General features: G+C 39.1%; 1 protein-coding gene and 2 pseudogenes across 1 annotated transcript; all 3 read left to right on the forward strand.

The window, feature by feature from the left end:
* Positions 1–2199: 2199 nt before the first annotated feature.
* On the forward strand, positions 2200–60683 carry LOC149151409 (putative pre-mRNA-splicing factor ATP-dependent RNA helicase DEAH5 pseudogene; annotated as a pseudogene).
* LOC149151410 (coniferin beta-glucosidase-like) lies at positions 36409–37311 on the forward strand. Its single transcript, XM_089439217.1, has 4 exons — positions 36409–36569; positions 36670–36772; positions 36872–36980; positions 37080–37311. The coding sequence occupies exons 2-4, from the start codon at positions 36706–36708 to the stop codon at positions 37309–37311; spliced, it is 408 nt and encodes a 135-aa protein (XP_089295343.1). The 5' UTR covers positions 36409–36569; positions 36670–36705.
* A 3631-nt stretch (positions 60684–64314) lies between the features above and the next one.
* LOC149151411 (pre-mRNA-processing-splicing factor 8A-like) lies at positions 64315–233141 on the forward strand (annotated as a pseudogene).
* The last annotated feature ends 17505 nt before the right edge of the window (positions 233142–250646 follow it).

A 250646-nucleotide genomic window follows, 5' to 3' on the forward strand; every position in this document is an offset into this window, starting at 1 on the left:
TGCCTTACAAATATTGTTCTCGGCCAAATAGTGATAGGCCATGTCCCTTAACATTTTCTTCTCCTTATTAGCCTTGTCAAGAAGCTTCTCAAGGTGGACATTCACTTTTTCCAACCATGATTCTCAGTTAGCCTCTATTTCTTGCTCCAGTGAAGTCAGCTTGACTTTCCTCCTTTTTGCTATTTGTCGATTTTCCCTGATAGTTTGCAGCTCCATGATCATCTGTTTATCCTCCAATTGTTTGTTTTTTTGCTCAAGGTATTTAATAATCCACTTAGCACTCTCAAGGTTGATGGATAATGCATTGATATCAACTTCTTATTCTCTAATGACCTCCTTGAGCCTTGAGTTTTGGGAGATCAAATCAGTATCCTCCTCCTGAATCAAAATGAAGTCTCTCTCTTGAACTTCAGAAGGCCCTTCATCATGCAATGGTTTCTTTCCTCTATCTTGTACCTGCTCTGCTGAAGAAGAAGGCAAAGCCCCTTTCACCCCGGGTGAAGATAAAATTTGCCTATTTTCTGGTGAAGAGAACGAGACCCCTTCCACCCTTGGTGGAGATAATACTCGTTTAAAGTCTTCTCATCCCCTTTTCATAAGTGATAAAAATAGGAATGTGAGCCTCTTCAGTTTTTCTTTCATGTTCTCTTTGTTGCCCAGAGGGTCCAACTTCCTCTTGAGGTTCTACAAATATTTGAGGTCCCTTGAAAATCTCATGGGCAATGAAGGTTTCCCATGGCACTCCCAACTGAGTCAACTGGTGCAAAACAAAAATTTTGATGACAGCAAAGTGATATATGCTATTGAGCTACTGTGGGTAGGGTTTCCTCTTTGCAATTACAGTCATCCTCTTTATGTTTTTGCAAATGAAGTATGGTATGCTCATCATTCTAACCCTAGTAAAATGCATAAGCAACCTGATATGATAAGTATAGAGCCGGGAGAACCTTCCCTCACATGTGAAGTATTTAATGATGATTTTCATTAATGGCACATACCGGTCCTCCAAAAACTTGAAAGGAAACACCCTGCCTAATTGGCTATGATATCTAGCTTTAATGTAGGATTCATAGTTCTATTTGCTGATATTTTGTCTCTTATTCCATCTTTCCCCCACATATGGCATCATAGTTCCTTCTGCAATAATGGATGGTGAAAGGGTGAAGTTGATGCCAGCAAGTTATACCATATTGTTCTCCACGTTGATGACAAATTGCCTAGCCAATTCATGATGATACCTGACCCTCTCTACCATCTCATAAAACTCAAAGTAGGATTGGTATTTGAAACAAGTGGTGGCAAGAGGACAAGCAAGAATTTTAGCAATAATAATAGGCTCCTCTCTGATGATCTTCCCACCCTTGTGAGGTCTCCTAGGTTGCAAATTTCTGTCTCCTAAACTGTCACTTTGTGTTTCTTGCTCATAGCTTGAGTCACTATTTCTTGCCATTGTGCTTGTTTTTGGGAAAATGATGAAATGAAGGTATGGTGAAAAATGGTGATGAAAGAGGACAATAGTGATGAGTATGAAGATATTTTACTCTTGGGAGATGAAATTGGGGAGTGAAAGAAATGATTTTGGGAGATTAGGGTTTAGTGAAGGATTTAGGCTTTGGTGAGGGAAATTTTTGCTTTAGGGGAGTGGGATATGAGAAAATGTGATGAGTGAAGTGTATTAGGGCAGATAAAGAGTGAAAATGGGTTTGATGAAGTTTTTATGAAGGTGGGATGAAAATTGCACAATTGGATGGCAAACAATGAAGAGAAACTAGGGTCTCATTCTTCACATGCAAGATCTTTGAGAAACACCAAAGTGACTTCAATTTAAACCTTAGGAAGATGAATATTTACTTGTAGAGGGGGGCAGCACTACCACGCAGGTTGGCTAGAAAGTGACCATTGAAGTCACTATTCCTGGTGGGATGCTCAACTTGAGGCCAAATGGAGTGGGCAATAGGCATTTAAGACGTGACTTATGGGCAAGATTTGGGAAAATATACCACCAAGGGAGCATTAATGAACCAGCTTTGGGGAACGGTCAAATTCAAATTCAAAAAGTGCTATAAAATAGAAAGGGCTGCCCAACAAAAAACACTTGGTCATTTTCAAATTGAGCTATTGAGCAGAGCCCTGATTGTTGTGTGTTGAGCATTGATTGAGCCCCTGAGTTCGCGAGTGTGAGATTTCTAGACATATACAATGGCATTAGCTAAGGATATTATGGAGATAACCCAAATGACCATCGAGGAGGCTGTGCAGCCCCTGACTATGGGGGATGCTCCAGAAGGTGTCGGGATTGTGACAAAAATCTCGAAGTCACCGGCACGCCAAGACCCAAGAAGGAACTGGTGGTGCGCGTGGCTGAATTTTTGTCATCGCGGGGCACCTGTACAAAATGGGTAATGATGAGATACTACAAAGGTACGTACCTGAGTTTGAATGAAATCAGATCCTCATGAAAGCACATGGGGGTGTTGCAGGAGGACACTATGCAGGATGAGCGACTGCACAAAAGATTCTCTGTGCAAGGTTGTGGTGGCCAACCCTTCACCCGGATTCGAAAGCACATTGTAAGGCCTATGATATATTTTAGAGGATAGGTAAACCATCGCATAGGGATGATATGCCTTTCAATCCACAAATGACGCTGCAACCCTTCGAAAAATGGGCAATCAACTTTGTAGAACCTATCAAACCTCAGGGAAAAATGACCGCGCGATACATTATGACCGTGACAGAGTACTTGGCTTGTTGGGAAAAAGCACAGCCAGTCAAAGACTGCACCGCTGCCATGACTATGAAGTTTTTGTTTGAACACATGTTGAATTGATTTGGCCGTTTGAAAATCTTAATGAGTGATTGTGGTACACATTTCTTGAATGAAACCATCAACACGCTAACAAAGGAGTTCCAGGTGTATCATCAAAAAAGCACACCATATTACCCCACAAGCCAATGGACAGTAGAAGCATTCAACAAAATACTGGAGACTACGCTAACCCAAAGTATGCAACGCACAACGGAGTGATTGACACCTGCATGTACCTGTAGTATTATGGGCTTATAGGACAACATGCAAGAAACTGACGAGACATACACCTTCCCAGCTAGTTTATGCCATGGAAGTTGTCATGCCAATGGAGTATATTGTCCCTAGTCTGCACATAGTAGCGGTCACAAGTATGATGGACCGTGAAGCCCTAGAAGAAAGACTTGCACAGTTGGAGGAGCTTGAGGAGGAACGGTTTCTGGCTGGCTTTCATCAACAGGTGCAAAAGTAGCGTGAGACGGCCTGGAACGATTGCCATATTAAGTTGTGAACCTTCAAAGTAAATGATTTAGTGCTATTTTATGACAATAAGTTTGAAAAATTTCTAGTAAAGTTCAGAATGCATTGGTTGGGAAATGTTGTTAAGGAGGTCACAGATGGAGGCACGGTATAGCTAGTCAAGCTAAATGGAGAGCCTTTCCCAGGCAAAGTGAATGGCAGCCGCTTAAAGCCCTACACACGTGGCCTAGCTATCTGACTAACCGACAGAAGCATAGTCTTCGCACTCCAAGGATCCAGACAAAGGCACAGGACTTTAAACAAAGTTAGGGGATACCAGCACAGATGCAAAGAAGTAGTTCTGACACAGAGGTTTTGGAACAACATATGCAGCAAATCGAGCAAGCAGCAACTCAGTTTGCTGCTGACCTTGCCATAGTTTGAGAATAGTTGGAGGGACTCCATACAAAGATCTCTGCACCAACAGAGTGACTTGAGAGTGAGTCACGATGTTTGTGTTGGGGGCCTGTTGGGCATGGAATCCCCCCAAAGGCATGTGTTGGGGCTTAAAGCCCAAGTTTTTACCAAATCTTGTTGTAAAAGCTACACGAATAGCAGGTGCAGGGCACGAAAGTATGATAGAGTCATAGGGTTGTCTACCCTAGTTTTGTAATGCAAGGTCGGCTGGATAGACCTATCCATGGTTCGCGGAGAGAGAGGTTATAAGTGTAAAAGAGAACTAAGGAATAAGGAAGTCTAAGTGATTGAGTCGAAGTGTAAAGTGTGTCTATGGGTCGTAGAGTAGGAGAAGGCTCTGTAGTTGAGTGCACAAATGCCTAGTAGTCTGCAGCTGAGTGTGTGGACCCCTGTAGCTGAGTGCGCAGGGAAGGTCGAGTCTGTAACCATTGGATGAATCAATAAAGAGAAGTTTTGCTATAATTATGTCTATCTTTTCCTGGTTTAATGCGTGATTGATATAGTTTACAAATATACTATTTATTTACTACACGAACCTATATGAATGTTTTGTATTGTTAAGTATAACTTAAGAAACTTAAGTAGGCGAAGGTGCTTAAACAATACTGGAAGATAAATAAGATCTCGGGTAATAGAACAAATCATAGCACAACCCCAGGTTTCGGCTGTGTGAAGCCAGTGTACCAGGCCACAAGGAAAGTGAAAGTGCATGAAGCCACCTGCGCGTAGAGACAAACAAAGGACCAGTCAAACATCTCCAGGGTGCAGAAACCTGGTTTTAGCACCCTCCCATACTACTTCAGGTGAGACCTCATTCCGCGCTCTGTGGACTGTTGCCGAAAGGGTCAATAGTATAGGGATTTGTTTGGCTAATTAACTCTAAACCTAGGTCAGGCCCCAACAAGCCAAAAATAGTTATGTATTTCTTATGTATATTCATGTTTACATGTGGTCAAGTGTACCGTGATGTAGTGGATGTTGTTATGCATGAGGTTGTAGTGTGCATTGTTTCTAAGGTCGTGCATTAAAGACTAGACCCTAACTAGAATGATGATGCATGGTTATATGCTTATGTACTACATTCATATATTGATCTGATTATGTTGTGCATGTATCATGCCAAGTTTTTGATCTTGCAGACAAGGTACCCTCCCTGAGCTATATTAAGGTATGTTGGTTTATTGTGATTTGGTTTAGCTGACATGATATACCTTGTAGGAAGAAACATCAAATGTATAGCAAGATGGTTGACTAAAAGGACTCTCCCTATGAATTCGAAGAGAAGTATGGTGTTGTGAACTCTTCTGACTTGGAAATGACACTAAGAAGATTAAAGGAAGATATAAGGAGTTGTAAGGTAGATAATGACATAATCATACAGTCATAGGAAAATTTAGCAGAGGTAAATGTAGTCATACTTCAGATCTTGTCATACTTGCAACGACAGGGTTCGCTTCAGATCAATCATGAGCAGGAGGACAAAAATAATGGGGCATATGGCAGTAGATGGCATGGTAGTCACCAATCAGATTGAGATGACACAATCTGAGATGGAAGATTGTTGGACACCCTGGAGAGGAGAAGGGATAGACACATGTATGATTCTAGTTCTAATTCAAATAGGAAATTTGATCATCACCAATATCATCCTTACAAGAGAAGTGATAGGGGATACTTTCTAGATGAGATTAAGAAAGCAAAGCCACCTACATTTGATGGAGAGGTAAAGAGATCACATGATGCAGAGGCTTGGTTACTCGGTATGAACAAGTTTTTTAAGTTTCAAGATTATTCAAAGAACATGAAAGCTAAAGTAGCTACCTTCAGTCTCAAAGGTAAAGTGGACATTTGGTGGAAATATGTGAAGAATGTTAGGTGTATTCATGAGGAAGATTTGTCTTGGAGTGATTTTGAGCAGTTATTTAAGAAGCAGTACTTGTCAGAAAGGTACTTTGATGACATGGAAAAATATTTTTATGAACTAAAGATGGGTTCCATGACAGATGATGAGTACACTAGTAAGTTTTTGGAGTTACTGAGATATGTGCCTTACCTCACAGAGGAGAATGCCAAGATTCAGAGGTTCATTTGTGGGTTACCGGTTGCATTTAAATACATGATTGAGTTCGATGAGCCTAGATGATTGGAGGAGGTCGTTTGAAAGCTAAAGAATTGCTATGAATAACTAAGAGCAGAACTGAAACTGAGACAGATTGGAGAGGTAATGCAAAGAACAAAGGAAATGGGACAAGAAGCAAGCAAGACCACATGACATAGGTAACAAGGAGAATGTTGCACCACCTAAGTGGTTCAATGCATCAGAGAAAGGGCAGGGACATTGGCTTGAGGAGAAGAGTAAGGAACATGTTCGATGCTGGACTTGTGGAAGGGATCATTGTAGGAGAGATTTCCCACAATATCAGAGTGGTAGACCTAAGATATATAGTGTGTAGGAGGCACAAACTGTTGGGGATTTCAATTAGAGTATTTCACGTATCTATGCAGCAGTGGAAAACTAAGAGTATTTCGCGTATCTATGCAGCAGTGGAAAACTAACATGTAGAACATTAGGCATCTATCATCGAGATGGACGGTAAGCTTTGTTATCAAATTATTTCTATTTTGATTGACCTTGGATATAATTATAGCTATGTTAGTCCTGACTTGGCGGATAAGTGTGGTTTTGGTAAGGAATTACATGTAGAGTCTTGGTTAGTGTAGTTGGGTATAGGTACAAAGAAGCGAGTTCATCATTGGGTAATAGATTGTGTATTTGATTTGAATGGTATGCCTACATCAGCACATTTAAATGTATTACCATTGGGATCATACAGTATGTTGTTGGGCATGAATTGGTTCTATCTTCATAGAACCAAGGTAGACTGCTATGAAAAATCTATTGAGTGTGTTTATGAAAATGGAGAACCAATAGTATTACAAGGTAATAAGAAAGCCACATAAGTTAGGATGGTGACAACTATGCAAGCAAAGCGTAGCCACAGGAAGTGGTGCAAGCTATTTGTAGTACACATTTCTAGTCATAAGGGTAAGGACGATGAGGATGTAGATGTGTTGAACAAGTATCTAGTTTTGTAGAAGTTTCAAGATGTATTTCCTAAGGACATTACAAAGTTTCCACCTCATAGGGAAGTAGACTTTTCTATTGAGTTGGTGCAAGGGGTAGCTCTAGCATTGAAATCACCTTACAGGATGAGCACACTTGAGTTGGTTGAGTTAAAATTTCATTTGAAGGAAATGTTGGACAAGGGATAAATTAGGCCAAGTGTATCACCATGGGGCGCACTGGTCTTGTTTGTAAGGAAGAAAGATGGTACTCTCAGATTATGCATTGACTACAGAAAGTTGAACAAGGTGACCATCAAGAATAGGTATCCATTGCTAAGGATTGATGACTTGTTCGATCATTTGAAGGGAGAAACAGTGTTCTCAAACATTGACTTGAGACCCAGATATCATCGGGTATGCGTCAAGGAAGAAGACATTTACAAGACTACGTTCATGACCAGGTATGGGCATTATGAGTTTGTTGTAATTCCATTTGGCTTAATTAATTCTCCAACTACATTCATGTGCTTGATGAATAATGTATTGCATCCATATTTGGATAAGTTTGTTATTGTGTTCATTGATGATATATTGGTATATTCTAAAAATGAAAAGGAGCGTGCCAAGCATTTAGCAGCAGTGTTGAAATTGTTGAGAGAGAATTAGTTGTATATTAAGCTCAACAAGTGTAGTTTCTTTCAAATTGAGGTACACTACTTGGTGCATGTTGTCTCCAAGGAGGGCATTGCAGTAGATCCAAAAAAGATAAGAGCCATCATGGAGTGGGTAGCTCCTAAGAATGTGGATGAGGTAATATCCTTCATGGGTTTGGTAGGCTACTACAATAGGTTCATTAAGCAATTCTCATAGATTTCTTATCCTATCACATATTTGCAAAGAAAAGGTTAGAAGTTTGAATGGACAGAGCAGTGTGAGGCTAGTTTTGAGCAACTCAAGCAATTTTTGACAAATGCACCAGTATTAAAGATTGCAAATCTGGATAGAGAGTTTGTTGTGTGCACAAATGTGTGCAAGAGAGGACTTGGTGGAGTCCTTATGTAGGATGGACATGTAGAATGCAATGAGTCATGAAAACTAAATGAGCACGAGGAGAACTATTTGACACATGATCTTGAGTTGGCATTAATTATGCATGCATTGAAGATGTAGAGACACTATCTTCTAGGTAGAAGGTTCACATTGATGAGTGATTACAGTGGTTTGCGGTATTTATTTGACCATTGAATCTGAATGGTAGGCAGGATCAGTGGTTGGCCACAATAAATGAGTTTGACTTTGAAATCATATACATCAAAGTTAAAGAGAACAAAGTGGTATATGGTCTTAGTAGGTGGGTGTAGGTAAATCACTTAGCAACTATGAGATCTTATGGGACATATTTATAGGACATGATCTTATGGGCAGGATAGAAGGATGTTAGATATATGGAGATTGTGCACAGGTTACAGCAAAGTACATGTACAGGCACATGTATAGGTATAAGTGGTAGTACAGGTTTAGGTGCAGGTACAACTACATGTAGTGGTACAGGTACAAGTGCAGGTACATGTATAGGTGCAGGTGCACAGGATTTCAACTATTGTCTTACAACAAATGAATTGGTCAGGTTTTGAGACAGGATATATATTTCGAATTACAATGATCTCAAGAAGATGATCTTGAGGGAGTTTCATGAAAAACCATATCAGGTCACCCGGGTTACTAAAAGACACTGACAACAGTGAAGATATCTTACTATTGTCCGAACTTGATGAGGGATGTAGCAGAGTTTTTGGCTAGATGTTTCGTCTGTCAGTGAGTGAGAGAAGAATATAAACATCCAGGTGGACTGCTACAACCGATCGCGATTCCAGAATGGAAATGAGAGGTAATTTCCTTGGAATTCATCATAGGGTTGCCAAAGGTAGTGAAGCAACATGGTTCCATAATGGTCATTGTGGACAGGTTAAAAAAGGTTGCACACTTCATTCCATTGAAGTATACATTCTCAACTAGTGATGTGGCACAGGTATTCACTAGAGATGTGGTTAGGCTACATGGTGTTCCAAAGAGGATTGTGTCAGAAAGGGATGCAAAGCTCACTTCCAAGTTCTGGAAGGCGTTATTTTTAGATTTGGGCATGGGGTTTGCCTTTAGCACAACTTATCATCCATAGACAGATTGAAAGACAAATAGGTTCAACAAGATATTAGAGGACATGTTGAGGATGTATGTGATGCATTAGTAGCGGAAGTGGGAAGATTATCTCCCCTTGGTAAAGTTCGCATACAACAATGGTTATCAGGAATAATTGAGGATGAGTCATTTTGAGGCACTATATGGGTAGATTTGTAACACTCCTATTAGCTGGTGTGATCCGGTTAGCAGAGTATTGATTGGACCAGATATGTTGGTAGACATGAAACAAGAAATCCAGGTAATCAAGAAGAATATAAAGGAAGCATAGGATAGGCAGAAGATTTATGAAAATAGAAACATGTTGTTCAAGGAGTTCCAGGTTGGGGAACTGGTTTACATGTGTATCAAACTAAAGAAGAGCTCCTTGTGGATTGGATCATGTGCTAAGTTGGCACCATGGTTTTGTGGACCCTTCAACATTATTGAGAGGATTGGGCCAGTAGCCTATCGAATTACATTGCCTCCAATAGTGAAATTCCATGATGTTTTACATGTCTCATTTCTTAAGAAGTATATTAAAGATGTTGATCATGTAATTGATTGGTCTGTATTGTAGGTGGAACTAGATGGAGAACTTCAGCCGAAGCCTCAGTGTATATTGTTCATGCTTCAGAACCATCTAATAGAGCAAGTTAAAGTGCAGTGGAAGCACTTTGGGCCTGATGAAGCTGCATGGGAGATGTTGGGTCATATGCGAGCTATGTATCCTTCCTTGTTTGCTGGTTGAGGCAAAGAAGATTGATATGGTGGTGTGGTATATGCCTTATGGTGGTTTAGTATTTGCTTATGTTGGTTTAGTATTTTCTCATGATGGTTCGGTATTTTCTTTATGGTGGTTTGATATATGATTTATGGTGGTTGGTATATGCTTTATGATGGTTTAGTATATGCTATATGATGTTTAGATATATGCTTAGACATGGTTTTTAATGTATGCTTTAATATATGTTTTGATATATGATTTGGCACATGTTCTCGTAAACATATAATTTTTATGATGTTACTATATGTACATGTGTGACTAGATGTAAACATCGTAACGAGTTGTGTTATAAAGCTTCACTGTGTAGTATGGATGTCACGTTATTATGATTATGCTACCATGTTTCTATGCTATCATTTGGTTATGTTATCATGATGTTATGATGTCATCTGGATTGGCACTAAGTAGTATGATCATTGTAGATACCGTAATGAGTTGTGCTATAAAGATCCACTATGCGGTATGTTGTCTCATGATGTTTTATCTTGAGCAAGTATTTCATTATAAATACTACATCGAGCTATATTATAAATCTCTAGGAGAAGTATGTCTTCTTTGAGCGGGTTGTTGAGGTATATGTGTGATTGAACACTGAGGACAGTGTCCCCCAAGGGGGAGGGTTCTGTAATAGCCTTGGTGAAAATTCCATGTAATAAAAGTTAAAAACAATAAGCATGGATGAATGGGACACTTATTCCAAGTTGAATTTTGGGCAAGACATCCTAGGGGGCATCCATTTGATTTCTTATGGCTAAGGAAATTGGCAAAGGTAATGGATAAGGCTTTGGAAAGGAATGGAATTTTTCGCATATTTATTTATGAAAATAATGGAAATTATGAGAAAAAGGAGGTGAAAGGTCATAGGTTTCATGTGAGGAGGAAAATGAAGGAAAATAATGGAAAATAAAGAAAATAGAGGCCTCATTCATAAAAAGGTTTATGAGGATCAGTTGATAACCTTTTGTCGGTTCAGTGTTGGAACTCTCTGTCATTATTCTCTCTCTCTCTCCCATACTCTTGGATACTTAGAGTTTTCTTGGAGCACTCTTAGAGGGTGTGGCATACTTGGATTATTGGAGAAGGAAGGAAAAGGAAAAGTAGGAAAGTGCAAGAAGGCATCAACATCAACAACTACATCATATTTTCTTGCAGGTACCCGAGTTGCATGTTGATTTCATCACTAGTTTTGGCATGCATGACATATGCATTACCTTTTTTGTTGTGATCTGTCACTAACATGGAGGATTGCTTGGATCGGCAACGTATTGCATAGGCTTGCCATTTCCTGGATAGCCATGGTGATAGTGGGTTACTTTCATTGTTTTTGTTTGGTTTTTCCTCATGTTCCTTACCTTGGGTTGAGCTACTAGTCCTGGAGCCTTGGTTGGACAAATGCTTTGGAGCCCTATATTAGCTTGGGTTGAGTTACTAGTCCTAGAGCCTTGGTTGGAAAAATGCTCTAGGGTTGTTGGTGGGTTGATTTACTAGTCCTAGAGTCTTGCTGGGAGAAATTATTTGGAGCCTAGTAAAAGCCGTGGGTTGAGTTACTAGTCTAGAGCCTTGGATTGTTGGGATAGAGATTGATCTGATGATGGTTTTGTGGAATCACTGTTCGATGGGTTGAGCTGGATGGCCTCTGGAAGCCCTGGATGAGTTTTTATTGTTGTGTTTTATGAGATCCCACATTCATGCTTGGAATATGGCATGGGGGTGAATGGTTGAAGAGAGATTTGGCTCAACCATTCTACGGTCAAGTGGAGTGTGGAAGTCCCATCCCAGGTTTGGATTTTTCATAATTAATGAAAGGTTATTTGTCCTTGTTTTTATATGAGTATTTTGATGAATTATATGTGGTCCATATGGTTGTACCTTCATGGGTATTTTTTGGTTCTATTATGCTGGTTGTATATGTGTTTTATGACAGCAAGAATGTGTGGCTCTCATCATGTTTTTACTTATAATTGAATGGTCAATGTATCTATGACCTAATGGATGGAATGGTAATTGATGTGTTGAGGCATCAATGGTTCTTAGAAATTCTGAACTAAGTATGAGAACCCTATGCTAAAAATTGTGAATTACACGTGTAGATTACACATTTGCAATATGTTTGACGAAATGCCTGTCATGGCTAATAGGATTCCAGTCAAGGTCTTGAACAAGAATTTTCTTTAGTACTATCATTTCCATGTTATCTTACTGATTTGAAGAGATGAATCGGGCAGTGGCCTAGGATATGAGCTTGAAAAGGGGCTTAAAACCCGGGGTTGCTGGCATAACACTAGCAATTTTGGTCCACATTCATTGGTAGATAGGCCCGTGAGAGTGAATTTAGGTTGTTAGTCACTCCCTTGCCCATAGCATGAGAGAGACTATGGCCTAAGAGACCTAAAACAATAGTGGGACCCAGGGACAAGCTGTCTGAGTGGTTGAATTGTCTTCTTAGGGTTCTTTTTATGATGTTGGATGTCTATATGGTGTGTTTCCATCAGTTCCACTTCCTTAATGTGAATTAGGTGGTTGAATCATATCATAGTGGCCTCTCATCACATGTTTACCCCGACTGGCTAGTTCCTTGGGTAGATGTGGCAGGAGGGTGTTACACAACCTTTGCTTCATTGTAATGATAGATATTGAGGTTGTCCATAGAGAATGATACTGGTATTAAATTTCCAAATATACTCAAAGGTGGCAATGAGAAGCTTTAATCTCCGGATTATGCACATTCATTAATATCAATTGAAAGCATTTTTTCCATTTTGAAGAAAACCATTTGCATTTTTGTGTTCAATGAGTGTCTACAATACCTAATTATGATATTTGATTAAGTCACTGACAACATATCCATAAATCCTTGGTTAGTTTGGAATATAACGCAACAAAATACCATGTTGAGATTGCAACAAGATGATGGAGCTTAGTGGAAAGGAGTCGCCTTCACTAAGTGGGCCCGCAGGCAAATTATGGTGCAAAGTCTATTTTTAGACATATGGATCATGTCTATGAGCTGCAGAATGTTGTTTATGGATGATTTGTCATGTTGGGAAAAAATAGATGGACTTCTATATTTTATCACAGCAGGAGTGATCAGAGTCTATTTTTAGACTGCTAGTAAAAAATAGAAAAGTCAAATATTATTGTCTCATAATAATATTTAGACTATAAACTTTATCTTATTCTCTTGGAGCACTTAATTTTGAGCTACAGATGTGGCACATGCAGCCGTCAAAAGGAAATATTCTTTCTTTGTGGGTCAGTTGAGTTGTTGCATGCAAGACTTCAGTTAGAACTCAAGCAGTTGAGTTTGGTGGAGTTGATTGTGGAGTTGATGGAGTTGTGTTCAGTTTGACTTGGTTAAACTAGTTGTAATTAGTCTAACTATAAATAGACTAATGATGAGTTGTTAAAATAATTATTAACTCATAAAGAAACTAAAGAATACATCAGTTAACTCAGTTGCATGTCAGTGCATGTACAGTTCAACAGGGACAGGTGTTATAGGATGAGATTGCTATCAGTTGTGACTATAGTTGTGCATGAGGATTTGCACAAGCAATGTATTGAGTATGCCAATGAGTATTGCATTGATTTTCCCAGTAGAATATCCTGTGCTCACATGATTTCCAATGTGAGTGATTCTCAGCAGGTTTATGCAATAGAGGTAGGCAAAGCAGTGGAGAAGATTTGAACTTGTGACTTGTTTGAGTCTGAGCTGGTTTGTGTGTAACAGGTGGAGATAGTGCTGGATACTTGTGATGAGTATTGACTATGTAATGTTACATGTTCTAAATCATTAATATATATATAGTGTGGGGTTTTCAGCTGTAAGCTTTCCCCGGGATACATACTGTGTTAATGTGTGCATGCTATTAATGTTTTATTGTTATTAATTCTGCTAAATTGATGATCAATGTAGAGGAGCTTATGTATTTCACAATATTACATGATCAGGATAATCTCCATTGAATATGTGTTTATTATTCAAAATTTCTACATGGTATCAGAGCTGTTGATCATCAGATCTACTATTCAGGAAGTGTTTACATCTTATTTCTTCAGGCATAGTCTGTAATCGGGCCAGGTAGCCTCTGGATTCATCCTTCCTTGGGAAGGAGAGATACCCGGTAAAAGCCCATACATTCAATCTCTGTACAAGAAATATTTTGTTCTCACAAATCTTAGATCTGAGGCGGTTGAGTTTGGAGCTGGTGGAATTCTAATTTGCAGCAGTGTTTTCTTGGTGTCAACAAGGCAATGTCTTTCAATGGATTGCGATTAGAGTATGCTCTTGAGGGCAGCTCAAACTATATTGCATGGAAGGACAGGATGGAGGCAGTATTGGATGATAACGGGCTGAAGGAGTTCATAGAGACGGATGTCCAAAAGCCTACTGATGCTACTCAAGCTGATGCTTGGCAAAAGAAGACCGAAAAATGTCGAAGGATTCTATTGGAGGGCGTGAAGGATCACATTGTGTCCGGCCTGCATGGAAAGACTTCTCCATACTTGATGTGGAAGGTTTTAATAGATCTATTCCAAAGCAAGAGCGATCAGAGGAAGCTGGCGCTCAAAGATAAACTTAGAAACATCAAATGCGAGAAGGGTGATAGTATGCCCAAGTATCTCACGAAGTTCACTCAGTGTTGAGATGAGCTGGGAAGTGTGGGGGTTACTGTCGATGATGAGGACTTTGTGAGCTTGGATCTCCTTGGTCTTTTTAAGAGTTGGCATTCCTATCAGGACTCTATCAATGGTAGGGAGAAATTGCCAGGATGGGAAAGACTATGGTCAGACCTTGTGCAGGAGGAGATCAGGCGGAGTACCAGGGACAGATCTTCATCAAAGGGAGCTGATGAAGAAAATTGCGCTTTGGCTGCCAAAGCAAAGAAGGGGAAGAGAAAGAAAGCTTCTCATTCTGGTGCGAAAGGCAAGAAGCAGTACATGTCCAAGGTGAAGTGTTTTCACTGTTACCAGCACGGACACTATGCCACTAATTGTCCGCAGAAGAAGAAGAACAAGCAAGCTGCTGGACCTGCAGCAGGAGAGGCTCTAGCCTCATAGTTTGAGCTTGATTTTTCATTGATCACATGCTTGGTTTCAAGTCTTATGGGATCGGTGTGGTTCTTAGATAGTGGTGCATCTTTTCACATGACGGGAGATCGAGATTTGTTTTCTAATCTGGAGGACAAAGATCTTGGAGTGCACATCGAGATGGGCGATGATGGTAGATACAGTGTGACCGGTATCGGTACCATTTCCTTTGAGAGGGAGTCTGGTAAACCCTTGGTATTGAAGGAAGTCATGCATGTTCCAGGATTGAAGAAGAATCTTATCTCTGTGGCAATGTTAGAAGAAAATGGATATGATGTTGTTTTCAGTGAGGGAAAGGCTTTCCTGCGCAGCAAGACAACTAGAGAAACCCGGAAGATAGGGGTTCAAGTGAGGAACCTTTATCAGTTGCATGTAGATGGATGTGCAGCAATGGCATGCAAGGCAGAAGGATTGGTGAGCCGGGATGATGGCGAGTTGTGGCGCAGGAGATTAGGTCACCTTCACCATGGAGCCTTGAAGATACTGCAGCAGATCACTACAGGGCTTCCTAAAGGCACTCTTGCGCAGTCATATTAGTGCAAGGGGTGTACTTTGGGAAAGTTTGTGAAAGCCACCTTTCACGAGAAGGATATTCGCACCATGACGATCCTTGAGAGAATTCACACAGATGTGTGTGGAACTTTCTCAGTTGCTTCGATAGCAAAACACAGGTATTATGTGATTTTTGTTGATGATTTCTCTCATAAGTGCTGGATCTTCTTCATGCAGAAGAAGAGCGAGACATATTCAAAGTTCTGTGAATTCAAAGCACTGGTCGAGAAGGAGTCAGGGAAGAAGGTGAAGGCTCTTAGGAGCGATAATGGTGGTGAATACATCTCTAACGAGTTCAAGGATTTCTGCAACGCAGAAGGGATTCGAAGAGAGCTCATAGCTCCCCATAACCCAAAGCAGAACGTCGTTGCTGAGCAGAAGAATAGAACAATCATGGGTGTTGCACAGGCGATGTTGCATGATCAAGGCCTACCCCTTCACTTGTGGTCGGAAACATGCAATACAATAGTTTATGTGCAGAACTGTTGTCCTCACAGGATACTTGGCATGAGTACACCCCAGGAGGCTTATTCTGGTAAGAAGCCTGATCTTTCTCATTTGAGGATTTTTGATGCTAACATTTACATGCATGTGATGAAGGATGCCAGGAAGAAGTTGAAGTCGACCGCAGAGGTTGGGATATTTGTGGGGTACACTGATACGCCCCACAACTATCGTGTGTATTTTCCAGACAGTGGTAAAACTGTTGTGCGACGGGATATAAAATTTCAGGAGGAGAAAGCCATGAAGTGTTCACTTGAGAGGGAGATATAGTTGCATGCAGACGAGGAGCTATTAGTTCCTAAAGGTGAGCTTCAGGACATGGATCAACCACAGGACAAGGTTCATGGAGTGGAAGAGACCACTCATGCAGTGCCAACCATTAGAGGTTGAAAGCACTTGACAGAAGCTGAGTGACTGGCTCAAGATGTAGAGAAAGTTGTAGGACCACCTACAACCCAACACAGGCAGAGACAGTCACCTGATTGGTACACTGGATACATGGCTCTTATGAGCAAGTGTGTTGTGACTGAGCCATCCTTTTTCGAGGAAGCTGTGGAGGATCGCGCATGGGTAGGCGCCATGGTGGAAGAGTATGATTCTATTGTCAGAAACAATGCATGGGAGATTGTTCCTAGACCGGAAGGGAAATCAGTGGTGGGTTCGAGATGGATCTACAAAGTGAAGCAGGAAGCTGACGGGAGTGTGGAGAAGTACAAGGTAAGATTTGTTTCCCGAGGCTTTTCATAGATAGAGGGGATTGATTATGAGGAGACCTTTGCACCTGTCGCAAGGTATTCTTCCATACGGACGATTCTTGCTCTCTCAGTGCAGATGGGATGGCACATTCATCAGATGGATGTGAAGACTGCGTTCCTCTATAGAGTCATTGAGGAAGAGGTGTACATTGAGCAGCCCGAAGGTTTTGAGATCTTCAGCAGCGAGTCGCATGTGTGTAGGCTCAAGAGAGCGTTGTATGGGTTGAAACAAGCATCACGTGCTTGGTACACACTGATAGAGCTATTTCATCGGACTTGGATTCTCTAAGAGCGAGGCAGATCCTAACCTATACCGGATTGTGGTGGAGGGTAAGTTGCTTATCATTGTACTGTATGTAGATGATTTTATTCTAACGGGTGATGAGTTGTTGATACTTTCATGCAAGGATGATCTTGATAAGGAGTTTGAGATGAAGTACTTGGGCCTCCTTCATTATTTCCTAGGATTGGAAATTTGGCAGCGCAGTGGTGGACTGTTTTTTTCTAAGGGTAAGTATGCTTGGGAGATACTGGAGAAGTTCAACATGCATGGCTGCAAGCCTGTTGATACTCCTCTTCCTGGAGGTTGGAGGAAGGAGGATGCCACTTCGGCAGAAGAAATGGATGCCACTGTTTATCGACAGTTGGTGGGGTTGCTTATGTATCTGGTCAATACACGACCTGATATATGCTATGCAGTTAACCAACTTTCACAAGCTATGGTTAAGCCTACCAAGCTCTTCTGGAAGGTGGGCAAGCATGTATTGCGTTATTTGAGAGGCACATCGGGATATGGATTGTGGTATAGACAGGAGGATGAGGTGAAGCTATGTGGCTTCACGGATGCAGATTGGGTAGGGAGCCCAACGGAAAGAAAGAGCACATCAGGAGGGGTCTTCAGTATCGGGTCGACAATAGTTTCTTGGTACAGCAGGAAGCAGAGATCCATGGCACTCAGTTCAGCAGAGGTCGAGTATATGGCAACAAGTTTGGCTGCATGCGGGGCTATATGGATGAGGAAGATCCTCGTCGGTTTGTTCGGTTCTCATTTGGATCCTACTGTGATAATCAGAGTTGCATTAAACTCTTGGCTAATCCTGTATTTCATGATAGATCTAAGCATATTGACATCAGGTACCATCATATCAGAGATTGTGTGCAGCGGAGAATAATGTTACTTTCATACATTCGTATGGAGGATCAGGATGTTGATATCTTGACGAAGGCACTCACCAGGAGAAAATTCGAATACCACCAAGGCAGGATAGGGGTTGCTGATAATCCATATCTTGTCGAGAGGGAGTGTTGAGATTGCAACAAGATGTTGGAGCTTAGTGGAAAGGAGTCACCTTCACTAAGTGGGCCCGCAGGAAAATTATGGCGCAAAGTCTATTTTTAGACTATTTCTATTTTTAGACATATGGATCATGTCTATGAGCTGCAGAATGTTGTTTATGGATGATTGGTCATATTGGGAAAAAATAGATGGACTTCTATTTTTGATCACAGCAGGAGTGATCAGAGTCAATTTTTAGACTGATAGTCAAAAATAGAAAAGTCATGTATTATTGTCTCATAATAATATTTAGACTATAAACTTTATCTTATTCTCTTGGAGCACTTCAGTTTGAGCTACAGATATTGAACATGCAGCTGTTAGAAGGAAATACGCTTTCTTTGTGGGTCAGTTGAGTTGTTGCATGCAGGACTTCAGTTAGAACTCAAGCAGTTGAGTTTGGTGGAGTTGATTGTGGAGTTGATGGAGTTGTGTTCAGTTTGACTTGGTTAAACTAGTTGTAACTAGTCTAACTGTAAATAGACTAATGATGAGTTGTTAAACTAATTATTAACTCATAAAGCAACTAAAGAATACATTAGTTAACTCAATTGCATGTCAGTGCTTGTACAGTTCAGCAGGGACAGGTGTTAGAGGATGAGATTGCTATCAGTTGTGACTATAGTTGTGCATGAGGATTTGCACAAGCAATGTATTGACTATGCCAATGAGTATTGCATTGATTTGCCTAGTAGAATAGCCTGTGCTCACACGATTTCCAATGTGAGTGATTCTCAGTAGGTTTATGCAATAGAGGCAGGCAAAGCAGTGGAGAATATTTGAACTTGTGACTTGTTTGAGTCTGAGCTGGTTTGTGTGTAACAAGTGGAGATAGTGCTGGATACTTGTGATGAGTATTGACTATGTAATGTTACATGTTCTCAATCATTAATATACAGATAGTGTGGGGTTTTCAGCTGTAAGCTTTCCCAGGGATACATACTGTGTTAATGTGTGCATGCTATTGATGTTTTATTGTTATTGATGTTGTTAAATTGATGATCAACATAGAGGAGCTTATGCATTGTGTATGTATTCCACAATAGTACATGATCAGGATAATCTCCATTGAATATGTGTTTATTATTCAAAATTTCTACATACCATTTGTAGCTACCATTGCATTGAGCCATCTGCAATCATTCCATGATAAGATGCCATAAACCTAAAGTATTAGAATACAAAATTATTATAAAATAAGGTTGGATAATGGTTATTACATTATTTTTTTTTTACGTTCAAGGTTTAGGCATTAAACTTATTTGGAGTGATGTGTAATGGTTCCAGGTGTGGAGTAATAATTATTTTCAAGCAATATTGTTTCCAAGTTATTAAAGGATAATTTTTTTATGGGATATTATTATGTGATATTTGGAGTGATTTGTAACAATTTCGAGTGTGGAGTAACAATTAATTTGGAGCAATATTACTATGAAGTAAATTATTGCATGCACTTATAAAGTAATTCTTAGTGTGGAGTAATTATTATTAACGATAAAATTGTTTACAATAAATTATTATGTGATTGGCCCAAACATTACAATAGCAACAAAAAAGATACAACCCCTCTAAAAATCTACGCAAACGACAAATACCCATCACTATTGCAATAGATTCATGTTGTTAAAAAATAATTAATGCAGCAATGAAATACACAAAATATTGTGGAAACACAAATACACAAACACATAAAACAAGAGAGACACAAATATATGTGGTTCACCCAATTTTGACTACGTCCATAGAGAAACAACCAACACTTCCTTTTATATTATCCAACAAAATGAAGAGATACAACCTAAAAAAATCTACTGTAATTTCCTCTTTTCTCTCACACAACCTCTTCCCTCTCTCGCTCAGAATAACCGTACACAACTACAATACAATTCCCTCACATAAACCAAGGGTTGCCTTTTAGGGAAAAAAAAACCCTAAATTAACATAACTTCTACCGTCATATCATATGCATAATGAACGACCCAGATTGAATATGAAATTAAAATATTTTACAACGTAAATTGTCATCTATTTTTTAGCTTTGGGGGCATTGTCCCCAAACCCCTACCAGGGGGGGAGAGGGCGAGGGGCTCTTAAAATTCATCGTCGACACCCCCCTCCCCCCCACCCCCCAAGACCCCCCTGATGGAAATTAAATGGTCAGATTTTCCACCTCACTATGAATAAGGATCCAACACAACTAAAACAAAAACCTCCGAACAATCAAGAAGATAATCAGGCTCCATACCCAACAATCTCCCACTTGGAGACTAATTATAGCAACTCCACGGTTGCTTCACTTGTTGGATAATGCTTCCACTTTGGATCTATATTTTTCTCATCTTCATCATCATAATTTAAGACTAATTGAAACTGAGAGAGATCTCAGTTTCTCCCTGGTTACAACTTTTGTTAACATATTTGCAGGATTCTGGCTAGTGTGTATCTTTTCCAGCTTCAACTGTCCATCTTCCAACGCTGAACGTATGAAATGTTACTTGAGATGTATATGTTTAGTATTGGAATGAAATGTTTATTTCTTTGCAAGATGAATGGAACTCTGGATGTCACAGTATAACCTACCCATATCCTACTTCTTGTCTAAATCATTCATAAACCTTTGTAACCAAATCGTTTCTTTACTAGCCTCTATAGCAGCAACATACTCTTCTTTCATTATTGAAATTACAACAATGTTTTGGAACTTTGAAACCCAATTGATAGTTGTTCCTCCTACAATAAACACATAACTCATGGTGCTCATTTTGTTATGTCTATCACTTGCCATATCTGCATCAACATATCCCTGTATAGAAATGTTTGAACCACCAAAGCATAATTCTTGATTTGTAGTACCTCTCAAATACCTGAGAATCCACTTCATTTCCATCCAATACTATTTTCTTGGATTGTTCATATACCTGATTATAACTCCCACAACACGTGCAATATCAGGCCTTGTACATACCACTGCATACATTACTCTTCCAACTGTTTATGCATATGGAACTTTACACATATAATCCATCTCTTCTTGGGTCTTAGGACACATCTCCTTACTTAGTTTGAAATGGTTAACCAAAGGTGTACTAACTAGTTTTTCATTATGCATATTAATTCTTTCCATCACCTTTTCTATGTACTCACTCTAAGACAATGTTAATTTGTGAATTTCCCTATCTTTAATTATTCTCGTACCAAGGATTTGTTTTGTAGCACCCAAATCCTTCATTACAAATGAATTTTTTCGATTTTATTTTGAGCACATTTATTTCCTGCATGTTATACCTTGCAACAAGCATTTCATCTACATACAATAACAATATAATATAGATGCCATGATTTTTTTATAAGATAAATACAATGGTCATAGTGACATCTATTATAACCTTGTCTAGACATAAACCTGTCTAATTTTGGATACCACTTCCTTGGAGCCTATTTTAAGCCATACAAGCTCTTCTTCAATTGGCACACTAATTTCTCCTTTCCTTTGACCTTATATCCTTGTGGTTGATGCATATATATTTCTTGCTCCAAATCCCCATGGAGAAAGTTTGTCTTTACATATAATTTCTCAAGATGCCAATCTTTTGCTATCACTAGACTTAAAATAGTTCTAATTAAAGTCATTTTAACAACAGGAGATTTTTTTTTATCAAAGTATATACCTTTCTTTTGTGCAAACCCTTTCACCACAAGTCTAGCCTTATACCTATGTTTTCTTCCATCTTCTTCCTTCAACCTGTAAACCCATTTATTTTATAATGTTGTTTTACTTGCGGGCAACTTGACTAAGTCCGATGTCTAATTATGCATCAAGGATTCCATCTCTTCTTCCATGGCTTATTCCCACTTCTTCCTGGTTTATATCTGCATTTCTTCTTCATATCTTTTCAGTTCACCAGAATCAATCAAAAATACATAATATAATGAAGGAGAGTATCATTTAGGGGTTCTACTTATCTTGGTAGATCTTATAACACCACTTTCAGGTGTTTGAGGTGTATGTTGTTGTTGTTGTGGCTGCTAATCATTATAATTTTTAGGCACTTTTACTTTTTTTGTGATCTCATCAAGCACTCCATATCCTCTGTTTTCCTTTTCCTACCTCTGATCCTTATACAAGACCTTTTCATTGAATATGACATCTGTGCTCCTAATGATTTTGTGATTTTCATAATCATATAAGTGATAACTGAAATCATTAGCACCATATCCAAGAAGGTTACATTTCTTTGATTTTTCCTCAAGCTTTGTTCTATTTTCTTTATTAATGTGGACAAAGGCTTCACAACCGAAAGTCTTTAAAAATGAGTAGTTTACCTTTTTACCAATCCATGCATCCTCTAGAATACCACCATCCAAGGAACTTGAAGGCCCTCTATTTATTAGATAAACATCAATATCTACAACATTTTCCCAAAATCGTAAGGGAAATCTTGTATGCAATCTCATGCACCTTCCATTCTCTATGATTGTCTTGTTCATCCTTTCTGACAGACCATTTTCTCGTGGTGTTCTTGGAACTGTCTTCTCTCTATGAATTCCATGTTCTAAAAAAAAGTTATAAAACTCTTTTTTGTAGTATTCACCTCCATTTTCATATCTAAGACACTTCAACTTCTTTCCTGTCTCATTCTCAACCATAGCTTTCCATTTCTTGAAATTATCAAATACATCATATTTATTCTGAATATAATAAATCCAAGTTTTTCTAATTGCATCATTAATAAGAGTATCATAATAGCGAGAGCCACCAAGAGATGATACCTGAGTTGGTCCCCATACATTTGTATGCACAAGTTCTAATTTTTCTCTCTTCTTTTCTTTCCCAACTCTAATAAACATAACTCTCTTCTATTTTCCGTAAACACAATCCCACAAAAATCCAAATCAACATGCTTCAAACCTGGAAAAAATATCTTGAGTGAGTAATCTAGATCCCTTTCTCACTCATGTGCCGGAGCCTATGATGCCACAATGTTGTATTTTATACTTTGGAGGTTAAAGCATTAACAAAATTAGAAATACCATTGCATAAATACAATGTACCAACATTTTCTCCTTTTTCTATTACTAGGGATCCTTGAGTGACCTTCTAGGTTTTGTCTGTGAATGTAGTTACACCCAATTACCCTATTGAAATTATATTTTTCTTCGGATCTGGAACATGGCTTACCTCCTTCAATAGTCATTGGTTTCCATTATGTTTGTTTATAAAAACCTTACCAATTTCAAAAAATTTATAGTGTTTATCATCACCCAAATGAACATGTCCAAAATCTCCTTGAACATATGCATGAAAATGTTTCATATCACATGTGCCATTGAATGAGACCCCTGAATCTAACACACATGCATAAATAATATTACCTAATGAAAGAATCAAAGCATCTTGCAACACATCACCTGTCACATTTGCTTCATGATCGTTCTCTTGTTGTCCATCTCCTTCTTTTCCTTTCTAAGATTTGGAGTCTTTCTTCAAGTGTCCTTTCTTCCCGTATTTCCATCACACTATCCCTGATATGGATTTGGATATGTCTGTTCTTGACTTACTGCGATTTCCTGGGCTCCTTCCTCTTTCCATTTTTCTTCCCCTAGTCTTTGCAGTCAAAGCATTACCTGATGTCTCACTTGAGCTTTTCCGTTGTATTTCCTCACTAAGGATGTCACCAGAAACATCATCAAAATTTAAAGTACTAGACCTAGAGATAGAGTTACTGATAGCCATAACTAAACCATTTCAACTTTCTAGCAATGAGCTCAAAAAAACAAAGCCCTAACTTCATCATCAAAATTTACCCCTACAGAACTTAACTAACTGGTAACTGTGTTAAATTCATTTAAATGATTAGCAACAGATCCACCTTTTGACATCTTCATATTAAATAGATGATTCATATGAAATACCTTATTTGAGGGAGGGTTTTTCATGTAGTTTTGACAATGTTTTCATTAAATCTTCTGTTATCGTTTCCTTTGAAATTTTTAATGCCACCAATGTTGCTAGACATAACCATATTGTTCCTAGTACCTTTCTATCGAGAATCTCCCGTTCTATGTCTGTCATACTCTTTGGCTTCTTTGATTTTCCGCTCAATGGTAGGTACATATATTTTTGATATAGATAATATTCCATCTGCATCTTCTACAACTGGTATTTTTTGGTCATTAAATTTATTGACCCTAATCCTACCATCTTCAACCATTGCTCCCACTCAAACTAGGAACCCTTATCTCTTGCAATTTTATTAACCAAATAGACATTAAGCTCTAATACTAGTTGTTAGAAATTAACTAATAGATAAATTAAATACACAAAGTATTACAGAAACATAAATAGAGAAATACATAAAACAAGAGACACAAATATACACAGTTCACCCTATTTGGGTTGCATCCATGGAGAAACATCCAATCCTTCCTTTTATATTATTTAGCTAAATGTAGAGATACAACCTACAACAAATCCATTGTAATTTCCTCTTTTCTCTCACACATCCTTCTCTCTCCCTCTCACTTAGAATATTCATACACAACCATAATACAATTCCCTCATATAAACCAAGGGTTGCCTTCTAGAGGAAAAACCCTAAATTAACATAAATTTTACTATCATATCATTTGCCTAATTAACGACTTGGATTTACTATGAAATTACAATATTTTACAAGGCAAATTTTCATCTATTTTTATCTTCAAGGGAGTTTCCCTCAAACCCCCACTAGGGGGGCTCATAAAGGTCATCGACGCCCACCTAGGACCCCCGTACGGTGATTAAACTGGCAACATTGCCACCCCATTAGGAACGAGGATCCAACACGACTGAAACAAAAACCTTTGAACAAGCAGGAAAATAATCAGGCTCCACACCTAACACATGTTAAACATATTCAAAAGACAACAAGAGAGATTTGTACCAGTTATTCATATATGATATTAAACCCTAAACATTAAGATTTCAAGAGAATTAAGTGTGCTATTATGAAAATGTTATGGTGAAAGTGTAAAATTATAAAGGGCTTAGAGATTTATTTCACCTTATTAGGACTTATGGCCCCCCCCCGCCACCACCCCCTCCCCTAAAAGAAAATAAAATAAAATCCTCAATATTGGTCTATACCCTCTGCGTATTAAAATATTTCATAGAAGATTTAGAGCTCGATATATGTGGCCAATAATTTACTTAAAAATACCTTTAAATGAGAAAATCAATATGATACCATGATTCTTTTTATTTTAGGGTTACCTCATATATATTACCTAAATGACATTATCTAGGAATTTTAGTTAATAATACTAAAGTATGATCTCACCCGTGTTAATTAGGTAATTGTATAATTTGAATTATTATTAGAAATACATTGTTAAACATTATTAGTCTAGATATTTTTAGAAATATCCCTACTATAGATGTTATAATACAAGTGCCCTCAGACATACAAATTTTATTAATCAAAGGAAATGAAAATTACATAATAGATGCAAGAGGTTACAATAATCTCTCAACACTCTTGCATGAAGAAAGCATATTTAAATAAGCCTAAGTCCTAAACTAAATTTTTTATGGACAATATATCACAAATTACAAGTGTCCACTTATATTAAGTGCAATACTAACAATTTTCCTAATTTCAATACTGAGTAACAAATGGTTTTCTAGATCTACTAATAACATAGAATATATAATAATAAAGAAAATCCCAACTATATGAAAATATAATTCTAAACCAAAGTATTTTTGGATCATAATATCTAACATTCCCCCCTTTTATTTAAAAGTACATTAGAAAAAATGGCAAGTTCTTCTATACAATTAGTGAATTTTATCTTAACAAGTGGTTTTGTGAATATGCCTGTGATCTAGTCTTCTAAAGGACAATCTTTTGGTTTGATGACACCCTTTGCAATGAGAGTCCTAATGTAATGATTTTTGGTGTTAACATGCATCATTCTGGAATGGAAACTATAATTTTGGAAATCTTAATGGCTGTTTGATTATCAACCAACAACGAATTGGATTCTCATTGATGAATTCCAAATCCTATAAAACTTTGTAACCAAACAATCTCACAAGCTTCTTCCCATGCTGAAATATATTCTACCTAAGCTGAAGAATTTGTCACTATAGTATGCTTCTTACAACTCCAAAAAATCATTATTAATCCCATATTCATCAAATATCCTGATGATTATGCCCTATCATCAACATTCATGAAAAATCTACATTTGAATATCCAAAAAGTACAAAAAATTTGTTATTTTTGTATTGCACGCCATAATATTTAATACCTTGGATATACCTAAGAACCCATTTTGATGCATTCTAATGGCTCTCCCTTGGTTTTTTCATAAATATTGAGAGAATACTAACTGGATATGATAAATTTAGATGAGTGGTTCTCAAATAAATCAAGTTTCCAATCAACTACTTGTAACAAGTGTTTTTTACCAATTCCCCCCTTCAAATTTTGAAAATTTGAAAATTTTCTTCATTGGGGTGAGAATAGACTTGCAATCTATCATGCCAAATCTTTTCAATAGTTCATATGCATATTTTCATTGACTAATGAAAACTCTATTTCAATGTTGGAATCAACTCCAATATAGTAGTGAAATAACTTGTAACAACACTTGGTTGGTTTTCCATGTAAAAAAATATAAGACAAGGTCATCAGACACATTCCAAGATGAATTTTGGCCAAAGCATAGTTATGGGTATCACTTATGATTAATTTATGTCTATGGAATTGGCAAAGGAAAATTGGTAATAATTGGCATTTTCTTTATGAAATAAAGGAAAATAGGAGAAAAAGAAGGTGAAGAGACACAAATTTACATGCTAAGGAAATTAGAACAAAAATGAAGGAAAATGAAGAAAATAGAGGCGTCAATGATAAAAAGGTTTCAAAGAATCAAATTATAGCCTCATTTTTATTAGTTTAGTTTTGAAGTTCTCCTTTCATTCTCTCATACTCTTTCACACTTGAGTATTCTTGGAGCACTTTGGCATACATTTGATTTGGAGAAAGAATGAAAATAAAAGCAGGAAAGTGCAAGGGAACAGTTCGATCAACCACTATAGATAGATTGTTTTGCATGTAATATGTTGCATGTGTGATTTCCTTGCTAATTTTTGGATGCATGGTATATGCATGTGATTTTCTAGTTGTGTTTTCATTGGCATGGAGAGTTTCCTGGAGTGACAATGGTTTTAACCTTGCCTTTCCATTTCCAATATAGGCATGGTGTTGTGGGGTTTTCCACTTGATTATTCATCTGATTGGTGCTCATGTTTCTGTATGGCTGTGGGTTGGAATAAATGCTCTGGAAGCCTTAGAAGAGGTTGGGTTGAGTTACTAGTCTTGGAGCCTAGGTTGGGACAAATGTTATGGAGCCCTTGGTGGGTTGAGTTACTAGTCCCTGGAGCCAAGTTGAAGAAATGCTCTAGAGCCTTGAAAATTTGTGGGTTAAGTTACTAGTTCCTAGAGCCCTAGACAACTTGGGTAGAGATTGATTTGGATGGTGTTAGTGATGTCTGACCGTAGAGGTGGAATCACTGTGATTGAGGGTTGAGGTGGTTTAGCCTCTAGAATCCTTGATTTTGTTTAGTATTGGTTTATTCCATGAGATCCCACATTCATGCTTGGAATATGGCATGGGGATGATGGGCTAAAAGAGAGATTTCATTCATCCCAATATATGGTCAGGTGGTATGTGGAAGTGTGACACAGGCAAGCTCCCTCTATGGACAATGGCAACCCCTCTAGCCCTAGAGTGGGTCTAGTCACCGCAAAGACAATACGAAAGCAAATTTCCTTAGAAAGTTGGTGTTATGAAGACCTACCTTCAGTTCGTCGTTCAATGAAGTCCTCGTCATGTTGCTCCAGCTCTTGTTCTTCTAGTCACTTATACCTGAAAACAACATGTAGAGAAAAACAACAAACATAATAGAAAATGACCAAACAATCTACTTGAAGAGTCAAGGAACCTCAAGCTATCGATATACAATTCAACATACGATATAGGAAACAAGCTATTGATTTGTATTAATATAAATCAAAGTAAAACTTACAAACAAGCCTTGATGTCATAAGTCTCCTCAAAGGTCCCATCGGCATGTCTCCATAAGCATTCACTTGTGAATCGTCTCCCAAGGGAACAAATAACTCTCTATTTAGTTCAAAATATTGATGCTAGAAAGTTCTCAAACTAACTATACTCAAACATATCTCAAGCCAAAATACATGTGAGGCTACTTCCACACTCCAATAACACTCTCTACCTCTACTCCTCTCTTAGAAACCTGAAGCTACCAAATTACATCTAGCTGTCATCAAGTTACGTCCAAGCTAACTGATCTCATTCATGGAGGAGACGTTTATAGGAGGGAGAGGTTCCATAAGAGATGGAAGGAAGAGCTTATCTCTTAGGGAGGTTACATAAAAGGTGGAATAACTATCCCAAAGAAGAGAGGCAAGCTCATTTGACCCAACAACCAACCCTAGGACCACCCATGAAGTAGTTTCATCTCGAATATTCATCGAGTTGTTGAAAAACTTTCCAAAAGTAGATCTTCATAGGTGAAACACAGGGACATGGCAACGACTTCTCTAGGGCTAGTGCAAACTTGACCATCTTCACGAGTAGGAAAACTTCTGAACCGTGATGACCCAGAAACTTAGGTAAAAAGGGGTCTGCTTCAGGGACAATGAACTGAGACATTCTTCCTGAGATCACAAGGAAGTTATTGACACATAATTGGAAACAAGACACATAATAGATGTCAGTAATATGGACTGGTAGTATTCGGGATCAGCGAATGCAGAGTCGGTGACAAATTACTATGTAATAGATACCCCATAAAGCATGAAGGTCGAGAGAATGGGAGGGGTGAAATTCTTTATGAATCCATAACCAAAACAGAACATCCTCATAGAGAACTTGAAAATGCAGATACAACTAATATATCTGATACATGAGTACATAGTGAAAGGAAGTACATGTTTATAAGGCATGGGTGCAGCCATCCAGAAGATAAACATAAGTGGTCTGTGGTATGGACACAACCACCCAATCAGAAAGACCACAAAAAAGACTCAGGTATGGTCACAACCATCCAATCGAAAGAGTCATGTATGATTCAATCCACACAACCTGGACTTATGTAATCTAAGCCCAGGGTCTTGAATCCCAACCTAACCATCGTACAATTTCTAATATACGAATAGATGTGCTGAAGTTTAGCATACTAGAAAATCACTTGATTGCCGACCAATGATGTAAACCATTAACAAGTGTGAGAGAGACCACCAGTAATGTCAATGGTTCTCAAGGTACTGCTAGTACAATCCACAAAGTGCGAAGAATGATCTCAATTCGAACACTTGTGAAACAACTCGATCGAAGACCAATGATGCAAGACTGCCGTTGAATGCAAAGAACTTGCCATTGAGGCATGCAAGATCCAAGGTACCAGAAAAGAGTCTCTAGATCAACTTCCCGGATAATGAGCTGAATTTGACAGGAAGCGATCGATCGAAGGAGGGCCATAATGTTTCCCACATCATCGACGCGAGACAAAGGAAAAAGATGAATGTGAATGAGATAGAGAACCTAAGGAAGACATGTAAGGCTATAGACTACAGAAGGATTAAGCTCTTGAACATATTGGTGACACGACTCTGGAGTTTGGTAGCATTTTGGTACCAAGGGATAAAAGGTCATGATGATGGAGTGAGGATCAGATGGAATGAGGCAAAATGAATAACCCAAAACCCAAAAGGCCAACGATAGAATGAGGATATCCCAACCCAACGTGAAGTAGAAAGAGTGTTGATGTTCAAGAGCGATAAGCTGTCGTAATCACTAACACAACCAACAGAATGTTTCCCAATTTTCCCCCACCATTTCTAGTGAGTACCCCAATTATTTTTGAAACACAATCTTGAAGGGGATAGCATATGCTTGTAACGTAAGTTCATCCTTTAGATGAATCCAACCTAGTGATTTTTAACGAGCCCTAGGAAGGAGAAGCTCGGCCTCGTCATGGTGACAAGTCCATTGTCGTCACGGTTTAACAAGTCTGACATAGGTAAAACTCAGAGTCTTTTTCATGTTTAGAGAGTTTGAAAAAGACAGGAAAAAGAAAACTCCAAAGGTCCCTTTTCGTAAATTTGTCCCTCAATTTAATCTAAAAAGGTAGAAAACAATATCCAAGGGAACCTATTGACCATGATAGATCAACGTATACCTTCTTCATAAGTAATCTATCCTAGCCCGTAAAAGAGGTAAACTTATACTAGGTAGATGACGGTTCGCAACCTTTAACGAGTTCAAAGTGACAAAAGATTGGCAATCTTTTCATTTCTTAAAGGCTCAGAAAAGAGCTGAAAGCAGACCTCCCATTTTTATTTTCTTTAATGAGTCAAAAAGGGAAAAATACCAAGAAAGCTTTTCATTTTTTATGAGTCAGAAAAAATCTTAAAGGTGACTCGCCTTGGAGGAATGAGTGGTATAAAGGGTAGCAATGGGTTCCAACAATGAAGGAACTACTCAAAACACATAATGGTCAAGAGGATGGCTAATAAAACCACTCATTGTTGCTGTCCCTCAAGAAAGGGAAAACAACCAAGTGAAAGCACATGATCAGCCAAAGAGATCGTGGCATGAACTATCATAATATTCAGTAGTCATGCTTGATGAGGCCGACGAGAGGACAATTCACACAGATGTGTTGTTTGGGTTTCTAAAGCAGTTGGCTAGATGCAGGCCTGATCTTCGGTTAATTGTCACCTCTGCCACTCTAGATGCTGAGAAATTCTCAGGATATTTCTTCAACTACAATATATTCACTATCCCAGGGAGGACTTATCCCATAGAGATATTGTATACCAAGTAGCTAGAGAGTGACTATTTGGATGTTGCATTGATCATGGTCATGAAGATTCACTTGACAGAACCAGAAGGTGATATTCTTCTTTTCTTAACGAGACATGAGGAAATTGATACTGCATGTCAGATTCTCTATGAGAAAATGAAAGGACTTGGAAAGAATGTTCCTAAACTCATCATATTTCCAATATACAGTGCTCTTCCCAATGAGATGTTGTCAAGAATTTTTGAGCCTGCTCCTCCAAGTAAAATAAAGGTGGTTGTGGCCACTAATATTGTAGAAGCTTATTTGACCATTGATGGAATCTACTATGTTGCTAATCTTGGATTTGCTAAGAAGAATGCATACAATCCAAAACTTGGTCTAGATTCACTAGTCATTACACCAATTTCTCAAGAATTAGCTAAGAAACGTGCTAAACATGTTGGTCATATAGCTTCTGGTAAGTGTGATCGTCTATACATAGAAAGTGCATATCGCAATGAGATGCTTCCCACCACTGTGCCAAAAATACAGAGGATTAATCTTAGACTCACGACACTCACCATGAAAGCCATGGGACTTAATGATGTTCTCTCCTATGATTTTATGGGTCCCCCTCATCCTCAAGCACTCATATATGCAATGGAACAATTGTACAGTTTAGGAGCTTTCGATGATCAGGATTTTCTAACCAAATTGGGGAGGAAAATGGTTGAATTTCCATTGGAACCTCTTTTGTCAAAGATGCTCCTTACCAGTGTTGATCTTGGCTTTAGAGATGATATCTTGACCATAATAGTCATGCTTCAGTGTTGGGCATGAAATCTCCCCAAGGGATGTTTTGGGGCTCAAAGCCCAAGTTTTGACCGAATCTTGCTATAAAGCTCCACGAATTACAGGCGCAGGGCGCGAAAGTATGTAAAGTCACCGGGTTGTCCACCCTAGTTTTGTAATGTAATGTTGGTTGGATATACCTACCCATGGTCTGCGGACCACAAGGTTTTATAAATAGAGCGAGGCTCCAAGTGTAAAATAAAAGGAGGAGGAAAAAGAGTCTAAGTGATTAAGGCGAAGTGTGTCTTTGGTTCGTAGAGTAGGAGAAGGCTCTGCAGCTAAGTGCATAGAGGCCTAGTAGTCTGCAGCTAAGTGCGTGGACCCCTACAGTTGAGTGCACAGGGCGAAGTCAAGTCTATAACCGAGGAAGGAATTAAGAAAGAAAAGTTTTTTAATAATTCTGTGTATCTGTTCTTGGGTTAATGCATGTTTGATATAATTTGCAAATATATTGTTTATTTACTATGCACACCTGTATGAATGGTTTATGTTGTTAAGTATAAATTAAAGCACGCAAGTAGTCTAAGATAATCAACTAACATTGGAATAAACAATGTAAACTTTGAAACGAGAACTATAAACTCAAAACGGGAACTCTGGCCCAAAAACCTCAAAAAAACCACAAAAACAGTGCTCAAAACGAAAAGTGTGTATACTGGAACGATGTTTTTTTTTTTTAGGTGTCAATTTTGCGGCTGTTTTAAAAATGGCAGTGACTACGAAATTTTCTACGAAATTTTCCTGCAAAATATAGCTTCAGAACGAAAGTGTTGATACTGGAATAATGATTTTTTTTTTAGGGTCAATTTTCATACTTTTTAAAAAATGCTAATAAAACCAATTTTTTATGTCTCAAACAAAGTTAAATTTTAAGGAAAAAACACATTAATGTTTCTGGTAGAATATCATTTTTCTTTCCTAAGTATAAATTTAACATGTTTTCAACCACAACATGCTAGATACAAAAGAAATTGAAATTTTTTCAACTATAAAACTAAAAAAACATGACATTATGAACAAATTATATCACTGAATGAATTCAAGTCTTTATTTGTATACTGAATAAAACAAACATTATATCTCTAATTTGATATTGCATTGTAGATATTTAAACAATAAAATTTATCATACTTAAGACATAATCCAACAACATAAAAATGCTTCATAACTTCTCATTTAACAAAATATGGAAAACATTAATTTTATTTGAAGATACGATGCATACATCAGTTATATAAACTATCTTAAACAATTATTCAAAATCACTCATATTTTCTTGCACACCATCAGAATTCACATCTTCAAATGAGTGACTGGATGTTGACGAAGATGTTCCATATTCTTCTCTTTCATCAACTAGTGCCCCATCTGAGTTCACATGCATGCCCAACATTCCAGGTTTCAAAAGTCTTCTAAATCTACGACTGGTTTCAGCAGACTCCCATGTCAACACTGTTCCTTCTGGTAACAACGTTTTTAGAATCTCTGTCGTCTTGAAGCGAAGAGTTCCTCTCTACTTCCATGGTGGATTTTTGCAAACAATACTGATTTTTTTATATTTTTTTTCTTTACACACTAACCATAACATAACCATACTTATTTGAATGAAAAAGGGACCAAGTAAATTGATTGTTATCCCCCACTCTATGTATTTAGTGGTTTAAAATTTAAAATTGTTCTTTAACTTGTTTGTCTTTTCATTATTTTCAAAAAAAATTCCACGTGGTGCATCAACTCGCAGTGATCATTGATGCTTTTACGAGCCACACTATGTACAATGGGTTAATATATAGAGCATATTGTTGGTTTATTATGCTTGTTAGTATACTTAGAAAGAAAGGACATACCATTTATGGTGATTTGGTACATCTTAACTCGTTATTGAGTTAAAATTTCCTGCAATTGTCGGTCAATTATTATTATTAAATGTAGTAATGCACCTTTAACAATGCTCCAATAGATCTTAAGTACATTAATAAACAAATTTCATGGCCGTATTGATGTGCCCTTAATTTCTATGATGCACTACTGGTGGTGCTCCAGGACATAAAAAAAACACCATGAGATAATATTTTAAAAAATTATTGTGCCAATGAATGCATGATACTTGAGAACACCAATGTTCTAAAAATTATTACAACGCACAATTGATGATGCATTATAATAAATTGGGAATCAATGACTTTTACTCATTATTTTGGCAGAAAACTTTAAGTTTAATATTCAATGAATATAACAAAGGGTAATTTAGACTAGATTTTTTTTATTTTCCACCCGCCCCCCCCCTGCCTAAGTTTAATATTCAATGAATATAACAAAGGGTAATTTAGACTAGATTTTTTTATTTTCCACCCGCCCCCCACGCCCAGAAAGATCTAATAAGCACCTTCAAATTACCGAGCTTGATATTGCATACTCTAATCATAATATTTGACTACCTACACCATATCTATGTGTGAAAGCTCTGAAATGTTCATCCATCCGGAAACCTGCCAAGAAGTAGTGGAAGATATGGCGGATATATATATATATATATATATATATATATATATATATATATATATATATATATATATATATATATATATATATATACCATGGATTTGGCACCCTAGATCACTCTTTCTACAATATAATAGCATAGAATGGATATATGAATACTTTCATATGAAACGTGATAAGAGTTCATTAATAATACCCTGCACTGAATAGATGAACCTTTTAATACATCTCTTAAACGAAAGGAACGCTGTGAACGAGTCTTTTACGACGTTTCAGGGAGGAACGCTGTGAATATCTAGGAGGAAAGTTGTCAGTGAATCTTTTAATATTTAGGAATGCTGTGAAAGAATCTTTTAATGCATCCTTAACCAGACTGTATGTTCGGGTCATCCGAGAACAAACTGCAAGGTCAACCGTTGAATTTCTTGCTGGGAAGTTCCGATAACCAAAGTTACAATCGGGTCTAGGTCTTCTGTAAAATACTATTGGATATATATTCCTGGAAGACCTGCTCAGAGTTAATGGATGATATGACCGTCACCTATAAAAATTAAATAACCCATAAACATAGGGATTCACAGCCTTTCTCCAACGAATGTGTTACAAAGGTTCATTTATTAGGTCCCAATCTTATGGCACTAAAATTTATGTTGGTGTGAGAAGACTGACACCTAATAATAAATGGACTTTTTTAATACTTTCTTTTGGAGGAAGGCTCTAGGTCTAATTAGAAGCAAAGGGCATCTGCATTAGAATACTATAGACATGGATGGAAAAATATTATCATATAGTTTGTGAAGCCATATTATGTCTACTTGTACTTTTGTTTAAATTATTGTTGTGAAGCCATATTGTGTCTACTTTTACTTTTGTTTAAATTATTGTTTGGTACAATCAAATGAAGATATTGAATATATCGATGAAATCATGGACAAAATGTCAATATTTGGGAGTTTGGTTTGTGACATACGATAGAACCCTAGAAATAGATTTATCAATGTAGGTGAATTTTGCCGCTATATCAATTGGATTTGGATAGTCACTCAATTGGATGGACGCCTAATAAATGAATTTTTTTAGTAAATATTTTTGGAGGGTTGTAGGTCTAATTAGAATCAATACTCTTCTGCATTAAAATACTATAGAGCTGGATGGAAAAATATTTGCATATAGTTTGGGACGTCATATATGGCCCGATACAGGTGGAAGTACTTTTGTTTAGATTATTGTTCTTGTAGAATTGCATAATGATATTGAATTTATATATAAAATCATCGACACAACGTTAAATTCGAAGCTCATGAAATAAAATCATATAATATGTCATCGACTGTCGTATAATCCAATTCGATTTACGGACACTAAAACTATATTCCAAAACTTGTTTTCGACTTTAGCAATATTTTCATTTAGATAAAATTATAAAATCATATAATGTCATGGAGAACGTCAGATAATCTCATTCCTTCATTTACAAAAGCTAAAATTATATTAAAGCTTTTTCTAATATTTAATATTTGTTTTTCACATTACAAGAATCACGGATGTTAAAAAAAACAATTGATTTAAAGGTTTTTGGATAATATTTCTAATTACAAAAGTCAAAATTATATTCAAAGCTTTAAAATTAGTTTTACGCATTGTAGGAATCATGGATGAAAAACAAAAAGCCGTTGATGATATTTTGTATGTTTTGTATATCGCGAATAAAAGTGATTTAATAAATGTTTTGTATACTTTGATATATGCTATGAATTTTTATGAAAAATGTTTTGTATACTTTGATATATGTTATGAATTTTTATGAACGAGATCTGAATTATTATTATTTTTATGAGCGTCGATTCCCGGAATCGACGCTCCGCCCCTCGGGCGGGGCGGGGCGGTCTGGGGGTGGCGCTGCGCGGGTGCTGCCTGCGCAGCGCCACCCCGGGCCGCCCCGCCCCGCTCTAGGGGTAGAGCGTCGATTCCCGGAATCGACGCTCCGCCTGCCGTATAATCCAATTCGATTTAAAATGAGAGATTTGGTTTCAACCTGCTCGTTGGTGGATTGCTTACTTCGAAACGCTGGGAAAAGGCAGTTCCACTTGATGCTTGGGTGGCTGGAGACGATGTTGTTCCAGTATGCAGAGCCATTTTGGAGGCCTTTAGAGATCTAGGCAACCGGGGAAATCGCCACAATTTATCTTTCACTAGTATTAGAATTTCAAAGGAAAAGTATACAACTTATACAGACAGTTTCCTTTAGCCTTTATTGTATATATATTATAGCAGGATTTGGATTCTGACGCATCTAGATATGCATAAATGCAGTGTATAGGAACGGCGTCCCTATCGGTGAGGTAGGCATCTGTGTATTTTGTAAGTTATATAAATGCAATTCTATCTATTAAGGTTACACTAATGCGGCTTTGTTTTGTCGTGTTAAAACACTAATTAAAGTTGTCAGCTGGTGGGCTTCCCGTTGTTCCCTGGGGGATGCAACGATTATTGGAATACTTCAAGCAACACTATGATAACCCCCCCATAATAATCTACGAAAATGGTACTTTCTGTGCTTATATTTACTTTCATGTCAGCTTTGACGAATGTTGAACTGCAAATTTTATCACTTCTTTTAAATTGTGTTGTGATCTGTGAGTAGGATACGCCATGCCCAACATGGAATCTCTTGCACTTTCGGATGCATTAAATGATAAGCCCAGGATAGCCTTTCTCCATGACTATCTCGAAAGCTTGCTCGCGGGCATCAGGTATGTTAACTGTCACGAGGCAAACTCAGTCGTTCTTGATAGATTTGTCATTTTATCAATCCATTGGAAAACTTAGTAAGTTGGGGTGTGAGTGTGTAGGAATGGATCAAACGCTCGTGGGTACTTTGTATGGACTTTGTTGGATTTCCTCGGTTATTATTTTTATGAGCGTCGATTCCCGGAATCGACGCTCCGCCCCTCGGACGGGGAGGGGCGGCCCGGGGGTGGCGCTGCATGGGCGCCGCCTGCGCAGCGCCACCCCCGAGCCACCCCGCCTCGCCCGAGGGGCGGAGCGTCGATTCCCGGAATCGACGCTCCGCCTGTCGTATAATCCAATTCAATTTAAAATGAGAGATTTGGTTTCAACCTGCTCGTTGGTGGATTGCTTACTTCGAAACGCTGGGAAAAGGCAGTTCCACTTGATGCTTGGGTGGCCAGAGACGATGTTGTTCCAGTATGCAGAGCCATTTTGGAGGCCTTTAGAGATCTGGGCAACCGGGGAAATCGCCACAATTTATCTTTCACTAGTATTAGAATTTCAAAGGAAAAGTATACAACTTATATAGACAGTTTCCTTTAGCCTTTATTGTATATATATTATAGCAGGATTTGGATTTTGACGCATCTAGATATGCATAAATGCAGTGTATAGGAACGGCGTCCCTATCGGTGAGGTAGGCATCTGTGTATTTTGTAAGTTATATAAATGCAATTCTATCTATTAAGGTTACACTAATGCGGCTTCGTTTTGTCGTGTTAAAAACTAATTAAAGTTGTCAGCTGGTGGGCTTCCCGTTGTTCCCTGGGGGATGCAACGATTATTGGAATACTTCAAGCAACACTATGATAACCCCCCCATAATAATATACGAAAATGGTACTTTCTGTGCTTATATTTACTTTCATGTCGGCTTTGACGAATGTTGAACTGCAAATTTTATCACTTCTTTTAAATTGTGTTGTGATCTGTGAGTAGGATACGCCATGCCCAACATGGAATCTCTTGCACTTTTGGATGCATTAAATGATAAGCCCAGGATAGCCTTTCTCCATGACTATCTCGAAAGCTTGCTCGCGGGCATCAGGTACGTTAACTGTCACGAGGCAAACTCAGTCGTTCTTGATAGATTTTTCATTTTATCAATCCATTGGAAAACTTAGTAAGTTTGGGTGTGAGTGTGTAGGAATGGATCAAACGCTCGTGGGTACTTTGTATGGACTTTGTTGGATTTCCCCGGTTGCCCAGATCTCTAAAGGCCTCCAAAATGGCTCTGCATACTGGAACAACATCGTCTCCGGCCACCCAAGCATAAAGTGGAATTGCCTTTTCCCAGCGTTTCGAAGTAAGCAATCCACCAACGAGCAGGTTGAAACCAAATCTCTCATTTTAAATCGAATTGGATTATACGACAGGCGGAGCGTCGATTCCAGGAATCGACGCTTCGTCCCTCGGGCGGGGCGGGGCGGCCCAGGGGTGGCGCTGCACAGGCGGCGCCCGCGCAGCGCCACCCCCGGGCCGCCCCGCCCCGCCCGAGGGGCGGAGCGTCGATTCCGGGAATCGACGCTCATAAAAATAATAACCGGGGAAATCCAACAAAGTCCATACAAAGTACCCACGAGCGTTTGATCCATTCCTACACACTCACACCCCAACTTACTAAGTTTTCCAATGGATTGATAAAATGACAAATCTATCAAGAACGACTGAGTTTGCCTCGTGACAGTTAACGTACCTGATGCCCGCGAGCAAGCTTTCGAGATAGTCATGGAGAAAGGCTATCCTGGGCTTATCATTTAATGCATCCGAAAGTGCAAGAGATTCCATGTTTGTTGTTGGGAAAAGTATCCAATACGGAATGACCCTATCCCACTCTAAGGGTGATAGAACCTCAGCAACAATCAAAGCAAAGCTATTCAAGATTACTTCTTTATGAGATGTAAGAGAGAGGAGGAAGAGATCCACTAACCGATGTCTTCCGCTAGTGCTTGATCCAATCTTCTCTCTTTGCTGCTTGCTCCCAGCTCCTTGCTCTTTCACTGGCCCAGCTACACCAAGATCCTGCAAAATCACAAGAGAGGGAAACTACAAGAAGCATACATTCATAATTGATTCAAGGATTAGAATAAATCAAATATACAAGCATAACAATACACCATTGAGACACATGCATATAGAAGAACCTCAAATGCTTTATTAATGGAAGAAGTAAAGTTCAGGAAGTGATACAACCATAAAAGGCCCAATCCAGCATCACCTCCCAGCAGAAAGAAATCTCCTCTTCACCTCCTTCAAGCAAATCACCCAATAGTTCTATACTCAAACCAACAACACTTCCTTACATTCACCAGATTCCAGCCTCCTTAGACCTCATGAGAGAGCTCTATATATAGGAGTTTTGGAGAAAGGATGAGTCAGCTTGAGGCTGGCATGAAGCTGACTAGTGTCCTCTCCCACTTCAGTTATTCTTCAGTTCTTGAGTCCACTTGGAGGTTCTTGCTTCCACTTGGAGATCTAGACCCTCTTACTCATCACTAGGCGAATTCCCTGATCCAAGTGTCATTTTGGAAGCTTCCTAGGCATTGACACCTTGAGGAATGACTGTGCCACTTGGCCAAACTCGCCCAGTGCAGGTAGCCTTCTTTACAGTTGACATTCAGCGCAGGTACATAGTGGAGCAGTTGACATTCAACGCAGATGCTCAGTGGAGCAGTTGACATGATCCAGAATTAGCTTGTTTTTGAGTGTTTTCAGGTGGAGAACTGATATTCAGTGCTGTGGTTTGCTGACCTTGTTCCTCTAGGGGTAGGAACAACATGTTTAGGGACTTTGGATCCCTTAGATTATTGACATTTCATGCTTCATGCTGTAAGGCACAAAAATGTCTATAACAGTTGCTCCCTAAAGTATGAGGTCGTTTATCGGGTGAAATGCTTTATTAGGAGGATCCGAAGTTCATTCAATCGCTGAGAGGTGACCTGTAATAAAATACAATACAATACATTATTTTTCATTCTGCTTTCATGATCTAGCTGAGGCGGGCATTCCCATGCTCAGCTTTATAAATTCATTTTAGTACATAGAACAGACGACCGTCTGATGGTAGACTGATAATTCTCTGCTGAAATTATCATCCTTTGAGTAGGATGATCATCTGCTGCAATGATGTACATGTCAAATGTTTTTATATCCTGAATATATATCGCAGCCCGGATGGATGAAACTAGATCCGGGGTCTTCAAACTCGTTCGATCTTCACTCTAAGTACAAGTCGATGCATGTGAGAATTGCGCTGAAGTCGAACATGGAAAGACATCGCTTGATTACCGGTCAATAATGTAAACCGTTAACAAGCGCGAGAGGAATCACCGATAATGATAATGACCCTCAAGGTACTGCAGTACAATTCACGTGGTGTGAATAAAGGACTTGGTGTCGAACACCACGCAAAATCTTCTGGTCGAAGGTCATTGATGTATACCTGTCGCCGGAAGTGAGAAACTTGCCATTGAGGCATGCAAGCTTCAAAGTACTGAGGGGGTTGTTCCTAGATCAACTTCTTGGATAATGAGCTGAAGTCGACAAGAAGTGATCCGTCAAAGGAGGGCCTTAATGAATCCCACATTAGTGACATAGAACGGAGCTAATGATTTTAGTGGAGGTGAAAACAATCTGTGAAATATGATTCAGGGTGGCGATCATGGGTGGATGAAGGATAATGTATGGCAGTGGATGGGACACGGTTGACTCTTTCTGAACAACATCTCTTGAACATATAACGACACTGATGCGATGGATCGGTAGCATTACCCCAAATGTGGATGGTTTGGCGAAGACCATGGTGATGAGACCGGTGAATGAAACAACCCAACCCGATCTGATACGGAGGAAAAGTGTCATGTTCAAGAGCGACTTGCTACCATTAAAGCTTTGAGGTTCTCCCAATTTTTCCCCAGTCATTTCTGACCAGTACCTCTTTATTTTTGTCAAGCTTGAGGAGGATAACATATGCTTGTTCTATAACCTGCCCTTCGGGCAAGCCCATCGCTATGTTTTAACGAGCCTAACGATAGGGAAACTCGTTCTCGTCTAAAGACAAGTTTGTTGCTATTTAATCATTTTAACGAGTCTAACGACAAGGAAAACTCGGTCCTTTTCATTTTTAGAGAGTCTGAAAAGGTACAAAAAGTTAACTCCAAAATTCCTTTTTCGTCATCTAATCCCTTAAGTCCAAAAAAGTATAAAACAATACAGAAGGGATGAGTTTTCGATAACTTTAACGAGCCGAATAAAACAAGTGCTCGACCTTTTTGTGTAATAATCCCTCAGGTCCAAAAAGATTAAAATCTAGAGGAGGGATAGCTCTTCCGGTCCTTTTAACGAGCTGGAAGGCCAAAGCTCGGCAAACTTTTCATATTTTACGAGTCAGATGAAAAGAGCTCAAAGAAGACTCGTCTTTTGAGGAACGAGTGATAAACAGGGATAGCAGCAGATTCCAGGTACAGGTTGGAATTTTCCAATCACGGCAGTGTCACAAGGATGGCTAGGTGAAATCACTCTTCGCAGCTGTTCCTCAAAATAGGTAAACAATCATATGGAGGTGAACGATCGGCCAAATGGAATGGAGGTGGCAGGTGCAAACACGACCAAGGCTTTTTATGGCTAATAAATTTACGATCACAATGGTTATTTACCGGGGTATGTTCATTTTTTAATGAGCTTGAATGCTCAACCTTATGTTTATTTTTTTTAACGATCATGAACTATGTATTAAAACTGCTCGGAGATAAGTTTGCATGCCCCCAGCATAATAATGCAAATCGAGGTGCACGCCCCCCAAGCTTCATTGCATTCAACTCGGTGGTTGGAATGAAGGTTTTCCTCGGGGATTTGTTTCATTTTTTAATGAGGTTGACACAAGATTAGAACTGTCCTCGGCTCTTTATTTCATTTTTTAATGAGGTTGACATGAGATAGGAACTATCCTCGAAGTCCAAATCCATCAGACATAGAAGGTTTCATATTCCACTGTGGCCACTTCTGCCAGATTACTTGGGGGCGGTAGGGCAAAAGTACCCATTAAGGCAGGGTCTTTTAGGAGACCTACTCCGATATTTTGGAGCGAATGATTCCTTCCATGGATCATTGGAATGCTTCCCGTAACTTGTGAACTGTTGTGGAGAAAAGTTTGTTGGTCGACGATTGTAATTCCTCCTTGGAAGGGAAATGCAATCTTCCTGAAGTAGGTCGACACAACTGCGGCCATGGCATAGATCCATGGTCTTCCGAGTAGGATGTTGTAATCGAGGTTTCCATCAATTACTTCAACATCAATTCCTACTGTTTTGCCCCCCAGTTCAACTTGCAAGTTACTTAAAATCTCGTATGGAGTGTATGTTCGTCCATCAAATGCTTTTAACGGTGACGATTTCGATAGGGGTGGTGAGCCTAAATCTTTCCAGCAACTCATCGACATAAGACATGTAGATGCCCCCTCATCAATAATTGTTCGATGAACAGTTTTGTTGAGGGCTTTCACTTGAATAAGGAAAGCTAGTTGAGCTGGTAACTGAGGGTCATATCCTTTATGATCAAAGGCGACAAGATTGGAATCCATTGGGTCAATTCCACCTATTGCTGATAATAAAGCTTGTTCTTGGGAGAAGCAATTTTGCGGTACCTCAAGTGTCGACATAACAGACGGCGATTGGGCTAGGTCCTCTATCTGTGCTATTTTCGCACAAGGATTAAATGTCGATTTGTGTACTGCTCCCTTTTGCGACTTTATTATTGGCTCAGGGACGATGGGTGGCACAACTTCGGTCAAAGTTGTTGTTGAACTACTAGGTTGTTCATTAGCCTTGTTGTTCGACAGCTTTGGATTCCTGTAATCCTTATTCCTCGTCAAAGCATTAGTTTGCTGTTTTGAGGTAGACAACATAAGCACTTGGGATCAGGAAGCATTTTGATTAGCAACCAGATTTTGACCTGGATTAGGAAACGGATCAGTCAATACTGCTGGGGTTTTTGAACTCTTAAAGAGTTTTTTAACTTTAGCTATATGTGGACAATCTTTCGTCCAATGATCCTCATCGCATATATGACACCCTGCTGGGGGTTTCCTTTTTCTCCCTTTCTTTTTCTTCTTGCCTCCTGGTTGCTTCAGTTGTTTGCCCTTGTCGGTCGACATGGCATTTACTTTTGAGGCAAGAAGTTCTTCATTTGCATTTTGACTATAAATTTTGTGCTTTCCAATCACGCCATCGCCGGCGTGAGAGTCATTGTTTGATTTAGGAGGAGGAGGAATTGAAAATTCCGGTCTAGGAGCGTCGGGTATTTTGTCATAGAGCGTGCCGGACTGAGTATAAACTAAGTCCAAATACTGTGCACGAGCGATAACTTGCTCCTCTGTTACGACTCCCCCCTTGGCCACATCTTCCGTTATAGCAGGAAGTAACGACTTTATAAACCATTCAGCTAACAGCTGATCGGGAACATATGTTTTCACCATCCTACGACGACGACGCCACTCATGTATATGATCAGATATGTGGGTGGCAGTCGTCTGTTTGAAGTTGGTAAGGAGTTCTGTTCCCGTTTCATACCTTATCGGTAATTGAAAATGGGTTAAAAAGGTTGTGGCTAAGGTACTGAAGTTGTCGAACGAAGCTCTAGGCAATTCAATGTACCATTTTGCCGCTGGACCCGTTAACGTCCTCTGAAAGAGGCGAAGTCTTATCGAATCATCATTCAGGGTGTTCGATGAACACCATAGATGGAATGTCATCACATGATTCGACGGATCTTCACCCAGATTTCCATTAAATTTAGGAATATCTGACGGAAGTTTATGCGGAATCGCTGGCCACCAAGGAGCATAAGAAATTGGATCATTCGTCAGCCGGTTTAGATCTGGTAATTCTAGAGTTGCTACAAAGGGCAACTGTTGGTTCAGGTTAGGTGAAGCATATCCAGGATAAGATGGTATCGCCTGAGCAATGGGTCTTTGCAGACCAGCGTAATGCTGGCAACTTTGACAAGGTTGATGGGCATAACCATTATAGCATGGTTGCCCATTACTTACAAAGACTTGTTGCTTAGGTCCTTGATATGATTGTTGGAATGGCGGTTGTTGAGATTGAACCAGCTCTGGTTGTTGGACCATTTGTTGTTGACCAATACTGGATGATTGACCAAGATGAGGAGTCACAGTACTTGTTTGAGCCTGAGTCGCTCCAGATAAGGAGGCACTACCCTAAGATTGTGATTGAGTCGTTGAGACAAGAGGCTTTTGTATTGCAACCTGAGAAATTTGGGGTTGACATACAACAGGTAGCGCTTGTACTAGCGACGCATTCACCATAGCAGGTGTGGTGGGAATATCCGAAACAGGGTGTACTGGTTGCATTGAATATACAACCCCTGGTTGTCGAGGCAGTATTGGTACCCAACCGCTGGATGTAATTCCAGTTTGACCTGAACTTTGTTGTAAACTCCCATATGGTTGTTCTCTAGGAGGGAACAATGAAAGAGCATACTGCCCTCCATACGGTGGAAACCCAGTACTTAAAGGGTAAATTGGCCTTCGAAGACACATTGGATCAATTTGTTGAGTTTCAACATAAGAAATACCAGATGATAATCCGGACTAAGAAATAGGAACTAACCATGTCGTCGTCCCTGATGGGACTCTGGCTTGTTGTTGAGGACAATTTGCTGGGACAGATGGTATACCAGCGAACATCGTTGGAGTAGCAGCAGGAGGTTCTGCTGCCGCTGTGTCGGACGACACAGTCCTAGATGTCGACGGTTGCTCAGACATATCTAGTCTATCCAAAAGATTTCTTAGCGATTCTACAAGAACTTACGATGCCAAAAGACTAACTTCAAAGATCAATAAGGGAATGGTGATGATTATCCCGTTTAAAATAAATTTTAACGATGCTTAGACACAACTTGCTTTTTCACTTTTAAAGAGTCGAGAAAAAGCTAAAGATGACTCTAGTCTCCTTCGATGTTTTAACGAGCCCGAAGTGACAAATGCTCGGATGGACTTTTTCAGTTATAGAGTTTGAAAAAGGCCAAAAGAAACTACTCTGGAGATCTAGGCAGAGGGTGTGCCAAACTTTTCGCAAAACCACAGAATACGTTTTACGGTACGGGTGGTCGATCTTCGTGAATGCTGTGTTCACTGCATTGCGATCAGTAGGGCGGCCGACACGGCTTCCTATGGATAAAGGCTTTGTTCCTATAGGGGTCTCCCAATATATACGCGACGGTACGTGGGAGCACAAGTCCGTATTGATACTTATCGCTTCACCGTGGAGGAATCACCCAACCACTCAACGCTAAGATATCACGTTTAACGACGCCGGAACACGTCTCTAGCTTAGACCTCTATGTGTTTGCGTTATGTTTCAATGCGTTGTTATGTAAATTCAATTTATTTTAAGGTTGATCTTGTTTAGCAGTTTGCCTTTATGGATCACCACGAGATGTATAGTAACACTCCTAAATGCAGTCTAAGATGATAAGCAAGCTTTTCAATCTTTCAACTTTGAAAATCTTAACTACTGAGGGAAAAGAAAGACAAAATCTTTTCACACAGATCAAAGAGCATACACTAATGCACTTTTTCCCTAAATCAACATGCAAACTTATCAAATGCAAAATGCAAAATGCAGGTATTTCTTTTCTCTTTCTTAATGTTGATGTAATACAAAAAGAAAGTTGTTGTATAATTTTGAATTCAATTTCAAGCGAAAGCAAACAAGCTTGTCCAAAATCAAAAGACACCTTAAGATTTACTTGTTTCGACACTAGAAATATACGAATTCAAACCATATGATGAAAGCAAAAGCTCAATCAGCTATGAACAGCAAACAAACTAACTCTTAAGATCAAAACGACACTTATCACAGGTCTAGATCTAAGAGGCCACAGCAAGACTAGTTCACTTTCGTTATGGGAAACTGTAAATGATATAAGAAATACACAAAGAAAAACACAGTTTCTTTATACAACCGAGGCGGAATAGTGGCAAGGAAAGTTGGTTTCAGATAGGTACATTGACAGACAACAGGCTGCAAAAACAAGGGTGAAAACAGGGCAATAAACAGCAGGGAACCCCAGTAGCACTAGGCAAAACTGGTTCAGCGCAGGTGGTACACTGTCAGTTTGACCTTCAGCGCAGGTAGCCCCTTCGGGATCTGCGCTGAAATGCAGACTGCCTTCACAGTGCCTGCACTGAAGAGATAAACTTTCGTTTTTCTCAGTTTCCGGGTCACAGATTGCTCAAAAATTCACAGTTTTTGGCCAAATCAGAAGCTATCTATCAAGTACACACTAAGGGATGAAAAGGAGGATGAAAAGCTATCACTAAGAGCTATTTAGAGTCCTTGTGGATCAGCTCTTCAAATCATAAACATGCCCAGAAACTGAGCCAGAGTAGCTGCCCTCTACTTTGCATTTGAAAGATTCAAATGCAGTTCGATTCGGTACTCCCTGTGTTTATGAAATGAATAGCAAAAACACAAACAACCAACAAGATACGATCCCCAGCGGAGTCGCCAATTTGTTGTTGGGAAAAGTATCCAATACGGAATGACCCTATCCCACTCTAAGGGTGATAGAACCTCAGCAACAATCAAAGCAAAGCTATTCAAGATTACTTCTTTATGAGATGTAAGAGAGAGGAGGAAGAGATCCACTAACCGATGTCTTCCGCTAGTGCTTGATCCAATCTTCTCTCTTTGCTGCTTGCTCCCAGCTCCTTGCTCTTTCACTGGCCCAGCTACACCAAGATCCTGCAAAATCACAAGAGAGGGAAACTACAAGAAGCATACATTCATAATTGATTCAAGGATTAGAATAAATCAAATATACAAGCATAACAATACACCATTGAGACACATGCATATAGAAGAACCTCAAATGCTTTATTAATGGAAGAAGTAAAGTTCAAGAAGTGATACAACCATAAAAGGCCCAATCCAGCATCACCTCCCAGCAGAAAGAAATCTCCTCTTCACCTCCTTCAAGCAAATCACCCAATAGTTCTATACTCAAACCAACAACACTTCCTTACATTCACCAGATTCCAGCCTCCTTAGACCTCATGAGAGAGCTCTATATATAGGAGTTTTGGAGAAAGGATGAGTCAGCTTGAGGCTGGCATGAAGCTGACTAGTGTCCTCTCCCACTTCAGTTATTCTTCAGTTCTTGAGTCCACTTGGAGGTTCTTGCTTCCACTTGGAGATCTAGACCCTCTTACTCATCACTAGGCGAATTCCCTGATCCAAGTGTCATTTTGGAAGCTTCCTGGGCATTGACACCTTGAGGAATGACTGTGCCACTTGGCCAAACTCGCCCAGCGCAGGTAGCCTTCTTTACAGTTGACATTCAGCGCAGGTACATAGTGGAGCAGTTGACATTCAGCGCAGATGCTCAGTGGAGCAGTTGACATGATCCAGAATTAGCTTGTTTTTGAGTGTTTTCAGGTGGAGAACTGATATTCAGTGCTGTGGTTTGCTGACCTTGTTCCTCTAGGGGTAGGAACAACATGTTTAGGGACTTTGGATCCCTTAGATTATTGACATTTCATGCTTCATGCTGTAAGGCACAAAAATGTCTATAACAATGTTGGGCATGGCGTATCCTACTCACAGATCACAACACAATTTAAAAGAAGTGATAAAATTTGCAGTTCAAAATTCGTCAAAGCCGACATGAAAGTAAATGTAAGCACAGAAAGTACCATTTTCGTAGATTATTATGGGGGGGTTATCATAGTGTTGCTTTAAGTATTCCAATAATCGTTGCATCCCCCAGGGAACAACGGGAAGCCCACCAGCTGACAACTTTAATTAGTGTTTTAACACGACAAAACGAAGCTGCATTAGTGTAACCTTAATAGATAGAATTGCATTTATTTAACTTACAAAATACACAGATGCCTACCTCACCGATAGGGACGCCGTTCCTATACACTGCATTTATGCATATCTAGATGCGTCAGAATCCAAATCCTGCTATAATATATATACAATAAAGGCTAAAGGAAAATGTATGTATAAGTTGTATACTTTTCCTTTGAAATTCTAATACTAGTGAAAGATAAATTGTGGCGATTTCCCCGATTGCCCAGATCTCTAAAGGCCTCCAAAATGGCTCTGCATACTGGAACAACATCGTCTCCGGCCACCCAAGCATCAAGTGGAACTGCCTTTTCCCAGCGTTTCGAAGTAAGCAATCCACCAACGAGGAGGTTGAAACCAAATCTCTCATTTTAAATCGAATTGGATTATACGACAGGCGGAGCGTCGATTCCGGGAATCGACGCTCATAAAAATAATAATAATTCAGATCTCGTTCATAAAAATTCATAACATATATCAAAGTATACAAAACATTTAATTATTTATTAAATCACTTTTATTCGCATAACATCATATGATATACAAAACATACAAAATATCATCAACGGCTTTTTGTTTTTCATCCATGATTCCTACAATGCGTAAAACTAATTTTAAAGCTTTGAATATAATTTTGACTTTTGTAATTAGAAATATTATCCAAAAACCTTTAAATCAATTGTTTTTTTTAACATCCGTGATTCTTGTAATGTGAAAAACAAATATTAAATATTAGAAAAAGCTTTAATATAATTTTAGCTTTTGTAAATGAAGGAATGAGATTATCTGACGTTCTCCATGACATATTATATGATTTTATAATTTTATCTAAATGAAAATATTGCTAAAGTCGAAAACAAGTTTTGGAATATAGTTTTAGTGTCCGTAAATCGAATTGGATTATACGACAGTCGATGACATATTATATGATTTTATTTCATGAGCTTCGAATTTAACGTTGTGTCGATGATTTCATATATAAATTCAATATCATTATACAATTGTACAAGAACAATAATCTAAACAAAAGTACTTCCACCTGTATCGGGCCATATATGACGTCCCAAACTATATGCAAATATTTTTCCATCCAGCTCTATAGTATTTTAATGCAGAAGAGTATTGATTCTAATTAGACCTACAACCCTCCAAAAATATTTACTAAAAAAATTCATTTATTAGGCGTCCATCCAATTGAGTGACTATCCAAATCCAATTGATATAGCGGCAAAATTCACCTACATTGATAAATCTATTTCTAGGGTTCTATCGTATGTCACAAACCAAACTCCCAAATATTGACATTTTGTCCATGATTTCATCGATATATTCAATATCTTCATTTGATTGTACCAAACAATAATTTAAACAAAAGTAAAAGTAGACACAATATGGCTTCACAACAATAATTTAAACAAAAGTACAAGTAGACATAATATGGCTTCACAAACTATATGATAATATTTTTCCATCCATGTCTATAGTATTCTAATGCAGATGCCCTTATTCTATATTGGTGAGCTTATTCTATATTATATCCATGGTACAGGTATTCGTGCAAGTTATAAACAAATATTTCATGAAATCATTAAAATGAAGCCTCAAACTTCCACCGAGCATTTGTCTAATTATGGCAAGGTGTGTACTCATGGTTTTGTATTATAAATGTAATTTATTTTTTTTACGGTTTTAATTAGGATATTAATAAAGTATAATAAAAATAAGTGATGATAGATGCTATATTTTAATTGAGTGGATTATTTTTAATTGGTTATATTTCTCTTTAATTTTCATAACTTAATGTTTTGACCAAGAACCCTTTTTGGCGTGAAAAGCTTACGAGTTGGGGTTTATAACTCTCACCAAATACATTTTAGAAATGTTTGTCTTTCTTCTTAATGAGTCTTTGACTGCTCACACTTACATTACTAGAACATGTTCTTTTGAGGTTACCTGTGGAGATTTAATTATGTAGTATATTCCTTTTATGGTTTTCTATACAAATTGTCGATTGTACAAGTGCTTTATAAATCATATCTGGGTACATTGTGTGGAGAACTATGGTATCCCCAGGCAACTAGATGCAAAAAAAATTAATTATGTTTTGCTAGGGATAGTAAAAGGTTACCTATTATGTTATGCATGTTGCTTGTACATCTTCTTTGGTGGTTGTTCATTTTTCATTAGAAAAATAAAGAAAAACCCTTATGTTCTCACATCTAAATTTTGTTTCACCATTTTAAGTATTAAACACCTTGGAAGGAAACACATGTGAATGATAAATCCTATAATAGTATGCTTGACATATATTACTAATATTACTAATTTTAAATTAGTTTTTCTTTCAATTTTTCTTAGCTCTCATGTATTACTTTCTTCGACTCTGATATTTTTCTCATTACATTATATTAGTTACAGTTGATACTTTTCAAAAATAGCTTGAAAGCCTTCATTCAACATATTATGTTTATGTGTGTTAGATAGAAATATCTAGAACAATAAATTCACTTAGTATTAAAAACAATCTACACATTCATTTACACATTTTTTTATGTTTTCAAGAGTACTTATATGTGTGTGTGTGTGTATGTGTGTTTAGTCTGTGGATAATGCAGGCTTAACCTAGGGCTTGCAGCAATCTTCAAGCCTATTAATTAGCGTTTATGATTGTTCCCCTTTGGTTCAATGACTTAAAGTTTGTTTATTAACCTCGATAACTAACCTAACCCAAAGAAATATTACATTCCTCTTTTGATTTCATAATATTCAAATTACAAAACATTAATACATTGGAATAACCACAAGCATAAAAAATAAAGACAAAAATCAAAAAACAAAAATACATGTTTAACATTCATTCGCTTATATGAATAAATGACTTGGCCTACCGCAAAACCACAGTGAATAGAAAGATGCTCTACCCAACCAATGGGAACTGGTATCTGTACTGGAACTCCCCCTGAGCAAATTTTCTTTTTGTTTTGCTAAACTAAGAGTTGTAACTTCTATTTCATTAAATCGGAAAGAAAAATACATAAAATACAACAGTCCCCAAGGAACTTTGGGCTAAAGAAATATCAAACTGCTTAAAGCCATAGACCCACAAATAGGACAACAAAACCCTCGAAAAACAAACATAATTCAACACCGTTCGATCACCCCTCAAAGATCTGACGGATGAGGCTCATATCGGGGCGAGAACCTGCAACCAAGTTAAAATTAGAATCGAACCCAATGAGGAAATACGGACCATTCTAAAAGGATTTTGGGTCTGAACGGGGGGATAACCCTCGAGCATGTAGTCCACCCGAAATCCACCGATTCCCACCATGAAGCACAAAAAACTCAAAGGATAACACTCACCTTGACCTACATACATATCCTTAATCATCGAATCTCCTCGCTAGATCTAACGGCGGAGGAAGACATCGCTTGACCTACATACATATCATTAATCGTCAAATCTCCTCGCTAGATCTAATGGTAATTGAGAAAGATCCATTACAATGCAATTTCATTCAGCAAAGAATTAATGCTCTTCAATTTCTTCGAGATGCAATGCAAGAAATTGGGTTGAAGAAAGGGGACTTTAGTGAATCACGTGTGGCAAAAAAGGTAAAGGAACCCCAACCACCATTACATGGAATGTTTGGAAAGACATATATTGGGAGATTTGCAGACATCAAAGACCCATTAGAAGAGGAAAATGAGCAAAATGAAACAGAAAATATTGTGGAAGAGGACAATGATGAAACTCTAGAGGACGAAGAATTTGGATTACGTGACATTGTTGATTAAATTTAAGTTATGCTTGTAAATCAAGCTTTGCAATGTTTTGACTTTGACATTTTATGAGAATAATAAACACTCAATTGGGGTTGTTATATGTTCAATATTGGTAATATGTGATTTCTGCATTGATTTTTAAGTTAATCATTATTTTTTGAAAAAAAAAAGTAGTTATTATTATCTTTTTGACATGTAATTCATAAAAAAAACTATTATCTGACCATTTTTAGTTAATATTTTTGTATAAAAATTGTGATTTTGACATGTTAATTCTAGCAAAAAATTATCAAAACGTTTAGTTTTTTTGTTATATTTATGTTAAAAATGGTTATTTTTTATGTCCATTGTTAAAAAATGTTGTTTTTAGAAACAATTATTTCATGTGGATTGAAAAATTAATTAAGGATGTCTAAACATGTAGATTATCTAAAATTCAAACTATTGACTTTCTAATTTAAAAACGCAAAACAATAAAAACCCCACTAAAAAAAAAAATTAAGATAGAGAACAAGAAAATATGAATACAATGACAACTTCAAAAACTATCAAATTTAGAAAATAATCTTTTACATTTCACACACTAGAAAATTTAAAGTCAAAAAATAGGTCTTTTAAAAAAAGGGTGTGATGCAGAATACTCACTTTTAAAAATCAAGATGAAAATCACTACCATTCACTACCATTCTAAAACTTAATGCACATGAAAAAAATTAAAGTTCCAAAAACCATGTTCTAAAAAAAACATGTGTATTCTGCATCACCACTTTTGAAAATCGGGTCATTTTTTTGCCACCTCTACAAAACGGGTAACAGTATCAGTTCCCGTTTCAAAGTTTACATTGTTAATACCAGTAAGGTCTTGGGTAATAGCATATGTTGCGACGTTCAACCCCTGGGTAGGACTGCACGAAGACAGTATATCAAGCTGCAAGGTATGGGAATGTGCGTGAAGAAACCTGCACGTAGGGTCAAACCGCAGACCACTTGAACTCATCAAACATCTCCAGGGTGTGGAAACCTGGTTCTAACACCCTCCCATACTACTTTGGGTGAGACCTCAGTTCGCTCTCCGTGGACTGTTGCCAAAAGGGCCAGTAGTACTGGGATTTGTTTGGCTAACTTAACTGTGAACCTAGGTCAGACACTAATAAGCCAACAAATGGTTCCGTTGTTGGGACTGGGATCTGCATAGAGATGTCTAATGTCGTATCACTATAATTTGATAAAGAAAGGAATTGAAGAGTGGTTGGACAGAAATATTCACGAGTTCGCAGTGCAGGAAAACAAGAATCCTCGATTATCAAAGGAAGAGTGGTTATATTGCTACTTATATACAAAGATACACGAAATTTTTTTTGCATCCTTCCCCTCTGAGTTGTACGAGTGGATCAAAAAGCTAGCAGATAATCAAGGAAGGTGTAGGATCGACAAACCTATTGTGTAGACTCGAGAGTTGATGTGCAGACTGGAAGCATCAGAAAATAAGATCACGCACGCTATGGATCATTGGCTCGATCAAATTATAGGATGATTTATCACTGAGTTTGAGGTAGATACTTTAGTCATCTATTGTGAGGCGGAAAGATGCTTCCTCAAAGGACCACAAGGTAAGTACATTAAATCTTTGAACACTTGGATTAAAATGTTACTGTGTTAAAAGCGGGTTATGTGAATAAATTCATGTTTGGGGCTATGCAAAGTGGGAGGATCTATAGAAACAAAGGTAGTGTAGAACTAGAAACTAGCACCTTGATTTCACCTCTGCGAGAAAGCAAGGAAGAGGCCGTGAAGGTGTCACTAAGAAGTGTGATCAGTTTGATAAAGCAATGAATTCCCTGCATACCACTCCCACCTACACCACCACCAGTTTCACCATATTCACCCCCATCTTCACCCACACCACCTTCTCCACCACCACAGTTTGATATGGCAAGCGCGATAAAGTTGTCGGTGTTCAAAGGAGTAGGGAATGAAGATCTAGCCCAGTTATGGTACATGGTAAGGGCTGTATGGGAAGCCCAGGGAGTCATGGATGACAATATAAAGAAAGCAATGTTGGTCAGTGCTCTGTAGGATCGCACACTGACTTGGTACATTAAGCATTCCAATGACAATCTGAACACAGGGATCATGGATATCCAAGCTATGCTAAACAAGGAATTTAGCAGGCCAAAATCAGAGACACAGTTGATCATTGGATTTAAGGAAATCACGATGCTTCAAAGCAAGACCCCCTGGGAGCTGGATCAGAGACTGAATTGTACAATTTGTGAAGCCAATATGACCTTGATGGATGGGCAACACTGCATGGCTTTTAGCATTGCTAACACTGCATCTAAGGAACGCGTTGTCACAATAGAAGCTAACCACTCAGGCTGAGGCCTTGGAGATTGCGATGAGACTGCATGAAACTCTGATACAAGATCCTAACCTGGGATTTCAATAGATCCATGCACAGTTGAAAAACTTGTCCCTTGAGATGCAGAGTTTGAAACAAGACATGACAACTCTCCTAGAAGCACGCGAGGAGGTATGGTGCATAAAGTGCAAAGGCCAAGGACATGACAAGGACCATTGTCCAGTCTTCACAAACTACCTGGTGGGAGGAGGACCAATGCCATTGAGACCAGAGGTAGAAGTAGGACCAAGCATGGTGCCTACATTATGGTGCATTATTTTTCAGATAGGAGGCAAGCATGCTATAGATAACTGCCATCTATTACAGAAGTATATGCAAAATTACCAGCAGTTGTTATGTAATTTATGTAGGTAAGTAGGCCACGATGAGTGCACATGTAGAAGTTATGAACTGATGATGGATCTGACTCCTAGCTATAGAGTTTAGATTGAAACACTGGCCCTCGATCAAAATATAGGGATGGCATGCACTGGATTTCAGAGACGCGGATGAGGTCGAGGTGGAATGGGACCAGGAAGAGGTCGCAGATAGCTGGTATGTTACAATTGCAGAGGGCCAGGGTATTATGCCCGTGATTGTACAAATAAAACGAGGCCATCATGCTTATACTGTACCCAATTTGATCATGAGACGGAGGACTATCCCACATTGATATGAGGTTGCACGATAAAGGATCACTCCAACCTCCCCCAACTCAAAACCTGCAAATGATGAGGTTTAAGCCGTACAAGGAAGACCCGAATGTAAAGATCGTGCTCCGAAGTGGTATCACGATGGGAGATGACAAAGGAAAGCAACCTGAAGAGAGTGCATGGGTTCACAAGACTCCAACAAAGGAACCAGAATTTGATTTAGAGTGCGCTAAGGAGATGTTCATGGAAGCTAAGAAGAGCTTTGCGGATGCCTCCACTTCAGGAAGTAAAGACAAACTGGAACCATAAATGGACCCATCAATGCTCACTACATTTTTGGATACATGCATGAAGCTATTGCATGACAACAAAGCTATGAAGGGACTACAATAACTCATCACTAGATGTGTTGGAACCATGCCATGAGAACCACGCATAGTTCGAAAGCTTGGGAAGCGCACAATGCTAACAGGAAGAGAGATGAGATTGACCACGCAGATCGGGGAATATGAAATGGATCAAGTGATTTTGGATCTAAGATCAGATGCAAACATCTTGCTAAATTAGACCTAGGACCACATGGGTAGGCCTGCGATGTAATGGTCTCCTATTCAATGGAGAATGGAAAACCAGCAAAAGATCCTACCTATGGGAATATTGCAGGGAATAACGGTAGATATTGAAGGTGCAAGCGCGCTTACAAATTTCAAAGTGATAGAGATTGTTGATGACAACAATCCCTATCCCACACTACTGGGAATAGATTGGGCCACTGACATGAATGAAGTGATAAATTTAAAGAAGTGCAAGATGATTTTTGAGAAAAAGTCACTGCGCATAGTGGTGCCTTTAGAGCCTACAAAATGATCGCACTAGACAGAGCTAGTGCGTGAATACGATAGCGATGACAATCTAGACTATATCTACAAGATAACCACATGGGAGTAGGACTAGGTAAATCCAACAACGGATGGTATACTTTCGTGGGAGTGTGAAAGCTCCTGCACCTCAGATTTAGACGAGGAAATAGAACGATGGTAGAACCGGTTACATGAGGTAACCACGCTCAACTGTAACATGATGACAAGGTCACTGCGCTACTTGGAAACATAGGTAAGAGATTTGCCTATGTATAACGGTTTGAGCGAGGTGGATGATTTCTTGAACAAATTTGAAAGAGAAATACTGAAACAGTAGCGTTTCAACGCTCTGAAATGGGTACTGCGTGCTACACTCACAAGATGGTGGGGTACGCATAAAAGAAGTTTTGAGGACTAGCGTGAATGCAGAAGGATGATGCGCATGCAGATTGGGAAGCCTCAGATGTGACTAACAGACAAGTATGATGGACGGGATGATCCACGTGCACACCTTGCGAAATGTACCAAGGTCTATGGGGAACAGCCACAACCTGAGTGGGTGCACTTGTTCTATCATACCCTGGATATCATACCCATGAATTGGTATACTGAGATGGAGCTCTACCATGGCATGAACGAATGGGATATCTTGCATGAAGGATTCCTATTAACCTTCACGTTTTATGATCATTGGTGGGATACTGTTGATGATGCACTACAAGCAGTAAAAGTAGCGATCTTCAGAATACCCTAGGAGCTAATGGAAGTGCTTCAGCCGAAATGGGCGATCCAGTTGAGTTGCGCACTGGAGTGTTACAATGTAAACATTGAGGAGGATGATGAAGATCCACGAAAAATTAACATTCCATAAATTGAAGGCTATCACAAGGTTCAAGGACCATTGATTGAAGATCTTAACATCACCACGCCAGTAAAAATGAAGCAGGTAAACATTGGACGGAGTCCGAACCGAAGTATGCAACACTCGGTGACTATTGGGATGATGCAACGGTGAATACCAAGACTTATTCCCAAACAAGATTACAGACTTAAAGGGGATCGTTGGCGATTTAGGGATGATGAAGATCACCCTAAAACCTGATGTGAAGCCGGTTAAGCAGAGGCCTTACCATTTCAATTCAAATTACAAGGAAAAGGTCTGCGTAGAACTAGACAAAATGCTCGCAATTGGAATTATTGAGCCGATGGAAGAATCTGACTAGGTAAGCCCTAGGGTAGTGCAAGAGAAAAAGTAGAAGGGCGAGATAAGAATATGCGTGGACCTCAGGATGTTGAATGACGCCTATGTACATGACCCATTCCCGACCTCGTTCATAGATGAAGTATTAGAAAATGTCAGCGAACAAGAAGCATATTCTTTCACCGATGGGTTCTCAGGGTACCACCAAATCAAAATCGCGTCGGAAGACAGGAGCAAGACCACCTTCTCCACTGAATGGGTTTTCTTTCAATACACCGTCATGCCATTTGGGTTAAAATATGTGCCAACCATCTTTTCGAACATAGTTGTTGCTGCCTTCAAAGAATATATCCACAAATTCTTGGAGGTCTATCTGGATGATTAGACTACCTTTGGATTGGTTAAGCACCACGTAGCAAGCTTATGCTTGATGTTGGATACTTGCCGATGACACCAGATTGTGTTGAACCTTAAGAAGTGTACATTCCTTGTTCCCTTTGGTAACCCACTGGGACATGTGGTCTACAAACAGGGACTAATGTTAGACCCCGTGAAGATTGCAGTAATTCTAAATTTGGAAGCACCGCGAAGTGTTAAACAGTTGTGCACTACCTTGGGACACACAGGGTACTATAGGAAGTTCATCAAAAGCTATGCCCAGATCACACGTTGATGGAGAAACTACTAAAAAATGATGTCACATTCTGTTGGAATGATGATTTCATGAATAGCCTGGATGTACTAAAGGGGAAATTGGCATCTACTCCAATCCTGGTATTCCCAAAATGGGATGTAGAGTTTCATGTCCATGTTGATGCGTCATGTATAGCATTGGGAGCGGTGCTCACACAATAGGGCAGAGAGGGTTTGGATCACCCTATCATGTTTGCAAGTCGTAGATTGTCCAAAGCCAAAAAGAACTATTCCACAACCGAGTGTGAGGGATTAGCTATGGTGTACGTGCTCCAAAAATACCGGAACTATTTGCTAGGAGGACATTTCAAGATGTATATAGACCATTCTATGATAAAGTACTTGGTCAATAAGCCTGTTTTGGGGGGCCACATATGTAGGTGGCTCTTATTTTTTGAAGAATATGACTTTGAGGTCATAGTGAAACCTAGATGCCTGAACGCAGGACCGGATCACTTGTTGCATATTAAGGCAGGCGAGGAACCTACTAGATTGGAGGAAGGATTACCTAATGCACAGCTCTTTGTTGTGCATGTCATGGACGGAAGCTTCAAAGATATAATCCACTTTCTGACAATGGGGACTATTTCGAAGGAATACTCCATCCAACAGAAGAAGGAATTGGTGGTGTGTACGATGGATTTTTCTGTCATCATGGGGCACGTATACAAAATGGGAAATGATGAGATATTGTGAAGGTACGTACCTAAACTTTAATGAAGTCAGATCCTCTTAGAAGCACATGGGGGCGCTGCAGGAGGACAATATGCAGGACAAGCAACTGCACAAAAGATTCTTCATACAGGGTTGTGGTGTCTAACCCTTCATCGGGATTCAAAAGCACACTGTAAGGCCTATGATATATGTCAAAGGACTAGTAAACCATCATGGAGGGACGAGATGCCATTGAATCTACAAATGAAACTGCAACCCTTCAAAAAGTGGGCAATTGACTTCGTATGACCTATCAAACCTCAGGGAAAAATGGGCGCATGTTACATCATCACCGCAATGGAGTACCTGACTCGTTGGGTGGAAGCAGAGCCAGTCAAACACTACACGGTCACCACGACTGCGAAGTTTTTTTTTGAACACGTGTTGACTCGATTTGGTTGTCTGAAAATCTTAATGAGTGATCACGGTACACATTTCCTGAACGAAACCATCAGTGCATTCACAGAAGAGTTCCAGGTGTATCATCAGAAAGCACACTGTATCACCCACAAGCCAATGGGACAGTAGAAGCATTCAACAAAATACTAGAGACTGCGCTAACCAAAGTTTGCAACACACAGTGAAGCGATTGGGACCTATGCATACCTGTATTACTATGGGCTTATATGATAGAGTGTAAGAAACTGACGGGACAAACATATTTCTGGTTAGTTTATGGCATGGAAACTGTCATGCCAATGGAGAATATTGTACCTAGTCTGCCCATAGCAGCACTCACAGGTATGATGGACTGTGAAGCCCCGGAAGAAAGGCTCGCGTAATTGGAAGAACTTGAGGAGGAATGGTTCTTGGATGGTTTTCATCAGTAAGTAAAAAAGCAGTGTGAAAAGGTCTGGCATGATTGCCATATTAAGTTGTGCACCTTCAAGATAAATACTTAGTGTTGTTGTATGACAGTAAGTTTGAAAAATTCCCGGTAAAGTTTAGAATGCATTGGTTGGGACAATACATGGTTAAGGAGGTCATAGACGGAGGCATAGTATAGCTAGTCAAACTAAATGGAGAGCCTTTCCCAGGTCAAGTGAATGGCAACCACTTGAAGCGTTACATTGGTGGCCTGGCTACTTGACTAACTGGTGGAAGCAAGGTCTTCGCACTCCAAGGATCTAGACAAAGGCATAGGACTATAAACAATTGCAAGGGATGCCGGCACAGATGCAGAGAAGAAGTTTGGACACAGAGGTCTCGGAATAATGAATGCAGTAAATCCAACAAGCAGCAGCATAGTGCGCTACTGACCTCCACGCAGTTCGAGAACAGTTGGAGGGACTCTATGCAAAGATCGTTGCACCAACAGAGTGACTCAAGGGTGAGTCACGATGTTTGTGTTTGGGTCCTACTGGGCATGGAATCCCCCAAGGCATGTTTTGGGGCTCAAAGGCCAAGTTTTGACTGAATCTTGTTGTAAAGCTCCACGAATTGTGGGCGTAAGGTGCGAAAGTATGATAGAGTCATAGGGTTGTCCGCCCTAGTTTTGTAATGTAATGTCGGCTTGATAGACCTAGACATGGTCTGCAGACCATGGGATTGTATAAATAGGGCGAGGCTCTAAGTGTAAAAGAAAAGGAGAAGGAGGAAAAAGAGTCTAAGTGATTAAGTCGAAGTGTGTCTTTGGGTCATATAGTAGGAGAAGGCTCTGCAGCTGAGTGCAGAGAGGCCCAGTAGTCCACAGCTGAGTGTGCAGGCGAAGTCGAGTCTGTAACCAACGAAGGAATTAAATAAAAGTTTTGTTATAATTCTAGGTATATGTTCTTGGGTTAATGCATGTTTGATATAATTTGCAAATATACTATTTATTTACTACGCACAGCTGTATGAATGGTTTATGTTGTTAAGTATAACTTAAAGCACGCAAGTAGGCTAAGATAATCAACTAACATTGGAATACCAGTAAGGTCTTGGGTAATAGCATAGAGCGTGACATTCAGCCCCTGGGTATGGTTGCGCGAAGACAGTATATCAAGCTGTGAGGTATGGGAAAGTGCGCGAAGAAACTTGCGTGCATGGTCAAACCACGGACCACTTGAACTCATTAGACATATCCAGGGTTTGGAAACCTAGTTCTAGCACCCTCCCATACTACTTCGGGTGAGACCTTAGTGCACGCTCCATGGACTGTTGATGAAAGGGCTAGTAGTACTGGGATTTGTTTGGCCAACTTAACTCTGAACCTGGGTCAGGCCCCAATAAGCCAACATTTAGACACAAAACATTTTCTACAGTCCTTGAGAGAAGCAAGCTCAGGTTGACGAAAAAGGGGAAATTTTTTCCAAGCAAAAGGGGACCACTTAACATTATTAGCAATCTATGAGGCCTGGAAGGAAAAAACTTCTTAGGCCCCTAGTGTTTTGAAAATTTTGTGCAATCCCGCTCTTTAAGGAGATCCTAGGATGTGAGAAAGAAATTGCTGACCATTATGGATAGGTGTGTTTACAAGCTTCTTGGTATTCATTTTTATTAATTTCCTGTTGAATTTTTGATACAATCCTTAGGTTTTTTTTCTTTTGAATCTTGAAAAATATCCAAAGCTTTCTTCCCACAGTATGTTGGAAGGGTATCTCCTTGCACACAAATCTCAATCGCTCACTTATGCCAAGCTTTGATTGTGCTTTGAGATATTTCTTTTAGTGACATCTAGGGTATGACTTTCCATGCAAGTTATCACTGGATTTTCCCTGATGTTCACCTCCACATATTCCTTGAAGCTTCTGTTCTTTGTAAACACCTTCAATTTAGCCCTCAAGCAAGATTCCTAGCTGCATGCATGTACCATAACTTTCTGTCTCCAAAGATTTAATCCATGGTGCCATTTTGACAAATATTTACGAGATAATAAAATGAAATAGAAACATCCAATAAATATTCTTTTTTCTGAACCAACCACAAATAAAAAACCAAAAGGTTCCCCCAAACAGGTATACAAATACTTGTTCATCCTTAAAATACACAAATCGTCCCTAGGCTTCAAAGACACAAGTTGTCCTCAAGCTATTGGCATAAAGACCTCATTTACTAGAAACAGCTACTCAAAGTGCTAAAGGGAAAAAAATATGCGTATTCCTTATTGAGAAGAAGTCTAAAAGTTGATCTCATTAACACTCTCAGCCCATCAAGACATGAAAATAGTTACGGAGAAAGTTAGAGCTAACAATGAGAATAACAAACTTATGCCTAGAATGAGAAATTTATTATTTTCATCTGCATGCATTACCTTGATAGTAATGTTCAAAATTCCCTTTCATCGTGCAAATATTTTTTTATTTATTTTTACTTCGTCGCTTACAAAACAGGGGATTTTACCTAATTCTTGCCGAGGAAACCATTTTCTGGGGAAACACTTAAGGTATTGAACCTTGAATCAACCATTTTCCAGGGAAACACTTCAGATAATGTTATTTTTATTGTGAAAATATGTAGGAATTATTAAATGGTAGTTAGTATATGCTTGTTGGAATATAGTTTTTTTTTTGTACTTAATAGTTCCCTCTCCTTGAATTGTTGTTCCCCAATGCAGTTGTAATGATGGATGGATAATCTAGGAAACCAGTTATTTAGATAGGTATGATAATCTGTCCATTTTATTGTTGTGGTAGGACACTAATAAGGTAACATATCCTTATCACTTGGACCAAGAACCACTATGAGTTGATTACTTTCATTGTTTAAAATTTCCACTTTGTTGACAAAGGCTCCAATTAGTGCAAGAGAAACCAATTTGTCTAAATCAATGGCAATGCAGTAGTAATTGGTTGGCCAAGTTTCCAATGCTAGCAAAACTAGAAGAAATTAATTTCTATCACTTGAATTTGCATCTCATCGCTCTTCAACAAAATGTTTTTTATGATATATGTTAGTTAAATTGTATCAACAATTTCTTGGAAAACACCTTCTAGTAATTGGAAAAGGTGTTCCAACACTTGTTCATGGCCTTCACATATGCTGAGAGCATTGCAACCTTCACATTTCAATACAATTTGGCATAATGTAGGAAGCAAGAACTGAAAATAATGCTTTTATTTTCTTCTTTTTCTCTGGTAGCCGAGAGATTATATGGGAGAATATTATTCTATGATTGTTTCCATTACCCATTTTGAACATGGTGCAAAATATGTTGTTGTGGTTGTTGTTGCAACAAGTTCTGTGCTTAACATTGAAGAATATGTTGTGGATTCCCTTAGTGCTGAAAATTTTGACTTCTAATAGTCGTTATAGCACAAATTAAATTTGTTGAAACTAAACAGGTTTTAGTGGTTGAAATTTCAAAGGTTGGTTTGAAGGTTTAACACTCCTATTTATTTAAATTCTGCTTCAACCATTACATTTTACACATCTAGTCTGATTCATGTTACACAAGATTCAAATATTTGTTGCATCTACATCTAAGTATTCATGCCTAGTCTTGAAAGTCTAAACCTTCAAATGCCAACTCCCCATTATCTTCTCCCATCCACCTAGAAGTTGTATTCACATTACCATAATTCATGGGTTCTTAGCTTGGTTGTAGGATATAAACAACCACATAATGGGTAGCACAAATTAATTTTGGTGAAATTAAATAGGTTGTGGTAGTTGAGACTTCCTCTCAGACTTCTCTCTCAACAACCTAAGAAGACATTAAGACTCAATCTCAAAGGAACCTAATCTCCATCAAAGGCATATGAAAGGAATGGTGCTCATGACACTTTGGGGATGCCTCATCAAGGCTCATAATGGTAGAGTAGACAATATTCTACCTCAATGAAAAATTCTGCCTTAGATTCCCCTCACCTAAATGCATTCAAGAGATAATAGAGCTAGACAATGAGGCAATACCTAGTGGAATCATTATCTAAAAGTTTTAGATGCATGTTCAAGATTTATTTGAAAATTAAAATTGTATTCTTTTTCATCTTCAACTCAGATAGCTTACTATTTCTTAATGGTTGTGTACTGCAAGGGAGATTACAGAACATGGAAAATTTTCATTTTCAGAATAAATATTGAATATTTTTATTATTTGTTAACATCTCCCAATAAGGCTCTTTCTTCATGTAATTCAAGAGGCATATTGGAGTTTTCATACCAATCTGTTTTGTGCAGATTCAAGTCATGATAAATTTGATAATCATTTCCTAGGTGCTTAGTGTTATCATTCTTTCTTATCAAAAAAAGCATGCAATGGAAACTCACCATCGCCCACATGCTTCAAGCCATACTTAACTATCTCATTCAAGTATACACATGCTTAACATGTTTATAGTTAGTCTGCATGAGTTCAACCATGAATAGGATTGAATTATTCACTATAAAACATATGTTAGGCCTAGTATTCCCGAGATACATCATGGAACCAATCAACTACATATACAAAAAAAATCTACCAAATGTGAAGCTAAATTAACATAGAAATTTAGATTTGAAACCACACCAGTAGTCAAGGGTTTGCATATAAATCATAAAAGTTATGATCTACAACAGCCTTGGTAAAACCCAAGCTTAGTAAGTACTCATCAACCCATGAGTACTATGCACGTGTTTCTTGATTCAACCCATAAAGGACCCTTTCAACATCTCAATTGATTAAGGTACACTTCATCTTCAATCAGGTCATTCAGAAAAGAAGTCTTTAGAAGGTTCTTGTCTTGTCAAAAAGTGGTTGTGATATGTGATATATAAGAGCAGAGATAACCTATAAAATATATTGTTATGATGTTGGTATGATGTTGTCACAAAGGGTGTTGGGCTTCCAAAGGATAGTTCTTCTATTTCGGATTTTTGTGCATGCTATAGGATGCAAGTGTCATGCTCTAATTTGATCTAGAATCTGCAACACGAGTAATATTACACATGTTCACAGTGCTTTATTTATGGGCTCAATTTCATCAAAACTTGCTGGAAATGAGAATTGGACACTTTTGGGTCTTTTCTCCCAGTTTGAATTGTTTTTGACTAATTATTAAGCTTTCCTTTCTTTCAACTAATCCTTCTTCATTAATAGGTCCAAAACAAACCTTTCTTTTTTCAAAATTTTCATGTATCCTTCTTCAAATCTTACTCACCAATATGTGTAATTACCATGCATGAGAGGCTTATGAGCAGAAATATCATTGTCAATGAGAATAAATGGGCCTCGTTATAGAAGGTGGCACTTATCAATTCCCATCATGGAAGCTTTGCATTCACAAGACAAATACTTTTTGATTTGAGCGATAAAAAATAATTCTATCTGTTTCATATGAAGTTAATTTAGATAGAAAAAGAATTGAACATGTGCATACTAGGTATTATGAAGTCTATGCCTAGAAAATTGTTGTTTCAATATCTGGTCATCTACTTTGTTTTCTCTTGTCATACTTTTAATTTCTACAATCACGTTCATACTTTTACTGACATGTCTATTTTAACAATAGGAGGACCAAAGTTTGAGCCTTTGTACCGAGATATGGAGAAGGATGATGAAGATTGGAATGAATTCAATGATATTAATAAGCTTATTATCCGCTCTCCACTTCGGATAGAGTATATAATTGCATTTCCTCATCTCTGCAACAACATGCCTAGGAAAGTTAAGCTTTGTTTATATCACAGTCTTGTTATAGTGCATCCTTATCGAGAATGTACGAAAAGAGCACACGTTAAGTTGTGGATGATAGAAAACCCTAAAAACATAAATGGATGTAGAACCATTTAGATATGCAATAGATATAATAAATAAAACCTACAAACTTCCAGATATATGTAGCAAAAGCAATTATACAGTATAAAGAAATAAGAAATATAGTGAATAATAACTCCAAAACGACCAATGGACAAGACAAGAATATGAAATTGCAATTTTATTATGTAACATCTAGTGAAAGGAATATGTAAAATGTTACCAATCCCCCTCAAATGGGATGGGTTCTTGACTATACTCAACGCTTCAACTTGGTAGAGTCTCTCCTCTCTACAATGTACAAACCTAGGAAAATGTGTTTGTAGAGCTCAAATGGGAACTCAAGGATAAAAAGAAATGGAAAGTGACAGTGATAATGATCAAAGCTGCAATAGTGAGTGCAACAATGAAAATAATCGAAAGAGAAGAATGAATGTAAAACCCTTCATTTTATAAAAAAATATTAGGTTATTCTCAAATAATGGAAAATAATAAAATATTATTAACCAAATTCTAGACCTAACCACTTGCAATATGTAATTATATTTTGTTGGAGGGAAAAAGTATTTTTGGTCAAATAATTTAATTTAGAAATAATAAATAAAGAAATGATTTATTTATTATTTTGAAAATGTAGTTAAAGAAAAATAAACAAATAATGGTTTTCTTAATTATTCCTGGGTGATTTAGTCAAATTTAACATGGAATAATAACTAAATAATGATTAATTAATTATTCCTAGAGAAAAATAAGATAAATAATTATTTATCTAATTATTTCATGTGATTGGGTCAAATATCACAAGGAATATTAGTTAAACAATGGTTTAATTAATTATTCCTAGAGGTAAATTAAATAAATTATGATTTATTTAATTATTCCTCATGGGTTTAACCAAAAATATCTTAATAGATGTGGTTTATAAAGTAATTTCTTACGGTGAAAACAATTTTACTATAGTAAAATTGGTCTTACATGGTGCATTTCGATCCATCTAGTTAGATATGGTTAGATGACCAATTTTTGGCGATAACACATTTCCCCCCAACATACAAATGCTAGGAGCAAAACGTATGACCGAAGTATATGAACACAATCACCAGACACTGAAGGGGGGTCAAAGAGAGAGAGAGAGACATCAATGGGGTTGAACCAAGAGAGGACAAGAACTAAGGGGGCAAGACAAACTAACTGATGTAAGACTGATTTGATGTTGTGGTACCTAATTTGAGTGAGGTGGCAAAGGCATACCTATACCATCGAGATAACTCAGTACAAAGAATAATGATGCGCCCAGAAAAATAAAACTGAGAAATAGAGTACATGATAAATGGTACATGACATGTTGGCATCAATGGGCCAAAAAATAATATAAGACATCCCATATACATAATGCGCCTGGAAAAAACATGATCCATCATATAATACACTAACATCTAAGTACATAAGACATAATGCCTTGACCCTAAAATGGGTGGGAGGGTGGGTGTAACAAGCAAAGAAGCCCTGATGAATAGGAAAGGGCTCTGCAAAACTAAATGGATCATCTGGAGGAGATATGCAACTATGAGTGTTCCAAGTGTCTAGAACTGAACCCATCAAATTTGCAGAACTGTATCTGAGGTTGTAGGATAATTTGAGGTAATTCGGGCATATGGGGGGCTACCAAAAGGGTTGTCCCCTCATGCAGTATGAAACATCTCTGACACACCTGGGAATCACTGATACAATCTGCTTGATCTGACGCACTGAACAAGAATGGAAGATGGAACCAAGGTACATCTCCATCTAGATCAATCTTCTGGAATGAATGTGTTGATGTTGACATAATATGACCCGCCATAGGTGAGGCAATGAGAATCCTCAACTAAGGCATGAGGGAAAATAGTAATGTGACTGATGGAATGACACCAGGAATGATAAGGGGAATGGGGACTGAGGGACAAATGAATGAGTTCCTTTTTCAGAGCATAAAGTTCATGGTTGACCTAGTAGTGACTGAATTGAGTTTGAAGGGGATGGTGGACAGTATCACTGGAGGCCAAAAATGGACAACACATGATGAATCAGATGTAACGATGGATGAAATACTATATTGGGACATAATGGGACTCAAAAAAGACTCCATGGATACAAGGGTGACTCATCGTGGATGCTATGATCAAGGGTGACTCGATTATTGTTTGCTTAAGGAGGCCTGATCCAGGTTCAGAGTTGTTCACGCCAACCAACAAAACCCTAACTGTTGGCCCTTTCAGCAACAACCTGCATAGCGCAGGTTGCAGTCTCACTCCAAGAAATATTGGGGGATGCTAGAACCAGTTTTCTGCATCTAGAGACCGTGTGATAAGTGATCTTAAGCCCATGTAGCTTAGTTCTACCTTCATGCAGATCTATGTCTTCTTATGGTATGCTACTGGAACTCTAAGAAAACGGCTCCTATAGCTTTGTGAAGGTCTGCGATCAGACTTTATAGACCTAAAAGAAGTAGACTATCCACTTTCACGCACTAAATAGTAACCCTATATTTGCCTTCGCATAGATCTACCCGATTCAACAGAAATCATAACAGATTTAATCATTACCTTCGCAAAAACATATTATTACTTAGTTCATGCATAGATATTAAATATTCAATATATTCACGTCGCAAAAATTATACTTTATTTCACATAAATAGATCAGTAATCCATAATGCCTAACTTGAACAAGATTAAGAATAAAACATAGAGGCTAGATATTTGTTCCAAAATAAGTCTTTATTAGATTCAACATTCAATTTACATACTCTTCCAACTTGCGAACCCAGTTGCAGGGGCCCATGCACTAAGCTATGGACATGCCAAGGTCTCTACGCACACAGCTGCAGGAGCCTTCCCCTTTTGCCTAAGTACAGGAAACAGAACTTTCTTGCCTTAGCGCTTGCCCAAAACAGTAATGTTCTATCTTAGTTATTATCTCTACACTCGATATGACTCGAATATATATAGATTGGCCCACGGCCTATGGGTGAGTCTCAAAACTGAGCTATCACTTACCCATACAAGGGGCTAAAGCCCCTTTGACTCCTACTTATTTTTGCACTCCTTCCACATTTCATGGTGACTTTACATTCTTTACAAAATTCTTCTCAAATTTTGATTAACTAACCCAAAATTGACCCTAAGGACCCTATCCCAACAGGCCCCCAACATAAATATGGTGAATCACCCTTGAGTCGCTCTCTTGGCACCTCAATCTTGTTGTGGAGGTCACTAAACTCGACCTGCAATGTTTCTATGTCAGCAGGACCCTATACTGCAGCCTGCTACACTTCCTCTACCAGCTTTTCTGTTGTCGTGCCTTCTACTGCTAGGCGCATCATTCTCTATGTCTCTTAAAGTGTCTTTAACTTCTCTTGAAGTGACAAAGTAAGCTGACAGGCTTCTTCTATCCATGATGGCTTTGAGAAGGGCCTCTTTCCTCTGTAGCTCTTCGATTTGTGATTGAATTTGTTTGCCTTCCTGTAATCGCACGAGGCATTGGACTAGCACCAAAGTGTGCGCAATTGCCCTGAATTCATCAAACCTTCACTGTGTCTCCTGGATATCTATGTTAAGTTTTTTCAGGTTTAGGTCCTCCTGCAAATTCATTCATAGCTCCATGGCCTGATAAAATACCATTGCACAGTCTGTGACTATTGTATCCATAGTGACCATGCTTTCCCTGATAGCTGGTCCATGTTGCTCCTGAACCTCTGACGGAGTAGTTGGCTATAATTTCAGGTGGAGCTATGTGATTTTCATCTGGAAGTCAAATGTGACTTTTTGTATCTCATCCTTGGATGCGCGGACTGCAACATCCAATTTCCTAAATTTTGTTGTAGTTGTGGCATCCTCCGAAATGTTTAGCTCTGGAGCTGAATGACACGCCTATGTTATCGTTGTTTTGAAGCTATGACTTCGTGCTTGTAGCTCTTCCTTTTCTTTCAGAGCCTGAGACTTCTCTGTAAACATCTACTCATTCTTTATTTTGAATTCACTAATCACCACAAGGGCACACTCCTCTCTAATCCTAATCTCATCCGAGACCCCCTGATGTAGCGCATGGAGAGTCTAAAGCAAAAACATGGCTAAGTTCACCCCAATTTCCTTGACTGTGCTCAACAGATCTTGGTCTTCCTCTTATTCTGCGCGAATTGATCCCTCTGGTAAGGATATGACTTTAAGGTCCAAAGTCTATTCCATCTCCAAAACTTTCTCTCTCCCTTGCGCCAGACTCACTTGCACCCCTCTCAGTTGCCCAACACTCACTTGAATCCTACCAGTCTAGATCTACAACTCACGTATATCTTTCTGTACACTTCCTAGCATCTATATGTACTATTGTTTAAATTTCTACCACAAATATGTCATGGTGTCTCTTACCTTGTCTCCAATCTCATCTAGATCCCCTTCTATGAGGATCATCGGTTCTATGTGCGAATGCTTAGCAAATTTGTGCTTCTTCCTCGGCCTGACAATTATCTCCTTATTGTGCTTCCTCAATGTGAAGGGAGTGCTCTACTCTTTACCTCCATCTCTACCCTATTCCAACAGTTCCTTCTCTTCAGTATGCTGGGAAGCTGATGCTTTAACTTTCTTCGTGTCAATGCGCTCAGCCTCACCACTCGCTTTCGCAACGTGCTCTTTTTTTGCAGCTGCCTTAACAACATCTTCTTTCTTTTTCTTTTCAGCTAATGCTCGCGCTACTTTTTGTGCGACTTATTTTCACTTTTGCACAACTATCATCTATGTAGCAAAGATTCTCCACCCTTACTAGTACTTGCACCAACATACGTGGGTTTGCGCCACTCTACTAGCTAACTTCCCACAATCTCATGCACATCTATCTCTGAGACTAAGTATGGCAACTTGTGCCATATATGTTTAGGGTCCCTCCTCACCCTGATTGATACATTATGGAAATCGACCTTAAAATCCACGAAGACCCTCAACTACTCGAACAAGGTTGGAGACAACCTTAGCCGCTGACTGATTATTGTGTGAAGATCCATTTCTATTAATATCTAGATTTTCTTTGATTCATTGATCCTCTCTGGATCCTTTGTCGACCACAGCGAAGCGAAATTCACTGCCTCTGGTAAATCTTTTGCTTGCAGAGGAAACTAACTATCCTCTAGTAATCACCATGCTACTAAGACAATGAGCAATAGGAGCTAGGCATAAATAAAGGGCTTACTGTCCTCGTGTGCTTCGCGACATTTCATGAGGAACTCCTTACATAAATACTATGCCCAGTTATATTGTACTCCCTTCGCACATTGGGCAGCTAATGACACTACTAGCATCGTCCGCGTGATATTTCCTCATAATCTTTCCTACTAATATTTGGACAAAAAACGACACCGCTTGGTATTGAAAGGAGGGATATAATATCTGCGTGACTTCTTGAAAACAAATTTCAACCTTCATCTTATCTGCTAGCTCCTTTTCTCCACTTTTCCCTCCAAACTCCTTGGTAGGGTCTACTCCTTTATAGGGCATCTTGGTAATCCTATGTATAGTCATATCCGTGATAGGTATGGGTTTTGTAAGCCATAAGCACCCATCATGCCCCAACGCGAGTAGCTAGAGAACACAAGCCATGTTGATAATTGGCCTATGAAAATGTGGTACGCAAAGCATGTGCAACAACCCAACTTGCTCAACACCTTTGACCAATTTCATGGGTTCCAGCTGCATAACCCCAGTTTCCTCTTAATAGATCTTCATTATGTATTTGTGAGTAGCCAAATGAGGGAATATCTCATTTTCCATGAGATCCCAATCCTCCAACTTCAGCACTGGAATGCGTGCTAAGACCGCACCTTCAAATTCGACCTATTTTGGTAACAAGGGCATCGAGACCATAAATTTTCTAGAATCAGGGTCTTTGGTTACTTTTGTCTTCCCTTTCTGTGGAGGGATATACTCTAGGAGCCGTGTGATAGGCTCACCCTCCTTAGCATCTAACTCCTCCACTCCATGGAATTCTTCTTCCTCTAGGTCCACAATTTTCTCCAATTGCTTATCCTTCTTCTCCTTCTGCCAAACCTCTGGGTTCTTCCTCGGTGAATGTCTCACTAGTATAGGTTTCTTCTGCTTCTCTTTTGTAGCTAATTTCTTCAGCCTAGGTGACCTCGGCATCGTAGGCACAAGGGGCACAACTTCCATAGATACAACTTCAGGGCCTTCTGCTTGAGAAATTGCAACTTTAGAACTGGCTGGCGCAGACATTTTTTCAAGGACAATCTTCTGGTTCGACGCAGGTAAGGTTGCAAATATCGGGCTTGAAGATAAATCCTCCTAGAACTATCGACTCATATAGCGGGAACAAGAGGGCTCATACACAACTAGAATGCAAAGTGTTCCTTGGCAGACCAACATGCCCAATTTATAGGAGGTTTTTAATTCAAATCCGACCATTCCCTTGATTTTCTAATCATAAATTCATCTTTGGTGGTAGATATCCAAATATTTTCGCCATAAATGGCACCTACCCGCTCCTCTTAATGGGATTTTTTCCATAAAATCATGAATAGTGACTCCAATGGCTACTTTTGGACCCATTTGCATAGTACCATCCTCCATGGTGTAGCTCATCCAACGCAACTTCACCTGTCACACTCCTTTCTTCCATCATGCAACCTCCCTACTATGTTCTCCTCCTTTTTGAGCAGCGTAGTTTATAGTCCTACAATCCCTTGAAACTGCTTGGATTACTAATATTGTCCTGCTAACATGTAGTCATTGCGTAGAGGTAAGATCCCCTATATACAACTTCAACTTACTCCAATTCACTTTCCCATGGAATGGTTCCCCATTCAGCTTCACAAGCTGAACTGCACCACCATTTGTGATCTCCTTAAAAACATATGGCCCCAACCAGTGCATTTGAAATTTCCCTTGAAATTTTGTGAACTTGTTGTCATATAGCAACACTAAATCATCCAACTTGAAAGTGCACAACTTAATATTCCTATCAGGCCATGCTTTCTCACATTCCCTTTTCACTTGCTTGTGAAATACTGCAAGAAAGTGGTCTTCTTCTAGCTCTATTAGTTGTGCGAGACGTTCCTCCAAGGTCTTGCAATCTACCATCTCTGTCAAAATTACAATATGTAAATTTGGCACAATATACTCCATAGGCATCAATGCTTCGATTCCATAGACCAACCTAAAGAGTGTTTGACCTGTCAACTTTTTACAGGTAATCCTATATGCCCATAGCATTGCTGGGACACACATATCCCAGTCATTCCTTTGTGCATTGGAGACCTTTGTCAACGCATTCTCCAAAAAAAATTTAAATTCTTCCACCATTCCATTCGCATGTGGATGATAGGGTGTGCTCTTTTTTATGATACACTTGGAATTCCTCAAGCATCGCACTAATCATGTCATTCAAAAAATGTGTACCCCTATCACTCATCAATATCTTAGGGCATCCAAATCATGTTAAGACATATTCAAACAAAAAATTTGCAGCGATGGTAGCTATACAATCTTTCACTGGCTATGTTTTCACCCATCTGGTTAAATACTCTATTGCAGTAATGATATACCACGCACTAGTCTTCTTACCTGGTGGGTGTATTGGACCTATGAAATCAATGGACAACTTATCAAATACCTACAACAAAACCCGAGGATTTAAATGCAATTCATCTATTCACGAAGGCTTTCCCATCCTTTGGAAAGCATTGAATGCCTTGCAGTGTGCCTTATAATCCTTATGTGATGTTGGCCACCAAAACCCAGAGCGCAAAATCTTCTGTACGGTTGCTTTTCTAGCATAGCGTCCTCTGGCCACTCCTCCATGTGCTTCAACAAGGATACTAGCACATTCAAACTTAGGAACATACTGACATAGTATTTCATATGTTCCCATCTTATACAAGTGACCCGCAATCACTGAAAAATATGCAGATCAAACCACTAATTCCTTCTTTTGTTGAGTAGAATATCCTTCCGTTGATTTACCTGTGGTTAAAAACTGAATGATCTCAACAAAAAGGTCATCCGCGATGTGCACTGCAAAGAGCTACACATCTGGCAGTCCTTCCTCCAAACTATTTGCTTCTTGGCCAGTTTCAATCCTTGACAGATGGTCTGGTCCTGCATTCAATCTTCCCTACTTCACGATCACTTCAAAGTCATATTCTTAAAACAATAGTAACCATTGGCATATATTCCCCCCCAACACAGGCTTATTGACCAGGCACTTCAACACAGAGTGATATATATACATTTTAAAGTGTCCACCCAACAAATAATGTTGAAAACTTTGTAGTGCATAGACCATATCCAACCCTTCAAGCTTTGTAGTGGAATAATTCTTCTCAGCCTCGTACAACTTTCTTCTCTTGGAGGCTATCTGATGATCAATTTCTCCTTCTCCTACCTATGTTAAAAGCACTCCTAGCGCAATGCAAGAGGCATCTACATGCACATGGAACTTTTTCTTCCAGTCTAGATACACCAAAATAGGCATAGTTACCATCTTTTCCTTCAAGACATCTAGACTACGCTGACAGTCTTCATCCCAGCAAAACATCACATATTTCTTCTATAATTTTTCCATCACCATGGTTATCTGAGCATATGCCTTGATAAACTTTCTATAATATCTAGTGGTCCCCAATGTCATGCACAATTGTTTTACATTCTTAGGAGCTTAAAAATTCAGAATCACAACGATCTTCACAGGGTCCACCATCAATTCTTGCTTACATACAACATGGTCGAGAAAAATTCCAAAGGGCACACAGAATATGCACTTCTTTAAATTTAGCGCAATCTAATACCTTCAACATGTATCCACCATAAGGCACATACTCGCAACATGGAACTTCACCAAACCAAACACAGTCGAATCATCAAAATAAACATCCATAAACTTATGGATACATTCCTTGAATGTCTTGATTACAACTTAGGAGAAAATTGCAGGCGCGTTATTCAATCTAAATGGCATTACTGTATATTGAAAGTAACCCCACTCCGTCGTAAAGGTTTTCTTGCTTTGATCTTTCGGCGCGATATTTATTTGACGATATCCCAAAAATCCATCAGTAAATGAATAAGCTTCCTGTCCACCATCATTCTATAATACTTCATTTGTAAATGGTGTTGGAAATGGATCATACACGTATTAATCATTCAACTTTCTTAGATCTACGCATATTTGGATTTCTCCTTTCTGTTTCTTTTGTTGGACCACCATTGGGCTTACCTAATCAGATTCCTCTACTGGTTCAATAATACCTACATCCAGCATATTATCCATTTCTTGGTGCACCTTTTCTTTATACTTTGGATTTAGCTGATAAGGTCTCTGCTTAAGGGGCTTCATATTCAGTTCAACGTAATCTTCATAACACCTAAATCTCTGACGATCCCCTTCAAATCTGAAAGCTTTGTTGGGAAGAGATCCTGGTATTCACGCAGCAGTTTAGCTACCTTATCAACTGTATCTTTGTCCCAATAGTCTCCTATCTTCGTAAACTTAGGCTCTGCCTCAGATCCAGTGTTCACTTGTCTAGTTTTTAAAGGTTCTAATATATCTAGGTTCATAGCTTCTAGTCCTTCAACTTCGCATTTTCCTTCTATCTCTGGAATGTTAATATTTTTTGGGTCTTCTTATTCCTCTTCAACAGTCACATTGTAACATTCCAGCGCATGGCGCAGCTGTGTACTCCACTTTGGCTAATCCCATTCTACCAATTCCTTAGGTGTTCTAAATATAGCTTCTTTTATCTCTTGGATTGCTTCATAAATTCACTCAAACCCATCCTCAAAGCTAAAATTTAATAATAAAATATCTCTTAAGATGTCCCATTCAGTTGTCCCATGGTGAAGCTCCGTCTCCAAATACCAGTTCATGGTGATTGTATCTAAGGTATGGTAAAAAATGTGCATCCATTCTAGTTGTGGTTTTGTCACCCAGGCCTTAGTCCAACATGTCAAATGATTGAACGGATCATCCTTCCCACTATATTTTTCTGTCATCAGAGTGTTAGCATACTCAAACCTTAATTTCATTATTATTATGTGTTCCTTCCATTGAGTGAAGCTCTACTTGTGCACACCCCACCAACGAGCAAGCGTAGCATGCAATGCCAACTCCAGTGCCTATAAGCGATGTTCTTGCAGTACTTCCCTTTCAAATTCATCTAAAAATATATCCACATCAATCAAACCATCATAATATGGAAGCTTTCTTACCTCAGTCGAGACACACAGCAGTGATTTGGTCATCATATTGCAACGGAGCATCGATACTTCATGCAACCAATTTTTCCAGTGTTCAAGCTCTTCATCTAAATATGAGGTGCAAGAGCTATCCCTATCCCACGCAATTCATCCATCAGCCGTAGGATTGATCCAATCTTCATTTTTCCCTGTGATCTTGTATATATGATCCAGATCATCATCACTTTCCACAAAGTCACGAACATGTTCAGTATAGCATGCTCCTTTGGCAAGGTCTATTGTTACTACAACCCTAAGTGACTTCCTTTCAAACGTCATCTTCTACTTCTTCAAGTAGATTACCGTATCCATATCAAAAATCCCAGTCAATTCCTAGTAGCACAGGCACAGGGTACGGGTTACTATCATCCATTCTTTTAATGACCTCAAAGTTAGTCAGCATGCTTGCGCCCTCAAAATCCACCATTACACCATATAAGTGCCCCATCGGAATAATCTTATATTGATTTTCCATGCGTAGCTGAATAGGAAACCACTACAATGCAGGTTTCCCCATCCTTTCCCATGTCTGCTTAGGCAGGACATTTGCATTAGATCCTAGATCCAATATTATCTGGTCCACTTCATATTTTCTTATTTGTGTAGTCAACCTCATCTCGTGCCCCGTGCGCTTCTTATGCTTACCAATTTTCCTCATGGTGCGATGTTCAGCAGGAGTCTTTTCTTTATTTTCACACTTGTTTATTAACTCTTGAAACCCTTCTACTACTTTCTTATTGTGTAGTAACTTCATACATGTCTTATAAAATTAGCTAGTATTGAAGGATCTACTTCTTGTGTCACACTAGTTTCTGGCATTTTCTCCTCGCTTCTTGACGTGGAGGCCTCAACGAATTTCTTCTTTATTTCCATGAAGGTCTCTTTAGAGAAATTAAGATCAATGTCTATTTCCTTCTCAGTAGTCTTATGCACCCACCCATCATCCTTGAGCTACTTTCCTTTATCTGCACCAGCCACCATACCACTTCTTGTCACTATATTTATGCTTTGATCTTCTTCACAAGGCTCTTCCCTCATCATTTGAATGTTCTCTGTAGGTTGTTGGGGTTGCACCTTCTTTTCTTGAATATTTTCCATGAGTACTAGACATTCTTCTATCACATGGTCAAAATGACAAAAATACTAACATGATGGATGCATGGGGTTTGTACAATCTCGGTCAAAGTGTCGTGCTTCACCACAGTTATAATAAATTGCCTACCCATGCCTTTGGCTAGTTCCACTCCCTCTTCATCTTCCTCAGCATTGGAATCCTCCATGTGGTGCTCCTGTGCCCTGATCCTGAGTCTAGTTCTCTGCCTACATTTGGTAGGTAGGGGTTATATCCATCATTAGCTCATAACTCCTATTGTGGCATTCATCATGTCCCACAAATTTATAGAAATTGCAAACAATTGTTGCGGGGTCTATACAAACTTCTGTAGTAAATGGAAATGATCAGTTGTGTGATATCCTATAACCTGAAAAATAGCGCACCACAACACAACTCCCATGCTCATCCCAGCATTATTCTCTAGTTTCAGGGGAACATGCCCTCCCCCCATAATATAGTTCTTATAAACCGGACAATGGTCCTTATCATGTCCATGACTCTTGCACTTAAAATACCAGACCTCAGAGTGCACCTCCATATGGGCTTCCTTTCCCTTCTTTAGGCTTTGCAACTCCAAGTGTAGGGTTTCTAGCTACAAGTGAATCTATTTCACTCCAACGTTTGTATCTGGTATGGGCGAGGTGTTCAGCCTCATCACAATTTCTAAGACTTCAACTTGTGTTGCTATCTTTTGTTGCAACATAGGGACTCTCAAGGTTGACAAGAGTGACACTATATACTAGTCATGATGCTATGCATCTATAATCACCATATTGGCTTGCCTAATCAGGAATTTCAACCTTTGACCAAAATCCAAAGGTATCTCATCTACCTTCTGTCAAATTTATTTAAACTTAGTCATTGATTGCACCTATGACTTAGACTTTCTAAAATCATTTTTTAAAGCTTGTTGGGTTTTTTCCAACGTCGTGGTGAGGTTATCAGTGCAGTACCTGATGTACCATGTTAATGCTTAATCTTGTGAGGTTGTGACCAACTGTGCTTTCTTGATGATATCATATGTAATATGTTGTGACGTTCATACAGCTCCTGTGACAAACTAGAACTATGCAGGATCTTCACTCCCTACTCCTCTAAATATTGGCATCTTCATTGTGTTCACCATGTTGAATGGTGGAAGTGGAGGTGGAGGAGGTAAAGGTGTAGGTGTATGAGGTGGCAGTGGAGGTGGATGTGGACTGGATGAATAAGGTATCCTTGGGATACCCTGTGTAATTAACTGAACTACACTTCACGGCATAATCAACATCATCCCTTTGGCATCGATTGAAGGGGGTTCAATGAGTGGACTATACTCTGAGCTTGATCCTTCATTTCTTCTAAAGAATCTCCCACTTCATGTAGCCCCAAACATCAATGTAACTACGTAACCCTCTTTTCACATAACAACATTTTAATCCAAGTCTTTAATGATTTCAAATACTTACCCCGCGGTCCCTTAAAGAGCCTTCATTCCACTTCGCTGTAGTTAATATTTCTATCCATCATGGAATAAGTGACAGAAATTCCCAGTGTGTGATCAATCCAATGATCCACGACCCATGTGATATTATTTCCCGATGCCTCAAAACATTGCACCAGTTCAGGAGTCCACACTATAGTGTCGTCAAGCCTCCATGTCCCTTGACTATCGGCCAATTTAGACAACCACTCATATAATTCATCATGGAAGAAAAATAAGAATGTGTCAGTTTCGTCTGTGTATAAATATCTCTACAACCACTGCTCCTTGGATAATATAGGGTTCCTGTTCTCTTTATCTGTGAATGCATGCACGTTTCAATCAATCCACTTTTAAATCTTTTTCTTTGTAGGAAACCATTTATCACACATCTCTTAGATAGATCTCGGTCTCGACAACAAAACCTTTTGTTGGCTTAAGGGGGCCTGACCCAAGTTCAAATTTTTTCACGCCAACCAAAAAAACCCTAACTATTGGTCCTTTCAGAAAAAACCTACATAGTGTAGGTTGCAATCTCACCCAAAGCAGTATTAGGGCATGCTAGAACCAGGTTTCTGCATCCATAGACCGTGTGATAAGTGATCTTAAGCCCTTGTATATCGGCTCTGTCTTCACACAAATATATTTCTTCATATGGTCTTCTACTGCAACTCTAAGAAAACGGTTCCTAGACCTTCACAAAGGTCTCCGATCAGACTTTATATACCTAAAAGAAGCATACTGTCCACTTTTGCGCACTAAATAGTAACCCTAGATCTGCCTTCGAGCAAATCTACCTGATTCACCAGAAATCATAACAAATTTAGCCATTACCTTCGCGAAAATAGATTATTACATAGTTCATGCATAGATATTAAAGATTCAATAGATTCATGCAACAATTATACTTTATTTCACAGAAAATAGATCATTAAGCCATAATGCCTAATTTGAACAGAATTAAGAATAAAAAATAGAGGCTAGATATTTGTTCCAAAATCATTCTTTATTAGATTCAAACTTCAATTTACAGACTCTTCCACCTTGCACACCCAGTTGCAGGGGCCCGCGCACTTAGCTGCGAACTTGCCAAGGTCTATGTGCACATAGCTGCAGGAGCCTTCCCCTTTAACCTAAGTATAGGAAATGGAGCTTTATTGCCTTAGCACTTTCCTAGAATAATAATCTTCTATCTTAGTTACTATCTCTAGACTCGCTATGACTTGAATATATATAGCATTGTTTCTTACAATGCCATGGCCTGCGGCTTATGGGTGTGTCTCAAAACTAACATATCACTTACCCATACAAGGGGCTAAAGCCCCTTTGGCTCTTTCTTAGTAGTGCGCTCTGATTCCACATTTCACAGAGACTTTACATTTTTTACAAAATTCTTCTCAAAATTTCGTTAACTAACCCAAAATTAACCTTGGGGACCCTATCCCAACAATGATGCTACCACACAGAGTAGGCCCAGGGGGACCATGAAAACATGAGTGAACAATGGTTACTCATGATGAAAATTGACACTTGAGACAACAAGTGCCAAGGGAAAGTGGTCCCAAAGTACAAGCGACTCATATGAAGAAATTTGATTTTAAGAGGTGGTAAAGTGACGCTTCATGGAAAAAATGGCTTCCTAATGAAGTGTCAAATTACCAAAAATTGAAAGAAACCCATTAGATTACTCAGTGAGATATTTCCAATGGTTCTGATGATTCGTAAAATGGAGCCACATTCTGGTCGTAATGTGTGACAAAAAAACTCTAGGTTTTCCTAGAAAGGGATTTTTCCCTCCCATTTAATTCATTTGCTAAGTGAGCAATGGTGAATTTGGAGAGGAGGAGAAGGCCCTAAATCTTGTGGATATCATAGTAGACAAACTAACCGATGGAATTGAGATCTATGACTTTTAGGTAGGTGGTCTTACTTGTCTCTTCAATTCTAGTGAATTAAATTTTTAGTTTAGGGCCCCATAGCTAACTGGGAGAGCCCTGCTCATCTTCTCAGTTGGACCACACTTTTTGGGCCCAGAACTATGCTATGGCTCATAGAAAATAGAGGAAAACCTGCAAGCTCATAGGTTCTGGGCAAAAATCTACGATGTGAAGTTGAGAGGGAGAGTGGTCTATTAGATGGGTGAGATGTAAGGGCAAAGTTGAGAAGTGCATTGATTTTGTCTCTAAATTGACAATAATTAATGGTGTATTGAAGATATGGCAAAGATCAAGATCAATTGGAGTGAATGAGATTTGGATGCCCTCCGTTTCGATAACCAAGGGAGTCAGGTAGTGCGAGGGGCATTGGCTCGTTATGGGGTTCTCAAGTTGTTGGAGAACCATTGATGAGGGCAAGTGAGCCCTTGCTGTCGAGGATTGTGAGCTAATGGGATCTAGACTAGGAAGTATTTATAGTGTAGGGATACATGATCAAGACGATATACTAGGAAATATATTTCTTGACCGGACTCCCCCCCTGGGGGTGGTGGTGGATATACTTCTGGTGTTGCCTTGTGGGACGAACATCTCAGAGTTCGTGGATCTCCATTGTCCATGAGGTGTTCATGTTAAGGGCACGACCATCCCAATTAGTGATCTAGAGAGACTAGAGACACGGGTTGTCGATGCAATGGTATTGTGGGTTATGGGTAGCTAGGCATTCCATCACATCACTGGGGGCAGATTATGTTGATAAAAAGTTTGTTGGTGGGGGGGATCTACTATGGGTGGGCCCAGATGATGTTGTTGTAGGTGGAATGTGAACCATGACTATGCATTTGGTATAGTACTATGTGCATTCTTCTTTGAGAAGATCCCTCCTATCTACCCTCATGTACAGATTCATGATGGGGGCCCATAGGAGCCTAGGATGCACCCCTGGGGGAAACTACTGCTTAGAGGAGGAGGAGGGGGGATTGGACAAGTTTTCTGACCCGATTTTTTCACACATTGGGATCAGATGCCACTACAAATAGATGATTTTCCATACAGTGGTATGAACTATCAAGGTTATCCTGACTTACTGCTTCCACCTGGACGAGCATGGTGCCCAAATGGTAAGTTTTAAGTCGCTATATTTTGGTGCATTTCATATTTTTAGAACATGTATATGGTATTGAGTTTAAAATATGTGGTATGAAGATATAGCACCGATGAGACTGGTAGGATATACCAGATGAGCCACAACACCTGGGGTTATAGATCAGAGCACATCATCGTCACACCAGGGTCCTGACTACAAGGCTCTACTTGATGACCTCCATCGTAGATGTGATGTGGTCTTGACAGGAGTTTCTGAGCACATATGGCACAAACTAGAAGATTGGTATATAGATGAGTGTACCAGTCTTCTTGGAGAGTGGCAAGGGCTCATGTGGCACATGGTGATGGCAGGTCAGGCAGTACGGGATCTACGAGTAGGGGGAGCAGAGCCATTGGCTTGGGATCCTCCAAATAGAGATTAGGAATGGGGATGTGTGGATCCCCTTGTTTTTGTTTTGATAACATGTTATGGACATATATGATGTATTTAGAGTAGTGGACTCCAAACAATTGTATTTTTTATATGTCAATACATAATGTGATTATGCATCTTTTATATGATGATTGTGGTTCACCATTTGTTTTGGTTATGGTTGTCTTCTGTGGTATACATGTGATAAATTCCAATCTAGAATATTATTTTCAATGGTATCTACATAACTATTTTGGGCTCTAGGAACATGACTAAATGTAATGGAATGAATTCACGTACCAAAATATTAACCCATAGATATTTTCTAAAAATGACTTGGTTATGCACACGATACATACCATTCAATTGCATGACAAGTAGCAAGGAATATAAACGAACATGAAGTTGAAGGATGCGATCAGCAAGGAATTGACTAACAAACCTATCATTACATCATATTAGGCCTAATTATTGGTGGTAGAACCAATGCACACACCGTTAGAGTGAACTAACATATGCGAGGGGGTAAAAATGGCCCAAGATTTTGAGGCTAGATTCTTGGAGAAGTGACTTTCACCATCGTCATAGTCGATATACATTGTGGATGATGGATCCATCTGAAAGGTGTAAAAGACAACAAATGAGAGAATGAAAGCTACCTAAATGCATGGAAGAAATAAATACATGCAAATTAATGCTATGGGTAAAATTTCTTGAGGTAGTGTGCATTGTGAGGATTAGGAGGAAGTTTGCCTTTGAAATCCTCTAGAATATATGCCCCCTTACCCAAGTCCTTACAAATGATGTAAAGTCCTATCGATAATGATTCAAACTTCCCATGCCCTAGCACATCATGGGCCTGGTCATACACAAGAACAAGATCACCTTTGTCAAATGTACAATGGTTGACTTTTCGGTCATATTGAGCTTTGGTGCACTTCTTAGGCACTTCAATGGTTTGTAGTGCAACGCGACAATCTTCAGAGGCACACTCAAGCATGATAAGTATTTGTTCTAATGGTTGGGTGTTAGGGAGAATTTTTACCGCTAAGTGAAGGGAAGTGATTTCACATTCAATCGGTAGCACTACCTCGCTGCCAAAAACAAGGTGGAAAGGAGTAAACCCTGTTGAGGTTTTAGAGATGGGAAGAGAATAAGGTGCCAGTTGGTTTTGTGCTTGTTCACCATCCATTGAAGCATAGTTTTAAGGATTTTGTTGACTGCTTCAATTTTTCCATTACCCTGCGGGTAGTAAGATGATGAATATTGGTGCTCAAAATGCAACAGAGAGGATAGGTCACACCAAAACTCATCTTCGAAATGATGGCCGTTATCAGAGACCAATTTTTTCAGAACCCTGAATCAAGTGATAACATGGTTGAAGAAAAAGAGGGTCATGGTAGCTACCATATTGTTGAATATAGGCATGGCCTCGACCCATTTGGTAAAATAGTCAGCTACCACAATAATATACTTGTGGTTATTAGTGGATGGCAGTTAGCATTCATAAAATCAATGGCCCATTTGTAGAAAGGATCGGTTGCAATGACAAGATGGAGGAGAGTCAAGGGGGCTCTTGCCTTTGTGGAAAAATGTTGGCAATTGGGATAGTGTTTGACTACCTCAATACAATCACTCAAGAGAGGAGGCCAAAATTAACCAACACACATGATTTTTTGGGCACTGGCCATACCGAAGAGTTGTCCATCACAAGCTATATTGTGACAAGCATTAAGGACTTGATTTGCTTCAGGATGGGTGAGACAATGACGAAGTATACAATCAACACCGTGATGATAAAGGTCATTGTTGATGAGAAGATAACAAGGGGCCTGGTATCAAATATGTCGTCGATCATCACGAGTAAGATGGGGGGGGAAATTCTAGGTTCAAAAATTTGTGAGGATATCCCCATACCAAGGATCATCTAAAGTGACAACGAACAAGTGTTCATTGGGAATATCATCATTAACTGATGGATCTCATGTACCAGTGGAAATTCATAAATGAATTCAGCAAGGGAAAAAAATTTCTTACCCTTTGGTGTGTCAAATTCAAGGTCAAATTCCTGGAGGATAGCAAACCAACGTGCATAATTCCTGTTAATGATTCGTCGACTTAACAAGAAGGTCATGGGGTTGGAATTTGTCATGAACCTAGTGGTACACGTGAAGATGTAATAATGAAGCTTTTGTACCGAGAACACAACGACCAGATCCAACTTCTCTTCATCAAAGTAGTTCACAGGGGGACCTATGAGATTCTTACTAATGTAATAGATAACATATTCAATTTCCATCTGCATCCTCCTGAATGAGGACCCATGCTACCGAATAGGTGGAAGTTGAGATATACAATATTAAGTCCCTTTCAAAGTCAAGTGGACTAATCAAGGGAGCGGAAGTGAGAGCATGTTTTAGGGCATTGAAGGCCTTTTGAGTATAAGCATCCCAAATAAATGGAATGTTAGACTTAAGGAGCATACGAAACTAATGCGCAATGGTGGCATAGTTAGGGATGAAACTACTAAGGAAGTTGACTTTTCCTTGAAGGCTTTGTAACTAGCGCAAGGTACGGGGAGGTGGTGGTTCAATAATGGCTTGAAATTTGAGAGGATTAAGCCTAATACCATCCTTGGACACAATGATGCCCAATAGATGGTCGACGAGAACACAAAAGATGCATTTCAATGGGTTGAGGTGGATATTATACTTGCAACATTGGAGGAAGATGGTACGAAAATTATGAATGTACTACACTTGAAACTAAGAATGAGCAGTGAGATTATCAAGATAAGTAAGGATAATATGAGCCAATTCATGGAAAAAATAAGATATGGCCCACTGAAGAGGCTCCTACGTTCTTTAGGTAAAATGGCATTACCCAATAATAAAAGGTTTCCCACGAATTGATGAACATGGTTTTAAGTTGATCGGCATGTCGAATACTGATCTGATTGTATCCGAAGAATCCATCTATAAAGGCTAGAACCACATGACCCTCACACTCGTCAATGATATGATCAATGAAGGGTGTGTGAAATTTATCTTTGGGACAAGCTTTATTCAGCTCACAAAAGTCCATCTAGACACAGATGGTGCCTTGTTTCTTAAGAATGGGAACTGGGTTAGATACCCATGTGGTATATTCAATGGGATAGATAAAACTAGCCTGCTTGAGCGTATTAATTTCGGCTTTAATGGCCTCATGACGAGAAGGGTGGAGAGGCCTCAACTTTTGATGAACAGGATTACTATCTGTTGGCGTTATGATGCATGTGTTGTACTTGATGGCAACCCACTTGTAGCAGAACAAGTATATGGAAACTAGATGAATCTATAGGATAGGTCAGAGATGACAGAATGATGGAAGAGAATAATGGTCAAAGGTTTGATATAGGGAGATTGTTAGTGTGTGTTGTCCTTGATATTTGATGAATGAACTAATTGATAAAAGTATAAACAAGATGTGAAAAATGTATGGTAGTTGTGTTTACAGATGTGACAAAATGTAGGGAAATTCAGAGAAATCAGTTCAAAAGTGATGTATGATGGAAAATCACATTATAACAGGTCAATTCAGAGGTAATAGGGCAATGATACATAAGAATAGGATGTTGGAAAAAAGGACTACATATCAAAATCAAGAAGTTGAAGAAAAAGGATGTTTTCAAGTATGTTAAGTTGTATACGTAGGTTCACTATACAAAAAGAGTGTATACACGTGGGCTCACTATACAAAAAGAGCATATACATATGCACACACTTTCACAAGAGGAAAAACATGTATGGGATGAAAAATTAAGGAAATTAAGGTGAAAGAATACCAAGGGTCAATACCATGGTATTAGCCCACAATATTGAGCTAAGTAATGGTTATTTGATCCTGTCTAAAAATACCACAAGTTCTAAGTGTTGTTTTGGTACGAGGTAATGACAAAAGGCTAAAAATATATGAGGAGAAGATCAAAGAGCTAAGAGCACAAGTAATGATTGTCTTATGAAGTGTTAGAACAAAATAAATTATGCATGTTATGGGTTTCTGACGCTTTACTTGATCTGGACTAAGTATGCACCTGAGTGTTTGATGATGGATGAGACCTAATGATGGATCAATATCATAATGACTTATCATTATCAGATCTAATAATGGATAGGCTAGACCTGAGTACTAAAAACTATTTTGTGCTTTAAATGCTATGATATGGGTATATTTGAATACCAGAATAGCTGTGAAGTTATAATTATTTATCTGCAGATATGTACGCTGGTTTGCCTTGGTGAAGGTGCGTATACACACTAGTTCGGCACTTCCAAGTAGCATATGGAAAAGAAAATCCTATTTTTCAGAGATGACTGATCTATTTGATCAGTGTTGTTGTTTTATTGTTGTCTCTCAATGAAGTCCTGTTAGATATGAAAGTAGAACTGAATGCATAAGGAGATTGAGTCTGATTAATTGTTTGATTAAGCAAGAAGGGTGATTAAGTGAGAAGGGTGATCTTTGTTGCTGTCTATTTAGATATTTGTAATCTGACAGTGGATCTTCAGATTGTTACTAGTTGGTATAGTTTTGATTCAGAGGTTTTTATGATTCAGTGATTTTGGAGGTATACGTAGGTTTTATTAAAGGAAGTAGTGTATACATGAAGGTTGGCTTCATTGAAGTAGCGTATACATTTTGACACATATTTTTGAGGTTACAGTTGGTTCTAGTTGTTGATGCAGTGTTCTGGGTTCAGATCTGTGTACTAGTTTTAGTGATCTATCTACTCTAGTTAATTGGTTGAATTTTGATTAAGGTTTGAATGAATGTTTGATTCAATGTGTTAGAGGTTTTAGTGATTGATTGATTCAGTTATGGTTGATTCAGAGATTGATGTTTGGGATTAAATTATATCAGAGATTGATGATTGGGTTTCAATGATTGGTTGATGAAGATGTATTTTGTTGGATGTATTACAGTGGTGATTGATGAAACATGGCCTTCATATTGTGTTTTTGTGTACTAGGAGTATCTAGTCTGAAAAATTTATGAAACATGGTCCTTAGAGGATACTGAGGGTTGAAGCCTTCGGTGAGGAAGTCACAAATTCCCACCAGTAGTGGCTGGCAATTAGATCAGGGGGTTAGATCTCCCTTACAGTAGCAGCTGGAAAACGAGTGAAGATGGTAGGTGGGTTCCTACTTACTGGTAAACATATTAGCCAGTACAAGAGCTAGGGGGTTGTAGCTCCCTTCCTGTAGAAGCTGGAGAACAAGAGAAGGTTGTAGCCTTCTGTGGGTGGGTTCCTGTGTACTGGTATGAGTCTGCACCAATACAATATTGTAAACAACTTATTATTTATATTAAAAAGAAGATAGAGACAACAGAAGCAAGTGTTTTTTCTCTTGCATTGGGTTTCCACCTTAAATCTTGGTGTTCATGTGTGTTACTTATGTGTGATGGTTTATTCTGTTATTATTGAACATGGTTACTATTTAATGTTTAATAAAGTACCGATGCACTAATTACAGATCAACATATGATGAATTAACTAAATCACAAGTTCACTAGATATACGTTGGTTGTCTTAAGAATAATTGCGTGCACACGCGAGTTCCGTTCACTGAAGTGGCGTATATAAATTTGATTATGAAATGGAAAAAGTTATTGATTTGTAAACACTGATTCACCCCCCCCCCCTCAGTATTATTCCCAACAATTGGTATCAGAGTGGGTCCTTTGGCAGAAGCTTGATCACTTGAAGGAGATCCATAGAAACAACAAGAATGAAGCTAAAGAAGAAAGTGCCTCAGAAGAAGAAGACACCTCAAAGGAATAGTAACAACAAAAGAGACAATTGGCTATTATGTGGAAGCAACTCTTCAGATTCAAAATCACCTTAGAATGAAGATGAACAAGAAAAATAATTATCAGGTACGAATTTTTTGTCCTCTGGTGAAAGAGAAAGAAATCAAATAGAGGCATAATTTAAAAATCTCATAAACACAATTAGAGATCAAAAAGATCTAATTGATAAAAGGGAATGTTCCTACAAAGAAGAAGTTACCAGGTTAAAAGATCAGTTGGAGGAAGGAAAAAAAATGAAGAAACAATACAAAGAAAAGGAAGATCAAAGTCAAAGGTTGTAGGATGAAGTGACATCATTGAGAAATGAAGTGAATGAAAAGGACACAAAAACCAAGGAACTTATAGAAAGAACCAGTTACTGTGAAGGTCTCCCTAAAAGAAGATCTTAAAAATTCAAATAAGTAGAATGAAGAACAACTTCAAGCATTTGAAGAACAAGAAAATGAATTTCTCAAATTAAGGCAACAAGTGGAAGAAGGAAGAAAAGTTGAAGAAATCATGAAGAAGAAGTATCTTGAAAAGGAAGAGCAATATCAGTTTTAGGTGAATATCCTAAAAGGTAAATTAGAATAAAAGGATAAACTTTTACGATTTCAAGATAGTACTAAGATTTTGGATGATATTATTAGTAGTCAAAGGTCTCCTTCAATCAAATTTGGTCTTTATTTTCATGAAACTGTTAAAGGTGAATCTAGCTGACAAATTGAAGCAAGGAACTCTAGTGAAAAATCTGAAATGCCCAACGAGGAGATAAGAGGTCAACCCCATCAACAACCAAGGAAAGAAAGTATTCAAAGAAAATCATTTACTCCTAACCATGGAAGTGTTAATCGATTATTTCCTCTGATGAATAATATTGAATGTTTTATATGTCATAATTTTGGACATGTTGCAGTAAGATGTAGTAGTAGAATGGTTCAAGATAATAACCGTCACACAGAAAGATCATCAACTTCCAAGTACTTTAAGGGATATTGTTTTTCTTACAATATGTTTGGTCACAAAGCCATTGATTGATTTAGAAGGAATATGAAACATATAAGATGTTATGCTTGTAACAAGTTTGGTCATATAGCAAAAGAATGCAGGAGAAAATTCCGGCCAACATACCAAAAGGGGCAAACATCATCACACTCCAAGGTATGGAAGAAGAAGGAATTACAATCAGAAAAATGTGGCATAACTTAGTATACAAAAAAAACAGACTCAAGAGGAACTAAAATTATGAAATTTCATTTTTCTAATTCTCATACGTAGTTATCATGAATACAAGTCGCGTATATACACAAGTTAGAATATGCACAGTCGCGTGTATGTTGGTTTGATGTAGAAGTAGTAAGAAAGACTCAGGAAAAGGGGTCTGATATGGTTCAGTCAATTATCAATTATCCTTTCTGTTTTGATTGATGATGATTAAAGTCTGTTGATGATATGTAGAAGTGATTTTGACCCTCATAAGTTGTTTATGACTTGATGTATAACTAGTTGATGATGATGGCTTGATGATCCTTACTGATATATGCAATGATCAGATATGACAGTGAACAGTTGGCACAGGTTCATGGGGAGAATATGTTATGTTTCTAATAATGCATTGTTGGAATTATGTTTATAAGTATTTGGTACTTATGTTGATGAAGTGTTTAAATGATACATCATGCTATGCTACATTCATGAGATTCCTATGATGAAATCTCAGATGATACTTATATTACTTGAGCCACATAGTTGTTATTCAGATCAGATTTATGGATGACCCTTTTGATGATGCATACAGTACATATGGTATGTTGCTTACATGGTGATATTCATAAGGACAAGGAGAAGAACAAATCTTGAGTACACGACTTCATTATTTGATAAGTGTTATTTCTTTTATGTTGTTGTCATCATGCCTTCAAAGATGCATAAACTTCATATGGTGCAGTTATGGATGAGGATTCCTATAGTTCTTGGATCTCACATGGTATATTGGTTGAGGATTGTTGCTCTTGATGGTATCAAGAAAGTTTGACAAATAAATGTGAGCTCATGGTTTTTTTTCACATTGATGAGAAGCTAGACACATATTTTTATCTCTATGATGGATACATATTATGCTAGATACATGGATGATTACTTAAAATACACATTGGTAAATAATTTTGGTTGGCCAAGAGGATGGTGTTATTTCCGGTCTCATGAAGACATATATATTCGGAGACATGGCTTACTTAGTCACATAATGATGATGAATTCTTACTTTATGATGATAGGTTTGATACTCACATATGTTGATTATCATGGTTGATGCTTATTAGATGTGGGATGTTCCCTAGTGATGATACATGGTTGATATATTGAGGGTTCTTGTGGAAAGATAATGCAGCTCTTGATGATGATGTTATGACCATAGATGATGACTATGGTGTTTTCACATACATATGATATGATGTGAATGATTTTGTGTTACTGCTTTGAGATATGACATATGCTTAGTTGATTCATGGAAGGTTATGATAAGGCTCTTTCTACTAAGGAAACAAAGCAAGTTGATCTTGATGATATCAAGAGGATGAGTTGATATCTATATGTGGCATACTTTATCACAAGTTGATGATATTTACATTGTCATATCTTGGGAACTGATGATGGACATATACAGGTTGTTGGTCTGGATGCTACTGACAGATTCTTATGGTGTAGATCATATATGGTGTATGATAGTTTTTGATGACTATCATGGTCTTGTTTAGATCTTTCGTCTTTGTTATAAATTTCATGTATATGATTTGATGTAAAGGTCATGTAAAGACCTATGATGTAATAATTGTCATATTCAGTCATGTATGGAATTTTCATATCATGTCAAATATGTAATCCCACTTGGTTGAGTAGTTGAGTCATTTGGTATATCCCCATTTGGTTGGGAGATTGATGTATGTATGAGTCATTGGTGATAGGAAGGTCATACACACATAGTTGAGTTATAGAGTCATGTTATTCTTTTGGAAAAAAAAATTGCAGACTCTGCATGTGCTCAAGGGGAGCCTGGGTGGTATAGCGCATCTCTGCATGTACAAAGGGGGAGTTTAATCAGATAATTCAGCATGTGCCTAAGGGGAGCATGATCAATGTTCATATTCACCTGTTCAGATATGGAAGTCTTCATTTAACATTGGCCAGTAAACCCTTTTCCCTTGATGTAAAAGGGGGAGAGTAGCTTTGTGTTTGGAGAGTTGTGTTTGGAGTGTATCTTGATTTTTGGAACAACTTAGTGTTATTTACAGGTTGTGGTGACAAAACACCAAAGTAGTTGCCATAAAGTACAAAGGGGGAGATTGTTGGCATTATAATGCATGTGTTATACTTGATGGAAACCCACTTGTAGTAGAACAAGTATATGGCAACTAGATGAATCTACAAGATAGGTTAGAGTTTAAAGAATGACGGAAGAGAATAATGGTCAAAGGTTTGATACGGGGAAATTGTTAGTGTGTTTTGTCCTTGATATTTGATGAGTGAAATAATTGATAAAGGTATAAATAGGATGTGATAGAATGCATGGCAATTGTGTTTACAGGTGTGACAAAATGCAGGGAAGTTCATAAAAATAAGTTTAGAAGTGATGTATGATGGAAAATCACATTATAATATGTAAATTTAGAGGTAAAAGGGGAATGGTACAGAAGAATAGGATGTTAGAACAAAGGACTACATATCAGAATCAAGAAGTTGAATTAAAAGGATGTTTTCAAGTATGTTAAGTTGTATATGTGGGTTCACTTTACAAAAAGAGCATATACACGCAGCTTCATTATACAAAATGAGTGTATATGTATGCATGCACTTTCACAAGAGGAAAAGCGTGTATGGGATGAAAAAAAAAGGAAATTAAGGTGAAATAATACTAAGGGTCAATACCATGGTATTAGCCCACAATATTGAGAGGAGTAACAGATATTTGACCCATCTAATAATACCATGGGTTCTAAGTGGTGTTTTGGTCCGAGGTATTGAGAAAGGTTAAAATATATAAGGAGGAGAAGATTAAAGGACTAAGAGCACAAGTAATGAATATCTTATGAAGTGTTAGATCAAAATCAATTATGCATGTTATGGGTTTCTGATACTTTGCTTGATCTGGACTAAGTATTCAACTGAGTGTTTGATGATGGATGATATCTAATGATGTATCAAGATCATAATGACTTATCATTATGAGATCTGATAATGGATAGACTAGATATGAGTGCTAACAATTTTTTTGTGCTTTAAATGTTATGATATGGGTATATGTGAAGACTGAAATAGCTGCGAAGTTATAAGTTTTTATCTATAGATCTATACGTTGGTTTTCCTTGGTGAAGGCATGTATACATGTTGGTTCAACACTTCCAAGTAGTGTATGAAAAAGAAAATCATTTTGTTCAAAGATGGTTGGTCTATCTGATGAGTGCTATTGTTTTCTTGTTGTTTGTCAATGATGTCTTCTTAGATCTGAAAGTAGAACTGAATGTATAAGGATATTGAGTCTGATTGATTGATTGATTAGGTGAGAAGGGTGATCTTTGCTGCTCTTTGTTTAGATATCTGTAGTTTGACAATAGATCTTCAAATTGTGACTAGTTGGTATAGTTTTTATTCAGAGGTTTTTATGATTCAATGATTTTGGAGGTATACATCGACTTTGTTAAAGGAAGTAGAGTATACACATAGGTTGGCTTCATTGAAGTAGTGTTTACATTCTGACACATGATTTTTGAGGTTACAGTTGGTTTTGGTTGTTGATGCAGTGTTCTGGGTTCAAATCTCTGTACTGGTTATAATGATCTATCTATTCCAGTTGATTGGTTGAATTTTGATTAAGGTTTGAATGAATGTTTGATTCAATGTGTTAGGGGTTCCAATGATTGATTGATTCAGTTATGGTTGATTCAGAGATTTATGGTTTGGATTCAGTTATATCAGAGATTGATGATTGGGTTTTAATGATTGGTTGATGCAGACGTATTTTTTGGATGTATTGTAGTGGTGATTTATTTTGAGCTTCAATGTTACTAATGGGTCTAGTGTGAAAATTTACTGAAATGTGGCCTTCATATTATGTTGTTGTGTACCAAGAGTATCCAATCTAAAAATTTATGAAATGTGGTCCTTGGAGGATACTGAAGGTTGAAGCCTCCAGTGAGGAAGTCGAAGCTTTCCTCCAGTAGTGGCTGGTGATTAGATTAGGGGGTTGGAGCTCCCTTCGAGTAGCAACTTGAAAATGAGTGAAGATGGTAGGTCGATACCTACATACTAGTAAACATATCAACCAGTACAAGAGTTAGGGGGTTGTAGCTCCCTTCCAGTAGAAGTTGGAGAATGAGAGAAGGTTGTAGCCTTCTTCAGGTGGGTACTTGCATACTAGTATGAGTCTACACCAGTACAAGATTGTAAACAACTTATTCTTTATATTAAAAAGAATACAGAGACAACATTAGCAGGTGGTTTTTCTCTTGCATTGGGTTTCCACCTTAAATCCAGGTGTTCATGTGTGTTGCTTATGTGTGATGGTTTATTATGTTATTACTGCACATGGTTACCATTTAATGTTTATTAAAGTATTGGTGCACTAATTAAAGATCAATGAATGATTAATTAATTGAATCACAAGTTCACTCGATATACGTTGGTTTCCTTAAGAACAATTGTGTGCACACGTGAGTTCCCTTCATTGAAGTGGCATATATAAATTTGATTATGAAATGGAAAAAGTTATTGATTTGTAAATACTGATTCACCCACCCCCCTCTCAGTATTACTCCCAACATTTTTAGGCCATGTGTCGATATGATGTTCAACAATGGCAGGATCAAGTCCGAGCATCTCTGAATAGTACCAGGAAAAAACATCACGAAATTCTTTGTATAGCTTGGTGTAAGCCTCAATTTCTTCCAGGGTACAATGTTCCCCCAAGGAAATGTTCTCTTCGATCCATGGTTTAGCAGAAATGTTAATTTTTATGGTTGGAGAGATGTTGGCCATGTTCCCTTCTTCAAAAGCATCTAGTGTAGGGATGGGATTTCTAAACCAATCGACTTCACCATGAATGAAGTCTTTAGACTCCAAAACATATTGGTCATGAGTTTGCTATGGAAGGAAGTGCGCACGATGGTGCATATTATCCCAAGGATAATCAGGGGTAGTCATGGCTCCATGATGTCCTCATCGAAATGGAAGATGGGAGGACTGGAGGAAAAGAGACTACATGATGTGGTGGAACTACCTGGTGCATCATCCTAAGAAATAAGGTTCACATGACACGCAATGTCTGGGATGGTAGACGACGAGCTAGTAGATAGAATATCCACTAATGTTGAGACCTGAGAGTTTGACAAGGAAGGTTTGACTGAAGCATGCGGGGGAACTTGAGAGAGGTTTTCTTGCAAGGATATCATGGATGATGACATGTAAAGGATTTAGACATTAGAATTTGTCATCTTGACATTTGGGGTGGTGATCAAAATTGTTGGGTCAGAATCCCCTTGTTTTAGTGTACTAGTGATACTAGAACCCACAGGTAGAGGAGTATCTAATCCACTATGAGTGACCTCGAAGTTGCAAAGCACATAGTGGCAATCATGAAATTCATCGAGATGAGGGAAACAATGAGAATAGTGGTTGTAATGATCGCACAAAGCACACGGGTGATTTGTATGCAACGATTTAAGTTTCTTAGCTGGATCAGGTAAGGTAACTTGGACCTCAGGTATGTTAGATTCAGGAAATGTTTCGTCGACCAAGGGTTTGAGGTGAGGAAGTTCAAGACAGTTATTGGTGGCATGCCCAACAACATCACACAAAGCACATGGAGGTGTCAACTTTGGAGGCTTGGGAGCTGGAGGTGCTTGGGAGACTTTTCCTTAGGTTCCTTATTTTTGGCTTTTCCCTCCTCACCAGATGCTTTCGCAACAGAAGTGGGTTCCTGTTGACGTTGCTATGGAACTAAATCAAAGGCAGGGGTTATGGTGACTGGTTGAACCAGGGACAAAGTGTGATATGGTCTTAATTGACCAAGTGGAGTGTTAGGAGGGGGGATCAATGTACAAGAATGGGATCCTCAAAGTAATGTTAGGAAGACTAAATATAGCCATACCAAGAATATAAAAGTCTAGGTGGAGGAAAAAAGAGAGGTATCTGACCTGTTGAGTAGTGTGTTGGGCATGGAATCCCCCCCAAGGCATGTTTTGGGGCTTAAAGCCCAAGTTTTGACCAAGTCTTTTGTAAAAGCTCCGCGAGTTATGGGCGTGGAGCGCGAAGTTATAATAGAGTCACAGGGTTGTCTACCCTTGGTTTTGTAATGTAATGTCGGCTTGATAGAACTACCCATGGTCCACAGACCATGGTATTGTATAAATAGAGTGAAGCTCTAAGTGTAGAGGAAGCATAGAAAATTGAATGAAATCATGATGAGTCAAAATGATTGAGTCGAAGTGTAAAGTGTGTCTTTGGGTCGTAGAGTAGGAGAAGGCTCTGCAACTGAGTGCACAGAGGCCTAGAAGTCCGCAGCTAAGTGCCTAGACCCCTGTAGCTGAGTGCGCAAGACAGGTCGAGTCTGTAATCACTGGAAGAATTAATAAAGAGAAGTTTACCATATTACTGTGTATCTTTCCCTGTTTTAATGTATGATTGGGTTTAAATTGCATGTGTATTTTTTATTTACTACATGAACTCTTATGAATGTATTGTAATAAATATAATGTAAGATATCCATTTACGTGAATATAATTTCCTAGGCGTACGAAGATAAGTAAGATCTCAAGTGCGAATTAAGGCAATAGCACAGTACACTGCTTCACCAGTGCGGAAGCTCCACAACCCCTAGTTAGGGTTGCACGAAGACAAGTATATCAGGGTGTGAAAGCCTGGGAAGTGCGCAAAGAAACCTGTGTGAAGGGACTAACAATAGGACCAATTCAACCTCTCAGACATCTCAACAGTGCGGAACCTAGTTCCAGCACCCCCCCATACTACTTTGGGTGAGACCTCAGTCCGCACTCCGTGGACTGTTTCTGAAAGGGCCAGTAGTAAAGGGATCTTTTTGGCTTATTAACTCCGAACCCGAGTCAAGCCCCAACAAGCCAACAAATGGTTCCGTTGCCAGGACTAGGATCTACATAGAGATGTATGATTTCGTATCACTAGAATCCAACAAAGAAAGCAATTGAAAATTAGTTGGATAGAAATATTCATGAGTTTGCGGCGTAGGAAAATAGGAATCCGTGACTATCAAAGGAAGAGTGCTTAGACTGCTACTTATATATAAATATTCATGAAATTTTCTTCACATCTTTCCCCACTGAGCTATATGAGTGGATTATGAAGCTAACAAACAACCAAGAAAGGTGTAAACTTGACAGACCTATCGTGTGGACTCCAAAATTGGTGCACAGATTGGAAGCATAGAAGGATAAGATCATGCACGTTATTGATCACTGGCTCGATCGGATTATAGGAGGGTTTATCACTGAGTTCGTGGTAGATACTTCAGTCATCTATAGCGGGGTAGAACGATGCTTCCCCAAAGGGCCGCGAGGTAAGTACATTAAATATTTGAACACTTGGATTAAAATGCTACTGTGTGAAAAACGGGTTATGCGAAATTCTATTTCAGAAATAGAGGCAAATGGGAAAAAGCTGGTAAAAGAGGCAAGTTCATGGGTTTTACCCAAATGAACTACAGGTGGATTTGGGAAGCCCTAATTCATTTGCTATTTAAGCAACGAGAGGGCCATTGCACAAGGGTCAAAGCATTTAGAAGGATAGTACATGGTGCTGTTGTGATATTGTCATATTCTTGAGGAGCTAGCTGAAAGAAGGAGAGAGAGAGAGGAAGAAGGGATAAGGAAGGTTGATGAAACAGTGTTGTTGTAATCACTCTTATGTTCTGAATATAGGACCGCAGTTGTGTTCCACTACTCGAAGTGTCAGTGATATTGTGCATTTATTTGTCCATTCTGATGCTTTTTGTGTTGAGTAGATAAGTTACACATTTATACGTGTTTGTTACGGATTCTTTCATTAATTGTCAGAAGTATATGCTGTGATTGGTTTGCTTCATTCTTTTTTGCAGGAATCGTCTTGGAGCTGGTCAGGAGGATTTCTTCTTACTGCACGGAGATCCCCAAGTGAATCTTGAAAGAACCAAAGGTGATCCTTTCTCCATATACTATCAATATATGTCAGATAGATGAACATGTGTGTAACAGGTACCTTTTTCAGATAACCTTATGGTCTGTTAGAAGTCCCAGGAAGACTTTCAAGAGTAGTTTTCATCCCGTGCATTTTACCCCATAGCAGAACTAGCAACTCAACTGGGGACTATACTTTAATTCTTGGTTATCCGAACTCCTCTTAGATCTCTTCTCTCTTCTATGAGATTCCTGCTTCTTCACATCCTTCTCTGATCCACCATCTAGTTTGTTGCATCCTCCAAAGTTGCTTTCTCTTCAGAAATTGATCCCAAAAGCCCACTTTTTGAGCTCTTTCCCTCACTAACGCAGGTTGCTGGTCTACACAGAGCTTTATAAAGCTCTTTGACTGTGCACAGGGAGCATTAATGGCCAAACTAAAGCTCTGTTTACACATAGATAGAGCGTTAGTGACCCATTTCCATGTTTTTCAAGAGATTTTGTGGGCCAAAAGGGGGGCAAACTTGTCCCAAGGGCTGAATCAAGATCTGCAACAGTGTCATGCTAACAAATTTGGTGTGTTAAAATTTATTTTTTAAGAAAATTCTTTAGTTTTTCTCTCATAAAAGAAATTTTTATTGAAAGAATCACTAATAGACTGTACATCTCCTTCTATCAAATTAGTTGTAGGCTGCTTAGTTTTGGTTCAATAGTTGTCAGGGAATATTGAGAAAAGGAACTTTCAGTTATGCAAAGTGTTGAATGATTTTTAGATGCACTGATGAATACATGAATATGTGAAATAATTCTTGTGTAGAATAAAACTTTCTTGCATAAGAAATTGATTTTTTTTTCAAAGCATTGTTCTACATGGTTTATCGAGTCGAGAGTCTCATAATATTCATACATCAACACCCCCTCCAAAGACAAATAAAAAAGTACACTAAAATTTACACTAAAATCAATCAGACACTCTTTTTTAGAGCAAACCAACATTAGATATATTAAAACATTGGGATAAGAGAGTGAGTCAACTACCGAAGGTTGAAAATCAAACTAGTGTCATTAAAGAGTGAAAAATCCTTCTACACTCATATTACCAGAACCACTCCACTCACAATGGAGCTAAATACGAGACACCATCGAATTTTAATCGAAGGTAGCCCACCTTCTTTAACAACTCCTTTGGGCATTCTGTGTAATGGGGGTCCCTTCTGGGATTTTAGAACTGAGTTGGGGATTCAGGTATCCTACCCACACAACATGCTATTTGCGACTATGTCCCCCCTGATAATGTCTGTGATTTGAGGTATCTCTAGTGGCCAATACTTCTAGGTACTTACCTAAGGTGACTGGGACGGGCTGTCCTGGTCCCTCAAACGAACGGACCTACTTTGTCTTCATTTTTTGGGAGGGTGCTCATCTTCACGAGAGTACTTGGCCCCTTAATCTGAGGTTCAGGCGAAGCTCAAAAGTAACCATAACTGTACATTTGGCCATCCTTCTCTGTTACTCATTGAGAGACTGGGTTTCATCTCCAGTAATCAGTGTTTATCAGACAACGTAATTTCACTTTGTTTGTTGATTGTGATTTTAGTGTATTTTTTCTTTTTAGGTACCTGAGTGCTATTGTTTTTTAGACTTAAAGAATATCACCTTAAAAATTTATCTGATAAAATTTACCAGTCATTGTGGCTACATCCGGCCCTCACCGTCAATCCAAACGGTTGTTAGGACTTCCTCCACTCACTGTGGAGGATCTACCGAGATCCACTGACTCGGATTCCTCATCTTCAAGGAACCAGTTTCCTAAATCACACATGAGATCGTTCTGGATGACTAATGATTCTGATTTGCTGGAGGATTTCTTCATGGAAGCATTTCTTCCTCATTTTAACACTCTGCTTACAAATCTGTCAAATCCTGTTATTGATCCTGTCATACCTGTACTTCAATCTTCATTGGGAGGAACTCTTCCATCTATTCAGTCGGCACCTCAAGGGTTGTGTAATTATAGAGACACTGTGAGTCCTCTACCACTTCCCCAATCGACGGTGATCACAACACCAACTATGTGGAACCCCACAATCCTGTTTGTCCCAGGTACTGCAACTCACATCACACCCTCTATCAGCGGAACCCAGCAAATGCCAGGTTCGACTCCTATGGTGCACCAAAGAATACCTTCGAGTAGTGCCACATATAGTGCTCCATATAACACTCAATGTGGCACTATGGACGTGGTTCTAGTTTACCAAAACCAAGGACGACTACCAATATATGGTTATAACCCCCAGATTCGTATATCTGGGGCAGTCCACAATATGCACATGGTAGCGGGGAATGTCACAGTTCCCTCACCGTTCTCAGACATGCATGGACAGTTGCTGATTGACATGAGTTTTCCCTCTATCAATCAAAGCCATATGGTCAGTTCAGTGTCAGTTGGGAATCCACAAGGGATCCCCACTCAATCCATGGGGGCACCCTACTCACAAGCTCAGATGAGTCAAGGGGGCACCGCTTATACTGGGGGAAACTTCATACGACAGTATCAAAATCCTCATGGCAATCTACTTTGCTACACCTTACCGCAAAGCAAATGCTACACCTCGCAGCCCATGTACAACATAGGGAACCAAATGATGGGCAGAGCGCAGAGCTCCTCAGGTCATCCGTCATCACAATGGTCTGAGTTGGGGGCACCCAACAATTTTCCTTTTTTGGCAATATTGGATATCCCCAACTTATACAAGTTGACTAACGACCCCATCTACCATAACCTACCGTGACCGCCGATCTTGCATAAAATATCGGTGGATATTCCTAAGTTTGACAAAAAACAAGGGGAGGATCTAGGCACTCACATCACCACCTACCATCTATGGTGTGTTTCTAAATCCATGGTGGATGACAGTGTCCGGTTGCGTCTATTTCCCCGCACCCTAATTGGCAATGTTGCAAAGTGGTATATTGAGATACCACGTGCGTCAGTGAATACCTTTGATGCTTTAGCGATGGAGTTCCTAAAGCACTTTCAGTTACCTATCCGTTATGAGATAAGGACGGAGCTCCTTACTTCGTTTCGTCAGGATATCACCACCCACATCTCCGATCATATCCATGAATGGAGACATAGGCAAAGGTTAGTCAAAGCCCCCATCCCTCACTTTCTCTTAACAGACTAGTTCTGTAAGTCATTGCTCCTGCAAATCGCTAGAGATGTCACTCTAGGTGGTGTGGTCACGGAGGACCAATCCATACGTCATGCCTAGCACTTGGATTTAATTTATTCATAGTCTGGCACACTCTATGACATTATCCCCTATGCTCCCGGTAACCCCAATCCCCCCACCACTCAGCGCCTTGGAGCGCATGCCAACGGGATCATCGGCACAACCTCCACAGGCGCTGTAAAACAAATCAGTGGGTCTATTGCCAAGTAGGCAGTGTGTAGAAATTTTGAATAATATGACACATATTCAACAGAGATTATCCTGATCATACAATTTAAGCGGAACATGTATAATACATAATCTCCTCTACGTTGATCATCAAATTACAGAAGCAGAAACATTCACAGGCGCACATAGAAGCATCAATCAAACTCATTAACACAGTATGTATCCCGGGGAAAGCATCTCGCTAAAAACCCCACACTATCTGTATATTATATTGATTGAATCATGTAACAATACAAAGCATAATACTTCTCACAAGTATCTCCACCTGTTACACACAATACAGCTCAGATTTGATCTCCAAATCTCTCCCGCTGCTTGCCTGCCTCCACTGCTCAAACCTGCTTGAGAACTGATGAGAATAGCTTCCCAAACTCGATTTTACACTGCAAAATAGTCACCCACACTATGTTGGACGTGAGCAACAGCTATAAAATCATGAAGATACATGAGCAAACTCATTGGCATACTCAATCCTTTGATTGTGCAAATCATCATGCACAGCTATAGTCACAACTGATAGCAATCTGATCCTCTAACACCTGTCCCTGCTGAACTGAACATGCACTGACATGCAACTGAGTTAACTGATGTATTCTATAGTTGCATTATGAGTTAATAACTTGTGAATTAATTAATAACTAATTCACCCAACTCATCTTTAGTCTATTGATCAGTTAGACTAAATACAACCAGTTTAACAAAGCTAAACTGAACACAACTCCATCAACTGTACCTCCAGTCCACTAAACTCAACTCACTTGAGTTCTAACTGAAGTCATGCATGCAACAACTCAACTGACTCATGAGAAAAACGAATTTCCTTCTGACAGCTGCATGTTCCACTTCCGTAGCTCAAACTGAAGTGCTCCAAGAGAATAAGATTAAGTTTATAGTCCAAATATTATTGTGAGATAATAATATTTGACTTTTCTATTTTTGACTTTGATCACTCACACTGTGATCACTCACACTGTAATCACTCACACTGTGATCACTCACACTTTCATCAAAAATAGAAGTCCATCTATTTTTCCCAACTTGATCAATCATCCATAGACATGATCCATATGTCTAAAAATAGACATAATCTAAAAATAGACTTGCGCCAAAAATAGCCTGCGGACCCACTTAGTGAAGGCGACTCTTTTCACTAAGCTCCATCATCTTGTTGCACTCTCAACAAGCATTTCTTGTTGCACACTTTTCAACACTCCCTCTCAACAAGAAAGGCTTCCTCTCAAACCCGATCCTGTAACTCTGGAATGTTCTCCATGCAACACATTTGGCCGGTCCACTTGCTCTGTCATCAAAGTCTCTGACTGCTATTGCCTCTGTCAACTGAAACTCTGCATCTCTGTGCTCTTCAGTATCTGACTGCTCTAGCCTCTGTCACTTTGATCTCTGACTGCATCCGTGCTGCTGCTGGTTCTATCTCCCAGCATTGCATCCGCACTGCACCTCCCAACTGACCTCCCTGTTGGGATAGAAACATCCTCTGATGCTGAAGCTCTACCTGCTGCTGACAAGTGCTCCCTCTCTGACATCTGCGCTACTGCAACATCTCCATGCATCTCGCACCATTGCACACCTCTCTGTGCCACCTAGCACTATGCAAAACACTTGTGCCTCTCGCATTGCTACAACCTGCTAGCTATGCGCTGTCCTGGGATTCCCTGCACTGTCGCTCTCTCTGCCGCTCCATCCGCATCTGTCTCTACCCAATCAGTCAGTTCTTGCTACTACACATCGAGGCTCCCGTAGCAAGGTTTCATCCAAGAGGTTGGGTACCTCAAGGATCTTGCCCCTCCTCCTTGGGACAATCAATCCACATCACCCCACCTCCTACCTGGAGGTATGGATGCATGCGATCCCTCAGCCCACCTGGCTTGAAGTTTCCCCCTACTGGAGGTCTCTAGATGAGTAGATGTCTCTACTCGATCTCCTCTCAGCTTCCCTTGTTGTGGCTGCTCCACAACCTCCTGAAGCTGCTGCACCAATCGTGGCTCCTCCACAATCGTCTGAGACTTCTTCTGGCTCTGCATGTTGAGAGGTAATATACGCTCCCTCTCAACCACCAAGTCTCCATCAGTTGCCTCACTGCTCAAGGCTTTGCATGCATCTTGAACCTCAAGAGCATACAGGTTCCTGACCCGTGAACCAATCTCATGACAACGAAAGCATCGCACTTTCGATTTGTCAACCTTCTTCCCACCACTGGAAGAACAAGATTCGGAAAGAGAAACCTTCCCCTTCCCCTTCTTCGCCTTACTCGCTAAGGCACAGTTCTCCTCATCCTGCATGGATGAAGAACCGTCTCTGGTGCTCCGTCTAATCTCCTCCTGCACAAGATCCGACCAAAGTCTCTCCCATCCTGGCAGTTTCTTCCTTCCATTCACCGAGTCCTGGTAGCTATGCCAACTCTTAGGAAGGTCAAGGAGTGCTAGACTCACCATCCTCATCCGACAGTCACCCCCACACTTCCCAGCTCATCCCGGCATTGGGTGAACTTCGTGAGATACTGGGTCATACTGTCTCCATTCTCAAACTTAATGTTTCTGAGTTTTATCTCTTGCTTTGGAATTAAATTCGAATTCCACCAGCACAAAACTCAACCGCTTCCAATCTAGAATTCGTGAGAACAAAGTATTTCTTGTACAGAGATCGACTGTATGGGCATTCACCGGATATCTCACCTTCCAAAGGAAGGATGAATCCAGAGGCTACCTGGCCCGATTACAGACTCTGCCTAAAGAAATAAAATGTAAACACTTTCTGAATAATAGATCTGATGATCAATCCTCGCTTGATATCCTGTAAAAATCTCTTCTACAAATCAAGCAGCTCCGATACCATGTAGAAACATTTTCTACAAATCATCTAGCTTTGATACCATGTAGAAATTTTGAATAATATGACACATATTCAACAGAGATTATCCTGATCATACAATTTAAGTGGAACATGTATAATACATAATCTCCTCTACGTTGATCATCAAATTACAGAAGCAGAAACATTCACAGGCGCACATAGAAGCATCAATCAAACTCATTAACACAGTATGTATCCCGGGGAAAGCATCTCGCTAAAAACCCCACACTATCTGTATATTATATTGATTGAATCATGTAACAATACAAAGCATAATACTTCTCACAAGTATCTCCACCTGTTACACACAATACAGCTCAGATTTGATCTCCAAATCTCTCCCGCTGCTTGCCTGCCTCCACTACTCAAACCTGCTCGAGAACTGATGAGAATAGCTTCCCAAACTCGATTTTACACTGCAAAATAGTCACCCACACTATGTTGGACGTGAGCAACAGCTATAAAATCATGAAGATACGTGAGCAAACTCATTGGCATACTCAATCCTTTGATTGTGCAAATCATCATGCACAGCTATAGTCACAACTGATAGCAATCTGATCCTCTAACACCTGTCCCTGCTGAACTGAACATGCACTGACATGCAACTGAGTTAACTGATGTATTCTATAGTTGCATTATGAGTTAATAACTTGTGAATTAATTAATAACTAATTCACCCAACTCATCTTTAGTCTATTGATCAGTTAGACTAAATACAACCAGTTTAACAAAGCTAAACTGAACACAACTCCATCAACTGTACCTCCAGTCCACTAAACTCAACTCACTTGAGTTCTAACTGAAGTCATGCATGCAACAACTCAACTGACTCATGAGAAAAACGAATTTCCTTCTGACAGCTGCATGTGCCACTTCCGTAGCTCAAACTGAAGTGCTCCAAGAGAATAAGATTAAGTTTATAGTCCAAATATTATTGTGAGATAATAATATTTGACTTTTCTATTTTTGACTTTGATCACTCACACTGTGATCACTCACACTGTAATCACTCACACTGTGATCACTCACACTTTCATCAAAAATAGAAGTCCATCTATTTTTCCCAACTTGATCAATCATCCATAGACATGATCCATATGTCTAAAAATAGACATAGTCTAAAAATAGACTTGCGCCAAAAATAGCTTGCGGACCCACTTAGTGAAGGCGACTCTTTTCACTAAGCTCCATCATCTTGTTGCACTCTCAACAAGCATTTCTTGTTGCACACTTTTCAACACAGTGGACCCCTCTACCAAAACGACTACTCTTCATGCCACTGCGATTAACTCTATGCAGTCTACACAGAAATCCAGTAGCAAGAACAAGAAGAAACGGAACAAGAGCGCTCCTTCTGAGGAGCAGTCATCTAAGCAACCCAACTCAAAATAGAAGGCCGCTATGCCTACTGATACGGAAAAGGATAAAGGCACCAACTATTCGTGTAAACTCTATCTTGAAGACCAGGAAACCTGGCGTTATCCGCGAGTTCAGGAATGCATGGATTACCTTTCTAAAAGAGATTCTGGTAAGGCACTGGTTGTCCTTAGAAATCCTTTTCCTACTCAATGGCAGCAAAATCTCGTTGCCAACCAACCGCAACCCACATCAAGGGGTAGCAACAGTTCGCAACATCCTTTAGCTAGAGAAGGATCTTCTACTGTTTACACATTTGGAACAGTAGATCTCACCACAAGAGCCAAATCTTATGGAGCTCCTATTTCTCCAGCAACAGAACCATCCGTAGGTCAAAACCCATCGCCACCCAACGATTTGTGAATCGAAAGGCTAGTTGAGGACTTTGTAATTCGACCCCCCAAGGGGGCACTTCGATGCACAACATAGAACACATCTGCACGTGCTGCCCAACACTACAACATCGTAGAGGATTTGGCCCAAGTGTCGTCGGCCATGTCGGCACTTATAGCATTACAAACATGCCCCAGCCAAAGGAAAGCTTTGCTTTCAGCTATCGGGGGTATTGACCCTACGAATTCCATGCTTTCCATTTTTGACATGGACAAGTGTAAACCTCCCCTTTCCCACCAACTTGCATTTTAGGTGCATATCACTTTGAAAGGTAAAGGTACACACAGAACTGTCATCAATGAAGATGCTTCAACCTGTGTCATGTCGGCTTCATGTTGGCTCGCCTTGATTTCCCCAACCCTCTCCCCGCCGTTGAACTCCCTTAAAGCTTTCGACAGCCACACCTTTGTCACAAAAGGATACTTAGCCAGTTTTCCCATCACTTTGGCTGGGAAAACCGTAACGGTGGACGTAGAAGTCATAGACATAAAACTTGACTATAATCTATTGCTGGGTCGCAGTTGGACATATGCCATGATGGCCGTCGTATCTACTGTCTTTCACATCATCCAATTTCCATTGGATGGAAATCTTATTACAGTAAATCAATTTTCTTTCTGCACCCCTGATTATTCACCATTACCAATTGGCTCTATACCCCTAGTAGGAGGTGGAATTGACAGTTACGTCAGTTTAGGTACCGGTCTACTGAAGGCTTCTTCCCTCATGGGTTGTTTACCTATTCAGCTGCCAAATATTCCACAATTGGTCAACATGCTTTCATATTTTCCTCATGAATAGACCGATCCATGGATCCTATCGGTGCCTTCAGACATTGACACTTACGGAGAACAAATGTCACTATCACCAGCTGAATTGTCCTGTGAATCCATTCAAATTGTATCTGAATCTCTGGAAACTTTGGTTTTGGCCAACAGTACCACTACCCCTCCCATGACCGCTCCTTCTTTCAATCCACTCAATCAAGTCTTATTAATGGAAGAAGCTATTAGAGAGATCACGAGGTTAAAAGAGTGACCTTGGGAGGATTCGCACCATCATGTTTCAATATCTGATTCGAACATGATGCCTCTTCAAATCCTGTCACTTGACGCGCATGAAATCATTTCCCCACCATATACGACTATCCAACTTTTGGACTCAGAAGGAAACAGGGGCAATATTTCACAAACATTGCTCCCTGATATTTCTATCATGACAGGCATCGTGGAAAACATACAAAGTGGAGCCAATCACAATCTTGAGGAAATTGTGAGCTTTACCTACCTGTTTATGGATTTCCGCGATGTTTTTCCTTGGTCTTATGAGGAAATGCATGGCATAAACCCTTCTAATGTCAAGCATGAGATCGATAAGGATCAAGCATTATTTTTATGGTATTTTTCTTGCTTGTTAATCCGAAAAACCTTGAGTCTTCTTCTTTGAGCTCATTAAACTACAAACAAAAATAGTAGAGCACTGTTAGGGATATTTTATTGCTCTTTAAAAAATACAAACATCCTTGAGTTTTCATCATTAAGCTCGTTAAACACTTTCTAACTATGGTAGAGCACTGTTAGGGATATTTTATTACTCTTTAAAAAATATAAACATCCCCGAGCTTTTGTCCTTACGCTCGTTAAATCTATACAACGATAAATAGAGCACTTTTGGAGACATTTTATCGCTCTTTAAAAAATATAAATGCCTCCGAGTTTTTGTAGTAGGGCTCGTTAAATATATATACCACAATCCGTAAAGCACTTTTGTGGGATACTTTATCGCTCTTTAAACAATATAAACATCCCCAAGTTTTTCATCCTTTGCACTTATTAAACATATGCAAATGATGCTCTGAGCACCTATTTTTTGATCTAGTTCCAGCTCATAAACTGAAAAAGACCAAATGGAGCATCCTTTTTAGGAAATTTTTCTCGCTCTTTAGACTGAAAAAAATCCCGAGCTGTGTCTTTTTGCTCGTAAAACATGCTAAAGATGACTCGAGCGTTCTTTCAGGTACTTTTTTCAAGCTTGTTAAAAAATGAAAAGTCCTGAGTTTTTGTTACTGAGCTCGTTAAAGTGTCACGAGAAAACACGAGTTTAGTCTGCTGCCTTGTACTCGTAACAAAATGAGGTCGACATCTATTGGAAAAAAGTTTCTGTTTATCTGGGTCTAGTAAATTAAATACGGAAAAGTAACCAATACGGGTATATTATTAACCTTTTGTCGCACCCATTTAACAACTATGACAAAGGGACCATCATGGAGTCTCCCTTTACAATCTTTTAAGACTCTCTAAAGATGAAAAGATCACCGAGTTGTCTAGTCTGGACTCTTTAAATACACAGACAAGATATAGAGTCGTTCTTTTTACGATACTTTTCAGACTCTTAAAAGATGAAAAAATCAACAAGTTTGCCTGTCTGGACTCATTAAACTAATTAGATAGGGAAAAGAGTCGTTCTTTTTGCGATCCTTTTCAGACTCTCCAAACATGAAAAGATCGATGAGTTCACCTGTCTGGACTCATTAAAAATCAGATGGGGAAAAGTAGAAATACAACCATATTTTGAAGCGTGGTTTGGCAGCAAAAGTCCCCTTGAACATGGCACTCCCTCAGATAAACCGTCATTTTGATATCCTCTCAATATGAACCCTACCAATCTATGAGTTTTTAGCCTATATACCCTGATGCCATTGCATCTCCGTATCTTAAACACTCTTTAGTGTTCATGAGTCTAGTGTTGTCTGGTTAAAACCATTTTCGTGCCTTCTATTGTTCAAGGGTCCCTACTTGTTTCCTCAATGAACTGACCCTACATATTCTTTCATCATGCCCTCCATCATTTAGACCCAAAAGCTCAAAAGTTTCTTCAGAAAACAAAATCATCCTTGTCTAGTTTCGTGTCGACTAATGTAGGACACGTCATTACCTACCTGTCGACAGGTTCCTTCCTATCGACTTCAACACTCTATCTAGGAAGATAACCCAGAAACACATTCAGTGCCTTGGTGCTTGCAGTCATTAGTGGCAAGTTACCTTGTTCTTAATCACGGGTTTTCATCATTGGCTCCTGGTTAAGCGATTCTACGAGTGTTCGACGACAAAAAATCTTTCACACTCGCTAGTTTGCACTGTGCATCTTAGAGACCATCACCATTATCGGTGGCCTTTCTCGCATCCGTTAACAGTCTCCATTATTGGATGGTAATCAGATGATTTCATGCATGTTTGACATCAACTCATTTTATCACATGTATCGATCTATGTTGTTCAGTGAAGCAGGAATCAAGACCTTTGGTAGAGGCTTACATCATTCAGCCTTGTTTCCTCTCCCAAGCTGCGATATTGTTCTTTGAAGACAGCCATTTCAGGATAATCTATTATGACATTGGATCTGCCCTATGCCATATTGGCAGCTAGCATTGTTATATCTCTGAGGAGAAACTTACTCTGACATAGCTACTGAGCATGGGAATGCCCAACTCAAAACATGATTTTAGCAGTTCATATATATGTACTTTTGTTGTATCAGGTTTTCCTTATCCCTCGAAACTTCTCTCTCTCTCTACAAATATTTTGATAGGAAACTACAGTATTTTCATAAAGTATTTCGGCCATCGTCTCTGCCTCTGATCTCATACTTTAGGGGGCATCTGTTATAGGACAAATTGACCTCCTAATCAACTCAGAGGAGAAGGACAAGATGACTGAAAGATTGACCATAGTTGCAGGCCCAGAATCCACACTAACGCTCTCTGTACATTGATAACTTGCTTTATAAAGCTTGCTTACAAGCATAAAGGAGTGTTAGTCAAGCAGCTAACTCATGTTGTTAGACCAGAGGGAGCATTAGTGAACTTTAGTGATGCTCAAGTGGTTATGCCAATGAATCTGCCATAAAATATCTAGATATCATTTCCCTAAATTTGTGCAAGAAAAGCAGGGAAACTCCAAAAATCAAGATATTTGGAGAAATTCTATTATGGAAACAGAGGCAAATGGGAAAAATCTGGTAAAAGAGGCAGGTTCATGGCTTTTACCCAAATGAACTACAGGTGGAGTTGGGAAGCCCTAATTCGATTACTATTTAAGCAACGAGAGGGCCATTACACAAGGGTCAGAGCATTTAGAAGGATAGTACATGGTGTTGTTGTGATATTGTCATATTCTTGAAGGAGCTAGCTGAAAGAAGGAGAGAGAGAGAGGAAGAAGGGATAAGGAAGGTTGATGCAACAAGTTTGTTGTAATCACTCTTCTGTTTTGAATATAGGACTGTGGTTGTGTTCCACTACTCGAAGTGTCGGTGATATTGTGCATTTATTTGTCCATTCTAATGCTTGTTGTGTTGAGTAGATAAGTTACACATTTATACATGTTTGCTACAGATTCTTTCATTAATATTTAGAAGTATATGCTGTGATTGGTTTGCTTCATTCTTTTGTGTAGGAATCGTCTTGGAGCCGATCAGGAGGAGTTCTTCTTACCGCACGGACATCCCTAAGCAAATCTAGAAAGAACCAAAGGTGATCCTTTCTCCATATTCTATCAATATATGTCAGATAGATGAACATGTGTGTAACAGGTACCTTTTGCAGATAACCTTACGGTCTGTCGGAAGTCTCGGGAAGATTTTCGAGGGTAGTTTTCATCTTGTGCATTTTACCCCATAGCACTAACAAGTGGAATAAGATTGCTGACATGTTTAGGTTAAAAGGAAGATTCTAGAAGACCCTTATGTGGCCTCCCAAAACCAAATTCGAATTTGAGTGGAGAAGATCATGGGATCATGAGCATATGTGTCTGATTTCCTATTTGAATTGAAACTCTAAGAAGACATGTGTCTTATCATTTTCTATTTTGATTGTAACTCTAGAGATATGGGGAGAGAATCATGGACTCTCATTAATGAGATAGCTTCTCATCTTTTTGTATAAATAGGGGAAGTTTTCTCCTATCATTTTCATGTGTAAAATTGGAGTTATGCTCAAGATTTGAGTACAGAATTAGATTGTGGCACCTTACTCATGAATGTTCCTTCATTTTGACTTGGTTTTACTTACATATGGAGCATCTCAATTTACCATCCCTCACACTTTTAGATCAGCTACCTAAAATGTGTGAGAGTTAATTGCTTTTGTAGATTAAAGTTCATTCGCTTTCTTAGTATTAGTTTTAGAATGAATGTGTAATCTTTTCTTTTCTAAAAACATTTCAATAGGAAACATTTATCTATTTTCCAATTGGATTAAGTTTGAGGTAAGAGCTCATAGTTATTTAGTTTCCTTTCATCTTCTATTATTTACTTTCTTAAATCAAACTATCAATTTATTGTATAATTGACTAAGAGATCAGGCCAGGAAGGTGACTTCAAATTGGGTGATTGAATGTTCAACCTATGTAATCGTTGAGCTTTACTTTTTTGTTCTTTTACATTTGCTTTTAAGATCCTCATTTAATTGCATCAAATGATATTCCTAAAGATCATTCTAAGAAATTGATTTAATCATATTTCAAGATTGAATGGTTGAATATTTAATACATGCAATTACTGAGTTATTTTTTGCACACTTTACTTGATTTTCTAGGACATTAGAAGTTAAAGTATAAATAGTTTCTTACACATCATCTCAAGAAGGTAACACTTCATAACTAAATACTGGAGTAACTAAGTATACATTAGTTGTTTTTTTATTTCATAGGTTAGTTGAATTTCATTTTCATTATTTGATTTCATAGATTAGATGAATTGGTTTTCATTATTTTGTAGCTAGATTGATCTAGACTGAAAGACAACTTCTAGCACATATAGTGCATGCATGCTTCACAAGTTTACGAAACCCTCGGGTTGACAAATTAAATGACAGGAAATCACTTTACCCCAACATTTTGGCACTGTTTCCGGGGAAGTGTGCATAGGAACTAGCTTTCAATTTAGAGTGTATTTTATCTGTTTTGGCTTTTACTAACCATTTATGGACAAAGGGTCTAGAATGCAGCCCAAAGACTACATTGAGGAATGGTATCAAGAAGCGGTTATGCCGCAATATTCATCAATTATTTAAGAGATCCTTGCGGCAAATCGAAAGGTCAAGTCGATTTCTCATATCCTTACAAACAATCAAGTACATTTTTCAAGTTTGGATATGATCATTTAAAAAATTCTAATCCGTAAATGGCTTCATTGGAAGCATGAATATACTTAAAAAAAAAAAAAAGAATCGATAGGAAAAATAGAAATAATTTTTTATAGTTTTTAGGATAAATTTGATGTTTTATGGTGCAGTAAGAACCACCCATCTACTAACCCTTGGTAGGAAAAATTTGCAATAAAACAAATTGTTGAGAACAAGGAGTGCAAGTGAAGATCACGAACGATAATTTAAGGTATGCGATCAAGCCTTTTTATTTTCTTTCTGCAAAATTTACAGAGGAATCGACTGATAAAATCTTGACTATGCTAACAAAATAAATCTCTCAAGTATGCTCTCCTTCTGCACTTCGTGTGACCTGGAGGATCAAAAAAAGAAATCGTTTTGTTATTATATCATAAAAATGATTTAGCTACTGCAAGACTTGCAAATTCATATGCAAAAATCCTTACCTCTGTAATACAAAATTTTTTGTGGGATTACAAAAATGATGCAGTTAGATTTATTGAAAAGCGTTGTCCCATCTTTTATCTCATTTTAGATTTCGAGTCCCCCAGAATTGTCTATAGGATGATTGATATAGTTAGATCTTCCCTTTCCCTTTGCTGGAAGACATCCACGCAGCCACAAGCCCAACCTTCAAAACCTACAAATCAAAAATCACTGGAACATTTCTAAAAAATGTAGCAGCATAAACACATGATTTTAAAACGCAAATTCTGAGCAAACCGAGGCAAATTAGACAAAACTAAAACATGAGTATTCTCTGGAACGGGGGCAATTAGGTAACTTCGTGAGTGATTTTCTGAATTTTTCAACCGTCTAGGAGAAATACGAAATTGATTTTTGCATAAAACGTGATTGTCCGAAAGCGTAACTGTCTTGACACCCGATTTTAAAACGAATTTTTTGAGCAAACTAGGGTGAATCTGAAAAAAACCGGGGCATGTGTTTCTCTAGAATGGGATGAATTTAAAAACCCAGAACTCGTTTCCTCGGATTCTTAACTGTTCGGGAGAAAATTACGATTCTTCGAGACCTTGTTTGGTGATTGCATGAGGAAAATGGATTATTTTTTTATGCACATGGTTTTGCTGGCAATAACACATTTAATTCACTAAAACTTCTAATCAAACAATGACTCTTGCTCCTCCTCAAAATTTCAATAGACTTACCCTCCTCACATCCTTGAACACTTGGAAGAAATTGCTAACTTAATGTTGCACCCATGTGTATACTTGTTTCGTCATGTGCCAATGTAGTCAGGGAGTGATTCTGTTTTGAATGCTATGAAGCATGAATACACAATCAGTGAATTCAGATTTGTGGTTGATACATTAATACGACTTGTGCCAGACATGCAGATAGTGACTGATGTGATATGTGGATTTCTAGGAAAAACAAAAGAAGATAATTTTGAGACCACTATTAATCTAATCAAAGAATACAAGTTTCTGCATGTTCACATTTCATAGTTTTATCCAAGGCCAGGAATGCCAGCTGCTAGAATGAAAAAGGTCCCTACTTCTGAAGTAATGAAATGAACAACAATAATTTTCAAAAATTGAATGAAAGAAATCAATTTATTTGTGAAAAAAAAATTTATAATATATAAAAAAAATTGTGATGATTAATACATATGCAATCAATTTATTGAAGCAATTTATAAAGCGAAAAATACTTGCAAAATTTGATTGAAATAATTTTTTTTTTGTACAAGTATTTTTTCATATTTTTGCCGCTTCAAATATTTTTGACAGCATGTTATTTTTGCAACAAAAATTATGATTAAATAATGGCTTGCAAAACAATTGGAAAATTATTTAGATAATTTATGAACATTTGGCATTAATATTGTTGCTATGTATTTTTTTTTTAAGTTTTAACTTGCAGAGCACAAAAAATCTTTGTGATGCCAATTGTTTTACTAAGCACAATGCTTGAAGTCATCCAACAACAGGGAGTTAATTTAATTTTCATGGTTATTTCTTAAAAATGGATTGTTATCGATATCATGAATTGGACTGAATATAACACTTTTTGATTTTCCTCAGTCTAATTCATTTGACATTTTGTGTTAAATCATCCACCACCCATGCAACTCATCCATTTCTAAAGGCTAAGTTAAGGTATGTCATTTTCTAACTTTTTACCATAAAATTCCTTGAAAAGCTAGAATGATATTTTTTGGAAAAAAACATTTCTCTTCCTCATCTCATAAAATTTCCAATATCATAAGTTGTTTGGGGGGTGGGGGGGGGGGGATACATTCATATTCATATCACATTCAAAATCCCACATACTTTAAAAAGATATTAACTATTACATTATTGTTATGAGCATACAAATGCTTGTCAAAAGTATTAAAAATATAATTGGATACAAACTCAATCTGTAGGTTTTAAAGCCATATAGAAATTACCCACATGCGAATTCTAAAACACAGAAAATAAACAATGCAAGAGCATAACACATAAAACACATATACATAGATATTTCCCTTGGATTCAAAAACAGGACTACCAACTTGACTTTTCATTATGTTCGTTTGAATGTTATAATACATATTTATACATGTCGAAGCATCCAATACCATGGACCGAAAACCATTGTGTCCAAGACCATGGACCGAAAACAATCGCGTTCAAAACCATGTGCGAAAAACATGCAAAAAACCATAGGTAGGTCCGCCCAACCTAACATAGGGTCCAAAACCAAAATTTTCCAGGGTGCTGCCCCTGACCACATAGAGTGGGGTTACCTGCACCCCTCAAACCCCCTATGACTCCCTAAACTACGCAATCAGTGCAACGAATGGGAGGCTTCGCCGCCCTCCTAACCCCACTCAATGTGCTTTGTCTTTGAATGGTAAGCAAGGTTCTCTGCCAAGAAAATTGCACTTTGGCTGTCACAGTCTATCCTTATAGCTCCTTTTACTAACCCCATACTTGAACACAATCTCTACAACCAAACTACTTCCTTGCTTGCATGAGTGGCTACCATGTATTCTTCCTCTATAGTTGATAGTGCCACTACAGATTGTTTCTTACTCATCCAACTGACTGCGCCTCCAAATAGGTTAAACACATACCCACTTGTAGATCTTCTCTGATCCAGATCTCCAACCCAGTCTGCATCAACAAAGCCACGAATATCCAACACTCTGTCCAATCCTAGCCTTCCTTGGTAGCACAAACCATAATCACTAGTGCCACGCAAATACCTGAAAACTCGCTTCATTGTTGTCCAATGCTCCTTTCTTGGTTTTGACATAAACTTGCTCAATACTCCCACTACATGTGTAATGTCTGGTCTAGTATATACCATTACATACATCAGGCTACCAACTACACTTGCATATGGAACATGGGACATGTCCTCTTCCTCTTCTTGTGTCTTGGGACATTGTTCAGCAGATAACTTTACACCTATAGGAATAGCAACCTTCACCGGTTTACTATCCTACATATTAAATCTCTACAATATTGTCTCGACATACTTCCTCTAGTTTAACTAGAGCTTCCTATTTGCCCGATCTCTTTTAATATCCATGCCCAAAATATAGTTTGCAGCACCAAGATATTTCATGTCGAATTTGGAGGACAATTGGGTCTTCAAATCCTGGATAATTTCTTTGTCATTTCCAACCAGCAACATATCATCCACATACAAGACCAGATAAATAACACAGTCACCAATTAATTTAAAATACAAAAAATGATTTTCTTTGCTTCTGGTAAAGCCAAGTCCCCATATACATGTATCAAATTTATGATACCACATCCTTGGTGATTGTTTTGACCCATACAGAGACTTCTTCACGGGGATCTAGAAGAGGAAATCTACATTAAGAAACCTGAAGGCTTTGTCGTGAAGGGTAAGAAATGATGTCTTCACATCCATTTGTTCTACCTCAAAATGAGAGCAACATCAACAGATACAAGTAATCTAATAGAAGTTACCTTGGCAACAGGAGAAAAAATATCACCAAAATCAATTCCCGACACCTGGGAATAACCTTTTTCTACCAACTAGGCATTGTATTTCTCCACCTTTCCTTCTACATTTGTCTTATTTTTGAACACCCATTTGCTTCCAATGGGTTTCCTTCCAGCCAGCAACTCCACCAGATCCCAAGTCTCATTTTTGTGCAAAGATGCCATTTCATCAACCATGACCTCTTTCCAGATTTTTCCATCCTCTGAATCTACTTCTCCATTCACAATTCTAGGACCATCATGAGTAATAGATAAAGCAAAATTTGAAGAAAAAGAAAATGGACTATACCTTTCTGGCTGCCTTATTTTTTGAAATGATATTCTCACACTCGGAGTTTGTGGCTCTTCATCTTCTGATTCCTCCTCTGTTGTAAAGTCTGATTCTTCCTCCTTTAGCTCAAACTCTATCTTCTCAAGTTCCTTTGGTTGGACTTCATGATTAATAACATCTTTCACCTCTCTGAACACCACATCTCAGCTGTACACAACCTTCCTTGTCACTGGGTTCCAAAACTTATAACCCTTTAAACCATACTTATACCCAATAAGGATGCACTTTTCAGATTTACTATCCAACTTGGTTCATTTCTCCTTCGGAACATGTACATATGCATCACATCAAAATACCCTCAGATGTGAAAGAGAGGGTTTCTTACCAGTCCATACCTCTTGTGGATTTTTATCCTCCAACGCTGATGAAGGTGATCTGTTGACCAGGTAACATGTTGTCTCCACCGCCTCTGCCCAAAATTCCTGTCCTAACGCGACACCATTGAGCATGCTTCTTGCCCTTTCCATCAACATCTTGTTCATTCTTTCAGCAACTCCATTTTGCTGAGGTGTATATGGAATAGTCTTCTACCATGCTATACCACACTTCTACAGAATTCTTCAAATTCCTTACTACAAAACTCTCCACCTTTATCTGTCCTCAGCACCTTTATCTTCTTCTCTGTCTGGTTTTCTACCAGAGCCTTGAATTCTTTAAACCTATCAAAGACTTCAAATTTCTTCTTAAGGAAATATATCCATGTATTCCTTGAGAAGTCATCTATAAATGATACATAGTACACAGACTTACCGAGTGATGGAACCTTCACAGGTCCAAACACATCACTATGCACAAGCTATAATATATGTTTTGCCCTTTTACCACCAGAGGGGAAACTCACCCGATTTTGCTTCCCATATACACAATTTTCAGAGAAATCAAAATCTAGAGAGCTATTACTCATACCTTCTACCATACCTTTACCATGAAGTATTCGAAGGCCCTTCTCTCCAATATGTCCAAGCCTTTGATGCCACAACATGGTCATCTCTCTAGAGACCACTAGATTTTCTCCTCCACTTTCAGGAACCATAGAACTGTTACAGCCATCAACAACCGTGCTACCTTGCAGCTTGTACAGAGTTCCAATTTGAACTCCCCGCATCAATACCAGTGCTTCCCGAACCATATTGCAGGTATCCTTCTCAAACACTGTTTTTACACCTACATCATCCAAATTCCTTACAGAAATCATATTTTTGGCCAATGAAGGAATATGCAGAACACCCAAAAGTGTTTTGACCCTTCCACCTTGCAACTTCAACTTTACTTTTCCACGACCAATGATTCTAGCCTTCCTATCATCCCCTAAGAAGACATAACCACCATCGTATTTTTCATACTCGCAGAACCACTCTCTATGGGGAGTGAAGTGAAAGGATGCACTTGAGTCAATCAACCATGCCTCATGATCTACATGTGTACTTGAAGAAGCCAAGTACACATCCCCACCTTCATCTAAGATGGTTTTTGCCTCTACAGAAGGAGCATCATCAGATCCCTTTCCTTTATCAGGAGCTTTAGATTTACAGTCCCTTTTGTAGTGCCCTTCCTTTCTGCATTTCCAGCACACCACCTTTATAGGTTTTCCTGGAGATTTAGATCTCCCTCTAGAATTAGATCTCCCACTCGATGGCTTATTTTTGTTTATGTTCTGGGACTATCCTCGTACAGGTAAGGAATCACCATTCTAGCTCTCCATATCTTTCCATCTCATCTCCTCTGTCAGCAAGGATGAGACTATTTCATCAAACTACAAGGTAGTTGCATTGCTACCTTTTGCAATAACCAGAATATCCCACGAATCTAGTAGAGAACACAACAAACTTATCCACTTATCTTCATCTGAAATTTTAATATCAACAGATGTTAACTGACTTACCAGAGTGTTAAATGCATTCATATGTTCTATCACCAAGTATCCATCTTTCATCCTCAGGTTATACAGCTTTTTCCGCAAGAACAATTTATTCACCGGAGACTTAGATTGGTACAAAGTCCCTAACTTGTCCCACAAAGCCTTTGTTATAGCTTCCCCTAATACATTCAACAATACTAAATCTGAGACACACAATCGTATTATGCTCTTTGCCTTCCGATCCAACTTCTTCCATTCTTCATCGTGCACTCCTGTTGGTTTAGTACCCGGATATACCACGATCCACTGATCTTTATCCACCAATAGATCCTCCATATTGAGTTTCCATAACTCAAAACTCTAACCATTAAATTTCTCGATCTCTATCTTTCCACTGCTCTCCATCTTCTTTCACCACCAGAATCGATCTTGCAGATCTCCCACTGCACAGGGTCTACCACAGGCTCGAGCAAAACCCTTCAGCAACAAAGGCATCCCCTTGAAGTAAAAATAGCTCTGATACCAAATGTAGGTTTTAACCCCATACAGAAATTACCTGCATGCGAATTCTAAAACACAGAAAATAAATAATGTGAGATCATAACACATAAAAAACATATACACAGAGATTTCCCCTGGATCCCAAAACTGGGACTACCAGCTTGATTTTTCATTATGTTCCTTTCAAGGTTATAATACATATTTATACATGTCAAAGCATCCAATACCATGGACCGAAAACCATCGCGTCCAAAACCATGGACCAAAAACCATGTGCGAAAAACATGCACAAAACCATAGGTAGGTCCACCCAATCTAACATAGGGTCCAAAAACCAAAATTGTATGGGGCGCTGCCCTGGACCCAATATAGTGGGATTACGTGCACCCCTCAAACCCCCTGTGACTCCCCCCGTTACGCAATCGGTGCAACGAAGGGAAGGTTCCGCCCCCCTCCTAACCCCCCAATTAATTACATGGGCTAGTCGTTGAAAGAATATAACACAACCCAACACAATCGTGGTTGTCACACAATAACCTACTATGATGCAATCCAATAAAGATATACTTTGCAACAATAATGAAATTATCATTATGCAAAGTTCAAAGATAAAAAATGAATGCAATAACAAAATATGGTTGTAACACAAGAACCAACCATGTTGCAATTCAACTAAAAGATTTTGCAGAAGTATGAAGCTATCAAATGATATCATGCAAAGTTAAGCCAAAGCTCAAGGATAAAAAAGAATTAATGTAATAGATTGCATGAGGACGTGCAATAGCTTCTGTTGGGGGGTATGTTGGGACTTGAAATTGTCATTCACTTCCATTACATTTTCACTTATATTTCCATATTGTCACCTTCACTTCACCTCTATTTCATTACATTTACCTCCATTTCATTACATTTACCTTACCATTATTATTATTGGGTCACATTTATGTTTTTCCAAACTTTATTAGTTCTTAGCATTTTTAAGTGAATTTATGGTTAAAAATTATAAAATAATGTGCAAATTCTTATACCTAACAAGTGGGATGAGATTTTTGACATGTGTAGGTCAAAAGGAAGCTTCTAAAAGACCCTTATGTGGCCTCCAAAAACCAAATTCGAATTTAAGTGGAGAAGATCATGGGATCATGAGGATATGTGTCTCATTTCCTATTTGAATTGAAAATCTAAGAAGACATGTGCCTTATCATTTCCAATTTTGATTGTAACTCTAGAGATATGGGGAGAGATTCATGGACTCTCATTAATGAGATACCTTCTCATCTTTGTGTATAAATAGAGAAGTTTTCTCCTATCATTTTCATGTGTAAAATTGGAGTTGTGCTCAAGCTTTGAATACAGAATTAGATTGTGGCACCTTACTCATGAATGTTCCTTCATTTTGACTTGGTTTTGCTTACATATGGAGCATCTTGATTTATCATCTCACACTTTTAGATAATCTACCTAAAATGTGTGAGATTTAATTACTTTTATAGATTAAAGTTCATTTTCTTTCTTAGTATTAGTTTTAGAATAATTGTGTAATCTTTTCTTTTCTAAAAACATTTCAATACGAAAGATTTATGTATTTTCCAATTGGATTAAGTTTGAGGCAAGAGCTCATAGTTATTTAGTTTCCTTTCATGTTTTGTTATTTACTTTCTTAGATCAAACTATCAATTTATTGTATAATTGAATAAAATATCGGGCCAAGAAGGTGACTTCAAATTGGGTGATTGAATGTTCAACCTATGCAATCATTGAGCTTTACTTTTTTGTGCTTTTACATTTTCCTTTAAGATTCTCATTTAATTGCATTAACTGATATTCCTAAAGATCATTCTAAGAAATTGATTTAATCATATTTCAAGATTTAATGGTTGAATATTTAATACATGCAATTACTGAGTTATTTTCTGCACACTTTACCTTCTTTTCTAGGACATTAGAAGTTAAAGTATAAATAGTTGCTTACACATCATCTCAAGAATGTAACACTTCATAATTGAATGCTGGAGTAACTAATTATACATTAGTTGTTTTTATTTCACAGGTTAGTTCAATTTCATTTTCATTATGCTATTTCATAGATTAGATGAATTGGTTTTTGTTATTTTTTAGTTAGATTGATCTAAACTGAAAGACAATTTCTAGCACATAAGTGCATGCATGCTTCACAACTTTACGAAACCCTCAGGTTGACAAATTAAATGCAGGAAATCACTTTGCCCCAATCGCAAGTGCAAGGAGTCATGGATGAAAATATAAAGAAAGCAACGTTGGTTAGCACTCTGTAGGATCACGCGCTGACCTGGTACATTAAGCATTCCAATGACAATCTGAATGCAAGGGTTGCGGATATCCAAGTTGCGCTAAACAAAGAATCTAGCAGACCAAAGTCAGAGGCGCAGTCAATCATTGGGTTCAAGGAAATCACATTGCTACTAGGTGAGACTCCTTCGGAGTTGAATCAGAGATTTAAGTGTACAATTCACGAAGCTAACATGGCGTTGATAGATGGAAAACACCGTGAATGTTTTGTAGCATCGTTAACACTGCATCTACAGAACACACTGTCGCAATAGAGGCTAACCACTCAGGCCAAAACCTTGGATGTCATGATGAGATTGCACGAGACGCTGATATAAGATCCCAACCTGGGAGTTCAACAGATTCACGCGCAGTTGAAAAGCTTGTGCCTTGAGATGCATAGTTTGAAACAAGATAGGAAAACCCACCCATAAGTGTGCGATGAGGTATAGTACGTAAAGTGCAAGGGCCATGGACATGACAAGGACCATTGCCTGATGTTCACGAATTACCTCATGAGAGGAGGGCCAATGCCATTGAGACTGGAGGCACAAGTAGGGCCAAGCGCGCCTGCACTATGGTGCACGATTTATCAGATAGGAGGAAAGCATGCTATAGATAACTACCATTTATTACAGAAGTACGTAGAATTCACAGCAATTGTTTTGTAATTTCCGTAGATCAATGGGACATGATGAGCGCACCTACAAAAGTTATGAGCTGATAATGGATCGAACTCTTACCTACAGAGTTCAGGCCGAAACATGGCCCCTCGATTAGAATGCAGGGATGATGCGCACCAGATTTCAGGGGTGAAGACGAGGCCGAGGTGGAGGGGGACTAGGAAGAGGTCACAGACAACTAATATGTTACAATTGCAGAGGGCCAGGGCATTATGCCCACAATTGTATGAACCCAACGCAACCATCATGCTTGTATTGTATGTTTTTTGATCATGAGACAGAGGATTGTCCCACACTGATAGTGAGGTTACACAATAAAGGAGCATTCCAACCTCCCTCGACTCAGAACTTGCAAATGATAAGGTCTGAGCTATGCGAGGAAGATCCTAATGTAAATACCATTCTCCGAAGTGGAATTATGACAAGGGATGACAGAGGCAAGCAGCCTGAAGAAAGTACTTGGGTTCGCAAGGCTCTAACAAAGTGTTGGCATTATGACACAGGTTTGGTGCTATGACACAGGTGTTGTCCTTGATGGCAACTCACTCAAATGACATATCACAATTCAAGCTCTCAGAATGAAGGACAAATATATACATAGGTTCCTCTTAACCAAGTTGCATATACGCGCGGGATAGACGTTCAAAAGGCATGTATACATATGCACACACTTTCATGCAAGGAAAAGTGCGTACATGTGGGAAAACTTATTTTTGGTCTGTGGTATTGAGTCCTTGGTATTTGGACCTATGGTTTTGGTCCATGGTATCTCGTCCGAAGTGTTGAACCCAAGTATTGGGTCCATGGTATTTATTCTTTATGGTTTTGGATTGTGGTATTGAGTAAGGCCTAAGACTATAAAAAGGGAAGGAGATCATTTGACAAGGGCATTCACTCAAGCATTGAATATCTTATGAAGAGCAAGATCTAGAATTGGGTTATGGTGCATTGATGGATCTGAACCAAGGAGGAACTTGAGTGCTAAAATATGGATAAGTTCTATTGATGGGTCAAGATCTTAAGGCTTGAATAGTAGTATCATTGTGTGACTTTGATCTGTTATATTTGGCGCATTATTTGATCTACAAATCTTAGAATCTGGGTATAACTAATGTTTGAATAAGTGAAAGGGGTAAATTATCTTTTATAGATTTGTATGCAGGTTCGACACATCATAGGCGCATATACACGCTGGATTAGTAAGTCAAAATAGCGTATACACTAGTTGGCCTTAATTCAACAACGTATGCACGCAGATTGTACACATTGAAGTAGCGTATGTCTCTTGAAATATGTTTTAGCTACTTCTGTTTATTGCTACAGTGTTCTGGGTTCAGAATTGTTGTCTAGTTACTGTTACTGTTTTCTAGGTACAACATTCAAAGAAGTGACTATTTGATTCAATTTTGTTTGGTGCCAAGGAGATTAGTTGATGCAGATATACTTGATGTTTGATTGATGTTATTCATGGACCCAGTCTGAAAATTTATGAAACGTGGTCCCTGAAAGAAAAGAGAAGGTTGTAGTCTTCTGTAGGTCAGCACCTACGTACTAGTACCTCATCTAGTACAAGAGCTAAGGGGGTTGTAGCTCCCTTCCAGGAGAAGCTATAGAACAAGAGAAGGTTGTAGCATTTTGCAGGTAGTAGCCTGCGTACTGGTATAAGGCTGCCCCAATACAAAATCATTGTAAAAAGAAGTTTCTGATTAAAAGAAGATAGAGACGAATTGCAGCAGGTGGTTTTCACCCACATTGGGTTTCCACCTTATATCTTGTGTTCTTATGTGTGACTGCCTATCCTAGTTTACTATTCCTGGTTATTGTTTATATGGTTTGATGCACAGATTAATGAACAACATCTGAAGAATAATTTAAATTACAAGTCTGCTGGTTATACGCTAGTTTCCTTAAATGCAGTTGCGTACATATGAGGTTTTTACTAACTGAAGTAGCGTATGAAAATCTGATTGTGAAATGAAAAATAATTGACCTGATAATACTGATTCACCCCCCTCTCAGTATTATTTCCAACAATTGGTATCAGCGCAGGTCCTTCAGAAGAAGCTTGATTGCTTGAAGGAAGATCTATGATCATAAGCAACTATGAAAAGGAGGCATCTATCAGGCCACCAATCTTTGATGGAAGCAACTTCGTCTATTGGAAGGTAGGAATCACAGCCTATCTTCAATCTCTTAGTACAAAAGTTTGTGATATCGTGGAAACATGATACACATTTCCATTAGCAACTCCTACAGATACGGTTGGTAAGAAGTAGTATGAAACAAATGCAAAGGCTGTCAATACTCTATTTGGGAGTTTATCTCAATCAGAATTCATCAAGGTTATGTAGCTCAAAACCGCAAAAGAAATATGGGACAAGATCGTTCTGAGCTATGAAGGAGATGATCAGGTAAAACGTGCAAAACTACAAACTCTCAGAATTCAATATGAAAATCTCAGAATTCACAATGATGAGAGTGTGGCTAATTATTTCTTACGTATAGATGAGATTGTTAATCGTATGAAAAACTTGGGTGAAGAGATAAAAGAAGTTACATTGGTTGAAAAGGTTCTAAGATCTTTTTCTTATAAGTTTGAATCAAAAGTTTCGTCCATAGAAGAAAAGCGGAATCTACAGAGCATTACCATGTCACAGTTGCACGGAATCCTAACTGCTTTTGAAATGAGAAAAGGGGGACCATCAAACATGAGAGAACTGTATTCAAAGCCTCAGGAAAAGGAGAATACAATGAGTCAGGACATATGTCAGAAGGAAAGGAAGAATCAAACTTTGTCAAGAACCTTCAACGGGGTTCTCGAAGATTCAAAGGTATAAGCTTGACAAAGGTAAGGAACCAGTTAGATGGAACAGAAAACAGAATGTAAGTAAGAAGAGCTATTATACACATGAAGACAGTGATGGATTTTCAAATAGTGATGAAGATGAACAAGGTAATGATTATAGACTTTTGATGGCTTTTGAAGATGATGATTTCTTGGATGCTATAGATGAAGAAGGTCTTTATGAAGAAATTTCTAAACTTAAAATTTGTTTAGAAGAAAAGAATATGATTATAGATACTCTGACATTCCAACTTGCTAAAAGGGAAAAACACAATGAAAAGTTAGAATGTGAAATTGTGGGACTTAGAAAAGATATTGAGAAAACAAAAGCTTTTAATCTTAGATCTTCTAAAGGATCTGAAACTTTAGATGAGATTATCAAAGTGCAGCGTTCTCCTCTAATCAAGACAGGTCTTGGGTATACTGAAGAAGCATCTCAAGCACAGAAGCCATCTACCTCCAAAAGTTATCTTGAAGCAGCAAGGAGAAGTGAACAAGTTGAAAATTGACAGCAAAGGCACAATGCAGATCACCAGGTAAATCAGGGACAACTTACTTCAAGAATGAACAGAGACCACCAAGTAAATCACTCTCAATTTTCCTCAAGAATGAATGGCTATGGAAATTACAATCACCTAGACAGAAGTTTTGATAATCACAGGAATTTGTGCAATGGCCAATGTTTCTCTTGTCATAACCTTGGACACAAAGCAGCTCAATGTGTTGCCTACAAGAACATCATGACTAGAGAAGCACGAAATCAAAGGAGTGTGACTAGAATCATGAAAAGAACCTACAATAACTTTTTTGCTCCTGAAATTGAAAGAGAATTTTCTATTTGTAACAACTTCGGTTATGAATATTTTGAATGTAGGAGTAGGTTTCGACAAACAACTCAGAAGGAGCAGGCTTCATTGAGTCCCAAAACATGGAAGAAGAAAGAACCGCAACCAGAAAGATGTGGTATAGCCTTATATGCAGAAGGACAGGAAAATCAGTGGTACATCGACAATGGTTTCTCAAAACATATGACAGGTGATAAAGAAAAACTTCAGTCATATAGTGCCTTTGAAAAGGAAAGGAATGTCTCATTTGGAAATGACACCCATGCATTCATAAAAGGTAAAGGTTCTGTTATTTTGAAAGAAAAAGTCAAAGCTAGAAATGTTATGTATGTTGATGGCTTAAAACATAATCTATTGAGTGTCAGTAAAATGTGTGATCAAGGAAATGAGGTAATATTTCGATCAAATGGATGTATTGTTCGTGAGCTTGATACAGGAGAAACAATGATCAAAGGCATAAGAACTCCAAATAATTTATACATACTCAAGGGAGGACAACAACAATGCTATCTAAGCAAGAATGATGAACACTGGCTATGGCACAGAAGATTGGGGCATCTAAGCTTCTCTCAGATAAGGAAAGCATGCAAATATTAGGCGGTTCGTGATCTCCCTGACATCAGAATTCTAGACAATACTATATGAAAATCATGTCAGTTTGGTAAGAAAACCAGAACTAATTTCCCTGAGAAGGAAGGATCAGAAAGTAAGCCATTTGAACTTGTCCATATAGATGTATGTGGTCCATCCAGGAAAAGGTCACCTCGAGGAGAAGAATACTTCATATTGTTCATTGACGGATTTTCTAGGATGTGTTAGATAGGACTCCTGAAGCATAAAGAGGAAGCTTTCGAAAAGTTCAAATCATTCAAAGCCTTGGCTGAAAATGAATCAGATCGCAGAATCAAATGCCTCAGGTCTAATCGAGGAGGGGAATTTACCTTGGATGAATTCTTCGATTTTTTTGAAGAACATGGAATAAGAAGGGAAATCTCTACGGCAAGGACTCCTCAGCAAAATGGAGTAGTAGAAAGGATGAACAGAACAATTCAAAAAATGGCTCGTGCTATGCTTGATGAATTTGGAAATCCTACAACCTTTTGGGGTGAGGTTGCATTTGCTACTATTACTATTCTCAACAAGACAAACGTTCGGGTAAACAACACTCAGACTCCTCATGAACTTTGGTATGGTAAGACTCCTATGGTAAAATACTTCAAAAATTTTGGAAGCAAATGTTACATCAAAAGGACTGATGAAAACCTTGGCAAGTTTGAAACTAGAGCAGATGAATGCATTCTCCTTGGTTACTCTCCCCACAGCAAAGGATATAAGTGTTACAATAAAAGACTTGGAAAAATTGTTGAAAGTATTGATGTAGTGGTTGATGAAGAAGGAAATATTCCTAGGCAGGTAAAATCTGAAGATTTCGAAGATGTTGAGGACTATCCTTCAACATCAAATCAGACTTGTGATGAAGAAGAAACCTATGAGGCACCAGAAGAACAGATAAGGGTAAAAGAAAAGAATCCATCTAGGTACGTTCAAAAGAATCATCCAGAAACTCAAATTTTGGGGCAGAAAGAGGCAGGTGTACAAATAAGAAGAACTATTTCAGAAGCTTCAAGATGTCATTGCTCTCCTCTACTAAACCATGAAATGTAAGTGAAGCATGCAAAGATGAATGCTGGGTCAAGGCCATGAATGAAGAACTTGAGCTGATTGAAAAGAATAACACTTGGGAGTTGGTTCCTAGACCAAATGATAAGAATGTCCTAGGGACAAAATGGATATTCAAAAACAAGTTGAATGAAAATGGAGATCTTATTAGAAACAAGGCTAGACTTGTTTGTAAAAGGTATGCTCAACAAGAAGGTATAGACTTTGAAGAAACTTTTTCACCGGTTGCTAGACTTGAAGCCATAAGAATGTTCCTTGCTCTTTCTAGCTTTCAGGAGTTCAAAGTATTTCAAATGGATGTGAAATCTACCTTTTTAAATGGAGACTTGGAAGAAGAAGTGTATATTGAGCAACCAGATGGATCATCCTTGGAAATGATCCAAAACTTGTATGCAGACTTAAGAAGGCACTCTATGGTCTTAAACAGGCTCCAAGGGCTTGGTATTATTGTCTGTACAAATACCTCCATCAACAAGGTTTTTCGAAAGGATCAACAGATAGCAATCTATATATAAAAAATGATAATGATAAATTGCTAATACTTGTCATGTATGTTGATGATATCATCTTTGGTAGCAATGAAGAAGCCATGAGTCAAAACTTTGCTTTGGTGATGCAGAAATAATTTGAAATGTCCTTGCTTGGTGAGCTGACATATTTTCTTGGTTTACAAGTCCAACAAAATAAAGACAGTATCTTTTTGTCACAAACCAAGTACATCAAGGAGATCTTGAAGAAATATGTCATGGAAGATTCGAAACCAGTATGTACCCCTATGGTAACAAGATGCAGCCTTATCACAAATGATGATTCAGTAGCAGTACATCAACCAACCTATAGATCCATGATTGGTAGTCTACTCTATCTGACAGGTACCCGACCAGACATCATGCATGCAGTGGGAATAGTTGGAAGATTCTAGGCAAATCTGAAAGAAGCACACCTTCAGGAAGTTAAAAGAATTTTCAAATATCTTCAAGGGACACAAAACTATGGCTTATGGTATCCTAGAGATACAGATCTCACACTTCATGCATATACAGATGCAAATTGGGCAGGAAGTGTGGATGACAGAAAAAGCACTAGTGGTGTTGCATTCTTTATGGGTTCCAGATTAGTATCTAGGTTCAACAAGAAACAAAGTTCAATTTCTTTATCTATAGCTGAAGCGGAATATGTGGCTACTGCATCTTGCTGCACACAACGCCTTTGGATGATGCAAATTTTGCAAGATTTTCAAATCACTTGTACTCCACCTATCTCCATTTTATGTGATAATACAAGTACAATTAGTATTTCAAAAAATCCAGTCATGCATTCAAAGACCAAGCACATACCTATCAAATATCATTTTCTCCGAGAACAAGTGCTTGAACAAAAGGTGAAATGGAGTATGTTCCCTCCAAGGAACAGGTTGTGATATACTCACCAAACCACTGCCTAGGGAGACATTTGAATACCTCAGATAGAAGCTAGGAGTAGTTGATGCATCATCCTGCTATTGAAACTTGTTTGTCTCAGAGAAAAGTGGTTGTATGCGAGTTTCATAAGGAGGATCCGCGTACATATGCCGGTTTATGTGGATACAGTTGTGTATATGTTGGTTTGAAGACAACAATGGGCCAGGCTCAGGATGAAAAGAGTATGATATGGGTCTGACAGAGACCATCTGGCACAGGTTTAGGGGGAGCCTATATTCTTCTAATAATGCATTGTTGGCATTATCTTAGAAGATCTTGGTTCAATTTCACAGTTGTTTTGGTTTTAGGTGGAATAGGTGCAGAGGGAGAACATGGTTGCTGGTCTGAATGATGATTGACAAATGCTGTTGATGATAGTTGCTAATGACTATCATAGTCTTGTCTTAAATATTTAGTCTCTATGTCATGTATTTCCTTTATTATCAAGGTCATGTAATGGCCTATCTTGGTTTCCCCACATACTTGGGATGGATGATGTAATGTTCTTGTTTTATCCTGTGTAAATTTTTGGTGTATCCCCACTTGGTTGGGAAATGGTTGTATGTATGAGTCTTTGGTGATAGGAAGGTCATGTTTCTTCTTGTAGAACATATTTTTGCAGACCTTGCCTATTGTCAGGGGGAGCATGGATAGCACAACAGAGCAGAGATTTCAGCATGTACTTAGGGGGAGCATAACCCTTTGCCTTTGATGACAAAGGGGGAAAATGACTTTGAGAAACTTGGGGTTGCCATCAAGTCCAAAGGGGGAGATTGTTGGCATTATGACACAGGTTTGGCGCTATGACACAGGTGTTGTCCTTGATGGCAACTCACTCAGATGACAGATCAAAATTCAGGCTCTCAGAATGAAGGACAAAGATATATATGTAGGTTCCTCTTAACCAAATTGCGTATACACGCAAGATAGACGTTCAAAAGGTGCGTAAATGTATGCACGCACTTTCATGCAAGGAAAAGCACGTACATGTGGGAGAACTTATTTTTGGTTTGTGGTATTGAGTCCTTGGTATTTGGACCTATGGTTTTGGACCATTGTATCTCGTTCGATGCATTGAACCCAGGTATTGGGTCCATGGTATCTTTATGGTTTTGGACCATGGTATTGAGTAAGGCCTAAGACTATAAAAAGGGAAGGAGATCATTTGACAAGGGCATTCACTCAAGCATTGAATATCTTATGAAGAGAAAGATCTAGAATTGGGTTATGGTGCATTGCTGGATCTGAACCAAGGAGGAACCTGAGCGCTAAAAGATGGATAGGTTCTATTGATGGGTCAAGATCTTAAGTCTTGAATAGTAGTATCTTTGTGTGAATTTGATATGTTATATTTGGCGCATTATTTGATTTATAAATCTGAGAATCTAGGTATAACTAATGTCTGAATAAATGAAAAGGGTAAATTATCTTTTATAGATTTGTATGCAGGTTCGACACATCAGAGGCGCGTATACACGCTGGATCAGTAAGTCAAAATAACGTATACGCTGGTTGGCCTTAATTCAACAACTTATGCATGCAGATTGTACACATTGAAGTAGTGTACGTCTCTTGAAATACGTTTTAGCTACTTCTATTTATTGCTGCAGTGTTCTGGGTTCAGAATTGGTGTCTGGTTACTGTTACTGTTTTCTGGGTACAACATTCAGAGAAGTGACTATTTGATTCAGTTTTGTTTGGTGCCAAGGAGATTGGTTGATGTAGATATACTTGATGTTTGATTGATGTTATTCATGGATCCATTCTAAAAATTTATGAAACGTGATCCTTGAAAGAAAAGAGAAGGTTGTAGCCTTCTGTAGGTTAGCACCTATGTACTAGTACCTCATCTAGTACAAGAGCTAAGCGGGAGAATGAGAGAAGGTTGTAGCCTTCTGCAGTTAGAAGCCTGCGTACTGGTATAAGACTACACCAGTACAAAATCATTGTGAAAATAAGTTTCTGATTAAAAGAAGACAGAGACAAATTGCAGCAGGTGGTTTTCACCCACATTGGGTTTCCACCTTATATCTTGTGTTCTTATGTGTGACTACCTGTTCTAGTTTACTATTCCTGGTTACTGTTTATATGGTTTGATGCACAAATTAATGAACAACATCTGAAGAATAATTTAAATTACAAGTCTACTGGTTATATGCTAGTTTCCTTAAATGCAGTTACGTACATACGCGGTTTTTACTAACTGAAGTAGCGTATGCAAATCTGATTGTGACATGAAAAATAATTGACCTAATAATACTGATTCATCCCCCCTCTCAATATTATTTCCAACATAAAGGAACTAGAGTTTGATTTGGAGCACACTAAGGAAACATTCATGGAAGCCAAGAGAAGCTTCATTGATGCCTACACTTCAGGAAGTAAAAATGGACTAGAGCCAGAAATGGACCCATCGATGCTCACTATGTTCTTAGAAACATGCATGAAGCTGCTACGCGACATCAAGGCTATAAAGGGGCTGCAGAAACTCATAAATAGATGCATTGGGACTGCACCAAGAGAACTGCGCATAGTTTGGAAGCTCAAAAAGCACACAATGTGAAGGGGAAGGGAGATGATATTGACTGCGTAGATTGGAGAATATGAGATGGACCAAGTGATTTGGATTAGGATCGGACGTGGACGTCTTGCCAAAGTAGACACGGGAGCGCTTGGGAAGGCCTACATTGCAATGGTCTCCTATCCAACTACGAATGGTGAACCAACAAAAGATCCTACCTATGGGGCGATTACAGGGAATCATAGTACATATCGAAGGAGCAAGCACACTAGCAGAGAAGTGATGGAGATTGTTGATGATAGAAATCCCTACCCCACGCTATTAGGAATAGATTGGGCCACTGACATGAATGGATTGATAAATCTGAAGAACCGCAAGATGATTTTTGATAAAAAGTCTCTGCACATAGTTGTACCTTTGGACCCTGCAGAAGGATCACGCTACACAGAGCCGATGCGCAACTATGGTAGTGACGATGACTTGGACTGCATCTACAAGATAACCGCATGAGAGTAAGAATGGGTGAATCCAACCATGGATGGACGAATCTCATGGGAGCAGGAAAACTCATGCACATCGGATCCAGACGAGGAAATAGAATGATGGTGGAACCGATTACGAGGTAACCACACTGAATTGTAACATGATGATGAGATCATTGCGTTGCATATCGATGGAGGTGAGGGACATACCTACATATGATGGGTTAAGTGAGGTGGATGACTTCTTGAACAATTTTGAAAGAGAAGTGTCGAAACAACAACATTTCAAAGCTTTGAAATGGGTATTGCACACTACACCCGTGAGGTGGTGGGGTACACACCAAAGAAGTTTTGAGGATTGGCATGAATGTAGAAGGATGATGCACATGCGGTTTGGGCAGCCTCAGATGCGACTGACAGACAAGATTACTAGATGAAATGGTCTGCACACCCACCTATCTCGATGGATGTAGGCATATGGTGCGAAACCTACACGGAGGAACATAGTCTCCACTTTAGAAGATACAGTCAGTAAGTAGGCACGGGCAAGGCAATGGTGCGAACAACCCCTCTAGTTGGAACCACGAAGTATGGAAAGACCAAGTGCATAGAAGGTTATCCACATAGAAGCCTTTAACAAAGTGTACGAAGTGCTAAACAAGGTCCACAATGCGAAGTGTATTGATTGGGACTTGCGCGTACCAACGGTTCTATGGGCTTATAGGACCACGTGCAAGAACCTAACCACACAAGCACCACCAAGGCTGGAGTATGAAGTGAACACTGTAAGCCCCATAGAGCATGAAAATCCTATTCTGTAGATGGTAGCACCAGTAGATATGATAGTTCGCGGAACCTTGGAAGACGAAATCCAACAAGGAACTTTTAGGCTCCAAGGACTTGAGAAAGAAAGGGTAATATTAAGGAAGAAAATCGCTCTGGTAGAAGCGAGAGTTAAGAAGTTGGAGGATGAGATAAAGGAAGATTTTTTCAATAAGAAGACCAGGGTGATAAGGCAGGGTGTGCACGATCACACTGACAAGTTTGAGGACTATCACTGCGAATTGATCAGTCTAATGCCTTGGCTTGGACTGCATATTACTAAGTGAATCAACTAGAGTGGCACGTTGTAGAGGATACAGTGTGTGATGCCGCCAGTAACAATAAAAGGTGGGTGTTTTTTAGGAAGAATGATGAATGACTGGATGATGCTATATACAGGGGTGCAACCACCTAACTAGCCGAGGGAAGTATAGTTCTAGCACTCCAAGCAATTGAAAGGAAGCACAAGACTATAAACTACTCTACCCAGGACTTACGCGATGTTGGAGTTGCGCGTAGAAGAAAAGAGTCATAGGTTCTATGACCATGCAAGGGGGGTTGTGTTGTCATGTGGGTTGGCCCGAAAGTGACCGTTGGAGTCACTATTCATGATGGGATGCTAGACTTGAGACCAAATGGAGAAGGTGGTAGGCATTTAAGACGTCACTTATGGGCAAGATTTGGGAAAATCTGCTGCTAAGGGAGCATTAATGATCTGGATTTGGGGGGAATGTTCGAATTCAAATTCAAAAGGTGTTATAAATTACAAAGTTCTGCCCAACAAACAACACTTGGCCATTTGTGAATTGAGCAGTTGTATACCCCACGTAGCCTAAGCAGAGCCCTGTTTGACCTGTGTCGAGTGTTCATTGAGCCCCTGAATATGTGAGAAATAGGTTTCTGGTCAAACACAATTGCAACATCTGAGGAAGTTATGGATATCACAGAGATGACTGCCAAAGAGGCTGCGTAGGCCCTGACTGTGGGGGATGCCCCTAAAGGTGCCAGGATTGTGGCAGAAATCCCGAAATCACTGCGGATGCCAAGACCAAAGAAAGACAAACAAGCGATGGTTCTCGTACGTGTGTCCCCGAAAAACCCGCTACGCACCAGGCTGACGATGGAAGAGAAGGGTAAAGTCATTAAGATAGAAACTAATGAGGAGGGGGAAGACTTGGAGGACCTGATCATCGAAGAAGACGAGGACAAAGGCATGGAGGAGGAAACTGAGCCTGCACACCCTCCAACAAAGCTGCCCACCTATATCCCCCCATGGAAAGGGAAGGCTAAAGTGCCCAAGGATCTTGATGAGAGCAAGAGCTCTCTCCAGACCCCTCTCCTCCCAGACAACATCATTTTTGAGGGCACATACCTGGGACAGGTGCCTAGTTTAAAACTTGAATATTGGGACCTTGCTGACCACAAGAAGTTCCCTCACCTAGATACCGCATGGCTTATGAAGCCCAAGTAGAACACCACATAAGTGGTTGCGCGGAGTGGAAAAAGTAGGGCTGATAAACATGCTTTGGGTGCACATTTCCATCGTGCTCCAATAATAATTTTCGTCATCAGGCAGCTGCTCTGCCTGTGCATGGTGGGTGTTTGTGGCTAGAGGAGCCCATCCCCATCATGGCACATCTGATTCACCACATCACCTGGATGCCATGCAAAGGAGAGGACCCCACGAATATCTTGGATGGGAAAAGCAGTGACTTGTCCATCTCGGAGGCCATGAAGAAGAAGTATAAACTGGAAAAGAAGAAGCGGGGCTACACCATATCCAGTATCAATGAGAAAGCAGTAAGAGTGGTGACACAAATAATGGCAAGTAAGGTTATGTGCAAGTGTCGCGCGAATAAGGTACCTGCACTAGTGGTAGCACTTATTGAGCAATGCGTGGAGGGGGTCCAATTTAACTGGTCTAAGTTGCTCTGTTAGGAATTATTGGAGAATTTCCATGAAGCTCAGGAACAAGGAAAGACATTCCACTATGCATGGCTTCTATTTTCCATAGTGCTCATGGCAGGGCAATTGTCGAAGGATAGTCAATTCCCCACAATTGACCGGGATCTACCAAAGGCCATGAAGTATGCTTCGCTCTGGGCCACAAAGGATGCAAACAGGATCCACGACAGTAATATATTCTGGGTGTTCATGGAGATGAACCTCAGAATGGGGATCAACCACAAGCTGCGGTTATCACCCACTATCTACAATAGCCTACAAATTTTTGCAGAGTTTAAAGCAGACCTTCACAGCATATACATTAGAGCGTGCAAGGACCCGACCAAGAAATGGACAGAGCTACCCTTTGTAGCCACGGATGATGTAATCTTTAATGTACTAGAGACATGGCCGCCAAAGTGGTGCGCTCCAGACATCGTGGCAATGGAAAAGACTGCGATGCAAAGGAATAAAGAGGAGGCCAAACTGTGCATGATGCAATTGCCAGAAAAGGGAAGGAAGGAGGCAGCGGTAGCAGAAACACAAGAGGCGCGAGACGCTGCAAAAACAATAGTTGAACAGAAAAACACAACAGTAGCAGCAGTGCAAGAGGCAACTGTGAAGGTGTGAGAGGGATAATAGTCACCTTTACATGCGCAGGAAGTAGAGGATGAGAAGGGAGGCGTGGACCCACAAGCTGTGTCCACATAGTTGAAGTGCCAACACCTGACTGAGCGAACAGGGCTATGCAAGAAGGTCAAAGCATCAAAGTTGTTGATTGACCCGATCACTCTTAGCGAGGGTGATCTACACGACATTAGCGAAACAGTGCGCGATGTCACCTCCAAGGCCCTCCAAAATTTTATGCAAAAGAACCATATTGTGTTGGGGGCCCTCAGAGTGCAGCTACATGAGTTGTAAGTATGCACTCTTTAGGCTAGTACCCTTTCAACCAGCCTCACTATCAGGACAATGACAACAGAGTAGATGTTGCACGCTTAGGTAACAAATACCATAGTGCTACCGAAAGAGGCATTGGTGACAACAAATGAGGCCGACAGGCCTATGATCAGTGCACTGAAGGGTATCAGAATCAACATGGTTGCACTCCCGCGGGAGACATTATATGTTTTGCAGGATGGGATTACTGCATAATTGCAGGATAGGGAGAGCCGCATGCTACAGGTACTAAGTGAGAAGAAAATCAACATGGAATAGTTAAGATTTCAGCGCGACGAAGTGTTGTCATAGAATCAGTAGCTGGTACAGGTACTAGACAAAGCTTGTCAAAGCATCCCTGAGTTAGCCATCCCAGTAGACACACCAGCAGAAGTGTGCATCCACAAGCTAGCAGTAGGGGTGCACAAGGGTCGGGAGGAAATGAAAAAGGTTTAGCTAGAGCTAAACCTTCAGATTGCAGAGTTGTGGTTGAAGGCACAACCTTCCACCCCTCCAGAAGTAAGAGCATAGTGCACTAGCGCTATTACAACAAGACTGGACGAGATCGATAGCGCAGTGCGAGACTGCACCAGAATGTTGGAAAAGTCCTTTGAGGTCCTCACGATTCTGCAGGAGGACCCCAACTCCAACGCTTAGAGACAGAGGTACGAGAACTCCAATAGTAGTATGACAGCATGAAAGGAATTGCGTAGATGGTGGCCCTCACTCAGAAGCTCGCATGGATGTAATAGGCCAAAGCGCTGAAAGAACAGGTGGAAGCGGCACGGCATAAGGAAGCAGTCACGAAGACGAGCATTCAGCCTTGGATCGATGAGGCCTTCACCATCATAGCAGTAACTGAAGGCAAGTAGGAGTAGATGTAAGGAAGCAGTCCCGACACGCGGTCTTGGAACAATGCTTCTAGGAGATCCAATAGGTAGCTACTCAGAGCACTACTGACCATGCAGCAGTTCAGACAGAGTTAGAGGGACTCTGCACGAAAATCTCTGCGCCGACACAGTGACTCGAGGGTGAGTCACAATGTTTGTGTTGGGGGCTTGTTGGGCATGGAATCCCCACCAGGGCATATTTTGGGGCTTAAAGCCCAAATTTTGACCAAGACTTTTGTAAAATCTCTGTGAGTTATAGGCGTGGAGTGCGAAGTTATAACAGAGTCACAGGGTTGTCTACCCTTGGTTTTGTAATGTAATGTCAGCTTGATAGACCTACCCATGGTTTGTGGAACATGGGATTGTATAAATAGAGCAAGGCTCTAAGTGTAGACGAAGAATAGAAAATAGAATGAAAGCATGATGAGTCAAAACGATTGAGTCGAAGTGTAAAGTGTGTCTTTGGGTTGTAGAGTAGGAGAAGGCTTTGCAGCAGAGTGTGTAGAGGCCTAGTAGTCCACAACTGAGTGTGTGGACCCCTACAACTGAGTGCATAGGACAGGTTGAGTCTGTAATCATTGGAAGAATTAATAAACGTTTACCATATTGTTGTGTATCTTTCCCTATTTTAATGTATGATTGGGTTTAAATTGCATGTGTACTGTTTATTTGTTGCGTGAACTCTTATGAATGTGTTGTAATAAATATAACATAAGACATCCATTTACGCAAAGATAATTGACTAGGCATAGGAAGATAAGTAATATCTCAAATGCGACTTAAGGTAATAGCACAGTGCGCTGCTCGAGTAGCGCGAAACCTCCACAACCCCTAGTTAGGGCTACGCGAAGACAAGTATATCAGGGTGTGAAGGCCTGGGAAGTGCACGAAGCAACCTGTGTGAAGGGGCTAACAGTAGGACCATCTCAACCTCTCAGACATCTCAAGGGTGTGGAAACCTGGTTTCAACACCCCCCCATACTACTTCAAGTGAGACCTCAGTCTGTGCTCCGTGAACTGTTGCAGAAAGGGTCAGTACTATAGGGATTTGCTTAGTTAATTAACTCTGAACCTAGGTCAGGCCCCAACAAGCCAACATAGTGTCCTAGTGTAATGGTTCTTGGATGGTTAAGACCTGGAGGGACAGTTCTTGGTGGGAACGAAGGAGAGGCACCCACAGAAGGAGGAGGTTCTTGATGGGTGGACCTAGATGTTGAGGGTGCAACAACAAGATGCGGTGGAGTTGGTTGTTCACCAAGCATAAAGGATTTCTTACAGGCAACCTGGGGTGCCTATAATATGAAAACACTCAATGAGATCCTGGGATGCTTATAATATGAAAACACTCAATGAGATGGGGTCTGAGATGGGGAGGGGGAACAGGGAACACACCAAGTAAGGCAGAATCTTTTTAAACTCTAGGTGAGACTGGTGAGGGCCTTGACTGTTATTTTATCGGTCATTGATGATATGATGGAATCAGATCATGAATAAGACCTTGGATTGTAATATGTCAGTTGATCGACTGTAACGATCTTTCCATTATGGGGAAAGGACATATTACGGAAAAGCTTCGATGCCATAGCTGACATCGTATAAATGTAGCTATGACCCAATAGAATGTTGTAATCTAAAGGGGCATCAATAACCTCTATGTTGATGCAAATAGTCTTGCTGGAAATTGTGATAGGAGAGTTGCGGTACATGCCAAGGGGCTATGAAGGCTAACCATCCCAAGCATGCAAAGTGATGATGGATGGGGATAAATGGTGACTTGAGTTGTTTCCAAACATTCGTAGACATCATGCATGTGGATGCACCTTCGTTAATAATACACTGCTGAATGATAGCATTGCATACTTTGACTGGTATTTGGAAAGAAATAGATGGATGTAATGGTGGATAATCTGACGTACCAATAGGGAAGACAATCAAACGATCATCTAAAGGGTCGATTGTGCCTAGAGTATTTAGTATATTTTTCTTCTGAGATGGGCATGACAAGAGAACTTCCATCGCCAACATTGCAGCATGGGATTGCACCATGTCGTCTATTATACTGTAAGTATGGGCGACTCGGTTAGAAGAAGCAATACGACATAATGGTCCTTTTATGATCTTGGGAATGACCTATTCTTTTGGTAGAGGGATATGTAAGGAACCATTGGGTGTCATAATGGACTCAAAGGACTCTTTGGTTTTGGGCTCAATTGCAGACGAAGTTGATGGCTTGTCATACTGACACGACTGAGTTTGGAGGTTGATATTGGAGTTGTTGACCCTATCAAAGTTCATCATAATAATCTGGTAGTCACTGTGACCAGATTGTTGAGGTGGAGGGGAAACCTAACCTTGTTGAGGTTGGGTAGCGATAAATCCTTGCTAAGGGAATGGATTCGTGAGCACAACTAGTTGGTTTGGTGTAGGATTAGGAGGCTGCTGTGTTGGCTACGAGCCTCTAGATGTTGCTTGGGCTTCCCATATTTGACACATCTAGGTTAAGAGGGGACACCCATCAGTATAATGGCCATGCACACCACAATAGGCATAAGGCTTATTCATACAAATAACCTTGGCTTGCTTGGAATGATCGCCCTATTGCTGGTTGTTGGTGGTAGGCTAGTTCCCTTGGGGTATATTAGGTTGATTACCCTAGTTACCCTACATTTGTTGGTTTTGATTACCTTTCCCCTTATTCTTTTTCTTTGAATTGGGGGGATTGGTTGCACTCTATTTAGCATACACTTGATCCTAAGGGGGAAGTGGTTGTTGTGGCAGAGGTCGAGGAGGTGTGGGAGGCTGCGACGCTAATGTCTGGGGCGCTAGAGCGCTCGGTGGTGCATAAGTGTAAGAGGGCGATGGGGTAACAGTTTGGTAGATGGGTTGAGAAAAATCTGGCCTTGGCAAATGTTGATGTAGTTGGGCGAATTCATATGAGTTTCTTTGTCTTGAATACACATTGTTGGGGGGAGGGGGATAATTGTTAGAGGAACTGCACTCACCACCCCCCCCCCTAAGGATAGCCATAGCTCATGATACTGTCAGCAGCATGAGATGCCCCTAGTGCATTGACACCACCAGGTCTAGGGAGATCTAGCAATACACTATAAACATAACTGGATTGGGCATAAATCAAGTCATATTTCAGGGCAACCTGGAGAGCTCCTTCCTTTGATTGAGGAAAATAAGATGCGACATATTTTCCTATGGGGTCTAAGAGCAACCTAAGAAACCAGTCAATATAAACATGGTATTTGAATGTAGGAGCATGACACGTTCTCCTCCTTCTACGCCATACTTGGACATGGTAAAAAAGGTGGGTTGCAGAAGTTTGACGGAATGTGGTCAATAATTCAGTACTAGTGTCATATCGCAGAGGTAACTGGAAATATGAAAGTAACACTTGAGATAGAGTTGCAAAAGTGGAATGGGAAGAAAGGCTGGTCGACATACCACTTTATAGCATCTCCAATGAGTGTGCATTGGAATAAACAAAGACAAATGGAGTCATCAGTTAAAGAGTTGGACGGACACCACATGTGGATGAATCAAACATGGTTAGTGGGGTCCTCTCTAGAATTACCCTCAAACTTGGGAATTTCAAGGGAAGCTTAGTTGGCATAATTAGCCAACTAGCATTGTGGTGTATGGTGTCATTTATTAACTGGTTGAAATTGAAAGGCTTAGCCCAACCATAAAAGGAAGCAAAGGAGCTGTCGTAATCGTTTTTGTGGTGATTCCGCTAGATGTGACCATAGGAGTAGGACCAGAGCCACTAGTTGGTGGGTTCCCCCGCTTACATTGGCAATAGACATGATGACTACATGTGGGATGGAAGATTCAAAATCAGATGAGGAATCAGATAGATCAGAAGAAGAGTCAGTATAAGGACTTAGGGAAGGATTCAATCAAACCCTACAGGGGGGAGTGATACATCCAAGTGGAAATTGGGGGTGAAGTTCTTGGAGTCTCCATGAAAGACACCTTGGTGGAGCTATGATGGCAAGACACTAGTGACACAAAAATGGTGAAGGGTAATAAACAAAATATTGTTGTCTCTTGTGAGGGAGATTTATTAATTAATTTTATGTCTTGGCTTGGTGGTGTAAACCAAGAACCCTTCATTTTAGGTGTGTTTGTGTGTTTCAATTTTATTTAAGCGCAGTCAATTGTTTGAAAAAAAATAAAAAAGACACTGAAAATTGTAAATAAACTGAAATAATGAACAGTAAATAATAGTAAATTACGCATACAACCCCACCCAAACTAGGTTGACAAACAAGGAGACTGAATGGTGGCAAAACTTACTCAAAACACACTGGAAAGGGCCATAAGATCTAAGTGTCGGTGTGACTGGGATCTAATGACTCTATGCTGCTGGAAATGATGCAGCAAACAGTAATAAACCAGAGGGAAAAGTGCTGCAAAAGATAGGATTAAGGGTGAAAAACCTAGGGAAAATGATGGAACCCTAAGGAAAATGGCCAAACAAGACTCAAAAGGGATTTTTGGATGAAAAACAACCTATCTTAAGGATCTGATAAAATGATGGCTCAAATCTGTAAATAATGGCTAAAAGCACTGAAAATCTCAAACTACCTACTCAACTTGAATTTTCCTCTAAAGATGGAAGTGGAATGAAACCCTAAGGGCTTGATTCTTCTTCAATAAGACAATAAAGCATATCTAGGCCTAAAACAGGTTGGGATAGTGGTCAAACAACCCAGTACAGTGCTCTTGGCAAAACCCAAAAAAATTGTAGACAAAACTCAGAAAAAACAAAAATCATAGGTATTGACCTGTTTTCAGGGGAGATATACTTGTTGGGCTAGGATGTGCACTCTAAACCTTCAGATCACAGGTTTGGGGCTGAAAATTATGACTTATGTTCCTTGGTTCTCAGGCAGTAGGTTGTAGAAAAGGTTGTCATCTCTAGTGCGGCTAGTACATGTTACCCGTGGAAAAGGCCAGAAAACACTTGAAAGTTAGAATTTTGATTATTTTAGGGTTAAAAAGCTATATAATAACATTAAGAGATTAAAAATAGAAAATCCCTAATTGATAAAACTAATGATCATCCATGTTTTTGTATCACTACAGTGGAGTCGCCATTTGTTATAATGTATTCTTATCGAGAGTGTACGAAAAGATTACACGTTAAGCTAAGGATGATAAACAACCCTAACAACAGAAATGGTTATAGAACCCTTTAGATTTGCAATAGATATAAGAAATAAAACCTGCAAACTTTCAAATCTATGTAGCAAAAGCAGTTATACAACAGAAAGAAATAAGAACTGTAGAGAATAATAACTCCAAAATGACCAATGTACAAGACAAAGATATGAAATTGTAATTTTATTATGTAACACCTGGTGAAAGGAATAAGTAAAATGTTACTAGTCCCCTTAAAATGGGATGGGTTCTTGGTTGTCCTCAACGCTTCAGCTTGGTAGAGTCTGTTAGTGTCAGTCTTTTCATCCTTCCTCCATTGATCAAATATGCTCTTACACAAGTGATTTTAAGGTGTCAAGGTCAAATTTTATCATTTCAGTGAGTCTTCAAGTAAAATTTGGTCACTAGGCATTAGGCCTAGGGTTTGCTTTAACTCCTTTCAAAGTTGTCTAGATGTTAGTCAATTTCACCATTCAGCAGATTCTAACATCATTTAGAGGGTTGTAATCGTCATGTCAAGTTCCATTGGGTCATTTCACACCTTGTTCATGTTTCAGTTGTGCCAAGGCAAGGTTCCTTTCCCTCTCCTAGGGTTTTGAAGCTAATTTCTCTTGGATGGTCAAATCATCGGAAAAAATTGTATCCTAATGTTCATACACCTTTCCCTATCCATAATGTACCTTATCAAACACTTCCCCTCACTGAGATTCCCCAAATTCCTCATTTTCGCACAAACCCTAGTTTCTTGCTACAACCGGGCAATTTTCTATGGTTGGGCCTGTGTTTTGCCTTTTTGGACCCCCTCCCCTCACTCAATTTCTGAGATTCAACTTTCCCCTACTTCCTGACATCCCTCCACACTTCCCAAAATTTCCTCAAAAATTTAGAAGCTCCCTATCCCCTTCATTTCGCTTCATTTCGGCAAATCCCTAGTCCCACATATTGGGATATGTTTCACTCAAATGATGTTTCTGAGAAATCAAAGATGAATTCAGGAAAACTAAGACAGGTTTCTATCCACAGCCGATTAAGGAAGAAAAACCTTCTTCATTTTTTACACAGGTGTCATGGTTTTGAAGAAATGTCAAAAATACAATTGTCTCGGGAGAATTGATGCACCTCTCGAGCGACCTTGGGAAAATCAAGTTTTCTCCTAGCTTGGTTGGCCAAATGACTTGTTTGATGATCCAAATGACAACTAGCGACAATTTTATTTCCATTGAGCTATCATGAGCTCAATTTGGAGTTGAGGAAGGCATTCAAAAGTTGACTGTAACAACACTCTGCCTTTAGGCAGCCTCATTTGGCACAGTTCGACCTGTCTTGGGAGATTTGATGTTTGACAGGGAAAATGAAATCCAAATTGCAAAATTCTGGTTGGGTTGGAAATTAGAAAAGACATAATTTCCAATGAGATATTGTGAGCTCACTTTGGGGTTAAGTAAGGCATTCAAAAGTTGACCGCAACATCACTCTTCCTTGAGGCAGCCTCATTTGGCACAGTTCGACCCCTCTTGGGAGATTCGCTTTTTGACAGGGAAAATGAAATCCAAATAAACAATTTCTGATTGGATTGGAAATTATACTAAACTACCTTTCCAATGAGATATTGTGAGCTCAATTTTGGGTTGAGGAAGGCATTCAAACGTTGACTGCAATAGCACTCTGCCTTGAGGCAACCTCATTTGGCACAGTTTGCCCAGTCTTGGGAGATTTGATTTTTTACAAGACAAATGAACTCCAAATTAAAACATTCTAGTGGGGTTGGAAATTATAGTCAAATACCTTTCCAACAAGCTATCCTGCGCTCAATTTTGACATTGGGAAGGCCTCCAACAGTCACCTGGAAAAGAGCACGATGCACAGGAGGAGGAGCACAACGGTTTTATAAATATTTTCACTCCATATGGTCAGTTATACAAGTGGCAAAGGAAGGCAAAGGGTCACCCAAGCCATGTGTCATGTTTTTGGTGCTGCACCTGTAGTTGATTCTTGTCTCTCCACCTTCATTTTGTGACCCTTGGGCGTTCTATCTCTTCATGGAACATTCTATATATTGTATGCAAACCATTTGCAAACCAATTTTTGTTTGGTTGGCTTTTAACTTCTGGGAGACCATGGGAAAGAAACTTTGTTTCTCCACTATGTATTTTTGACAGAGAAATAATGAGAGGCAACAGCTCTATTTCATGAGATTCATGTGGTTGTGAGTGTAGCAAGTGTGTCTCTTATGTTTCATATGTATCTTGTTATGTTTCATAGTCCATTTCATATTCATTTCTAGTGAAGTTTTTTGAATGAGATTAGGTAGAATTCAATTTTATTGCTCTACCTAAAGGAAAACTTCATGTATAGTGTTCATTCTTCTGTTGAAAAGGATTCATCTCCTATGTCCTTTTCACCTTCTTAATCAATCTCTCCATTTCGCCATATTTTAAAACTAAATTGCTATGCTTTCCGCCTACCTTGCCTCACGAAACAATCTATGCCTTTATGTTAAGTTCTCTGTTCATTGAGGTCCAGAGGTCCCATAACATCCCACAAACAAATTAATTCATAAAAATCACTCTTTATATTCATTTTCACTTACTAGCCTAAGACAAATAGTTCATTGTAAGTCATCTCAGGCCACTTCATTTACTTATTCGTTGAGTGTGACTTGGAGAGAGCCCTCTCCTGTCCTCGTAGGGCTAGCTACGAGGCTGAGCTTGGTTTGATGTTGCCTTGAACCTCGCCTTCTTTCAGCCTAAGGCAGATTCAAGCGCTAACAGAGTCTCTCATCTCTACAATGTATAAACCCAACAAAATGTGTGTGTAGAGTTCATATGGGAACTCAAGGATAAAAATAAATGGAAATAAATGGCAATAATAATTAGAACTACAACAGTGAGTTCAACAATGAAAATAATTGAAAGTGAAGAATGAATGTAAAACCTTTCATTTTATAACAAAATATTAGGTTATTCTCGAATAATGGAAAATAATAAAATATTATTAACCAAATTATAGACCTAACCACTTGGAATGTTTAATTATATTTTATTGGAGGGAAAAAGTATTTAATTTGGTCAAATACTTTTATTTCAAAATAATAAATAAATAAATGATTTATTTATTATTTTGAAAATGTAGTTAAAGAATAATAAACAAATAATGGTTTGTTTAATTATTCCTAGGTGGTTTAGTCATATTTAACATGGAATAATAACTAAATAATGATGAATTAATTATTCCTAGAGAAAAATAAGAATGATTTATCTAATTATTTCTCGTGATTGGGTCAAATATGACAAGGAATATTAGTTACACAATGGTTTAACTAACTATTCCTATAGGAAAATTAAATAAATAATGATTTATTTAATTATTCCACATGGGTTTAACCATAAATAGCTTAATAAATGTGGTTTAGCAAGTAATTTATTATGGTGAAATCAATTTTACTATGGTAATTGGTCTTACATGGTATATTTCAATCCATCTAGTTAGATATGGTTAGATGACCAATTTTTGGTGATAACAAGTCCCATGTTGATGTACATAAAAACTAAAGATCTAGATTTACCAACATTTTATTTTGATCCTATGATTCATCCAATTTCTTTTCATAAGACTAATCATTGTGAGAATAAAACTTACGAGGAGGATGATGACAATGATTTTTTTTCTAGAAGGTGTGGAAACTTTTTTGCATGATACACCACTTTACACAGATACAACAACTACTTGTATTTCATTATTGTTTTCTCCACACCCATTCAATATGCAATCAGGTTGTATGCAATGAGATAAAGATATTCCTCTTGTTTCTTATTGGTACAAGGAACACTAGTATGCATTTTTCTAATGCATGACACATATTCGTGCTCTTTAGTTGTTTTTTGCATGTGCCATGGATTTGATTCCTTGAACGTTTCATGTCATGCAATCCTCCCACATATCCAATGAAGGTTTGTGTGAACTATCAGAAGCTCCTAAAATTGTATGTGTTGAATGAATTTCATCACAAGCCTCCAAAGGATCAAAAGAATAAATACTTGGTTTTTTCCCTACAAGCTACCAATTTTTTTCTAGATAGTTGAGCTAGATTGCGCAAAGGTTGAGCTTCAAGTTTACAGACAAGGTTATTATATGTTGAATCTTCTTGTTCATGAAAGAAGTTGAATTATTTTAATCTTGATTACAATTTCAATCTAAAGCCTATGAAGACACTCACAACAAAGGAGTGTAAGAAATCATGTTTTAGAAATTCTTTCCATTTATGTCATGAAAGTTTGTGACTAACAAAACCAGTTGTCAATGCAAATATCCAATTTAAATTAAGAAATGTAGATGCTTTCTAGTTGGCAAACAAATTACAATATACATTTTCACATGTACGGTAGTTGAATGGTATGTATCGTTACAAGTATCAGATTATGCGGCAAATAAAAATATGTAAAGATATGAAGCATTTGATTTATTATTGCTTTAACGCTGGGCTTGTTGGCAAAGACCTGAATGTGGATTTTGGGCTCCAATGTGGAGAGCATGGTTGTTTTTCCTACGTGGTATAGTACCACTACTAGAAAGGTGGCTTGAAAACTTGCTTGGACAACAATTTTAAGGTTGTCATTCAAAGGGAGTGGAAAACACTATGATGAAACAAAGGGATGGAAGGCATTTTGATTTGGAGCTTAGAGCAACTGTCGTGATGTTCCTGATGCAATGCCAAGTGATTTTATTTTTTTCCTTCTGTGATAACTGGAAAGAAAGTGATGTTTATGTTTTTTGGAATGTATCCATTAGATTGAAATAACTTCGATGCTAATAGTAAATAGGCTTGAGTTAATCTATTCTATATATGTTCAACCCTTGATGGGAATGTTATTTCTCCTCTTCCTAGCTCATCTTGTAATGATTAATTTGGTTGTTTTCTTTGAAGTTTCTACATCCATGTTTCTCCTTCTGTTTTGATTTAGTGTTATGAAATCTCTCAGTCTCTCAGTGATTGTCTTATCTAATTTCTGACATACTCGGTCATATTGTGACTAAGGGCATCAAGAAAAAGAAATCTTGCACCATTTTGCAACATTTGAGTGAAGATTAGCATTGTTGGAAGGCAAAACGTTCCTTGGAAATAGAGCTTTCAATTAAGCATGACAAATTTGATTGTTTTCTTTATTTATGTTTGTTATATCTCAAGTTTGTAAATAAGATAACTGCTTTGGTACTCCAAGTTCCTAGCCTACTAGTGCTAATTGAGATATGATTCTTCGTTATGAAAAATCAAAAGCAGACTCGTGGACTAATGTCGCTCATTATAATCATGAGCATATAAGGAGTGGTGCAACTGTAAGCAAGATAGTCTGTCGGAAAAATCGAGGAAGGTTCACATGTCTTTGGCTGAAAGTAGAGCATGTATGCTTTTATTTCCCCTACATTATATTGAATGGATAATTTATAAGGTTCAATATCAAAGAGGTTTATAAATTACTAATAAATTATGCTAATTTTGTTACAAGAACAAAAACATAATTACTTGAAATATGGCCCCTATGTAACACCTGAGGAAGTTGTGGCCATCTATACCACAATAGTGCATTGGATGGAATCGAGAAAATTTTCTCCCATTCCTTTTCCACCATTTTCATATAAACATGATACCAAAATCCTAATACTAGCACTCGAATGGTTGAAAGAATATTATAGTTTTAGTTTTTTATTAAATCAACATTAGAGGGAAGAGTAGGGTCTTATTTATCTAGCATATGATAATCCACGTGAGGCATTATCACATATCAAACATCATCTTCTTACACAATGTGCCTTCAAAGAAGTAAGTTGTATAATTAATCACTTCTAGATGCTAAATCAATGTTGTTGAGATGTTGTCTGCCTGGGTTTCTAATAACTAATTATGTTTCACATTGCAGGTGGGCATTGGGTTTATGGACTTGTATAACTATCTGATCCCTGTGTATGAAATTGAACCTCCTGAGAAAATATCTTGATCAATATCTTTGGTATGAAGGTGACAAACGCTATCTCTTTCTGAACTAGATCAAACCTACAAATTTAGATCCATCTCCACTTTTGGTATATAAGTGGTGTCAAGGAATCAATAATTTGTAGGATATATGGAATACTAGTGAAGGTCAATGTGTTGTGATGATTAAGACAAAACTTGAAAAGTTCTTTGAAAAGGTATATCTAACAATGTTAAATAGGTATTTTTTTGTTTGTTTTATGCTGTTAGTTTGTGAGTACTGAAAACCTTTCTTTTGATTCAATTATTTTTCTAGAATCTGAATTAATAATTATTGCAGTCTTTTGCATTTGGTGCTCGACCACAACATTGTTGATTATGTCACTGCAAAAAAATAACATTTTTCTATCATACAAATATATGAGCCATACTAATTCATATGGGTTAATTCGAGGTCTTCAATTTTCCTCCTTTGTTGTGCAATATTATGGTCTGGTCTTGGATCTCTTGGTCCTTGGTTTGACTCGGGCAAGTGAAATAACTGGCCCTCCACAGATGTCAAATGAATTTGTTACTTATCAAGATATTAAAGTGAAGATGAGGCATCCTATAAGATTTTATTCTTGTTATATTGACAAGGTGCACATTCTTTTTAGATTCACTCATGAAGAGGCAAGGGATCTTATCCAATGCTACCTTACAAAAAATCCAGATCCTAACAATGAAAACATGGTTGGTTACAACAACAAAAAAAAAATTGCCTAGAGATGCTTGCATGAGGTTGATGAAACATGATGTTAAAGTGGTGTTTTTTCCTTTGGTTTGTTTTTTTTATTTCTTTTAGTAAAATCTTGAGGCACCTGATATTACTCAAATCTAAAATCAACCGTGTCTGGTCTCTTGAATATTTTGCAGTTAATCTTGGGAGGAGTGTTTTTTGGGATATAAAGAACAAATTCCCTTGTAGTATCACAACATTAGAATGGGAGAACAATTTTATCTCTATTTATTGTAACGACAACCCAATTTTTTTCAGCATGTAATTCCTCGGCCAACTAACTTATTTCTTTCCATGTATTGATAAGTTATATGTTTTATGAAAAAGGCTAAAAGATAAAATTTTTTGTGGATTTTTATGTGTAGGTGTGGATTTGAAGTTTGAATATTACCAAATATAAGAATGTCTCAAGAAGCATTTAGCAATACGAAGGATGGAGTCTAGAATTTGCAAAATGAGCAGACTAAAGAGTGCATTGTTGTTTATTTCTTGTGAGTTGATGATGAACACATGAAGATGTTTGAGAATCATGTTAGGCAGATCCTCATGTCATCAGGGTCAACAAATTTTACCAAAATAGTAAACAAATGGAATACTGCACTAATAGGTAAGTGCTTCTAGTTATTGCATACTGAACTATACTAGTTTTTCATGCCTTTGCTTGCATGATGCTCCAAGCTATTTTAGATTGTCAATTTGAATACATTTTCATATTTTATATGTTTATTACATACCAGTTTGTCTTATTTATTGGTGCAGGGCTCATAACCTATTTCCATGAAGCAACAATGCATACACGAGCTTCTTGATCTCCTTGTCAAATGTGAAAATAAAATTCAAACACGTATAAAGATTGGTTTGAACTCCAAGATGCCAAGTAGGTATCTTGTGTCTTTTCATAGGAAAAGGAAAATAATATGCATAAAGAAAATACTCAATAAACTGAAATTGCTTGGTTAAATTTGAATATTATTTTGAAAATTTATGTTTCATAAACTATTTTTCATCCTGTTATCTTCTATACATCCAAGGAAATTGATGGGATTGGAATGCTATCTATGGGCCATATTTTAATCGCACAAGGTGACCTACGATATAGTCTATAAACAGATGTTGGAGTTACACACTTCCATAGTGGTATGAACCATGAGGAAAAGAAACTTATTCCAAATTTGTATCAATACATATTGGTAAGTGTAGGCAATTTGTCTTTAGTTGAAGTTGTTTAAAAGTGAAAGTTCAAAGTTGTGTGGTGAGATAGAAACATGGTCTATGCGGCCTTGGGAGAGTGAATTCATAATTTCAATGTGTTCGAGTTGAATATGATTTAAAGAGGCAGGAAGCACAAGCTCATATTAGATGATTAACCCTTAAGGATCTTGAGGTATGCTTTCCACTGGATTCTCTTTGTAATTATTGAACCTATTCTATTTAAAACACTTACTTCTTCTTCTTGGATGTTACAGGATTCATGGGACAGAGGTATTCCTTGCATTAATACTCTCTTTCAAAAATATAGACACACACTAGCTTATGCCAAAGGTTGGAGGGTACAAACAAACTTCAAATAGTATCAGGTGTTAAAACAAAATCCAATTTGGTGGACTCATCAGTGACATGATGGGAAGTTCTAGAATCTGAATAATTATTGAACAAATGTTATTAAGGCTCTTGGTGGAGCGGAAGCCATTTTGAAGCCAATAGAGAACCAATTTGGTGATACTCTTAAATTCAATATCCTACATGAGACACACACATACATAATGATGGCCAAATCTTTAGAGTTGGTAAATTCACTTGCAATGCCTTGGCAACAAAATGATAACATTTTGAAATGATGAAACAATATTTCATGTGTAAATTGTAGTCCAACCAATATAAAGTTGGAAACTCATATTGTAATATTTGACATTTCATATAATATAATTTGTGGTTGAAATTATTTATAGTTGTATTTGATATTTTTTAAAATTGTAATTAACATATGTAACTTTGTGTTTTCATATTAAATGAACATGAATATTGTATGACATTTTTTAAAATTATTCGCAAAACCATACTAATTAATTTATGTTGATTAATAATAAACATTAAATTGATCTAAAACTACTAAATTAGTAGTTTATATTGATTGATGATGAATACAAATAGAATAAATATACAATGACGAAATTAGTCGTTTATAATGATTATTAATGAAAGTAAATGAAATGAATATAAACTACTAAATCAGTCATTTATATAATGAATATGAAACTACAAAAAAAAATGATTATTGTAAATGATAAATTTGTGATTACAAATGACTAAATTTTTTATATATACGACTAGTAGTAGTTAATTTATTGTATTTAATAACAAGACCGAAATTTAGTCATATTTTTTTGGTCATTAATTGGTTTCAAACGATGACTAAAATTTGCATATATGTGACTATTAGTAGTTAATTTACAATATCTTATAACATGATCAACATTTTGGTCATACTTTTTGGGTCATTAATTGGTTTTCTCAAGTGATCATTTAGTAGTATATTTTGTTATGTTTTTGGTCATTAATTGTGGCAATAAATGACTAAACCAATGACTACATTAATGGCCTAATTGATGACTAAATATACTACTGGAGGATAAAATTGAGACAAAAAACTAATGAATAAGCTAAAAATGAATAAAATTTGGTCGCATTATAAGATATTGTAAATTAGCCACTATTGGTCACTGACTGAAAAATAGTCATTTATATGCAAATTTTAGTCATTTTTTTAGTAACTAATTAGTCATTTTGTACTAGTGGTTGTACCACCCTCCTCCCACATCTACCCAAGTAACCGGCCAACCGTGGTAAACATGTAATGAGAAGTTACTATGATATGATTCGACTCCCTATGTGTCAGTTAAGGAAGTGGAATCGACAGAAACACACCATACAAACTTTCCACATCAACAATAAAACTACTAGGATCCATCCCACCCATTAGAGTAACCATCCCTTGGGTCCCACAAAGTTTTTACACCATTAAACACCGAGATGCTCCCTTGATATGGAAAATCATGCATCAAGGAGGATCCAAATGCTCCCAGAACATGGGTATGCATGTGTCTGGGGACTTTTCTCCTTAGACCTATGATTGTGACTCTGGGATTTGTGCCACTTTTTATGCCCAGAGCCCAAGTCACTTCCCAGAACTCAATGACAGGCTCATAAATGAATTTATACAATAGAACAATGATACATTTGCAAAAACATTGACAAGGACTAGACTAGATCCCTACTATCCATGATAGGAATTTCATCAACATATCACAAATATGAAATCTACATGTCTTAATAGCAAAGTTGAGCATAGAGGTCTCATACTTATATGAGATTTTCTATGAGGCATTTTTTCCTTATCACATTAGCTATAGGGGTGATTTTAGGGGCGAATGTTCTCCCTTTGGCGAAATTAAGGGGTTTTAAATTTTTAGTGGGCGAATATTTTGTATCATAGTACATTTTTACAAATCACCTCAAATCGCCCACCCTATTTTAAGGGAGAGGGTAAAAAAGGTAAATTTAGCCCTTGAAATTAGGAGTTACAACCTTCCATTCACCCATTTTCAAGAATAGGTTTTATTTGAGTGAATCATATGGGCCAAAGGCCCAAATACCATATTTATAAAAGAGGTATGGTAAATTAATAAAAATATAAATAAATGAGAGGTATGGTAAATAAATACAAATATAAATAAACTAGACGCATGGTAAATAAATAAAACCTCTTTTTATATTTAGTCCATAACCCTCATTCTATTTATGAAGGCTCAAGAAAGAGGTTTTATTTAAGTGAATCCTATGGGCCAAATACCATATTTGTAAAAGAGATATGGTAAATTAATAAAAATATAAATAAGCGAGAGGTATGGTAAACAAATAAAACATCTTTTTATATTTACTCCATAAGTCACCTTGTATTTATGAATGGTATGGTAAATTAATAAAAATATAAATAAACGAGAGGTATGGTAAACAAATAAAACATTTTTTATATTTACTCCATAAGTCACCTTATATTTATACTATGGGACAAATACCATGGACTAGATTGTTATTAATACCATGCAAAAAAAATGTTATTAACCCTAATATTAGTATTAATAAAAATAAAAATGGCACATGGTATTGACCCATGGTATTCACCAAAATGGCACATGGTATTGGCCCATGGTATTCACTTGGAATGTAGCCTATTTAAATGGGGGAATTAAACCAGCATAGATCCATCGTTACTTTGGATCTACTAACCCCCGAGAGGTATCAAATATCGTGATATGCAAACTAGCATAGAGTGAAAAAATATTTGATTCGATCAAGAGTAAAAATGGATGTTGTAATTTAATGTATGTTAAACATTTTAGCTTGGTTAAAATAAAAAATAAAATAAAAATCAACTATTAATTTTATTAATTTTTATAAATTACTAATAGTAATTTTTAAGCTCTAGGTTTATGATAACCCATGGTATTGACCCATGGTATTCCTGTGAGCATATACTATTTAAAGGGGAAATTCTATCTTAGATCCATCTTAATTCTGGGTCTACCAAGTGCTCAGAGGGATAAATAGATTTCATCCCCCTAAGAGTGGTAGATGTGGAGTTAAGATGGATATAGGTTGGTTTTTATGATAATGAAGATATTAAATAGACTTAGGAAATTATATTGTAAAAACATCTTAAGGTGAATGGTTAAAGCATAGACATTGGACAAGTATATAAATGTATACTTCTGTTTTAAACTGAAACAAATCCAGGGCTAAAAGGAATGGATTGATTTCACTAGTCATCCTTCTATAACTTTCCAACATATGCTGGAGTAAACAGATTGTAATTTGGGTAATTTTTCTAATTGAAAACGGCAACATACTTGTGTATTGGCAGGGTGGTTACGAGGTCCCTAGAAGTGGGGTAAACAAATTGCAATTTGGGTAATTTTTCTAATTGCAAACAGGAACATACTTGTGTATTGGCAGGGTGGTTACGAGGTCCCTAGAAGTGATGAATTTGAATTTTTCTTGGTTTTATATATAGTATTAGGTGTTTTCTCATGCTTTCTTTGAATGGCATGGGTGAATTTTATCCTACACCCACTAGGTTATTGATATGGAATTTCGGTAATTTTGATTTCAAAATATATTTTAAAGAAATGCAATGACTTCATTTGTGTATTCAATAAACACAAGATTTTATAATTGAGTAAAATATTCGCCATGCTTGGTGAGAGATTCGCCAAAAAATATATATACATATCATATTATTGATAAAATCGCCTTCCATTTTTCCTATATACCATGGAGATTCACCCATTTATTATACATGTAAATTTGGGGGGGTTCTTAAAATTTTCCCTGATTAGCTATGTTATCATCTATTACGCCATAGATACATTGTTCATTCATTTACAAGTAAAAACATGATGAGAGCCATACATATCCACTGTCATGATACATGTGCATAACCAGCATAATAACAAAAGAAATACCGAGGAAACAATAACCATATAATCCACATATATACTACTATAATACTCATGAAATAAAAGATAAATAACCTCATATTAATGATGCAAAAGCCAACCCAGTATGGGACTACCACGTTCCACCCGACCGTAGATTAACTGAGCCAAGTCTCTCTTCATCCAATCACCCTCATGCCATATTCCAAGCATGAATGTGGGATCTCATAAAACACATCACTCAAAACCATATAGGGATTCCAGAAGCTAAACCACCTTAACCCTCAACTAGTGATTCCACCCCACAGTCGAACATCACCAACCATCACTAGATTGGTCTCTACCCAAGTTATCTAAGGCTCTAGAGCATTTTCTCCAAGCCAACTTCTAGGACTAGTAACTCAACCCATGGCTGTTTTCAGGCTCCAAATAATTTGTCCAACCAAGGCTCAAGGACTAGTAACTCAACCCACAACTTTTGTCGGGCTCCAGAGTATTTTTCAACCCAAGGCTCCAAGATTAATAACTCAACCCACCAAGGGCTCTAGAGCGTTTTTCCAACCAAGGCTCCATGACTAATAACTCAACCCAACTTGTTACAGGTTTTCCAGGGCGTGTGTCCAACCAAGGCTCTAGGACTAGTAACTCAACCCAAGTTATTATAGGGCTTCCAAATCGTTTGTCCAACCAAGGCTCGAGGAACTAATAACTCCATGCACAATGAGATGAATATGAGAACCAACACGAAAATAAAAGTAAAACCCACAACACCATGGCTATCCAGGAAATGTCAAGGCTACACAAAATCACTGTCAATCTAGGCAATCCTCTATGCTAATGACATATCATAACCAAGAAACCACATGCATGTGCCATGCATGCCAAAACTAGCAAGGAAATATACATGCAACTTGGTACCTGCAAGAAAAACCCACCGTAGCTATTGATCATGATTTCCTCTTACATTTTCCTACTTTTCCTTTGCCTCCTTGCTCCAAATTCCAAGTATGCTACACTCCTCCAAGAGTGCTCCAAGAAAACTCTAAGTGTCCAAGAGTATGAGAGAGAGAATAGAAGAGATCTCCACCAAAACCTTTCAAAAGCTTGAGCACAAGCTTGTCAACTGATCCTCAAAAGCCTTTTTATCAACGAGGCCTCTATTTTCTTCATTTTCCAATATTGTCCTTCAATTTCTTACTCACATGCAACATGTGACCTTTCACCTTCCTTTTCTCCTAATTTCCTTTATTTTCATAAATAACATGCTAATAAATTCCTCATGCCTTTCCAAATCCTTTGCCTTTGTCTTTTCCAATTTCCTTAGCCATAATAAATCAAAGTGACACCCTACTATGACATTTTTCCCACCATTCAACTTGGAATACATGTCCCATGACCGTGGTATTATATATTTTTACATGGATTTTTAACTAGGGTTATTGGAGAACTCTCCCCCTTGTGGGAACACCATCCTTGTTGTCCAATGACACTTATAAGCATTAAGATTGTTGAAAGCAAAACATACTGCCCATGGAGATTTATCACATAGCTTGTTGTAGTATTTACAATGACCATCTACTAAATCATGAGAAACATACCATTTACTAGAGATTTATAACATAACTATTAAAATATTCACAATAATAACCATATATACATACACATTTTCTTCACCCAAAAAATAATCATACTGTCTATGGAGCTCTATAAATCCAACTCGATACAATACTTACAATAATACATACATGCACATTTTCTTAACCAGAAAATAAAAAGATACGATGTCTGATTCCACAATAAGGGAATCCATAGGTTCACACTTCTACCCTCAAAGTAATATGAGGATTCACTTCCTTCCGAGGAAGTCCAGAATCCATTGCAAGGTCAAATATGCATACAATGTCCCATGCCATAACCCGTGCCACTTGTCCTCTCAGTGAACAGTTAAAGGCTCATTATTCCATGGAACACTCCCAATGTGCATTTGATTCCATCTGACAATGCTAATGTCCAAATAAATATATCTCTGACCTTCCCTTCTCTCCTACACAGTCCCTTGGGAAATATACTCACCCCCTTCTGTGTAGTCACACACTTTCTAATTTCTGCTGGTACCCCCATCCCGGGCAGTCCATCCCTCGACAAGGTTTCCTCGCATCAAAAGGTCCAAAAACCAAGACATATTCCTACCTCAAACCATCATACTAGTCATATCATGCTCATGGAAATCAATGGACACTATTGGGTACCAGAGTCTCACAATGGCCCTTCTCCTGAATGCTTTACCAGCATACTGCTACATGTTTCAATTCCTTTTGTTATTACTGCTAATTCTTTCTATCAGTTTCGACCACTCAACCAAGCATTTCATTCTTTCCTGTACCAAGCACATAACTCCCATTAGATTCAAAATAAATTGAAATAATTCAAATCGTACCTCATTGGTGGCCCATCAAAATGGTACACTTGCAATTTTTTTCACTTCCTTTTACAAAAAGTCAAACTAGCATCTTTGACCGAATCATCATGTATAAACATAGCACATCAAGTTAGCTCAAAACACAACCATCATAGATCAACATCATAAATCACATATAACCATCACAAACCAAAATCATAGATCACATGTAATCATCATAGACCAAAATCATAAATCACTTGCATAATAAAATTGAAATAAAATACTAATACTTATCCTTTAATCAATCCTTAGCTTCTACCTTTTTCCTTATTTCGTACGCACACTGAATCGGTTGCCACACCCAACAAACACCTAGTTCCTTTTTCTTTTCTTCAATCATGTACACATAAAGAATGTACATCACAATACATACATCCACACAAAATGTATGACACCATAGCTTGCATACACCTACCCCTAATATGCAACACAACACATACATCTATACTAGATGTACAATGCCACACGATACATGTACCTACACCTGGCGTACAACACAACATAATACATCTATACTCGATGTACAACACCAAACAACACATGTACCATCTACACCTAGTGTACAACACAACACAATACATGTACTACATAGAGTACAACACAATGAGTACACTTGTCACGATACTGCAACTACACAACGCACATACATAGTATTGCATGCTCGCAACACAGCATGTACGACATGCACATAATACCACATATACACCAGTACCATATGTACAACATGTACACAGTACCATGTGTACAAAGTACCACCTGCACAACTTGTCCACAACATCACATGTACACAACACCACCTACAGAACGTGTACACAATACCACATGTACATTGTACCACTTGTACAATGTGTACACACTGCAAAACGTACACAACACCCCATGCACGACATGTACACGACACCACATGTACACAACACCATATGCACGACATGTACACAACAACACCTTCTCAAAACACCACATGTACAACATGTACACGACACCACATGCTCACAGCACCACTTGTATAGTCATGCACACAACACCATATGTACATAGAACCACATGTACAACATGCACACAACACCATATGTCCATAGTTTTTCATATGCACCATGTACATAGCACTGCATATCCAACATGTGCACAACACCATATGCACACAACACCACATATCCATGGTGCGCTTAGTACAATATGTACACAATGCTACATATCCAACATGCGTTGAAGGAAATGTAACTAGGTTCGGTCTTCATAAATGTTCTTTTGATATTTGTATTTATTCAAGAAAAGAAATTTTATTTTTATAATATATGTCAATGAATTTCTTGCTCATTGAAGTAGGTCTAGCACATGTAAATTGCTATAGGTGAGTCAAAGAGTCAAAAGAATTATGTTAAAGACCTTAAGGGTATGTTACATTATGTATATTTATGTATAAGAGTCAAATATGGCACCTCCAAGCAAATTCAAGTCTCCTCCTAGCAAAGACACCATCAAAAGAAACAATGGCACCATTAAAAGCATCCATTGGAGGAAAGGAAGTCAAGTCAGCCTCAAGGAAGAAAGTCCGCCAAAAGGAGAGGTAATCTTCTATATATAGAAGTTGTCCACTCCCTCAAATGACAAGCAACTCACTCTAAAATCAACAAAGGTATAGGACCGAAAAAGAAGTCGAGAAAGGGATGTAAAAGGAGCCTCTAGTGCAGCGAAGAAGAAAGAAGAAAGAGTGAAGGTTTTGGGATTATTTTAGGACCAATACCAGCCACACGTGTGAAGATAAGGAAGGGCTATATGTGGTTAGGACAACAACAAGTAACCTCCCATCACACCTCATTGTTTGGGCTACATACTAGGCCTACTAAGCGTCCTATCCAATCAAAGAAGGAAGGACCTCAAGCGAAGGAAAGAGGAGCCATATAACATCAACAAGACCTCTCACACATGCAAGAAATAGGGTTGTAGTTCTGTCACACTAATCCTACCACTATACATCAAGAAGGGACTCGGTTGATTAAGAGAAGGAAGGAGTATCCTTAGGTGAAGGATATCACCAACTACAAAAGATAAGTATATCTTCTAGAAGGTATACTAACAGTAGAAGGAAGAATGAAGTGTTGGAAGAAGGAAAAAGTGCCAGAAGGAGGTGGATAAAGTGTTGAGGAAACATAGTGCAGAGAAAAGGAAGGACTTGACTTGTGCTTGGAGGATATTCTAGTCAAGGGTGTAGGGCTTGGCATTGATCAAGAAAGAAGCTTCAATAAGATAAAACTTACCAAAGGGTTTTCCTCTCAAGAGAAGAGAGGTTTTGGCCCTGGTAGAGAGCCAACATCTTGTGTTATTGTTTTATGTTTTGATAGAAGTTTGATGAAGCACACACACATGCATTAATAATATAACAAGAAGATTAAGCTAACAAAAACAAATTGTAAAAAGACTTCACAAATTGTTATCTAGTCCTGAAGAATCACTCTACACCTAATTTCCCTAGATTATTCAACATGGTATTGGAGTTAAGGTAACACATCAAGGAAATGGAATCTCAAGAACACTCATAAGGTGACTCATCAAGGAAGGACATCTACAAAGTTGAATCATCAAGCCAAGAAGTCTCAATCACTTCAAGGATAAGAAGGACTAGAATCTATCATTCATCAAGGAAGACTACAAAGCAAGAAGAAGAACCTTACATAAAGGCACCTACAAAGAAGAGAAGATCAAAGAGGGAACTACATCATCTACAAGTCACAAAGAAAATCTCATTATCAAGAAAGTCCACTTGGAGAAGGCAACTTGAAGAACATCAAGATCCTAGGAAGGCAAGCCATCAAGTCTTCAAGGAGAAAGCAAATCCAATACATCTAAAAATCTATCAAGTATATGTCCCCTTCTGAATATACATCAATGTCTTTTGCAAGGAAAGAAACAAATTGGTAGGTACCAATAAATTTCTTGCATGGAAGAAGAGGACTGATTTACTTCTCAAAGAGAATGTACTTCTAGAACATGTCAAAGGGAATATTTCTATCCCTGCTAAGGAAAAAACACAAGCCTTAGCCAAGTACAATAAGGATGAGATAAGAGCTCAAAGGATTCTAATAGGATCTATCAAGGACTCTCTCATTCCTTATGTCTCCAAATTTGAAACATCAAAAAAAATCTATGATAAACTAGTAGATCTATTCTCAGTAATAACCGTTGGAGAAGTGATATCTCTAAGAAATGAATTGTATAAGATAAAGATATCAAAGGAAGTAATAGCTCCCTACTTCATGAAGACCTCTGAGATGAGATACCAACTTCAAGATCTAGGGGAAGCATGTCTGACAAAGAAATGACAACTGTAGTACTCAATGATCTACCTGAGGATTGGGGCAACTTCACATCTAACATATATTCCAAGAAGGAAGCTACCACACTAAGTGAAATGTGGTCTCTATGCAAAACAAAGGAAACTAGACTCAAAGCCAAGGAAGATGTGGGATCAAAGGAGCAAGTATTTTCTACCATGGCCAATAGAAAGGGAAAATTTGGCCCACAAAGAACAAACAACAAAGATATGTCCAAAATCCAATGTTATGGATGCCAAGAATATGGAAACTACAAAAGGAATTGTCCTAATCTTAAGAAGGACAACAACAACAAAATAAAGAGGGAAGAATCTCACACGACTCAAGAGGTGAAAGAAGAAGAAAGAAGAAAAAGAAGGAAGATCCTCCAGATCTCTACTATGACTAATTCAAACTCTTTACTTAAAGTCTTATTTCAAAGTTTTGAGTAGGATATGAGCATGTAGGAATAAAATAAAATTGGATGGGTAGAAACATCTTCTAGAATCTAGAAGCATGAAGTACATAGAGTTCTAGATACTCATGTAGAAAGAACATTTATAAATGCAAACAAAGTGCATGGTTAGAAATTTCTTCTAGAATATAGGAGCATGATGGACATAGCTCAAGATATTCATGTAGAAGGAGCATATATAGAATAGTACCTCATCGACAATGAAAGAAAATTGATCACGATTAAGAATCTTAGAAGACCTCCATCATCAATAGGAAAGAAACATTTGCAAGGCAAGGGTCTTTTAGATCCTATGATGGAATCTTCAAAAGAAGGTTCATAAGCCAAAGAAAATATCTCATTCGGAGTCCCATTCATGGGATTCAAGAAAAGGATGATATGCAGGCAATCTAAGATGAAGCAAGAAGGGCCACACCAAGGACAACTAAATGAAGCTAAGATGATCAAAGGAGAATCAAGATGAGGTATGTATGCATCAAAGTTTAGTCATGTTATTATATGTATATTATTGAGTCATGGGAATAGTTCTATGACATGATAAATTATCAAAGAATCTCTTTCACCAATGACATGCTCTAAGTCATGTACTATAATGCAATGAAGGTCAATAAAAGGAAATAATCACATAAGGAGTATAAGATTGTTGACTAAGAAGCAAGTAAAGAAGAAATGTTGACTAGTCTGATGAGCTTCATCATTGGGTAATTATATGGGCCTTAATTGGCCTCCTAGCTAGTCAAAACAACTCTTCTCACAATTTATTACATGTTTTGATTATATTTTGCTTAATGAGATGATTTAAAGTGAGATATTATCCCTAGTGGATTAATATGCATTGAATGTAGGTTTGGTATAGAAAATCAAGGAATTTTGGCAAGACTAAGGTTTGAAACTCGAATGGGACCAGCTCGGAGTGCAATCAGCTAAGTCATGAAGATCAAAAGGCAATTGAGCAAGTGATAGACAAAGAGTTATTTCATCTTGAGTCTGGGAGTCGAGCCTCCCTAGATTTAAGGAAGTCTTTGGGGACTTCAATTGTATAAGTAGAGAGGCCTAGAGCCTCATTAGGATTCAAATTTTTGTTGTAAAAACACTAGTTATTTTCGAGCTCCAAACTTGTGGAAGACATTGTTGTAATTTTATGTTTTGATAATGAAAATAAACTTTTTCTTGCTCCAGAACTGAGTTAACTCATAGGGTTGAAGCTCTTGGGTTAGGGCCCAACCCTAGCAGCAAATTCTCCTCTTCTTGTATCTGTATGCTTGGCTTAGTTTCATAGATTCATGGTTAAATTGTCTTTAGAATTATTTCATTGCAAGTAATGTAGATTTGATTAGTCGTTTATTAGTTTGCTTCCATTTGTGCTTTACTTCAGTAGTAGGTTAGAAGGGATTAAAGGAGCACCACAAATTTGTCAGTAGGTGTCTTGGCCTCACCTCCTTGAGGGATCATAATTTGAGGAAAAGACCCTTATGCAGCCCGAAGAAGATAGATTTCAATTTTCTCATAAGAGTTAGAGTTTACTGTACTTGAACCAACATTTGATCAGTTTTTCAAGTGTATGATTTAATTACCATCTCTTCCATCTTCAGTCTTACAGTAGATCTCATACATGATTCCATTTTATTTGGCAATTTTCCTCATGCATGAAGTAGACAACTAGTTCATTAAATTTTGCTTTTCTAGCTTGTTAGAATTCTTCTTGTTTACGTGACTTTTTGGAAATTATAAATGTTTGATGCAGAGCAGGTGCTTCCAAAATATAAAGAGATATCATAGCAGGAAACCACCTTCCAACTTCATCCATGCATAATCATTCCTTTATTTCACCAAAACCTTCACCAATCTCATCATTTTACATAGAAATTCCTCCAAGCATGTTGAGCGAGTCCAACCATCTCCTAACCTTGGTTTTGAGTTATGAGTGAACCTAGGCATTTTATCACTCCATTACACCCACGCACCACCTTCTTGAAGCCTTCCATCAGCAACCATCATTTTTCTCTCATCTATATCCTGTAGAAATATAGGGAATCCTGTAGGTTTCTAGTACATCCTATAGGTTTTCCTGTTGTTATCACTCCTTCAGATCTCCAGGGCTGAGGAAGAGTCCAGTTGAGGTAACCACAGACCAACCTTTTGACTTGGTAGCTAGCCCTACCAAGCCAGAGAGGACTCTCTCCAAAGGATCACAACCCAAAAGGGTTGGATGGATTAGGGTTTTAAGCTAGATATAGTAGCTCAGGGCTTTGATTTGATTTGATTGGGGTAGTCACCGGATGAGTGAATTAGGTCAGAGAGTGAACTAGGTCAGGGAAAAAGAGAATCAGAATTGCAGACATATGATGGAGCAAGGTAGGCAAGTTACTTTAACACTTGGTAATATAGTAATGATATGGTTTAGACTAGTGAGGTGCTAAAACGAGCATGAAGATCATGAATTGTTTTTAAACTGAAGAAATTAAACAAATTATGATGATTTTCCCAAAACAAATCATACGAGATGTATTCTTCTTATCACACCTTGAAAATCAAACATATTTAGAAGTGAAATGGATCATGGAAGATACAAAACATTCACACACATGTAACTGAAGAAGAAACAATATCAAAATACCATGCCATAGGAATCCCACCAAAATAACTGCAGCTCATCCAATATATTATGTGCCAAAGTCTGAAACACTAGTACAACAACCAATGGAGTCCAACCTATGAAAAGTGTGAAGAAATGGAATATATAGACCTCAAAACAAACTCCTCCCATCTCAGGGGTGGAATTCATGAGAGGAGGGGCAGTTCCACCAAAAACTAAACTAATAGCTAGAGTGTAGGCTGGTCAAAGTGACTCATCCCTCACTTTAGGAAACTAATTTATTACATCATAAAAGGAGCTTTCACCTAATTTATTTACCCTATATATAGTAAAAAAATCATTATTACATTTACATCCATCAATTACATTGGTACAAGCATGATTTGTCAAGGTGAAACTGTCAAAATTGAGAAAATTTACAAAACTGAGAAACTCGGAAAATGTGTCAAAAGCGCAACGCCATTGTCCTAATCGCAGTGCCAACTAAAGCTCGACTTTTGAGGGGGTTTCCGGTGTCCAAAGTGAGCCCAGGATAGTGTTGTGCCCTATAACAACCCCCCATTTCATATGATGTTTATTTACAAAATTATCATATGAAATGGGTCCCTTTAGAGTTTAATTGGTATCAATATTGCATTATTTGAAAAAGGTCCAAAAACCAAATGAAAACATCATTAAAAAGCCTTTTGAAAAACCCATTTGATCAAATAAAACAATCCTTTATCATTGCGATAAAGCGATCGCAAGATCGCATATCGCAATAACATAAGGTACATAAATAAGTGGCACATTGGTCTCTGCCGATGCGATATCGCTATCGGCTATCGGCAATACTCTATGCACATTTTAAAGCGCCCCCATGCCTTTAGCCCCGATGCGATGCGCAATCGGCGATCGGCGATCGACGATACTCTATACACAGTCTTAAATTGCCCTAAGCCATTCACCCCGATGAGATGCGATATCGGCGATCGGCGATCGGTGATATATAATGCATGTCTTATATAATTCCTATGCTCCCAACGTGATGCGATATCGGCTATCGGCGATCGGGGGTTTTAAATGGTGCCAATACAAGAGGTTAAGCTCTCCCTGATCGCCTATGGCGATATAGCGCGGATTTCAAAAAGCCGTTAAGTGGAGGAATATTACGATTCATTCATATTTAAAGCTTGATCTGTTAAACAATCATTCACCTGCGCTCAACCACCAAAAACATCCACAGCACGCTTAAATGGGTCATTCGACCAAATAATGGTATAATGGGCATTTAAGGGGTGGCAGGTTTTAAACGGCCATTTAATGTAATTGTAAGATCTTCCCATGGATTGTATCCGCGGCCACTGTTAAGAGTTAATCTCTCAACACGCTTTGATCAATATATCTTTCCCATATTGGATTTTCATTGGCATATCTTTGTGTTACGTTTATTTTCGCCTCTGTGCAGAATTCATCCAAAGGATAAAGCTCAAGCAAAATGGGGAAGAAATCCAAGAAGACCATAGGCGCTTTCGCTACACCAGCTGCAGGACAAGCTGTCATGGACAAAAAGAAGGGATTGATATCTGATACTACATGTTCGGGTCTCATCAGAGTTACTTGGCAAGGTACCTACAACCTGATTGAAGCCGAAGAACCAGCAGTAACAACAGTAGAAGCTACTGTGGATTTAACCCGAAAGTCTGAGGGTACTCTCAAGGACTTAGCTGATTCCTTCCTTCACCAGATAGCAGCTAGGGAGCAAATTCTCCCATACACAGACGTAGTGCGATGGGCGATTGAAGAAATCCCAATCCTGGATAGAACCTTCAGCACCAGAGACGGAAGAATTTTCTGGTCATTCAGGGCAGAGGATCTAAGGCAAATGTATCATTTTCCCGAGCCAAAGAAGATATATAATAAGGCGTTCCTGGAGAAATTCGTAAACGAAAATGAAGTTGAATCCGAACCCATCCGGGATTGGAGACAAAATCCGGCCAAGCACAAACATGAGTCGTCTGGTAAGTACTCAGTTGATTCCCTGGCCTCTCCTTATTGCTATGCTGGGATAATGATGTGTAGATTGTGGGGATTGGATGACTCTGTTAATTTTACCATAGAAATGGTTCCCCTAATGGAAGCAGCATGCAACAGTGTAATTATGGATTGGGCCACTATCCTCTCAGACAAATTAGCAACAGCTGTGCTTGAGTTTAGAAGCAAGACCCGTATTTCTGAAAGGGTGATTCCCCCATTCTACTACAGTGCCTATATTCTAGATACCCTGTGTTTTAACTCTGAATTCCCCGTACTCGGCTGGAGGTGGACTACACAAGACCCCACGCCTATTCATATATATCATCAGAAATTGTGGAAATACTCTTATAAACATCATCTATACCAAGTCTGTAATGGCTTTATGTTGCCTATTTATTATTCCATTTTCGATAAACCTGCTCCCAAGATTTCCTATCAAGTCGAATTTGATTTAACCGCAATAGGTAGATGGTTTGGAGAGGAGAGATTTTCCTACATAAGAGTTTTCGGCAGCCAAGCCGACCCCCATGTCCTCCCTTTATACATACCTGATAAACTGCTGGCAAGCGAAATTGCTTACCAGATTATGGGTGAGAGTGTTACACAGACTCTCAAGAAAGAAAAGAAGAAGGGCTGGCCCTCTTTTCCCTTGAGGTGTGGTGTCTATACTCTGCATGATCCCAAACATGTAGAAAAGGAAGCCACAAAGATTCAATCCTTAACTCTGGTGACTCTCCCAAATAGGCCTTTTGACCCAAACAAAGTTGTCTATAATGCATTAGAACACGCCAAATTGACAAGATTTGACCATAAGGAAGATATGTTTGACGACCTGTTCTCTTCAGCTGAGTCAATAAATCAGGTTAAAGAATTCGCCAAAGCGAAATATAATGATGAAGGGTTGACCGAATTTAATAAACTTAGAGAATAGAGGTTGCAAACTCTGCCTCTAGATTTACTGGCGACAACCCCAGTGACATCATCAAGCGAGCCTGATCGGCAACAGTCAAAGGAACCTCCGGTTATAACAAAGGATCATAAGAAGGAACAGGAGGAAAAGCAGAGGAGAGAACAAGAAGAAAGACAGAGAAAAGAAAAAGAAGAAAAACAGAAGAGAGCACAGGAGGAAAAACAGAGAAGAGAGAATGAGGAAAGGAAAAAGAAAGAACAAGAGGAAGAGTAGAAGGAAGAGTAGGAAAAAGTGTGGAAGGAGTCCCAAGCTGAAAAGGAAAAACAAGCCACCATTGATGTCAATATAGATACTCATATTGACCCTAAATTGCTCCAGGAATGGAAACAGTTTGATTCCATTATCAGTGGTTTGGAATGTTCAAAAGATACAGACACTTCCAAGACAACGGACACACCGGAAATCACTTCATCACAGGTTCTGAGTGGAACCAGCGGCCCACCCACTTCTAAAGAGGTTGAGATAATACCAAAGGACCCCTCCGACCAAATCATTCTCCAGGTAGAAGATATTCCACCCCTGGATGTCTTCTACAGCCCAAGGCATAAAGCAGTGGTTAAACGACTGGTGAGCTCCAGTATTGTAGCAATAATGCTACAACTCCTGGGGCTTCCTGTCTCTTAATTTTATCAACCCAGTAGTTCGTACAAACTTGGAAGCGGCGGTGTTGTATGCACAAGTACTAGCTCTTGTCGCAGCTGTCACTTGGTCAGCTGGCACAAGTCCACTAGGGCTCAAGCCAACTTCTATAGGCTCTCAGAAGAAGCTTGCTAAATGATGGACGAAAGCTATCTCAAAGAAAACTAATCTACTTGACAAAAATGAACTGAAAGCAAATCAAAGCATGTAAACCTAGGAAACCCTAATTTGACTAGTCTAACCTCTATAATGCAAAGAATGTGAATGAAACTTCTACCAATGCTGCTATTACCTCTAATAAGTGAAAATGCATGGATCTAAGCTACTTGCATCATAAAAGACATGTTTTTGTATTTTTTCTTTAAGTGGATGGAATGATTGTGATTTTGTGCTAACTAGGGTTTGGTTGTGCAGATGGGATGGAGAAGGAAGGAAAGCGTGGAAAAGGTTGGGGAGGCTAGGAGAGGTCCCTAGGGATCCTTAGCATCCATCCACAGAGGTTCCTCACGTTCAGAAGCTCAGCAACCGAGTGAGTGGCCTCCTACAGGATGTCTGCAGGGGATCCTACAGGATACTCTGGTTTCTACAGGATGTTTACAAACGGCTACAGGATGACCTACCGTGAGTGTTTGGCGTGATGGAGGAGTGATGAAATGGTAGGGGGAGATGGGTAAGGTAGGAATAAGGCTGGTGATGGCTCAGAAGCTGGAAAATCAGATGAGGGAAGAGTGTATGCAATGGTTTGATGATTGGAAGGATGGAACCAACGAAAGTTGAAGGACATGGAGCTATGTGGGAAATGAGAGAGTTGGAGGGTAAATGAGTGAGACAGAGGTTAAATAGAACTTGAGGAGGTGATGAAGGTGCCCTGCATATTGTTTACAACTGAACCAACAAGGACATGCAAGAAAACAAAGATCTAGTTATGAAACCTATGACCTAGTTACTTTACTCTAATCTGACCTAATCAGCAAAGGAAATGAACAGAAGTTTATTTGCAGTGAAACCATGTGAAACAATTATGAAACTAAGTGATTATAAACCTAAACATGCATCCAAACTGATATCAAGTTCTGCAAATGAGATTCAAACACTAATGATTGCATGGTGAAGCAAAGAAAGTGTTTTTGTTGGCAGCAAGGTTACATTGGTCCCAGCTCATGATTCCACTGAAGGGGAGGTGAGATCCAAAGTACTTGGTAGCCTTTTTCTGAATATATTCCCTGTGATTAACCTATCAAGCAAATCTGAACATTAAAAACCTTTTCTAATCATCAAAAGCAACCTAAACAACAACACAATATCTAAATAGCAGATTTTATTATGAGAATGCAGCAAAGACACATAAATATAAACGAGGGAGGTACTGGGCGCTTGAGATGGGCCCAACCCCAAGAACTACAGCCTCCCAAGAGAGATTTAGAGCTGGTGCAAAGCTGGATCCATCTTTATTAATCAAGAAATGAAAAGTACATCAAAACTGTCCATAAGGAGAGCTTGAGAATGAGCTGAAAGCAAAGCTAATCCATGGCCTAAAAATCGAACTACAAGCTAGCTAACTAATGGCTAAAACAAAATGACTAACTAGCTACAAAAATGACTACCAACTAGCTACCAAAAATGACTACCAACTAGCTAACCAAAATGAGGCCCCAAGCCTTCTTATTTATACCATTTGAGGACCCAACAGTCCTCCTAAAAGTTAGGGACTTGGCTGCCCAAGACTTGGAGTTAACAGCAGTCCAACTTGACTTGCTTGGTTGCCCTTGTGCTCATTGATTTGATGGCCTTTGAACTCCGAGCTGATGGTGGAGAATTCGAGGTAAGGGCCCATAAATGAGGGGGACACCTTCCTACAAATCCTCTAGCTTGTTCTCCCACGAATTTGGCTGCCAAGTGCTCATTAAGACCTTCAAATTTGTCTCCAAGTTGACCAACAAGGCTACACAAAGCACCCATTAGACTTGTTGGCATAATGACTAACCAAATTCACTCTATTAACATAAAAATAATCAAAAACATGAAATAAACAAATGAGAATGGTGGAATAAGCCAAATTAGGAGGTTGAATGAGCCCAAATAATTGTACATTTTTGGGGCTCATCATCACCCCCCTACTGAAAGTGTTGCTCATCCTTTGAGCAACCAAATCTCTCCCCTTGTCTTTGATGGCCCTGGTGACTTCCTTGGCTAATCATCTCGTCCAATTTCTCCTTTGGATTCCTTCTTTCAAACTTCCTGTAGAAACAGTTCGCTGGCTTCCTGTAGAAACAGTCTCATCATCCTGTAGAGAGGCCTTTGTGTCCAACATTTTCATTCTTTCTCTCTAAGTGGATGTCTTCGGGCTTCCCTGTTCATAGCTGATGGATATCTTTGAAGGAGGCTCCTCCTTTTGTTTCGCTTTCGTGTCCTTAATGACAATTTGCTCCTTTGACAGTGGTTTGGGTTTGCCCACTTTTATTTGTGTGTTTTTTTTTACTTTAAAGTACATGAAGGTTTGCCTCTTTCCCTTCCCTTTTGGTCTTGGAGGTGTGCTAATGGTGGCAAGTATGGATGCTGCCTCCTTAGCTAGGATGTCCACCTTCTTCTCTTTGGGTTTTACCTTTTTGGTGCTTCCTGTAGAAGCCTGTTTCTACAATTTCGAGCTTCCTGTAGAAGCCTGTTTCTGCAATTTTGGGCCTCCAGTAGAATCCTTTATCTCTGTTTTCGGGCTTCCTGTAGAAGCCTGTGTCTTAATGATTTTTGGGCTTCCTGTAGAAGCCTGCTTCTCAATGATCCTGCAGCTTATCACAAAAAGGCATCCATTGTGCTCTGGGGAAGGGCTCTACCACTGCCGGGTTTTCCCTCAATTTAGTGGACTCAGTGGGTTCCCGTCCTATAAAACCACCCGGCATGATGAACACGGTCGTTTTAATTAAGGGTGGCAAATGCAACAGAGATTTGGTCTATTAAGACAGAGCATGCACATAATCCACAAAATTCAACACAGTCTACTTATATCGACATCCTGTAGAACGATAGCATAGGCACATCAAACAACGATTCCACCAATATCTTTATGACCCGATTGTGGACGAAGGTCTTGCCACTTTTACTAACCAGTTGCATGCAAAGTTCAGGGTTACCTCTTTAATTGGCCAACTTTTTTCCGTGAGGCACCCGCTTTCCTGTAGATGACTGCGTTCCTGTAGAACTGCGCTCCTGTGATTTTTCTTCTTGGTTCTTATGACAGAGTTTCATCACTGTGTAGACCTCTCCTTTGACCAATTATCGGGTCATAATACTGCTGCTACCCCAGAACTCGACTGATCAACAAGAATTAAGCTCTCACAGACATAGTGCAGAGCTGATTTTTACACCAACCATGTAACCTATTGCAAAACAGAGATTGGACATGTGCATAGGTGAGTGTTACAATGGTTTATCGCTTCCAACAGAGGAATTTCTTAATAGGACCCATGGAAGAGAATTTGACGTAGAATCAGTTGAACATTCCGTGCACACACAGGAGAACTACTATTATGGATTCAAATGCAAGTGCAAATTAATCAGCGGATGGTGAGGGCATTTCACGGTTGCATTCAATTGGCTGCTTATGGAAGCTTCCACTGATGGAGGGTGAGCTGGCGAAGTGCACGTTGGCCCCATGCAAACTGTAGTTCTGCAATGGCATAAGAGTTTTCTGCAGCAATCTTGATGGCGGCTGCTCTTGTGCTAATAAAAATTACCAACAAAATCCACACTTCCAGTTGTGTGCAGGTTGACTAACAGCTGAGCGCTCATTCTGCGTGATTTTTGGGGTGAGGTGGCACATACGTGCGTTAGATTTTTCAAACTGCAGTGATACATGACTTCTTCTCTCTGTTAATTAATTGACATCCTGTTCATTGGAGTTAAACTTTCTATCACTGTTTTTTCTTTTAATTTTTTTTTAATTTTTACGAGAGTCCATTGTCCTCGTGCACTGCGTGGCTGCCGGCGGAGTTCTGAAGCAGACAATCAATTGAGCCTTGCTAATCCGTGGCTTAATTCCTCATCCCATTCGTTCATGCAGTTCCCAATTAAATCTATGCAATAGAGGAATGAGATTAGTCACATACCTGCAAGTTAAACGGCTGATTGTGAAGCGTGTTGCTGCATGCATGTGTTGATGTGGTTGCATGGTGGCTTGATTGATGATTCATGGCTGTTTTTTTCTCTGTGCAGGTGTCCTCTGGACGGATCCAAGCTCCAGACAATCGTTTCCACATTCAGATCTGCACACTCAAGCTATTGTTGCTGCATCTTCCCCGAACCAGAACTTGTTTTCGACATTTCTCCCAAACGCCAAAGCGGATCGATCTGAAACATGCTGAGCATGTTACCACCATCATTATGCATCTCCCATAGCAAATTCGTGATCAATGGATGCACATATTTCGAGAAAAATAGAAAATGGTTGAAGATTTCAGAGGTCGATTTCTCGGAAACCGTGCATCGGAATCGGCTGAAACTGCTTGGGCAGGCTACTATCATCCATGTGCATCTCCCCATGAAACAGGTTTTGAAACGGACGAACGGATATGGAGAAAATGCAAAAATGGTTGATGGTGATGGAGGCTGATTCCTTGGAAACCGTGCACCGGAATTGGCTGAAACTGCTCAAGAATGTTTTCATCAACCTTGTACAATCCCCCATAAAATGGTTTGTCAAATGGATGCATGGTTCTCAAGTTATGGCAAAAACAAATTCTGCTCTATGTGTTTTTGGCTTCAAGGCATTTTGCATGTGCATGCATGGGATGACAAAATGAATTTTGTATTTGATGCAGGTATGGAGATGATGGAGGATGAGTTGGAAGACTGCAGGAGGACTCTTGAACCTTTGAGGAAGCTACCATGCTTGCCAAACCACTCTTTGAAATGCATGCCTAGTTTCCCACAATTTCTACAGGAAGTTCCTGTAGAAGCACAATGAGAAGCACAAGGAGGTGAAAAAATGATGGATGAAGGCAAGGGATGGACACACAAGTGCTTGTAGGCCTAACCAATAGACTCCCACCATCAGATTCACTTTGGACATTGGATTTGGCTCGTCCAAAGGCTCTACAGGATGTTTCCTGTAGAAGTTCAGAGCTTTCCTGTAGAAGACACAGTTTTGAGGAAAGAAGCTTAATGACATGAAAAAATGATGGAAAAGGGGTGAGGAGTGGAAACATAGATGAGTGTAGGCCTCATGGACATATTCCAAGCCTTCAGGTCCTCTTTGGAGATCAATTTGGCTTTTTTGTAAGCTTCCTGTAGAAGATACGAAACTTCCTGTAGAAGGCACAAAAACTCCTTTGACCTTGATTTGGAGTGCTCCTCCTGCCATGAAACATCCTTCTTGCAACCTGAAATGTCATTGCTGCAACATAAAATTATTCAATGATGATTAGCTTTATTTTTCTTTTTCTTTTTTTTTCTCTTTTTTCTTTTTTTGAAAAACAACTAGGGCGCCTCATGGAGGTTTTCACCCTAATTGCCTGCCTTGGGCGCCTCCAAGGGCGGTTTTCACCCAAAGATCTTTTTCTCTTTCATTTTCTTTTCTTTCCAACCCATTGACCGCCTCATGGAGGTTTTCAATCAATGAGCCAATCTAAGGCGCCTCCGAGGGGGTTTTCACCTTAGATTTCTATTTTCCTCTTTTTTCATTTTTTTTTTCTCTTTTTTTTTTTTTTCTACCCTACCCTACTTGAAAAAAACAAAATCATTTTCAAGTATAAGAATACTTCCAATGGAGCCATGTGCACATCAAGATTAGAGACAAAATGATGTGAAGGCTCGGAATGCATGCTTGGACAAGTATCCAGATCTCAGAGACAAAATGATCTGACTTTGAAAGTACAAAACATAGCTGAGGAAGAGAGTACTGCTGCAACTTAGTGACTGTCTGGAACCATGTCTCAATATAGCTTTGATATCCTTGGTCCTTTTTCTGATCTGAATCATGTTTCATGTCACCTTCTAACATGACTTTCTCTTCTTCCTCTTTTTGTTGATATTTCTCTTGACTACATGGAGGGTTTGATGGTAACCATGAGGAAGCTTTCTTGATCTCTGATTCTGATCTCTTCACTTGATCAAGTGCAGCCCATGGTTCTTTGATTTCCTCTTCTGAATCTTCTTTTGCTTTTGGTCCTTCAATGTTGTCAATAGAATCTCTCCTTTGCAACACTCTTCCTGAGCTTTGGTGAAGATCACTGGGCTCAAGAGGAGTCATTTGCACATGTTGTGCCTCAGATTTGCAATGGGGTTGAGCTGCTCCATTGTATGGCTTTGGAAATGGTGGTACAGGTAAGTGAGTGGGGGTGTGAAATTGAGATGGAGATGGATGGCATTGTGGTTGGGTAGGCATTTGGGGGTGCCTTGGTGGAGGAGGAGGCGATGGTTGTGGATGAGCAGGTGGTGGAGGAAAATGAGTGGGATGGGAGTTGTACTGGGGCCTCCACTCCTGATAAGGTGCATTCCACTGAGGCTGTGGCTGAGCATAAGAGTGAAATGAATGAGCAACTGGTTGGGCATAATATGGATCTGTGAAGGAACAAGGAGGATATGACCAAGGAGGAGGTGTAGACCAGGAAGGATGAGCAGGGGGATCCCAAGAAGGCATGAAAGTGGCTTGACAAGGGTCATAATAGGTCTCGGGTATCCCTTGCATCTCCTGCTGGTAAGATCTAGGTCCATGTGGCCTCCTTTGGTTCATATAATAGAGTGATTCAGTGGCTCCCTTGGCTCTTTGATATGCAGCTTTGATTCTGGGCAAGGAAGGGCACTGATCTGTAGGATGGTATTCTTCACATACAAAACACACTTCTAGGGAGTGCATTGGACATTCGTTCCTAGGATGCTTTTTAAGGCACCTAGGACAAAAAATGACCAAAGCCCTCTTGGCTTCTTCTTGCTTCTTTTGGATCCGCAAGGTATCCAGTTGCATGGCAAGAAACTGCCTCATATCTCTCTTGAAATCTTTGATCTGATTTTCAAATTCATCCTTGGAAAAGATGTTGCTCTCAACATTTCTGCTTGTAGCCATTTGCTTCAGAGGAATGTTTTCTTCTTCTCCCCTATAGGTTCTTCAGATATGTCTTGATGTCCACCCAGGGGTTCTTAAATCACAGCCATCGAAGAAGAACGTTGGCTGTGTGAAGCAGTGGGGGTGTTGTGCAATCATTTTTCTAACTTATCTCTACTCCTACAAGGCATGAAATAGATTGAACTGCAACTAACTATCTTGCGAAATTGAAATGAAAGCAGGAAAGGACTAATCTATTTTGCTCAAATCAAATTGCAAGAATGAAATGCTAGGCTACGCTTGTGAAATTGAAACACTAATCTTACGCTTGCAGAATTGAAATGTGGAATTGAAAGGCTATTCTAGGAAAGCAGGAAATGCTAATCTATGAAAGCAGGAAATACTATTCTAGGAAAGCAAGAAAGGCTAATCTACTTTTGCATAAATGAAATTGTATAATGGAAATGAAATAAACTACTTAGAAGAAGGTTGTAGTAGAAAATAGAAGAATAGCAACAATCACCAATACTCTACCGCTTCCCCGGCAACGGTGCCAAAAAGATGGTGAGCTCCAGTATTGTAGCAATAATGCTACAACTCCTGGGGCTTCCTGTCTCTTAATTTTATCAACCCGGTAGTTCGTACAAACTTGGAAGCGGCGGTGCTGTATGCACAAGTACTAGCTCTTGTCGCAGCTGTCACTTGGTCAGCTGGCACAAGTCCGCTAGGGCTCAAGCCAACTTCTATAGGCTCTCAGAAGAAGCTTGCTAAATGATGGACGAAAGCTATCTCAAAGAAAACTAATCTACTTGAAAAAAATGAACTGAAAGCAAATCAAAGCATGTAAACCTAGGAAACCCTAATTTGACTAGTCTAACCTCTATAATGCAAATGTGAATGAAACTTCTACCAATGCTGCTATTACCTCTAATAAGTGAAAATGCATGGATCTAAGCTACTTGCATCATAAAAGACATGTTTTTGTATTTTTTCTTTAAGTGGATGGAATGATTGTGATTTTGTGCTAACTAGGGTTTGGTTGTGCAGATGGGATGGAGAAGGAAGGAAAGCGTGGAAAAGGTTGGGGAGGCTAGGAGAGGTCCCTAGGGATCCTTAGCATCCATCCACAGAGGTTCCTCACGTTCAGAAGCTCAGCAACCGAGTGAGTGGCCTCCTACAGGATGTCTGCAGGGGATCCTACAGGATACTCTGGTTTCTACAGGATGTCTACAAACGGCTACAGGATGACCTGCCGTGAGTGTTTGGCGTGATGGAGGAGTGATGAAATGGTAGGGGGAGATGGGTAAGGTAGGAATAAGGCTGGTGATGGCTCAGAAGCTGGAAAATCAGATGAGGGAAGAGTGTATGCAATGGTTTGATGATTGGAAGGATGGAACCAACGAAAGTTGAAGGAGATGGAGCTATGTGGGAAATGAGAGAGTTGGAGGGTAAATGAGTGAGACAGAGGTTAAATAGAACTTGAGGAGGTGATGAAGGTGCCCTGCATATTGTTTACAACTGAACCAACAAGGACATGCAAGAAAACAAAGATCTAGTTATGAAACCTATGACCTAGTTACTTTACTCTAATCTGACCTAATCAGCAAAGGAAATGAACAAAAGTTTATTTGCAGTGAAACCATGTGAAACAATTATGAAACTAAGTCATTATAAACCTAAACATGCATCAAAACTGATATCAAGTTCTGCAAATGAGATTCAAACACTAATGATTGCATGGTGAAGCAAAGAAAGTGTTTTTGTTGGCAGCAAGGTTACATTGGTCCCAGCTCATGATTCCACTGAAGGGGAGGTGAGATCCAAAGTACTTGGTAGCCTTTTTCTGAATATATTCCCTGTGATTAACCTATCAAGCAAATCTGAACATTAAAAACCTTTTCTAATCATCAAAAGCAACCTAAACAACAACACAATATCTAAATAGCAGATTTTATTATGAGAATGCAGCAAAGACACATAAATATAAACGAGGGAGGTACTGGGCGCTTGAGATGGGCCCAACCCCAAGAACTATAGCCTCCCAAGAGAGATTTAGAGCTGGTGCAAAGCTGGATCCATCTTTATTAATCAAGAAATGAAAAGTACATCAAAACTGTCCATAAGGAGAGCTTGAGAATGAGCTGAAAGCAAAGCTAATCCATGGCCTAAAAATCGAACTACAAGCTAGCTAACTAATGGCTAAAACAAAATGACTAACTAGCTACAAAAATGACTACCAACTAGCTACCAAAAATGACTACCAACTAGCTAACCAAAATGAGGCCCCAAGCCTTCTTATTTATACCATTTGAGGACCCAACAGTCCTCCTAAAAGTTAGGGACTTGGCTGCCCAAGACTTGGAGTTAACAGCAGTCCAACTTGACTTGCTTGGCTGCCCTTGTGCTCATTGATTTGGTGGCCTTTGAACTCCGAGCTGATGGTGGAGAATTCGAGGTAAGGGCCCATAAATGAGGGGGACACCTTCCTACAAATCCTCTAGCTTGTTCTCCCACGAATTTGGCTGCCAAGTGCTCATTAAGACCTTCAAATTTGTCTCCAAGTTGACCAACAAGGCTACACAAAGCACCCATTAGACTTGTTGGCATAATGACTAACCAAATTCACTCTATTAACATAAAAATAATCAAAAACATGCAATAAACAAATGAGAATGGTGGAATAAGCCAAATTAGGAGGTTGAATGAGCCCAAATAATTGTACATTTTTGGGGCTCATCATCGACAAAGGAAAAGAAGAAGGACTGATCAACCTTCCCTTTTCCCAGATCAAACTGTTACGGGAAATGTGGTTTGGAAGGAGGAATTTGACCCCTCCGATGACCTGACAAAACTATCACAGTATGCGGGAGCCTATTCGGCAGCGACAATTGATAAGGCATCGGAGGTAACTCTTCTACTTAAAACCAAGGATCAAGAGATTTTCTCATTACAGGCAGAGCAGCAATTGTTGACACAACAGCAAGTGAACAATCAACTAACTCAACAATTGCAGGCAAAAAAGCAAAGGATCGACCAAAGTGCGATCCAAAAACAGAAGGAATTATCAGAGGCATTGGCACAATTGAAGGCAGTGAGTGAGCAAATGGTGAAGACAAAAGATGAGAAAATCGCTCAATTATCATCACAGCTCGAGAAAACAAAGGGCGTTCCACAAGTGGCTGAATTTAGAACAGAAGCATTACAAATAAATACTGCATTAATATCTCAAATTAAGCTTCTGTGTCAACAAATCGCCCAGGCAGAGCCACTGTGTGAATTAACAGCATCCATAAATCAGCAGGTAGAGAAGGCCAGAAATGAATTAGATCAAGCCGAAGAAATCGTATCTGCATTTCTTGACTGGCAAGATTCTGATCAAGGAAAAGCGGCGAATTTGCCCAGGATCCTAGAAACACATAAAGATATACTCTTCACAGAATGGCAGTCGCAGTTGATGAAAGCAGAGAGGGCGGCTTCAAGATGTAAATCAACTTCCAGCAATCTAGTTGAACTGGTTAATAACACTCTCTACTTATCAAACATGATCTCTCAATGCACACCAGGACAATTGACAACAACAAACACATTGGAGCAATCATGTTATCCCAATTTAACCGTTTAACCTGGGACACATATTGGTTCTTCCTGGTAAAGCCGCATACACAGAGAGCCGCCCTTAAGTGCCTAACAGATGCAATCGGGTATATGATTCCCGATATTCAGGATGCCACCTATGCCGCCCAGCTCAGTTTGCGCCTCAACAAACCTCCTGAAGTAGAGCCAATGCTTGCGATAAGTCAGCTCAGATTTAAAGGCAAGCAGCCTACTTGATGAATCATGCCGCCGAGTGCCAGATCGCTGAAGAAAATAGGATCAAAATGTATTGATACCGATTTAGTAGAATTTCAGTTTATTAGATATTTAGATTAGTTTAGTATTTATAGGCCCTTTCATTGTTTTGGAAAGGGTCGTAAAGTTTTGTACCAGACTTAAAGACTGAAGTTTGCACTATTGTGCTTCAGTCAATATTCTTTTATGAAACTGGACCAGTTGTTCTTAATTCAACAAGGAGGTTTTTTATGCAATTGTGCACTATTGTCTTTGTTGAGAATATTTCTGCGTTGAAGGAAGAATTACAAGTAGCGATTGATATTGGGAGTGTCAAGCAGCTCATATGGTATTTCTATCTATGTCTGAATTCATTCCTTTCATATGAATTGTTATGTGATTATTCTTGCTATTATTGATTATATGCATGCGCTGTAACAACAGATCTACATTCATTGCACTATTGGATGTTTTATGATGTGCCTTTCTTTTTAATCATGTATATGTCAATGATATAAATGATAATTGTGGTAATATCGCTTCAATCGCTTTGCTTAACTATTTAAGCATAGTAATCATGAATGAAATAATGTCTATGTCTGTTAAATAGAGTCATCTATATGCCTGTTTATAGACACAGATCATCAAGCGCTGCACTTTAAAGATCAATAAGTTCCCGGGACAGATTATAGTCTATGTATTCGTGTTAATAGTTTTAGTTATTCGCTCATCGTTAGCTTAGTTTATAAATCATCCATTCATCCCTTTTATCCATTTTTGGGAAACTGGTCCCATTATCCCCAGTCAGAGCCACTATTCCAAATGGAAAAGGAGCTGTACTAAGGTCCAGACCGAGTGGTTATCCCCGATGTTGTTGCAGCGATTTTCAAGGTATCAACATTTTTGGTGCTAGAAGGAGGGCCTAACTGTGAATGGCAAGCAAACCCAAATCTGCAAGCCACTCTGTTACACTAAAAAATGTCACCATGACTATTTACAGTTAGTATGGCTCAATCAACAGTCATGCTACCCTCTTAGGCAAGTCTTATGCCTCTGCTATCCATCTCAAACTCAAAGAAGAGAGAAAGTCTTGTAAAAAATGTGTTTATCTCTGGGGACGCAGGTTCTCTCAAGCCTTACCTGCGGGGACGCTCACAATGTTCACAAAGGCTGCGTCCTTGGACGCTCTGTATGTTAAGGGACAGGTGCGTCCTTCTGTAAAAGGCAAAATGCGCAAGTTTCATCTTAAAAAAGTTACTTGTGGTTACTTCTAGAACTTTCTAGAGGTCGGTTTGATGAAATGGATGCGCCTCCAGTTGGTTCATGTATCCCTATTAAGGAGGAACTTATCCCATCAATAAGGGAGCTATCCCACCCAAAGAGGGGGATTATCCCATTGATGGTGGACCTGAATAACCTCTTTACAGCACTATAAATAAAGGCGTTGAGCCAGAGGGAGAGGAGGTTGAAGCTATACATTTTCTTTGGGTAAATGCTGCAGGAATTAGGACTCCCATTTAGAACCTTGTGAGGAGAGATTGTCTTTGCTTGATTCTACTTGGAAGTGGGTGAGCTTTGTCAAAGTAGAGGAAAACCCTTGATGGACCCTGGGAGGAACTTGCACAACACCAAGGCCAGGTTGTAAGAGTTTCTTTGTTTCGTTATTAATACAAACTGGTTCATTTTTCTCAATAGCTTGTGTTAATGAGTTATTTCATGTGTTCCTTGGTCTGCATGTTGAATATATGTTTTATTATATGAGATGCAAGTGCATGGTAATTGTTTGATTGTTTGTGGTTGCAGGAATTGATGTGAAGGAGGAGCTCATCCGGATCGGCAAGGACGGACTACAACAACAGCGTTTTGGAATAAGGTAAGCCTAAACACTTGTAGTTTTCATGTTTTAAAAGGTGTATTTAGAGAAAGATCGCTCCATTTTGTCTTGTTTGTCGCTAGAGAGTTTAGACTCCTAGGGAGGTCAGTTGTGTCCGCACAAACGACTTTTCCGCCACGACAAATTGGCGACTCCACTGGGGAAGCCATTAATGTGAAAGTCTTTTCCTTTGTGTGAACTTTGCTCTGAGAAAATCATTTTTATTTTCTGGTTTTTGACTGTGAGAATTAGTATTTGGGTGGCTTAGCTTTAGATTTAGTTAGATTTGGTTTTTCTTAACTTTTCCAGAAGGACGCACCCTCTGAGTACTGCACAGTGCGTCTTTGGACGCGCTGTTGCCATTTGCACAGAGCGGGCCCGCGCCTGTTCTAACGGGTTGCCTGCGTCTTCCTGTAAAAATTTAGGAAAACTCCATTTTTGCTTTAATTGCTTTTAGATTTTGTTTTTTCTTAGTGTTTTCTGCCCAGATCCTTTAGTACCCTGTCAAAAATTTTCACCTGAACTTGTTTTGTGAGCTTTGAGTGTTTTAGTGGATTTCAACGAAGTTTCGGCCTAGGATTTGATTTTTGAATAGGTCCTGTAGTGACTTTGACGGTAGAAAGTTGTCCAGCCTTAGATCTCTCTGGTTTGTCAGCCTTCTTAGAATTCGGGCCTGTCGTAAAGTCTCCTTGTGTGAGCAGCTTGCCATTTAAGTTGTCTTTTGGGTCAAATTTCGAATTACTTGTTTATAAAGTGTTGATTTCCATTTTACAAAAGAACAAAAAGATTAGAGTTTTGTTTTGACTAGTTTTTGGTTCTGCAATAAGCTAGTCCTTGATTTGATTGTGATCAAGTAAAACACCTTAGAATAATCATTCTTGGCTTTGCCTCATTAGGTTTAATTAGGGTAATTTCCTTTTGATTTGTTTGTTTTTATTTTTTGAGTGAATTTTCATAGATTGCAGAGTTTGCAATTGATTTTTATTAAAATAGATTTATGTTTTTCGTTAAATAAGAAAAATACAAAAACATCTCCTTTTAAAAGTTTGTTTCAAGTAGCATTTAAAGTTTTTGGAAGAAAAAGATTTTTTTCGTGCAAGTAAAGAGCGGTCATGTTTTTATGCTTGGAAAAGACAAACGAATTGTTTCTTTGATTGTCTTTAATTAAGAAGTTGCTTTTATAAAAATTGCATTCTCTCAACTTTTTAGTTAAGCAATTCATCGAAAAAGTAAAGTAGTGGGTAAATCATCCTAGGTGCATTTTGTAGTGGTTTCGAGTCGAGTCAACACACCACTGGTTTCACTTCCATCACCTTTTGACTTAAGAAACAACCTTAAAAGTAACGCTTAAATTAAAATCAATCTAGTAATTTTTATTTTTTATAGGGCTCTGAAACACCAACATAGCTTAGGCTAGGGTCTTGGAGTAGGTGAGTACTTAACTCTCCAAGACTACAAAACCAAACAGATAGTTTATCTTGAGTAGAATAAATCCAATTGTTTCAATTGCACTCTGGGAAAGCTCCTCTTAAAGGAGAAGCACGAGCTCGTGTCCGAACCAGTGAGGGGATCATTCCCCCCTCGTTGGGAACGACGCCAGACAATACGTATTACAAACGGTAAACCTCGGATTAACCATTGTCGAGGAGCCAGGGGTCACTTATCGGTAAACCTTGGATTACTGTCAAGGAGCCGGTAAGGGGATTGAGCTTGTTACTCTGCCCTTGCGTGCTGTCGAGTTTAGACTGTTCCCCCAGGTGTAATTGTTGTGATTGGTAACTTTAGTGACCATAATCTTTAGGGTTCTACCGAGGTGACGGTGGAGGGAAGGTCCCACTGTACCTGGAGCAGACGTCGGTTATACTCACTTGGATTTTCGGGGGGTTCACTTCACTTCGAGACGGTTAAAGTGGAGGAACTTGTGCCGGTCTATTCATTAAGCAGGTTGTCGGGGTAACTGTTCCACCCGCCATTTCTGTACTGAATCCTGCGAGGTTGGGCCTAATCACCAACTAGCGCTTTTGGTCCGGAAGACTACTGTTTGTGTTTGGTTTGACGCTCTAGATTGTTTAGGCGTGTGCTTCAAATTTGCTTGCTTCTTTAGAAGACTTTAGGTGGTTTGATTTGAAATTTTTACTTTGTTTTCGTGTGTTGTAGTTAAAAAATCTTTAATTGTGGCGGAATTACCGAGACAGTCCCGTAGACTTCGGGGCAAGTCTCCTGAGATTGTTACCGGAATAGATTTGTTAAGAAAACTCCATAAATCACGGGGTGAATCTCCTGAAGACATTCCGGGTCAGTACGAAGGGTTAAAGGTCCTTGTAACTCCTCCTAGTGACAGTAGAGTAGGTTCACCTGAAGAAGGAGAATCTTCCTTGGTAGTCCATCCAGATTACCAAAGTTTAGAGACAGGTTATAATCCCGAAGCTGTTACAGTTTCCGAGCTTGTTGGTAGTTTTTCGTCTGCCAGTGATACAGGCGAAGAACCTGAAATATCTGAACCTGTTACTCCAACTTCTAGTGTTCCTGATTCACCAAGAATAGAAAGAATTATCACCGAAAATCTACCTTCTGGTTTGATTGCTATAGAAGAACTTGCTCCAGAAGAGGATATAGGTGTCTCTCACCTTGAAGGTCAACTTACTATTGATCTAAGGGAGCGTGAATCCATCTTTTACAGTCCTCCTAGAAGTACTTCTTGGTACCTTGCGTTAACCAATTTTTTAGACAACTCAGTAGGTTTTTCTACACCTCGTACTCCTTTTCCACCTGGAGGTATTCATACTCCTGTAAATATGTCTGGTCAGTCGTCCGTGTTTACTCAAAGTCCTGAATCTTTTTTACACGGCGGTCCTTCTGTTCCCACTGGGTATCAGTCACTTTCTGGTACCTTTGCGGGGGCATCTCCTCAACCCGTTGATCATGGGTTATTTGCTGGAAACAGTGGTAATATACCATTGGGTGTAGGAGACATTTACATGATGTCAGGTTCAGTTCCCGTTTCCCAACCTCAAGGTGGCCAATTACCGCCTGGGGGGCAACCTCAAGGTACACAAATCGTGTCTGGGGGGCAACCTCAAAGTCAGTATGTACCTATGGTGCAATACGTGCCTCAAGGTCAACCCCAGCCTCAATATGTACCCCAAGGTCAACCTCAGTATCAATATCAACCTCAAGGATGGCAACCTCAAGGATGGCAACCTCAAGGGTATCAACCCCAAGGTTATCAACCTCAAGGGTACCAACCTCAAGGTCAAGGTCAACCCCAGTATCAGTATTTACCTCAAGGTTATCAACCTCAAGGTCAATACTCAAGTCAAGGTTATCAACCGCCTCAAGGTCAGTCATATGTTCCAAGTATGGGAACTGCACCTTACAATTATCAATCCTACCCTCAATCTGGTTATGGATCTCAGTATCCTCAACCTGTTACGGGTCAATACCCTGGAATGTTAGTGTGGGATCCATCACAGGGTCAACAGGTGTTGCAGCCAAGTGTACAGATGGTTCCTCAAGCTGGACAACCCGTAGTTTCTGGTCCAACCCAGCAACCGCAACCTGTCCAGCCAAATGTTCAAACTTCTGTAACTTCGGTAGTTACTCAGCCGTCAATTGCACCTAGTACTCCATCTCAAACGGCTGCTGCAACTACCGCTACATCTACCATACTTACTTCTGGAGTATCGACGGCTCCAGTTTCTACTGTCCCTGTTACCACACCTCAGACATCTTTACCGTTGTCTGGATCTACGATTCAAACCACGGTCCAGATGCCTGTAGGTCAGCCTGGTATAAGTACGGTTGTCACTACTCAACCTCAATTTGTTCAACCTCCGTACCAGGGACAGTACCAACATGGGCAAGCTGTCCAACAACCGGTTTACCAGTATCAACCGTATCCTGGGTACACTTATCAACAACCTCAACAACCCCAGTACGGTCCGGTTAATCCTGGTTTTCCAGGAGGATATAATATCCCAAATGCGACTCCTGTTCCTAGTTATCCTGGATATCCTCCTCCTGGGGCTGGTATTGTGACCCAGAGTTTTAGAGATCCTAACCGGCAGTTACCGTTTATTGCAACTTTGGATTTACCCGACTTGACGCGCCTAACGAACGATCCAATTCAATATCTTCAGTTCTGGCCGCCAATGCCAAATAAGTTGCCCAGCGACATACCCAAGTTCGAAGGTAAGTCTGGAGAGGATCCGTCCAATCATGTGATGACTTACCACCTCTGGTGTGCTTCGAATTCTATCTCAGATGATTCGATCCCCTTACGTCTTTTCCAGCGTACACTCATTGGTCTCGCGGCCAAGTGGTACATTGAGTTACCACGGGCCTCTTTTTACAACTTTAGCCAGTTAGCTACCTCGTTCTTAACTCACTTTCAGTTGCCGGTCAGATACGATAACGGCACAGAGTTATTAACTTCACTAAAACAATCGACGTCCACGTATATTTCTGATCACATTCATGAGTGGAGACGTCGAAGGAGATTAGTGAAAGTTTTTATCCCGGACCAAATCTTAGCTGAATGGTTTGTCAAATCATTATTACCGAAGATTACTGAAGATGTAGCTAAGGCCGGAGTAGTTACTGAGGAGCAAGTCATTGCTCAGGCACAATACCTTGACTTAGTTTACACTCAGTCGGGTACGTTACACGAGAAGATTCCGGATCTTCCAAAGTCGAATCAAATCGCTGCTGCTCCTTCGGGATCTCATGCCGCTGATGGTATGATTGGTATCGTGACTACGAAGAGCAAGAAGAAGTCTTCCAAGGCTTCAACTACTCCAATTATCACTTTGCCTGATTCTCCGACAGGAGAGTCTCCTCCTGAACTTACCGCCGACATTCACGCTGTAGAGTCATCTACGGCCAAATCAAAAAACGGTGGGAAGAAGAAAGGAAAGAAGAAGGCTAAAGCAGACAAGGCTCCAAAGGAGAAAACTGAAAAGTCGGAAACCAATGACGAAAAGCGCAAACCTCGATATCCTTGTCTTATTTGTGAAGAGGATCATTTTACGAGAGATTGCCCTCATCGGGCCGAGGTTGTGAAAATAGTCAAAGGTTCTCCCACTCCTGCTGTGTTAAAAAATCCATTTCCAGAGCAGGAGAATAAGATGATAGGTTCTTCTTCGAATGCCAGTGAAGAACCCATTTTGATGATGTCTCATGTGAGGATTGCGACTCGATCGCAAGATTATGGTAGTAAGGCTCCTGTTGATGGTAAGGAAGCAGAATCTTCTCACTCTAACCCATCAACCTCAGCTCCTGGTTCCGATCCACTACAGATCGAAAAACCTAACCCAGACTTAGTGATTAACCGCCCGCCAAGGGTGTACTTCGAAGGTCTGCTTTCAATCCACATGCGAGAGCAGCCCAGAATTACAACATTGTTGAGGACTTAGCTGTTTCACCCTCAGCAATGTCGGCGTTAGAAGTGCTGCAATCATGCCCAGCACAACGAAAATTGCTTTTGTCGGCTATCGGAGCTGTTGATGTTCAGGACCCGAACCTAATGATCTTTGATCTAGAAAATAGTACACCACGTCTCCCCCATCAAATGGCTTTCCAAATTCCAGTGATAGTCAAAAACAGGCCTATTCATCGGACTGTGATTGATGAGGGAGCTTCTACGTGTATTATGTCGATTCAATGTTGGAGATCGCTTGGTTCTCCTTCGTTGAACCAATCCCCCACCATCCTTAAGGCCTTTGATGGCCGTGGGTTCCGTCCGTTTGGTATTCTACAAGAATTGCCTATAGGGGTAGAAGGTAAAACCGTTAGTCTGGATGTGGAAGTGGTTGATGCCCCTCTAGACTACAACCTTCTTTTGGGTCGAAGTTGGTCATATGCTATGACAGCGGTCGTTTCATCGGTCTTCAGAGTAATTAAGTTTCCACATAACGGTAAGATCGTGACTATTGATCAGCTGACATACTTTTCATCCGACCCAGCCTCTTCAGAGAGTATCCAGCATGTCGGTAAGACGACAATCCCTTATAGGGACGTTGGTGTAGGTTTAGTTAAGGATTCCGGTTTACTGGGAACTTTTCCTCTCCCTCCACTCAACGTAGACCCTTCATTTGCAACAATTCATATGATTACATCAGAAAACATTATTTATGATGATCCTTGGATTGTCCCATCTGACTCTGAGATAGACTCATTCGGTGATGCTATGCCTTTGAGTCCATATGAAATTGCTTATGAAGCTGTCATGTCTTTTACCGACTTTCATTCAACCGAAATCGACCAAATGAATGTGGTCAGTGAAGAATCACTTTTCACCTCAACCTTAGAACGGATAGCGTTTCCCGAAGTCGTGTCATCTGACGAACAACTTCGCGAAATCCTAAGTGTAGATGATCTACCATGGGAGGATCTCCATCACAGATCTTCGTTTTTACCTAAGGATGATGCATTTGAAAATGATTTTTCATCTATCTTTACCGCTGAATATGTCAAAGACGCTCAGGATCCAACGAAACATTCTGATTCAGAGTTGAATTTAGGGAATATTTCTCGTACTATTCCCATTGATATTTCAGTGAAGCCCGGAATCGAGGAAACATTCATATAGGTGCCGCATGTACAGAAGAAGAAATCCAAACTTACAAGGCCCTATTCCAAGAATTCCGCGACGTGTTTGCCTGGTCTTACGAGGAAATGCCGGGAATTGATCCTGCCATTGTTGTTCATGAAATAAAGACCTACCCGGATGCTAAACCCGTCCGGCAACGGTTGCGTCAGATTCACCCTCGAAAAGCGGCTGCGATTAAAGCAGAAGTCGAAAAGCTGTTGAAAGCAGGTTTCATTTATCCGATCCCGTTAACGGATTGGGTATCGAATATTGTTCCGGTCAACAAGAAACAAGGAACAATAAGAATCTGTATCGACTATAGGGATATAAATCGAGCTTGTCCAAAAGACAACTATCCTACGCCTTATATCGATCAAATTATTGATGATTGTGCCGGAAGTGAAATGTTTTCCTTCATGGATGGTTTTTCAGGCTATAATCAAATCAATATTCTACCTGCCGACCAACCAAAAACGGCATTCATTTGTCCATGGGGGACATTTGCTTATTGCAAATTACCTTTTGGGCTTAAGAATGCCGGGGCCACTTTTCAACGGGCGATGTCTTATGCATTTCATGACATCAAGCACATTGTGCAACCCTATCTCGATGATTTGCCTGCTCATTCTTTACATCGAGCTGATCACCTTGTCCACCTACGAGCAATCTTTATGAGGTGTAGGCATTATCGAATTCGGTTGAATCCCCACAAGTGTGTTTTCTGTATAGAAACAGGTCGATTGCTGGGATTTGTTGTTTCAAAAGCCGGCATTCGCGTCGATCCCTCGAAAGTCGAGGCTATCATCAAATTGCCTCCTCCTTCGAGTTTGCGCCAACTCCAAAGTTTGCAAGGGAAAGCGAACTTTTTACGCCGATTCATCCCAAACTACGCCGAGGTCACTAAAGGTTTTACACGGTTGTTGAAACAGAACGCACAATTCTTTTGGGACGAGATTGCCCAACAATCTTTTGATGCACTTAAACACGCGTTGACCCATGCACCGTTGTTGCATCCTCCCAACTACAACCAGGACTACTTCTTATACCTCGCAGCTTCGCATTCCACCATTGGAATGGTGTTAGTTCAAGAAGATGAATTCGGAGCGGAGCATGTGATATATTATCTTAGTAGGACCTTAAATCCCACTGAGTTAAAATATTCGCATGTGGAGAAATTGGCCCTGGCAGCCGTTCAAGCTGTCCAGCGTTTTCGTCACTACATTCTTCTCCGTAAAACTACAGTTATTTCGGATTGCAACCCTATGATTTATATTTTGACAAAACAACTGCTAGGGGGCAAGTACTCTAAATGGATTGTTATCCTGCAAGAGTTCGACTTGGAGTTCGAGAAGTCCAAGTCTAAGAAATCCTTAGTTTTTGCGGAATTGATGTGTGATTTCCCGAGTGCTGACACAGAGACTGTGGCAGAGGAGTCCATTGCGGACGAATCTTTGTTTCTTATCAGTACTTTAGATCCGTGGTACGGGGATATAATCATCTATCTCCAAACCCAAACCTTTCGGCCTGAAGCTTCCAAAGAAGAACGTCGAAAAATTCGGTTTCAATCCCAGCAATACAAAATTATTGGAGATACACTTTATCGCCGGGGGGCAGACTTAGTTTTTCGACGTTGTTTAACTCACGAAGAGGCTGAGAGAGTTTTGAATGATTGTCACTCTGGAGCATGTGGCGGTCATATGTCTGGGTATGCCACAGCTCAGAAGGTGTTGCGCGCTGGCTATTTCTGGCCGTCTATGTTTAAAGATTGTATCATTGCAGTCAGGAAGTGCCACAACTGTCAAGTGTTTGATCGCAAGATGCGCGCTCCACCTGCTCCTCTCCACCCTATAATTGCCGTTGGTCCATTCGCCAAATGGGGTATCGACTTTATTACTTGTAACCCTCACTCGGCCGGGGGGCATGCGTATATCATCCTCGCGGTTGATTATTTTACTAAATGGGCCGAGGCGATGCCTACATTCGACGCAAGCGGCAAAACAGCTGCAGTTTTCGTATTCAATCATATCATAACTAGGTTTGGTGTCCCACAAGCAATCATTACTGACCATGGGAGCCATTTTCGAAACATCATGATGACTGAGCTTACAAGCCAGCTTGGTTTGCGCCACGATAGCTCTACTCCTTATTATCCGCAAGCCAACGGTTTGGTTGAGTCTATCAACAAAGTTCTAGTCATCATGATTCGACGGATCATTGGTATCCATCGAACGAATTGGCACAACATGTTATTTTCGGCGCTATGGGCATATCGAACCTCAGTGAAAAATTCAACAGGGTTCACTCCTTTCCAGCTAGTTTATGGCTTGGAAGCTGTGTTACCCATTGAATGCGAAATCCCATCACTTCAAATGGCTGTCGAATTACTTCCAGCTACTTCCGAAGAGGAGAAACGGTTATTGTACTTGGCTAAATTAGATGAGACTCGACGTGACGCTACATTGGCTATCGAGACTCACGCGAAGCGAATGAAAGCTCAGTATGATAAAAATGTAACCCCTCGAAGTTTTTCGGAAGGAGACCTAGTACTATTATATGATCAAGCTAACGATAAGCTAGGTGCCGGAAAATTCGTTCCCATGTGGCATGGGCCCTACATTGTAAAGCGAAAGCTAGCAAAAGGGGCTTATGAGCTGGTTGATTTTGATGGGGACTCTTTGGGTAAACCCAGAAATGGACTTTACCTAAAGAGGTATTATGCTTAAATGATGGGTATGGAGAAATTTTTAGATAGGTTAGATTTTCTTTCTAGCTAGCAAGTGTGTTAGTTTAGTCAGTGTGCTTAGCTTAGAGAGTGTGGTTTTTCGTCGTTATTCTGGCTTATCTTGGTTTTACTCTTGATATTGCAGATGTCGACGCCTCTCCAAACATACATTGGATTTGCTGATGGTGCTTGTCGTAGTACACGGAATATCTCTTCCGCAGCTTGGGTTATCTATTCGCCCTCTGACGAGTTAGTTTCTATGCATGGGGTAAGCCTCGGTCAAACAACGAACAACATTGCAGAATACAGTGCAGTGATTGAATTATTATCCGAATCTATTTCATTTGGAATTCGACGTTTGATAGTGAGGTTAGATTCTGAACTTGTTGTATTACAGCTTAATAGAGTTTATGCCATTAGAAATCCTGTGTTATTAAGGTTGTTTTTGAGAGTGCGTCTCTTGGAACGTGAATTTGATTACATTGAATATCAACATATTCCAAGGTCTTTGAATACATTAGCAGATGCAATTGCTTCTCGAATGTTGGACAGACATTTACGATAATCATGCAAGTAAATTTAAAAACATTTCATCACATATGTTAAACAAGATAAGCCGGTAATAGTGATATATATAGATAGAAGTGTGTCAAAAAATATATACATCGTCTTCGATCATAGGTTGAAAACACCTTATGATCGGCAAAATGATAGTACAAAAAGTCAAAATGTCACATGTGACTACAAAAGTGACTAGTCAATCACTGGTGGTGCTCTCTGTATGACACCACTGCGCGGGCTACCTTACGCAAAAATCTCCTAAACGGTCCAGGGACCGCGACTACGAAGCGCTGAAGCCTGATAGGAATGTCGTCCATAGTAGTCTCAGGTATATCTGCCGTGAGACGCTCTAGATCATGCTCCAACTCAGCTAGTACTTCTGCAGCCGCGTCCTGTGGGGCCGGTACCGGTGCAGCTGGATGTAGTCTATCAAAAGGCCGGAGGTTGGCTGGACGCTGTGGACCAACATCTGCATTTTGAAAATTTTACTGTTAGTTTTGAGACGATATATATGAAAAATAAAAAATACATAATTAGAAAACTTGTGAAAAATAAAGTACCTCTGTCATCCCATTGTTCTCCCTGTGGAAGAACCATGTCCGGATCACCTCTAAAATCCACTCCGGCATACGGAAAGTCCTGTATCGAAAAAACCTGGTCCTCTAACCAGTGAAAGTAACTATCTGAGAATCGAACCACTGTCATGCCCTCGTCAGGATGCCGGGCCATCACCGCAACCCATCGTATCAGCTTTGGCTCCCGAGGACCCAAGATATCAACAGTGAGTTGCTGAGGGATCAGCATTGGAACTCTCTCCAAGGCAAAGCTCACGACTAGAGGCCCATATCCAAAAGTCTTTAGTCGTCCGTTCTTTGCCTTGGTCAGTTGGCTCTTCATATGAGCCGACACAGCTTCACACCAGTTGAAAATGGTGCCTTGGTAACAGTCAATTGCCATCCGCATTTGGGATCCGGAAGCAATGTGTAAAGCGGCCGCGCCGCAAATTCTGGTAACCGTGAACGCTATGACTTTGAGTTCACGCAGAGTGATGTGTTTTATCTCTATGCCTTTCGAATGGTGAGCCCCAGGTGTGCACCACTCGTCGCGGAGACTATCAAGGGATTGGCCACCCGGCCTAGTCCCCGCAAGACTGAGTTGCTCGCCTCTGTTCGGCAAGCCAGTGAGAAAGTATACATCCGAGGGCTCTATCTCGAGCTGGTGCCCTCCTATGTAAAAGCATTGTTCTTGAACGTTCCATCGCTCAACCAGCCATTCCAAGAATCTTACCTGGCCCCTCATGCCCGGTATGGTCCAGTATTTGTATAACCCGCATGCTCTTAGGGCATCCAGGGAAGGTTGATGATTTATTGCAGCTTCATCATCCTCTACATGCTCTCTTTCTCTCCAATCTAACATGGTTAATGCCCTGCACACCAGAAATAGTCATTAGAATTGATTTGGGGATTTTTGGATGGTTATTTGAGGAGGTTGGGGTTTTGAAATGCGCGTTTCACGGAAGACGCACCCCGTCTTTACAGCACAGGGCGCCCGGACGCGGCTGGCCTGAAGGCGGGCTGCGTCTTCCGACCATTTTCCTGTATAGGAAAAAGTCGGGGGACGCGGGTCACCCGAAGGGCACCTGCGTCCGCCAGAGGCGCATTCCAAAACCAAAACCCCCCCAAAAATGAAACTAAGACCTAAAAATTAATTCTAAACGGATAGAAATGCAGAGTAGGATGTGTAAAATACCTGGATAAGACGGCGTTCGATTCCGACGGTCGGATTTTCCGCAGCGACCACGGGAAGTTTCTTGTCAAAAGCTCCTTTTTCAACCTCAACAGTCAAACGGTAAAAATGACATGGTAAAAGGTCTTTTTATAGGTTTTTTGGATGAATTAGTTCATTTTTTACCATGAAAAGATGTTTTTCGATGTATTTTTGCCTATTTTAAACAGGTATGAGTAATGTGTTGCTTTTGTGCAGGACAAAGGGATTTCGAGGGAAATTGTCATTTTTCACAAACAAAAATATCAGAGTCATCTTTTAAGCCCTTTTCTGACTCCTAAAACATGAAAAGATCGCCGAGCATTTCTTTTACACTCGTTAAAACGGAATTAAAAGACGGTCCCCTTTTAGCTCTTTTCTGACCGCAAAATCAGGAAAAGATTGCCGGGTTTTTGTCGTTTCAAACTCGATAAGGAAATAAAACGACGTGTCCTTGATCGCTTTTTACTTTTCAGGTCAACGACACTATTATGAAAGTACTCCTTGGTCGCAAGATCAAGCGGTTCCCCCAGGTATTATTTTATACTTTTTCGGGCTTGAGGGACACAAATGTACGAAAAAGTTCAACGTGGAGTCTCCTTTAGTTTTTTTCAGACTCTCTAAAATTGAAAAACGCCGAGTTTCTCCTATACTGGGCTCGTTAAACTTTTACAGTAGAGGACCTGTTCAATTACAAACAGGAACGAACCACTCCTTCCTAGGGTTCGAATTTAAACTAGGTTGGACTCGTCCGAAGGATGAGCTTATAATCAAGCATATGTTATCCTCCTCAAGCTTGTTAAAAATAAAGAGGTACTTGCCAGAAATGGTGGGGGAAAAGAGAGAAGAATGAACCTGTTTGTTACCTTTTGTCTCAAAAGAAACTTTATTACCACTCTTGAACACGACACTTTTTCATTCACCTGGGTTGGGAAATCTTTTACCTCACAGTTGATCAAACCACTTTGAAAGTCTTTAACCGGGTTCCGGGGATTAACTTTGAGTTATTCGTCACCAAGCCATCTGTCGTGTCGTTATGTGTTCAAGAGGTCTGCAAGCAAAACTTTCATCTGCAAAATACTTGTCATCCATTTGACCATCCCTGAGTCAGTCCTTACAGCAACATTTCTTCAACTTGAACAATGATTTCGTGTTGCGGGCTTGCCTGCAACGGGTCGCTTTCTATCGACATCGACACATTATCTAGAAAGATGACTTAGGAATCGACAGTACCTTGAAGTCTGCATGCATCAATGGCAGGTTTCTCGCCTTTGACGTCAGTTTACATCATTGACTTTCGATCAAAGGATTCCGTGAAGTGTTCGACATCAAAACATCTATTCACATTTCACGGGTTGTGCTTGGTACTTTGAGAACCATTGACATTACTGGTGGTCTCTCTCACGCTTGTTCGTCCATAGTAGTCTCAGGTATATCTGCCGTGAGACGCTCTAGATCATGCTCCAACTCAGCTAGTACTTCTGCAGCCGCGTCCTGTGGGGCCGGTACCGGTGCAGCTGGATGTAGTCTATCAAAAGGCGGAGGTTGGCTGGACGCTGTGGACCAACATCTGCATTTTGAAAATTTTACTGTTAGTTTTGAGACGATATATATGAAAAATAAAAAATACATAATTAGAAAACTTGTGAAAAATAAAGTACCTCTGTCATCCCATTGTTCTCCCGGTGGAAGAACCATGTCCGGATCACCTCTAAAATCCACTCCGGCATACGGAAAGTCCTGTATCGAAAAAACCTGGTCCTCTAACCAGTGAAAGTAACTATCTGAGAATCGAACCACCGCCGTGCCCTCGTCAGGATGCCGGGCCATCACCGCAACCCATCGTATCAGCTTTGGCTCCCGAGGACCCAAGATATCAACAGTGAGTTGCTGAGGGATCAGCATTGGAACTCTCTCCAAGGCAAAGCTCACGACTAGAGGCCCATATCCAAAAGTCTTTAGTCATCCGTTCTTTGCCTTGGTCAGTTGGCTCTTCATATGAGCCGACACAGCTTCACACCAGTTGAAAATGGTGCCTTGGTAACAGTCAATTGCCATCCGCATTTGGGATCCGGAAGCAATGTGTAAAGCGGCCGCGCCGCAAATTCTGGTAACCGTGAACACTATGACTTTGAGTTCACGCAGAGTGATGTGTTTTATCTCTATGCCTTTCGAATGGTGAGCCCCAGGTGTGCACCACTCGTCGCGGAGACTATCAAGGGATTGGCCACCCGGCCTAGTCCCCGCAAGACTAAGTTGCTCGCCTCTGTTCAGCAAGCCAGTGAGAAAGTATACATCCGAGGGCTCTATCTCGAGCTGGTACCCTCCTATGTAAAAGCATTGTTCTTGAACGTTCCATCGCTCAACCAGCCATTCCAAGAATCTTACCTGGCCCCTCATGCCCGGTATGGTCCAGTATTTGTATAACCCGCATGCTCTTAGGGCATCCAGGGAAGGTTGATGATTTATTGCAGCTTCATCATCCTCTACATGCTCTCTTTCTCTCCAATCTAACATGGTTAATGCCCTGCACACCAGAAATAGTCATTAGAAATTGATTTGGGAATTTTTAGATAGTTATTTGAGGGGGGTGGGGTTTTGAAATGCGCGTTTCACGGAAGACGCACCCCACCTTTACAGCACAGGGCGCCCGGACGCGGCTGGCCTGAAGGCGGACTGCGTCTTCCGACCATTTTCCTGTATAGGAAAAATTCGGGGGACGCGGGTCACCCAAAGGGCACCCGCGTCCGCCAAGAGGCGCATTCCAAAACCAAAACCCCCCAAAAAAATGAAACTAAGACCTAAAAATTAATTCTAAACGGATAGAAATGTAGAGTAGGATGTGTAAAATACCTAGATAAGATGGCGTTCGGTTCCGATGGTCGGATTTTCCGCAGCGACCACGGGAAGTTTCTTGTCAAAAGCTCCTTTTTCAACCTCAACAGTCAAACGGTAAAAATGACATGGTAAAAGGTCTTTTTATAGGTTTTTTGGATGAACTAGTTCATTTTTTACCATGAAAAGATGTTTTTCGATGTATTTTTGCCTATTTTAAACAGGTATGAGTAATGTGTTGCTTTTGTGCAGGACAAAGGGATTTCGAGGGAAATTGTCATTTTTCACAAACAAAAATATCAGAGTCATCTTTTAAGCCCTTTTCTGACTCCTAAAACATGAAAAGATCGCCGAGCGTTTCTTTTACACTCGTTAAAATGGAATTAAAAGACGGTCCCCTTTTAGCTCTTTTCTGACCGCAAAATCAGGAAAAGATTGCCGGGTTTTTGTCGTTTCAAACTCGATAAGGAAATAAAACGACGTGTCCTTGATCGCTTTTTACTTTTCAGGTAAACGACACTATGATGAAAGTACTCCTTGGTCGCAAGATCAAGCGGTTCCCCCAGGTATTATTTTATACTTTTTCGGGCTTGAGGGACACAAATGTACGAAAAAGTTCAACGTGGAGTCTCCTTTAGTTTTTTTCAGACTCTCTAAAATTGAAAAACGCCGAGTTTCTCCTATACTGGGCTCGTTAAAATTTTACAGTAGAGGACCTGTTCAATTACAAACAGGAACGAACCACTCCTTCCTAGGGTTCGAATTTAAACTAGGTTGGACTCGTCCGAAGGATGAGCTTATAATCAAGCATATGTTATCCTCCTCAAGCTTGTTAAAAATAAAGAGGTACTTGCCAGAAATGGTGGGGGAAAAGAGAGAAGAATGAACCTGTTTGTTACCTTTTGTCTCAAAAGAAACTTTATTACCACTCTTGAACACGACACTTTTTCATTCACCTATGTTGGGAAATCTTTTACCTCACAGTTGATCAAACCACTTTGAAAGTCTTTAACCGGGTTCCGGGGATTAACTTTGAGTCAGTCGTCACCAAGCCATCTGTCGTGTCGTTATGTGTTCAAGAGGTCTGCAAGAAAAACTTTCATCTGCAAAATACTTGTCATCCATTTGAGCATCCCTGAGTCAGTCCTTACAGCAACATTTCTTCAACTTGAACAATGATTTCGTGTTGCGGGCTTGCCTGCAACGGGTCGCTTTCTATCGACATCGACACATTATCTAGAAAGATGACTTAGGAATCGACAGTACCTTGAAGTCTGCATGCATCAATGGCAGGTTTCTCGCCTTTGACGTCAGTTTACATCATTGACTTTCGATCAAAGGATTCCGTGAAGTGTTCGACATCAAAACATCTATTCACATTTCACGGGTTGTGCTTGGTACTTTGAGAACCATTGACATTACTGGTGGTCTCTCTCACGCTTGTTAACAGTTTACATCATCGACTGGTAATCAAGTGGTTTCTAACATGTTCGACATCAAATCATTTAATCACATGGCTAGAATCGTACCAATTCGGGAAGTAGAAGTGAAGACCCTAGATCTAGTTTTTACCATCCAGGCTGCGAGGAGTTTTGTATTCATTATCTATGTAGACTAATCATAAACAGATGGCTGCGTCCATACTGTGTCTACAAAAGTCTATAAAAATGATGTATTGCAAGATCATTCCTGTATCAGAGTAGTTAGTCCATTAGTTAAAGTTTTGAATCTGAGTATGGGAATGCCTACCTCAGTGATGATATAATCTTATACATGTATTTTGTGTTGAAAATTGCAGGTTCCAACCAGGTCATCCACAAGACAATCCTTGAAATGATAAAGTGCTTCACCCTTCCTAGAATTACAAAACCTTAATCTATTCCAGGCTTCGCACTTTAGGGGGCAATCTGTTACACTAAAAAATGTCACCATGACTATTTACAGTTAGTATGGCTCAATCAACAGTCATGCTACCCTCTTAGGCAAGTCTTATGCCTCTGCTATCCATATCAAACTCAAAGAAGAGAGAAAGTCTTGTAAAAAATGTGTTTATCTCTGGGAACGCAGGTTCTCTCAAGCCTTACCTGCGGGGACGCTCACAATGTTCACAAAGGATGCGCCCTTGGACGCTCTGTATGTTAAGGGACAGGTGCGTCCTTCTGTAAAAGGAAAAATGCGCAAGTTTCATCTTAAAAAAGTTACTTGTGGTTACTTCTAGAACTTTCTAGAGGTCGGTTTGATGAAATGGATGCGCCTCCAGTTGGTTCATGTATCCCTATTAAGGAGGAACTTATCCCATCAATAAGGGAGCTATCCCACCCAAAGAGGGGGATTATCCCATTGATGGTGGACCTGAATAACCTCTTTACAGCACTATAAATAAAGGCATTGAGCCAGAGGGAGAGGAGGTTGAAGCTATACATTTTCTTTGGGTAAATGCTGCAGGAATTAGGACTCCCATTTAGAACCTTGTGAGGAGAGATTGTCTTTGCTTGATTCTACTTGGAAGTGGGTGAGCTTTGTCAAAGTAGAGGAAAACCCTTGATGGACCCTGGGAGGAACTTGCACAACACCAAGGCCAGGTTGTAAGAGTTTCTTTGTTTCGTTATTAATACAAACTGGTTCATTTTTCTCAATAGCTTGTGTTAATGAGTTATTTCATGTGTTCCTTGGTCTGCATGTTGAATATATGTTTTATTATATGAGATGCAAGTGCTTGGTAATTGTTTGATTGTTTGTGGTTGCAGGAATTGATGTGAAGGAGGAGCTCATCCGGATCGGCAAGGACGGACTACAACAACAGCGTTTTGGAATAAGGTAAGCCTAAACACTTGTAGTTTTCATGTTTTAAAAGGTGTATTTAGAGAAAGATCGCTCCATTTTGTCTTGTTTGTCGCTAGAGAGTTTAGACTCCTAGGGAGGTCAGTTGTGTCCGCACAAACGACTTTTTCCGCCACGACACACTCTAAGAGTAATTCTCCCTCCGAATCCCCTTGAACTTCTCATTTGCATGCTGGTTCTCCAGTATCCAAACAAGAAGAAGAGGAATCAACTACCACTGCTCAAACCCATCATACTCCAGAACAATTAAGTTTTGAATCACCTGAAGTCCAGTCTCTTATCCACAAACTTCAGAGCTTCTCGATTTCACCACAGAAATCTGAGGTATCACAAAGCAGTGCGACTTCGCAGTTCAATTTATCTCATCCTCTCACCAGACTTTAGAGCGAAAAGCTCGGTATTGAACCCACTGAGTTCCCTTTACCCAAAAGGAAAAAGGCGAAGAAATATACTGAAGAATCTAACAGTGGAGAGCTTTCATCCACATCCTCCATTTCGACTTCCCATCTGCAAAGTCAACCATCCACTCCCCCATTACATATTGTTGTTCACTAGGGATTAGAAGCTTCAACATCCCAGCCTGCTCACTCCTCAACATTATTTCCTTCCCAGACATCTGGAGTTCCAGCGATAGTATCAACCACTACTGCTATTATAATGGCAGATCCATGGACCAGACCTGGTGCAGTCAATATGCCTGCACCATTGCATCCATTACCAGATTATCCTGAAAAATGGCTACCCAAGTTTAATCCAGATGATGGAACCCAGGCTGAGGAACACATTAATAATTTCATGTTAGCAGCCAACTTGAAAGGAGTAACAGAACAAGATGTTGTTGTTAGACTTTTCCCTTACACCTTGCAAGGATTAGCAGGATCCTGGTATTTCTCTTTACCCTCTGGTTCCATTACCAGTTGGAACACTTGCCAATAGCAGTTTCTTACCAAATATGGAGATGATAGGTCTTTGGCTACCCTAATAAACGATCTCTCCAATCTGAGAATAGAGCATAGGGAACCAATTAAGGAATTTAATGCCCGCTTCAATAAACTCCTGAATAAAATCCCTACAGCCTCCAAACCAAGTGAACAAATTCGAAGCGAATGGTATATCACCGCCCTACCTGCCAATATAGCCATTTTTGTAGACAGGGCTGGGAAACCTACCTTAGCTGAAAACATGAGAGAAGCACTTGCTATGGAAAAACGCATCAATGCTCTAGAGAAGAAAGCTGCTCTGGAAGACAGAAAAGCCAAGAAAGTCTCTTTTAAAGATGACTCAAGGAAGAAGACCCCAAAAGACCCATATGACATGGAAGGTTTGCAAAAAGTCCTAAAAACTTTATCGAATGAAATGGTTGAGATAAAGAAACAGGTAGCTGAAACCTCAACCAAAAGACCCTTTAAGACTTATAAGAGAAATGAATCAAAGCCACCAAATGTCATATCTAATGCAGATTCAGAGCAAGAAGAAGAAGAGGAAGAAGAAACAATCTCACCAACTGATGATGAAGAAGAAGTAGTGGAATGTGATGGAATGTGGGATTTTATACTCCCCAACTCCGATACCGATAACGAAGAAGAAGCATTCCCGGTCACTACTAGAAGCAAAAGTACTTCCGAACCTGTTCAGGTAACATCAAAGAAAAGGAGTGCTGGTGCTGCTACAACCAAGGAAAAAACACCTGCAAAGAAATCACTTGTAGCAGTTCCCCAAAACCAGCCTTCAACTTCTAGTACTCCTTCAACATCCAAAACATTAGTGGTATCTGATTCAATGGAGTATAACATTGTTGATGACATGAAGAAAACTAAAGCAAACATTACCATGTTTGAACTTAGTAAATTAAAGCATTAGCAGAAATTACTTCTTAAAGAATTGAATGTTGTTCCCTCTACACCTCTTCTCAGTGCAAAAGCTGCTAATGATTCAGGCCAACCTCCTCCAGGTATGGTTGAAGCTACTGATTCAGTTCTGATTGGAGATAGATCAAATTCTCATACTCCACCCTTCCTTCTAACCTATGAGATCTATAATAGAAACCTGCACAACTATTTAATTGACTCAGGGGCATCGTCTAACATAATGCCAGCTTCAGTTTGTTCTAAACTGAACATTGAACCCCAGAAGTCTGCTATCCATATTGTACAGTTGGACAGGACCAAAGTGCAGGTTGTGGGAGAAATTAATTCCGTAACTATCAGGTTGTCTGTTGATCCCAGAGTAGTACAAAGGATTGACATCCTAATAGCCGATATACCTGAATTTTACGGTTTAATTTTGAGTAGGGATTGGTCCGAAAAATTGCATGGGTATATTTCCACTGATTGGTCACATATGTGGCTTCCCTATAAGGGTAAGCCAAATCAAATAAGGATCGATTGAGAGAAACATATGACCCACACAGTTACTGAATTTGAGAAAGAAAACCAAACCGTAGCGTTCAACAACAACATTTTGGGGAATTATTCATCAGAATCATTCTTTGGCAACTTTGTTGCCCAACCATCTGCTTTCTCAGTCAATCATTTTACATCTTAGATTGAGAAATTTTCACAAACTGATAGGTCTAGATGTTTCAATGATGCTGAGAAAACTGTAAATACATTTGTTAATACCTCTTTATTTTGGTCTTTATATTTCGATGGGTCCAAGTCTAGCGAGGGCTCAGGAGCAGGATGTATTTTGGTTAGCCCACAAGGAGAAAAGACAATGCTGTCATGTAGGCTAGAATTTGACTGCACTAACAATATAGCCGAATATGAAGCCTTAGTCCAGGGATTATATAAAGCAATCGGCCTTAAAGTGCAATATCTAAAAGTATTTGGCGATTCTGAAATTATTGTTAAATAGGTGAGGAATGCAATTCATTGTCTTTCAAATCACCTCAAGAATTATCAATCGCTAGTACAAGAACTTACCTCGCACTTTTCCGCATTCAACATTTCTTCCATTCCCAGGTCTCAAAACTCGGCAGCCGATATCCTAGCTAATGTAGCTTCCAAGCTCCTACCTTCTGAAGGCTACAGCCCAGATAGATTTTCCGTAGAATTGCTTTTTAGGCCTTCAGTTCCTGACAATGTCACTAATTGGAGAGTATTCAACCATGATGAGGATATTTTACAATTCTTAACTTCTGAGAAGTCCTATGATAATCAAATCATTGAGGAAGATGAGCATGACTCCCAAATGAGAGAAACACCTCAGGAAAATGCAATTCCTAAGCCTGTGGTAAAGCTGGAAGATCTTTATGATATTAAAGATAGGTTTAAACCTGTAACTAATGCAAAACTCCAAAGCTCTACCCTAAGGTTTGAATTGATAAATCTAGGTACCGAACAAGCTCCTCAAAATATTAATTTAGGATTAGGACTTTCCTTTGAAGAGAAAGAGGCATTCATTAAACTGTTAAGAAAAAATAAACAGGTTTTTGCTTGGAAATATGATGATTTGAAGACTTATGATACATCCATTATCCAGCATACCATTCCGGTACTTCCCGATCAGAAACCTATTCAGCAGAAGTTAAGAAAAATACATCCAAACTTAGAGAGCCAGATAAAATCGGAACTTAACAAACTCTTGAAAGCCAAGATTATTTTTCCTATCCGACACTCAAACTGGGTCTCTAATATGGTGCCAGTCAGAAAGAAAAATGGCGACATTCGGATTTGTATTGATTTCAGAAAGTTGAACAAAGCAAGCTTGAAAGACAATTTCCCATTACCTACTATGGAGCAAATACTTCAATCAGTAGCAGGCTCTGAATTGATGTCATTTCTAGATGGTTTCTCAGGATATAACCAAGTCTTGGTTCATCCTGATGACCAGCTTAAAACTACATTCAGAACAAAATGGGGAACATATGCATATAAAAAAATGCCTTTCGGACTTATAAATGTAGGAGCGACATTCCAAAGAGCTATGGATATAGCTTTTAGAGGGTTGATTAATAGAACAGTAGTCGTCTATCTAGACGATATTACTGTATTCTCTAAGGAGAGGTATAATCATTTGCATGATCTAAATCAAATTTTTCAACGTTGCAAAAGATATGGTATTTCCCTTAACCAAAAAAAGTCTTTCTTTGCTCTTGATCAAGGAAAGCTCTTAGGTTTTATTGTGTCCAAAGATGGCATTTATATTGATCTTGATCGAATCAAAGAAATCTCTGAAATCCCTTTCCCACACAATAAAAAATCGATGCAGTCATTTTTAGGCCAGATCAATTTTGTTAAAAGATTTGTTCCAGATTTTTCTCAAATTATTTTGCCACTTCAAACAATGATTAAGAAAAATTCAGTCTTTAAGTGGGGATCAGCAGAAAAAGAAGCTTTTGATCTAATCAAGCAATCAATAATCAATGCCCCAGCCTTAAATACTCCAAATTTTTCTAATCATTTTACATTGTATACCATCGCATCCAACTCGTCGTATGCTGCAGTACTCACGCAACTAAATGATCACAATTTGGAAGCACCCATTTCATTTTTTAGCTCAAATCTTCAAGGTGCTAAATTGAATTACTCCAATGTAGAAAAACAAGCCTTTGTTGTATTTAAAGCAGTCAAGCATTATAGACCCTTCCTTTTGAAAACCCACACAAAAGTTATAGTTCCTTTCCCTGCAGTTAGGAAACTATTAATCCAAAAAGAACTGGGTGAAAAAAGGGCAAATTGGGTCACAGCGCTTCAAGAGTATGACTTAGAAATTAGGCCAGCAAAGATTGTTAGGGGCCAAGGTTTTTGCAGGATATTGGCAGGAGCGTCCAATATTCCAGAATCAAGCGATACAGATCAAATTGAAGTAATCAATCAGATAAGTGTTACTGATTCTGAATCTCAATATGCGGATTTAATCTTTTATTTAAAGAATGGTTATGCACCTCCAAACCTGTCTTACAAGAACAAAAGGGCCATTAGGTTAAAAGCAAAGAATTTTACAATTATTGATGATGTGCTTTTTAAACAGAATTATGATTCTATCTTATTAAGATGCCTTGAGAAACCTGAAGCACAAAAGGTTTTGCAGGAGTTACATGATGGACCAGCAGGAGGACATTTTGGAGCTGACACAACAGCTCACAAAATTATTCATGCTGGATACTATTGGCCTACTATGTTTAAAGATGCCCACGAGTATGTAAGGAAATGCCTCAATTGCCAAACTTCTAGTGGAAGACAACGTAAACCAGCTTTCCCTCTACAACCAGTCAACATTGAACAACCATTTGAGCAATGGGGATTGGATATCATTGGGGAAATTACTCCACCGTCTTCCAAACAGCATAAGTATATCCTTACTGCTACCGATTATTTTACTAAGTGGGTTGAGGCAATCCCTTTGAAGACAGCAAATTCTGAAGTAATCATTGAATTCATAGATCAATTCATCATTACCAGGTTTGGTGTCCCAAATGCTCTTGTTTTTGATAATGCATCTTATTTCTCGGGCAATGCTATGTTTGATTTCGCTATTAAAAGAGGATTTAAATTGAAATATTCTGCTAATTACTATCCCCAGGGCAATGGTTTAGCGGAATCTACTAATAAAAATCTGATCAAAATCATTAAGCGAACTATCGAACAGAATCATAAAAACTGGCATAAATCCTTAATGTTTGCTTTATGGGCTGATAGGATAACGCAGAAAGCTTCTATAGGATCTTCCCCATTCAACCTTGTGTATGGGAAAGAAGCAGTACTATCCACAAATCTTGTTCTTCCTTCTCTAGCCTTAGTTCAATTCATTGAGGAAACTCCTTCTTCTTCTATTCAACTTAGACATGATCAAATTCTAAAATTAGAAGAGGAAAGAGAAAAAGCCAGGGTCATTCATGCCAAACATCAGCAAATCATCAAGGCAGCTTTTGATTCAGTCTCATCCGGTTCAAAACAATTTCAAGTCGATGATTTAGTTCTGAAATGGGACAAAGCCCATGAGGACAAGGGAAAACACACCAAGTTCCAGAAGATGTGGCTTGGACCATTTCAGATCTGTGAAAAGATAGGCCACTCAACCTTTATATTGCAAGACTTATCAAGGTTGAGAGATTCTCTCCCTGTTAATGGCCTTATCTTGAAGAAATCCTTTAATTGAGAAGGTAACCCCTTCTCCTTTTAGTTTGATAGATTTTTGTAGTTTGTAAGATTTGTAGAAAATAATGTTGTAAGGTATCTTCTATTGACCTTTGCTGTGTTTGAAAATTTGATCTACAGAAGTAGTGTGATATTTTCTTTTAAAACAATAGAACTCTTAACCAAAAGGGATAATGTCTAGGAAATTAGGTATCATTGTATTTTGAAACCACATTTCAAGTTTTGTGAACTCCTCTCAAATGTTTAGAAGTATTGTAAATCATTTTCTGTTTTCAAATTGGTCTCAAAAGGTTATCAATATCAAGATAGAAGCTAATCCAATTTCAGCATCTTCAACTCTTACCCTGTCATCCATTCACTCTTAAGGAGAAGATTGTTCATCCCATTCACTAAATTTTATGATTACTCAGAGTGTAATTCTAAAATATCTGATATTAAAGATAAGAGGTCTTATTACAAGCCTGCTTACCATGTTCATAGGGAAATAGTTTAACCGACATAACCAATACTGCATACCAAAACAGGGTAATGGCTTAAAATTATAAGACAAGGGGTCTCATCACGAGCCAGCTTGTTCGGTTAGATTACTACCAGTGAATGGCATTGTCAATAGCTGGCCACCAAACCAGGACAATGGCTTTTTATCTTATCAATAATAGAAAAAGGAAATGAAATACAAAATATGAAAACATGTTTTGAATTCATTCTGTTAATCACACTCTTAATTGGATAGGACAATGGACAATAACATGGCTAAAAGGTATCCCTGTCGAAACTATGAACGTTTGCTGGCAGCAAAGGCTCTACCTATGACAGATGAGTTTACTATAAAAGCTGATTTGGAAAGGTTTTCTGTTTTATCATTATAAACCAATAAAGGCCTATTTAAAACTTAGAATGCATTTATTTTCTTAAAAAAGAAAGGAAGTTAGCAAAATAGTTTCATTTTACTCGGAATGCATATATACCTAGTTATATTAGAATTTTCCCCTTTGATTAGAACTCTATTTTGAAAAATTTTAAGTATTTCTATGCTTTCCAGAGATAACTGGTTCTTCCAGCGAATCGCCAATTGTTGTGCCCTACAACAACCCCCCATTTCATATGATGTTTATTTACAAAATTATCATATGAAATGGGTCCCTTTAGAGTTTAATTGGTATCAATATTGCATTATTTGAAAAAGGTCCGAAAACCAAATGAAAACATCATTAAAAAGCCTTTTGAAAAACCCATTTGATCAAATAAAACAATCCTTTATCATTGCGATAAAGCGATTGCAAGATCGCATATCGCAATAACATAAGGTACATAAATAAGTGGCACATAGGTCTCCGTCGATGCGATATCGCTATCGACTATCGGCAATACTCTATGCACATTTTAAAGCGCCCCCATGCCTTTAGCCCCGATGCGATGCGCAATCGGCGATCGGTGATCGGCGATACTCTATACACAGTCTTAAATTTCCCCAAGCCATTCACCCCGATGCGATGCGATATCGGTGATCGGCGATCGGCGATATATAATGCATGTCTTATATAATTCCTATGCTCCCAACGCGATGCGATATCGGCTATCGGCGATCGGGGGTTTTAAATGGTGCCAATACAAGAGGTTAAGCTCTCCCCGATCGCCTATGGCGATATAGCGCGGATTTCAAAAAGTCGTTAAGTGGAGGAATATTACGATTCATTCATATTTAAAGCTTGATCTGTTAAACAATCATTCACCTGCGCTCAACCGCCAAAAACATCCACAGCACGCTTAAACGGGTCATTCGGCCAAATAATGGTATAATGGGCATTTAAGGGGTGGCAGGTTTTAAACGGCCATTTAATGTAATTGTAAGATCTTCCCATGGATTGTATATGTGGCCATTGTTAAGAGTTAATCTCTCAACACGCTTTGATCAATATATCTTTCCCATATTGGATTTTCATTGGCATATCTCTGTGTTACGTTTATTTTCGCCTCTGTGCAGAATTCATCCAAAGGAGAAAGCTCAAGCAAAATGGGGAAGAAATCCAAGAAGACCACAGGCGCTTCCGCTACACCAGCTGCAGGACAAGCTGTCGTGGACAAAAAGAAGGGATTGATATCTGATACTACATGTTCGGGTCTCATCAGAGTTACTTGGCAAGGTACCTACAACCTAATTGAAGCCGAAGAACCAGCAGTAACAACAGTAGAAGCTACTGTGGATTTAACCCGAAAGTCTGAGGGTACTCTCAAGGACTTAGCTGATTCCTTCCTTCACCGGATAGCAGCTAGGGAGCAAATTCTCCCATACACAGACGTAGTGCGATGGGCGATTGAAGAAATCCCAATCCTGGATAGAACCTTCAGCACCAGAGACGGGAGAATTTTCGGGTCATTCAGGGCGGAGGATCTAAGGCAAATGTATCATTTGCCCGAGCCAGAGAAGATATATAATAAGGCGTTCCTGGAGAAATTCGCAAACGAAAATGAAGTTGAATCCGAACCCATTCGGGATTGGAGACAAAATCCGGCCAAGCACAAACATGAGTCGTCTGGTAAGTACTCAGTTGATTCCCTGGCCTCTCCTTATTGCTATGCTGGGATAATGATGTGTAGATTGTGGGGATTGCATGACTCTGCTAATTTTACCATAGAAATGGTTCCCCTAATGGAAGCAGCATGCAACAGTGTAATTATGGATTGGGCCACTATCCTCTCAAACAAATTAGCAACAGTTGTGCTTGAGTTTAGAAGCAAGACCCGTATTTCTGAAAGGGTGATTCCCCCATTCTACTATAGTGCCTATATTCTAGATACCCTGTGTTTTAACTCTGAATTCCCCGTACTCGGCTGGAGGTGGACTATACAAGACCCCACGCCTATTCATATATATCATCAGAAATTGTGGAAATCCTCTTATAAACATCATCTATAACAAGTCTGTAATGGCTTTATGTTGCCTATTTATTATTCCATTTTCAATAAACCTGCTCCCAAGATTTCCTATCAAGCCGAATTTGATTTAACCGCAATAGGTAGATGGTTTGGAGAGGAGAGATTTTCCTACATAAGAGTTTTCGGCAGCCAAGCCGACCCCCATGTCCTCCCTTTATACATACCTGATAAACTGCTGGCAAGGCAAATCGCTTACCAGATTATGGCTGAGAGTGTTACACGGACTCTCAAGAAAGAAAAGAAGAAGGGCTGGCCCTCTTTTCCCTTGAGGTGTGGTGTCTATACTCTGCATGATCTCAAACATGCAGAAAAGGAAGCCACAAAGATTCAATCCTTAACTCTGGTGACTCTCCCAAATAGGCCTTTTGACCCAAACAAAGTTGTCTATAATGCATTAGAACAGGCCAAATTGACAAGATTTGACCATAAGGAAGATATGTTTAACGACCTGTTCTCTTCAGCTGAGTCAATAAATCAGGTTAAAGAATTTGCCAAAGCGAAATATAATGATGAAGGGTTGACCGAATTTAATAAACTTAGAGAACATAGGTTGAAAACTCTGCCTCTAGATTTACTGGCGACAACCCCAGCGACATCATCAAGCGGGCCTGGTTGGCAACAGTCAAAGGAACCTCCGGTTATAACAAAGGATCATAAGAAGGAACAGGAGGAAAAGCAGAGGAGAGAACAAGAAGAAAGACAGAGAAAAGAAAAAGAAGAAAAACAGAAGAGAGCACAGGAGGAAAAACAGAGAAGAGAGAATGAGGAAAGGCAAAAGAAAGAACAAGAGGAAGAGTAGAAGGAAGAGCAGGAAAAAGTGCGGAAGGAGTCCCAAGCTGAAAAGGAAAAACAAGCCACCATTGATGTCAATATAGATACTCATATTGACCCTAAATTTCTCCAGGAATGGAAACAGTTTGATTCCATTATCAGTGGTTTGGAATGTTCAAAAGATACAGACACTTCCAAGACAACGAACACACCGGAAATCACTTCATCATAGGTTCTGAGTGGAACCAGCGGCCCACCCACTTCTAAAGAGGTTGAGATAATACCAAAGGACCCCTCCGACCAAATCATTCTCCAGGTAGAAGATATTCCACCCCTGGATGTCTTCTACAGCCCAAGGCATAAAGCAGTGGTTAAACGACAAAGGAAAAGAAGAAGGACTGATCAACCTTCCCTTTTCCCAGAGCAAATTGTTATGGGCAATGTGGTTTGGAAGGAGGAAGTTGACCCCTCTGATGACCTGACAAAACTATCAAAGTATGCGGGAGCCTATTCGGCAGCGACAATTGATAAGGCATCGGAGGTAAGTCTTCTACTGAAAACCAAGGATCAAGAGATTTTCTCATTACAGGCAGAGTTAGCTGAGACAAAGCAGAAGGCAGAGCAGGCAGAGCAGCAATTGTTGACACAACAGCAAGTGAACAGTCAACTAACTCAACAATTGCAGGCAGAAAAGCAAAGGATCGACCAAAGTGCGATCCAAAAACAGAAGGAATTATCAGAGGCATTGGCACAATTGAAGGCAGCGAACGAGCAAATGGTGAAGACAAAAGATGAGCAAATCGCTCAATTATCATCACAGCTCGAGAAAACAAAGGGCGTTCCACAAGTGGCTGAATTTAGAACAGAAGCATTACAAATAAATACTACATTAATATCTCAAATTAAGCTTCTGTGTCAACAAATCGCCCAGGCAGAGCCACTGTGTGAATTAACGGCATCCATAAATCAGCAAGTAGAGAAGGCCAGAAATGAATTAGATCAAGCCGAAGAAATCATAGCTGCATTTCTTGACTGGCAAGATTCTGATCAAGGAAAAGCGACAAATTTTCCCAGGATCCTAGAAACACATAAAGATATACTCTTCACAGAATGGCAGTCGCAGTTGATGAAAGCAGAGAGGGCGGCTTCAAGATGTAAATCAACTTCCAGCAATCTAGTTGAACTGGTTAATAACACTCTCTACTTATCAAACATGATCTCTCAATGCACACCAGGACAGTTGACAACAACGAACACATTGGAGCAATCATGTTATCCTGATTTAGAGGAAAAAGGGAGATTAATCGTTGGGATTAACAGTTTAACCTGGGACACATATTGGTTCTTCCTGGTAAAGCCGCATACACAGAGAGCCGCCCTTAAGTGCCTAACAGATGCAATCGGGTATATGATTCCCGATATTCAGGATGCCACCTATGCCGCCCAGCTCAGTTCGCGCCTCAACAAACCTCCTGAAGTAGAGCCAATGCTTGCGATAAGTCAGCTCAGATTTAAAGGCAAGCAACCTACTTGATGAATCATGCCACCGAGTGCCAGATCGCTGAAGAAAATAGGATCAAAATGTATTGGTACCGATTTAGTAGGATTTCAGTTTATTAGATATTTAGATTAGTTTAGTATTTATAGGCCCTTTCATTGTTTTGGAAAGGGTCGTAAAGTTTTGTACCAGACTTAAAGACTGAAGTTTGCACTATTGTGCTTCAGTCAATATTCTTTTATGAAACTGGACCAGTTGTTCTTAATTCAACAAGGAGGTTTTTTATGAAATTGTGCACTATTGTCTTTGTTGAGAATATTTCTGCGTTGAAGGAAGAATTACAAGTAGCGATTGATATTGGGAGTGTCAAGCAGCTCATATGGTATTTCTATCTATGTCTGAATTCATTCCTTTCATATGAATTGTTATGTGATTATTCTTGCTATTATTGATTATATGCATGCGCTGTAACAGCAGATCTACATTCATTCCACTATTGGATGTTTTATGATGTGCCTTTCTTTTTAATCATGTATATGTCAATGATATAAATGATAAGTGTGTTAATATCGCTTCAATCGCTTTGCTTAACTATTTAAGCATAGTAATCATGAATGAAATAATGTCTATGTCTGTTAAATAGAGTCATCTATATGCCTGTTTATAGACACAGATCATCAAGCGCTGCACTTTAAGGATCAATAAGTTCCTGGGACAGATTATAGTCTATGTATTCGTGTTAATAGTTTTAGTTATTCGCTCATCGTTAGCTTAGTTTATAAATCATCCATTCATCCCTTTTATCCATTTTTGGGAAACTGGTCCCATTATCCCCAGTCAGAGCCACTATTCCTAACGGAAAAGGAGCTGTACTAAGGTCCGGACCGGGTGGTTATCCCCGATGTTGTTGCAGCGATTTTCAAGGCATCAACAGATAGCTCATTGGAAATCCTGTCCTATCTAGCTTCCAGATATACCTTTTTTTTCCAAAATGCACAAGTGTTGACCCTCCAAAAGTTGATTCTCCCATGAATGGTCAAAAGCGCAGCGTCGACCTCCAAAACAGGGCAAAAACATGATGTTTTGGGTGTTTTTTGACCTTTTGACTACCCAATTGACCCAAAAAGACTTAGAAAAGTGGTTTTCCTAACTTTATTTTGCCTTATGAATCCAATGGTGGTGGCCATTTTTCATTTTGAGGTCTCTTGGAAAAGTGCAGTGCCTTGCCCAGTAGCACAACATCTATGTTAAAAAACGTGACGCCCAAAGCTCTAAATGCAGTGCCTCTCTTCTAAGCGCAGTGCCAACTTTAGATCCACTTTCGAGGGGTTTCCCGGTTTCAAAATTGAGCCCAGGATATCTCATTGGAAATATATCTCTCCTGGTTACACAATGGACCTATCAAGCACTAAAAATGATCAAGTATAGCCCCTCAAATATCAATTCTCCCAAGACTCGTTCAAAAGTGCAGAATGAGGGTGAAAATATGAAGTGTGCTCTTGCAGGAAACGTTTGGATGTCTTCCTCAATTTCCAATTGAGCTCATGATAGCTCATTGAAAATATATTTCTGTCTAGTTATCATTTTCCCCATTAATCAAGTCATTTGGACACTCCATTTAGGAGAAAAATTGATTTTCCCAATGTCACTCTAGAAGTGCAGAAAACCTCTTTTAGCACCTGTATGTTTTACATTTATCCAAAAAAATACCACTTATATAAAAAAGGAATGAGGTTTTTGTTACTTGGACTATTATGGACAAAAACCTATCTTAGTTTTGTAAAATTCATCTATGTTTGGTTGGAAACATACTTTGAAGAAAAACTGGCCCTATGTGTGGCAAATGATTTTTCCATTGGAATGACTTCTTGAAAAATGATGGATACATAATGTTTATGAGTTGGAATGGCCTCATACTTGCTGAAATGGGATCCCTTAGGCCTAATCTACTCAAATGTCTCTAATTCCATAGCCAACCCTAGCTCAGTGGGAGAGGAAATTAAGGTTTAGCGTAGGCAAAATAGGGGATTTGGGAAATTTATAGGAATGAAGGGAAATGAAGGGGATAGCGGGCTTCTAAATTATTAGGAAAATTTTGGGAGGTAGGGAGGGATGTTAGGAAGTAATGGAAGCAATAATTTTAAGGATTGAGTGAGGGGAAGGGGCCCAAAAGGGTGAAACACAGGCCTAGTCTAGAAAAGTGTGAAAAGTGTAGCAATAGGCTAGGGTTTGTAGAAAATGATGATTTTGAGGGACATGAGTGATGGGAAGTGTTTAGGAAGGTATATTAAGGATAGGGTAAGGTGTAAAAGCATCAGGATACAAGTTTTTTTGATGATCTAACCATGGAGATCATGAAACCAAGAAAAATGTCCTCAAAACCCTAGGAGAGGGAAATGAGAAGAATGGGCATGGGAAAAGGTCAAGGGAGGTAGATGGAGTGTAGGTGAGTGAGGTTTTTTTTTTTACTAGCGTTACCATCAATGAGTAAATTTTTGAATGATGACCTAGGTAGAATGACAAAAAATTCTAAGCAAGACCCTAATATGAATATGAAAAGAGGAGTTTTGATCACTGATGGTAGTGTGCAAACACTGACACTAACACTTGTAGTGGCCTGTTTTGAGGCTGAATTGAGGGAAAACTCTAGGAAGCCACACCAGGTCACCCAAGGGTCTCCCAAACCTTCCAACCATCTCCTAAACCTCCCAACCATCCACTAGCATCACTAAGCCACCTGCCACATCACCAAAAGAGATTAGGGTTTACACTTGATTTTCCATAAAAAGAATAAAAAGAACAAAACAGATTTATTTCAGTCCTTTACATGCACAATAGTGATGTTTGATGTCTTGAACTTCCATGCTTTAGACAATATAATTTCATACATGTTAGCTTGGCATTCTTGTAAAGCACAATTTCTCAACAGTTAGTTAGAGAATGGTGTGTTTTTAGCATAGGATTTCAGTCATTTTCCTTATTGCAGTAGAAAAGATTTCTCCTAGAGTAGATTTCTCTTTCTTTCATCAACAATCAAGATTCTTCTGCATCTATAGAATTTTGGCTTGAAAACCCTAGTGGTCTCTCGCTAGTTGAACAATGACAAAAGGTAGAACCATCACTTTTACTTGTGTATACAACATTGTCACCTCCAAGTTTTTACGAACCCCGAGTTGATAAAATAAAGCTGGTAGCCCCAAGCGTTGCAGCATTCTTGCTGCAATACTGGTGCTCATCACTTTTTGGCATCATTGAAAGGGAGGTGTCTAAGTAAAATTTGATTACTTCTTTCTTTCTTCCATTTCTTATTTCTGATATTCTGCTATTAGTTTCATTTCTGCAAAAGTAGTTTAGATTGTTTCCTTTTCCATGCTACATTCTTTGCTTTCCTTTCCATTCTGCAAGTAAGATTTCAATCAAATAGTTAATTTTTCATTCAGTCTGCAATTTCAATTCTACAATTACTTTCAAAGTTTGAAAACACAAAAAACAAAACAAAAACATTTCTTTTCATGCCTTGTAGGAATAGGGATAACTTAGGGAAATTTTTTCCAAATACCCCCACTACTTCAAACAGCCAACCTTCCCTCTTCTTCGGTGGCTGTGAACTAGAGGAACCCTTAGGTGAGAAACCAGACATATTTGAAGAACCTACAGTGGAAGAAGAAGAAGGAGAACCCATTCCTACTGAACCAATGGCTTAAAACAAAAATGCTAGAGGAAATAGAGAAAGAATTGAGGGTGTCTTCCCCATTAGGGAAACCAATGGGGACACTAAGATGAAAAATATAAGCCCCTCTACCCTTCCTCATTTCCATGGCCTAACCATAGAATACCCAGACACTTTCTTATTTGAGTTTGTTGTCATATGCCAAACCTATGACTATACAAATGATGAGCAGAAGTTGAAACTATTTCCATCCACTCTCAAGGATGCAACTTTGCATTGGTTCATGGGTTTACCTGGAGATAGCATCACAACTTGGGCTCAGATGCAGCAAGCCTTCAACAACAACTATTTTGACTACTTTATGTCTAAAGGCACTAAAGATGAAATTTTTAGGATGACCTTAGGCAATGATGAATCCCTAGAGGATTATGAAGAAATATTACAGCTTAGCTACAAAAGGGCTAGGTACACACTTGACCCTGAGTCACTGAAGTTGGTCCTGCTTAGAGGAGTAAAGGAATATCTTCTGGATACCCTACACTTGTTAGTAGGAGTGGATATCTAACAGTTACCCTATGAGGATGTCAAGACTGTCTCTAGAAACCATTATAGGGCAACTAGGAAAAAGGGTAGGGGTAGTCAACCTATGGTCAGTCCATCCTCTTCCAATTCATCCATCAAGGGTGAAATTGGAAATATATTGGAGGATTCCAAAAGTGAGATGCTGCAAACCCTTTCCATATAGATGGACACTATGCACATTAAGAAAAATAAGGAGGAAGAAAAGAGAGCCTTGGCAAATTTTCTGTCCTAGATGCACCAGGAGGCACCCTAGGAATGAATTTCCATTGAATTCTATTGAAATTTGTTCAGTCTGTGAAGAAAACCACTCCAAAGACGAGTTCCCCTCTTTGCCTGGACTCAAAGTTGTATATCAAGGAGCTGAAGGGGTCACTAAGCAACTCTCGTACATAAACCAAAGGATACCTCATGGGCCTAGGCCATACTAGCAGGGCATGCAAGGGTCATCCCATGCATATTACAACCCCAACTAGACCACATACCTTCTTGGGGGTCCCCTGCTCATCCTTCCTAGTATACACCTCCTCCTTAGTCCTTTTCACCTCAGTATTATTCCCAACCATCCAGCCAGTCATTTCAACCATATGCTCCACCACAACCTCAGTGGAATGCACCGCCCCAGGGGTGGAGGCCCCAATAAAACAATGTTCTAGCTTTATTTCCTTCACCACCTGCCTAACCACAACTTTTAGACTCTGCTCCACCTAAACAACCCCAGATTCCTGCCCAGCCAAATTCGAACCTGAACAATAGACAGACACAACAAATATATAGTGGAGAGACATCCTATCTAGCTTATGCTTTGGAAATTCAAGAAATCAACCTGAGATCCCGAATAGTACTTCGGGACAATCAACCTCTACCTCCACCTAGGAAGGTTGAGGAATAAAGAGAGGAAATCATGATTAAAGTAAATCCACCACCCTTTCCTAAGAGATTAACCCAACCACTCTAGCCTACCCCAGAAGAGACTAAACTTATGGGAGAATTGAAAAACCTATGTGTCAAAATCCCACTTCTCCAAGCTATTAAAGATGTACCTATTGACAAAAAGTTGATTAAGCAGAAGTGCTTCAAGCATCCAGGGAGGCAAAGAAGAGATGCCCCTACCATTAATGTCATTGGACAGATATCCGACTTAATGCTAGGGCAGGTAATCTATCCAAAGTATTTAGACCTAGGAAGCCCTGTAGGAGATGTGCACATCAATGGCACCATTGTCCCACACACTTTGATCAATCTTGGGGCTACCATTAATGTGATGACCAAGGACACCATGCTCAAGCTCAACCTCCAAGGTTTATTGAGAAAGACCACAATAGTTCTGCAACTTGTAGACTGCTCCACAGTGACCCTTGAGGGGATTGTGGAGGATGTGATGGTATCCATTGATTCTTGGGAATACCCTACATATTTCCTAGTTCCCCAACCTAAGGATAAGCTTACTAGTTACCCTCTCATCCTTGGGAGGCCCTGGTTAGCCACTGCTAATGCTTACATTAGTTGCAGAGCTGGTAATATGACCATCAAGAATGGGCATATGTACAAGCAGTTAATCCTATACCCTCCTATATTGATGGTCATATGTATAAATAGTTAGTCCTATACCCTCCTGCTCAGCCATCTCTATAACATGACTTACCTTTGTGGCTGGAAGAGGAGGAAGATGAAGTTTATTCAGCTCAACTCTATAATTTAGAAACAACCATGGGAGGGGGACAACAAGATGAAGATGATTTGATCGAACACATACTCCACAGTCCAACTCCTAGTACATTGTCCTTAGAATTAGTAAAGGAAACCCAAAACAACCATCAAATTGATCTATGCTTAGCCAATTCCAACCCTATCCATGTCAAAACCATAGAATTCGGCCCCGAGAGAACTTTTAAAATCAATCCATCTCTCTCTGTTCTCCAAGAAGAGAAGTTGTGCAACATGCTAAAGGAACATCTGGATGCCTTTGCTTGGAGTTACAAAGTGTTAGGCATGGAATCCCCCCAAGGCATGTTTTGGGGCTTAAAGCCCAAGTTTTGACCGAATCGTGTTGTAAAGATCCACGAATTCCGAGCGCGAGGCGCAAAAGTATGATAGAGTCACAGGGTTTCTGCCCTAGTTTTGTAATGTAATGTCGACTAGATAGACCTACCCAAGATCCATGGACCATGGGATTGTATAGCAAGGCTCTAAGTGTAAAAGAGGAGATAGAAGAGAGATGATAGAAGAGAAGTATGAGAAGTCTAAGTGATTGAGTCGTAGTGTAAAGTGTGTCTTTGGGTCGTAAGGTAGGAGAAGGCTCTACAGTTGTGCGCGTAGAGGCCTAGTAGTCCGCAACTAAGTGCGCAGACCCTTGTAGCTGAGTGTGAAAGGCAAGTTTAGTCTATAACCATGGAAAGAATCAATAAAGAGAATTTTTTCTATAATTTTGTGTATCTGTTCTTGGGTTAATGCATGATTGATATAATTTGTGAATATACTATTTATTTACTGCGCACACATGTATGAAGGTTCTAAGTTGTTAAGTATAACTTAAAGCACTCAAGTAAGAAAAGATAATTAACTAATATTGGAATAAAAGCAAGGTTTTGACGCAGAGCGCAGTGCACAACCCCTGGGTAGGGCTGCGCGAAGGCAGTATATTAGACCACGAGGAACGGGAAAGTGCACGAAGCAACCTACGCGCGGGGACAAACCGTGGAATAGTCGAACTCATTAGACATCTCCAGGGTGCTGAAACCTAGTTCTAGCAACCTCCCATACTACTTCGGGTGAGACCTCAGTCTGCTTTCCGCGGACTGTTTCCGAAAGAGCTAGTAGTACCAGGATTTTTTTGGCTAATTAGCTTTCAACTTGGGTCAGGCCCCAACAAGCCAACAAATCATTTCGTTGTCGGGACTGAGATCTGCATAGAGATGTCTGATGTCGTATCGTTGGAATCTGACCAAGAAAGGAATTGAAGAGTGGTTGGACAGAAATATTCACGATTTCGCGGCGCAGGAGAAAAGGAATCTGCAACTGTCAAAGGAAGAGTGGTTAGATTGCTACTTATATATGGAAATCCATAAAATTTTCTTTACATCCTTCCCTACTTAGTTGTACGAGTGGATTGCAAGGCTAGTAGATAGCCAAGGAAGGTGTAAACTCGACAAACCTATTGTATGGACTCCGGAATTGGTGCACAGACTGGAAGCATCAGAAGATAGGATTGCATGCATTGTCAATCATTGGCTGGATTGAGTCATAGGAGGATCCATCACTAAATTCGTGGTAGATACTTCAATCAGCTATAGCGAGGCATAATGGTGCTTCCTCAAGGGATTGCGAGGTAAGTACATTAAATCTTTGAACACTTGGATTAAAATGCTACTGTGTGGAAAGCGAGTTATGCGAATAAATTAATGTTTGGGACTACATAGAGTGGGAGGATCTATAGAAACGAAGGTAGCACGAAACTAGAAACTAGCCCCTTTATTTCACCTCCATGTGGAGGCGAAGAAGAGCTCGTGAAGGTTTCACCAAGAAGTGCGATCAATCTAATAAAGTAGAGAATTCCACGCATACCACCCCCACCCACACCACCACTAGTTTAACCATCTTCACCCCCGACTTCACCCATACCACCTCCGCCACCACCACGAAGTAGTATGGCCAGCACGATAAAGCTACCAATGTTTAAGCGAGTAGGGAATGAAGATCTAGACCAATTTTGGTTCGTGATAAAAGTGGTATGGGAAGCACAGGGTGTCACAGACGACAATATAAAAAAAGCAATGTTGGTCAGCGCTCTACAGGATTGCGCACTAACGTGGTACATTAAGCCTTCCAATGACAATCTGAATGCAAGGATAGCAAATATCCAAGTTGCACTAAACAAGGAATTTAGCAAACCAAAATCAAAGGCACAATCAATCATTGGATTCAACGAAATCACAATGCTACCAGGCAAAACCCCGTGGGAGCTGGATCAAAGACTGAAGTGTGCAATTCGCGAAGTGAACATGATCTTAATAGATGGGCAACACCATGAATGGTTTGTAGCCTTGTTAACACTACATCTATATAACGCACTGTCCCTGTTAGGGCCTAAATCTACCTCAGGCTGAGAAAGGCAGAATCTAAGGTAACATCAAACCACGCTTAACCTGGTAGCTAGCCCTACCAGGTCGAGAGAGGGCTCTCTCCTTATCAATCTCAGAAAAATATGATCAATGAAGGCTTGATATGACTGATATGAATACTGATCTTAGGCTAGGTATGTGTGCAAAAGAGTTTGATTGAATTTAAAGATGTTTTGTTGGCTCAAATGGAAAGGCAAATTTTGGGTCTTAGGAATGAGGCTCAGTTTTGCAGAGGTCTCAATGGGGCAAGGTAGGAAAGTGATTTGATACTTCAAATTGAATGAAATGAAGAGATTTAGATAGTGAGGAGTTTAATAGGGCAAGAAAACCTCAAGGATCCTCTTCAAACAGCTGAAAACATCAATAACTAAGCAAACCCTAGGTAGAGAACTGCAATTTCAATGGATTCTACCTTTATCCTTGTTTGTTTTAGTTAAGAAGAAGCAAGAGAGATAATGGCATACATAAAACACATGTAAACTTACATTTACAGAAGGAAACACAATATCAAAGCAACATGCCACATGAATCCAATAGAGTGTTGCAAACCCTAGTCTATTCCTTAGCCAAAACTACTGAGAAAATGTATACAATGGAGCTCCAAGCTTTCTCAAAAATCCAACCATGCTAATGACTAAAAAAACATAAGATATAGGAAAAAAAAAACTCATCCTAGCCTCTAGGGGTTGATCTCATGAGTTTAGGAGCTATTCCAACTAATTCTAAATTGAGAACTACAAATTAGGCAGTGGAACAACTTGTCTCTAGAAACTAGGGAATTGATTCATTTAGTTGCAAACTACTTTTTGATAGATGAATCTACCTCTATGGGTGAAAATTTGACATAATTACATCAAGATCCATCAATTTACATTAAATTACATCATAATTTTGGCATTAAGAAAGAGGAAAGTAAAACCATCAAGGAACTAGGTGAAAAACAGAGTACACTTGGTCAAACTGAGCAAAATTTCCCCCATGCGTTGCGCTGATTTCTCTATGTGTAACGCTTATTTGAAGCCACTTTTGGAGGCCTTCCCGGTGTCCAAATTTTCTCGAAGTGTGCTTGTTGGAAAGGTCTACCTGTCTAATTTCTAGAACAAGTGTATTTCTTGAATTTGGCCTCCATTTTCCCCTCCAAAACGGAGTTCTCCCAACACTGCTTCCTGTGTGTCAAAATAGGGGCTGTAAGGTCATTTGTTGGGTGTTTTTGACCTTTTTGGGGGCTCAAAACCTGTCACAATTTCTTGGAAATTGGTAGGCATGCATACTTTTCTAAGAAAAATTCAAATATGTTGAGTTATTGTCATTTGGAGGCCTCCATCAAAAGCGAGCGCCAGGTTGCACAGCGCATTGGGTAGAAAACTCTATGTTTTAGCCCAAAAATTTCAAAAATGAAAAAAGTGTCCCAAATTTTTTAAAATTTGGGCTGAGTATTCTCCATCAAGTTTTTTGTTGGGCCAAGGAAGCCTCAGCCAAGATTTCAAGCTTATCTTGTGCTTTTTTCCTCCTCGATCTCTTCTTCAACTTAGCCTTCAAGCTCCTGATCCTAGCTTGGCACACCATATTCCTTGACAAATAGTGATATGCCATGTTTCACAACATATTTTTCTCATTGATGGATTTCTCCAGCATCCTCTCCAAGTGGATATTAGTCCTCTCCAACCAAGACTTACGATCAGCATTGATTTCTTTCTCAAGTGTTGTGAACTTGACTTTCCTCCTTTTGGCAGCTTCTTGGTTTTCTCATATGTTTCTTAGCTCCATTATGGTTTGTTTATCCTCGAGTTGCTTGTTTCTTTGCTCCAAGTACTTTATTATCCACTCGACTCTTTCCAAGTTGAGGGACAAAGCATTGACGTCCACCTGTTGCTCTTGGATGACCTCCTTGAGCTTTGAGCTTTGTGGGCCCAAATCTGTGTCATTGTCCTAAATTAGAATGAAATCGGTCTCCTGCTCACTTGAAGGCCCCTCATCATGTAATGGCCTCTTGCCCTTATCCTAAACCTACTGTGCTGATGAAGGAAGCGAGACCCCTTCCACCATGGGTGGAGATAATACTCGCTTTGCTACTGCAAACAACTGTCTAGTGCCCTTTTGATAGGTGACAAACACCAGCACACTAGCGGTCTGTGTCTCATGACCCTTCTGCTGATGAGAATGTCCACCTGTCTCATGAAAAGTATCTAGAGGTACCTGAGGAGCTCTGAAGAACTCATGAGAAATGAAATCCTCCCATGAGATGCCCTGCAAACCAAGCTGATGCATGACCACAATTTTGATGAGTGCAAAATAGTATATATTTTTAGAAAGGATTCTTCGGCGAAAATCACAAGGAATATCATTTGTCGACGCGTTTCGAACCAACCAGTGTGGTTCATCGTCAGGACAAGTTGAAGAACAGATCCAACTTAGCATGTTTAAATAGCTAGAGCAGAGACACCAACAGTTACCTGGGCAAGAGGTTGACTCAAGGAGCAAGGTCAAATTTAGTTGAATTAGGTAAAAAATAAATAAATAAATAACCAAATATATAAATGATAAATTATAATATAATAATGAAAATATATAAAATATAAATTTAGTTACATTAGGTGTAAGAAAAATAATAATAAATTATTTATTTAATATATAAATGAGGAATAATAATAAACTACTTATTTCTTAATTAAATTAATAAAAATAAAATAAAAATATATAAAATTTTTATATAAAAATATAAAATTTAGTTATATTAGGTGTAAGAAAAATAATTAATTTATTTAATATATAAATGAGGAATAACAATAAACAACCTATTTATTAATTAGATAAATGAAAAAACATATAAATTAAAAAATATAATAATAAAAGTAAATAAAAATATATAAAATTCATATAAAAAAAATATAAATTTAGTTATATTAGGTGTAAGAAAAATAATAATAAATTATTTATTAATATAAAAATGAAGAATAATAATAAACTACTTATTTAATTTATAGAAATGAAAGGTATCATTAGTAAGGTAAATACATTCATATTTAGTTATATTAGGTATAAGATAAATAACCAATTGAAGAATAATAAAACTAATAAATCATTAAATTTATTAAATAAATAAAAATATAAACGAAGAATTAAAATAATAATAAATTATTTATTTATTTATTAAAAAGGAATAAATATATAAATAAATGAAAAATGAAAAAATATAAATTAACAAATATAATAGTAAATAAATTATTTATTTAATTTTTATAAATGAAAAAATAGAAATGGTATCATTAGTAAGGTAAAAATTAAAGGGAGGAAGTTACGCACCGGGTTAATTAGTTAGGATCAAATAATCCAATAAATAAAAATAGGAAGAGGAAATAAGGATTAGAAAATAAAATAAATTAATTATAGTTAGTTAAAGGTTAATACAACTAATAATAATAATAATAAAAATAAATAAATATTAATAATAAAGCAGTTAAAAATAAATAAATAATAATAATAATAATAATAATAATATAATAATATTATTATTAATATAATAATTAATGAATAAATAGAAAATAATAATAATAAAAATAGTAATAATAATAATAATAATAATAATAAATACATAAACAATAATAGTAGTAAAACTGATAATAATAATAATAATTAAGGAATTTAGACTTCTGTGATCCATAACATTGTTTCCATAACTTGTCCTGTCCTGACGATGAACCACACTGGTTGGTTCGAAACGCGTCGACAAAAGATTGGTTATGTGATTTTGCCGAAGATTATCGAAACAATAATAATAATAATAATAATAATAATAATAATAAAATAAAACTAAATAATAAATAATAAAAGACAAAACTAAATCCTAAGGAGGAGGGAGGAAGCCAACTAGGAAGAGAGAGCAGGGACCCAACATCTACTAACTTTCCAGCCATCGTCTCTATTAAGATTGCTAGGCCTCTTTTCAATCTCAAGCGCTTCCCTAAACTTACGATGATGGAAATGCGAAACCCTAGCAATAACACTAGCCTCCTCAATACAAACATGATGACTGGTTTTTTCAGCATGTTCGGCTAAAACAGAAGACTTAGCTCTCCTATGCTTAAGGTCTGCAGCCGAACATGCTGAAAAAACCAGTCATCATGTTTGTATTGAGGAGGCTAGTGTTATTGCTAGGGTTTCGCATTTCCATCATCGTAAGTTTAGGGAAGCGCTTGAGATTGAAAAGAGGCCTAGCAATCTTAATAGAGACGATGTCTGGAAAGTTAGTAGATGTTGGGTCCCTGCTCTCTCTTCCTAGTTGGCTTCCTCCCTCCTCCTTAGGATTTAGTTTTGTCTATTATTATTATTATTATTATTATTATTATTATTATTATTATTATTATTATCATCATCATCATCATCATCATCAGTTTTACTACTATTATTGTTTATGTATTTATTATTATTATTATTTTCTATTTATTCATTAATTATTATATTTATATTAATATTATTATATATATATATATATATATATATTTTTATTATTATTATTTATTTTTAACTGCTTTATTATTAATATTTATTTATTTTTATTATTATTATTATTAGTATTAGTTGTATTAACTTTAACTAACTATAATTAATTTATTTTATTTTCTAATCCTTATTTCCTCTTCCTATTTTTATTTATTGGATTATTTGATCCTAACTAATTAACCCGGTGCGTAACTTCCTCCCTTTAATTTTTACCTTACTAATGATACCATTTCTATTTTTTCATTTATAAAAATTAAATAACTAATTTATTTACTATTATATTTGTTAATTTATATTTTTTCATTTTTCATTTATTTATATATTTATTCCTTTTTAATAAATAAATAAATAATTTATTATTATTTTAATTCTTCGTTTATATTTTTATTTATTTAATAAATTTAATGATTTATTAGTTTTATTATTCTTCAATTGGTTATTTATCTTATACCTAATATAACTAAATATGAATGTATTTACCTTACTAATGATACCTTTCATTTCTATAAATTAAATAATTAATTTATTTTTTGCTATTATATTTATTAATTTTTTCGTTTATTTATTTATTTAATAAATAAGTAGTTTATTATTATTCTTCATTTTTATATTAATAAATAATTTATTATTATTTTTCTTACACCTAATATAACTAAATTTATATTTTTTTATATTTTTTTATATATTTTTATTTACTTTTATTATTATATTTTTTAATTTATATGTTTTTTCATTTATCTAATTAATAAGGTTGTTTATTGTTATTCCTCATTTATATATTAAATAAATTAATTATTTTTCTTACACCTAATATAACTAAATTTTATATTTTTATATAAAAATTTTATATATTTTTATTTTATTTTTATTAATTTAATTAAGAAATAAGTAGTTTATTATTATTCCTCATTTATATATTAAATAAATAATTTATTATTATTTTTCTTACACCTAATGTAACTAAATTTATATTTTATATATTTTCATTATTATATTATAATTTATCATTTATATATTTGGTTATTTATTTATTTATTTTTTACCTAATTCAACTAAATTTGACCTTGCTCCTTGAGTCAACCTCTTGCCTAGGTAACCGTTGGTGTCTCTGCTCTAGCTATTTAAACATGCTAAGCTGGATCTGTTCTTCAACTTGTCCTGACGATGAACCATACTGGTTGGTTCGAAACGCGTCGACAAATGATATTCCTTGTGATTTTCGCCGAAGAATCCTTTCTAAATTGATATGGATCACAGAAGCCTGAACTCTATTATAGTATACATTGTTAAAACACTGCTAAGGAGTATTCTATTGTACTAGGGTGGTCATTTTCTCGATATTTCGGCACATGAAGTAGGAGAGATTCATCATTCTCACCCTGGTAAAGTGCATCAACAATCTGATATGATAAGAATATAGGCGAGAAAACTGGCCCTCACAGCTAAAATACTTCATTATGAGTTTCATCAAGGGAGCATATGAGTCTTTCAGGTACTAAAAGGGAAAAACTCTGCTGAGTTTTCTCAAATAACCGGGCTTGATGTATGGTTCATAGTATTCCCTGTCAATCTATTACGTTTTATTCCACTGCTCTCCGACATTAGGTATGTCGGTTGCTAGAGAAATAGACTCCGGTGTCAAGGTGAATGTCACACCAGCTAGAGTGGTTTGGACATTATGTAGATGAAGCACAACCAACCAGGCTAACTCATGATGATACTGGACTCTAGGAACCATCTCACAGAACCGATAACAAGATTGGTGTTGGAAGCATGTGATAGCAAGAGGGCAGGCCTGCAACGTAGCAAGTGAAGTAGGCTCCTCTCGTATATGTTTTCCACCCTTGTGAGGTCTCCTTGGTGCATGCATTTCTGTAGGAGAGTCACTGCGTGTCTCTTCATCTTAGTCATATGAAGGATTAGATTCCATGCTTGCTAATGTGTGAGTTTTCTCGACAAGTATGAAGAGATTTATGGTGATTTTGATGTTTTGCTACCAAATGTTTGAAGATGTATTAGGGACTATGAAGGGGGAGGGTAAGAGGGGTTTTAGAAATGTCGCTGACTGGAATTTGGGGAATAGAAGGGTTTTAGGGACAGTTTTTAGATTTTTTATAACAATTAGGGTTTAGGAATGTGTAGCTAGGGTTTGGGATAGTGGGAGTTAGGAATATGGGGTTAGTGAATTTAGGGATATGGGAATCAGGGATAAGGGGATGAAACTAGAAAATGAATGTGGGAAACAAAGAGTGTGGGAACGAGGGAATGGAATTTGGCAGCAAATACACAAACTACAAACCCTAAGCACTTGTTTTTGAGAAAAATTGCAAGGAGGTAGGGTTTCAAGCTTATCTCTTTAAATCACCATAAACTCTTTAAGAAAAACTCATTCACCAGCAGTGGAAGAATGATGACTTACTTGAGTAGGTGGCAATTTAGCAAATTTGGTAGTTTGAATGAATTTTTAGGTGAAATGAAGCTTGAAGCCCTGTACGTCGCACCACAAACCCAACGCACTGCGCCTCATGTATGCATCGCGCCAGTGTAAATTTAACACTGTGGAGGGTGACCCAATGTGCCACACCTCTCACCCTATGCGCAGTGCCCACGAATTTGCACAGTTTTTCTCCAAGCTTGCTTCCTTTGCTCAACACAGCCTTCACTTTGCTCAGTCTTTATTTTTTAAGTGCTAATGATCTTTTTGAATTGTAAAAATGATTTATATACAAGAGATTTATTTTTTTTCATTCATAAAACCCACTTTTATAATGTTTGCAATGTGACTTACTTTTTCAACTTTGCTTTTGGGTAGTTTATTTTATTTGTGCCTTTGATGAACCGAATGACTTGATTTTTTGTTTTCCTTGCAGGGGATGGAGTTGCTGACGCTTGGTAAGGTGACCAGGGTTTCCACTGAAGTGATTTAAATATAAGAGAACTGAAATTACATGAATTTATACAACAAAAACATAAAATACTCTGTTTTTCCTCAAAACATGGTTTTCAGGAAAAATACATTTCTAAGCATGAGATTATGAATTTTATTGGTACTGGAACTTTATTTAACCTCCTCATGCACTTGTTGGCTGCTATTGGACATTTTGAAGACCTTTTTGATGAAACCCTAGACCTAATGAAACTGAAACCCTAGAAATGACTCTTGCAAATTTAAAGACAAAAAGTGACTACATATAATCTTGATAAATGGAAATGGGCCAGCAAGTAAAGGACATGAGGGAAAATGTACAATAAGCCACTACCATCAAATGATCCATGCTCCTAATGGAATGCAGTTGACTGAGCGAGACACCTAATATGCAATGCAACAAGAGAATTTGATCTCTGACGGAGGGTTGAAGATAACGACACTAATATTGGCTCCAATGGGGATGGTAGCTCCTTGAAGGTGCCAAGAACTAGAGATATCTCGGAAAGCACGCAGTGCCTTCATCCGTTGGGCTATGGAGTCAATAACTTCGACAAACCAAAATGAGACTCTTGACTTAATTTCAGGACTGAAGTGTGACTCAAAATTGACCCAATTTCAAGACTGAAATCGACTAAAAGACCTGACTCAAACAAACCAAACCAAAACTGAAATCAAACCTCAGTTTTATAGCCTTCACGTTGGGCCCCAAACTGAAAGCGTGAAAACAGTATACACTTGCAATGGAATTTAAACAAACCGGTATGTATAATGATACATATGACAGCAGAAAATACTTCAAAAATAGTACTGTTTGAGTAGCCGACCATTGACCGGCCCACCGGGATAGTCTTCTCCATTCATTTCTTGCAAGAGGAAGGAATTTTGGCCCCGATATGCCGCAACCTTGTAAGGTCCCTTCCAAATATTTTCATACTTTCCATGCTTACCTTTCTCTTCGTTCCTTGCATCCCATTTCAGCACTATGTCTTCTATTTGAAACTTGTCTACTTTTTCCTTTCGGTCATATATCTTCTTGATTCTCTCTTGTAGCTTGAAAGTGTTCTGAAATACCTCCTCTCTAGTTTACTGCAAATGAATCATTTGATTGATTCTCCACTGCAAATGATCATCTTCGCTACCCACTTCTTGTAAGAGTTTGACCACCAGGAGTGCAAGAGAGGTTGGGAAAACTGTGTCCACACCATACACAAGCTCAAAAGGAGACATGCCTATAGATTTCTTTTGACTTACTCTATCTTCCCAAAGTGCATTGACCAGATTTTTGTGCCAACTTTTCTTGTTTGTTTCCAACAGCTTTTTGATAATGTTGACCAAAGATTTATTTGAGGATTCCGCCAATCCATTGCCCTACGGGTAATAGGAAGTTGAGTGCCCCAAAGTGATTTGATATTTATGACAAAAGTCAATCATCCTTTTAGATTTAAAGGTTGCTGCATTGTCAGTGATCAACTTATTTAGACAGCCAAAACGAGACAAAATGTTGTTTTCAAGAAATGAAATGATTACTGAATCAGTTTCCTACCTCGTGGGAATCGCCTCAATCCATTTGGTGAAATAATCCATCGCTGTGAGGATCCATTTGTGTTGCACTGAAGAAGAAGGATGGATTTCGCCAATGAAATCCAAACCCCACTGTTGAACTGGAGCACTTACTTCAATGGGCTTGAGTGCTAAAGGCTGCAACTTCCTTCTACCTTGAAAAATATGACATTCATGGTAGCTTGCTACTGTTTTTTACACATCAGCAAAAACAGTTGGCCAACAATACCCCGCTCTCAAAATTTTATTGGTTGTTGTCTTCCAGAAAAGGTGGCCTCCGCAATCTCCCTTGTGAAAGTCTTCCATAACCTGTTTTGCCTCTTCTTCAACCAAACAATTGAGTAAGACACCACTGGGATCTTTCCAATAGAGTGCATTATTCATGATACAGAACTTGGCAGCCTTCAATTTCAGGGTCCTACTTTTGTTCTTAGCCATTCCAAGTGGTGATGATAGATTTTTGAGTACATAAACAATGTCTGAACACCAAGGAGAAAGAAGAAAAATTTCTCATACCTGAGTGGGTAGAATTTCTTCATCTTCCTCAGACATAGCAGCAATGAGATTGATGTCCAAGGCATGCAAATTTGACTCAGCCATTAGCTTAGCCAGCCCTTGTCCTTTCATGAGCTTTGTCAGTTTGATCTCCACGTCAGATTCCAACAATGCAGCAATCCATTTGCCTCTTTTTCCCTTTGGATCTGTTTGCACTAAGACATCTTTAACAACAGCGTTAGGGACATAAGCAAGGATGTGAGAATGCAAAATATAAACCCGAAAATCTTTCAATGCCTTTACCAAAGCAAGAGCCTGTTTTTCAATAATATTGTACTTTAATGCCACATCCCTTATGGTCCTGCTAAAAAACGCAATTGGTTTCTCAAGCTGGTCTCTTTTCTGCATCAAGACTGCTGCCATAGTGTGATCCGAGGCAAATGAAAACAAAATGAAATCCTGAGTATAGTCCGGGCTGATCAAAACCGGAGTGGAAGAAAGGGCCAATTTCACCAAATTGAAAGACTTAATTGCTTCCTCAGTCCATTTCACTACACTATCTTTTTTGAGCATGTTTGTGATTCCCCTTAAATGTTCTGCAAGATTGGGTACAAAGCGACGTAAAAAATTTATCTTACCATTGAATGATTGGATTTCTTTCTTACTTCTTGGAAAATCAATCTTTTGAATGGCTTCCAATCGAGATGGATCAATGCAGATGCCCCCCTTTGATATGATATGACCGAGAAGCTTACCTTCATCCATGGAAAACAGACTCTTCTTTGGATTGAGAGAAATACCATACTTTCTACAACGCTGAAATACAATTTTTAGATGATAGAGGTGCTCTTCATCTGAGTTAGAGAAAATTGTCAAATCATCAAGATAAACAACTAGAAAAACATCTTTTTCATTAGCGAATGCAATATCCATCGCCCGCTAAAAGGTTGCACCAATGTTTTTCAATCTGAAAGGCATCTTTGCATAGTGAAAAGTTCCCCACAGAGTGGTGAATGTTGTTTTGTCTCTGTCATCCTCATGGACTAGAATTTGGTTATACCTGGAATACCCATCAAGTAGCGACATGCAGGAAGCCCCAACTACCCTCTGAAGTATGTGATCCATCTTGGGCAATGGATAGTTATCTTTCAAAGATACTTTATTCAGATTTCTAAAATCAATACATAACCGAATCTCACCTATTTTCTTGTGAACGAGAACCAAATTAGAAATCCTATCTGAAAATCTTATGGGGACGATGATATCGGCTTTGTACAACTGATTCACTTCCTTCTCAATTGAGGGCAGCAGCTTTGGATTTATTCTTCTTAGCTTCTGACGAAAATGTTTTTGATTTGGCTTGATCGAGATGATATGCTGAATGATGCTTGTGTCATATGCCTTCAAATCTGAATAATCCCAAGCAAGTACATCATTAAAAGAAGATATTAAACTGATATACTTTTCTTTTACCTGTGGAGGCAATACCTTTGATAACTTCACCATTTTAGGATTTTTAGCTGATCCAATGTTCACATCCTCAACTCCTTTCTCGGTTGGCAACAAGCTCAGTTTCTGGGCCATATCATCTTGATCAAATAGCTCCTATAAAGGTATTAGACCTTTAGGAATGACGTTGTCCTTCAGCTGCAAAACTTCCATCTGATTGACTTCTATATACGCCTCACCATCATCATACTCCACATCAATAGAAGTGTCTTTGAATTTACCTTCATTTTGTAGAAATTCATCGATCTCTTCATCATCTTGAAACACTTGCCAATACTTTTGATTGTTGGGAATAGCTGGGCAATGTTTCACATGAATCTCAAACTTGTTGTTTGAATTCATCGGAATTTTCAAATTACTTGCTGATATTGCAAGTGAATCTGCAATGACATTCTAAACACGAGGGACACATGTCAAAGTATAATCTTAAAATACTCTCAAGATGTCTAATACTGCATTGCGGTAGGCCCGCATTCGAGGATGCTTAGCTTGGTATTCCCCTTTCACTTGCTTGATAACTAACTCGCAGTCGCCATACATTGAAATCCTTTTAGCATTCAACTTTCTAAGAATTTTCAAACCAGTAATTAAAGCCTCATATTCAGCCTCATTATTTGAACAGTCAAAAGCTAGTTTATAAGAATAGACCCTTACATTGCTTGGCACTTTGTTTGGGGTGAAAACAGGGTTTCATATCCAAATGCCAATTCCAACACCTTCCCTTCCTACCGCACCATAAAAATCCATGCTCCACAGGCCTGCTTCGTCCTCTTCCAAATGCTGAAATTATGTTTGCTCTGTTACTTTTCCTCGCTGTCGATCAATATGTTGCTGCTATTGGAAGGCTGATTGCTCAGCCGTATTATCAAGTCTTTGTCTTTCTTGCTTTAAGACTTCTCTGAAATTTTCAGTGATCTTGGGAATGTCTTCTACTTCTACTACTTGGTTGTTTACATCATTAAAGCTATTTGAATACAAAACAAATGATTCTAAATCAGTATGTACGTAGTTTATTGGATGATTTACCGGTTTCTCCTTGCTAGTGATTATGTACTTCATCTTTTGCTCCCAATATAATTTTATCATTTGACCGAACACAGGAATGGTAGCATAGGAGAAATCAAGCTACATTTTCCCTTTCATATTCGCTCCCCAAGATCTAGAAAGAAGCATGCCAAATCTAGGAGGTATATCTGCCACGACCACATCCATCAAAACATTTTTAGCTGGAATCTGATCCAAACTGACCACCAAATCTTTGATAATACCAGTGCACCTTACTCTACCAGAATCAAAGGAGTAGAGGTCATGATACTTTCTAGTGATATCCAACCCCAATTTCTCCATGATGGCCTTAGGCATGAGATTATGAGAGGCTCCGGAATCAAACATAGCATTGTGTAATACATAGTCATGCACCCTAAGGCTGATGTAAAAAGGAGCTACATCACTATCTTGAGACTGACCTTCCAATGTTGGACCAAAAATCAACTCAGGTCTATCATCCTCCACGTTCACCATATCAGATGATGGATCCAAATTCAAAATCTTAGACACCTGACCTTTGTAGCTGCTATTTTTCATCAACTCAGTCAAAGGAATAGATACTTTTAACTTAGCAATTTCATTTTCTAAGTTAAAAACTGAAATCTTTTCTACCTCTTTCACTGAAACATCCTTCTTTTCAGTTTTCTCCTTTGACACACTTGGCTGATTGGATCTTTCATTTGCTGATGGCATTTTGTTGATGGTAGGATCAGCTGTCTCTTTTCCCTTTTTCTGCACAATGGGAGGATCATTCTTTGGTGCTGTTATCTCCTTCCTTTTCTGAATTGGATTTATGGGCACATCTCTACTTCTGAGTGAATATTGTTGCTGTTGGGCTGACAAAGCATTCATGTTTCCTCTTTGATATTCATCGGATTCCTTCTCAAGAACTGTTTCATTCACCAAGATGAAATTTTCGTCCCTTTGTACAGTTGAATTCTCGGAATACTACTCATATTTAGTAATAAAATTGGCATATCATCGGGTGTAAAGAAATGATTCTCTTCTCCAATTACAGTCTCCTCATCGTCTGATTCCTGACCATGTACAAAATTCTGCTGTAAGGGTGTCTTTACCTGCTGCTGCGCTACTTGGTCTTGTGCTCGCTACTCTCTTTTCTTGATTCTAAATTGTGGTTGCTACTAACCACGAAAGTTGGGATTTCTGACTTGTGGTTCAGGCTTGTCAATTTTCAATCTATCAAACATCTTCTCCATCTTCCGGAGCACTTGATCTAAAGTGGAAACCTCTTCCTTTATTCTTACCTTCTTTTCAGCCTTTGTTCTAGCTCTCTTGGCAAGCAGATTAGCTTCAATGCTAACTGCAATTTTCTGCATGTCTTCCAAAGTGGCCGGATCTCTTTCTCTTAATTGATAGGCCATATCAGGATCGAAACCATTCGGAAAATTAATCAAATCCAGCCCCATAGGTGGCTTTATATGATCAGGAATTGCATTGTAAACTGAATTGAATCTAATACAATAATCTTGAACAGACTCACCAACATTCCACTTGATGTTCTCATATTCGGAAAGGATCTGAAGAGGATTTTTCTTCACTTCCCAGCGATCCAAGAATTGTCTCTGAAGATTAGTCAATGTAGTGATACTTGCAGCCGACAAAGCTTTGAACCACTTCCTCACTTCACCACCAAAGGTTTGTACAAACAGCCTCATTGTCACATTTTCACATCAATCTCATGAAGGTCGAAGAAATATGTTAGCTTGTCCACATGTTGCTAAGCTGTAGCACTGTGAGGAGTGCCATCAAACAATGGAATTTTTCTTTGATAATCGGCGGGCATATCATCCAAATTTTGAGGCAACACAAGGGGTGAAAAACGAGCAACCATTGCTCTCAGTGGATTTGCAATCGGTCTTGGGGATGTTGGGGGAGTGGGTGCAACTGGTGTATGGGGTGTATGACGTGGGGATGGTGGTGAAGAAATTTTGGATGTTTGAGGGGTAGAAGGAGTGGATGGAGGTCACACCATTGTAGATTTTTTATCAGAGATAGAAGGTTGCACAGGAATGGTGGGAATGAAGGGAGTTTCGGTAGGAATTCTGGAGCTTGATGCAATTGCAGAAGACCCAAGAGTTGCAGATGTAGACTCTAAAAATCCAGGAATTTTTGTAGCCGTAATGGTAGTTTGAAGTCTCAAAATATAATCGTCAATTGATCTATGGGCCCTTTCAATTTCAAGATCTTTGAAAAACTCTGGATTTAAGGTAGTAGAACCAACAACACTTTCAGATTTGGTCTCAAACAATGACAACTCAAACTATTCGTCAAACTCAAGATCTTCAAGATACTAAAAAACAACAAGACATGAACGAGATTTGAACACTGGAATCACAAAACTTTCTTGGCAAACGATTCTCAGAATAAGATTGGGATTTTCGTACGCAAGAGGTGGATCAAGATCCGGATTTGATCTGTTATATCTTCTGGAAGCCAGTGTCTTATTATTTCCAAGAAATCAAATGGACATGACCAACTTGTTCAGCCTATCAAACTTTAAACTTATCATCCAAAAGCTTAGAATTCTTAGATGTACTGGGGCAATTTGCAAGTTAGATATTCCATTTATAAGACTAGACTGGAGATTGACTGAAGTAGGTTTATCTACTTGCACTAATGCAAAGAAAAAGTGTTTCGAAGGTTACCTGGCTAATCTTCAGACTCCGTTTGTAGTTTATAAAATGAATAACATTAACAAACAAACAATTTCTTCCCCAATATGGTTGCCACTATGTTAGGGCCTAAATCTACCTTATGCTGAGAAAGGCAGAATCTAGGGTAACATCAAACCACGCTTAACCTGGTAGCTAGCCCTACCAGGTCCGGAGAGGGCTCTCTCCTTGTCAATCTCAAAAAAATATGATCAATGAGGGCTTGAGATGACTAATATGAATACAGATCTTAGGCTAGGTATGTGTGCAAAAGAGTTTGATTGAATTTAAAGATGTTTTGTTGGCTCAAATGGAAAGGCAAATTTTGGGTCTTGGGGATGAGGCTCAGTTTTGCAGAGGTCTCAATGGGGCAAGGTAGGCAAGTGATTTGATACTTCAAATTGAATGAAATGGAGAGATTTAGATAGGTGAGGAGTTGAAGACGACAAGAAAACCTTAGGGATCCTCTTCAAACAGTTGAAAACATCATTAACTAAGCAAACCCTACGTAGAGCACTGCAATTTCAATGGATTCTACCTTTATGCTTGTTTGTTTTAGTTAAGAAGAAGCAAGAGAGATAATGGCATACATAAAACACATATAAAACTACATTTATATAAGGAAACACAATATCAAAGCAACATGCCACATGAATCCCATAGAGTGCTACAAACCGTGGTCTATTCCGTAGCCAAAACCGCTAAGAAAATGTATACAATGGAGCTCCAAGCTTTCTCAAAATTCCAACCATGCTAATGATTGAGAAAACATAACAACAACTAATCCTAGCCTCTAGGGGTCAATCTCATGAGTTTAGGAGCTGTTCCAACTAATTCTAAACTGAGAACTACAAATTAGGCAGTGGAACAGCTTACCTCTAGAAATTAGGGAACTGAGTCATTCAGTTGCAAACTACTTTTTGATAGATGAATCTACCTCCATGGGTGAAAATTTGACATAATTACATCAAGATCCATCAATTTAAATTAAATTGCATCATAATTTTGGCATTAAGAAAGAGAAAAGTCAAACTGTCAAGGAACTAGGTGGAAAACAGAGTATACTTGGTCAAACTGAGCAAAATTTCCCCTATGCGTAGCTCCTGTTTGCAGCCACTTTTGGAGGCCTTTCTAGTGTCCAAATTTGCTCCAAGTGTTTTTTGGAAAGTTCTTCCTATCTGTCAAACACACATGGACAACAAGAGAGATATGAAAGATAAAACATGCAATTCATTTTTTTATTAACAAGAGATTTACATTTATAGTACATTATGTGACTCTTGGGTTTCAGATCCCAAGGTCTCTTGGACTGCTTAGTCTATTCGGCTTCCACACTAACCCATTTAGGATTAGGTGTCCAACATTCCCCCCCTTAATCCGAAGGGTTATGTATGAGTCCAAGAAGAGAGCTGTAATACAAAATGTGCAAAAAATGCATGGCAGCACTAGGCTGAATGTGCTCTATGAATTGTTGGTATAAAGGGCGGTGGTTTAAGGATGACCACCAACACTGGAACGCTTAGTGCAGTTCCCGGAACCCTTCCAAAACTGGCAAGAAACTGAAGTTTTCTGCTAGAGGAAGTGATCCTATTGTTTTAAAGAGGGAAACCTTCAACCATAAAAGGGAGGTCTCACCCCGCATAAAAGGTAAAACTTCAACTTGAAAAGGGAAGTCTCAACCTGTGATGGTTTAAGGATTACCAACAACTCTGGAATGCTTAATGCAATTCTTGGAACTCTTCCAAAACTGGCAAGAAGCTGGTGTCTTCTGCTAGAGGAAGTGTTCTCAATTTTGTTCCCGGAACTCTTCCAAAACTGGCAAGAAGCTGAAGTCTTCTGCTAGAGGAAGTGTCCCAGATTGCCAACTGAAGGCATGTTCAGGCATCTTTGTCTCTGGCTACAACTCTGAAACTGGTGTGGTAGGTTGTGGCTCAGGCTCGCTTGATGTGGCTTTGAAGCTTGTAGATGACCATCATTTCCCCCCCTGTCAGATACAAGGTGAGAAGATGGAGAAAACTCAACTGCAAGACTCTTCAATACTCTGGAACAAGTTCTGACATGTGTTTGGAATAACTTCTTGGCTGTTGATGCCCATTGCCAAGAAGCGATCCATCCAAGATGAATCTTTGTTCTTGCAGGACGTTTGTTTCTGAAGCATCTGTGTGAAGAATGACTGGTTTTATGACAGTGCTTACATGGATGAAGATCAAAACAGTGATCTTTCAAATGGCCAACTCGGTCACAGTGTTGGCATTTTATGATCTGTTGTTGTTGTTGTTGTTGCTGTTGCTGTGGAAGAGGGGCAGAGTCTGGAACAACTGAAGCTGAACTGTCATGAGGAGCAGGTGAACTGTCATGAATGAATCCAGCACTCTGAAACTGAATGGGCTTGGCATAGTCTGGAATATGAAAGGACAAGTCCTTGTCATATCCAAGACCAGTTCTGTGCTTGTTGTGGACAAGCTGTTCCCAAGGTCTGATGATGGGCTTGGGAAGTGCAGACTGAGTTTCTGCATCTGCATGTACAATTGTTGCTTTATTGGATTCTGGATCTGATTCAACCTCAATCTTACTAATTTCACCACTTGCTGGTTTAACCTTGAACAACATATTGTTTTGAGCAGAAAACAATTTGGAATGACAAATCTGTTGAAGCTCATCTTGCTGGAACTGAGATTCTAGTTGCAAAAATTCAATCTTTTCTTGTGCATCATGCAGGCAGGTCTGAATGTCACAAAGAGTGTCTTTGCTAACATTTACCTTCCCACCAATAGAGGAGTGTATTAGTGTATTCAGTAACTCTAATACATCATCAAATCTAGCCATTGTCTTAACAAAGAAATGAACACTCAACAAGTCTAGAAAAACCCCAGCTATTGAAGATTTCAAAAATTAAGAATATCAGTTTGAAAAATACATTGTCCAATGCCAGACTTTCAGAGATTCTGTTCTTTAAATTCTGTAATTTTTTTTTTAAAGTTACGTAGCTGATTCCTTCAAACTTTATAGAACTTGCCTCTATATCCCTTCTGGAAGCTCAGGAATGCAAAAAGAATAAAAAATCCGCAAATACCAGCAATGGAGACATGGCTCAAACTCCACGAATATACACAAGGGTAGCTCGACCTCTTCCTTCAATAATAAATCCAAGAATCTCAACCCCTTTTTTATTGGAAATGACCCCAATGATGTAAAAAACTTCACCGAAGGTATTCAAAGGCACTCAACTAATTCCAGCTAAGAATTTAGCCAATCACTAACAGATGTGTGTCCAGCAAGAATGAGAGGCTCAAAGTCCTTCCAACACAGATACAATAGATATATTTCACCCTTAAAATGCTCAGGTATACCAAGATACGCTTTGTATGGATGCACAACTAAATGACTTCTTTCCTCTTTGAAATTCGAACTTCAACTACAGGAATGGATTACATATACATCTGATATATCAACTCTAACAATAACAGAGATCTGAAGTAGAATATACCAGCAAATGTTAGGAAGAACAGTGGCTGCAGATAAGTGTTATAACATCAAAGAAGCTCCATCATTACAGAGAAAACACCACAGTGATAATATATGCAACGTATTCAGCTCCAAGACAGAGAAATAAATATGGAGTGTCTTCAATATATTCACAGCCACACATCCAATGAGATGAGGAAGTTTGAGACCCTCTATAGCATAGGTACATCACCAAACATCACTTCCAATAGTCTATACTCATTAAGATTTCAAGCACAGGTACAGTGATATGCTTCTCAACTGAAACAACCACAGAAAAATACAAGTTTGTAGCCTTGGGGCTAGATCATTCTTTATGCCCTGATGGACTCTCATGTGCTACACTACGAAAATAGCTTTTTATCAAGACAGTATCAACCCCTATATCTAGTCAATCCTGAGAAGAGTCCTAGAAATCCACAATATAACAGGTTGCGGCTCCAAAACATGACATGTTGCCTAAATCTTCGCAATATATTTGGAGGCTTTTGAAATACTAAAGCCGATTCAAAACCTGTTCCCATAGCTCACTGGTAAAAATCTGGGCATTTTAATATAATGCAGAAAAGATTCAATATAAAGGAGACTCGTCCAGGCTTCAATAAAACCTCGAGTGAATTCAAATCAACAGCTCCCAAAAAATGGGATATAAGCTTCCCAAACAACACTGCTCATTCGTTCTTCAGATTTGGGCGGAGGCTTCAAAGATCGCGGCTGTGTAAACCAGCCGTAAAGCAGGGCTAATATGCCCGAGAAGTCACACGAGACTGTTGGCTCTGTCCAGTCAACATATAAGCTTGAATCAGGCTCTGGGCAGCACGAGACTGTTCAGGGGTGCTTGATATTTCAATAACACGTTCTGAAGCACCAGTAATAGGGTCACGCAACTTTACAGAAGCTCCAGATATCTCCCGTATGTGTGAAATATTACTTCCACCTCTAATACCAAATGTCCTCGTTGGAGCATATGCTGCTGAATATGGTTGAAGAGATGCATAGCTTCCCGCCCCAGCCTGGAGTGCTCCAAGACTGCTTAATCCGGCAGCTGATCTACCCGCAATCGTTCCCCTTGGAGATCCTAAATCAAATTTCCTTGTGCCATAGCCATAGATTGATGAAAGAGAAATCGCACCAGGCGCAGATAGACTAGATAAAGGAAGCACAGGAATGGGATGTTAGCTATCGCATAGAGGAAATCAAAAATTGTCTTCTGGAAACTAGAGTGCTCTCCTGGCAGAGAATACGGCCAATACAGCCGAATTTCTTGAAACCAGCAGTTCTTTTGTACCAGCGGTTCTTTTGTTTTGGACGCTCTCGGCTTCGGCTGACTTTGACAAGCTTTTTGCTAATCAAACTGGCACACAGCGTATAATATTGTTTCAATACAACCCACAGACAGCGTATGCAGTAAACATTAAGATGAGATAAAAGGATATGGAACTTTCAAGAGTGCTCCCACAAATCTGCAGCAGAGACCAGCAGCAGAACGACTGCTATGGTGATGACAGACCAACGTAAAACCTCACACAACAGCGTGTCCCCTTCCCTTGTGTGTAATCACAAAGGCAAATATCACCAGAGCCAATAGCGCATATATCATTAAGCCCCATTCTGTACTCACCTCATCCGTTTAATTGACGTCCACCAGCGTTCATACAATAGTGTTCATAGCGTTAAGTTAAAAAATGCATCTGACAGAGGGCGCAGTTTAGACAGAAGGTGCATATTTGTCAGAGAAACGCATATATGACACCCAACAAAACAGTTTGGACAATACCATAGAGCGGATAGGTATGTTAATGCACAGCGCCTCCCTTTTTTTTTTTTAATGAAACGCTCATGGACAGTGCAGACAACACGCAGGAAAGGAATATGCACAGCCCAGGGAGTGCAGAGGGCGCAGTCAAGGAGTTACAATTAATTTTAGGAATTCTAAAAATAGGGCTGGAAAATTGACAGAGGTTGCAGCTAGAATTTAGCTGAGAAAATATTTATGAAATGCAGAAGTCATGGCAGAAATAACCTGCACATAAAGGCCATAAACCAAATGGCTCATAGTAATTATGCAGGGTAGGAATACGCCTGCTCTGATACCATGTCAAACACACATGGACAGCAAGAGAGATATGAAAGATAAAACATGCAATTCATTTTTTTATTAACAAGAGATTTACATTTATAGTACATTATGTGACTCTTGGGTTTCAGATCCCAAGGTCTCTTGGACTGCTTAGTCTATTCGGCTTCCACACTAACCCATTTAGGATTAGGTGTCCAACACTATCTATTTTCTAGAACAAGTGGAATTTTTGAATTTGGCCTCCATCTGCCCCTCCAAAACTGAGTTCTCCCAACACTGCTTCATGTGCGTCAAATTAGGGGTAGTAAGGTCATTTTTTGGGGGCTCAAAATCTGTCAAAATTTCTTGGCCATTGGTAGGCATGCATATTTTTCCAAGACAAATCCAAAGATGCTGATTTTTTGTCATTTGGAGGCCTCCATGGAAAGCGAGCACTAGGTGGCGCGACGCATTGGGCAGAAAATTCTGTATTTTAGCCCAAAATTTTCAAAAATGCAAAAAGAGTCCCAAATTTTTTGAAATTTGGGTTGAGTGTTCTCCATCAAGTGCTGTGTTGGACCAAGGAAGCCTTAGCCAAGATTTGAATTTTATCTTGTGCTTTTTGCCTCCTCGATCTCTTCTTCAACTTGGCCTTCAAGTTCCTGATCCTAGCTTGGCACACCATATTCCTTGACAAATAGTGATATGCCATGTTTCTCAACATATTTTTCTCATTGATGGCTTTCTCCAACATCCTCTCCAAGTGCATATCAGTCCTCTCCGACCAAGACTCATGATCAACATTGATTTCTTGCTCAAGTGTTGTGAACTTGACTTTCCTCCTTTTGGCAGCTTGCCGGTTTTCTCGTATGTTTCTTAGCTCCATTATGGTTTGTTGATCCTCTAGTTGCTTGTTTCTTTGCTCCAAGTACTTTATTATCCACTTGGCTCTTTCCAAGTTGAGGGACAAAGCATTGATATCCACCTGTTGCTCTTGGATGACCTCCTTGAGCTTTGAGCTTTGTGGGCCGAAATCCGTGTCATTGTCCTAAATGAGAATGAAATCAGTCTCCTGCTCACCTAAAGGCCCCTCATCATGTAATGGCCTCTTTCCCTTGTCTTGAACCTACTGTGCTGATGAATAAAGAGAGACCCCTTCCACCCCGGGTGGAGATAATACTCGCTTTATTGCTGCAAACAACTGGCTAGTGCCCTTTTGATAGGTGACAAACGCCGGCACACTAGTGGTCTATGTTTCATGACCCTCCTACTGATGAGAAAGTCTACCTGTCTCATGAAACGTCTTTGGAGGTACCTGAGAAGCTGTGAAGAACTCATGAGAAATGAAATCCTCCCATGAGATGCCTTGCAAACCAAGCTGATGCTTGACCACAATTTTGATGAGTGCAAAATGGTATATACTGTTAAACTGCTGCTGAGGAGTCTTCTGTTGTACTAGGGTGGTCATCTTCTCAATATTTTGCCACATGAAGTAGGGGAGATTCATCATTCTCACCTTGGTAAATTACATCAACAATCTGATATGATAAGAATATAGGCGAGAAAACCGGCCCTCACAACTAAAATACTTCATTATGAGTTTCATCAAGGGAGCATATGAGTCTTTTAGGTACTGAAAGGGAAAAACTATGCTAATTTGTCTCAAATAACCGGGCTTGATGTATGGTTCATAGTGTTCCCTATCAATCTGTTGCCTTTTATTCCACTACTCTCTGACATTAGGAATGCCGGTTGCTAGAGAAATAGACTTCGGTGTCAAGGTGAATGTCACACTAGCTAGAGTGGTTTGGCCATTACGTAAATGAAGCACAAACAACCGGGCTAACTCATGATGATACTGGACTCTAGCAACCATCTCACAGAACTGATAACATGAATGGTGTTGGAATCATGTGATAGCAAGAGGACAGACCTGCAATTCAGCAAGTGAAGTAGGCTCCTCTCGTATATGTTTGCCACCCTTGTGAGGTCTCCTTGGTGCATGCATTTCTGTAGGAGAGTCACTGTTGTTATAGACATTTTTGGGCACTGCAACCCCAATCATAAATGTCCATAAACTAAGGGCTCCTAAGTCCCTAAAGGTGTTGTTCTAACCCCTAAAAGAACAAGGTCAACTGATTACAGCATCTCTCAGAAGTTCTCCATGAAAAACTACTCAGAACTGGTCAAAACTGGACCATTTCACCTACTCCATGGTCAAAGTGCATTGCATCCCACCTGAATACACACAGTAGGTGCAATTCATTTTGAAAAACCCTTCTATGGGGTGCGATGGGCGAGAGTGGACAAATGGCAGGGTCAATCCGCAAGGTGGAGGAGCATGGAATCTTCCAGAAACTTCTCCTGTGACACTTGCCTCTCTACATTCAACCAGGGATGAGTAAGAGATCATCAATCTCCAAGTGGAATCAAGAACTATTAGAGAGAGGAAACTAATCAAATCTCAAAAGCTGACTCATTCCCCTTGCAAACATCTATATATGGATCCCTCATCCTAGAGATCCAGAGGATGGAATTTTATATCTTGTACGGAAGTGCTATTGGTTTCTTGGTGCAATATCATAGTGTTGGGTGATCTAAGCTTTTCATGAGGTGAAGAAGGGCTTTCTTGCTGAGAGGATGATGCTGAGTCAAAACAATTGGTTGTAATCCTCTTTGCTTTTTCTTTATTATCAATAAAGCTATTCAAGTTTTCCTCCACATTCTTGTATGATTGATGATTTATGCATTTGTGTGGTCAATATACATCTGATCCTATATTGTTTATGATAATAGATCTATGTTCTTGGATAGTGTTATGTTGCTTTGATTCTACAGGTACTCTTTGAAGCTGGGTAGACAAGGAAGCAAGTGGCAAAGACCTATCAGAAGAGAGAGGAATCGAACAAGGAACCAAGCACAAGACAGAGGTTGGTCTCCTTATTCTTCTCTTATCTATTTCTCATAAAGGAAAATGAAAGTAGTTTTTAGTTTGTTTGTTTCTAAGGTAGCTACTAGCCTTAGTGGGACTAGCAGCTTTGCATAGACACTAGTTTTCCCGATAAAAAAATGGCAACTCTGCTGGGGAGCGAATAGATTGTTTGTTTATCTACATTTGTTTACTTTATAAACTTACAGACGGAGCCTGAAGTCAAGCCAGCTAGCCTTCGAACTGCATTTGCTATGCAAGTGCAAAGTAGATCAATGTTGCTTCAATCTGTTATCACAAAACCAGTACTAGGGGCTGCAACCAAGCAAGGTTTCATGTAACTGTTTCAGACCATACTTTAGACTAGGAATTAGCCTTCCTAATCAGAGAGGGCTCTCTCACAGGCTTTTGATAGAGAATTAATCACAACAACAGAGGGCTAACTCTTCACACACTTATGAAAATAAAGCTGGTTGGACACACACCAAATTGGTCTTCATTGGGCTATGGAGTCTCTCACATTTAATAAACAAAATCACAGTCATCTCATGGAAGTCAAGGCTCTTTGCATCATCAGATGTTCAAACACATTTTACCTAAACCAAAGCTTGCTAAACATACAGGAAGTCAGAGCATTACAAATGAATTATGAGTGATGTTCAAACATGCTTCACCAAAACCCACAGTTTGCCAAGCACACAGGAAGTCAGAGCATATAATATGAATTCTGAGGGATTGTGCTATAACAAGGCTGTAAAAAGAACATTAAGAAACTAAACCATCATCACATTTGAACAAAGTGATTCATTGAGAATCTTGAGAAGAAACAACCTGTTTTTCTATTACTGTAACAGTCTTTCCATAGACTCAAAAAAACTCTGTTTTGTATAAAAAGTCCAACCCCCTTTACATTCTCCTCTTCACCTCTATATAGACACCTATTTCTCTAACTACTCAGAGCTGCCACCTCCAGCATGAGGAGAGCTCGGAGCCCTTTTCTAACGCCACCTATTCCCCTTTAAACTAACTAATAAAAGTCATTTATTACTAATTGACAGCGCTATAATCCTAAAATAATTAACACTGGAATCCTAAAACAATTACAACTCTAATTCTTCATCATGCTGAAAAAGCATTTATTACAATCAAGCTGGTGCTCCTGCGAGGAAAATGAGAGAACAGGTTCATCCTCTAACACATGGCTTCTTTAAGTTTGGCTGTGACAGGTGTTTGTAATTGCTTGTTGGTCTTTAATATACATGTTCTCCCACACCCTGAAATATAGGAAACTGTTCATGATTACCGGTCTTTGGTTTGCCTCAAAGATTCAAATCCAAAGAAGTGGATTTTTATCCTTTAATTACCAGGTTTCCACGTCCATGATGCGCTGGCCATTATTCCATGTGCCCGAATCTAGTGGACCAACAGAAAATTCATTAGTCGAGACCTAACATTGCATCCTGTGTGTTTTCCAGACATCCATTCTGCTCATTTTGACATATATCACGGTGTTCCTTTAAGTGCTGGTGCTCAAATGACCTAAACTTCGATGTAGAATCTGCAAGCCCCTCCACTATGCCATCCTCAATAGGAAATTTCTCAAATATAAACTCTGTAACAATAGCAGCATGTCTAACTCCATAAGCAATATGATGGACCTCTAAAACAAAACAGACTTTAATGGCTTTGATAGAAACACATCTGTGTTTGGAACTGATAAATTGGTGCCTTTTCAACAGCACCTCCCAAAACACTATCCCAGGTTCCCTCACTCTCTTTGGTAAAAGCATGAACTCCTTACGCAAATCCCTTGACAGAACTACAATCAAACTGAGGGTAGGCTCGAATAGTGTTAACGCTGTAACCGAATGCCGGAACCAAACACGTTTCAAATACTCTAGAACTTGATATGCAACTGGAGTGTGAGCAATTAAAAATGACCATAATTAACACTAAATCATTTGCGCAAGTAACCAGATCTTTAAATTGGCCAAAAACAAGGATTCTGAGATTCAAAATAACACTCTGTATATCACTGATGTGAGATCTTCTTTGAGTGACCAAATTTATGCCATCAGAATTGCTAGATCCGTTCCAATACGAAGCTTCTTTTAGAGATGATTCCATATTATTATGCAGGCTTCTTCCACAGTCTTCCTTGTACCCTGTATAATACGTAAAGCAAGATATAAATTCTTCTCAACATCAGCTCGTATTTCCAGGGATTCAGATGCATGAAGTATGCTGGAAACAAACATCATCTAGTTCGCCTTTTTGTCACAGCGCATACAATGATACTCCACATCTAAACCAATGCTTGGCTCTACGCCTGCCATATGACAAACTAGAGCACATTCTAGGTGAACAACATGCCCACAAACAAATTCTTCATTCAGCTTTCCCTCGCATCTGATATTACAGTAGTATGCCACACTCTGATCAGTAGCTTTCCCACAAAGAATACAAAAGCATTCACGGCAAAAAACTAAATTCGATGCAGCATATATCACAATTCATCGCCTTGAGATACTTGGTGTAGCCGGTTTCTGATCCACATTTCAAATTTCCAGCTTTATATCTCCTCTCTGAAGTATTTCCACGCAACTCTGATTCTCTGACACGCTTTTCAGAAGTTTTCCCTATCAGCTGTGCGCCAACTTGTTCATCATCTTGTGTTTGCGGTTTATGCTCAGGCCGTCATTCCTCAAAACCCTTGTGCCACATCTTCATCCCGTGTCACTAATCAGGGCGGCCTTGTGGCAATCAAGTTCTTATAAAAACCATTTGACATTTGGCATTGAATCAATGCATTGCATAAAAGAAAAGTCTTATGCTGATATTGTCAAACAGTTAATGCGCATTCTCCATGCCCACTTCAGAGACCGACATTTCACCAAAGGATTGAGGCAAAGAAGAAATAGCCAACGCTGGTCCACTGCATTCAGAAATAAATATTAGCACCCAATATTCATCATTGATAATATTTGATGTAAACGTTTTCATCCAAGAGCAGAACCTCAATATAAACCCCTTCATAACTCTGGTTTCTGGTTTATAATGTAAACAATGTTTGCGCTGTATTTAAGGGTGCGTAATCCTTCCCTTAGTTTCATGCCAAACTTGCTGAGTCATTGCAGATAGATATATAATGCTTTGAGTTACTTGAATTGCGTTTGCAGAGTGAGGAATTGTTGGTATTTCCCATCAACTATATTTTTCCCTCGGGATACCACTGTACAGCAGTCACTGAATGATTGAAAGCCTCCACATTTGAGACATATGTCATGATGACAGCGTCCAAAGGTGTAGCATTGTCACAGCTTGGTTGAATTTATTTGGTGATATGTTCTCCACACAGCTTGAGAAGCCAAGCAATATAACCATGCCAACATTGATAGAAGACACCGACTTTTTAATCATTTGTATGAGATTGTGGTTTCTGTATACGTAAGAGGGCGCCACAGTAAAGGGCATTGCTAGGCAAAGGCAACACAGCTTCGTTGTTTTATCTCTGAATTCACAACCCTTACATATGTTTACTGACCCAGATAGCAGGTATCTAGATTTTAAACTCGAAGATTCCACATGCCAACATTATCTAGAGATACTAGAATTGCTGTCCAGGCATTGGGGAAAACCTGTGCTGTGGCACGAGCAACTCCATCCCATTTATTTCATGTTCCTCAGCTGTCTTCGATCCAATCCCCATAGTCCATCCTGAGAACGAAAAAGGCATAACCATCCATGTAATAACTTTGCACAGTTATATCATTATTCTGTAGCATGATTTCCATGAATCCTTTATAAGTGCCATTAATTATTAACATGTCAAGCTTTGATGTCTTGTTCATTTGTCTGTCTGGGAAATCAAGTTTGAAATCTCCGGTTAAATTAAAATGATCAGCAAGCTTTAGTAGAGTTGCAGGAGCTTGGTAGGAAATCCTATTCAAAGTGCAACGCCATTTCCCATTAACCAATTCTAGTGGCTTGTTTTTCAACACAAAGACCATAATAGCATTGATAGATCCATTTGGAAAACCCCTGTGGATTAAACTTCGCAGCCCCGGCAAACACATTCCACCTGATAGATTTTGCCTGGTTCATAGAGAGGTCTCTGTCACTTCTCGATTTCGTAGCGCAGCCATTGCAAGGTCAGTGCTTTCGCTACGAAATCACTAAAACATATGGCGCTGCGAAACTGCTAAAAAAAAATTCAGGCACTGCGAAAACACCCGATCCTTAAGCTAGGCTAAAAAATTTTGACAACAGCATTTTCAGTGATAACACAATCTATCTCCGAGTTTTGTTTATGAATTAAATGATTGATTTACAAGCTCTCTAATTGCCCTCGTGGTGGCTCTAGTAACCTCTTTAGATCTACCCCTATGATTGATTTACTGACTACCACTTACTCGGCCCGAATCCTTGAACTAAGCTGCAAACTGTGACCCGGAACCCAGCTAAAGTCTCGTCCCTGGTCCATCACACTGTTTCTTCTCTAAAACTTGAATGCATCGCACTTCCCGAGTGTAGTAGGTACATTGCATTTCAGTTTCCCTGTGCTACAGGTGCGCTGGTCAGACCTCCTCTGCTCTTAGATTTTTGCTTCTGTGTTCATACTTTTCAGCTCTATTCAGGAGTTTTGCTACCTGTAGTCAGTACACCTTTGTTTGAAACCCCTTTCCTTGCTGATATTCCGCCTCCAATGTGCAAAGAACTGTAAATGTTTTTATGTATTTTTGAGTCATTTTCAGTTCTCCTTTACAAAGAAGTAGCGTAATTGTACTGTCGTTTCTTGATTTGAAAGTGTCGCAAGTGTCCTTTTTAGTCATAGAAGAGAATCTGATTGTTCTTGACAGTCGATTACACTGTTACTCTTGTATTTGATTTGAATTAGTAGTTTTTCAAGTGTCGAAAGCAAGTTTTCAATTCCAAATAACAAAGTGTCGTCATTGTCCTCATTTTGTTTTGAAAAGAAACTTGTTAGTAATTGTCGCTTTGAAAAATAATTCAGATTTGCGCTTAGCTCTCTTTTTATCATTCACACAATAAGAAGGCTGAAAACAAATACATGCATGCGCATCTACATTTAGACTGTCTGTTGGTTTGATTTAGGACGGTGCATATAGTGTGTGCTCTCTGCTCTTTGTTGAAAGAAAATCATCTTTCCTTAGTAGCTAGGATTTTCATTGCAAAAAGAATATTAAACGACTGTTTATCATCTTAGATTGCATTTTAGGAATTGTCCATCTACATCACGCAGTGAACCTGAAAGGAAAATTTCTTAAGAAAGATCAACTATAAAATAAATTTAACGAATCTAAAAACGCTTTGGAACCTAACGCACAACATCGAGAAGTCTAGGCTAGAGACGTATTTTGGCATCGTAAAGCCTGGTAACTATTGTTTTCACTGTTGGTTGGGTGATTCCTCCACTTTGATATGACAAGTGCCAGTACGGACTTGTGCTCCAACTTACCGTCGAGTATATTTTGGGAAACCACAATAGGCTTTATCCTTTATCCATAGGAAGTCGTGTCTGCCGCCCTATCGATCGCAATGCACTGAACACAGCATTTGGGAAGATTGGCTGCCATAGCGTAAAAAGTATTTTGCAGTTTTGCGATTGGTTTGGTAATCCCTCTGTCTAGATTTCCAGAGTAGTCCCTTTCGTTCCTTTTCAGACTCCTTAACAGAAAAGGTCCATCTGAGCACTTGTCACTTCAGGCTCATTAAAAATCGAAGGCGACTAGAATCATCTTTTTTTTTTCTTGACTCTTCAAAATTGAAAAAACAAGTTGTGTCAAAGCATCTAAAATTTATTTTAACTGGAATAAACATCACCTTTCCTACATTGGTCTTAAGTTGAGGAAAATGGAGTTCACCAACCAAGGAGTTCCCCTTGGAGGAAATCCTAGTCCCTTCTCCTCTTGGGGAGATGTTGGTGCGCCCCATATGGCCACATTGTCTCTTCCAGGATTGACAATCGGCTTTCCCATATGGCTCTTCTCAACTTCTGTCATTCAAAACACCACGATTCCTAGACAATCAAGTCAGCAACTAAATGATACCAGAGTTACCCCCCAACCCTCTACTTCGTCCAATTCTTCCTCTCCTCCTTCCTCTTCGCTTGATGAAGCTGGTAAAGCCCAAAATCAAGTAACTGAGAAGAAGAAGGAGAAGAAGAAGAAGGAGCCAAAGGTGAAAAGGGGCAACCAAGCATCATCTAGCGAAAATCCACACACTGCACCGACCATGCCTAAATCGCCATGTGTCATTTGCAAAGGAGACCATTATCATCGAGATTGTCCTTGCATCCCTCAGATCTTAAGGGACTGGTCTCCTCGTTTGCACAATATGGTGTCATCAACCTCTGATGATCATGTTGAGCATACACCGTCAACTAGTGAAAGTGAAGCCCCTGGACAAAAAGGAAAATATAAATTTCCGTGTAATTTGTGTGAAGGTGATCACGCCGTCCACCATTGTTGCTTCTTAGACGAAGCTAAAAGAGTTTTGGACGACCATCCAGTTTCACCGTTACGGCTTCCTCCTAGATATAAGAAACTCTTGCCGAGTCTGTCACTAGTTGAAAATCCAGCTGACACGCCCTTGTGGTCGGCCGCAACGTCTATCGTTGAAGATAAACCATCTGAATCCACACCAGATGAAAGTCAAAAGGTCGAGGCGGAAGTTGACCCGGTCGTGCCTTCAAAGGATCAATCTTCAAATGATATAGTCACCGAAGAGAACAAGAACAACATTGCTCAAATTCTCTTCGTAAGCACAGACTTCGATGAACATGGGTGCAGTCTACCTGTTCCTTTACCGCAGGAAGGAAGTTCGTGAGAGTCGTATCTAGCCGTCTATTCGGTCCCACCTCCAAGAAACCTGGTTGTTTCCTTTGACTGGAATCTACTAGGCAGACCCCGTTTACCGGCCAGTGTACCATTTTGAATCATTGTTCAAATATATAGAATGGTCATGGCCGGTACCATCATAGATGAAGGGGCTTCTGTGAGTATCCTTTCCTCAACTACTTGGAAAGTGCTTGGTTCGCCATCACTTTTGCCTGAGATGAGAAATCTAACAGGCTTTGACAAAGACACCAGTCGACCGTTAGGGATCCTTCCCAATGTACCGATAACATTGAGAAGGAAAAATGTTCACATGAACGTAATGGTAGTCCAAGGAACCCTGGATTATAATCTACTCCTTGGATGAGACTATATTTATTGCATGGGAGTCGTCATCTCCTCACTCTTTAGAGTATTGTGTTTTTTGCATGAAGGAAGAGTGGTCAAGCTCGTAGACCAGCTTTCATTCCCCAGTTCACACATAGAAAATAGTCATATACCAACCCTGAATTGTATTTTCACTCAAGGAATGTCTCATCAATCTCCAGTCCATCCTCCTAATGAATGCGAGTGATTCGTAGGACATGACTGAAACCCAGGGGGCATGCACCTTGGCCCGCTTCGGCAGGAAAACCTTGGGTATAGTGTAGGTTTCCGCAGAGGATATGTGACTAGTCTGACACACCCGTCCGTTTAGGAAAATGGGATTAGGCTGGAATAAGATTCCCTCATCAAATTTATGTGAGTGGAGGCGTCTGCGCCACTCACCTTTCTCTATTTCGGTAGACATCGCCGAGGAAGTGTTTTTTCTGTGACACAAATGGAACAGTCTTTGGTAACCTGGAAATTTTTCATTATACCTGGGGGCATGCAAACCTTTTGGCATGCAAGAAAAGAGCTATCATTTATTTTTTAAATTTATAGGTCCTCTAACCCTTTAAACTCGTAGGATTGGTCGTTTCCTAACTTTCATAAAGAAAGGATGCGGAGCAAAGCTTTGTAAGGTGCAAGCTTCTTAAAAATGGCATCTTAGATGAGACATCCTTATTATACGACTGGATCGAGCAGTTTTAACGTGAAATTCAAGCTCGCTAAAAAATAAACATAAGCAATGAGCAAGTGTTTCCCCCAACGTTTAAGCTCATTAAAAAATGAACCAATTTCCGGTAAATAACCATCGTGAATGTATTACTTCAGCCTTTGAAGCCTTGGTCGTGTTCTCATCATCACCTCCACTCTGTATTGGTCGATCATTCACCTCCACTTGATTGTTTACGCTTTTGAGGAACATCTGCCAAGAGTGATCCTGTTAGCCATCCTTGTGACACTGCCATGATTGGAAAATTCCAAACCTTACCTGGAATCAGCTGCTACCCGAATCTATCACTCGTTCCTCAAAAAATGAGTCTCCTTTAAGCTCTTTTCAACTAACTCGTAAAATATGAAAAGATTGCCAAGCCATTGTCCTCTCCAGCTCATTAAAGGGACCGGAAGTGCTATCCCTCCTTTAGATTTTAATCTTTTTGGACCTGAGGGATTATTACACAAAACGATTGAGCGCTTGTTTTGTTCAGCTCGTTAAAATTACCGAAAATTCATCCCTTTTGTATTATTTTATACTTTTTCGGACTTAAGGGATTAGATGACGAAAAATGATTTTTGGAGTTTCCTTTACGTCTCTTTTTAGACTCTCTAAAATTGAAAAGGACCGAGTTATCTTTGTCGTTAAACTCGTTAAAACTGAATAGCGACAAACTTGTACATAATAGACAAGAACGAGTTTCACTATCACTAGGCTCGTTAAAACATAGCGATGGGTTTGCCCAAAGGGAAAATTATAGAACAAGCATATGTTATCCTCCTCAAGCTTGAAAAAAATAAAGAGGTACTGGTCAGCAATGACTGGGGAAAAATTGGGAAGAAAACTTGAAGAAACTTTGTTGGTAGCAACTCGCTCTTGAACATGACACTTTCACTCCGCATCCGAGTCGGGTTGGGTTGTTCCATTCACTGGTCACATCACCATGGTTCCGTCACACCATCCACATTTTGGGTTAATGCTACAAATCCATCATGTTAGTGTCACCGATATGTTCAAGAGAAGTCGCTCAGAGTATTCACCTATGTCTCACCCATTGCAATACCTTTATGCTCCATTCTTTCATGACCGCCACCCTGAACCTTATATCACCATATCGTTTTCACCTCCATTAAAATCATTTGCTCCGTTCCGTGTCATTGATGTGGGATTCACTAAGTCCCTCCTATGACGGATCGCTTCTTGTCGACATCAGCTCATTATCCAAGAAGTCGATCTAGGAACGATCCTTTCAGTACATTGAAGCTTGCATGCCTCAATGGCAAGTTTCTCACTTCCAGTGACAGGTTTACATCAATGGCCTTCAACCGAAAGATTTTGCGTGGTGTTTGATGCCAAGTCCCTTATTCACACCACATGAATTGTACTGTAGTACCTTGAGGGTCATCATCATTATCGGTGATTCCTCTCACGCCTCTTAACAGCTTACATCATTCGCTGGTAATCAGGCGATGTCTTTAAATGTTTGACTCCAGAACATCTCTCACATGGATCGACTTGTACTTTGAGTGAAGATCAAACGAGATTGAAGACCCAGGATCCAGTTTCATCCATCTGGGCTGCGAAATGTATTCAGGAAAATAAAGACATCAAATGTACATCATTGCTGCACAGATAATCATCCAATCTAAGGGATGATGGCTCTACCAGAATCATCAGTCTACACTCAGACAATTGTCTGTCCTATGTACATGAAAATGAATTTATAAATCTAAGCATGGGAATGCTCGCCTCAGCTAGACCATGAAAATATTATGAAGATAATGTATTGTGTTGTATCTTATTACAGGTCGCCTTCCAGCTTGAAAAGACTTCGGATCCTCATGATAAAGCATTTCACCCGACATCAAAAGATTAATGACCTCATGCTTTAGGGGGCAACTATTATAGAAATTTTTGGGCACTGCAACCCCAATCATAAATGTCCATAAACTAAGGGCTCCTAAGTCCCTAAAGGTGTTGTTCCAACCCCTAAAAGAACAAGGTCAACTGATTACAGCATCTCCCAAAATTTCTCCATGAAAAACTACTCAGAACTGGTCAAAACTGGACCCACCTGCTCCATGGTCAAAGTGCATTGCATACCACCTGAATACACACAGTAGGTGCGATGCATGTTGAAAAACCATTCTATGGGGTGCGACGGGTGAGAGTGGAAAAATGGTAGGGTCAATCTGCAAGGTGGAGGAGCATGGAATCTTCCAAAAACTTCTCATGTGACACTTTCCTCTCTGCATTCGACCAGGGATGAGTAAGATATCATCAATCTCCAAGTGGAATCAAGAACTATCAGAGAGAGGACACTAATCAAATCTCAAAAGCTGACTCATTCCCCTTGCAAACATATATATATGGATCCCTCATCCCAGAGATCTAGTGGCTGGAATTTTATATCTTGTAAGGAAGTGTTGTTGGTTTCTTGGTGCAATATCATAGTGTTGGGTGATCTAAGCTTTTCATGAGGTGAAGAAGGGATTTCTTGCTGAGAGGATGATGATGGGTCAGAACAATTGGTTGTAATCCTCTTTGCTCTTTCTTGATTATCAATAAAGCTATTCAAGTTTTCCTCCACATTCTTTTATGATTGATGATTTATGCATTTGTGTGGTCAATATACATCTGATCCTATATTGTTTATGATAATAGATCTATGTTCTTGGATAGTGTTATGCTGCTTTGATTCTATAGGTGCACTTTGAAGCTGGGTAGACAAGGAAGCAAGTGGAAAAGACCTATCAGAAGAGAGAGGAATCAAACAAGGAACCAAGTGCAAGATAGAGGTTGGTCTCCTTATTCTTCTCTTATCTATTTCTCATAAAGGAAAACGAAAGTAGTTTTTAGTTTGTTTGTTTCTAAGGTAGCTACCACCCTTAGTGGGACTAGCAGCTCTACATAGACACTAGTTTTCCCGATAACAATTGTGTGTCTCTTCATCTTAATCATATGAGAGATCAGATTCCATGCTTGCTAATGTGTGAGTTTTCTCAATGAGTATGAAAATATTTATGGTGATTTTGATGTTTTTCTACCAAATGTTTGAAGATGTATTAGGGACTGTGAAGGGGTAGGGTAAGAGGGGTTTTAGAAATGTTGTTGACTGGAATTTAGGGAATAGAAGGGTTTTAGGGAGAATTTTTAGATTTTTGGATAACAATTAGGGTTTAGGAATGTGTAGCTAGGGTTTGGGATAGTGGGAGTTAGGAATATGGGGTTAGTGAATTTAGGGATATGGGAATCAGGGATATGGGGATGAAACTAGAAAATGAATGTGGGAAACAAAGAGTGTGGGAGTGAGGGAATGGAATTTGGCAACAAAAACAAAAACTACAAACCCTAAGCACTTGTTTTTGAGAAAAATTGCGAGGTAGGGTTTCAAGCTTATCTCTTTAAATCACCATAAACTCTTTAAGAAAAACTCATTCACCGACAATGGAAGAATGATGACTTACTTGAGTAGGTGGCAATTTAGCAAATTTGGTAGTTTGAATGAATTTGTTGGTGAAATCGGGCTTGAAGCCATATATGCCGCGCCCCTATATGCCGCGCCACAAACCCAATGCGTCGCACCTGCTGTATGCGTTGTGCTAGTGTGAATTAAACACTGTGGAGGGTGACCCAATGCGCCGCGCCACTTGTATGCACCACGCCTCTCACCCAATGTGCCGCGCCCACGAATTTGCACAGTTTTTCTCCAAGCTTGCTTTCTTTTCTCAACATAGCCTTCACTTTACTCAATCTTTCTTTTTTAAGTGCTAGTGAGCTTTTTGAATTGTAAAAATGATTTATATACAAGAGCTTTAATTTTTTTCATTCATAAAACCCACTTTTATAATGTTTGCAATGTGACTTACTTTTTCAACTCTGTTTTTGGGAAGTTTATTTTATTTGTGCCTTTGATGAACTGAATGACTTGATTTTTTGTTTGCCTTGTAGGGGATGGAGCTACTGAAGCTTGGTAAGGTGACCAGGGTTGCCACTGAAGTGATTTACATATAAGAGAACTGAAATTACATGAATTTATACAACAAAAACCTAAAATACTATGTTTTTCCTCAAAACATGGTTTTGAGGAAAAATACATTTCTGAGCATGAGATTATGAATTTTATTGGTACTAGAACTTTATTCAACCTCCTCATGCACTTGCTAGCTGCTATTGGACATTTTGAAGAACTTTTTGATGAAACCCTAGACCTAATGAAACTGAAACCCTAGAAATGAGTCTTGCAAATTTAAAGACAAAAAGTGACTGCAGATAATTTTGATAAATGGAAATGGGCCAACAGGTAAAGGACATGAGGGAAAATGTACAATAAGCCACTACTATCAGGTGATCCATGCTCCTAATGGAATGCAACTGACTGAGAGAGACACCTAATATGCAATGCAACAAGAGAATTTGATCTCTGACGGAGGGATGAAGATACCGAAACTAACAGTCACAACAAAAGGTTAACAACTCAGGCTGAAGCTTTGGAGGTTGCAATGAGATTGCACGAGACTCTAATACAAGATCCTAACCTAGGAGTCCAACAGATTCATGTGCAGTTGAAAAACTTGTGCCTTGAGATGTAGAGTTTGAAACAAGATAGGACGGATCGCCCAGAAGTGTGCAACGAGGTGTGGTGTGTATAGTGCAATGGCCAGGGACACAACAAGGACCACTACCTAGTGTTTGCGAATTACCTCACAAGAGGAGGGCCAAAGCCACTAAGACCGAAGTCACAAGTAGGACCAAGTGTAGCACCCGCATTATGGTGCGTGATTTGTTAGATAGGAGGGAAGCATGCTACAGATAACTGCCATCTATTACAGAAGTATACGGAAAATTCCCAGCAGTTGTTCTATAATTTCTACAGGTCAGTAGGAAATGATGAGTGCACCTGTAGAAGTTATGAATTGATGATGGATTAGTGCCTACAGAGTTCATGCCAAAATACAGGCCCTTGATCAAAATGTAGGAATTGCGTGCACTGGATTTCAAGGGCGCGGATGAGGCCAAGGTGGAATGGTACCATGAAGAGGTCGCTGACAGTTGATATGTTACAATTGTAGAGGGCAGGGGCATTATTCCCACGATTGTACAAATCCAACAAGACCATCATGCTTATATTATATGTAGTTTGATCATGAGATAGAGGACTGTCCCACACTTATAGCGAGGTTGTGCAATAAAGGAGTACTCCATCCTCCCCCTACTCAAAACCTACAAATGATGAATTTTGAGCTGTGCGAGGAAGACCCCAATGTAAATATCATGCTCCAGAGTAGTATTACGATAGGCAAAGACATAGGAAAGTAGCCTG

Source organism: Pinus tabuliformis, chromosome 9 (assembly GCF_031772625.1).
Source record: "Pinus tabuliformis cultivar Carrire ecotype Pingquan chromosome 9, CPIR1, whole genome shotgun sequence".
Taxonomy (NCBI): domain Eukaryota; kingdom Viridiplantae; phylum Streptophyta; class Pinopsida; order Pinales; family Pinaceae; genus Pinus; species Pinus tabuliformis.

Coding starts and splice junctions, on each gene's coding strand:
- LOC149151410 (XM_089439217.1), top strand. CDS start 36,706: ATGCAACGATTATTGGAATACTTCAAGCAACACTATGATAACCCCCCC. Junction 36,773..36,871: donor CATAATAATCTACGAAAATG/GTACTTTCTGTG, acceptor ATCTGTGAGTAG/GATACGCCATGCCCAACATG. Junction 36,981..37,079: donor AGCTTGCTCGCGGGCATCAG/GTATGTTAACTG, acceptor GTGAGTGTGTAG/GAATGGATCAAACGCTCGTG.